General features: G+C 45.0%; 2 protein-coding genes and 1 long non-coding RNA gene across 8 annotated transcripts; 2 read left to right on the top strand and 1 right to left on the bottom strand.

Moving 5' to 3' along the window:
- Nucleotides 1-48,585: 48,585 nt before the first annotated feature.
- Nucleotides 48,586-183,930, bottom strand: LOC120996147 (ATP-dependent 6-phosphofructokinase, muscle type). 5 transcript variants are annotated; one of them, XM_040425895.1, is made up of 24 exons: nucleotides 183,835-183,930; nucleotides 129,219-129,272; nucleotides 115,235-115,330; nucleotides 109,383-109,456; nucleotides 109,189-109,266; nucleotides 98,171-98,360; nucleotides 95,896-96,061; nucleotides 90,727-90,771; nucleotides 89,987-90,095; nucleotides 89,526-89,621; nucleotides 89,341-89,433; nucleotides 86,605-86,730; nucleotides 84,056-84,120; nucleotides 82,852-82,915; nucleotides 80,851-80,997; nucleotides 75,287-75,357; nucleotides 65,222-65,309; nucleotides 61,807-61,959; nucleotides 56,190-56,354; nucleotides 54,725-54,786; nucleotides 53,513-53,624; nucleotides 50,664-50,763; nucleotides 50,473-50,578; nucleotides 48,586-49,175 (listed from the first exon to the last, which is right to left on the bottom strand). In XM_040425895.1, exons 1-24 carry the CDS (start codon nucleotides 183,857-183,859, stop codon nucleotides 49,031-49,033), a joined length of 2,430 nt encoding a protein of 809 aa, XP_040281829.1. In that variant the 5' UTR covers nucleotides 183,860-183,930; the 3' UTR covers nucleotides 48,586-49,030. The 5 variants fall into 5 exon arrangements, with proteins under 5 accessions (XP_040281829.1, XP_040281828.1, XP_040281830.1 ...); XM_040425894.1 differs by having other exon boundaries at nucleotides 129,219-129,275; nucleotides 183,835-183,904; XM_040425896.1 differs by lacking the exon at nucleotides 183,835-183,930 and adding an exon at nucleotides 144,782-144,967 and having other exon boundaries at nucleotides 129,219-129,275.
- LOC120996148 lies at nucleotides 108,054-121,852 on the top strand. The gene is made up of 3 exons (XR_005777734.1): nucleotides 108,054-108,063; nucleotides 120,056-120,059; nucleotides 121,721-121,852. It is a non-coding gene; the product is annotated as an uncharacterized LOC120996148 (long non-coding RNA).
- A 266-nt stretch (nucleotides 183,931-184,196) lies between the features above and the next one.
- SENP1 (SUMO specific peptidase 1) lies at nucleotides 184,197-231,457 on the top strand. 2 transcript variants are annotated; one of them, XM_040425890.1, is made up of 18 exons: nucleotides 184,197-184,307; nucleotides 197,598-197,645; nucleotides 197,957-198,060; nucleotides 198,606-198,678; nucleotides 199,351-199,531; nucleotides 200,072-200,234; nucleotides 201,222-201,325; nucleotides 201,434-201,678; nucleotides 210,439-210,493; nucleotides 211,321-211,359; nucleotides 211,450-211,534; nucleotides 213,538-213,675; nucleotides 213,762-213,893; nucleotides 216,374-216,577; nucleotides 220,605-220,684; nucleotides 228,397-228,481; nucleotides 228,570-228,665; nucleotides 230,596-231,457. In XM_040425890.1, exons 2-18 carry the CDS (start codon nucleotides 197,642-197,644, stop codon nucleotides 230,656-230,658), a joined length of 1,851 nt encoding a protein of 616 aa, XP_040281824.1. In that variant the 5' UTR covers nucleotides 184,197-184,307; nucleotides 197,598-197,641; the 3' UTR covers nucleotides 230,659-231,457. The 2 variants fall into 2 exon arrangements, with proteins under 2 accessions (XP_040281824.1, XP_040281823.1); XM_040425889.1 differs by lacking the exon at nucleotides 184,197-184,307 and adding an exon at nucleotides 184,318-184,475.
- Nucleotides 231,458-274,386: the final 42,929 nt, after the last annotated feature.

The raw sequence follows: 274,386 nt of genomic DNA, 5'->3' as shown, positions 1-274,386 counted from the left end.
TCTGGCATAATTACTGTGAGGGGGGCACATAATCTGACATAACTACTGTGAGGGGGCACATACCTGGGCATATCTACTGTCAGGGGTACATATCTGGCATAACTACTGTTAGGGCTGTTTCACACGAGCGGATGCCGTGCGTGACATCCGCTCGGTGAATGACAGCAAAGACCCGATGCAGACTGCAGAAGCACGGAGCAGTAACATGACTGATAATGCTCCGTGCCTCTCTGTGATCTCTATACTACGAAATCACGGTGACAACTTTATCTCATAGTGATTTCGTAGTAAAGAGATCACAGAGAGGCACGGAGCATTATCAATCATGTTAATGCTCCGTGCTTCTGCAATCTGCATCGGGTCTTGGCTGTCATTCACGGAGCGGATGTCACGCACGGCATCCGCTCGTGTGAAACAGCCCTAAGGAGGCACATATCTGGGCATATCTACTGTGAGGGGCACATAATCTGGGGACTGAAAGGCATAATGAGGGCTGATGAGAGGCATGGGACTCAGATCTGATTGGGGGTAATTTACATTGGGGTCTGAGCTGAGGTCTGATTTGAGGTCTTATTTACATTGGGGGTCTGATTGGGGCTGTCATCTTAGGTCTGATTAAAGGGAACCTGTCAGCGGCAAAACCCATCCCAAACCGCCAGCAATACCTTCAAGTAGCCGGCAGTGAGCTTCGAATGATGATTTTCTTACTGCATTCTGATGAGGCAGAAGTATAAAAAACCTTCTTTTATCCTCCGTCCGTGCTATTTTCCAGTCAGGCTTGAAGTCAAGGGGGCAGCGGCCTCAGCTTCAAGTCAAGGTAACCCCGCCCCCTTCTCCTGTGACTGACAGCCATCTGTCAGTCACAGGGAAGGGGGCGGGGTTACCTTGACTTGAAGCTGAGGCCCCTGCCCCCTTGACTTCAAGCCTGACTGGAAAATAGCGCGGACGGAGGATAAAAGAAGGTTTTTTATACTTCTGCCTCATCAGAATGCAGTAAGAAAATCATCATTCGAAGCTCACTGCCGGCTACTTGAAGGTACTGCTGGCGGTTTGGGCTGGGTTTTGCCGCTGACAGGTTCCCTTTAACATTTGGGGTCTGATTGGTGGTCTGACCTGAGGTGTAATGAAAAATATTTTTTTTCTTATTGTCCCCCTCTAAAACCTAGGTGCGTCTTTATAGGTCTCCTTCCTGCAGAGCGGTGCCCACTTCCAGCCCTGAGCCCAGAGCACTGATCCTGATCCTGCTGGAGTCTTCAGAACTGTAAGTATTTACAGTCATTCACTGTAAGCTATATTATATATTACTTGTTTTATGTGAGTAAGGCTACTTTCACACTTGCGTTCAGAGCGGATCCGTCTGGTGTCTGCTCAGACGGATCCGCTCCTATAATGCAGACGTTTGGATCCGTACAGAACGGATCCGTCTGCATTATAGCTTAAAAAAAAATTCTAAGTGTGAAAGTAGTTCAGACGGATCCGTCCAGACTTTACATTGAAAGTCAATGGGGACGGATCCGTTTGAAAATTGAGCCATATTGTGTCATCTTCAAACGGATCCGTCCCCATTGACTTACATTGTAAGTCTGGATGGATCCGTTTGCCTCCGTACGGCCAGGCGGACACCCGAACGCTGCAAGCAGCGTTCAGGTGTCCGCTTGCTGAGCGGAGGCTGAACGCTGGCAGACTGATGCATTCTGAGCGGATCCGCATCCACGGATCCGCATCCACGGATGCAGTCGGGGCCGCTTGTGAGACCCTTCAAACGGAGCTCACGAGCGGACACCCGAACGCTAGTGTGAAAGTAGCCTAAGGGTGCTGGGTGGTTGGAGAAGGTGAGGGGGATGGTAAAGAGAAATTCTGTACCAAGTGTAGGTGATGTGTGTGGGTGTGACTTGAGGGCGGGCGGGACACAGGGGCCCCATAATCTCCTATTGCCCGGGGGCCCCATGAGTTGTCAGTCCGCCCCTGATAAGAAGTGTCCATAATAGACAATGTAAAAGGAACTGAGCATGTTCCCAGGAGTACTTGGCTGTGAATGATGATGTAACGTGTGTAGTAGGCGGTGAAGAATGAGAGGAGGAGGAGTCGGGGGGCATGGAACAGCGGTTCTGGTTGGATCCATAGGAGAAATGAGGAGAGCTCTGTAGTATCAAATCATGCATCAAGGTGCTCATTTAGCTTTAGTCTATTATCTAATAGGCAACAGCAGTGATTTTTTTTATTTTCATATTTTCAGAAAACCCCTTTAAGGCCCTATTCACACAACCGTATTTTTGGTCTGCATCCAAATCGCATTTTTTGCAGATTGGATACGGATCCATTCATTTCAATGGGATTTCAAAAAATGCAGACAGCACACCGTGTGCTGTCCGCATCCGTAGGTCCATTCCACAGTCCCGGCAAAAAAGAAAACTAGAACATGTCCTATTCTTGTCTATTTTGCGGACAAGAAAAGGTATTGTTACAAAAACCAGATGCAACATAACCACAAAATACATATGGACATGTGAATGCCCCCTGACACAAACACCCTGTTAAAGACAACACTTGAGTTTTCATCTCATACTTGGTTAGTGAACAAGCCAGAGTCTATACTTTGGTGGCAGAAGTGCAAGAATTCAGCAGCCCTGTGGTTGCTAAAGAGTTAATGTATAGTAGTTGCGGTGAATCAGCATGTTTACCCGCGGCAGGGTTCATTGTGAAACAGCAGCTGTAGGAAGCGGAATCTGCACCATGTAGTATTCTGTAGGAAGAGAAAGATGGAAATAAAAGGCTTTATTTTAAACCCTATTTGAAAAGTTTATTTTAAGCATCAATTGTGCTCAGGATAGGTCATCAATATCCGATGGGAGGGGGCCTGGCTCACTGCGCCCCTGCCGATCAGCTGTCTGAAGAGTGTGTACCCGCACGCCCTGCAGTGTAATTACAGCTTCTTCCAGCTGATTGGCGGGGCTGGCGTGAATCGGACCTCCGACCTCACTTAAGTGTAGGTTATCAATATCCTTACACTGCACAGCCCCTTCAACCCCTTTCCGACCGCCCCCACGTAAATTTCCGTGGACGGTCAGGCATTTAAAAGTGGCGCCCGCTTGTGAGCAGAACAGGCTTCATAGCCGCGGGGTGCCTGCCGTTCTAAACAGCAGGCACCCAGGGCTAGTGTATGCAATTGACTATAATGCCGAATGTATACCTTTAACCCCTCAAATGCCATGGTCAAATGTGACCACGGCATGCAGGAAGTTAAAGACCAGGAGCACGCACTCCCAGCTCAGGAGTGGTACAGGGTTGCCTCACCTTAGTTCCATAGGAACTTGTGGGCACATTTATTAAGACCGGCTATCCCGGGGAGCTACTAGAGATCTTGAAAGGCATGTTGTGTAGTGCGGGCAGAGTGCGGGCGGGTGTCATCTTGTTGGAACACCACGTCTCCTGAGTCAAAAATGTAGTTAGACTGATTCCATAATGTTCTGGATATACCAAAGGCTAGTCAACATTCCATCCATGAATACCAGACAGGAGTGGCCACCTGGGGTTGGTTGTGAGTGTCTCTGCCCTTTGAATGAAGGTGGTAGGTAGTGTGAACTCTGATGCGGCCATCAATGGACAACAATAGTGTTCAGTGAAGAAAGCAGGTTCTACATTGTAACTAATGATGGCTGCAACAGAGTTCGCAGAAGGGCTGGAGAGTGCCTAATGCCATCATGCATACAGTATTTGGTAGTATCTTAGTGGTTGTCGGAGTTACAAAATAACTACCTTAGTGTCCCTAAGGCTACATGCACACGGCCGTTGTTTTGGTCCGCATCTAAGCCGCAGTTTTTGCGGCTTACTTGCGGACCCTTTCACTTCAATGGGGCTGCAAAAGATGCGGACAGCACTCCGTGTGCTATCCGCATCCGTGGCCCGCAAAAAAAATATAACATGTCCTATTCTTGTCCGCGCTTTGCGGACAAGAATAGGCAGTTATATTAAAGGCTCTCCGTGCCGTTCTGCAAATTGCGTAACGCACACGGACGCCATCCGTGTTTTGCGGATCCACAATTTGCGGACCGCAAAACACACAACGGTCGTGTGCATATAGCCTAAGTGTGGTAAAAAAATACACTCACTGCTCAATCCCCCCACTGTTTTCAACTTTGTAGTGGTGATGTAGCCTCTGATATGTTATGTGACTGCTGCAGCCAAGCACTGGTCCCAGAAGCATATGTAATGAGACTGCTGAGGTCAGTGATTAGCTGCAGCAGTCATGTGCCGTATACAGCCACATCACTGCTGAAGCCTGGAAACACAAACCAGAGAGGAGAAGCAATGAGGCAACAGTGGAAACGTCATGGGAATAAGTGGTGAGTATATGTTCTTTTATTATTTTCATTTATTGAGGGGTACTAGGGGAGTTTTCCTATAAGTTGGACAACCTCTTTATGCTAGAATCTGACTTGGAAAAAGAACTGAAATAAAGTGGCCTAAATGGGAGGAAATGCTCAAAAACCCCAAACACTGTGGCGTGTTTATAACCAGGGGAGCAATTCCTCCGCATGTGATCCGTTGCTAACGGCAATCCCCAGCAAAAATGCATACAATGGAGGATGTCGCCAGCGGACAACATGCACCACAGGAGCCTCCTACACAAGATGGGATAATGTGTGGATGCAAATATAAAATACATAAATCACCGCGAAAGGTGCACCACAATGATATGCAACTGACGACACTGGCTAATCCCTCAAGCTGATGTTAAGAACTGAGACTTTAGCCAATGTATTCCTGTCAGGAACACATCGAAGCCCTTTGCACCACCGTCAAGGTATCTCAGTGTGGCATGGGTTCCTACCACTAGACTACCTACGGAGTGTGAACATGGTCTGAGAGGTGCTGAGATACAACTCACAGCCAAGCTCCCACATACCTCCATAGTGAGATCACTCAGGTAGTGGGAGAGATGATAAGGCTGTGAGCCCCACCTATAACAGGCCACGTGACACAGGCTACCAGGCGCAACAGAATGCTACCAGCCATACGCAATGGCACATTCTAAACAGATCAAGAAAAATAACTGAAATAAAGTGGCCTAAATGGGAGGAAATGCTCAAAAACCCCAAACACTGTGGCGTGTTTATAACCGGGGGAGGAATTCCTCCCCATGTGACCCGTTGCTAACGGCAATCCCCAGCAAAAATGCATACAATGGAGGATCACATGCACCACAGGAGCCTCCTACACAAGATGGGATAATGTGTGGATGCAAATAGAAAAATACATAAATCATGCAGAATGTGCCATTGCGTACGGCTGGTAGCATTCTGTTGCACCTGGTAGCCTGTGTCACGTGGCCTGTTATAGGTGGGGCTCACAGCCCACTACTCCCACTACAAGAGTGATTTCACTATGGAGGTATGTGAGAGCTTGGCTGTGAGTTGTATCTCAGCACCTCTCAGACCATGTTCACACTCCGTAGGTAGTCTAGTGGTAGGAGCCCATGCCACGCTGAGATACCTTGACGGTGGTGCAAAGGCCTCCGATGTGTTCCTGACAGGAATACATTGGCTAAAGTCTCAGTTCTTAACATCAGCTTGAGGGATTAGCCAGTGTTGTCAGTTGCATATCATTGTTTCGCAGTGATTTATAGAATCTGACTTGGACTTAAAGTACATAGTGGCACTGGCTATATTAGGTGGTTATTCTAATTTACAGCACCTGGCATTGGCGTCCATTTTCCATTCACTGTGCTTTAAATTGTCCTTGATAGTGCCCTTTCTTTTGATGTGTTTAATAAAAACTGATATTTTTACATATAATTTTTGATTGGTGTGTCATTTATTAAGCTATGTTTACGATATGTTTAGCATGTAAGCTAGGAAAGCTCCCGACATGCATTATAAATATATCCATACTGTTACATTTGCCAGACTGAGGCGAAAATGTGACCTAAAACTAGATCAGATGAATAAAAAAGTGGCTGGCACTCACTATATGGTTCACATCAACAGCAATTTATTCGCCTCTCACTCAATATTGGAGTGTGGACAGCATAGATAAAACAATATAAAATCAACACAATACAATTGCAATAATAAAAATATAAAATGTACAGTACACTGATAATAGGTAGAGAAGTGGTCTTCTTAATATCTCAAGCCACCTGGTAATTAATCTGATGCTTAAATATAATGGCAAGAGTTCTCTCGTGCTTGAAGCAAGTGTTATAGGTATCTTCTCAACACAGCAAATGTAAATCCGGATCTCTAATTGGAAAATGTTGGCTCTTTATATAAGGCTGAATGTAAACGTAGGAACCTCTAAATTTCCACGGTGAGTGCACGGTGGACTATATGCTTGATACTGATGGTAAATGATGTAGGTATCCTATCAACACAGCGTGTAAGTCCAGATATATTATTGGAGGTACTGGTTCTTTAAATGACACTCGATGTTATCATAAAAGCCTCTAGCTGCCCATAAATATGGACAGTGGAACTTTTACTTATGCTGGAAAGTCTCCGGTCCCTCCGGTATTCAGTGCTGTGGGGAATGGATATGCTTACCGGTACAGTTGAAAGTCCCCGGCAGTCCCGTCTCCCAGCTTACCGCACCGCTCCAAAATGCTTCCGGCGTCCGCGCTGCTTGGTATCTGTCACGTGTTTGATCCAAGGTATCGCGGGACTTGGTTGCTTGGTTCCGGGTTCCTGTGAGAGGTACTCACGTTGAATTGGAAGAAGTGGAGCGCTCCAATTTTTAAAACTTCTTACAAGATCTTGATCATATCAATATCCTTATGGTGAGCAGAGATATAACGCCAGACGCGTTTCGAGGATTTCTCTCCTCTTCCTCAGTGGCCACTGAGGAAGAGGAGAGAAATCCTCGAAACGCGTCTGGCGTTATATCTCTGCTCACCATAAGTACCTCTCACAGGAACCCGGAACCAAGCAAGTACCTCTCACAGGAACCCGGAACCAAGCAACCAAGTCCCGCGATACCTTGGATCAAACACGTGACAGATACCAAGCAGCGCGGACGCCGGAAGCATTTTGGAGCGGTGCGGTAAGCTGGGAGACGGGACTGCCGGGGACTTTCAACTGTACCGGTAAGCATATCCATTCCCCACAGCACTGAATACCGGAGGGACCGGAGACTTTCCAGCATAAGTAAAAGTTCCACTGTCCATATTTATGGGCAGCTAGAGGCTTTTATGATAACATCGAGTGTCATTTAAAGAACCAGTACCTCCAATAATATATCTGGACTTACACGCTGTGTTGATAGGATACCTACATCATTTACCATCAGTATCAAGCATATAGTCCACCGTGCACTCACCGTGGAAATTTAGAGGTTCCTACGTTTACATTCAGCCTTATATAAAGAGCCAACATTTTCCAATTAAAGATCCGGATTTACATTTGCTGTGTTGAGAAGATACCTATAACACTTGCTTCAAGCACGAGAGAACTCTTGCCATTATATTTAAGCATCAGATTAATTACCAGGTGGCTTGAGATATTAAGAGGACCACTTCTCTACCTATTATCAGTGTACTGTACATTTTATATTTTTATTATTGCAATTGTATTGTGTTGATTTTATATTGTTTTATCTATGCTGTCCACACTCCAATATTGAGTGAGAGGCGAATAAATTGCTGTTGATGTGAACCATATAGTGAGTGCCAGCCACTTTTTTATTCATTTTTTCTTGCTCTTGACTGATTGGGTGATCAGTTTTCTGGCTAGAGCACCTTGGCCATACAGAGGAAGGGGGTGAGCTATCCACAACAATTTTGTGAATATAAAACTAGATCAGGCCATGTGACATAGTTGTGACGTCACTGACCTGCGGGAAGCAAGTGAGTGACGTTACGCCGTCGCCCGCTCTGCCTGTTACCAGATCTTCATTGTATTTTATTTTGTAAGGTATTAAAGATACATTCATAGCGCTGATTTAACCCCGGCCTGTTTTCACCTTCCTGCCCATTGTTTGCAAATCTGACATGTGTCACTTTATGTAGTGATAACTTTAAAAACGCTTTTACTTATCCAGGCCATTCTGAGATTGTTTTCTCGTCACATATTGTACTTCATGACAGTGGTAAAAATAAGTTAAAAAAACAACATTTTTATTCAAAAAAAAATACCAAATTTACCAAAAACTTAGAAAAATTTGCAAATTTCCAAATTTCAATTTCTCTACTTTTATAATATATTTTTATGGTGTTTATCGGACAGGGTAAATCATGTGATATATTTATAGAGCCGGTCATTACAACGCAGCGATACCTAATATGTGTGGGTTTTTGTTTTTTTTCCAGTTTTTTATTATAAAATAAGGGGAATGGGGCGTTTTTTTTTTCTTTTTTACTTTATTAATTTTATTACTTTATTAATTTTATTAAAAACACTTTTTTTTTTTACTTTACTTTATTTATGACATTCTGTATTGTCCTGTTAGTGTATGACAAGTCTGAGGCTGGATCTCCTCGGCTCCCGTAGAAGGCAGTTCCCGATGCCGTGCAAGGCATTGGGCAGCCTCTGCACGGCATCGGGTTGCCTTGTGTCGCATCGGGTCCCCGCCACAGCAGCGCGGGGACTCGATGCTCTCCCTCACCCGACACAAACCTCCTCTATGTCGCAGTCAGCGCGGACCGCGGCATAGAAGGGGTTAATCCGCCGGCATCGGCTTTTTCATAACAGTGCACAGATCCCCTATCCATAACAGTGTCATCCACAGATCCCCCATAATAGTGTCATGTCATTCACAGATCCCCCCAAAAAATGTCATCCACAGATCTCCCATAAGTGTATCATCCACAGATCCCCATAAAAGTGTGTCATCCACAGATCCCCCATAACAGTGTGTCATGTGTCATCTACAGATCCCCCCCATAAGTGTGTCATCTACAGATCCCCCCATAAGATTGTCATCAGCAGGATAATAGTATTAGGAGGAGTGCTTGGAGATTGAATGTGCACTAATAAGCTATTGGTCTTCTCCCTCCTGACCAGAGTCCAGTGGTGCGGTCACGGTGCAGTAGTGAGAATTCCTCTGAGAGAGACACTGCAAGGTGAGGAAGGGCTGTGGTAAGTGGTGCGGGAAGTCAGTAGTGGATTTTTTTATATGCTGTTGCAGTTTTTTCTGTCCCTATTAGGTCTACTACTTCCAGAGTCCAGTGGTGCGGGACTGCGGTTGTGAGAGACAGGTGTACAGTCGTGGCCAAAAGTTTTGAGAATTACATAAATATTGGAAAAGTTGCTGCTTAAGTTTTTATAATAGCAATTTGCATATACTCCAGAATGTTATGAAGAGTGATCAGATGAATTGCATAGTCCTTCTTTGCCATGAAAATTAACTTAATCCCCAAAAAAACTTTCCACTGCATTTCATTGCTGTCATTAATGGACCTGCTGAGATCATTTCAGTAATCGTCTTGTTAACTCAGGTGAGAATGTTGACGAGCACAAGGCTGGAGATCATTATGTCAGGCTGATTGGGTTAAAATGGCAGACTTGACATGTTAAAAGGAGGGTGATGCTTGAAATGATTGTTCTTCCATTGTTAACCATGGTGACCTTCAAAGAAACGCGTGCAGCCCTCATTGCGTTGCATAAAAATGGCTTCACAGGCAAGGATATTGTGGCTACTAAGATTGCACCTCAATCAACAATTTATAGGACCATCAAGAACTTCAAGGAAAGAGGTTCAATTCTTGTTAAGAAGGCTTCAGGGCGTCCAAGAAAGTCCAGCAAGCGCCAGGATCGTCTCCTAAAGAGGATTCAGCTGCGGGATCGGAGTGCCACCAGTGCAGAGCTTGCTCAGGAATGGCAGCAGGCAGGTGTGAGCACATCTGCACGCACAGTGAGGCGAAGACTTTTGGAAGATGGCCTGGTGTCAAGAAGGGTAGCAAAGAAGCCACTTCTCTCCAAAAAAAACATCAGGGACAGATTGATCTTCTGCAGAAAATATGGTGAATGGACTGCTGAGGACTGGGGCAAAGTCATATTCTCCGATGAAGCCTCTTTCCGATTGTTAGGGGCATCTGGAAAAAGGCTTGTCCGGAGAAGAAAGGTGAGCGCTACCATCAGTCCTATGTCATGCCAACAGTAAAGCATCCTGAGACCATTCATGTGTGGGGTTGCTTCTCATCCAAGGGAGTGGGCTCACTCACAATTTTGCCCAAAAACACAGCCATGAATAAAGAATGGTACCAAAACACCCTCCAACAGCAACTTCTTCCAACAATCCAACAACAGTTTGGTGAAGAACAATGCATTTTCCAGCACGATGGAGCACTGTGCCATAAGGCAAAAGTGATAACTAAGTGGCTCGGGGTCCAAAACGTTGACATTTTGGGTCCATGGCCTGGAAACTCCCCAGATCTTAATCCCATTGAGAACTTGTGGTCAATCCTCAAGAGGCGGGTGGACAAACAAAAACCCACTAATTCTGACAAACTCCAAGAAGTGATTATGAAAGAATGGGTTGCTATCAGTCAGGAATTGGCCCAGAAGTTGATTGAGAGCATGCCCAGTCGAATTGCAGAGGTCCTGAAAAAGAAGGGCCAACACTGCAAATACTGACTCTTTGCATAAATGTCATGTAATTGTCGATAAAAGCCTTTGAAACGTATGAAGTGCGTGTAATTATATTTCACTACATCACAGAAACAACTGAAACAAAGATCTAAAAGCAGTTTAGCAGCAAACTTTGTGAAAACTAATATTTGTGTCATTCTCAAAACTTTTGGCCATGACTGTACACCTGCTCGGAGTCGGCTGTGTAAGTTATTTCCTGTTATTTAACCTGTTTTCTGCATGTCCTAGTAGGGTTGAGCGATATACCGGTATCACGATATACCGCGGTATTAAAAAAACGGCGATATGGCGATATCGCCGTTTCGTAAATACTGCAGTATTTCGTGACGTCATAGGAGCGGTCATGTACGCTGACCGCTTCTAAATCTGCGGCCGCCCGCCCCAGCATGAACCGATACGGGACATTTGCAGAGTACTTCTACTCGTGCAAATGTCCCCGATACCTGCTGGCCGCTTGCGGCGGCGCTCTTAGCAGTTCGGCCGGCGTGGGGGAGGGAAGGAATTCTGTCACTCGCATTTCCTGCACCCGACCTCTGAGAGGACGCTGTGATCCGCGCAATTAACCCCTCAGGTGATCACAGCGTCCTCTCAGAGGTCGGGTGCCGGGAATGTGGGCAGTGCCCCCCTCCTCCCTCCCTCCCCAGTATTAATCATTGGAGGCCACAGGGTCGTCCCCCCATCATTGGTGGCAGTGGGCCCCCCCTCCTCTCTCCCTCCCCAGTATTAATCATTGGAGGCCACAGGGTCGTCGTCCTCCTCCTCCCCCCATCATTGGTGGCAGTTTGCAGTTCCGATCGGAGTCTCAGCAGTGTAATGCTGGGGCTCCGATCGGTTACCATGGTAGCCAGGACGCTACTGAAGCCCTGGCTGCCATGGTATGTTAGTGAGCAGAATTATACTCACGTGCGTCGTGGCCGCCGGGCGCGCCTTCTTCTCATAGGTCTGTGCGGCGCATTGCTAATGCTATAAGCCTTAGCAATGCGCCGCACAGACAGAAGAAGGAGCGACCGGCGGCCACGACGCACGTGAGTATAATGCTGCTCACTAACATACCATGGCAGCCAGGGCTTCAGTAGCGTCCTGGCTACCATGGTAACCGATCGGAGCCCCAGCATTACACTGCTGGGACTCCGATCGGAACTGCAAACTGGCACCAATGATGGGGGGAGGAGGAGGACGACCCTGTGGCCTCCAATGATTAATACTGGGGAGGGAGAGAGGAGGGGGGTCCCACTGCCACCAATGATGGGGGGACGACCCTGTGGCCTCCAATGATTAATTCTGGGGAGGGAGGAGGGGGGGGCGACTGCCACCGATGATCGGGGGGAAGACCCTGTGGCTTCCAATGATTAATACTGGGGAAGGAGGGGGGGGCCCACTGCCACCAATGATGGGGGGATGACCCTGTGGCCACTGCCACCAATGATTAATACTGGGGGGGGGTGCACTGCCCACTGCCACCAATGATGGGGGGGGGGAAACCCGGTGGCGACTGCCAGCAATGATTAATACTGGGGGGAAGGGGCACTGCCACCAATGATGGGGAGGGGGACCCTGTGGCCACTGCCACCAATGATTAATACTAGGGGGGGGGGTTACCAGAGGGGGCTGATAAGAGGGAGAGGCTGGGGGGGGCTGATCAGAGGCTGGGGAACTGCCCGTCTGCCCCCATACAGTGTAATGTCTCCTTGTGGCTGCCCCCATACAGTATAACGTCTCCTTGTGGCTGCCCCCATACAGTATAACGTCTCCTTGTGGCCGTCCCATACAGTGTAACGTTTCCTTGTGGCTGCCCCCATACAGTATAACGTCTCCTTGTAGCTGCCCCCATACAGTGTAACGTCTCCTTGTAGCTGCCCCCATACAGTGTAACGTCTCCTTGTGGCTGCCCCCATACAGTGTAACGTCTCCTTGTGGCTGCCCCCATACAGTAGTATAACATCTCCTTGTGGCTGCCCCCATACAGTATAACGTCTCCTTGTGGCTGCCCCCATACAGTGTAACGTCTCCTTGTGGCTGCCCGGCTGCCCCCATACAGTGTAACGTCTCCTTGTGGCTGCCCCCATACAGTGTAACGTCTCCTTGTGCCCCCCCCATACAGTGTAACGTCTCCTTGTGCCCCCCCCATACAGTATAGCGTCTCCTTGTGCCCCCCCCCATACAGTGTAACGTCTTCTTGTTGCCCCCCATACAGTGTAACGTCTCCTTGTGGCTACCCCATACAGTATAATGTCTCCTTGTGGCTGCCCCCATACAGTATAACGTCTCCTTGTGGCCCCAAGTGTTTTTTTCTTCTAAATGGGCATTTATCGCGATATATATCGTTATCGCGATAAATTTCTTAATATCGTTATCGTGGGAATATTTTTGATATCGTCCAACCCTAGTACTAAACCCCTCTCCCACCAGCACTAATTTTAAGCATTTGCTTAAATTACAGAACTGCATTATGGCCGACGCTGGTGAGACTGTGACCACTGAGAAAAGCGTGCGGACAAAGTCATGCAAGGCATGGGAGCACTTCACTCAACATTCATCCAACAAGTTGGTTGTCTGCAAAATCTGCAAAGCAGCGCTGGCATGGCACGGAAGCACAACCGTGATGAACGAGCACCTGAGAAGGAAGCATGTTGGCGTCACAGAGGAAGGAATAGCTCTGTAAGTAATATGATGTATTATGCAGGTAAAAAGCTCTTTCTGTCAAACCTACTCATATATATGAATGTGAGTAAGTTAGACAGAAATAGATTTTTTTACTAATATATTGCTTTTCAATCATATCATTTCAGGAAGAGGCAGCGCTCCATGAGTGAATTTGTGCATGTAAATCCCCAATGTACACCAGCACAAGCTTCTGTTCTCACAGATGCTGTATTAAAAATGTTAGTCACTGACATGCGACCACTGTCCATGGTTGAAGACAAAGGATTCCAAAGCATGGTCAGTGCACTAAATCCTTCATACAAGCTTCCATCAAGAACCCATTTCACCACACTAATGGAGAGGAAGTACAAGGAGACCTTTCAACATGTGACAGATACCTTTCACCATAATGAGAGCAGAATAGCGTTGACTGCAGACATATGGACCAGCGTAGCAACTGAGGCTTACTACATAGGGGATGATTGGAAGATATATTCCATCTGTCTGACAACCATGCCCCTGGAGGAGAGACACACAGCTGCACACATTGCAGAATGGTTAGAAGAGGTTTTGGATAGATTTCAAATTCCACCTAAAAAAATTATTGCCCTTGTCCATGACAATGCTGCAAACATGGTGGCTGCTGCGAACATCCTGGAGGAGAAGCATGGATGGTCCAGTATCCGCTGTACTGGCCACATTTTGCAGCTTGTTATTAATGCTGCAGTGAAAAATGCAGGTATTGATAGAGCCATCAGTGCTGCTAGAGGACTGGTTGAACACTTTAAAAAAAGTGAATTAGCCAGCACCAAGTTGAAAGAGAAACAGAAGCAAATGGGTACAGCAGAACATAAGCATGTGCAAGATGTCAGCACCAGATGGAACAGTACTTACTATATGGCTGACAGACTCCTTGAGCAAAGGTGGCCAGTTACTGCAACCCTGTCAGACCCATCAGTTACCATAAAGGGCAAACATTATCGGGACCTAAAGCCAAAACAGTTGACTGTTCTTGAGCTTTGTACTGCGCTTAAGCCTTTTGAGTGTGCCACTGTGTTCATGAGTGGGCAAGAGTATCCATCTCTATCTTCAATGCCTACACTTGTTGTTGAGGTCCAGTGAGCGTGCTTACTTTGAAACCGCGGCTATGAGGAGCTTCCAAGCCACTGTAAAGGACCAGCTTCACAGCAGATGGCATGATATCCTATCAGAACAGGTTCTAAATCCTGTCATTATTTCCGCTGCGCTGGACCCAAGATTTAGGAAGTTGAAGTTTCTGACACCTGAACAAATTATAAATGTGCAGGCAAAAGTGCAGACAGAGCTGCTTGCTCTAAGAAGAACCGAGATCCTGGAGGTTCAGCAGGATTCAGAAACGACCATGTCTACTTCTACAGCTGATGCTGAGCCAGGACCTTCAACATCAAGAACATCCTCGATACTGGAGACTCTCCTTGAGTCTGGTGGCAGCAGTGAAGAGGGGACAGAGGGACAACACATGGAGGAGGATATTAACCTATTTTGCTGAGAAGCCTCTCCACAAGGATGGCAACCCTTTGAGCTGGTGGAAGTCTAACGATCATATAGTCTGGAAGGAGAAATTTCTATGGGTCACCTTAGACGTGTCATCTTTATACAGCAACATTAGACACGACCTTGGTCTTAAGGCTATCCAGTCAGTTCTTGCTAAAGACTGTGAACTACCACTACTACAGAAGGAGTTTTTACTTAGTTCCATAGAATATATTTTAAATCATAATTATTTTTCTTTTAACGATAAATTTTATATTCAAACAAAAGGCACAGCTATGGGCACTAAATTCGCTCCTTCTTACGCCAACCTATTTGTGGGCTGCTTTGAAGATCATTTTAACCTCCTTTCCCACCCTAACATTATTTTTTATCGGAGGTATATAGATGACATTATTTTTATTTGGGAAGGTGGAATTGAGAAACTTGTGACTTTTGTTGAGACACTCAATCAGAATGATTGGGGCCTCCATTTTAGCTCTGAATCGGATCCTTTTGAAGCCTTTTATCTTGACTTACATCTAAAAATAATTAATGAAAAAATACATACTAGCACCTTCTTTAAAAAAGTAGATGCTAATAGCTATTTGGAGTATACAAGCTGTCACCATTTAAAATGGAAAAGAAACATTCCCTATAGCCAAATGAAGCGTATAAGAAGAAACTGCTCCGATAACCTAACTTTTAACAAACAACTGGGTATTCTAAAGGATCGCTTTAGGGAAAAGGGCTACCCTAAAAGCCTTATAAGAGCATCAGAAAAAATAATTTCACATCTAGATCAAAAGACTGCTTTAAGGCCCCCTCAAACAAAAAAGGATAGTAAAAACACCTATTATTCTAACCTTATCACCAGGTATAATACTAAACATGCAGACATTCGCCGTATCCTTAACAAACACTGGGGCATTCTTTTAAAAGATCCTATTCTCAAAACCATACTTCCCAGACAGACATCCATCACCTTCAGACGAGCGCAGTCACTTAAAAATATTCTGGCCCCATCTTGCCCAAAATTGCCCCAACACATTAGGGGTCAAACACTCATCAGATAATTAAACTCTAGTCCGGGGGCTTACCGTTGCGGAATAACTAAGTGCAAATGTTGTTGCATGATCCCTCAAGATACTACAGAAATTCCAATAACAGCTGAAGATACCTGGAAACTTAAGCAGAGAATGACTTGCGCAACAAGGAATGTCATATACCTATTAACATGCCCCTGCAACCTGAAATACATAGGTCGAACAACTCAAGCCGTCAGAGATAAGATGTCGGAACATCGATCCAATATAAATCGAGGCGTCATCACACATAGCGTCTCCAGACACTTTCTAGAGAAACACAACAGTGATTCATCACTTCTGAAATTGATCCCCATAGAACATGTTGCGCAATCCTATCAGCTCCTCTGTAGAAAGGAGATGCACTGGATTTACCGTTTGAACACTCTATCCCCATATGGGCTTAATGAGACCTTAGAGTACTCTAATTATTAACAATCTTTTGGGGCATACTATCGAAAGGGGTATCCAACAATATTTCTACTATTGTATAGCTCCCAAAAAATCGGTTATTATATGTTCCATACACAATAGCCCCACATCATCATTCGTATACTGGTTAGGTCTACCATCGAACAACGTATTGTTTTTTACCATTTACATCATCCAAGATGCATCAACTTGCTGTTGTTTGGTATCAATTAAGTTTTATAGAGCCTTTCCTATATGATTACATATACTCTTCTTTCGCAATATTCCCCTATAGCTGTATCTACCAATCATGTTTCATGAAGCTTCTTCTATATATTTTTAGTTAACGTATTTATTTTTGTATTTATCAATTCATCTCTGACTCACACACTCATCTGGCTACATGTATTTTTAATTTAGGTGTAGAATATTCCTTTAATATTTCTGGTGCCGATATTGAATATGAGAAAATTATGCACTTATCTATTTAGCTATTAACGTATTCATTTATTTACCTATTTTTATTGATTTTAATGTATTCACTTACTGGCCCATATCCGCTTTTTTAGTTGAGCCAAGTTCTATTCTAATTCTACCCACTCCCAATTTGAGCCAAAACCCTTGGAATATTATATACACATTTTAATTCAGACTATTTCTAGTTTTTTATATCGCAATAATACATAAAATCTTATTCCGCGCGATGTCCATGGATATTTGCGCTCCAAGTGTACTTTCCATTACACCAGAAGTGATACCGTCACTTCCCTATAAGAATCTGCGTTCCAAAGGTGCGTTCCACAATACCGGAAGTGACACCGTCACCTTTCCATCCCGCGATACCTTAGTGTTTCACATATTACTAGAAGTTACACTTGGGCCGAGATCTCGCGATCCTCAGGGTTTCGGCCACGATATCTTTTAGTATATTACTTTGAAAACTGCCGATGCCTTATTTTTTAAGATATATTCCTGGATAGTAACGTTTATATTTATATTTAGATTATACACAGATTTATATGTGTTAACTATTGACATCAAATTACACAAAATATACGAATTGGACGCCACTTCCGGGGCGTTCCACCTTGGAACGCATCACATCCTCGGAAGTGACTCCATCCCTCTCCTTTAGACCATAGATCAGTCATTTGGAGATTCATGGTACATACAGGGGTGCCCCGGCCTTGGGGCATGTCCGATTAACAATTTATATTACATTTAAGGGATCGAGTCTCCACTTCCGGTGCGTTCCACGTTGGAGCGCATCCAGCGACCGGAAGTGACATGTAAGGGATCTAGTCTCCACTTCCGGTGCGCTCCACGACCGGAAGTGATGTCATGCAGGTGTCCTTTGCCGCCTTTTTTTCAATGTATAAATATGTTTGTGTTTACTATATATGTTATGGCTCCTGAAGAAGGGGATTCCTAGATGTAAATCCCCGAAACGCGTTGGGCTCTTTCCTAACCCATACCCCATGTTGAATAAAGCATTTTGGAATTTCAAGATCTCCAGAGTGTGGACTGCTGTCTTTCCAGAAAAATCTATCAAGCGAACCAGGTGCAGGAGGTAGTTGATGAGGGTGTCTTGAGCTTATCCCTCATCTCTCCTCCTGGGTGAAGTGAGTAAATCAGATTTTATCCAGATTTTTAGTTCTTAATTAGAATTTTATCCAGAACTTATTTATATCTTATTGATAGTTTTTTGCGCTCCTTTCGTTTAACGGTTCTTTTCTCTTTGCCCCAGGTGGCGCCTCTTAGAGTGGTAAAAAAAAAATTCTCTTTTTTATTTTTAACACTGTTCTATCCGCCCGGACATTTACCACAGGCAGCCTCTGTGTCTTTATCTCACATTGCCTCCTCTTCTTTTCACCTGTCCAACCTTTGGCGCCGTGCTATATTGGTCCGGAGCTACCTATCACGGTAGCAGAGTGACTAACCCTCTCCTTTTTTCTTTACGTCTCTGAAGTCTAACGAAGACAGGTATCCTACATTGGTTAAACTTTCAAGATCATACTTGTCTATCCCAAGTACATCCACACCATCCGAACACCTCTTCACTGCTACCGGCAACATAGCATGTAAGAAGAGAGCAAGCCTCAGCCCTGACCATGTGGATATGTTGTCTTTTTTACATTGTAATGCAAAATTTTTATAATTATGTAACTCCTAAATTTGTTTTAATATGGCCTTTGAACATAATTTTTCAAGTACAATCATATAAACCCCTTTTTATTGTCATTTTGGTGTTTTTTCCCGATAAATCGATGAAATTATCGACAACTAATCAATTATTCAAATAATCGTTAGCTGCAGCCCTACTGGAATTATGATATACCTGTAGGTCAAATGTTGGGAAGGGTTTAATGAGGCCTAAAGACCCCTGTAAAAGGAAGCATTTTAGAGTTTGTAGTGTGACTTTTCAATTTTAACTACTGAATTTATCACGGACAGGCCTCTACATATAGGGTAACACCACTTAATAATTTTGCTTCTGGCTAAACTTGGGGCATATTTTTACCTTTATAGAGGGTGTCCAGGTTTTTCTTAAAATTTTCCCCCAGACTGGTCCCTGTGAAGAAATCCCTACTTACCTGCTACCCTCCCACACTAGTCTTGTTCGAGCCGGAGAGCGCACGCACGTAAGCCCTAAGGCAGAAGCCCTGCTAAGAGAGCACAGGCCACGGCCTGCAACAGAGGAGCAGGGCAGCAGCGGGCATATGGAACACTGGCGTCTGGACCCACTGCAGATGGCGGAGAGCACATAGATCTGGACCACTGGTAAGCAGATTGGAGAGTGGGTTAAGTGACGCTGCATCCATACTCACTCTGAAGATTGGGGGAGCGGAGGCCATGGGCCACCATCATAACAGTAACCTCCCTTTACATCCTCTCTTCTTAGGATGAGACAGTCCCAGGCATTTCTTCAGCAGAACTGGAACATTTATGTTTTCTTCAGGCTCCCAAGACCTCTCCTCAGGACCAAAACCCTTCCAATCTAGTAGATAAAATGTCTTGCTCCTGACTTTCTTCACATGCAATATACTGCTGACCTTAAACTCATCCTCAGCACTGACAGGAACAGAAGGTTTGGAGTAACAGTTTAGTACTAGAGGCAGAAGTTGAGTCAAGAAAGCCTTTGTTTCTTGCCAGATCTGTAAAAAAAATTGTTGGTGATGGCACCTGCTGCCAGCACATTAGTGGATAAATGATTAAAGGGAACCTGTCACCGGGATTTTGTGTATAGAGCTGAGGACATGGGTTGCTAGATGGCCGCTAGCACATCCGCAATACCCAGTCCCCATAGCTCTGTGTGCTTTTATTGTGTAAAAAAAACTATTTGATACATATGCAAATTAACCTGAGAGGAGTCCTGTCCCTGAGATGTCAGGGGCAGGACTCATCTCAGGTTAAATTGCATATGTATCAAATCTGTTTTTTTACTCAATAAAAGCACACAGAGCTATGGGGACTGGATATTGCGGATGTGCTGGCGGCCATCTAGCAACCCATGTCCTCAGCTCTATACCCAAAATCCAGGTGACAGGTTCCCTTTAACCACCTCCGGACCGCCGAACGCAGCGGCGCGTCCTGGAGGTGGTTGATTGTTTCCTCCTGGACGCATATACGCGTCCTCTCGCGAGACGCGAGATTTCGGTCACAGCCGGCCCGCGCATGCGCATCGCGGGCCGGCAAAAGTTAGAGGAGTATTTCATCAGCAACCTGCCAGCCAATGATCGTTGCTGGCAGGTTGCTGATTTTAAAAAAATCGAATCAGAAGCCATCTAACACCTTATATTTATAAATATAAGGTGTTAAATGGCTTGTCCTTTTCGTCGGTTGGTTCCAGCAGAGGAGCAGACAAAACTGTGAGTACCCACCAAACACTACACTTAGCCCCAGATCACCCCCATCATCCAAATTAACCCCTTGATCGCCCCCTGTCAATCACCTAGTGAAAGGGAAAAAAGTGATCAGTGTAAACTGTCACTTTTTTTTTTCCCACTGGTATTGACTTACAGTTTTAGGATAGTTTAGGCCCCTTGGTTAGGTAGTTAGCGTCAGTTAGCGCCCAGTCCACCGCACCGCAGTCACTTATTCGCTGATTAGCGTATCGCTAATCAGCATTTGTACATTTATAGTATCTGTAAGTGATCAAAACTGATCACAGTCAGATCTATAATTGTATTAGTGTCACCTTAGCTCGCCCTCCACCCAAAACGCAGTGTTTGCCCGATCAGGCCTGATCGGTCGCCCACACGTGCGTTCACCCACGCCCGCCCCACCGCAGTGACAATTTTTTATTTTTTTTTTGATCACTGCACAATCACTTTACAAAGGGCGATAAAAAAAAAATCTGTTTTGATATTTTTTATCAACCGCAGCGGCCTCCGGTACTTCGCTAGCCTCCCATTTGTAAGACAGGCTTGCTTTTTTTCTTGGGTAGTCTCAGGGTATACCCCTAAATTTAGTAGTCCAAATGGCAAACAGGGGGTATTCTTCTGAAGAGGCCTACAGGATTCTGACCCAGTCGGATGAGGAATGGGAACCCTCATCTGACGAATCTAGCGGGTCAGAATATGAACCTGTAGAAAGCAGTGGCACTCTGACCCAAAGTTCGGACGAGGAGGTTGAGGTCCCTGATAGCACCAGGCGTACCAGGCCCCGTGTCGCTAGACCACAGGTTGTGCAGGATCCGTTTCAAGAGCAGCAGAGTGTCACGGAACCATGAACCAGACGTACAACAAGAGATAAGTGAAAATAGAAGGCTTTATTGAAAATAAAGCTGTAAAGCAAAAGTCCAAACGGATGGTGAAACCGAGCAGAGTCTTTGCGAAGCCAGAGGTCAGGAACCAGAAGGGTAGTCAGACGAAGCCAGGATCAGGAACCAGCAGGGTAGTCAGACGAAGCCAGGATCAGGAACCAGCAGGGTAGTCAGACGAAGCCAGGATCAGGAACCAGAAGCAGCAGCAGTCTTAGAAGCATGTGAACACAAGAGGACCAAGCAAGGAACTGAAGCCACAGACCTCCTATATATATGAGCTAGGCATCCAGCTCCTCCCAGGGGAAGGAGGAGCCGCAGGGTGGAAGGCTGCAAGAAACCCAGGACCCAAGATGGCCGCCAGCACATGTCAAACGAAGGAGAGCAGCAAGCAGGTAAGACCATGACAGTACCTCCCCCTCAAGGGCCCCTCCTCCGCAGAGCACAAAACGGTTTCTGAGGGAAGCGTGCGTGGAAGGCTCGGAGCAAGGCAGGAGCATGGACATCTGCGGAGGGAACCCAGGAACGCTCCTCTGGACCATAACCACGCCAATGGACCAAAAACTGCAACCGACCGCGGACCAGGCGTGAGTCCAAGATATTGCTCACCTCATATTCCTCACGATTGCCCACTTGGACCGGACGAGGCCGAGGAACCGAGGAAGTGAAACGATTACACACCAGTGGCTTCAACAGGGAGACATGAAACACGTTGGAGATCCGCATGCCAGGAGGAAGCGCAAGGGCATAGGCTACCGGGTTTACCCTGCGAAGCACTCGGAAGGGACCAACAAAGCGAGGCGCCACCTTGGAAGTGGGCACTCGAAGGTTGAGGTTGCGGGTGGACAACCATACACGGTCTCCGACCTGGTAGGAAGGAGCAGGCGCTCGTCTGCGATCAGCCTGGAATCTCTGGCGCTGCGCAGAGACCTCAAGGGACTTCTGGATCTGTACCCAAGAAGCACGTAGGACGGAAAGGTGATCCTCCACAGCCGGAATATCCTGGGGAGAGAATACCTCCGGTAACACGGCAGGTTGGAACCCATAATTGGCCATGAAGGGAGACGTCCCAGAGGAAGAGTTCACCGCCGTGTTCCTGGCAAACTCAGCCCAAGGCAGGAGGTCAACCCAATTGTCTTGGTGATCGGAGACATAGCAACGAAGGAATTGCTCCAAGGCCTGATTGGATCGTTCTGCGGCCCCATTGGACTGAGGGTGGTAGGCCGAGGAGAAGGAGAGATGAATCCCCAACTGGGAGCAAAAGGCGCGCCAGAACCTGGACACAAACTGACTCCCCCGATCCGACACAATCTCCTTAGGCAAACCGTGCAACCGGAAGACCTCCCTGGCAAAAATCGTGGCCAACTCTTGTGCAGAGGGTAACTTCTTGAGAGGAACACAGTGGCACATTTTGGAAAACCGATCCACAATCATGAGAATGACCGTATGGCCTCGGGATGCAGGGAGGTCCACAATGAAATCCATCCCCAGGTGTGACCATGGGCGCTCCCCGGTGGCTATGGGTTGCAGAAGGCCCAACGGAAGGTGCCGAGGGGACTTACTCTGGGCACAAACGGAGCATGCCGCTACATATGCGGCGATGTCGGAACGTAGGGAAGGCCACCAGAACAGACGTGAAACAGCCCAGGACAGCTGATTCTTTCCAGGATGCCCCGCGGTCTTGGAGTTATGGTAGGTTCGCAACAACCGAGTGCGCAACTCATCAGGCACAAAACATCTGCCGTTGGGTCTCCCAGAGGGAGCACCAGATTGAGCCGCCAAAATCTGCTCACCCAGGGGAGAGGTCAGGCTGGTGCGAATGGCGGCCAGGATCTGATTCGGAGGTATGACCGAAGTCGGAATCGACTCCTCCCTGGACAGCTCGGAGTACTGCCGTGATAAGGCATCCGCCCTGATGTTCTTGGAACCGGGTAGGTAGGAGACCACGTAATTAAAACGTGACAAGAACAGAGCCCATCTGGCCTGACGTGGTGTCAATCTCTTGGCCTCAGAAAGGTAGGTCAGATTCTTGTGGTCCGTCAGGATGAGAACCGGAACCACCGAACCCTCGAGCAAGTGCCTCCATTCTTTAAGGGCCTGCACGATGGCCAATAACTCCCTGTCACCAATCTGATAGTTGCACTCCGCGGAAGACAGTTTCCGGGAGTAAAACCCACAAGGAAGCAGAGGACCCTCTGGTGTTCTACGCTGAGACAGAAGGGCGCCTACTCCCGTCTCAGACGCGTCCACCTCGAGGACAAAGGGCAACCCAGGGTTGGGATGCGACAGAATCGGAGCCGACACAAAGGCGGACTTTAGGGCCTCAAAAGCTCGGATGGCCTCGAGCGGCCAGACCTGGGAATTACTGCCCTTCCTGGTCAGATCCGTGAGAGGCTTGGCCAGCATGGAAAAGTCCCTGATGAACTTCCGATAATAATTGGCGAAGCCCAAAAAGCGCTGCAGGGAACGAAGACCACTGGGCTGGGGCCACTGTAAGACAGCCGAAACCTTCTCAGGATCCATGGAGAACCCCTCAGCGGAAATGATGTAACCTAAGAAGGTTACCTGGGATCGGTGAAATTCGCATTTCTCAAGCTTACCGAACAGCTTGTTCTCTCGTAACCGTTGCAACACTCGTCTGACATCCAGAATGTGGGCCTCCATGGATTCAGAATATACCAAGATGTCATCCAAATAGACTACCACACACTGCTGCAACAGGTCACGGAAAACATCGTTGATGAATTCCTGAAAGACTGCGGGCGCATTGCACAACCCAAAGGGCATAACCAAGGATTCGTAATGACCGGTCCTGGTGTTAAACGCGGTCTTCCACTCATCGCCCGCCTTGATCCTTACCAGGTTATATGCCGCCCTCAGGTCGAGTTTGGTAAAGACCGTGGCCCCTTTAAGGCGATCGAACAGCTCGGAAATCAAGGGTATCGGGTAAGCGTTCTTGATCGTGATGCGATTGAGACCCCTGTAATCGATGCAAGGCCTCAACTCACCGCCCTTCTTTTTCACAAAGAAAAATCCAGCCCCTGCCGGGGACGAAGATTTGCGAATGTGTCCGCGTGAAAGCGCCTCCCTCACGTACTCCTCCATGGCCTCATTCTCCGCTACCGACAGTGGATAGACTTTGCCACGAGGAGGAACGGCACCAGATTGTAACTCTATGGCACAATCGTATGGGCGGTGCGGAGGTAGGGCAACCGCGCGCACCTTATCGAATACATCCCGGTACTCCTCGTATTCAGGAGGCAACAGAGAGTCCGAGGAAGTACACAGCAACTTGACAGACCCATGGATGCAACTAGCCCCACACTGCGGTGACCACGAGAGGATCTCGACCGATCTCCAATCGAAAGTCGGATTATGCTTCTGGAGCCAGGGGTACCCCAAGACCACCGAGTAGTGTGGAGACGAAATAACCTGGAGGCAGACCGACTCTCTGTGAACGGCACCAATGGCTATCCCCACTGGAAGGGTCTCATGAGTCACGTGTGGCGGCAGAAGGGGTCTGCCGTCTATCGCCTCAAGAGCCAGTGGGGAACCTCGAGCCTGCAGAGGAATGGAATTGGCGGCAGCGAACACACTATCAATGAACAAACCACCAGCACCAGAGTCCACCAACGCCTGGGTCGTCACCGAGCCCCCGACCCAGGAGAGGACAACAGTGATCAGTGGTTTGTCAACACGGGAAACCGGGGACGAGGAGACTCCACCCAAGATCTGCCCCCGACAGGATCTCAGGGTACGAGCGTTTCCCGGACGGTTCGGACATGCCAACCGAAAATGCCCACCGAGACCACAGTACATGCATCGGCCCTCGCGTCTCCGGAGTGCCCTCTCCCCCTCGGACAGGCGAGCAAACCCCAGCTGCATGGGTTCACCCCCAGACAAGTCATCCCCAGGAGGCGTGGGAGGAGAGGGAGGCACGGGTGGGACAGCAAACGTAGGCACCAATCTGTTAGAAGGCCTCCGCAGGTTCTCCTTAAAGGAAGGTCTCTCCCTGAGTCTGGTGTCAATCAAAATCAGGAAAGAAATAAGAGACTCGAGCTCAACTGGTAGGTCCTTAGCTGCAACCTCATCCTTCAAGGCATCCGAGAGACCATGAGAGAAAGCAGCGACCAGAGCCTCATTATTCCAGCCCACCTCTGCTGCCAGGGTACGAAACTCAATGGCGTATTCAGCTACGGATCGTGAACCCTGTCTGATGGACATAAGGAGCTTCGCAGCAGAGGCAGCACGAGCCGGCACATCGAATACCTTCCGAAGAGAAGCAACAAAACCGGAAAACTCGGCAACCACCGGATTGTTGTTCTCCCATAAAGGGCTGGCCCAGGCCAAGGCCTTGTCCGAGAGCAGCGAGATCAAGAAGCCCACCTTTGATCTCTCAGTAGGAAAGGCATGTGGCAGCAACTCGAAATAAATGCCCACCTGGTTAAGGAAACCTCGGCACTGAGTTGGCTCTCCCCCAAAGCGCCGTGGAAGAGGGGCAGAACCGGTCATACCCCGAAACACCGCAGGCGCAACAACAGGTGTCGGGGTAGACTCTGGCGCAACAACCGGAGCGGCAGTAGGAGCGAGCCCAGGAGCGACAACCGACCCATCGGCAACGGGAGCGAAATGAGCCGTGCGTTCAAGCAGGGTTTGCAACGCCACAGCGAACCAACCCAACAGGTGATCCTGCTGATCAAGTCTGGCAACCAGCGTGGGTAGCGAGGATGGCCCTGTACCGTCAGAATTCATGGCTTGGTCCTAATGTCACGGAACCATGAACCAGACGTACAACAAGAGATAAGTGAAAATAGAAGGCTTTATTGAAAATAAAGCTGTAAAGCAAAAGTCCAAACGGATGGTGAAACCGAGCAGAGTCTTTGCGAAGCCAGAGGTCAGGAACCAGAAGGGTAGTCAGACGAAGCCAGGATCAGGAACCAGCAGGGTAGTCAGACGAAGCCAGGATCAGGAACCAGCAGGGTAGTCAGACGAAGCCAGGATCAGGAACCAGAAGCAGCAGCAGTCTTAGAAGCATGTGAACACAAGAGGACCAAGCAAGGAACTGAAGCCACAGACCTCCTATATATATGAGCTAGGCATCCAGCTCCTCCCAGGGGAAGGAGGAGCCGCAGGGTGGAAGGCTGCAAGAAACCCAGGACCCAAGATGGCCGCCAGCACATGTCAAACGAAGGAGAGCAGCAAGCAGGTAAGACCATGACACAGAGTGGGGCTGGCGCTGTCGGATTACGTGGTGAGGCATACACCAGCAGCGCAGCCCTCCCTGGACCTAGTACCAGCACTGCCGTACAACATGGTGAAGTGGCGAGCACCAGAAGGGCAGTTGAAGCTGGTACGGTGGCACGTGCAGTAGTTACCCCGTCGCAGCCACCGCAAAGACAGGCCCGTAGAGTCCCTGAGGTGCTGGCAAACCCTGATTGGCAGTCACCAACTTCAGCCGCACCTGTAGTTCCCCCTTTCACCGCCCAGTCTGGAGTTCGGGTTGAGACAGCTCAGATCGGTTCGGCCCTGGGATTTTTTGAGCTGTTCTTGACTGCGGAGCTCTTGGACTTAGTCGTGGCAGAAACAAATCGGTATGCCACTCAATTTATATCCGCCAACCCGGGAAGCTTTTATGCCCAGCCTTTCCGGTGGAAACCAGTCCAAGTTTCCAAAATTAAAATTTTTCTGGGCCTTCTCCTTAACATGGGCCTGACAAAAAAGCATGAATTGCGGTCATATTGGTCCACGAACCCGATTCATCACATGCCCATGTTCTCTGCTGCTATGTCCAGGACACGTTTTGAGACCATCCTGCGTTTCCTGCACTTTAGCGACAACAGCACCTCCACAAAATTCGGCCCCTCATAGACCACTTCAACCAGAAATTTGCAGATTTGTATACCCCCAAGCAAAACATCTGCATAGACGAGTCCCTAATACATTTTACCGGGCGCCTTGGCTTCAAACAATACATCCCAAGCAAGCGTGCCCGGTATGGGGTCAAATTGTATAAGCTCTGTGAAAGGGCCACAGGCTATACCCACAAATTTCGGATCTATGAGGGAAAAGATCAGACCCTGGAGCCGGTTGGTTGCCCTGACTACCTGGGGAGCAGTGGGAAGACAGTCTGGGACTTGGTGTCACCCTTATTTGGCAGGTCATTTACCTACTTACCACACATTAGGGCCCCTAGAATGCCAGGGCAGTATAACTACCCCACAAGTGACCCCATTTTTGAAAGAAGACACCCCAAGGTATTCGCTGATGGGCATGGCGAGTTCCTAGAATTTTTTTTTTTTTGTCACAAGTTAGCGGAAAATTATGATTTATTTGATTCTTTTTTTTTTCTTACAAAGTCTCATATTCCACTAACTTGTGACAAAAAATAAAAACTTCCATGAACTCACTATGCCCATCAGCGAATACCTTGGGGTGTCTTCTTTCCAAAATGGGGTCACTTGTGGGGTAGTTATACTACCCTGGCATTCTAGGGGCCCAAATGTGTGGTAAGTAGTTTGAAATCAAAATCTGTAAAAAATGGCCGGTGAAATCCGAAAGGTGCTCTTTGGAATGTGGGCCCCTTTGCACCTGAGCTGAGGCGAAACGCGCGTCGGGGTCCTTTGCCTGTCCTGTGCCTGCTGTCTCTGCCCTCCACCATGTCTCAGGGTATGTTGTGATCTGTGATTTTTTATCTTACACTTCAGGTTGAGTCCCTCTGCTTACAGCTCTTTAGTTGATCTTATTTATGGGGTCTCATTTACCTGCAGTACCCTATATGGGCAATCTATGATACACTTATATATTTTTTGTCCATGTTTACATCTGTGACATATTAGGATCCATACGTCTCATCCTGCAGCCACACATCTAGGTGATGATTACAGATTAGACTACCGCATTGGGTGTATATTTATATTCCCTACTTTTCTGTCCTATCACCACATTGTGTATCCAATACATGCCCTACATGTGTTCCATCTTGTGGTGGGTCATAAAGACACAGGCCCGGGGGACTGCGGCATCCGGAGTTTTTCCGCTGACTCTCTAAAATCCATCACTTTTTTGTTATTCGTTATATTTTTATTATGTATTATTTACTAATATGAAATAAAATATACTTTTAAATATACTGGGCATTCAATTGTTGTTTGTGGAACGACTTTTTAGGTTTATACCCCTTTGCCCACCTAGGCTGCAAAAAAGTGTCACACATGTGGTATCTCCGTACTCAGGAGAAGTTGGGCAATGTGTTTTGGGGTGTCATTTTACATATACCCATGCTGGATGAGAGAAATATCTTGGCAAAAGACAACTTTTCCCATTTTTTTTTATACAAAGTTGGCATTTGACCAAGATATTTATCTCACCCAGCATGGGTATATGTAAAATGACACCCCAAAACACATTGCCCAACTTCTCCTGAGTACGGAGATACCACATGTGTGACACTTTTTTGCAGCCTAGGTGGGCAAAGGGGCCCACATTCCAAAGAGCACCTTTCGGATTTCACCGGCCATTTTTTACAGATTTTGATTTCAAACTACTTACCACACATTTGGGCCCCTAGAATGCCAGGGCAGTATAACTACCCCACAAGTGACCCCATTTTGGAAAGAAGACACCCCAAGGTATTCGCTGATGGGCATAGTGAGTTCATAGAAGTTTTTATGTTTTGTCACAAGTTAATGTAATATGAGACTTTGTAAGAAAAAAAAATAATAATTATCATTTTCCACTAACTTGTGACAAAAAATAAAAAGTTCTATGAACTCACTATGCCCATCAGCGAATACCTTAGGGTGTCTACTTTCCGAAATGGGGTCATTTGTGGGGTGTTTTTACTGTCTGGGCATTGTAGAACCTCAGGAAACATGACAGGTGCTCAGAAAGTCAGAGCTGCTTCAAAAAGCGGAAATTCACATTTTTGTACCATAGTTTGTAAACGCTATAAATTTTACCCAAACATTTTTTTTTTATCAAAGACATGTAGAACAATAAATTTAGAGAAAAATTTATATATGGATGTCGTTTTTTTTGCAAAATTTTACACCTGAAAGTGAAAAATTTCATTTTTTTGCAAAAAAATCGTTAAATTTCGATTAATAACAAAAAAAGTAAAAATGTCAGCAGCAATGAAATACCACCAAATGAAAGCTCTATTAGTGAGACGAAAAGGAGGTAAAATTCATTTGGGTGGTAAGTTGCATGACCGAGCAATAATCGGTGAAAGTACTGTAGGTCAGAAGTGTAAAAAGTGGCCTGGTCATTAAGGGTGTTTAAGCTATAGGGGCTGAGGTGGTTAAAGACGGCGATGCTGCCCATAAAAAGTAGGAAAAGTTACTTATCGGCAGACTCATTAGAGTGGTTATTTTGGCAGAACTTAACCCACGGGAGCAGGGACACCCTTGGCGGAGACAAAGTAATGCAGATAATTCTCCAAAATCTGGTTAGTTCTTTTCATTTGCCGATTGGACTGAGAGTGATAGGCAGAGGAGAAATCCAGGTCCACTTTCAACAACTTAAAAGTGAACTGTACCTCTCTATCTGAAACAATACTTTCAGGAAGACTGTGCAGACAAAAGATATGCTTGATAAACATGTGAGTCAGTTGCACTGCAGAAGGTAGTCCAGGCAGGGGAACAAAGTGTGCCATTTTCAAGAAAAAGTAGACTACTACCCAAATAGTTTTGCCACATCTGGACAGTGGAGGGCAGGTGCAGAGGAAAAGGCCTGTTTCAGGGTCTGGAAAGCGCAATCAGCCTCCGGTGTCCATTGCATGGCATCATTTCCCTGCAGGTCAAGTCAGAAATTGGTGCGGTTTTAAGAGGAGAAGCGAGTAGTAAACTACATATAATAATTTGCAAAGTTCAGGAATTGTTGAATTGCACACAAGTAGGCGAGTCGAGGCCAATTTAACACAGCTGACAACTTCTCTTGATCCATCTGAAGTCCTTGATCAGAAATGATATAACCCAGGAAGGAAGGTTTTCTTAAAGATACACTTTTAAATTTTTTGTATATGATCTATTTTCTAAGGCTGGGTTCACACCTGAGCATATTCGGTAAGCGCTTTTTACAGGCGTTTTTATCGGGCATTTTTGAGGCGTATTTTGGGGCGTTTTTGTATTTTGGAAACGCGCTTAGTACGCGCGTTTGTGTGATTGACCACAGAGGCATCCAATGAAAAACTGCCATGTCTACACTTGAGGTGTCCAATAGAAAGAGACTTCCTGCGGAGCTATTTCCTGTGTGTTTTTGTATAGAGTAGAGTGTGGAACAGTCTGTAATAACCATGGATCTCCGCAAACGACGGCGAACAGCAGCAATAGTAGCAGCAGTGCATATTATGCGTTTGAGGAGTAGGAGACTGAACAGGCGACTGTTCTGGGTCCATCCAGTGATTGCGAACCGACAGCAAGGAGGACAGTTCTGAGCGATGTATGATAACCTTCGTGCACACGAGGAGAATTTTTTTTCGTTCACACGGATGTCCATAAACAGGTTAGTACATATACAAAGCTTATTGTAGTGGTGTCCATAATGGTAGCATGCTACATTCGGTTTTTTTGTCAGTACAGTTAACCCTCACAATTTTTTTTTACAACAGCTTTGATGAGCTCCTGGGATTGATGTCCATCCATTTGCAACGGCAGGAGACATTCATGAGGGACAGCATAGCACCAGTGGAAAGACTGCGCATAACGTTGCGGTAAGTAGACAAATCACTGCACAAATAATCCTGTGCTGCTGCAGGTTGTGACCTATGTGTGTTTGTGCAGGGGGTATGGCATGTGTGACTGTCCGAAATATGTGTAGCACAACCATACCTAGTTTAACCACATTCAAATAAACTACCAACCCCCCAAAATATAACTAAAAAGACACCAACACTTGAGAGTTAAATATTAATAACATTATAATTATAAATAAAAGTGCAAACCTTGCAAAGAAACAAGTGCAATATTTTCTACGAAACAAAGACAAGGTGCACGGCATTTTGCCTCCTCAACGTGGTGCCTAGAGTGACAGATCTAATAACTCACAAGTTTTGGTATTGTGAGAACGCAAAGTCCGGGGCGTCCTCCTGCATCGCCTCCCTCATTCCACATGAGCGGGCACCAATCTGCGTTTGTGTGGTGGTGCTGTGCCCCAGGTTGGTGGAGGGATAACCTTAGGACGAATGTGTTCGTGACTGCCATGTGTCGTGATGGTGTTGCATGGGTGTTTGGGGCGTGTGTATGTGCATGGGTGTTGCATGTAGAGGCGCAGTAGTCTGATGTGTGGTACCATCAGGTGGAATGAAGGAGTCAATACAGCGTGTGATTGCGTCCCGTACTTCAGTCTGTCGACTACTGGGCACCCTTTTCATTTTGTCCTCCAAGCTGAGGAGGAAAAGGGCCTCGCACGAGAGCCTGGGGGCCAGATGGGCCATGGCATCCAGGCAATCAATCAGCCAGTCCTCTCCTCGTTCCGGCCTCTTTCTCTGTGATCTGGGATTGGCCCTACCACTGGTCGGTTCCTGGGCAGGTGGGGCAGTAGGTGTGGGGGTTGATGATGGTGTGGTGGGATTTGGTGGCGGTGTACTTGCGGGCCCATTAGAGACGCAGGCGTCACTTTCCCTGGTGGACTCCTCATCCTGCCTCTCTGTAGCCTTCCAGCTACTGTCAGTGCTGTAAAAAGTAAAGTATATATAAGTACGTGCAATATATGATTATGAATGAATGTACTGTCACACATAACCCTCACAAACATTGGTATTGAATTGACCTACCTACGCATTTCTGTGCAGGGCACTAGAAAAGCCAATTGCTCAGAATGAACGTAGCTTGATGGGGCCATTGCAGCAGCTCCGCTTCTGTACTCCCGCTCCTTGCGTCGGTGCCGCATGAAGGCATCCTTGAGGCTCTTCCATTTTGATTTCAGGATATTGACTGTTGAAAAAAGATATAAACATCAACTAATGTAATTTATCTTTCCTTTTCCATATCTTAGGTATTTAGCAACTGGACAGTCATTGGTCAGTCTGCACTATGCCTTCATGATTGGTAAATCGACAGCAAGCAACATCATCCGGGAAACATGCAGTGCCATATGGGATGTCCTTCATGCTGTTGTGATGTCCAAACCGAACAAGGATGAGTGGCAGAAAATTGCCCACACATTTTACCAAACATGCAATTTTCCTAACTGTGTGGGAGCGCTAGACGGAAAGCATATCCGCGTGAAAACCCAAGAGGAGTGGCAGTAGATTTTTTAATTATAAGAAATACTTTTCCGTTGTCCTTTTTGCCGTATCTGATGGCAACTACTGCTTCAGATACATAGATGTTGGATCGTATGGAAGCAGCTCAGACTCTGAAGTATTCGCTCATTCAGATTTTGGACGAATGTTGAATACCAATGCTCTGGACCTTCCGGGGAACACCAAGCTGCCTGGCACCGCTGATCCGGCTATGCCTTTCGTTTTTATAGGAGACAAGGCATTTGCTCTAGGTGAGCATCTTATGAGGCCCTACTCAAGCCGAGGACTGTGCCTTGAGAGAAGGGTCTTTAATTATAGACTAACCAGAGCTCGCAGGGTGGTGGAGTGTGCATTTTGCATACTGTCAAACAAATGGCGCTTTCTGCACTCTCCAATCAACCTGAAATTGGAGAACGCCATCTCTGCGGTTAAGGCAGTTTGTTGCCTTCACAATTTTGTACGCCAAAGGGATGGATTCAATTTTGCGGATTCATTGGTGCTTTCCATGGAGAGTACAAATTGCATCAGCGTCCGTGATACCACACATGGAGCCACCATTAGGGACAAGTTTGCGGCCTATTTCATATCACCGGAGGGGGAGGTGCCATGGCAATTGCAAGCGATACAAGATTAATTATTATAATAAAGACTTTGCCTTCTCTTTGTTCTGTGGTGCATTGTGTAGTTGTAGTTTGTATTAATAAAGTTGATTTGGATTAGACTATGTTGTGAACACCTTTTTTTTTTTTTTGACAATTTGCATGTTGCAATTATAAGCACACCCACTCTCACTCTCAACATGCGTTGTTTCTGAGGGTATTTTATGTGATTTCTGAGTAGAACTCAGACTGCTGATGTCACCACCAGCCACCACACACAATGGAGGCTGGTGGTGACATCAGCAGTCTGAGTTCTACTCAGAAATCACATAATACCCTCAGAAACAACGCATGCAGTAACTGTACATATACTATATATACACTGCTCAAAAAATAAAGGGAACACTTGAACAACACAATGTAACTCCAAGTCAATCACACTTCTGTGAAATCAAACTGTCCAATTAGGAAGCAACACTGAGTGACAATCAATTTCACATGCTGTTGTGCAAATGGGATAGACAACAGGTGGAAATTATAGGCAATTAGCAAGACACCCCCAATAAAGGAGTGGTTCTGCAGGTGGTGACCACAGACCACTTCTCAGTTCCTATGCTACCTCCGCCTTTGTGCAAGGAGGAACACTGCCAGAGCCCTGCAAAATGACCTCCAGCAGGCCACAAATGTGCATGTGTCTGCTCAAACGATCAGAAACAGACTCCATGAGGGTGATATGAGGGCCCGACGTCCACAGGTGGGGGTTGTGCTTACAGCCCAACACCGTGCAGGACGTTTGGCATTTGCCAGAGAACACCAAGATTGGCAAATTCGCCACTGGCGCCCTGTGCTCTTCACAGATGAAAGCAGGTTCACACTGAGCACATGTGACAGACGTGACAGAGTCTGGAGACGCCGTGGAGAACGTTCTGCTGCCTGCAACATCCTCCAGCATGACCGGTTTGGCATTGGGTCAGTAATGGTGTGGGTGGCATTTCTTTGGAGGGCCGCACAGCTCTCCATGTGCTCGCCAGAGGTAGCTTGACTGCCATTAGGTACTGAGATGAGATCCTCAGACCCCTTGTGAGACCATATGCTGGTGCGGTTGGCCCTGGGTTCCTCCTAATGCAAGACAATGCTAGACCTCATGTGGCTGGAGTGTGTCAGCAGTTCCTGCAAGACGAAGGCATTGATGCTATGGACTGGCCCTCCCGTTCCCCAGACCTGAATCCAATTGAGCACATCTGGGACATCATGTCTCGCTCTATCCACCAAAGTGACGTTGGTGGATAGAGCGAGACATGATGTCCCAGATGTGCTCAATTGGATTCAGGTCTGGGGAACGGGAGGGCCAGTCCATAGCATCAATGCCTTCGTCTTGCAGGTTGTTGCAGGTCGTTGCACCACAGACTGTACAGGAGATGCTTTAGTCCAGGTCTGGGAGGAGATCCCTCAGGAGACCGTCCGCCACCTCATCAGGAGCATGCACAGGCGTTGTAGGGAGGTCATACAGGCACGTGGAGGCCACACACACTACTGAGCCTCATTTTGACTTGTTTTAAGGACATTACATCAAAGTTGGATCAGCCTGTAGTGTGTTTTTCCACTTTAATTTTGTGTGTGACTCCAAATCCAGACCTCCATGGGGTTGAAAAATTTGACTTCCATTTTTTAATTTTTGTGTGATTTTGTTGTCAGCACATTCAACTATGTAAAGAACAAAGTATTTCAGAAGAATATTTAATTAACTCAGATCTAGGATGTGTTATTTTTGTGTTCCCTTTATTTTTTTGAGCAGTGTACTACTGTGCACACGTGGAGGAATATAATAATGATCCATTTATTACAATACACATGCCAATGTCTGTACCTTTTGCCTCTTTCACTTGCTTTGACATACTATTCCATTCTGGCCATATCATTTTTCCAATGTCTTCCCAGGCCTGCTGCCTGATTCGCCTGTTCTTGTACTGCGGATCCTGCATGTCGTAAAGGAATCGCTTCTCCTGTACCAGCCGAATCGGGGTCTCACTGGCTATGGCACAATCCTCCATGATGTCGGCCGAGAAATGTGGCTGGTCACCTGGGAGTGGTCTGTTGTCATGTGAGAAACGCGCGTTTTTAAATGAGTAAACAAGCAAACGCCCATTTAGGCGCGTTCCCGCTGAAGTCTATGGGCGGGAACGCGCGATAATACGCCCCAAAGAAGCTCCTGTACTTCTTGGGGCGTAGGGCGTTTTACAGCGCTTTCGTACTCGCTGTAAAACGCTCAGGTGAGAACCATGTGCATAGGGAATCATTGTTTTTTGCCTGTTGAGCGTTTTACAGCGCGTAGGAACGCGCTGTAAAACGCTCAGGTGTGAACCCAGCCTAGTCTTGTATACCACAACACAAGACTAGAGGAGATCCTGGAATATATTGTTTACAAATTCTTATAACACTGCTGGATCATTATCGAGTCCAAATGTAATGACCAAGTACTCATAGTGGCCATCGTGGGTATTGAAGGCAGTTTTCCATTTGTCTCCTTCCTGGATGTATATAAGATTGTATGCTCCATGTAGATCAAGTTTAGTGAAGATCCTGGAATCCATAAAAGAATTCTGCAATCAAGGGTAGCTGGTACTTGTTATTCACCGCTCTTCTGTTTAGTCTGCGGTGTTCTATGCATGGTTAAAGTGACCCATTCTTATTTTTAGGCTCGCAGCACATGTATGGCTGATCACATACATTTCAACCCTCAGATGCCATGGTCAAATGTGACCACAGCGTCTGAGCAGTCCAGAAGCTGGTGGCTCGGGGAACCTATTACACTGTACTAATAGCCTGAAGCTTCAAGCAGGCTTTGGCAGCTGTTAGTGGAAAATACCAATACAGGCCACTAGGTGGCAGAACTGTATTGTTATATTGAAAATGAAGTGTTCAGTGATAGCTATATAGCCATCAATGAACACAATGTGCAATCTAATGATTGCCAGTTATAGTCACCTTGGGTGCCAAAAAGTTATTTTTTTTAAATTAAGAAAAAAAAAAATATATATATATATATATAAAAGTTCAAGTCACACCTTTCCCCAAAACTCAAAATACTTAACCAATAGAAAAAAATAAACATCATGGGCATTGCCATGTGCAAAAACACCCGTAATATTAAAATATAATAATATTAATCCCATACGGCTAATGGCATAACAGAAAAAAAATACTTCAAATGGTAATCACTGAAAAGTACAGATTGCCCCACAAAAAAATTAGCCCTCCGTACGCATAACTAAAAGTTATAGGGGTCAGGATGGTGATTAGGGATGAGCGAACCCGAAATGTATAGTTCGGGTTCGTACCGAATTTTGGGGTGTCCGTGACACGGACCCGAACCCGAACATTTTCGTAAAAGTCCGGGTTCGGGTTCGGTGTTCGGCGCTTTCTTGGCGCTTTTTGAAAGGCTGCAAAGCAGCCAATCAACAAGCGTCATACTACTTGCCCCAAGAGGCCATCACAGCCATGCCTACTATTGGCATGGCTGTGATTGGCCAGTGCAGCATGTGACCCAGCCTCTATTTAAGCTGGAGTCACGTAGCGCCGCACGTCACTCTGCTATGATCAGTATAGGGAGAGGTTGCAGCTGCAACGTTAGGGCGAGATTAGGCAGATTAACTCCTCCAAAAGACTTCATTCTGTGATCGATCTGCAGCTGTGGATCATTGAAGTGCTATTATTGACTTGCTCACTTTTTTGAGGCTGCCCAGAGCGTTTTTAGATCACTTTTTTTCTGGGGTGATCGGCGGCCATTTTGTGACTTGTGGTGCGCCAGCACGAGCTATCACCAAGTGTATTTAACCATCGATAGTGTGGTTATTTTGTGCTATATCCTATATCAGCTGCAGGCTGAGCCTGTGTCACCGAAGTGCATTTAACCATCAACAGTCTGGTTATTTTTTGGCCATATACTACATCAGCTGCAGGCTGAGCCTGTGTCACCGAAGTGCATTTAACAATCAACAGTCTGGTTATTTTTTGGCCATATATTACATCAGGGGCAAGTTGAGCCTGTCACCCAGCGCCTAAAAAATAGACCTGACATTTCTATTCAACCAAATCTGCACAGTTTGAGCTGGTCAAGTTATTTGTAGTGACCGTCAAAGCAGACTTTTTGTTCTGGGTAGAAAAACCATTCTCAAATTTGCCATTCTGAAAATAACTAGTTTGTGGTATTTCAGGCCTACTTGAAATCTATCCCAAAAAGAAAATCTTACATTGAAGTTATTGATAGTATCATTCAGAAAAACCTAAGACACACGCTAGCGTGCTGATAGAAGTGTCATTCTGTGATTAAACCTATAACTGTCACACAGCGCAAAAAAAAAACAGGTCTCACATCTCTATTCAACCAAATCTGCACAGTTTTAGCTGGTCAAGTTATTTGTAGTGACCGTAAAAGCACACTTTTTGTTCTGGGTTGAAAAAGCATTCCCAAATTTGCCATTCTCAAAATTGTGGTGAACGGGAACAATGAGGAAAACATCTAATAAGGGACGCGGACGTGGACATGGTCGTGGTGGTGTTAGTGGACCCTCTGGTGCTGGGAGAGGACGTGGCCGTTCTGCCACAGCCACACGTCCTAGTGAACCAACTACCTCAGGTCCCAGTAGCCAGCAGAATTTACAGCGATATTTGGTGGGGCCCAATGCCGTTCTAAGGATGGTAAGGCCTGAGCAGGTACAGGCATTAGTCAATTGGGTGGCCGACAGTGGATCCAGCACGTTCACATTATCTCCCACCCAGTCTTCTGCAGAAAGCGCACAGATGGCGCATGAAAACCAAGCCCATCAGTCTGTCACATCACCCCCATGCATATCAGGGAAACTGTCTGAGCCTCAAGTTATGCAGCAGTCTCTTATGCTGTTTGAAGACTCTGCTGCCAGGGTTTCCCAAGGGCAGATAGAATGCACTAACGCACAACCACTTATGTTTCCTGATGATGAGGACATGGGAATACCACCTCAGCACGTCTCTGATGATGACGAAACACAGGTGCCAACTGCTGCGTCTTTCTGCAGTGTGCAGACTGAACAGGAGGTCAGGGATCAAGACTGGGTGGAAGACGATGCAGGGGACGATGAGGTCCTAGACCCCACATGGAATGAAGGTCGTGCCACTGACTTTCACAGTTCGGAGGAAGAGGCAGTGGTGAGACCGAGCCAACAGCGTAGCAAAAGAGGGAGCAGTGGGAAAAATCAGAACACCAGCCGCCAAGAGACTCCGCCTGCTACTGACCGCCGCCATCTGGGACCGAGCACCCCAAAGGCAGCTTCAAGGAGTTCCCTGGCATGGCACTTCTTCAAACAATGTGCTGACGACAAGACCCGAGTGGTTTGCACGCTGTGCCATCAGAGCCTGAAGCGAGGCATTAACGTTCTGAACCTTAGCACAACCTGCATGACCAGGCACCTGCATGCAAAGCATGAACTGCAGTGGAGTAAACACCTTAAAAACAAGGAAGTCACTCAGGCTCCCCCTGCTACCTCTTCTGCTGCTGCAGCCTCGGCCTCTTCTGCTGCTGCTGCCGCCGCCTCGGCCTCTTCCTCCGCCTCTGGAGGAACGTTGGCACCTGCCGCCCAGCAAACATGGGATGTACCACCAACACCACCACCTGCGTCACCAAGCATCTCAACCATGTCACACGGCAGCGTTCAGCTCTCCATCTCACAAACATTTGAGAGAAAGCGTAAATTCCCACCTAGCCACCCTCGATCCCTGGCCCTGAATGCCAGCATTTCTAAACTACTGGCCTATGAAATGCTGTCATTTAGGCTGGTGGACACACACAGCTTTAAACAGCTCATGTCGCTTGCTGTCCCACAGTATGTTGTTCCCAGCCGCCACTACTTCTCTAAGAGAGCCGTGCCTTCCCTGCACAAACAAGTGTCCGATAAAATCAAGTGTGCACTGCGCAACGCCATCTGTGGCAAGGTCCACCTAAAACGTGGACCAGTGAGCACGGCCAGGGACGCTATATCTCCCTAACTGCACACTGGGTAAATGTAGTGGCGGCTGGGCCCCAGGCGGAGAGCTGTTTGGCGCACGTCCTTCCGCCGCCAAGGATCGCAGGGCAACATTCTTTGCCTCCTGTCTCCTCCTCCTCCTACTCAGCTTCCTCCTCCTCTTCTTCCACCTGCTCATCCAGTCAGCCACACACCTTCACCACCAACTTCAGCACAGCCCGGGGTAAACGTCAGCAGGCCATTCTGAAACTCATATGTTTGGGGGACAGGCCCCACACCGCACAGGAGTTGTGGCGGGGTATAGAACAACAGACCGACGAGTGGTTGCTGCCGGTGAGCCTCAAGCCCGGCCTGGTGGTGTGCGATAATGGGCGAAATCTCGTTGCAGCTCTGGGACTAGCCGGTTTGACGCACATCCCTTGCCTGGCGCATGTGCTGAATTTGGTGGTGCAGAAGTTCATTCGCAACTACCCCGACATGTCAGAGCTGCTGCATAAAGTGCGGGCCGTCTGTTCGCGCTTCCGGCGTTCACACCCTGCCGCTGCTCGCCTGTCTGCGCTACAGCGTAACTTCGGCCTTCCCGCTCACCGCCTCATATGCGACGTGCCCACCAGGTGGAACTCCACCTTGCATATGCTGGACAGACTGTGCGAGCAGCAGCAGGCCATAGTGGAGTTTCAGCTGCAGCACGCACGGGTCAGTCGCACTGCGGATCAGACCCACTTCACCACCAATGACTGGGCCTCCATGCGAGACCTGTGTGCCCTGTTGCGCTGTTTCGAGTACTCCACCAACATGGCCAGTGGCGATGACGCCGTTATCAGCGTTACAATACTACTTCTATGTCTCCTTGAGAAAACACTTAGGGCGATGATGGAAGAGGAGGTGGCCCAGGAGGAAGAGGAGGAAGAGGGGTCATTTTTAGCACTTTCAGGCCAGTCTCTTCAAAGTGACTCAGAGGGAGGTTTTTTGCAACACCAGAGGCCAGGTACAAATGTGGCCAGACAGGGCCCACTACTGGAGGATGAGGAGGAGGTGGAGGAGGATGAGGATGAAGCATGTTCACAGCGGGGTGGCACCCAAAGCAGCTCGGGCCCATCACTGGTGCGTGGCTGGGGGGAAACACAGGACGATGACGATACGCCTCCCACAGAGGACAGCTTGTCCTTACCTCTGGGCAGCCTGGCACACATGAGCGACTACATGCTGCAGTGCCTGCGCAACGACAGCAGAGTTGCCCACATTTTAACGTGTGCGGACTACTGGGTTGCCACCCTGCTGGATCCCCGGTACAAAGACAATGTGCCCACCTTACTTCCTACACTGGAGCGTGATAGGAAGATGCGCGAGTACAAGCGCACGTTGGTAGACGCGCTACTGAGAGCATTCCCAAATGTCACAGGGGAACCAGTGTAAGCCCAAGGCGAAGGCAGAGGAGGCGCAAGAGGTCGCCAACGCAGCTGTGTCACGGCCAGCTCCTCTGAGGGCAGGGTTAGCATGGCAGAGATGTGGAAAAGTTTTGTCACCACGCCACAGCTAACTGCACCACCACCTGATACGGAACGTGTTAGCAGGAGGCAACATTTCACTAACATGGTGGAACAGTACCTGTGCACACCCCTCCACGTACTGACTGATGGTTCGGCCCCATTCAACTTCTGGGTCTCCAAATTGTCCACGTGGCCAGAGCTAGCCTTTTATGCCTTGGAGGTGCTGGCCTGCCCGGCGGCCAGCGTTTTGTCTGAACGTGTATTCGGCACGGCAGGGGGCGTCATTACAGACAAACGCAGCCGCCTGTCTACAGCCAATGTGGACAAGCTGACGTTCATAAAAATGAACCAGGCATGGATCCCACAGGACCTGTCCATCCCTTGTGCAGATTAGATATTAACTACCTCCCCTTAACAATATAGTATTCTACTCCAGGGCACTTCCTCATTCAATACTATTTTTAATTTCATTTTACCATTATATTGTGGGGCAACCCAAAGTTGAATGAACCTCTCCTCTGTCTGGGTGCCGGGGCCTAAATGTGTGACAGTGGCCTGTTCCAGTGGTGGGTGACGTGAAGCCTGATTCTCTGCTATGACATTAAGACAGATTCTGTGCTGACATAAGGCCAGATTCTCTGTTACGGGACCTCTCTCCTCTGCCTGGGTGCCTGGGCCTAAATGTGTGACAGTGGCCTGTTCCAGTGGTGGCTGACGTGAAGCCTGATTCTCTGCTATGACATGAAGACAGATTCTGCGCTGACATAAGGCCAGATTCTCTGTTACGGGACCGCTCTCCTCTGTCTGGGTGCCGGGGCCCTAAATGTGTGACAGTGGCCTGTTCCAGTGGTGGGTGACCTGAAGCCTGATTCTCTGCTATGACATGAATACAGATTCTGCGCTGACATAAGGCCAGATTCTCTGTTACGGGACCGCTCCCCTCTGTCTGGGTGCCGGGGCCTAAATGTGTGACAGTGGCCTGTTCCAGTGGTGGGTGACGTGAAGCCTGATTCTCTGCTATGACATGAATACAGATTCTGCGCTGACATAAGGCCAGATTCTCTGTTACGGGACCTCTCTCCTCTGCCTGGGTGCCTGGGCCTAAATGTGTGACAGTGGCCTGTTCCAGTGGTGGCTGACGTGAAGCCTGATTCTCTGCTATGACATGAATACAGATTCTGCGCTGACATAAGGCCAGATTCTATGTTACGGGACCTCTCTCCTCTGCCTGGGTGCCTGGGCCTAAATGTGTGACAGTGGCCTGTTCCAGTGGTGGGTGACGTGAAGCCTGATTCTCTGCTATGACATGAATACAGATTCTGCGCTGACATAAGGCCAGATTCTCTGTTACGGGACCGCTCTCCTCTGTCTGGGTGCCGGGGCCTAAATGTGTGACAGTGGCCTGTTCCAGTGGTGGGTGACGTGATGCCTGATTCTCTGCTATGACATGAAGACAGATTCTGTGCTGACATAAGGCCAGATTCTCTGTTACAGGACCTCTCTCCTCTGTCTGGGTGCCGGGGCCTAAATGTGTGACAGTGGCCTGTTCCAGTGGTGGGTGACGTGAAGCTTGATTCTCTGCTATGACATGAAGACTGATTCTGCGCTGACATAAGGCCAGATTCTCTGTTACGGGACCGCTCCCCTCTGTCTGGGTGCCGGGGCCTAAATGTGTGACAGTGGCCTGTTCCAGTGGTGGGTGACATGAAGCCAGATTCTCTGCTATGGCATGAAGAGACTGATTCTCTGCTGACATGAAGCCAGATTCTTTGCTATGGCATGAAGAGACTGATTCTCTGCTGACGTGAAGCCAGATTCTCTGCTATGGGACCTCTGTCCAATTGATATTGGTTAATTTTTATTTTTTTAATTTTAATTTTAATTAATTTCCCTATCCACATTTGTTTGCAGGGGATTTACCTACATGTTGCTGCCTTTTGTAGCCCTCTAGCTCTTTCCTGGGCTGTTTTACAGCCTTTTTAGTGCCCAAAAGTTCGGGTCCCCATTGACTTCAATGGGGTTCGGGTTCGGGACGAAGTTCGGGTCGGGTTCGGATCCCGAACCCGAACATTTCCGGGAAGTTCGGCCGAACTTCTCGAACCCGAACATCCAGGTGTTCGCTCAACTCTAATGGTGATGAAAAAAATATTTTACAAAAAAAGTATACAAGTGTGGTATTGTTGTAATTGTACTGACCTGGAAAATGAAGGTAACAGGTCAATTATTCCGTATAGTGAACGTCGTAAACCCCGCCCCCACCCCACCCCATTTGGAATTTTTTCCTACTTCCCACTACATTGTATGCAACCGTAAATAGTGCCATTAGAAAGTACAACTTGCCCAGCAAAAAATAAGCCCTCGCATGTGAACGGAAAAATAAAAAAGTTATGAGTCTAGGAAGGCAGAGAGTGAAAAATGAAAATGCAAAAAAGGAAAATTGCCGGGTTAAATTAATAATTCCCTTAACAGAGGGCTACAGCATCTGTGTAGTGTCAGTGCACAACACATACGGTCGTGGCCAAAAGTTTTTAGAATGACAAAAATATTAGTTTTCACAAAGTTTGCTGCTAAACTGCTTTTAGATCTTTGTTTCAGTTGTTTCTGTGATGTAGTGAAATATAATTACACGCACTTCATACATTTCAAAGGCTTTTATCGACAATTACATGACATTTATGCAAAGAGTCAGTATTTGCAGTGTTGGCCCTTCTTTTTCAGGACCTCTGCAATTCGACTGGGCATGCTCTCAATCAACTTCTGGGCCAATTCCTGACTGATAGCAACCCATTCTTTCATAATCACTTCTTGGAGTTTGTCAGAATTAGTGGGTTTTTGTTTGTCCACCCGCCTCTTGAGTATTGACCACAAGTTCTCAATGGGATTAAGATCTGGGGAGTTTCCAGGCCATGGACCCAAAATGTCAACGTTTTGGTCCCCGAGCCACTTAGTTATCACTTTTGCCTTATGGCACGGTGCTCCATCGTGCTGGAAAATGCATTGTTCTTCACCAAACTGTTGTTGGATTGTTGGAAGAAGTTGCTTTTGGAGGGTGTTTTGGTACCATTCTTTATTCATGGCTGTGTTTTTGGGCAAAATTGTGAGTGAGCCCACTCCCTTGGATGAGAAGCAACCCCACACATGAATAGTCTCAGGATGCTTTACTGTTGGCATGACACAGGACTGATGGTAGCGCTCACCTTTTCTTCTCCGGACAAGCCTTTTTCCAGATGCCCCAAACAATCGGAAAGAGGCTTCATCGGAGAATATGACTTTGCCCCAGTCCTCAGCAGTCCATTCACCAAACTTTCTGCAGAAGATCAATCTGTCTCTGGTGTTTTTTTTGGAGAGAAGTGGCTTCTTTGCTGGCCTTATTGACACCAGGCCATCTTCCAAAAGTCTTCGCCTCACTGTGTGTGCAGATGTGCTCACACCTGCCTGCTGCCATTCCTGAGCAAGCTCTGCCCTGGTGGCACTCCGATCCCGCAGCTGAATCCTTTTTAGGAGACTATCCTGGCGCTTGCTGGACTTTCTTGGACGCCCCTTAAGCCTTCTTAACAAGAATTGAACCTCTTTCCTTGAAGTTCTTGATGATCCTATAAATTGTTGATTGAGGTGCAATCTTAGTAGCCACAATATCCTTGCCTGTGAAGCCATTTTTATGCAATGCAATGATGGCTGCACGCGTTTCTTTGCAGGTCACCATGGTTAACAATGGAAGAACAATGATTTCAAGCATCACCCTCCTTTTAACATGTGAAGTGTGCCATTTTAACCCAATCAGCCTGACATAATGATCTCCAGCCTTGTGCTCGTCAACATGCTCACCTGAGTTAACAAGACGATTACTGAAATGATCTCAGCAGGTCCTTTAATGACAGCAATGAAATGCAGTGGAAAGGTTTTTTTGGGATTAAGTTAATTTTCATGGCAAAGAAGGACTATGCAATTCATCTGATCGCTCTTCATAACATTCTGGAGTATATGCAAATTGCCATTATAAAAACTTAAGCAACTTTTCCAATATTTATGTAATTCTCAAAACTTTTGGCCACGACTGTACACAGATGTGGTAAGGCAGGCATAGGAGACGATAGACTGGAGCTGACCCTATCTGCTCTGCTTCAGCTTTACTACATGTGAAGTGTGCCTACACTCTGGTAGAGGTTCTCAACCTTGCAGTACACGCTCCCTAAGGGGTATGTACTGCAGAGTGAGGGGTATGTGGGACTACCCAAGCAGAAAGCAGTGTTTCATTGCTGGTGCAGTACCCCATACCTGGGGGTATCTGCAATTTAATGTTTTATATGTAATGTAATTTTATTGTTGTGGCTGCGCGTTCTAGCAGAGGAGTGGATGGCAAATTGTTGTCAGGAGCTGTGCTAACCACCCTGTTCTCCCCTCTTGGTAGGAATGGACCGATACTGTTTCCTGACAGGAGGGGGAGTGTATGTAGCCTTTGAAGGGAGAGGAAGCACACTTCGGAGCTCCTGCTCATTGGAAAGATTCTCCAGAGAGACAGCTCAATTCAGTCTCAAGGGATGATGTGAGAAGAGTTCATATAGGTGGGATTTTTGGGAGCATTGAAGAGGCACTATCTGTGTGTTACTAGTATTTTCAGGGGAACTATCTATTTCTGCAGTGTGGTATTGGGGAGCACAGCGGGCGAAGTATTGATTGAAAAGTAGAAAACCAAGATGTCTGTGTGGAAAACTCTGCAGAGACAAGACATGGCTGAAAAAAGTCATCATGGCGGTCTGGTCCGAATGGAGAAGATGAGGAAAGAGAACATCGGTGAAGATGTCACTGGAAGTAAGAGGTATGTGGTGCTGTATTCTCCTGTACGTTTGGTAGCGGAGAATATGTGGTGACATATTTCCTTTAAAGCCATGCTCTCTCTGTAAAAAATGGTTCTTTGCAATGGAGTCTGTCATTGTGATATGAAACTGGTGACAACCAAGCAGTGACGTACATAGAGAAGTAAGGGCCCCATAGCAAGGATCAAACCAGGCCCCCCACACAGGACAGAAGGGTTTCTGCCTAAACCCTTTTCAATGACCCTTAGACCATTTTTTCCACTGCCTCATTTGCTAAAAGTTGTTCCTTTAGAGGGTAGAGTCCTGTCCAAGTGTTCACCCCCAGTGGAAGTCTGGATGATCCCAACTGGGCCCCCTCTTGCCCTGGGCCCTATAGCAGTTGCATGGACTGCCGCTATGGTAGTTACGCCCCTGCAACCAAGATACCACATACAAGGAATTCATATTCAAAAATCATTCAAATCAGCTTTTTAATGCTGATGTACCTGGCTGCATGCTACAAACATCACTATTAATATGGATTTTTCCAGAAGTCTGGTTTGCGTTTCACATTGATGATTTGCCATGGTGCATCTGTCATAACAGTGAGGAGTCACCAGAGCCAATATATATGGGAGCACAGACTGTAAACTCGCTGAACAATTGATCAACATGGAGGCATCATGGTCATATTTGATCTTATGAATGTATCAGTAAATTGATAAGCTGTCTTCTCCAAAAATACTCAACTTTCATTATGTTTTTGCATTTTTAGATGTAATTTTATTCAAGGAGTTATCCAGTTTTCTCATTGTAATGGCAGTTGCTGACCCTACTCACGGCCGCGGTCCCTGGCTCCATGTTCGCACAAGCACTGTTCCCCCTGGCCGCCTCCGTCTGGCTGTATTACAGGGCAGGTAGCTGCGGTGATCTGCTGCCAGTGTCTTCCCATTCACTGCGGCGGTCCTGGGCTCTGTCCTTGCAGGCATCGTCCTCTGCTCCATGGGTTCCCTTCCAGCCCTGAACCCAGCATGCCTTCCAGCCTGTTCCCTCTAGCACCTTGTTCAGGGCCAGCACACATCACTTTCTGTGATTTAAAGGTTTTGCACATGTGACATGTCTCTCAAATCCCAGCCACCCTGCATCTATATAAGTGGTCCAACCCTCTTCCCAGGTGCCTGAGCGTCAAAGGTCCTTGTGTTCTGCAAATGTTGCTGTTGTTTGTGCCTGTGTTCCTGCATTCTTGACCCGTGCTTGTATTCTGAACTTCGCTTCTTGTTTGATCCTTAGTTACCCTGTCTTGTCTCTCCTGTTGCTGACCCGGATTGCCTGACCTGTACCTGAGCTGTCTACCCTGACCCATTGCTTGTTTGACTTCATTTCTGCCTCATCCTTCGGTCCTGCACTGTCGCTTTTGGTTACGCCTGGACCAGCTGCTTTGTGTGCGAATCCACCTCAAGAGGTAGCGACCTGGTGTTCCTCTTGGAAAGTCTATCCCCACAATCAGGGATACTGTGAAAAACTAGGGGTTCACTGAGACAACACCCATAGAGGAGATTGGTTATGCGGCACAGTGGGTTCACACCCGCTAGTTTGTGACACTCATTTATGACAAAAATTATTTTTTGCCCAAAATACATGCAGTAAAAAACAAATGATCAAAGGTGTCCAAAGACTTTAAAGGACTTGTATGGTTTTCTCACATATTGATGAACTATTCTCAAGATAGGTCATCAATATCAGATCATCGGGGGTCCGACTTCCGGCAAACCTGCCGATCAGCTGTTAGTAGAGAGAATGCAGTGCTGCTTTCTCCTCAGTTTACCTGCTTGCTGTCGACATTACTGCGGTGCGCAGTGTAATTACAGCTCCTCTGCCCCATTCACTTGAATTGGAAGGAGCAGTTGTAGATACGCTTCTTCCCAATCAAGTGAATGGGACAGAGGAGCTGTAATTACACAACGGTGCGCAGGTAACAGTGAAGAGAATGTAGCGCTTGCATGACCGCTGCATACTCTTCAAACAGCTGATCGGTAGGGGGATGAATCGATCATCAATATAGGAAACCGGATAACCCCTTTCAATTATTTTTGATGGAATGCTAAAAAAAGGAATGGCTGACATTCACTTCTGTTGAAAAAAGCCATAAGTTTAGTTACTATACAAGCTTAGGTGTAATGACAGATGTCACCGCTGTTCTTGTGACGGTGAGCAGATAAACAATGGAGAGAAGGCAGCACTGTGGCACGGTGCACACCTTCTCTTCAAACAGCTGAATGGTGGTAGTGCCAGGTGTCTGATCCCCGCCGATCTGATATTGATGACCTATCCTGAGGATAGGTCATCAATGAGAGTAACTTGGAAGACCCCTTTAAGCCTACCTTTAATACAATGCACACCATATTATACACATGTGAAATCTTGTAATAAATTACCACGTTCGTTTTCTACTTTAGACCTAAATTTATTCATACTAAACAAGACGTCTACTCATTATTTATATTCCCCCAACGACCAACAGGAAAATTGTACAGAACAACTTTGTTACTACATTAATATATAGTATATGATAGGTTACTGGCTGTCAGGCCATATTCTCTACTGAATTTGGTTTAACATGACCGAAATCTACTACTGGATGCTCACAAGTTGTTGGTTAACCATGTGTGTTATTTGTATGTAATCGGCTGGGTGGTCACAGGAAAGTGAAATGTTGAGTATTTAACGTCTTATGGGCATTATTTTTAAAATTGTCACCCTACATGCTGAGAACAAAAGTACTATAAATATAATGAATTTAACATTAAATACATGAGGCACTGCATTAAAGTGTACCCATCACCTACACACACTGGGGGAGGTCGAATGTTTAATAGAAAAATCATAATTTGAACTGACAAGGGCGTGTAACGATGACCACTGAGACTGAAAAAATCTGATGTCTATGGGTTTGAAGTGGCCATACACATTATATTAATGTTATTCAAACCACCAGTTTTGGTGGGGGCAATGATCTAAAGTGTATTGAGGTGTACTAATGCCCAGCAAATGTCAGGGGAAAGAAGGATCAAGTTTTTTCATTTCAACATACCCGATCATTTTGTTCTTAGAGAGATCAGCTCCGAACAAAGGTGTCTGACAGCAGCTTACTTCCCTATCTCCGGTCAGAACACATGCATGCTTGGCTGATCCAAGCATGTATGTATATGGGAGGGGGGTCAGCTGACAGCTGTCTGAAGTGTATGGTCAACCTTTTAGGGTCCATTCACACGTCCGCAATTGAAATAGCATAACGGAATTGCGGACCCATTCATTTCTATGGGGCCGCACGATGCGCGGCCCGGCTCCGGAAATGCGGACCCGCACTTCAGGGTCTGCATTTCTGTTCCCGAAAAAAATAGAACATGTCTTATTCTTGTCATATTCTATTAGACATATTCTATTAGTGCCGGCGATGTGCGGTCCGCAAAATGCGGAACGCACATTGCCGGTGTCCGTGTTTTGCAGATCCACGAATCTGCAGATTCGCAAAACACAGTACGGACGTTTGAATGGAGCCTTAGCCTTATGTCTGAAAAAAACTGAATCAAGCATCTTAGGATGTTCATGTCCAATCCTTTCTTTCCCTCCAGAAAAGCGGTGTCAGCGGGAGCTGTGTATCTATCTAAAAATAATGAGGGCTTGTACGGGTAACTGCTGAACAAATATTAGGTCACCAGCTATTGTATGTCTACGGCTAGTTACATTTTTTATAGCCCATTGAATTCCCATGACACGTGTCTAACACTGATGACTCTGGTTCTGGTTCCTAGAGAACACGACTCCACCATGTACAGGTAACAGGTACACTCTAGTCCCAGGCCATAATCCAGAGGGTTTGGGGACCCCGTATTGTGCTTGCATCTTCTGTCCAACTAGATGTGAGACTCCCCAGATGTCTTCCTGGTGATATGTTCCAAATGTGCAGTTTCAGATGTGTCCAAGTGTATGTTGTATTTGGCCAAGATCTTGAGGATAGGGCGAAGTTTTAACCACCACTGCTGCTTGGGAAGACGATGTCTGAAAGCAGAAAAAAAAAAAAAAAGAATATAAATCGCAATTAGCACAACTTATGTAATTTGTGGCCTTGCTTTGCTGCTAACTATACATTGCCTTCAATTTGGTGCGGTCAGACTAGTAATCCTGCCTTGAGGTTTGTCCTTTGTCATAAAGATCAACATTTCTTTATATATTTGTAGGCAGTTCGTCCAGTTTTAATGTATTTTTCATGCTATACTGGGGAACTGCAAAAATATTATCCCATTAAAACAGCTGCCCCTGTGCCGCTTTATCTATCTATATTGCTTCTCTTTCCGAGTGCAGTTCATTCACAGTAGCTGCCCCGATTTGCTGTGGCAGTGGTCCTTGTATGCCCCCCCTGTCCTAGTATCCCGGTGTCTTTACTGTTCAAATACAGCAGCATTCATACAGTATACCAGTTAGGACCCTCTTTTGGCATGCATCTGGCTAAGGCTGCTTTCACACTAGCCTTTTTTTTTTTTTGCGGATCCGTCATGGATCAGCAAAAATGCTTCCGTTACAATAATACAACCACATGCATCTGTCATGAACCGATCCGGTTGTATTATGTCTTCTATAGCCAAGATGGATCCGTCATGAACACCATTGAAGGTCAATGGAGGATGGATCAGTTTTCTATTGTGTCAGAGAAAACGGATCCGTCCCCATTGACTTACATTGTGTGTCAGGATCCGTCTTGCTCCGCACCACATCGCGGACAGAAAAACGCTGCTTGCAAGGTTATTCTGTCCGGAATGGCGACGCAACCAAACGGAACGGAATGCATTTTGGTGCACTCTGACGGATCTCAATAGCGGAATTGAAAATGCTAGTGTGAAAGTAGCCTAATACACGTTGGGGGTCATCTACTAAAAACCAGCATTTCACCAGCCATTCTTAGTAAAAACTCTCTATTAATTTGTCCTATCTTCTGCTGTCCGTATGTCAGAACATGTTGGCTGGAGAAAATCTCTGGTGTAATGGGCACTAGTTTTCTGGCCGTCTCACCCATGTCCCGCCAGCTCCAGCCCACTTTTTGGAAGAGAAGCAAGGGTGTCGGAATGAAACTAAAAATCAGCAAATTTTGTTGCCAAATGGCAATATTTGCAAATTTTCCATGCCATAAAAATAGAGCTAAGATAATTGGCTCCCGGTATGTCTATGGGCATGTTAGACAAATATGGCGACTTGCCTGAAAACATTCAGCCTAATTTTATCCATTTAGCTGTGCCTGCCCATGAGAAGCTTACAGGATTGTTGACAACTATTATCATTAAAATCCAGTGATACAACATACTCAAAATCTGTTTCGTCCTTCAGGTCCACCAGTGGCTGGAACACGAGACTTCTTTTGCGCATTCCCAACAAGCAGGCTGAATCAGCAGTATTGGCAAATATACGACCTGAAAGATGGAAGATGCTACATTACAAGAGCAGTCCTGTGGACTGAGCGTGAAGACACCGGATATGATTCCAGGAAACGCATACCATGTCTGGAACACTCCTTCACTTTTCCAGTCATCCACAGCACAGCCTTTGCACCCATTTTTGTGCCAAAGTTCCTATCGAATGGTGTAGGGGTGCCCCCCTTGACAGAAGAGAAAGGAGAGGTTATACGTTTTCATGCAGTAATACGATAAATCTTTAGCAGTTCTAGTGACGTCTTATGGATTTATCATTCTGCTTTCTGTGCCTGAATTATTCCTGGTAGCAAAATCACTATGGGAACGCCTCTGTGTTAGAATATACTGTCGGATATGAGTTTTCACGATCTAACTCAAATCCGATGGTATATTCTAACATAGAGGCGTTTCCATGGTGATGGGGACGCTTCAAGTTAAAATATACCATCGGATTGGAGAAAACTCTGATCCGATGGTATAATAGGGACTCCTGACTTTACATTGAAAGTCAATGGGGGACGGATCCGTTTGCAATTGCACCATATTGTGTCAATGTCAAACGGATCCGTCCCCATTGACTTGCATTGTAAATCAGGACGGATCCGTTTGGCTCCGCACGGCCAGACGGACACCAAAACGACTTTTTCCTTCATGTCCGTGGATCCTCCAAAAATCAAGGAAGACCCACGGAAGAAAAAACGGACACGGATCACGGACCCCGTTTTTGCGGACCGCAAAAAAAAAAAAACTGTCGTGTGCATGAGGCCTAATCCTGTGATTACATAGTGCAAACATAAAAGTTACACGTCGAATACCATTCAAATAATTTTTGCTTTTTTTAATACTTAATTATTTTTTTTTATATCAAGGGCAGGGCTGGAGGCTATAGTTGGGGCTATTTATTGATTTCAATTATTTATTTTAGCCATTCTACCTCCCCATAAGGTCAAATGCCTTTGGGGCATTTAAAAAAATGTATTGCTGTTTTTCCTTGTATCTGGGGCAGACCTTTTGTAGTAACCCAGTTAAAGGGAGAATATAGCCTCCTGACATACACTGCAGAGCTGATATGGGTCTGCTGTAGGTGCTCAGTGATCATGTGACAGGAGTCGGTAGCGTCATGGCTGCTTCTTGATCTGTATATACACAGCGTTCATTAAAAGGGGTTTTGTCAGTTCAGCAAATGGAATTTATCATGTAGAGAAAGTTAATACAAGGCACGTACTAATGTACTGTGATTCTCCATATTGCTTCCTTTGCTGGCTGGATTCATTTTTCCATCGCATTATACACTGCTCGTATCCGTGGTTACGACCATCCTGCAATTCAACAGTGCTTGAACACTATAGGAAAAAGTGCTGGCCTCTCTGGTGGCCGGGACTGTGGGAGTGCACGTAGGCTAGTGCTTTTTCCTATAGTGTGCAAGTACAACCACAACTGCTGGATTGCAGGGTGGTCGTAACCATGGATGATGTGATGGAAAAGCCAGCAAAGGAAGCAATATAGATAATAACAATACATTAGTAAGTGCCTTGTATTAACTTTTGTATTTGCTGAATTGAGACAACCCCTTTAAGCCCTGTCTATTTTGTGATCTGGAATGCAGGGATGGTAAACTGTCACTGCCTTCTCTATGAGAAGTCTAGCTGTTTCTTACAGAAATGTCCATGAAGAGCTATGTGTGAACCAGTTGGATATGTTAAGTCGTTTGGCAGTCCACTATGGTTAGAATACTTTAAAACCCAAAATTAACATAAAATTGATTTTGGATATCCTGGGGTTTATTTTTGGCATAGAGATTAGTTTATTGAACAGTATGGGTGTTAGGGTTATGCTGCTAAACAACACAGTGCAGTACACCCAACCATGTGACGGCACTTTTAGGAAACCTCATCCGTGTGCAATTGCACATACTAAGCAGCCACCCCCTTATGATGTGACTGTTCAGCAGTATTTTACACCTGTAAGCTTTGTAGCTTGTAGATTATACCTTAAAGGGTGCAGCAATATATATCGATGACCTATCCTGAAAATAGGACATCAATATCTGATCGCCACCCCCCCACGCCGATCAGCTGTTTGAAGACGAGGCGGCGCTCCATGCGATAGCTGCTTCATCTTCATTACACTGCCTGTCATCTCCTCTGGAGTGGTGGCATAGTGTAATTGCAAGTACTCGCTTAATTCAAGTGAATGAACAGGAAGCAGCCTGATTGGCGGGGCTACCGGGTGTCCGACCCCCGACAATCAGATACTGATGACCTATCCTGAGGATATTGTTGAACAACCCCTTTAGGCCTCTTGCTTATGACCATATGGCTTTTTCAGTATTTTGCGGTCTGCAAAAAATACGGATGACGTCCGTGTGCGGAACAGCTGGCCCCTGATAGAACAGTACTATCCTTGTCCGTTATGCAGACAATAATAGTACATGTTCTATCTTTGAACGGAAAAATGGAAACAGAAAGCATACGGAGTACCTTCCGTTTTTTTGCGGATCCATTGAAATGAATGGTTCTGTATACGGAACGCAAAAAATGGACCGGAAACGGAAGAAAAAAACCGTTCATGTGTAAGCGGTCTTAACCGGTCATTGAAGAAGTAAGTGTTATCTCTCCAGTGGCATTCAGGGTTAGAGCAGTTCACTCAGCTTGCTGACTATTACTCCCTATGCTCAGAGAATCCATCTCCTGCCTCAAAAAGGTCTTCTGACATCTTCTAACAGCAGCTAGGATAGTAATCCCATGTCACAGGAAATCTAAGACATCACCCAAATGGTACGTGGAAATCAAGAGGACCTTTTATAGTCTTTGCCCTTGTCTATGACGGACATCAGGATATTGCTAACCCTTTACCTGTGAATTCAGCAGATCCTGTAATATGTAGTGTTAATGTATGCACTGTTTAGGTGACCATCCATTGCAACCTTCTTACCTGCTGCATGTGACCCAGAACATTTTTTCTACTGTCAAAGATGCCCTTTCCTTCCTCTGAATACAAATTAAATATAAAGTCGGTTGTGTAATTTTCACTGCACTTTTCATTCCTAACATGACAAAAAACATAGTTAAGGTAACTCATCATATACATGTAGATCCATGCAGAAAATCTGTTAGGACACTTGTAAAGAGCATAGGTAAATAGTCTTCCTGCATACAGTAGTCACAATCTGAGAACCCAGGGAATATGTTTATTAGAAATGACTTCTTTAAAACTCTTAAGGCCCTTTTACACTGCTCAAGTGAGCAGACGATTGTTAGGAAGAAAGCGTTCCTTCCCTGCAATCTGCTGCTTCTTCAGTGGAGGACACCGATGCATGCGCAATCGCTCGTCCTCATACAGCTGCTAGACCGAATGATCTGCTGCCCAGAAACAATAATTTAGGTGCCTGTATGAATGACAGGATCACCCAATAAGCGAGCACTTGGGAATGTGCAATCACAGGAACGTCTGTTTCCGATAAATCCACTTTTAGGCTCCTGGGCTTGGGTGTGTCCGCAGGTGCAGCACCCCCTATACTTACACCCAAGGTCTTCCAAAAACAGGTATGACTAAAGGCCCCTTTACACTGCTCAACTGCGCAGAAGCGTTCCTTCCCGACAATCGCCTGCTCGTCAGTGACGGAGACTGCTGTATTTACATGCAGCGATCTCCTTCACAGTATGGGATGAGTGATCGCTAATGCCATCGCTTGTCCCCATACAGAATCATTGTTTGCTGGCAGCAGAGTGCTGGTGAGATGGCATGATCTGCTGCCGGCAAGCAGTGTTTTAGGTGTCCACACGAAAGATCCCATTGCCTGATGAACGAGGCTTTACACAGGCAGATTATCACTAACGAGTAAGGCTGAGTAAATCTGGTTCGGATTGCTGTATCCGAATGTGATTCTTTTAAAAACTACTTTAATAATATGGGCTCCGTCTTACTTAAAATGTATGTCCTCCACAGAGGTGTTTCTGATGTTTCTGCAAATATCGCGAGACTTACTTTGTCTCGCTTCTATCACGTCACTTCGCTTATTGGCATAAATTACTGTATCCGAATACGACGCTGAACAACGGCATCGTTAATGAGGCATGAAGAAGAGTTCAGCTTAGAAAAAATAAAAAAATCCACAGCATTTAAGAGTTCAGCTTAGTTATGTACCTTAAAATTAAGCCTCTTTTCACTGTAGTCTTCATTTTTTCTGTGAGATGTTCAACATTTACCTGTTACAAAAACAGAACAATGTTTAGTATCATAACAGTACATTACATTAAAAAAATAATTATATATATATATATCAATGCAATTTGTTCAAGATTGGTCTTTCTTTAAATTCCTCCCACCATCACCAAGGTGGGGAACTATACTAGGGCTGTATTACGCCAACAGATTATCTGACCAATTTCTGTTCAATCAGACCAATAGTTGGTGTATATAACAAAAGATCTGTGTGTGTAATTGACCATCAGACCAATGATTGGTCAGAAAATCTGTCTGATAATCTGTTGATGTAATACAGCCCTTACTCCCCATCACTTCTGGCCCCCACATATAAACGTCCTGTATGGACAGTCATGTGTACCACTGCAACCAGTGATAAGCCACATGTTCCCCAAACGGCACATTATTGCAGGGTCACATACTCTTCGGGGACAGGCTAGTACGCAGCGGCTCACCTAACCCCATCCATGCAGGTAGTTTACATGCGGGGGCCGGAAGTGCAGTTTAGACAGCCTGTGATCTATGAAACCCGAGTACAGCAGTGAGGGACAAATAAGTATAGTCCCCTTCACAGGTCCTGCTGGGTAAGGATTTAAAATATATATATATATATATATATATATATATATATATATACACATATATATATAATATATATACACACAACCCCTTTAACCACCTAACAGCAGGGGGAAGGGGGGCTGCTTTAGCTGCATGTTTCTGGATTGGTAGCAGCTAGAGACATAGGCCTGGTCTTGTTTGAAAGCTGGCAGTCCAATCTTTCACACAATACCAGAATCACAGCATTTAGCAACATCAGCAGGAGATATCCCAGTTAGAAATCAAATTGGGAATAAACACTGTAAAATCTGCATTTACTTTCACTTTCAGCTGCATTCACTGCCATCCCGAATTCTAACAGGGATTTCTTCCAATGTAGTTAAGATAATGCTGTGATTCTGGTATTGTTTGAAAGCTTGAAATGCCTGCTTTCAAACAAGACACCTCTACCAATCCAGAGATATGAGCAGGAAAAGAAGCCCTCGCTCCTCCCCCTGCTGCTGGAGCACTTGGGCAGAACTCTAAAAAGGTTAATACAGCACTCAAGGGGATGCCATGCTACCACCACTGCTGTACATTTTGACATTTCTTAAAATTATACATATCTCAAGCATAAACATCAAACAAAAATCAAGACAATGCAGCAACCTTGGGGGTTATCCAAAAAGAAAAATCTGTGGATGTTTTGCGTGGACTGCATTAGTTCTAGTGGTCTTATCAATCAAGGTGAAGACTGAGAGAACTCAGAAAGCCTGGGAAAATCACCTGTTCTATTGTTTGGTCATTGACATCCGAGAACCAAAAAATGGAAGGTGTGAAGAATTCTTTTGTGATTTTGTATTACCTGTAAATCATGTATAGAAAATGACTCTTCATAGATGTAAGCAGCGTCGGCACCTGAAGCAAAGCCCGCCATGGTGGCTAAATATCCACAGTATCCTCCCATGGTCTCAATAATGAATACTCTCCTCTTTGTCCCAGCAGCTGACTGCTTGATCCGATCGCATGTCTACAGAGACAGATAATATATTTACATACAAACATGCTGAATGCTGACAGATGATATATTTTTTTTAGAGATCTTATTCAAAAAAACAAAAAACAACTTAGGTGCCAAAGGAAAGAGTGTCTGCCACCTTGTACTATCCCTGTAAATATCAATGACGAGTGTCAAGGAACGTTTCCTGGGAAAGTCCCCATGGAGTAGACTTACCACAGGCTGAGAACCTAGGTCTTGGAACTCTTGATATAGAACAGAACATAAATTGTATATATAGTGTTTGTCGGGCACTCACAACAATGGTTCACTCAGAGAGCAGGAGATTTAAATATAAAATCCTATTTTATTTATTATATTTTTTTTTTTTATTCTTTATTTATGTGTATTCACAAATACGGTTAAGGTTACAACATGTTAATCTACAGGTAACAGGATGGATATGCTGGCACCTGGCCAACAACAAGTCATAAGTAACACATTTACATCCTGTCATCAAGGTCTAAATGTATGTATGATATGACAGCCGTCTTATTAAAGGACTAGCATGAGAAAGCAATACAACCACTCAGTGAGCGGTACAAAATAATAGAACTTAATCCAACTAAATGAAAGGAGGAATAAGAGAAGGGGGGGGGAATCATAATAATGACTGAACAGATCGAGGGGGATAACAAGACTAACACACAGGAGGAAAGGAAGGCCACATAAGGTAAGAGAGGACAGTAATAGGATGAAGCAAGTAAGGCTACTTTCACACTTGCGTTCGGAGCGGATCCGTCTGGTGTCTGCACAGACGGATCCGCTCCTATAATGCAAACAATGGTATCCGTTCAGAACGGATCTGTCTGCATTATATTTCAAAATCGGATCCGTCCTGACTTTGCATTGAAAGTCAATGGGGGACGGATCCGTTTGAAAATTGCACCATATTGTGTCAACTTCAAACTGATCTGTCCCCATTGACTTACATTTTAAGTCTGGACGGATCCGTTTGGCTCCGCAGGGCCAGGCGGACACCCAAACGCTGCAAGCTGCGTTCAGGTGTCCGCCTGCTGAGCAGAACGGAGGCCAAGCGGAGCCAGACTGAGGCATTCTGAGCGGATCCGCATCCACTCAGAATGCATTGGGTCTGGATGGATGCGTTCGGGGCCGCTTGTGAGAGCCTTCAAACAGAACTCACAAGCGTAACCCCGAACGCAAGTGTGAAAGTAGCCTAACAGGGTTAGAAATAACCTCTTCAGGTCAGTAGGGATTGGTATTCCGAGGAGTCTTGGAAGACAAACCAAGGAGTCCAGGCAGTAACAAAAGCTTACAAAACAACGATTACAAAACAATATACATAAAAACACTAAATAAAAGATAATGAGTAATACATACAACTTTATAAAACTTTGAAACTTCTATGACACACTGTTGGTTTACTCCTATAACATACAATTAAGAAAGCTCCTATGATACACTGTTGGTGAGAGTTGGTGGTATATTTTTCTTATGACCAACTGCAGTGATCCCTTAAAGGGATTCTGTCACCAGTTTTGACCCCTGTCAGCTAAACATATGCTGATGTTCAGGGCCTCATCACGATTCCTAATGTGTGCTTATAAATGTTATCTGTGGGCATTTTTAGCTAAAAAAACAGCTTTTACTAACCTGTCAGTCAAACAAATAAGGTGCCCAAGGGGATGTGAAGCAATGCAAGGTGCCGGCCGCACCCACCGCCGTTCGTGCCCAGCGCCGCCTTTCCGGACTTCTGCGCCGCCTCCTAATCCTCTGTGCCGCCTCTCGCTCTCCCTCCCTCCCTCCCTCCCCCCTCCTCCTGCTGTAAGATCTCGCGCGTGCGCACAGGCCTCTGCCTGATGCGCCCGTGCGGACTTCTCCATTTGGCTTCTTCCAGCTAAGTGCGCATGGCCTAAGGATACAATATTTTCAACATACAATGGTCATTTCAAGTTGAAGCTAGACTCAACATACAATGTCTCAGTCAGATCCAACCAATCAAGGTCACTTCTCTGGTAAAATAGCTGTATGAGTTGCTAGTTAGCAGCTATTCCTGACTTTTATATGTAAGGACTTGCTTTATCTGTCTTAGTTATCTGCTTATTTTTCTTAAATCTTCATTTTCTCTTATCTTGGATGACATTTTGGGGCTTTGGAACAGATTACTCAACTTACAATGGTTTCAACATACAATGGTCATCCTGGAACCAATTAATATTGTAACTTGAAGGACTAGTGTATTAGTAAAAGTTGCTAGTGTATTATGTTTTGGACACTAGATGGCGCTTGTGTTGTACTTTCAGTTTGAGCTGCAATGTATTTTTCGGCTGCACTGTATTTCTTATCAGCCAGATGGCGCTAGTCCTTGCAATCATAGGTATTTGCTTGCAAAGTTCAGCTGTGTACAGATCCTACTCGTAGATGATTACTTGCAGAGTTTAAAGTTGGAAATTTTATATGCATATCAAGTGTTACTCGAGATTATTCAAAAGTCAAAATGTTGATTTATCCTCTATAGAGAGGTGCACATGTGCATAATATGGATCTGTCCATGGGAGGTAAATAATTTAAGTGCACAGTCTTAATGTGCTATATAGCCTTTTAACTGTCGTGGCGTCCCACGTGTTAATATAATATTAAATATCTCTTGTTGCCCTTGATGGCTTTGTCTTGATACCAGGCTTATTACTTCTCATTCCCAATAGGTCGGCTTGGCTTCAGGTCTCTATTGTTCAAGGCCTGCCTGTATGTAGGATTTCATCATGCCTCCATGTGGGTTTAATATGAAGTAAATCCGAGGGATTCCTGGATATCCTGACTTCACGCCAATGTTTGATACGGGCCAATGTGGAGGTAAGTGAGCAGGTCGTCTCCTTAAACGCGTTTCAAAGTAACTTACTTCTTCCTCACTGCTCACTGTGGCTTTCGTCCTTTTTATACCTGGCTAATGGGTCTATTGTTCACCCCAAAAAGCCGTACAGTGCAGCTTGTACTGTCTATATTGAGGAACTAGATCTTATTATTATATTGTATTTTTATCAATATGAAGAAAACATCATTATTACATCGTTAAAATGAAATTGTGACCCATGTACATTGTTTTTTGCACATCATAAACTTTTTATACACAAAAAACGCATATGCGGTTTTTCTGTTCACCATGCGTTTTCGGTGCGTTTTTGATGCGTTTCTTGTGATAAATCACTTTGTGCTTCAATATGTGTTTTTTTTAGTATTTTTTTTTTTTTGAACTGCAACAACCACAAATGTAATGGGAAAGGTATATTGAAGCACAAAGTGATTTATCACAAGAAACGCTTAAAAAACCCACCGAAAACGCATGGTGAACAGAAAAACCGCATATGCGTTTTTTGTGTATAAAAAGTTTATGATGTGCAAAAAACAATGTACATGGGTCACAATTTCATTTTAACGATGTAATAATGATGTTTTCTTCATATTGATAAAAATATTATATAATAATAAGATATAGTTCCTCAATATAGACAGTACAAGCTGCATGTTAAACCCACATGGAGGCATGATGAAATCCTACATACAGGCAGGCCTTGAACAATAGAGACCTGAAGCCAAGCCGACCTATTGGGAATGAGAAGTAATAAACCTGGTATCAAGACAAAGCCATCAAGGGCAACAAGAGATATTTAATATTACATTAACACGTGGGACGCCACGACAGTTAAAAGGCTATATAGCACATTAAGACTGTGCTCTTAAATTATTTACCTCCCATGGACAGATCCATATTATGTACAAGTGCACCTCTCTATAGAGGATAAATCAACGTTTTGACTTTTGAATAATCTCGAGTAACACTTGATATGCATATAAAATTTCCAACTAAACTCATCTACGAGTAGGATCTGTACACAGCTGAACTTTGCAAGCAATTACCTATGACTGCAAGGACTAGCGCCATCTGGCTGATGATAAATACATTGCAGCTCAAACTGAAAGTACAAAACAAGCGCCATCTAGTGTCCAAAACATAATACACTAGCAACTTTTACTAATAGTTGGTCATAAGAAAAATATACCACCAACTCTCACCAACAGTGTATCATAGGAGCTTTCTTAATTGTATGTTATAGGAGTAAACCAACAGTGAGTCATAGAAGTTTCAAAGTTTTATAAAGTTTTATGTATTACTCATTATCTTTTATTGAGTGTTTTTATGTATATTGTATGTATATTTTCTGTAATCGGCAAACCTAATATATATGTTTATAGAACAATAAAATAGGATTTTATATTTCAATCTCCTGCTCTCTGAGTGAACCATTGTTGCGAGTGCCCGACAAACACTATATATGCAATTTATTTCTTTTTCCTGACAGGATGAGCCAGTCTTGTCAAAGGCACCCACCCTACCCTCGCTAGCGGGTGAGCCTCTTCAAACAAAATTAATTTGACAATAGAACAGAACATGTTAAAAGTTGTGTTGAGCGAACTTGTGTTTTAAGTTCGGCGTCTAAAGTTCGGGTTATCGAAGAATCGCGTTATGGATTCCGCTACCACGGACCATAACGGAATTTAGAATCCATAACGCAATTCTTCGATAACCCGAACTTTAGACGCCGAACTTAAAACACAAATTCGCTCAACACTAGTTAAGAGGTCTACTAACACTAGAGACTATGACTGTTCACAGCTCTGACGCATGTCCACTTCATCAGAATTTCCAGACCAATGGTGGGTTTACATGGCCCGACAGGTCGGAAGATTATCGGGGACGAACGTTCTGTGAACGCTCGATCCCGACAATCTACCCGTTTAAAGGTGCAGCCGATCCCTTCGGGGTAAAACTGTCGTTCGTGCAGGCACCTAAATTATCGTTTGTGGGCTGGAGATCGTGCTGGCTAAACAACACTCTGCTTCACAGATACAATGCAGCTGTATGAGGACGAGCGCTCACAATAGCAATCCCTCATTCTCATAATGTAGAGGTGATCGCTCCATGTTAATGCCATGCGGAGACTTAGGCTGGTTTTACATGAGCAAGTTTAATGCGTTGAACTTGCGAGAACTCCCGTCCTGAACTACGTAGTACAGATCGCATAGCATTATATTGATTTATGAAACTATGAGTTCTGGAATGTATTGAATAACACTGACAGCATTATGTCAGTGTTATACAATACATTACAGAACTCTAAGGGTTAAGTAGCATCATAAATCATTATAATGCTATGCGATCCTATCAGTGCTATTTAGGTCAGGATGGGAGCTCTTTCAGACACACGCTGAGAGTTGAACGCATTGAACTTGCTTGTGTGAAACCAGCCTTAAAAAAAAAAAAAATCATTGCCAAGACAATCACTCTTTCTTTTTTTTAGAAATTTGTGCTACAGCAGATCCTGTCACCAGTTGTCTTTACTTGGACTGCTTTTGGTAGGTACTAACCCCTACATACCAACCCACCAAGGTGGAGGCAAATACTTACTGTAGTAATTGTGTTAAGGGCTGTATCGGCCCCAATGCTGAAGTCTGATCCAGGTACATTGTTTGAAACAGTGGCTGGAATAACAACAAGTGGTATACACAGCTCTTCATACTTGGAACGTGCTTCCATCAGCTCCAATGAGCCTGTGAAGGCCTGCAGGAAACACACATTACAAAAGACATGAGAAAACAGGTGAAGGCATTTGCTAAATGAAATATGGTTTATGGGCACATTTGTGTTATGGAATTTTTGGAAGGTTCCAGATAGGAAGCTATTCATTCCCAAAACTCTTAAACGTAGACTACTATTTAATGAGGAAGACAAGGCAGTACTAACTCAATGCCCCAAAGTCAACGAATCTTTGACCAAACTGGTTAAAAATACTAATGCGTCACCCTTCGAAGACATGGGTTCCTTAAAGGATCCCATGGATAAGAAGGTAGACGCTTGCCTTAAGAGGTCTTGGGAGGCGGACTGCTGCTCTGTTTAAACCTAATTTAGCAGCAACCTTTGTCTTAAGATCTCTTAAGAAATGGCTAGGCCAGATCGGGTCTCTGCTGAAGGAAAACACCCCTTATGATGCTCTGAAGGATTCCTTTACTCTACTGCTAAAGGCAGTTGATTTTCTTTCGGATGCTATTGCAGAATCCGTGAGAATGACAGCTAGGTCTACAGCCCTGTTGGTTGTAGCATGGAGGGCTCTGGGGGCGGGAGATGTGTCTTCCAAAATAAAACTATGTGGCCTTCCTTTTCATGGTGAAATGTTGTTTGGGCAGGGTCTAGAAAAAATCCTAGAGAAAGCATCCGACTTCAAAAAATGCTCAGTGTTCAGTCAGTTATTTCCATCAGCAATTCTGGGCCAAAACCAGATATGGGTAAAAAAAAAACACAGACTAAGAGCAAATCTTTGCACTTACTGTGTGAAAGGGGCCATAGGAATATGACTGAACATACTGTATGAAAGGTTCAAACAAAATGGCCTTGCCACGAGGAGAACATTGTAACATCACTGAGTGTTTAGTAACTGATAGGAAATCTCAACGTCCCACTTGTTACCCCTGGTACCGAACTTCTAGTATCGGCTTGGTTTGAGTCTTGTTCTGACGTCAGGAGAGCGCTTCACTCAGTAGGGAATAACAGACACAACAGTGATGTACTGAATGAATGCTCTGAGGTTTATTATTAGTACCCACAGGTTATATAGAGGGGGTTTTACCCCCCTTTATTAGCATATCAACGCAAGTTATTTATTCAACCTATCATATATTAACACGTTCTATTCTACAGGCAAATAGAGCAAAAAGCGGAACTTCCATATTTGGGGTATTGTCCTAGAGTAGTGCCAAAGAGATAAGATTCATGGTTACAGAGAACAGAAACTTAGCAGAAAACAGAATTCGTTTTAACATATAAAACATGGATTCCTTTCAGTGTCCATGTACTGTAACATCACTGTGTGAATTATCCTCGTATTATGATGCCTTGTTTATTATACCAGTGCTGTGACATCACTGTGTGAATTATTCTTGTCACAAGAATAATTCACACAGTGATATCACTGCACTGGCATAATGAACACAGCATCATGACACAAGAATCTTGTGTCATGATGCCTGTGTTCATTATGCCAGTGCAGTGATATCACTGTGGCTGTTAGCATTAAGCTGTGACATCACTGTGCATATAATCCCTTTTTTTTTAAAACAACTAGCAGAAGGACCCGGCTTCCCACGGGTATATTTTATCTATTTCTTTTAATGTTTTTGTGTGTCGTTAAAAGATATAGACAGTATCCCCCATAACAGTGACCTCTACAGCACTCAGAACCTCTACAGAACTCCAAAGTCCCCCACCCCTTAACACTGACCCCCCCACAGTGCCCACCACTTTAAAATGGGACCTCCACAGCAGCCCATCCCCTTAACTTTGACCTTCACAGCAGCCCACCCCTTTAACAGTGAGTTTCACAGCAACCCACTCCCTTGACAGTGACCTCCACAGTACCCCGCTCCCTTAACAGTGACCTCACAGTACCCCGCTCCCTTAACAGTGACCTCACAGTACCCTGCTGCCTTAACAGTGACCTCCACAGCAGTTGCCCCTATAATACTGGCCCCTGCCCCGTTAACAGTGACCTCCACAGTGTCCGCGCCTTTAACAGTGACCTCCACAGCGGTCTGCCCCCTTAACAGTAACATCCACAGTGAACGCCTCTTTAACATTGAACTCCACAGCAGCCTGCCCCTTTAATGCCAGGGCTACACGACGACATGTGTCGCAGCAATTTTTATAATGATAGGCTATGGTGTCGCACTGCGACATGTAATATGCTGTGACTGCGACACGACAGTCGCAAAAAAAATCCATCCAAGAGGGATTTCTCTGCGACTGTCGCGTCATGGTATGTTACATGTTGCAGTGCGACACCATAGACTATCATTATAAAAATTATTGCGCAACACATATAGCAGTGTAGTTGTGCCCCATATGTCGGGTCACTTATTGTCGTCGTGTAACCCTAGCCTAAAGCTGACCTACAGCAGTGAAGAAAAATGGCTGGGTTGTTATGGAAACCTGGAGTAAAACTGTGTGTATGTGCAGACTAAGGGCCTGTGAGCTTCTATTGGCTGATAAGGGACATGTTACCAGGTGTATGGCAGTTGGGATATAAGGAGAAAGACTTGCAGGCTTGTATTGGCTAATTCAGGTAATTTTATGGGAATAGCTCAGGAACGTACCCGCTCTAAAACCTTACCGCACACCTGATGTACCTGTGTTCCAAATTTGGTGAAGATCGTTTGGTCGCGCATAAAGAACAGACAGATAGATGTCGGGACAGACAGAAACTCATTGTGTACCGGCATGTTACCTCCACAGTATCCTTTCCCAGATAGTAAGTGATATGTGTACCAAGTTTAGTAGAAGTTGATCGATGAGTTTTTGAGTTACAGAGCAATGTGTGTGTAGCAAAAACAGTTGGAGCATACAAACTCCATGCAGCTGCTGTGTAGGGGCGTATGACCCCCCCCCCCCCACCCACAAGATTTCTTTCCAGGTAGCAAGGAATGTGTATACCAAGTTTCGTTCTAACTGATGGATACGTTTTTGAGTGATCGCGGAACATACATACACATATATACGTCCTTCTTTATATATATATATATATATATATATATATATATATATATATATATATATAAGATGTCAATGTGACATCACTATGTTTGTTATCCTAATTTGTGACATCACTATGTGCATTATCCCTGTATAGTGATAGATCGTGATCATGGTTACTGTACTGTGACATGACTGTGTGAATTATCTTCGTATTATGATGTTCTGTTCATCTTACCTGCACTGTGACTATTAGACAGATAGATGGAATAATATTTTCAACTATAAATTTAAAAATTACCTCAAAACCCCCAATAATGATCAGTCCATGTAGGTTGAAGTTGCTTATATTGGCACTGATATCTTCAAGGTATTTCTTAGGCAGCACCCTATACAAGCAGAAAAGTATTATAGAAAGAGTAAAATCAATGCTTACATGTGTAATTAAACCTCAAAGGGTTGTTTGGCAGCTAAACTGTTTTACAAAAGGCTTAGAATGGGTTACAAAAATAATAGAATCAATACTCACCTGATCCCCACTGCTCCTGTTCTATCGTTTCTCAGGACCCCTACCGGTCTCTCCTTTTGGCCTCTTTCAAGACAGAAGAAATAAACTCTCAGCCATTCACTGACCGCAGCAATGACCCCCTCAATGATTGGCTAAGTGGTCATATCCTGTGTGTCATGTGACCAGGAAGAGGAGACCAGTGGGGAACCTGGGAAATTTTAAACTGGTGTCGGTGAGGCGAGTATTGACTCTGATGTGTTTCTCATTCTGAGCCTTTATTAGAAATGTTTACCTGCCAGACAACCCTTTAAAATCAAAATGCATCTACAATATATTCAAATCTACCCCCATTTCTCTGTTATACTGGATAAAATGTGCACTTGTGACTCTCCACTCATTCACATAATCATAGGAGGTCTTATTTTTTATGGGACAAGTTGTATTTTTAATGGCACCATTTACCATATCTTTTTTTTTATTTTATGGGAATATTCTTTCTGGGGTGAATTTTTTTTTAAAAATAAATTACAATTCTGCCATTTTTGGGAGGTTTTGTTATTACAGCTTTTACTATGCAGTAAAAATGAAAACCTGATTTTACGGGGGGCGTGGCTAACTGCCGGCATGACCGCACGCACTTGAGAGCGGCTCCGGTCCCTGGTATCAATCCTGACTAATCCTGCCAAGCTGCATTCCTCAGACTCAGAGTGGCAAGTGCAGAGGAGACGGAGGAAACCCAGGAACCAAGATATGGGTCCCAGCAAGGCGCAGACCGCGGCCGACAAACTTAAAGAATATGCCCGCCAGGAAAACCAACATGGCGCCGCGGCTCCCGCCACTCCACGTGCAGCGGTGACGCGCGGACAGGCCGCGCAGCAGATAGAAACTGATGAGGCTGGAGAACCGGAGATAACGCTGAAAGCGGTCTCAGAGCAGCTCCTCACAGCGATCTCCTCCTGCCAATCCTCCCTTACCTGCAAAATTGAGGAGGTGCGTGTCGACCTGGGCCTGTTGAGGCATGACGTGCAACAGCTGAGGGAAAGAGTTAAACACACTGAAGATCGGGTGTCGGAGCTGGAGGATTACACCAGGCCGCTAGATTCGAGGCTGACGGAGGTGGAAAGAGCCGTTGGATTATGGAGGCAGAAATGCGACGACCTGGAGAACCGGGCCCGACGCAATAATGTAAGAATCCTGGGGATGCCAGAGAGAGCGGAGGGGAGAGATCCTGCCAGCTTCTTGGAGCTTTGGTTTAAGGCCCAGTTCCCTACAGCCACATTCTCAGCGGCCTATGCAGTTGAAAGGGCGCACAGAGTACCGGCCAGACCACCACCTCCAGGCGCACCGCCAAGGCCCCTGCTCGCCCGTTTATTAAATTGGAAGGATCGAGATTTAATTCTTAGCCAAGCAAGGAGCAAAGGTGTATTGATGCACGAAAACACCAACGTGTCACTTTTTCCGGACTTCTCCGCGGATTTGCAGAAAAAGAGGGCCACCTTCGTCTTGGTCAAGAGACGCCTCAGGGAATTAAATTTGCAATACTCGATGGCCTACCCAGCGCGACTACGCGTAGTGGATGGCGAACGGCCGATATTTTTCACCGACCCAAAGGAGGCTGAGGACTGGGTTGCTAGACGTCCAAGAATGCACTGATCTGAAACACTGGGACTGAGTTGCAAGTATTACTGAGTTCTGAAAAGGCACTTTATAGAGGCCTTGTCACTGAGTGGTTTATCCTTATTATATGGTGCAATATTTAGCTTTACCTGAATGCAATATGCATTACTTGAATGCAATATGGTGCTCTTTCAGATAGCAGATCATTGTAAGCATGGTTATAGTCCTACTGTAGATGTTGATTCACAGGCTGTCTGAATATGAGTGTCTGCACCTATTGAGGCTTAGATGTACCTGCAGCTATGAAACTCACATTGACCAGGGAATGCTCGGCTACCTGTGCGGGCATAACATCTTCACCCCGCACTGGTCTCCGAATATAGATTGTCACCTAGTTAATACTATGATGCATGCACTGGATGTTTGCTCAGAGGTATTAGAAGTTTATCTGTTATGTTATATGTTTTGTAAGTTGTTGAAAGCATGGTCACATCAATTATGCATCAGTAGTGTGGGAGGGGGGCGAACTATTAAAATGGGTGAGGTTACTCCACAAGGGCCGGATGACATCCTGTACTACTGGAAGGATAACTTTAAGATTGTACTATGGGACCTCTAGTAGTGATGTCCTGGAATGTGAGGGGACTTGGAAATCCGAACAAAAGGATAGCGGTGTTCTCGCATATACGACGCTATAGCCCTCACATTCTGGGACTTCAAGAGACTCATCTGACGGCTGACACGGGGCACAGAATTGTAAAACAATGGGTTCAGTGGTCACTTCAGTCATATGGCTCATCAAATTCTAGAGGCGCGGCTATATTAGTGCGCAAGGGCCTCCTGTGGGAACCGCAGCAGTCAGTTGCTGATCCGGAGGGACAATATATAATGGCGTATGGCTTTATTGACCACATCCCGTATGTAATAATTAACATATATAATCCCCCCCCGGCGAGTATTTCACTCCTTCATGTTATCCTGGGGTTTGTGGCGCAGTATCCCTCAACCCGGCTGATTTGCATGGGAGACTTTAATATGGTAATGCAGGAAGAGGTAGATAGATTTAGGCCGCCTGAAGGGAGAGAGACTGGAGTCCACTCGACGACCACTCTGTTTAGAATTGCTGCAGAAATGGGATGGATAGATATGTGGAGGATTAGAAACCCGCAGTTGAGGGAATACTCCTGTTTCACTCCCGCTAGGGGGGCACTCTCGAGAATTGACTATGTCCTGGGAAATGCTGCTAGTTATACGGACTTGATTGCAATTAACTATGAGTCGCGGGGACCCTCAGATCATGCTGCAGTAGTGGCACGTTTTGACACTCCCGGGATTGCATCTAGAGGGGGGAAGATGAGAATACATCCCTTCTGGCTCTCTTTATTGACAAAAAATGATAGAATCCCCGATCAGCTGAGAGTATTCCTGGATGTGCAGGGAGATGAAACAGAGGAATTGTTATTGTGGGACACCCTGAAGGCCTTCCTGAGGGGATGTCTGAAGTCCTCAATATCCTATGTAAAAAAGGACACGTCCCGCCAGGAAGTAGAATTGCATAATAAATGTAGGGAGGCGGAGGTATTGTTTTGTTCGGACCCCACAGAAGGGAATAGGATAGAGTGGATGACTAGAGGAAGGGAGTATATGATGCATCTTAAGGAGAAAAGTGAACGCAAAATGTTCTTTATGAAGCAGCAGTCATTTGAATCTGGTGATAGAGCGGGCAAGCTTTTAGCTCAGATTGCTAGAGCCAACCAGTCGTCCCCCCCGGTACTTCGAATTCTGAACCCTGAGGGACAATTGGAGGAATCCGGGCAGAGAATACTTGACGCTTTCAAACGGTTTTATCAATCGCTGTACAGCACAGCAGCTAACTACACGGAGAGGGAGTTAAGTAACTATATTTCAGAGGTGGAACATCCTAAGCTCAGCGAGGCGGAAGTGACCCTCCTGGACAAGGATATAACTCTGGAAGAAATCCAGCTAGCCATGCATGACATACCAACTGGGAAAGCACCGGGCCCGGATGGGATCCCAATTGAAGTTTATTCTAGATATAGTGAAACTCTTAGCCCCCAACTCCTTAAGATGTACTCAGCATCATTCCAGCGTCACCAACTGCCCGAGACCTTATATGATGCAACTATTGTTGTTATATTAAAGCCAGACAAGGATCCAACTGTATGTGGCTCTTACAGGCCGATTTCGTTGCTCAATTTAGACTACAAAATTCTAACCAGATTATTAGCCTCTCGTTTAAATAAAGTAATAACGTCTATAGTACACCAGGATCAGGCGGGATTCATGCCAGGGAGGACCACCTCTGACAATATCAGGAGAGCTCAGGTTATTGCTCAGGTAGGAGTGGCGGAGGGGCGTGAATGGGCCATGGCATCACTTGACACGGCTAAGGCCTTTGACTCTGTGGAGTGGCCTTTCCTGTTTCGGATCCTGAAGGAATTCGGGTTTGGCCCAGGGTTCATAAGATGGGTGGAGATACTGTACCAGAGACCTAAGGCAAATATACTAGTAAATGGCACCATGTCAGATTCATTTACTCTGCATAGAGGTACTAGACAAGGTTGCCCCCTCTCCCCCCTTTTGTTTGCGGTGGTAATCGAACATTTGGCATTAAGAGTGAGGCAGGACAGGTCCTTTATGGGGATTTCTAGAGGAGACAGAGAGGAGAAGATAGGCTTATATGCAGATGATCTCCTTCTGTTTATGGACGAGCCTGAGCTGACTCTGCCCAGAGCAATTGAGGTAATAGGGAAATTTGGCACATACTCGGGCTTGCTCATAAACTGGACGAAGTCAGCTATTATGCCTCTTTGGGATCATGGGTGGCCGGAGAGTATACATAATTTACCGGTAGTGGACCAGTTTAAGTATCTTGGCATCGTGATCACAAGGGACCCTGGAGTGTCTGTGACGAGAAATATAGAACCGATAGAGTCCTTATTTATTGATAAATTTAAAACTTGGAAGGCATTACCGATTTCGGTGATGGGGAGATTGAACCTAGTCAAAATGATTCTGCTCCCCAAGGGCCTGTATCTCCTGTCACATGCATGCGCCCCGGTACCAAAGGCCTTCTTTGACAGGCTGCACTCCCTGATAACGGCGTTTGTGTGGGGAAAGGCTAGGAGGAAGCTCTCGCAGAAAGTATTACAGAGGTCTAAGACGAGGGGGGGAGCGGCTCTACCCGATTTTTTTCTATATTACTTAGCCGGCCAGTTGAAATATATAGCGGCATGGGTCAAACAGGGAGAACTACCAGGACCGGAATATTGGTTGAGGGAATATCTTAATCTTTCTAATCTGTGGCCTGTCTTGGAGTCCCCAAGTACAGTATCCAGGAAACTACTTCCTGCTCATAGACTGGCTAACCAAATATGGAAAGCAGCCAAATTAAATTCGTATGCAGATTTACCAGATGCAATCCCGCTCTGGGACAATCCCATGTGGCCGCACTTGGAAACATTGGAGGGTGCAGGGATATGGAAGGGATGCGGAGTGTTGACATTAGCTGAGCTGTATGAAGAGGGCGTATTACGAACTTTGCAACAACTACAGGAGAAATTTGAGATTCCCCATTCTTTGTTTTTTCGGTACCTTCAGTTACGGCACGCCCTAAATGATCAGTTTAGAGGGACAGGTCGCAGCATTTCCAAATATCCTCTGATAGGGGTGCTAAGATCGCAGGGACCTAAGGGCATTATCTCTATACTCTACACATATTTACTAGGTGATCGCATGATTCTTCAGCCATTGGAAGTAGAAGCGAAATGGAAGGTTAATATCCCAACTCTTGATGCTGAAGAATGGGAGGAGGCTATGTTGGTACCCACTAAGGTTTCCCCGTCGGTAAATAATAAACTGATACAATTATTCATATTGCATAGAAGCTACTTAACCCCCCTCAGGCTCTATAAGATGGGGAGACTACCTAGCAGCAGTTGCCATAGATGTCAAGAGGGGAGCGCTGATTTCTGGCACTTGATATGGGGATGCAGACACTTACAAGTATTTTGGAACAAGGTTCTAGAGATTCTGTCTACGATAGTGCCTGTATCGATAGGAGCCTGCCCAAAAATATGTATCCTAGGGATATTAGAGGAGGAACAGTGGACACATCACCAGAGAATATTCCTAGGGGAAGCCCTCTTCCTGGCTAGGAAGGCTGTAGCATTGAGGTGGATGGCGGATAGAGTCCCCACAGTGAACCAATGGAAGACCTTGATGAACCATGCAATGAATATGGAAAAAGTAGTATACATACATAGAAATTGCCCAGGGAAATTTCAGAAAGTGTGGGGAGAGTGGTGCTCTTCAAATCACTCCTTGCAACCTGTGCACTTGCACTCTGTGTCGGAGGGTAACATTGCATTAAATGTCTAAACACTAGAAAGTAGATATGCTGTATTGTTTGATGCCAAGTAGCGAAATATTGCTGAGAATCACTTGACACATTATGTATCACGTTTGTACTATGTGGAGCTGGAGACCCCCCTGCGTGGGGTGTCAATGCTTCAAAATATGCTGAACCATGCTTATTGTTAAATTTTCAATAAAACGAGTTTAAAAAAAAAAACCTGATTTTACGGGTCAGTACAATTATGGCAATAACCAATTAGTAGATTGTATTTTGTTTTACTATTAAAAAATACTATTACTTTGAAAAATAAAAACCTTCGAAAACATTTTTTTTTACATTTTCTGACACCCATAACTTTTCTGTCTACAGAGCTGTGTAAAGGCTTGTTTTTTGGTGGGGTGAACTGTAGATTTTATTGGTACCATTTTGGTGTTGTAGGATACTAGCTGTGGGTCCGCCATGTTGTCTCGGTCAGATACCTTGTATTTCTACTTCAGATATCTTGTATTACTAATTTCTGCAAAGAGTTAAAGTGAACAAATAGCTTGGCTACTGGTTAAATAATTTTATGAAAAATTTGATTTTTTTTGTTACGGTAAAACCCCTCTCTTGTCTCATTCATTGGAAGACACAGCAAAGACCTTGGGTATAGCTGCTGCCACTAGAGGGGGACACTAAGCAAAAAGTGTTAAGCCCTCCCACCAGCTATACTCCTCCTGCAGGCAGTGATCTAATCAGTTTGTACGGAAGAAATAAAACATGAATAAGGAAAGTGAACCTATGTAACCGATAACATATCCGAACCACGGGAAAACAACCCAACAAAGGTAACCTGAAGGGGCGTCACTCTGCCCGTGAAACAATAAGCCTCCTGATCCAGTGACTGATAGTGGACTTGGTGGCCACCAGACCTCACCGAGGACCGTCAGGAACTACAAAGACTTTCAAAAAGATGCCGTTCTGTCCAGATAGATTTTGAGTGCTCAGACCGCGTCCAAGGTGTGGAGTGCTTCCCCCTTGGCGTGAGCCGAAGCTGGACAGAAAGAAGGAAGGACTATCTCCTTGTTCAGATGGAACGAGGAGACCACCATTGGCAATATAGGGGAAACTGATGTAGAGTCAGAAACGGGGGCTTAGCAGAAAACGCTGCAAGCTCAGACACTACCCGTATAGATGTGATGGCCACAAGAAAAGCAACTTTCCAAGAAAGAAGGCGGAGAGGAATCTATGTGTTCTAAGGGGGACAGTTGTCCAGGACTAAACTGAGGTCCTATGGAAGAGTAAGCTGACGGTATGGGTGAAATAGTCGCGTAACGTCCTGGATAAATCTTTTAAGATTGTGGTTTTAACCACCACACCATCAAACAAAATGTGTCTAAATGCGGGTGGAAGATTGGACCTTGGGAGATGGAATCTTTCCTACCAAATCGATGTACCACAACCAACTGGGCCAATCTGGAGCGAAAACAATTGCTGGGATGCCTTCTGCTTTGAGCTTCTTGAGAACCCTTGGGAGCAGCGGTGAGGGAGAATATGTACAGGAGCTTGAACCTGTTCCAGGGAATCACCAGGGCATCGGTCACTACTGCTCGGGTGTCCTGGACCGGGTTACGAAGCGTGGCACCTTGTTGTTCAGCCTGGACACCATCAGGAAGATGCCATCTGTTGTGGACTTCGTCAAAGGCATCCAGATGGATGGACCATTCTCCTGGGTGCATGCGTTCGCTGCTTAGGCAGTCTGCTATCCAGTTGTCCACTCCTGGGATGTGGACTGCTGATAGAGCTGGAGTCGTCTTCTCCATCCACTTGAAGATCTTTGCTGTCTCTTCCATAGCGGCTTGGCTGCGAGTTCCTCCTTGGTTAGGTAGACCACTGCAGTTGCATTGTCGGATTGAAGCTGGACTGGGAGGCTTATCAAAAACCAAGTCCAGTGTTCTGAGAGCTAGAAGTATGGCTTGGGGCTCCCAGATGTTGATTGGGAGCCTCACCTCTAGTTGGGACTATTGGCCCTAGAGTATGTGGTTAAGGAAAATACTTCCCCAACTGCTTAGACTTGCATGTGTAGTTAGGACTAACCAATAAGGGAGGAAGGATCTGCCCTTGGACAGGTTGGAGGGGTGGAGCCACCAGTGGAGTGAGTGGAGAGACCCAGCTGAGAGAAGAAGAATGGGGGGGATCCAGGGTGGTCATAGATTTGTCCCAAGACCTGAGGATTGCCCTCTGTAGACGACGGGTGTGGAACTTTCAGTAAGGCACAGCCTCCCTTGATGCCACCATGAGACCTAGAGTGACAACACCACAGCTCCATCCATTGAGGGGGAGTAATGTAGGTGACTCACAGCATGTGAACTGAATAAGTATGTTCGCTGCAGTAGGATGTCAGGGCAATTACATCATTTCCAAAAAAAAGGGGCAATGCTGATGCTGTCACAACATATATTGTTAGCGCCAATGTCAGCTGAAGAACCCCGAACGAGTGCACAGCCGAAGTGAGTAGACTTCTCAGCTATAGCATCTCATACCATTGCAAATACCAAGACTGTTGATGGCGGCAATGAGCAGACTTATTAGCTATGACCCCAAGTGCCAGCAGTCGGAGCTACGGCATCCACTGGTAGCGTAAAAGCGGTCCACCTGAGAAGGAAAAGTAGACACAATCACCACAACTAAGACCAGAGTGAAGGTTTCACCTATAGAAGAGGGAATGCGTTAGCACCTACAGCATACAATGCCAAGGCAGATACTTTGCATGGAGTAGAGGATAATATGTTAGAAACTACAGATCCAGCGCCTAGTGCAAAAGCATTATGTCAGGAAGGAATCACCTCAATGAGGGCGAACGCAAACCCTGCACCTGAAAAGGGCAGGGCCATACAGTAGCGGCCACAGTATCTGGTGTTCTTTCAATACTCCACTTGAGATGGAGGAGAGCTAGAAGAGGACAGAGTATGTAGGATTGGTGCAATACTGGACCTACAGGTTTAATGTGGGAGTAACCACAGTAGTCTGTGCAAGTGCAGATACTGCCTTGATATAAGGTGCAGGTATAAGTACAATGACGGTGTAATGCATTTTTCCCAAGGGGATTGAAGGCACAAGAAGTTGTGTTGTGGGTCAACTGCTTGGGAAGACAGAGGCTGCTTGATCTGCTGGATCTCAAAACCGCTGTCTCTAATCAACATGTAAGAACTTTCAGGTGGTATGTATGACTTTTTGATCTTTTTTTGTGGGAACAAGGTGACCAAAAATGGCAAATCGTGCATCTTTTTCCCATTCACTGTGCAGGAAAAAAATATATTAGTCTGGACATTTTCGGACCGGTTAGGTTTATTTTTTATTAAATTTTTAATATTTATGTTTTTTACTTTTTTTTAGCTTTTAAAAAATCTTTTAACTGTCATTTTTAGTCCCCTTGGAGGGACTTGTACATATTATCTTCTGATCTTGCTTTTACCATGGACTGCATCAGAATACTATTGCTGGGATTCTGACAGGCCACCTGCCGACCTGTGCCACAGACATTGCTTAGCAGCCAGTTTGCTATGACGGCACTGGGAGCCTTCAAAAGGCCCCTGGATGTCACAACTGATCATAGTCCTGCAATTTCGCTGATGGGGCTCTGATGTAATCCCACATATGCTGTGGTTGCTACTGATTATCTACATCTGAGGGGTAAATGACAGAGACTGCCGTCATCGCAGATTCCTGTCACTACCGGCGAGTGTCTGCTATTGTATACAGCCGACATCTGCCATGTATGGGGTGAACTCAGCATGTGAGCCAATTCCATGTACATTTATGTACAGCAGTATGTAGTAAGAGGTTAAAAGTAAGAAGTTGGAAAAGTTGAATAAAAATGTTACCTTTTAGTTCCAAGACGTGAACCACCTTGTCCTGTCCATCCGCCAACACCTCCCCATCCAATTTCTTCAATCTAGTTATATAAAAATGAAAAAATTCAACCCCAAATGTGATAGTAACATAATATTGGCACAACTAGGGTTTCTACAATTTTCTAAAATTGCTCAAAAAATGGGTGTGGATTGGCAGGAAGGGCATAGCTTCACAAGAAAGGTTTTGCACCAAAAGTGCTCCATAACTCTGAAAGTAAGCCAACCAATTCTTGGTATAAAGTTAGTCGAAAGCGTCTCTCCCTACACCAGATTTATCTTCCAGCCTGAGCCCTTGTGATAAATCTGGTGCAGGTCTAGACAGTCTGTCTGTCTGACACCTTCTACAGATGAAACTCGAAAAATTAGAATATCGTGCAAAGTTCATTTATTTCAGTACTGCAACTTATTTATTTATGAAACTAACATATGAGATAGACTCATTACATGCAAAGCGAGATATTTCAAGCCTTTATTTGTTACAATTTGGATGATTATGGCTTATAGCTTATGAAACCCCAAAGTCACAATCTCAGGTACCCTTTACTCAGGGATATGGATTAATTAGCTGACTAGAGTGCGACACTTTGAGCCTAGAATATTGAACCTTTTCACAAAATTCTAATTTTAAGCTGCATTAATGCAATTCCTTTTAATTTGCATTACTGATATAAATGGACTTTTGCACAATATTCTAATTTTTGGAGTTTCACCTGTATAGCAGTGGTCCCAATGACTGGGCTGCGGACCAGTCCCGGGCCCTGGATGATGTGGCATCGGGCCACATACTGGTATAGGGAGGAGGAAACTTCATCTCTGCTCAGTGGGTGTTGTCTTTGCCCTCACTGAGACGACGTCCAATTGCTGTGGACCGCTTCACAGAGAAGAAACATGTTAATTTACATAGCTACATGTATATATACAGTACAGACCAAAAGTTTGGACACACCTTCTCATTCAAAGAGTTTTCTTTATTTTCATGACTATGAAAATTGTAGATTCACATTGAAGGCATCAAAACTATGAATTAACACATGTGGAATTATATACATAACAAACAAGTGTGAAACAACTGAAAATATGTCATATTCTAGGTTCTTCAAAGTAGCCACCTTTTGCTTTGATTACTGCTTTGCACACTCTTGGCATTCTCTTGATAAGCTTCAAGAGGTAGTCCCCAGAAATGGTTTTCACTTCACAGGTGTGCCCTGTCAGGTTTAATAAGTGGGATTTCTTGCCTTATAAATGGGGTTGGGACCATCAGTTGCGTTAAGGAGAAGTCAGGTGGATACACAGTTGATAGTCCTACTGAATAGACTGTTAGAATTTGTATTATAAAAAAAGCAGCTAAGTAAAGAAAACTGAGTGTCCATCATTACTTTAAGAAATGAAGGTCAGTCAGCCGAAAAATTGGGAAAACTTTGAAAGTAAGGGATATTTGACCATGAAGGAGAGTGATAGGGTGCTGCTCCAGATGACCTGCCCTTCACAGTCACCGGACCTGAACCCAATCGAGATGGTTTGGGGTGAGCTGGACCGCAGAGTGAAGGCAAAAGGGCCAACAAGTGCTAAGCATCTCTGGGAACTCCTTCAAGACTGTTGGAAGACCATTTAAGGGGACTACTTCTTGAAGCTCATCAAGAGAATGCCAAGAGTGTGCAAAGCAGTAATCAAAGCAAAAGGTGGCTACTTTGAAGAACCTAGAATATGACATATTTTCAGTTGTTTCACACTTGTTTGTTATGTATATAATTCCACATGTGTTAATTCATAGTTTTGATGCCTTCATAGTCATGAAAATAAAGAAAACTCTTTGAATGAGAAGGTGTGTTTAAACTTTTGGTCTGTACTGTATGTATATGTATAACTAGAATGCTAATAATTTTTCCCATTAACCCTGTACTTATCTGTACTTTCTATTAAAGGTAATCAAGTGACAAAATACATTTTTAATTTAACGGGGTTATCCAAGACTATTAAATTCCCCCCATATGCCCAGGCCCCTCACAATGAACTTACCTGGCTCCCTGCGCCGCTCCAGCTTCTCCCCGTGTGCGGATGAAAACATCTGGTGTCGGGGGGAGCAACCAATGGCAGGCAGGGACGATTCTCCCTAGCGTCACTCGGGATGCTAGGGAGGCTCGTCCCCCTCTGCGATTGGCTGCTCCCCTTTCCCGACACTGGATCTTTTCATCCATGCACGGGGAGAAGCAGCAGCGGTGTAGGGACCAGGAGCGGTGCAGGGAGCGAGGCATTTTCAGTGTGGGGGGAATTGAATAGTCTTGGATAACCCCTTTAACACTCCAATTACTATTAGGCAAAGATCCCATAATGATTATATGGGCCACAATTATTGTACTTTGCCAAACTGATTACAGTATAGTGTAAGATCATGTGTTATTGCTGTTAAAGGGAAGCTATCACCATGTCCCAGGCGAGATGGGACTAAGCTCTGATCAACAGGTGGCCAGGAAACAGTGGAGCGGGCCAGTGCATGGGACCTATACAGCAAGCTATTCTGTTTCTGAGTTTGGGATATAGCATGGTTTCTGTGCTATGCTGTTTACGTATGTACTATGTGTAAGAGTAAGAGATGTGAGGTTTAATGCAGACAAAATGGAGTCAGATACCAGTAAAGGAAAGTTCCTGGCTGACCAGTCTAGAATCTTCCAGTTAAAATCATTCCAGTAAACTAAAAGGAAGATTCTAGGGACTTCTGTTTGTTGAATGACCAGTATGATAATGATGGGTGTGAGAGGTTGGTAAACTGCGGGGGTTGTAGTAGTGTCATGTAACACCTTTGTGTATATATACACTCTTACTTGCAGTGATACAATTTGTAACAGTACTAACCACCATGCTGTACCCGGTGCTTATACTGGGCACAGTAATAAAGATCTACTTCATATATTATAAAACTAACAACGAGCATTTGGAATATTATTCTATTATGATATAAACGCCTAGATGACTAAGTGCTGTCGGACACTTGATGCAGCGAGTGAGGGAGTGTATTGAGGATCCAGATGAACGTCCAGGCAAGCCCTATGTTTCCTTCACGTACACCCTCTTTTCACTATTCTGACACTAGGCACTGCAATGGAAGCTACTGAAACAGTGGAGCGCAGCCTGCTCTGCTGTCTCCCGACCACCTGGGCTTCGTTTCATCTCGCCTCAGTAACGGAGAGATGAGACAAACCCTTTAAGACGTGGTTCTGAAATCCCTACCCCTGGCAACGTCAAAAGCAAAAATGGCTTGGTTTAGGCAAGGAAAATCAAGAAAAATTTGAGAAGCAGGTCCAGAGACTAAGAACATCATTGAAATGATGTTTGTGATTCTATGTTATTGAGGAAATGTACTTTTTCTGATCTCTCAGCACTGCAGTTATGACCAAGGAGCCCAATAATTACACGATGAGACACCGTACCTGAGCTACTGGTATCATCTCTTAAACTATGTACTATATGGATGTATTTATTTTAATATACACACAGGGGGACATTTGTTAAGACCTGAAATTATACGCCGGTCTTAATCCCTCTGCGCTACTGGAGGATGCGCCAAAGTTATGTAGAGGCGCAGGCCGCCAGCCGTGCGACATGCTTTAAACTATGCCAGCTCCCTTGCTGGCGCAGTTTAAGGCCATTTTCAATGTCATAAACTCAAGTGGAAAATGATGAATGAGACCGGCGCGCCTGCCCTCTTCCCCACCCACGCCACTCCTCCAACACCTTTGCGACAAAATCTGCGACCTAATTATGCCAAAAACTGGCATAAATCAGATAATAAATGACCTCCACAGTCTTTATCTGAGAAGAGGCTAAAGACACGGCTCATGCACAGACCCTGTAGGCATGACGCACACGTGATTTAGCGGGCAACTATTTTTTTCATCACAGAGGCCATGTTAAAAAATGTTCTGTGTGCTTCGTATAAAACAGTATGGCCCCACAGAATGTCATGGGCGCCGCTTCATACCGCACTCCAGTTGGGAGGATGTGGGCTAATCTTCATTGTCCACACGTTGTAGCAGCTGCCACAACAATTCTTTAAGTAAAACTAGGGCTGTATACACATCTGGGCCGTAGCCCCCATTTGTAATGGGAGCCATAAAACTGTACCCGATGGACCACTGACTTATAATGTGCTCAGCCAATGTTCAAGGATTCTGTCATTTTGCAAAAAATAGTGCTGTGTACCTGACAGAATGCTATACGCGGATGGGAACAGACCCCAAGCACTACAAGTGTCACTGTGCACACCTGGACAAAGTGTTCCACTGTAAGAGAATAGAAATAGAAGGTCACCCTCAAATCTCAGTGGGCTATTAGCGCTGCCATCTAGTGGTCAACAGTGGGGAATGTCCTACTAGTCAGTGAAGTAACATCTTTTCACATAGGGGGTAATTTACTCATCTGAAATATGCCGGTTCTAAAATTGTGAGTGTGGAGTGGGCATAGAAACTGGTTTTAGGCGTAGAAAATAGTCTAAATGTAAGACAGCTAGGAAGCGGTCTTACATTTAGAACTGGCGCTGGATGCGCCCAAGATATGGAGAGGCCTGCCCCTCTTCATAGCTTCGGCGGATCCACCGTCAGCTATGGGCCATTATTAAGACCGGCATCTAAAAAGCCAGTATTACTAAACGTGCCCCACAGAGTTCATTCTGAGGTATTAAAATTTGCGTTTTTTTAAATGTTTGCTTTCCCATGCCTGCAGGTGAAATAAACATCATATTTGTGTTTTATGCGTTCATTGGGGTTCTCAAAGTCCAAGTATTAAATCTACTTTCCCGTTGCGTGAGATAAATAATTCATACTTAGGGCTCATTCACACGACCGTATGAATGAGTCCGCAAATTGCAAAACGGGCGCGGACCCTTTCATTTCAATGGGGCTGCAAAAGATTCGGACAGCACACCGCGTGCTGTCCGCATCCGTAGTTCCGTTCCGCGGACCCCGCAAAAATATAGAGCAATTCCTATTCTTGTCCGAAAAATGCAGTGCAATCTGCAAACATTATGGCATAGAGCAGGAGGAGCTGAGCAGATCGTTATAGAGTTTTATGGGAAAAGATTCAGTATAACCTGTATTGTATTCATTAAAACGTTGCTCCTTCTTTGCTGAGGACTCATATGGATGGTCCTTCTCGGTGACTGACCGCTAACCCTGCATGAGTAAGCATATATCATCTCCGTCAATCGGTAAGTAGGACCACCTACATACATGACAAGCTGTAGCGAGTCTTTTCCCATAAGACTATATATGATTCAACTCAGCTCCTCCTGCTCTATAACACATTGCTTGCAGATTGCACTGAATATTCATGGCGAGAGGTTCCCTTTAATTGCCCACAGATGTAAAAAATGAACGTTTACAGGAGACAGTCTGAAAAAGACTCAATTCCGGATGTAGCTTACAGCGTGCATACAAGCGTGAGGAACATGATTCAGCCTCCAACGCCACCACCCGTCAATGCTTCTGGTATGAGACACTTGTCAAACGGTTCTAGGTCATATAATGTATTATAAAATGTACCTGTCCTTTAGCAAGGCCCTCAAATCCATCATGGACAGAAAACATCCTGTGCCCTTGGATAATGCCAATTCTGACAGTGGCTCTCACGGCAGCATTCATGCCAGCGGCAGGGGCTCCAACATTCAGCACAGCCAGGTTATATCCGCTCTGCAAGTGATGAGAAAAAATGGACAGCTTTTCTAAGTAGATGCTTTAAATGACAGCATTTACATGAGAATTAAAGGGATAACCCCATCTGGAATATGTCTAGGATAGGTCATTAACCCTTAGGATACCAAAGGTTTTTTCGTTTTTGCGTATCTTCCTTGAGCCCTAACATTTTTATATTTCCGTTCACCTAGCTGTATGAGGACTTAATTTTTGTGATAAAAGTTGTACTTTCTAATGCCACCATTAATTATGGCATACAATGTAGTGGGAAGCGGTAAAAAGAAAAATTCCAAATGGGGTGGAATTGGAAAAAAAAAACGCAATTCCTCCACCACTTTACGGGTTTTGTTTCCATGGCGTTCCGTTTCCGGCAAAACTGACCGATGCCCTTCATTCTCTGGGTCAGTACGATTACAATACCCCATATTTATACTTTTTTTAGGTCTAAAATAAATTAAAACTGAAAAGAAAAATAGTTTTTACATCACCATATTCTGACCCCTATAACTTTTTTTATAGTTATATCCACCGAGCTGTGCGGGGGGCTCATTTTTTGCGGGACAATCTGTAGTTTTTATTGATACCATTTTGCAGTGTGTGTGACTTTTTGATCACATTTTTTGGGAAACAATGAAAAAATGCCAAATTGGCCATTTTGACCCTTTTTTCCGTTGGGCCATTTGCCGTATTGGAAAAATATTTTCATATTGTGATAGTACGGGCGTTTTCGGTCGCGTGATATCCATGATGTTAAACTTTTATATTTTTGAATTTTATTTTTTTGTAAAGATTCTAAAGCTCATATATGAGTCTACAAAATGCATTTTTAATTTTGAACAATCATGGATTTTTAAAATGGATTTATTATTGAGAATTGCTCATTTCCTATGTTGGCCTGCCAACTTGGGTGGCCAAAATAAGAATTGCATCTTCAATACTGTCAGCCTCTGGTTTCAGCATTGAAACCAATTACAGGCATCTTCACTGGCCACAGAGGATGCCGGTATGATCCACGGAAGCATGAGCTTCTGGGTTTGTGACCCTTTAGATGCCATGATCTCACTTGATCACGGCATCTAAAGCCTTTAATTATTGCCGGTCGCGGTAATCAGCTGTGGGTCTCTGCCGGCCATGATGCCTGCTGCATGTGCGAGTGGGTGCCATGTTTGCCTATTGCTCCAGCGCCGTACATGTACGCCGCTGGTAGCGAAAGGGTTATATGTCAGATAGGTGCAGGTTCCATCTGTGGGATTCACTATTTTGCAGAACTAACCCCCCGATTGACTGCGCTGGCTTGGCTATTTTCAGAAGTCCCATAGTGGTGAATGGATAGCAAGCCGCGCAAGCGCTGTCACCTCTCCATTCACCGCTTTGGGACTGCTGGAAATAGCCGAATTAGCGCTTAGCTGTTTCTGTAACTCCCAAAACCGTGAACGGAGGGTGGCCGGCCATGCTGCTCTCCGTTCATTTCGGGGGGCCCTCCTGTTCTGGACAGGGAAGCAAGTCCTAGAGGTGGGACCTGCACCTCTCAGACATTGATGGCAAATCATAGTGATATCCCATCAATGTCCCAGATAAAAATACAATAAAAATACTGGTTTGCTAATCAGAGCAGCGAAGTAGGCAGGAAATGGTCAGGGCCGTGCCATGTATCTGTCCCTGTAAATCTAGTGCCAGGTGGGTGCATCTTCACCTACGGGAACAGCCCCCCCCCCCCCCCCACCCACAGGTGAACAAGTCCTGCTGGTTCATTAGAATCGATCCTCTCGTCTCTAACCGGAACGATCTTAAAGATCAGAATCCTGTGCAAGTCAACCAATGTTACAATAACACACTGAGAATATGGCAGACCTTGGTGTCGGGTGGTCGTATGTGAGCCAGTGTCCTGTACACATTCCAGTTGTTTTCAAAGCTCCTGAAAAACAAGTTAGTATGTACTGAGGTGGAAGTTTATGGTTTGTATATACTGTACATAAAACTAACACTGCCTATATAACCAGTAAATGCCACATCCCAGCATATTTGTTATGACCTTTTTAAATGTGTTCACTTGTTTTAGGTTTAGTGTAACAAACATTCTGTTACTACATGGAAACCACCAACAAGTAGGGTAGCTAACAGAACTGTTGCTCAATTTCCTCCACAAAACTAGCACACTTGCCTTGTGCCAGGTTTATTATGTGCTTGAGATCCGTCATAGGTTCTCAATACCGGAGAACAACGCTTCAGTTTTGTCCCCATTCATTGTCAATGGGGACAAACCATAACTGAACATAACAGAATGCTCCAAAATGCATTCCGATCCGCTTGGTTGCATCCCCATACCGGAGATCAAACCGCAGCATGCCAATATATTTTGATCAAAACACATCTGTGCCCACCTACCAAGCGCCAAGGTGGGCTCAGGTCAGGCGGGTCCTACGCTAAACCTACTTAAGCCATCGAGCTCCTTTGTTCAGGAGCGCAGACAGCGCACACATGGTGTGCTGCTCCTAGTCACCTCCATGTGCATCAAGCAACCAATGTTTTGATCAAAATATAAATGAACTAAACCTAGCCTTATACTAGTGATTTTTGTCACCCGTAATGTTTGATCTTGACCACCTTTTGCTGTTCATAACCGTTTTCCAATGACAGAAAAGGACTGAGGTAGACACGGACTACAAGACTGATCTGGGAATCATCTGAGCTCACATGTTGTTGAGTTTTTGTGTCTTTTTAATTTACGGGTTGTCACCTAGAATGACAAGCTTCACTGGAAGACCATGAAAGACAAGTTGTTTAGAAAACTGAAATCTATAGTGTATGGCCGGCTACTGTGATCTCTAATAGTAGATTGTGATTTACTGGTTGTCTACTTTTAATATGTATGGTATTCCCATTTGAGAGTCCCATTGATATGGTGCTATAATGAGTTAACCTAGCCTCCCCCTACAGTATAAAATAGCTGTACACAGGCAGCGTCTGCCATGTGGCTATTAAAAAAAGAACAATACTGAAATTGCAGTATGTGATAGCAGTGACTGTATACAGTAAATGATTCCTCAATGCTCACCTTCCTCTTAATTTAAGGGCTTCATGAAATCTCTTTTCATTCATAGCCTGCGTCACTTCCTTGGTCTGAAAACATAAAACAACAGGATATTACAACCATCAAGTTTTTTTTGCAAAAGAAAAGCTAAATGAGTCCAGAGATCTCCCCATTCATTGCCCCAATTGTTCTGCTAGATTTATTTGAAGCTGGCAGCTCAGGGGGTGTGTAATTCTCAGGGGGGTGTCCTCTCTGCTGCAGCTCTCTCCCTGTAACTGCCACAGCTTCTAACAGAAGATAGTACTGGTGACATTGTCCGGGTCCAGAACTGAACCCGGACATACCCCCTTCTTCACCCAGACAGCCCCTCTGAGATAAGCATGGGAGCATTTCATGCTCCGATGCTCTTCCTCGCCCTGCGCTGTATCGCCCATTAGTGTCGGTGATGTCACCGGGAACACTGCTAGGCAGAAGCCTCCATCAATGTTGGTTCAACATGACAATTTTTGTAGGAGCGACCAACCGTCCAATGTGTATGGTGGTGTCCCAAGTGTTCCCAATGGCAAATGTCAGGGAAAATATGGGTCAAAGTATTGGATTTTAACAAGCCTGGCAATTTTGTTCTCAATGGAAATAAGCCACCAGCAGTGCTCGGCAGAGGCTTAGGTCCAGCTCCTTCTTGAGAACACATGCATGCACGGCCGAGCTGAGTGTGTAAGTGTATGGGGAAGTCAAAAGGAATAGGTGTGAAGCGATGGCTAAGGTGTATGGTCATCTTTACTTTCTCTTCCATCTGTCACCTTTCCTACAGTCTGTAATAAGGCAATAGAGCAGACTATACAGAGGGTAATAAGGCAATAGAGCAGACTAAACAGAGGATAATAAGGCAATAGGGCAGACTATACAGAGGGTAATAAGGCAATAGAGCAGACTATACAGAGGGTAATAAGGCAATAGAGCAGACTATACAGAGGGTAATAAGGCAATAGAGCAGACTATACAGAAGGTAATAAGGCAATAGAGCAGACTATACAGAGGGTAATAAGGCAATAGAGCAGACTATACAGAGGGTAATAAGGCAATAGAGCAGACTATACAGAGGGTAATAAGGCAATAGAGCAGACTATACAGAGGGTAATAAGGCAATAGAGCAGACTATACAGAGGGTAATAAGGCAATAGAGCAGACTATACAGAGGATAATAAGGCAATAGAGCAGACTATACAGAGGGTAATAAGGCAATAGAGCAGACTATACAGAGGGTAATAAGGCAATAGGGCAGACTATACAGAGGATAATAAGGCAATAGGGCAGACTATACAGAGGGTAATAAGGCAATAGAGCAGACTATACAGAGGGTAATAAGGCAATAGAGCAGACTATACAGAGGATAATAAGGCAATAGAGCAGACTATACAGAGGATAATAAGGCAATAGGGCAGACTATACAGAGGGTAATAAGGCAATAGAGCAGACTATACAGAGGGTAATAAGGCAATAGAGCAGACTATACAGAGGGTAATAAGGCAATAGAGCAGACTATACAGAGGGTAATAAGGCAATAGAGCAGACTATACAGAGGGTAATAAGGCAATAGAGCAGACTATACAGAGGGTAATAAGGCAATAGAGCAGACTATACAGAGGGTAATAAGGCAATAGAGCAGACTATACAGAGGGTAATAAGGATATAGAGCAGACTATACAGAGGGTAATAAGGCAATAGAGCAGACTATACAGAGGGTAATAAGGATATAGAGCAGACTATACAGAGGGTAATAAGGCAATAGAGCAGACTATACAGAGGGTAATAAGGCAATAGAGCAGACTATACAGAGGGTAATAAGGATATAGAGCAGACTATACAGAGGGTAATAAGGCAATAGAGCAGACTATACAGAGGGTAATAAGGCAATAGAGCAGACTATACAGAGGGTAATAAGGCAATAGAGCAGACTATACAGAGGGTAATAAGGATATAGAGCAGACTATACAGAGGGTAATAAGGCAATAGAGCAGACTATACAGAGGGTAATAAGGATATAGAGCAGACTATACAGAGGGTAATAAGGCAATAGAGCAGACTATACAGAGGGTAATAAGGCAATAGAGCAGACTATACAGAGGATAATAAGGCAATAGAGCAGACTATACAGAGGGTAATAAGGCAATAGAGCAGACTATACAGAGGGTAATAAGGCAATAGAGCAGACTATACAGAGGGTAATAAGGCAATAGAGCAGACTATACAGAGGATAATAAGGCAATAGAGCAGACTATACAGAGGGTAATAAGGCAATAGAGCAGACTATACAGAGGGTAATAAGGCAATAGAGCAGACTATACAGAGGGTAATAAGGCAATAGAGCAGACTATACAGAGGGTAATAAGGCCATAGAGCAGACTATACAGAGGGTAATAAGGCAATAGAGCAGACTATACAGAGGGTAATAAGGCAATAGAGCAGACTATACAGAGGGTCTACTTCTGGTGAATAAGTCCTGCAAACTTCCCAGAAGTCCACAGATAGACCTTTCTATCCAAAGAGCATTTATAGGGTGAGCAGCGTCTTACCACTTGAACACATTCCATTAAAGGCAAGCGGATTGCTTGATTCCCAGACAAACTGACCACACAAGCTGGTGTATCTGGTGTTCCTTCCAACAAGGCCATCACAGCTTCAACTCCCATGCGACTTCCCTAGATAAGCAGAACGACCTGTTATTAGTGAGCCTAACTCCACTATAATCACAAACTGGGCTCCGCTGCAGAAATATAAAGAAGGCACTCTCCTTGTCAGCTTCCCCATTGTCATCAGATAAATCCCTATTAAAGGGTTTCTGTCACCACACTTTTCACTATTAAACAGGCTGACATTATACATGTGCAAATGTCACCTGAATTTAACTCTGCTATTCTTTTTTCTCAGTGTGCCCCCATTTTTGTGCAATGATAACTTTAATAATATGCTAATTAGCCTCTAGGAACGGGAGGGGGGGGGGCGGCATTGCACCTGCTCCTAGAGGCTCCGTTCGCCCACCTCTTTCCACTCCCTTCTACTCTTGATTGACAGGGCCAGGCCAGTGTTGGTCTCCTCCTGCCGGCCCTGTCTGCCGTGGAAATCTTGCGCCTGTTCAGTAGTTGGCGCGCAGGCGCAGTGAGGAAGCCGGCAGTCCGGCGAGAGTCCTTCCCTCACTGTGCCTGGGCCGAATACTGAACGGGACGGCGCAGGCGCGAGATTTCCCCGGCAGACAGGGCCGGCAGGAGGAGACCAACGCTGGCCTGGCCCTGTCAATCAAGAGTAGAAGGGAGTGGAAAGAGGTGGGCGAACGGAGCCTCTAGGAGCAGGTGCAATGCCGCCCCCCCCCTGCTCCTAGAGGCTAATTAGCATATTCAAAAAGTTATCATTGCACAAAAACGGGGGTACACTGAAAAAAAAGAAAAGCAGAGTTAAATTCAGGTGACATTTGCAGATTTATAATGTCAGCCTATTTAATAGTGAAAAGTGTGGTGACAGAAACCCTTTAAATTACTGTAAAGCTCCCAGGATGCAAATGACTAGTGTAAAGCCTGAATACTTATCGAGTCAGCAAGGAATGCTGGGAGATTTCACCCTGGATGCCTACAAAATTGTGAATGAAGTCAATTTTGGAAATTGTATTGTAGTTACATATTGTTCAGTCGCACCCAGTTAATGTTCTCATCATAAGCATAAACCTGACTAACCATAGACCTAACTCTATATGATTTTATAAAAACAATGTACTACAACAAAGGAAGCAGTTTATACTTCAGTACTTGCAAGATGAAGAATACTACGAAACAACTGATTAAAATTTCACCATATAAAAAAACCACAAAAAACAAGTAAGCGATGGACCGCTCCTGCCTCGTCTTTAATCAGGACTGTGGAGCAGAGTCGTGGAATCAGAGACAATTTTAGGTAGAGTCAGAGTTGGTAAAAATGTTACGGACTCCAAGTTTCAAAATAAAAATATTAAACATTATACCTTACTAATATGAAAGCAGAATTGTTGTATTTACTTTCATGGGAATTTAGGAAAGTTTAGAAATGTTTAATCATACTAAGAAGCAGTGTCCAACCCACTACTAGTGAAAGCTTATCCTCAAGACAGGCCATTACTATCTGATTGGCGGGGAACGGACACCCTGCACCCAAGGCGATCAGCTGATCTACAGTATCTCCTGCACAAGAACTACACGGCTCAGTCGATTGTGCAGTGGACAGAGCTGGTTACTGCAACCTGGCTACCAATCACTTCAAAGTGAGCAGTAACCAGATCTGCCCACTGCACAACGGACAGAGCTGTGTAGTTCCAGCCTCAGAGCTGATCAGCCTAGGTGCAGAGTGTTGGACACTATCCTGAGCATAGGCCTTCATTGGTAAAGGGTTCCATTTTAAGGGAGGGTTGAGAACAAATGAGAGGTGATAACTGATTTTCTATTGCTGCTTCAGCATCCTATCACTGGCTTGACATATCCCCTCTAAACTGGCCATACTTGTAAGTTTGGACGCAACTCTCTCTCCCAACCCTCCCATACTGAGTATGCATATAAAGTGGAGAGGGGAGAAAGCTGCTGCCAGACACCTCTGGCATTGGCTTCTCTTTGCGAGAACAAAAGGATAGGGCAGTTGACATCAAACATGTATGACCCTTATCATTCCCAACATCAGATGTTGATGGAAGGTCAGGAGGCCCCATATAAGTTAGATGGTTGGCCAAACACAACATAACCCTAATGTGTATGGCCAGCTTAATACTAAATAACTTCATGCTGTTGCTCCAAGGCCTTTAGTTAAAATGAATCTGTGCTACTCAGTAGTAAAGTTTCTCCTCTAAAGACCAGATCAGGAAGTTCACCACTGGGCATACCTGCAGTCATCTCAGAACCGCTAGACAGAAAAGGAAGACTGTATTAAGGCTAGTACTTAATAAAGCTGAAGAAAAGCCCAATGTAACAATCTTACTAGAGTAAATCCGTTATTACTAATTATCACACATGAGCCATTAATGTAGAAGCTGAAGTCAGAGTATGGAAAAACAAAGTTGGAGTCGGAGGTTTGGCTTATCAGCTCCACAGCCCTAATGCACGGAAATAAAGACAGTGATCATACAAATTAAATTAATTTGCAGATTTTTTTGGGGAAATTTTTTATGTTTTCAACAATAGAAAAAACAAGCTGAACAAGAATTAGCAGATTTTAAAGATAAGAATGTACCAGTCTGTACCTAGTAATCCTGGCAAGATCTAATTCCCTATAACCCCCCCCTCCAGAAAAGTTCTTACCAGAATTCTATCAAAGGCTGAAGGTGTTCCACCACGCTGGACATGTCCTAGGACGGTGACTCTTGTATCATAGCCAAGACTCTTCACAACTAGCTGTTAAAAATTTTAGAAAAATTAAAACTGTAATATTGGAGGATAGTCCACTGTGACGATAGAAAGGATTGCATTTCAGCTAGATTACTTACTTTTTTAACATCCTCTGATGTGATAGGTTGACCATTCAGGTCAATGGCCCCTTCAGCAACAATTATAATATTCAGCCTTGATCCGCGGCCTCTGGTCTAAAAGTAAAAGTGTCATTAGCATATTGACCAGCAGAGAGTGCACTTGATGATTTTGAAACTACAGGTTTAGGCCTCATGCACACGGCCGTACCATGTTTTGCAGTTCACAAATCGTGGATCCCCAAAACACGGATATCAGCCATGTGCGTTCCACATTTTGTGGAATGCAAGGTCTAGCCCTCAATAGACCAGTCCTATCCTTGTCCGTGATACGGACAAGAATAAAATATGTCCTTTTGCAGCTCCATTGAAGTGAATGGGTCCACATCCGGGCCTCAAACAACGCTCATGTGCGTGAGGCCTTCTAGTGAGGGTTTTTATAAACCCATTACAAAGCCATGCCATAAAAACTTTTTGGATACCTCACTCAGTCTTCTGCAAAGATGTTCTTCCCAGTTTTCTTCTGGTGGGGATTCTGGAATAAAGACCCAATCTGCTCCACATGCAAGTGCAGTTACCAAAGCCAAATACCTAGAAGGTGACAGAGAAGAGAACTCCAAATGGTTTACTCCTGACATGGTGTTATAGGACATAGAATGTGTTCAAAGGTAAAGGATCTGTGGTTGATGAACGTGGTTAAGTGGATAACCCCCTACCATAAGTCCTATTAGTGAACATGGAGGTGAGGTGCGGTGCGGGTGTTTATTTTACGACACAAGAATATAACAGGACTCGTTATTAAATTAATTTATCTTCCATTCATTAAAATATAGCACAATTGAAGGTATAGAATTTCTATTTTAAAGAGGACCTCTCACCAGTTCAAAATGTTTAAACTGTGTACCTGCAGCAATTGGGGTTGATCCTAAGTCCTCTTTTATTTTTCCTTTGTGTCACCCCACGGTTAAACAGGCTTATTTGTTGTTGCCCCTAATATCCAAATTGGCAGTGGTTATCCAAGAGGTGACCATCAGCGATCATCATTGCTCTGATGCTATCCAATTATTGTGTACATTGATAGAGTGGCAAGTGCAGCGTGATCGCACAAGATATACAGTACCTTATCTTGCAAGACCAGGCTGTGCTCTCACTGCACAGTCACGCACAGCCAGCAGCAGAGATAAAATATTTAACTGGTGAGAGGTCCTATGTAAGGACTTACCCGCAGTGCCGGCCCATCACTTCTAGGACGAAGGTCCTTTGGTGACTGTAAGACAAAATTCATTTTGAGCTTTACACATGAAAAATTGAATTATTATAATATATTTTCAGAAATGTATACTGGATATAAAGCCAACAAAGGCTCAATGGCCTACAACTACTGTGAGACATTCTTGTTTTGTGCAAGCTGGATTTTCTACCTCGATCCCTGGAGTTACAAATCCCAAGTACTTATGTGTCTCACAGATTAAGGGGCCTTCTCATGAACCCCTGCTTAAACTGCAGCCGATAGCTATGGGTGCACGTCAGATACCACTGGTGATAACAGCTGACTTCTAATGCTACGGCAGGTCATACAAATGAATGGCCAACCATGTAATACAAGGATGGGTCACATATGTGAGACTTCTTCTTTGTTAGAGCTTTCCTGCTTTGACATATAAAAGGGGGTCCTACCCTTAGGATCTATAGGGGGTAAAAGCTATAGTGGGTACCTTGTGCCACAAAAGAAGACACAGGTATTATAGAAAGTGCATGCAGGAAAGTGCAAGTTACACCTCTGGCTAGAGGGAAAGGGGTTAGGTCAGGTATATGGGGGGGGGGCGACGACCAATTTTTGCCCTTCATTTTAACGAATGACTGGAGACTCTGAACTCTGACCCACACTGTTTTGGATATCACTTATATTTTCCATGATATTCTTTGCTATTTTAAGGAAGCAGCAAATTCATTTTTTTGCTTTCTCCTCCCTTCTTTCTAAGAGCCATAACTTTTTTTTTTACTTTTCTGTAACCAGTGAGATGAGACTGTCACTACTGACTTTGGCACCTGAAGGTTTAAATGACCAGGACCTCAGATCCTGGTCATTGCTGGCAGGTGTCAGCTGTGTTCTACAGCAGCACTCACCATGTAAGGAGTGGGCTCGCTACATACATAACCAGTGAGTGTAAAGTCTCATTCACAAAACCAGTGTTTTGGTCAGTGATTTCCATCAGTGATTGTGAGCCAAAACCAGGAGTGGAGCCTACTCAGACATAAGGTATTAGGGAAAGATATCTGCTCCTGTTCTGCGTTTAAAGCCGCACCTAGTTTTGAAATCACTGACCAAAACACATGTGAATGAGGCCTAAGACAGATATATCTGTCATATGGAGCAAAAGGGTTAAGATAGGAACATCCCTTTAAGCATTTACACCTTACCTTTAATAGTATAATGTTATTACCAGAATAACAGCAAATATAAGCGGAAACAATTCCAATACTAGACAAGAATAGGCATTGTTACAATGGGTCCACAAAAAAAGAAAAAAAAAAAGATCACACAGACGTCATCCGTATTTTTTGCGGACCACAAAATACATACAGTTGTGTATGTGCACCCTTATTAGAAGAATCTTTAGTGCAACTGATTCCAAGATGGAGGTTTATGTTAAAGTGAATGTGTCAGATAACACAGTATAACACCATTGACAATAGGTGATGGACAAAGCTCATCTCCCCCTTCTCTGCACAATGACCGCTGCACAGGTCACAAAGCATGCTTACAACAATCTTGGTCCAAGAAAATATCTGAATACTATTAACTGTAGCCCAGACGTGCTCCCAATTATGTACAATAAATAAGAAAAAAAAAAATCTAACATCAGAAAAAAAAAAACTGATTAGAAAAGAAATACACTACTCAAAAAAATAAAAGGGAACACTTAAACAACACAATGTAACTCCAAGTCAATCACACTTCTGTGAAATCAAAATGTCCACTTAGGAAGCAACACTGAGTGACAATCAATTTCACATGCTGTTGTGCAAATGAGATAGACAACAGGTGGAAATTCTAGGCAATTAGCAAGACACCCCCAATAAAGGAGTGGTTCTGCAGGTGGTGACCTGACCACTTCTCAGTTCCTATGCTTCCTGGCTGATGTTTTGGTCACTTTTGATTGCTGGCGGTGCTTTCACTCTAGTGGTAGCATGAGACGGAGTCTACAACCCACACAAGTGGCTCAGGTAGTGCAGCTTATCCAGGATGGCACATCAATGCGAGCTGTGGCAAGAAGGTTTGCTGTGTCTGTCAGCGTAGTGTCCAGAGCATGGAGGTGCTACCAGGAGACAGGCCAGTACATCAGGAGACGTGGAGGAGGCGCACGGGCGTTGTAGGGAGGTCATACAGGCATGTGGAGGCCACACACACTACTGAGCCTCATTTTGACTTGTTTTAAGGACATTACATCAAAGTTGGATCAGCCTGTAGTGTGTTTTTCCACTTTAATTTTGAGTGACTCCAAATCCAGACCTCCATGGGTTGAAAAATTTGATTTCCATTTTTTTATTTTTGTGTGATTTTGTTGTCAGCACATTCAACTATGTAAAGAACAAAGTATTTCAGAAGAATATTTAATTAATTCAGATCTAGGATGTGTTATTTTTTTGAGCAGTGTATATACATGATACATTCTCTTTGAAAGTCAACATCTTAGTTCCGGTATAGTTCTAATTTTGTAACTATGGGTTGTCTAGTTTAGTTGGATATCTTTCACCTTGCAGGTCCCCCGGCAAGATGCAGCTTTTCATTTACCTGGATGTATTGTAGACGTAGGTGAGGCCAACATGGGAGTAAGCACACTAAATGGAGAAAGCCTTGTGTGAACTGGGTCAGCCCTGCCTCCGAAGAACAAGCTTCTGTTCAACATGTTTGTAGAGTGAACGGGGACAGTATGCAAGTAAAATTTCTGGCATGACTGAAACCTGATTATCAAGTGCCACAGTTATCTTATCAGAATGTAGAGAAGTAAATAGTAAATAGAGAAGTATATCCTCCAGCAAAATATGCATAAGATAATCTTATGAAAGTCCAAATCATTTGGTTGCACTGATCTGGAAGCAAGGGACTACCCCATTCCTTAAAGGATAACTGTCATATTTTTTATTTTATTTGCTAGTTTATTAGAGCTAGGCATGTAGTCAGGTCCATAAATATTGGGACATCGACACAATTCTAACATTTTTTGGTGCTACACACCACCACAATAGATTTGAAATTAAACGCACAAGATGTGCTTTACCTGCAGACTGTCAGCTTTAATTTGAGGGTATTTACATCCAAATCAGGTGAACGGTGTAGGAATTACAACAGTTTGCATATGTGCCTCCCACTTGTTAAGGAACCAAAAGTAATGGGACAGAATAATAATCATAAATCAAACTTTCACTTGTTAATAATTTTACTTGCAAATCCTTTGCAGTCAATTACAGCATGAAGTCTGGAACGCATAGACATCACCAGACGCTGGGTTTCATCCCTGGTGATGCTCTGCCAGGCCTCTACTGGAACTGTCTTCAGTTCCTGCTTGTTCTTGGGGCATTTTCCCTTCAGTTTTGTCTTCAGCAAGTGAAAAATCATGCTCAATCGGATTCAGGTCAGGTGATTGACTTGGCCATTGCAAAACATTCCACTTCTTTCCCTTAAAAAACTCTTTGGTTGCTTTTGCAGTATGCTTTGGGTCATTGTCCATCTGCACTGTGAAGTGCCGTCCAAGGAGTTCTGAAGCATTTGGCTGAATAGGAGCAGATAATATTGCCTGAAACACTTCAGAATTCATCCTGCTGCTTTTGTCAGCAGTCACATCATCAATAAATACAAGAGAACCAGTTCCATTGGCAGCCATAAATGCCAACGCCATGATACTACCACCACCATGCTTCACTGATGAGGTGGTATGCTTAGGATCATGAGCAGTTCCTTTCCTTCTCCATACTCTTCTCTTCACATCATTCTGGTACAAGTTGATCTTGGTCTCATCTGTCCATAGGATGTTGTTCCAGAACTGTGAAGGCTTTTTTAGATGTCGTTTGGCAAACTCTAATCTGGCCTTCCTGATTTTGAGGTTCACCAATGGTTTACATCTTGTGGTGAACCCTCTGTATTCACTCTGGTGAAGTTCTCTCTTGATTGTTGACTTTGACACACATACACCTACCTCCCGGAGAGTGTTCTTGATCACCAGGGAAAGAATTCTTCGGTCATTGATTCAGTGGTCTTCCGGGTCTTTTGGTGTTGCTGAGCTCACCGATGCATTCCTTCTTTTTAAGAATGTTCCAAACCGTTGTTTTGGCCATGCCTAATGTTTTTGCTATCTCTCTGATGGGGTTGTGTTGTTTTTTCAGCCTAATGATGGCTTGCTTCACTGATAGGGACAGCTCTTTGGATCTCATCTTGAGAGTTGACAGCAACAGATTCCAAATGCAAATAGCAGACTTGAAATGAACTCTGGACCTTTTATCTGCTCATTGTAATTGGGATAATGAGGGAATAACACACACCTGGCCATGGAGCAGCTGAGAAGCCAATTGTCCCATTACTTTTGGTCCCTTAGAAAGTGCGAGGCACATATGCAAACTGTTGTAATTCCTCCACCGTTCACCTGATTTGGATGTAAATAAACTCACATTAAAGCTGACAGTCTGCAGGTAAAGCACATCTTGTTCGTTTCATTTCAAATCCATTGTGGTGGTGTATAGAGCCAAAAATGTTAGAGTTGTGTCGATGTCCCAATATTTATGGACCTGACTGTATACCTGAGTTAGTCTGTCAATGATTGTCAAAAGATCTGTAATTACCTTATAATAACAGCTTTCATTAATGTCTCCTGTCCCTTTCCACTGCTCCCTTAAAAGACCGTTGCTAGGTCTTGTCTGTCTTCCTTTTAGTATAAACAGAAGACAGAGGGGCGGTCCTTCACACTGCATGCCTGCATTAGGCTTCAGAGTGAGGAGGCGTGTCTCTCAGTAATCCGATCTGATTGGCTGGCAGGGAGCTGCTGGCTACAAGCAAGTGTGTATGGGAAGTGAGGGAAAGCAGTTTTGGCCTCGGAGAACTGGTAGAGGAGCCATCTTGAGAAGGTCCTCACATTGTAAATGTTTAAACAGCCGTAACTAAGGGAAAAACTCAAGGAAAACAGTGGTATGTGAAGAAACTAAAGATTGCTTTATGTATAATGCTGCTGCAACAGTAACATATGTTAAAATAGATTTTTTTATGAAAACATGAGTTATCCTTTAAATTAATGTGTAGAAAAAATTGAAATTAATGTCTTCTTGAAGGCTGCATTAAAATAAGGCACCACTGATGTAGTTCCAGTTTATTCTAACACACGCTCATCTTCAGACTTACCTTTGTGCTGTTGTAGTAATGGCATCCACTATCTCCATAATTCTGTGAAGAGCAGAATCGGTTCCGATTGTCATATCGGTTCCACAGAAATCATTATCAATGGAGCCCACCAGCCCAACAATATTTAGGAAACTAGACTTGGCGGCTTCATCAGAAGTAATTTTTCCTATAGAATAAAACAGACAAAAATAATGTCCACACATGAAACTGAGCAGTAAAAAGTTTGTATGATGGTCACTCCAATACATCATACTGGTGTATTGTCATTTAGCCCTAACAAGCCTCGCCCCTCTCTGCTTCGAGTCCGAGCTAATAAAGATGCTATTATAATTACAGTTTTTATTTTCTGACTGAAGTTATTTTTTTTTTTTTACATTCTATTATCTCTACGTGATTATGGGGGGCTTGACCATCTTGCCTGAGCCGATTCTGCAGCAACACTTCTGAGATATTCTTTACAGAAGCCACATGAATTATAGGAACCTGCAGACTGAAGATCACTCATTTATTTCTAGGGGAAAGAGTTGTGGTCATGCTCAGTGGTCTGTGCAGAGGACATTGTGCAGAGAGGGGAAGGATGTGGGCTGTGACCATCACCTATTGTGAATTGTGTGATCCTATATGTAGGTGTTGCCTTTCATTGTAATCCCACCTGTGATGATAAAGGGAAGACTACTGAGAAGTGATCTCAACAAAACAGGAAGTGTCTTAAAATGAGGATCCAGGATAAAAACAGCTGGATTTCATTTTTTTTTTCTTTAACATATTGACAGCGACATGGAAAAGTCTTAATTATTAAAATATGTTCATCTGATTCAAACAATAGGCTATTTTTTGATGACACATTCTCTTTAAAGGGGGTTTCAAGGCTCCTGATATTGATGATTAGGGATGAGCGAATCGAGTTTGGATGGTATTTCATGTAATAACTTTGGGAATTCATTATTACTGTAAAAAACCTTTATACTGAACTCAGGTTCGGTTCCTAGTGGTACCTCGGAACCGAACCAGAGTTTGGTACCAAGGTTTTTTACAGTAATAATTAATTCCCAAAGTTATTACACAAAGTCTTGCGCGACTTCGTGAAGTAATAACTTCGGCTCAACGGTGCCAATACATTTTAATACTGTACAGAGCGGAAACTCCGAACTGTATTACAACATAGTTTTTTGGGGAATCGACTTTGGATGTACCATACTATTACTATTGATGATCTATTCTCAAGATAGGTCATTTATAGCCGATCAGTGAGGGTCCAATCAGGCGTTTCCCACAACCTCTGGTGCTGGAATTAGCTCTTGAATGAAGTAGGAAGCACATCTCCGTAGAAAATGTAATGGCCGTGCTGGGTTACTGTAGCTCAGCCTCACTGAAATAAATGGGAGCTGCAGTAACCTGGCATATCCACTACACCATGAATGGAGCTGCTCCACTCAAAGTGCTAGTTCCAGGGCTGGAGGTGCAGCTGATGGGTGTAGGGCCCCCACTGATTGAATATTGATAACCTATCCTGTGGATAGGAGCCTGGAAAACCCCTTTAGGCTCTATTCACACGTCCGTGGTGTGTTGCGGACCCGTAAATTGCGGGTCCGCAACACTCCAGCCCGTCACCCCCATTGAAATGCCTATTCTTGTCCGCAAGCTGCGGACAAGAATAGGACATGCTGTATCTTTTTGCGGAGCTGCGGACCCAAAATCGGGGCCGCGCTCCGCAATTGCGGCTGCAGACAGCACACTGTGTGCTGTCCGCATCCATTCCGTCACCATAGAGAATGAATGGGTCCGCACCCTTTCCGCAAAATTGCGGAAAGGATGCGGACGTGTGAATGGAGCCTTAAGGATATTTTCATCAGCCGGCAAAGGAGTTTGCTCCCAGTCAGTTGTCCCTGCACAGTCTGACACTGGCAGCACTGATTGGATAAAGTCAGACTGTGCAGGGACACCCCCCAACTGGTAACACCCATCTAGATCTTCATTAAAAACTGCTAGTAAGTCAATCATAACTTCTAGCGGGAATGATAAAGGAATGTAACATCATAGAGTCATCAGAATAGATGCTCCAGAGTCATTATTACAAGGGGAATGAATGCAAGTAGTTACTAAGACAGACAAGTCAGTAGAGATGACAGACCATCTTTAGGTTCTTTAGTTGAAGACTTATTCTAGCTACTAGGAACCTGTTGCCGCAGATGAGGGAGGCAGCCATGCATTATCTTTCATTGTGCTCGCTATTTTATAAACGTTCGGCAGACCATCTGAGTCTCAGAGGATTTACCTGCTTTAACCAGGTCAGCAAGCAGTCCGCTCCACTCTGCTCTGAAAGTATCTGCTCCGGTCAAGCTGCCATCTCCACCAATGACACAAAGATTGGTAATCCCTCTTTTGATTAGGTTGCATGCTGCCTTAAGGCGGCCCTCTCGGCCCCGGAAATCCTGACATCTAGCACTTCCTATTACTGTACCGCCCTATAAATATAGAGATAGAGATATAGTTGGAATAAATCGAATGAATGAAAGGATTATAAATAAATTAAGCTTGTATGTCACCTCTACATTCAGAAAGAGAAGGAAAATCAACTGCGGGTAGCAGACAGAAAGCGTACGAGAAATTAGCCCAATCTATGCAATACCAATAATGCCCCAGGATGACACGAGCACAGGAAGCAGGTAAATGCCCATGTTGTAGCTGTCCGTGATAACACAGGTAGAAGAGGTTTTTCAGCAATCCATTATATTATAAAACCTAGATTTCTCTTCTTCAGCTTTTGGAGGCGATAACCACAGCTTCACTACACCGATGTGCAACTGAAGAGGGACAAAGATAACTTTGCTGATCCAACTGCCTTCCAAAGACACGATTTATAATTAATGCTGGTAAAGTTATGTATAAGGTTTGGTAATTTTAGGGATATTTCACATTTAGGTGCTTTCAGGTGTTTTATATTTTACTTCTAAGAATTATTGATTGGTGGGGGTCCCTTTACTTGAACTCCCAATTTTCTCATAAATATAGCAAGATCTGCCATTTGTAAAGTATGGCATAATATCTGAATCCTGGTTGCTGTGTGCACAATATTTGCCTCGGCATGAGGAATACACATTTATATGCATTAATAATATATTCAGATATTTTTTTTTTATATGTTTTTATTATAAACCTATTTTTTATTTTTTTTGTATGACTATCCATACCAAATAATTGTAGTTTTCCCACAGAGCACTAGATTTGCACAGTAGGCTGACCTTTACTGTTCTCTACAGCTAATTTTTCAGCTTTGCTGTATATACAATAAAACATCCGCAAAAGACTGTCTCTTTGAGAAAGACTACTCCATAATTAAAGGGCATCTGTCAGCAGATCTGTACCTATGACACTGGCTGACCTGTTACATGTGCGCTTGGCAGCTGAAGGCATCTGTGTTGGTCCCATGTTAATATGTGCCCGCATTACTGAGAAAAGTGATGTTTTGGAATATGCAAATGAGCCTCTGGGAGCAATGGGGGCGTTGCCGTTACACCTAGAGACTCAGCTCCCTCTGCACTTTGATTGACAGGACCAGGCAGTGAAAACATGATCACGCCTGGCCTCGACTTCTCCTAAAGTCTTGTGCATCACTGTGTGCATCAGTATCCGGTTCAGGCGCAGTACAGGAAAGAGCTCTGCAGTACAGAAGAGAACTGCCAGCGAGCCTCTTTCCTGTACTGCTCCTGTGCCGTATACTGAAGCGCACGGTGCAGCGCAAGACTTTAGGAGAAGTCAGGGCGAAGCGTGATAACATTTACATTGCCTGGCCCTTTAACACCAGAACTTCTGTGATAGATTTTCAATTCTTTTACACACATTATTAGCCTGTTTTTTCAGAGGATCACCTCTATAAAGCTCTAGATTTTGAATATAATTTTTGGTGGTTGTCTCAAACAAGTCTTATCATTAGAGACTAGGATATTTAAAGAAGTATTCCAGTAATTTTAAGTTATCCCCTATCCAGCCATAGGACCCCCACTGATGAGAACATGTGCCTCACACCCTGCAAAGCCCGCTGAAATGAGCGGAGCGGCAAGTTGAGCATGCGCATTGCCACTCCATTAATCTCTAACCGCGATGGAGGAATGGAACAGCGGTGCAAATGCTCAACCTGCTGCTCCATGTATTTGGGAGGGCCTGAGGGGTACAAAGCCCCCATTCTCATGATCAGTGCGAATGCCAAGGAATAGAGGATAACTTGGAGTTACCAGAATACCTTCTTAATTACAGTTCTATACTACTGGCCTATGCCATAACGAGCATGACTGATAATATGACGAGTTGATCAGCACTAATTTAAAAGGCCTTTACAGAGTAATCATGCAAGTTGCTTGATGGATGAACAACTGTTGGTAAGATCATACATCCCCCGTACAGTTTGGTGATTTTTGTGGCTGCATAAAAGTGTTTGTCGGCTGATTAGTGGGGCTTAGACTGGCTGAATAAACCTTGCTATGAACGTTTGTTCAAATATTTTTATACCTTCCACACTAGATTGAGCGTGTAGAGGTATAATGTCATAACCCAAACAAATTGTCAGAAAATTATGTGAACTGGGTATCTTAAAACATAACTTTTACTATGTATTATTTAAAATAAGTATCGTATACACCACATTGTTGTGAGACAAAAACGCAATTTAGATAAAAACGCCACTTACTAAATCCACAGGATAAATGGAAAAAGAAAAAAATGGGTGGTTCTTACCACGTCCAGTAGAGAGATCCACACCTGGTGGCGTAATGGTCCTTTTGTGGAGTGGCAGAAGGACAATGGTGAGCGGCACTCTTGTGGTCAAGGCATTTGTTTGTTCTCCTATTTTACCCTAGAATAAGGCCCTACCTATGTAAAGGGTAGGGGGCTAAACAGGTTACCTGCCTAACAGACACAGAGCACCCGCCCCGACAGGGGCAACCCCATACGGAACCTTTCCCTGTATTGGGGCCTAATCCCTACTCGTACCCTATTTATAAAGCCCTACATGCCATGTTTCATCCCGAATTACCGGAACTCATCGGGGGACTTCAATGAACTTTCAGGGATTATAGAATCGACTGAAGGTAGGTTCCCCGTCGTATTCTCTGTATGGACTATCAGTGGCAAATGTCCATACTAGGTGTAGGGAAGTGTCCCCTATACACCTATGTCTCGCCGCAATTGGTGGTGGTTTGGGAGAGTGGTTTTAGATTTTAAATAATACATAGTAAAAGTTATGTTTTAAGATACCCAGTTCACATAATTTTCTGCTATGAACGTTTGTTCCAGATCATCAGCTCATGTAAAAGGGCCTTAACACCATACACACAGGTTAGGTTTTGCATGCATCTCCCCTGTAACTCCCAGGTCTCTGGAAGAGGGCGTTGTATTTATCGCTTACGACAGACTAATGTAAAATAATCAATGACATTTCTCTGTCACTTGACTCCTAAATGGTGCTGATCCTAATACCGGCAACAAAGGAAGGGTGTGTCGCCAATATGGCTGCCTCCAGGGAAGGAACAAATAACTACTAAATTAAAAGGGGTTGTCCACCTTTTATTAAGCGATGGCCTATCCTCAGGGAATAGAAATAGACAGCTGGGATAACGGCATTGGAAACTCTATCACTCACCGGAGACGGTCAATACATGGGATGGTGGACAGACTGTGCTTAGTTACACTGCAGCCCTTGCCTATCTCAGTACCCTCCTTCCTTCCATCTGTTCACCCCCTGAACACCCAATGTTCCATAGATAAACCCTTATGCACCTAACGTTCCAAAGATCACCCACTATATATCCAATGTTCCACAGATCACCCCTTATAAACCTAACGTTCAATAAGATCACCTCCTATACACCCAATGTTCCATCAGGTCAACACATACACCCAGTGTTCAACAGAACACCCCTATACACCTAACTTTCCATCATATCACCCCCATACACCCAAAGTTCCATAGATCACCCCCTGTACACACATCCTTCTATAGATCACCCACTATGCACCCCAGATCACCTTGCTACACCAAACATTCCATCAACTCACCCATTATACACCCCAGATCACCCCTCTACACAAAAATTCCATTAGATCACCTCCTGTACACCTTGGTTCCGTAGATCACCCCCCTCAGCGTCTTGTTAGTTAACCCCTTTTTGGATTATTGGATAATTGAAGTCAGTGGGAGCAGCGCTGCAGTGACAAACTCAGTCCATTACAAAGTAGACTGAGCTGTCTTCTTCTGGCACCATAGATAGTGCTAAGCTGCTGATTGGCGGGGTTGCGAAGTGTCGGACTCTGCTGATCAGCTAGGGGTGGTCTATCCTGCGGATAGGGCAACTCTATAATATAAGATGGACAACTAAAATAAAACAGAACTTCAGAATGATCTCTACAGCTATGGCCACTTTCAATGACAGTTACTCACTGTAATCTATAGTCATCACAGTCAGAAGTAGCAGAAAACTCTGTCTCTTGTACTCATTATAATCATACATTACAGCACAGCATTTACAAGGCATCAATGCTAATAAGGAGTTTTACAGTTTATCTCCAAATGTACCTTTATGCATCATCATACAGGATCTGCACCTCCAGTCTGATGATTATGTATTTCTAAAAGTACTGGTATGTACGTTACCAGTGTTAATTGCAAAGGTCAAAGGTATCGAGTCTATTTATGTGTGCCATTTGAAACTAGACTCCGCTTAGAACTTTGACCTCGTCTGGCACTAAAATGGCAAGTTATTTTTGTCTTTGATTTTTGTCTTTGACATTGACATTGAGTAACTCTTTGGCTAGGGAATATGAACAGACGTAAGTATCCTATCCTGACAAGGGATAACCCAAAAGAAATGTCAAGTTGTCTCAATGCCACTTTAATAGGGCAAACATCTCACAAGCAACTGTGAAAGTTATTTAAAGATTTCCAGAAAAGCAATTGCCATCTTCTTTAAGTTTAATGGGAATTAAGAATTATCGGTCAAGGAAAAAGAGGTAAAAAAAAAAAATCTAATACTACAATTTATAAACAATCAATGATGAAGGTGAATGAAGGATCCAAAAAGGAATACAGCTATGGATGACTGGACAGATATAGCTCATTATGATTCACCTCATGAGATGGTCATATGATATAGGACAGGACCACTCGGTCTGCAGTGGTCAATGGGGAGAATGGTGAATTATGGACAAAACACCCATGGAATTGATATGAATCATTGTTTCCAAAACCTCTCATATGTGCAAGGAATATGTATAATGGTGGAGGCTGCTACTGGACCCATTATTTTCATGGAGATGGTCTCAGCTGTTGCTCTCTGGAATCTGCTGCACTCTGTTGCTGCTTCCTCAAGGGTTGTCCTCTAGGGAACACCCTTGAGGAAGCTGGAAGGTGATGCCGGTCAGGTAGCATGTGTTCTCTCGACATTGAAATATTATTGTGGATGGGCTATTTTTGATATAATATTTAAGTATAATTTTTAAAAGCTGCATGTTACTCATTTTGGGCTAAAAAACATTTTTTAAATTGGTCTTTAGTAAAAAAAAAACAAAAAAAACCCCACCAGTTTCTACAGGGAGTGCAGAATTATTAGGCAAGTTGTATTTTTGAGGATTAATTTTATTATTGAACAATAACCATGTTCTCAATGAACCCAAAAAACTCATTAATATCAAAGCTGAATATTTTTGGAAGTAGTTTTTAGTTTGTTTTTAGTTTTAGCTATTTTAGGGGGATATCTGTGTGTGCAGGTGACTATTACTGTGCATAATTATTAGGCAACTTAACAAAAAACAAATATATACCCATTTCAATTATTTATTTTTACCAGTGAAACCAATATAACATCTCAACATTCACAAATACACATTTCTGACATTCAAAAACAAAACAAAAACAAATCAGTGACCAATATAGCCACCTTTCTTTGCAAGGACACTCAAAAGCCTGCCATCCATGGATTCTGTCAGTGTTTTGATCTGTTCACCATCAACATTGCGTGCAGCATCCGGCGGATCATTGCCAGTATCATTATATGATGCCTCTATAGTCTTGATACTGAAGCCTGGCAAGGATCCGCTGGACTGTGGATCTTACCGTCCAATTTCATTGCTGAACTTGGATTATAAAATCCTGACTAGAGTGCTAGCCAATAGGCTTAATAAGGCAATAACCACAGTGATCCACTCTGATCAATCAGGATTCATGCCGGGCAGATCCACATCAGATAATATCAGAAGAACCCAAGTAGTCGCGCAGATAGGTTCGGCAGGGAAAGAAAGGTGGGCCCTGGCCTCTCTAGACACTGCCAAAGCTTTTGATTCCCTGGAATGGCCCTTTCTGATAGATGTGCTGAGAAGCTTCGGTTTTGGTCCCAATTTCATAAAATGGATTAAAATACTTTATAATAACCCATCTGCACGTATCCAGCTCAATGGCTCCTATTCAAAGGAGATCTCCTTACGCAGAGGCACTAGGCAGGGTTGCCCGCTCTCACCCCTGTTGTTTGCAATCGCGATTGAACATCTGGCAATTAGAATCAGGCAGGATTCAGTGTATGTAGGAATTTCAATGGGTTGCAGGGAGGAGAGAATAGGCTTGTATGCGGATGATCTGATACTTTTTATGTCTAGTCCAGAGATGTCCCTACCAAGGGCAATTGAAGTAATAGCCTTGTTTGGGCGCTATTCTGGACTACATATAAACTGGGGTAAGTCAGCCATCATGCCTTTGTGGGACCATGACTGGGGGACTCACCACCATAACCTGCCAGTAGTGGATAGATTCAAATACCTTGGGATGATGATCACTAGGGCTCCACAGCTTGCCTACGACTTGAATGTTGAGCCTCTGGAAGCTCTTTTTAAAGATAAAATGAAAGCATGGGAGGCCCTTCCATTGTCCGTTATGGGCAGACTGAACCTAGTGAAAATGGTTCTGTTACCTAAAGGCTTATATGTATTGTCTCATGCATGCACACCGATCCCTCGGAGCTTCTTTAAACGCATACACTCCTTGGTCGCTGCTTTTGTATGGGGGAAAGCCAGAAGAAAGCTCTCGATCCAGGTCCTCCAGAGGTCGAAGCTGCAGGGCGGGGCAGCACTGCCTGATTTTTTCCTCTACTTCATTGCTAGTCAGCTGAGATTCCTGAGGAGCTGGGTTACCGAGACCATAAGACCCAACTCGGAATACTATTTGCATGAATATCTGCAGGTTTCGACTTTATGGCCGGTGTTAGAAGGAATGGGACGCTTACAGAAAGCTACCCTTCCACTGCATAAACTAGCCCACCAGATATGGCAGGCCTCCAAGCTGAATGCTTATAAAGATTTACCTTGTAATATTCCTATTTGGGATAACTGCATGTTTCCACACCTGTTGAGGTTAGAGGGTGCAGGGGAATGGAGGAGATATGGGATTCAAACGCTAGGGGACTTATATGAGGATAGCAAGCTTTTAGATTTCGCGCAAATCCAGGACAGGTTCCAAGTGCCAAGTACCCTATCATTCAGGCATCTCCAACTGCGACATGCCCTTCAATCTCAATTTAGAGACAGTGGCAGAAGCATATCTAAATACCCCACCATTGGCATACTCAGATCTCAGGGTCCCAAGGGGATAGTCTCGGCCCTTTATACCCACCTACTGGATCGCCGCTTGCTGATGTCCCCGCTGACCGTAGAGGGCAAATGGAAGGGGTTCATACCCTCTTTGTCTGAGGAAGAATGGGAAGAGGCCCTACTAGCACCAACTAGAGTATCCCCCTCCATTAACAACAGGATGACGCAGCTCTTTATTTTGCACTATAGCTATTTAACTCCCACCAGGCTTCATAAGATGGGCAGAATGGATAATACCAGATGTCATAGGTGTGGGGTGGAGGGTGCAGATTTCTGGCACCTGATATGGGACTGCTCATACATCCGGCGGTTTTGGGTGTCTGTACTGGAGATCCTCGGACCCCTGGTGCATGCACCATTACAGCTGTGCCCTAAAATGTGTATTTTGGGAGTAGTTGATGAGGAATCTTGGACACACTATCATAAAATCTTCCTTGAAAGAACACTGTTCATGGCTAGAAAGGCAATCGCCATGTGCTGGATGGGGGACAAGCTGCCATCCCGGGGTCTATGGCTGTCTCTGGTTAACGCTACGGTATCAATGGAAAGCATAGTATATAAACACAGGGGTTGCCCGCAAAAGTTTGACAGGGTGTGGGGGGCTTGGTGCGACTCTTCACTTACGGCGCATGACGAGTGTCAGCACCAGGAGTCTGATGGCTCTGGATAGTTCATCCGTGAGCATGTATGAAAGCTTGTGAGTCCGGATGACTGACCTCCTGAGACAAGTGGTTGTTATCCATCTCTAATATGCACCCATACGTTCATATCCCCTGACTGTTTCTGAACATGTTATCATTGACATAGACATCCGATATCCACAGCTGCTTAAAATGTATGTAAGATTCTTCATAAGATGCTTTTGCTTTTATGTATGGCCCATGTGTGGGTCTTGATAACTTCTGATTGTACATGCGCCATGCTTGTAAATTTTTTACCATGCAATAAAACGAGTTTAAAAAAAAAACATTGCGTGCAGCAGCAACCACAGCCTCCCAGACACTGTTCAGAGAGGTGTACTGTTTTCCCTCCTTGTAAATCTCACATTTGATGATGGACCACAGGTTCTCAATGGGGTTCAGATCAGGTGAACAAGGAGGCCATGTCATTAGATTTTCTTCTTTTATACCCTTTCTTGCCAGCCACGCTGTGGAGTACTTGGACGCGTGTGATGGAGCATTGTCCTGCATGAAAATCATGTTTTTCTTGAAGGATGCAGACTTCTTCCTGTACCACTGCTTGAAAAAGGTGTCTTCCAGAAACTGGCAGTAGGACTGGGAGTTGAGCTTGACTCCATCCTCAACCCGAAAAGGCCCCACAAGCTCATCTTTGATGATGCCAGCTCAAACCAGTACTCCACCTCCACCTTGCTGGCGTCTGAGTCGGACTGGAGCTCTCTGCCCTTTACCAATTAAGCCACGGGCCCATCCATCTGGCCCATCAAGACTCACTCTCATTTCATCAGTCCATAAAACCTTAGAAAAATCAGTCTTGAGATATTTCTTGGCCCAGTCTTGACGTTTCAGCTTGTGTGTCTTGTTCAGTGGTGGTCGTCTTTCAGCCTTTCTTACCTTGGCCATGTCTCTGAGTATTGCACACCTTGTGCTTTTGGACACTCCAGTCATGTTGCAGCTCTGAAATATGGCCAAACTGGTGGCAAGTGGCATCTTGGCAGCTGCACGCTTGACTTTTCTCAGTTCATGGGCAGTTATTTTGCGCCTTGGTTTTTCCACACGCTTCTTGCGACCCTGTTGACTATTTTGAATGAAACGCTTGATTGTTCGATGATCACGCTTCAGAAGCTTTGCAATTTTAAGAGTGCTGCATCCCTCTGCAAGATATCTCACTATTTTTGACTTTTCTGAGCCTGTCAAGTCCTTCTTTTGACCCATTTTGCCAAAGGAAAGGAAGTTGCCTAATAATTATGCACACCTAATATAGGGTGTTGATGTCATTAGACCACACCCCTTCTCATTACAGAGATGCACATCAGCTAATATGCTTAATTGGTAGTAGGCTTTCGAGCCTATACAGCTTGGAGTAAGACAACATGCATAAAGAGGATGATGTGGTCAAAATACTCATTTGCCTAATAATTCTGCACGCAGTGTATAATATATGCGTATTAATCACAGACAAAATAATACATGCGTAAAAATCACAAACAAAAGCTCTACATGGAACTCAGGAGAGATAGTCTTCAAATAGACTGATTTCATAAGCATATGTACCACAGAAACTGCTGAAAAAATCTAATAAAGACCAACTGAAAAAAGGATTTTTAGTGCAAAATGTTTAAATTCCAATTATAAAAAATTGCCTCATGTCCATAGCCTTTAAGGGGCTGTCTAAGTTAAACAAACACTCAGGCAACCTCTGTACCTTTGGTTAAAAAAAAAAAAAAAGAAGAAGAATCAATACTTACCCCTTTTCTCCCTGCTGCTTCCTGCACTGTGCTCTAGTCCTCTTTGTGGCTGCAGTCAACCACTGGCCTCAGTGGTGACATCCCATATACTGCTGAGGCCAGTGATTGGCAGCACTGTGACCTGAGTGCATGTAACATTACCACTGCATCCTGGAAGATAACATCAGTGGTGGGGAGAACAGGAGCTCAGCGCTGGAAGCAGCAGGGAGAAAAGGGGTGAGCATCGATTCATTTGCTATTTCACCACACTTTTTGTTTAACTCGGACGGCCTCTTTAGGGCGTTTTCTGGTCCATTCATATTGATGTCCGATCCTCCGATTCACTTCCATGGGAGCAGCACTGCAGTAACCAGCTTCATCCACTACAGAATGGACGGAGACAGACCCTCATTCTTGTTCTTGATTGACCGGGCCAGGATCCTGCATAGTCATTTTGCCTGGCCCTGATAATCAGGAAGGAGAGGGAGGGCTGGCAGATGAAGCAGGAGGAGCAAGGGTGAACAGAGTATCCTAGGCCCACCTTCGGTGCACTTAACTGCTCATTTGCACATCGACTAAAAGCACCTTTTAGCAAGAATGAAGCAGACTGCTAAGTAAAAGCCATCATTACATTCAGATGAGCTAGCCCTACAAGACTTTGTGCCTGGGTTAACAGTGAAAGTCCTGACGACAGCCTTCCTTTCAGGCTGGAATACACAGTCTAGGGGCAATTTACAGAAATTACAAAATGGTCATCGTGATCTCTATTATACAGCTCCAGTGCTGCCATTGTCCTGCCATGCTTGTCACCAGCACAGTAGTTTAACAATGGTGCCGTGGTAGTAACACTTCTTGTCATAGGTCCCATTATTTGCCGGGCAATATGGGCATGTACACCGTGAGTAAAGAAGACTAATTAGCTAGTGTTTGTTCCACTCCTTGCATTAGCAGGATTTTTTTTGCTCTTCTTGATAGTTAGAGGTTGGCAAACACAAAAAATTTTGTGGACATTTTAAATATTTCACAATCAAAGCAACATGAAGAGATTCGGGCAAAACACACACTAAACAGACATAATAAGAAACTTGAGGGACACAAACGTCATGCTCTAAACCGCGATTTAATTTTATTTCGTTTTGTTGGAAATAGCAGCATAGCATTGATCATGAACTGTATAGACTGTACCTGTACTTGGCCAGTTTTATGGGCAAGACAAAATTTGAAGACAGACATGATGAAGCTACCGAGTCTATCAAACTCACCAACTGCAACATCATTGAGACACTTTCCCAAGTGGCTTCTCGAATGTTCTCACCTCCATCGACCAGTCCTTGGTAACCCTACAATAACAGCAATCTTTAATAAGGATTCATCGCAATCATACCACCAAATTGTATAGAGCAAAATAAACTTCCCTTCGAAAGCAACAAACCAGTGTAGAAACAGAGATACACACCTCATGTACAAAGAAGACTTTGGCGCCTGTGTAAATTCCCACTCTCACCACCGCTCGTACAGCTGCATTCATTCCTGGTGATGAATATAATATGGATTAATTATTTCCTAGGTCTTGAAAATACACTACATTATTAAAAACGGCACACAAGTTAAAACTTTACAGACAAACGAAATGTGGTAAAATTAAAAAATATCCAATACTCACCAATTAAAGGAGTATTCCCATCTGGGACATTGATGGCAAATCACTAGGATATACCATCAGTGTGAGATAGGACCGGTCCCCAGAGGTGGGAGCTGCACCTTATCTCCAGAATGGGACCCCTGAAGTATACAGAGAGCAGCCATCCTCTGTTTAAAGCTATGGGATTTCCAGAAATAGGCGAGCGCTGGCTCGGCTATTACCGGAAATCCCATAGCAGTGAATGGTGAGGTAACGGCGCTTGTGCAGTGCGCCCTCTATTTACCGCTATGGGAGTTCCAAAAATAGGAAAGTCCACTCGCTCAGCTATTTTCAAAACTGCCAAAATCGATGAATATAGAGCACGCCACGTATACGCAATATGCTCACCTTCACTTCAAGAGCCCCGTGCTCTAGATAGGGATGGGTCTCAGAGGTGGGATCCGCAGCAGTCTGACATTGATAGTGTATCTTAATGATATGCCATCAATGTCCCAGATGGGCCAACCCCTTTAATTCCTAGGCTTTTCTGGTCCTCAACTCCGGTCTGTTTTTAGGGCCGCAGTGGTGACGGGTAGTTTATGTCACATGACCACTGCCACCAATCACTAGCCTTAGTGGTCTCATGCCATATACCTCTGAGGCCAGTGATTGGCTGCAGCCATGACATTCGGTATATAGCATGTCATCGCTGCAGTGATGTTAACAGATCTTAACAGTGGAGTACCAGAGCTGAGGCACTGGAAACAGAGGGGAATTCACTGGTGAGAATAGGAGGTTTTTATTTTAACACTAGCAGAAGTACCCGGCTTTGCACGGGTATATTTCATCTATTTCATTTAATGTTTGTGTGTGTCGTTAAAAGATATCGTCAGTATCCACTATAACAGTGACATCTACAGGATCCCACCCCTTAACACTGACCCCCGCCCCCCCACAGTGCCCCGTCTCCATAAAATGGGACCTCCACAGCAGCCCACCCCCTTAACTTTGATCTTCACAGCGGGGGCAGGGTTTTCAAGTGTGTCTTTTGAGGGTGGCCTGAATAGCCACCCTACCTGCCCCCTTAACTGTGACCTCCACAGCACTCCGCTCCTTTAACAGTGTAATCCACATGGCCCTGCCCTTTTAAAGCTGACTATTGGCTGATAAGGGTCATGTGACTGTGTATGGCAGTTGGGATATGAAGAGAAAGACCTGCAGGCTTCTATTGGCTAATGTAGGTCATGTGATGTGCCATATTTGCAATTTTTTGGGAATAACTCAGGAAGAGTACATCCTAGAGAGCTAAGACCCGGTCTTAAAGTTTCCCAGACACCTGATGTACCTGTGTGATTTCGTGATTGTAAATGCGACGGTGCGGATTCCTTTAGCGGACATACATACACACATACATTCAGCTTTATATACTAGATGCTTCACCTCCCCCAAATTTTTTTTATAAAAAGTGATTGTCATACACACTTCAAAATGGTATCACTAAAAACCACAGATCACCCTGCAAAAAATGAGCCTCCATAAAGTTATAAAGTTTTGAGGGTCAGAATATGGCAATGCGAAGGAAAAAAAATAATACCTTTTTCCAAATTTTTTTTTTTCAGTATTAAAAAAACAAGAAAAACTATATAAATGTGTTATTGCTGTAACGGTAATGACCTGCAGAATGAAGGGAACGGCTGAGTGTTACCACATTGGGAACACCGTAAGAACGAAACCCATAAAACTATGGCACAATTGTGGTTTTTTTCAGATTCCCCTCCATTTGGAATTTTTTTTTTTAAACGGATCCGTTTAGATTTTGCACATCAGGATGCATCCGTTCCGTTAGGATGTGGTTGTGTGAAATCAAAACGCGAAAAAAAAAATGGGTCACCCATTGACTTTCAATGTATTTAGTGATGGAGCTCCTTTAGGCTCCTAAAAACGGACCCGTCACCAGTGTCTTACATTGTTTTCAGTACCGGATCTGTTTTTTTCCCCCCGTTTTTATGACCGGACACAAAACAGCAGCTTGCAGCGGTTTTGTGTCCGGTCACAAAACGGAATGCTGCCGGAACAGAAGATATCCTGATGCCTCCTGAACGAATCTCTTTCCGTTCAGAATGCATGAGGACAAAACGGAAACGTTTTTCCCCGGTATTGAGATCCTCTGCTGGATCTCAATACCGGAAAAGAACAACGCAAGTTTAAAAGTAGCCTAATGCTCGTCCGCACACAGCAAGGGTTTCACAGGAATGTCAGACTGCAACACTTCCTTGGCTGCCCAATCGCCAGATCGAACATTTATGGGACCGGCTGGGACGCCAGCTTCGGCAACCTACGAGTGTGCAGTATCTATGGGCCCAGCTGCAACATCTGTGGGCAAATATGCGGCAGGATGGGATACAGAACCTCCATGCCCAACCATATCTCAGCTTGTATCCAGGCTAGAGGCGGCCCAATAGGGTCCTCTATAAACGTATCCTTTTGATCTAACATTGTAATCACTTATACAGTTGCAATAAAAAGTATGTGAACCCTTTGGAATTATATGGATTTCTGCACAAATTGGTTATAAAATGTGATCTGATCTTCATCTAAGTCACAACAATAGACAATCACAGTCTGCTTAAACTAATAACACACAAAGAATTAAAAGTTACCATGTTTTTATTGAACACACCATGTAAACATTCACAGTGCAGGTGGAAAAAGTATGTGAACCCCTAGACTAATGACATCTCCAAGAGCTAATTGGAGTGAGGTGTCAGCCAACTGGAGTCTAATCAATGAGATGAGATTGGAGGTGTTGGTTACAGCTGCCTTATAAAAAATACACACCAGTTCTGGGTTTGCTTTTCACAAGAAGTATTACCTGATGTGAATGATGCCTCGCCAAAAAGAGCTCTCAGAAGACCTACGATTAAGAATTGTTGACTTGCATAAAGCTGGAAAGGGTTATAAAAGTATCTCCAAAAGCCTTGCTGTTCATCAGTCCACGGTGAGACAAATTGTCTATAAATGGAGAAAGTTCAGCACTGCTGCTACTCTCCCTAGAAGTGTCCGTCCTGTAAATATGACTGCAAGAGCACAGCACAGACTGCTCAATGAGGTGAAGAAGAATCCTAAAGTGTCAGCTAAAGACTCACAAAAGTCTCTGGCATATGCCAACATCCCTGTTAGCGAATCTACGATACGTAAAACACTAAACAAGAATGGATATCACAGAGGAAGCCACTGCTGCCAAAAAAAAACATTGCTGCACGTTTACAGTTTGCACAAGAGCACCTGGATGTTCCACAGCAGTACTGGCAAAATATTCTGTGGACAGATGAAACCAAAGTTGAGTTGTTTGGAAGAAACACAGAACACTGTGTGGAGAAAAAGAGCCATAGCACACCAACATCAAAACCTCATCCCAACTGTGAAGTATGGTGGTGGGGGCATCATGGTTTGGGGCTGCTTTGCTGCGTCAGGGTCTGGATGGATTGCTATCATCGAAGGAAAAATGAATTCAAGACATTTTGCAGGAGAACTTAAGGCCATCTGTCCACCAGTTGAAGCTCAACAGAAGATGGATGTTGCAACAGGACAACGACCCAAAGCATAGAAGTAAATCAACAACAGAATGGCTTAAACAGAAGAAAATACACCTTCTGGAGTGGCCCAGTCAGAGTCCTGACCTCAACCCGATTGAGATGCTGTGGAATGACCTCAAGAAAGCGATTCACACCAGACATCCCAAGAATATTGCTGAACTGAAACAGTTCTGTAAAGAGGAATGGTCAAGACAGTTCTGTAAAGAGGAATGGTCAAGAATTACTCCTGACCGTTGTGCACGTCTGATCTGCAACTACAGGAAACGTTTGGTTGAAGTTATTGCCGCCAAAAGAGGTTCAACCAGTTATTAAATCCAAGGGTTCACATACTTTTTCCACCTGCACTGTGAAGGTTTACATGGTGTGTTCAATAAAAACATGGTAACATTTAATTCTTTGTGTGTTATTAGTTTAAGCAGACTGTGATTGTCTATTGTTGTGACTAAGATGAAGATCAGATCACATTTTATGACCAATTTGTGCAGAAATCCAAATCATTCCAAAGGGTTCACATACTTTTTCTTGCAACTGTATCTATCACCATTACATTCACACATAACAAGTTTCATTCTAATCCAACAAATCCTTGGTGCGTTATTTTTTGTCAGCAACTAACTATAACAGGGTCAGCATATTTGAAGCCTTATTCTTATAAGTGCAAGTCTATTTTTCATCTTCGAGAATATCAGTATGCGCCCCATGAGGCTAAAAAGTGACAAGAATGGGGTTTCAGCGTGGTTGTCACTATCCTCTCTTAAGTCGTCAATGTGGAGGAATGGATATCTCTTCCTCCGTATCTCAAGCTCCATGTTCTCAAGCTTGGAGATAAAAATAAAGGAGTCCTAATACGTCAGCAGTTTTATGCTGCCCTATCTGAAGTGACAGAGAACTTGCCCAAAATGTTGGGTCGCTTTCTGGAATTAACCAAACTGTATTGAGCAGCATCACCGCAGGCCGATTGCTTAGTCCACTTGATACAGTGCCCGCGCCTCAGAGTCCTCATATTTATGAGCAATCAGAACCCCAACCCTTGCCACTGATTGACAGCTCTCTTCCGATAGCAGTCAGTGGTGGGGAGAGGGGCTGGATTGAGATGTGCTGGATTAATTGTAGTCTATGAGAATCAGCCATTTTTCACTGTAGATTTCTCAGTCTACTGTAGCCACACTGAACACTATTGCTCTTCCCAACCAAAATCTCTAGGCTTCCCTGACCAGCTTATGATATTACGCACACCAGCACAGTAGTAACAATATTAGGGCTTACGCACATGACCGTATGTCTGCAAAACGCACATCCGCAAAAAATAAGGATGATATGCGTGTTGAATCCTTTTTTTCCTGCGGATCCATTGTAACAATGCCTATCCTTGTCCGCAAAACGGACAAGAATAGGACACGCTCTATTTTTTTGCGGGGCTTCAGAACGGACAGCGCATTGAGCGTTGTCCGCATTTTTTGAAAAAAACGAAACAGATACGGAGACAAAATACATTTGTGTGCATAAGCTCTTAGGGCTCATACACACAACCGTATTTTCTTTCTGTGTCCATTCTGGGTTTTTTGTAGCCCATATGCGGAACCATTCACAGAGTATGCACACAGAGTAACTTCCGTTTTTTTCCAGATCCATTGAAATGAATGGTTTCACATACGGTCCACAAAAAAACGGAATGGACACGGAAACAAAATACGTTTGTGTGCATGAGCCTTTAAATCGGTGATCTACAACTATATGTATTGGGGAACGAGATGTGAATTCGTATGTATACCATACAGTATGTAGATACCTCTTAAAGGCACAGGCATCCAGCAATATTAGTAGAGAGTCTAACAATTTCAGTCTCATTCAGATTTGAAAGAACATGCAGAGCTGCATTTGACTAAGACATGTCACCATTTCCTGATCGGTGGACGTCGGACTGTGGGACCCCTGCCGATCTATTCACATGAAGGGAGCTGTACTGCAGGGCCCTGCACAGAGGGGGGTTGTTGTCGCCATGCCATTTCTCCAAAGAGTCGCTTTAAGCCGAGAAGGAACCAAAACAATGAATAACAGTAGAGTAAAGGGATATCACACAATAAGAATTACCTTGAGCGTCTCCCCCAGATGTAAGTACTGCAATAGCTTTGCCAATTCCCAGAGTCTGGGCATCATGGTGCTTAGATCCTCGCATCATTTTCTTATCTGTAAAGCAACGACAATCCTTGCATGAAAGCAGCTACTGACAGCCTGAATCCTTCCGAGCAGCCTGCAGAGTGAGGCAGGGAGAAGGATCCTGCGGTGTTTTGTAAGTCACAGTATCCTTCAGAATGACAAGTGGAAATGTCGCTGCTACTTTCTATGCAGAGTCAGCCAAACATAATCCTCCATTCATACCACGCAGCTTGTAAGGTTCAAATAAGCAAATAATAATGAAGCTGTTGACTAGTCCACAGCTACATGAGTATGGCGGTAGACTGCATATATCAATACACACAGACAGACAATCACTTAGCATTGCAGTGTAAAATCAATGCCTGTTGATCACAGTGGTGGTATAATAGTAAGGATTTTTAATAAAGATTTAATGGCTATGTATTTTGGGTAAAAAAAAAAAAAAAAAAAAGGAATCCTGTAATCATAGCAGCTGCATACTTACCAACCAACCATGGAACAACCAAACCAGACTGGGACCACCCACTTATGGGCAGGACTTAAATAAGCCCTGCCCATTTTTGGCTCAGGAGATCCCAAATTTGTAGAGACTGTCTCTGAAAATTAGGCTTCTTGCACACGAACGTGTGCACCCCGTTGCCGTATTGCGGACCGCATTTGCGGATCCGCAATACACGGGTGCCGTTCCGTGGGCATTCCGCATCACGGATGCGGACCCATTCACTTCAATGGGTCCGCAAATCTGGAGATGCGGAATGGTGCGGAACGGAAGCACGGAACTGAACCCTACGGAAGCACTACGGAGTGCTTCCGTGGGGTTTCGTCCCGTATTTCTGTTCCGCAAAAAGATAGAACATGTCCTATCTTTTTGCGGAACGGCCGGATCGCGGACCCATTAAAGTGAATGGGTCCACTATCCGCTGCGGCTGCCCCACGGACTGTGCTCGTGCATTGCGGCCCGCAGCACGACCACGGGGCGCACACATTCGTGTGCAAGAGGCCTTAGGGATAGCCCCTGCAAAAATCGGGACTGTTGGCAATTATACAGCTGCAGAAAGCTGTGATAAATCATTCTCCAGCCCCTCTCTGACCTCTTATAAAACCATTTTGTAAGCTAATTTATACGCAGACCAAAGTTGAATCAAAGTTGAACTTTAATTGGGGCACAAATTAGCATAGAAGATGGTTAAGGAGATATCAGAGACGGGATGGAGAGTAAGCAGTCAGGCTTTCTGCAGCTTCTAGGTATTGTGAAACATAGAAGCTGCAAAAGCCAAAACGGTGCACTAGGAACCTATTACAAAAATAATTTTTAGTCCAAAAGGCGTCCATAGCCTTTAAAGATCTTTAATATAACAGGACAGGAAAAACTCAACTTGTCCTTCCAATGTTTCCCCCAACAGCAGACCTCAGGCAAATATCTGCAATTAGATTGGTGGCAGATCACATTAAAAGCGGCTGCAGTGGCCTTAATGGCAAATATAAGCGATCAGCAGTCACTACTGTAAATTCAGTAATCCACCTGTGTGCCACTAGTGTTGTCCTAACTGCAGCCTGTGCCATACAGACACGGAGCATAATGTATTAGAAATCAGGAGTATGCTAATATATTTTAAGTATAAAATAATTATGCAATTATCCCTTAATGGAATTAGATTTTTTTTTAAAACGCAATAAAATTTAATAAAACAAATAAAATAAAAAAAATCACAAAATAATAGTTTTATTCATAAACAAATTTCATTGTGAATACATATGTAAAAGATAAACAAAAACAAAACACTTATTAGGTATAAACAATGGAAATGACCTGAACAACTCATTTAACAGGTTATTCAGTGTGAAATATGTACAGTGTAAACAATAAAGTAAAAAAAAAAAGCAATGTCAAAAATCTCTTTTTCTAATTTATGAAGTAATTTATATGTACCCTCAAGCAGCACAAAAAAATGCAATTTCTCTTGCATAAAACTATGCTTCATGCAGTAATGTCAATGAAAATAAAATGATAGCTGCTTAAACATGGAGAGGTAAAGCTGAAAACAATAGCTTGTCATTAAGAGGTTAAAGGGAACCTGTTACCGGGATTTTGGGTACATAGCTGAAGACATGGTTTGCGAGATGGCCGCTAGCACATCCGCAATACCCAGTCCCCATAGCTCTGTGTGCTTTTATTGTGTATAAAAACCGATTTGATACATCTGCAAATGAACCTGAGATGAGTCAGAGCTTGAAAATATGACTCTTCTCTGGTCACACAAGTAAGATATGACTCTTTTATGTTAATTTGCATATGTATCAAATCGGGTTTTTTACACAATAAAAGCACACAGAGCTATGGGGACTGGGTATTGCGGATGTGCTAGCGGCCATCTAGCAACCCACGACCTCAGCTCTATACACAAAATCCCGGTGACAGGTTCCCTTTAAATACACCTGGCTGCATTTTTGTCTTTGAAGGAACAAAGAATCAGTCATATTGAAATCCAATACACCCAACCATTGTCTGCCTCCTGTGCAGACCTATGTGTCTCCATAGTAACAGACTACAGTCCTACCTGTGTGTAGTCTTATCCTGTAGTCACCTGTTAATCCATTACATCTGCCCCTGCTACTACCATCGGTGGGTTTGTCAGAAGCAGGGATCAGACGGAGAGGGGTAGCATATGGCTGCAAGATGAGACTACACAGGTTTGACTGTAGTCTGTATCCATGGAGTGTACACACAAACTAGCAAAACATTTTTATTCCAGACTATTTGTAAAGTTGCTTAATTATTTTATGTGCATTGGTGCACCTAATCTTTAAAGGGGGTTTCCCATAGGTGATAAATGTATGATCGCTGGGGTCTATCCGATGAAGTCCCCACCAATTTGAAGAACGGGTGTTCTCTCGGTAAACAGAGCGGTGGTGCACATGCCTGACCACCGCTCAGCTATCTCCAGCAGTCCTATAGAAGTGAATGGAGCGGTGGTCACACGTGTGCATCACCACTCCATTCACACAGGGAACGAGACAACCACTGTATCCTAGAGGTCGGATTCCCAGGGATCATACACTTATCACCTATCCTGCACAACGATTCCTCTAACACACAGTGCCACAGAATGCAATACAAGCAGAATTTGGTTCTTCCTTTACTTTCCACAGTTCCCGAAATTTTAGCTCTTGCTGGTCATTAATGATCCACCCATAAATGGCTAAGGTTATGATTATGGTATAAAAAGGATTGACTTAGGCTTTTCTCGGTTGTTACTGATTGACCCGTTCCCGACCAACCACCGTAAATTTATTGGTGGATGTTGGATCTTTAAAGAGACCACCCTCTCAGGAGTTGAAGGGCCACAAGGTGTCTGCTATTTTACAAAGCAGACACCCGGAACCAGAGTATGTGACTTTTAACCCCTGAGATGCCATGGTCAATTGTGACCATTGCATCTGAGCTGTTATTTTCCTTGAGCACTGCGAGATGGTGGGAGCCGTTTGGTTTCTATGACAGCCTCGGCCACTGAAGGCTCCGAGGCCTGTCATAGCGAAGTACCTTGATAGAAGCACACTGAATCTCCCATAGACTGCAATGTTAATTAAATGCAGTTTATGGGAGAAGCAATCAGACGATAGCATGTAAAAATCCCCTAGGGGGACTTATCGTAATTGTAAGAAGAAAAAAAAAGTGAATGATATTTAAAAAATATAAAGAAAATGAGATTTAAAAAATCTAATTACTCCCCTTGCCCCATATTAAAAAAAAAAAAAAATTATTAGTATCTCTGCGTCTCAAAATGGCCAAACTATTAAAATCGCCCTGCAAAAAGTGAACTCTTATACAGCTCCAGACGTAAAACATAAAGTTATGGGAGTCAGAATATGGCGATGCTACAAAAAAAAAAAAAAAGTTGTTTTTGGTTTTACCTATTAAAATTAGAGATGAGCAAATCGAAGTTGATGAAGTGGAATTCGATCCGAATTTCAGGAAAAATTCGATTTGCACCAAATTCGAATTTCCTGACGCTTCGTTGTAACGAAACACATTTTTTCCTAAAATGGCTGCTGCACGTTAGGACACAGAGCAAAGAACTCTGGGAACGAAGGATCACCCATAATGCCATGCATGTAGCCAATCAGCAGCCAGCCCTGTGATGTTGCAGCCCTATAAATAGCCTCAGCCATCTTGGATTCAGCCATTTTCCAGTGTACTTAGTGCAGGGAGAGATGTCAGCAGGCGCTAGCGAAAGTGCTAGGAAAGACTTGAAAACTTTTATTTTGCTGAATAGAAGTTCAGTAAAAGATCATTAGAAGTGTATGGAAAGGATAGGGAGTAATTATTCCGCAGTATTGAAGCAGAACAGGGTCCAGTAGGGGAGTGTACATCCTGGGTAATAGGAACAATTCTATTACACTTTACTGCTCTGACTGGGGATCCAAATTGCAATTATACTGCTGCTTTCAGGTTTGCAATAGATGATACCAGGCTCGGACTGGCCCACCGGGGAGGCAGGGGATTCCTCGGTGTGTCCCCAGTCTTGTTTGTCAGGAGAGATAATTATTGTAGCCACTAGGTAGCAGTATCGCACAGCGATGCAGCCTCCTACTAGTGTAAATTTGACAGGAGACCCCGTAGTATCTTCTAAACTTCCCCGCTGCTGGCAGTGAAGGAGGAGAGAACATATCTGTCCAGCCTTCTGCCCTTCCTGCTGTCAGAAAACCGGCTGCTGGAGAGAAAGACTCCTCTGCGGTGCTGGGCTGATTTCTCAGGTGTGTGACAGTAGTGAGCTGTAGGAGACTGTAAAGGGGAAATAGGGGATTTGTTTATAGTAGACACAGATCTATGAATGTGTGCTGCTCTCTGCAGAGTTCAGAGTGGCATTGGGTGGACTCTGCCCTAGGTGCCCCCAATGCCTCTGCTTTTGGTGCACCCCCACTAGTGCCACAGCTCCAGATGCCCCCCAATGCCCCACTCTAAATGAACCCCTAATATTGCCTCTTCTCCAGTTGCCCCCCTAATACCTCTGCCCCAGGATCACCACTATTACCCTGCCGCAGGCTACCCTAATGCCTCTGCTTTAGGTGCACCACCATTAGTGCCCAAGCTGCAGATGCCCCCACTCTAAATGCACCGCTAATATTGCCTCTTCTCCAGTTACCCCTGCTCCAGGATCCCCACTATTACCCTGCCTCAGGTGACCCTAATACCTTTGCTTCAGTTATGACCCTCCGTTTGTGTCCTTTGCTCACCATTGCTCCTCTAGCACCTTTGCTTGGGCTTTGTTAAAGGTTATGACCTGCAAAGGGGGTTGGACTTATGACTGAAAAATTTTGCACAGTGCGTCACATTCTCCAGTATTGACACAAATGGTTTACATGGTGGTAGTGATGATATTCCGTATTTACAGGCATCACTGCTGCCATGTAAAGAGATACTGGTGGAGTGGTGGAGGATTTAAAGGAGTTGTCCAGGTTTTCAAGTTATCCTCTACACCATAGGGCATAATTATATGATTAGTGGGGTCCGATTCTGCGACCCCCCCACTAATTCCAGGAACGGGTCCTGTTCCCCCTTTTTGATGGTGTGGCAGGCCACACATATGCCCTGCTGCTCCATGTATTCTCTTTGGGACCACTGGAAATAGCCAGCGCTGTACTCTGCCATCTCCGGCGACTCCATATAGAAAGGATGGAGAGGCAGGGCATATGCTGGACCTGTCACTCAATCAAGAAAGAGGATCAGTGGGGGCTCCAGCGTTCAGACCCCCATGGATCACTTAGTTATCCCTGATCCTGTGGATAGAGGATAACTAGAAAAGTGGACACAGGTCCTTTAACAGGCGAGCATTTCTATTTGACACATATTTTTTTTACATCAAAAGAAAACCTTTAAAGATAGGGAATGTGAAAAGGTCCAACAGCTATGACACGACAGGTGATAAGTGTCTGATTGATGGGGGTCTGACTGCTGGGACCCCCGTAATCAAGGGAACGTGGTCTTAAGACTCTTGTGTACATAGATTGGCGGTAATGTAATTGAATGTCTCAGGACCCCTTTTTTCATGATCAGTCGGTGTTTCAGCAGTCAGACCCTTGCAATCTGATATTTATCACCTATCTTGTAGATAGGTCATTATGGTAGGACAACCCTTTTAACCACTTCACATCCGCCCTATGGGTGGATGTTTATCTCTGAATGGATGTTCTGAAACGTTCATTCAGAGATGGCAGCTAGTGTTGAGCGAGCTTGTGTTTTAAGTTCGGCGTCCAAATTTCGTGTTTGGGTTATCGAAGAATCGCGTTATAGATTCCGCTACCACGGACCATAATGGAATTTAAAATCCATAACGCGAACCCGAACTTTAGATGCCGAACTTAAAACACAAGTTCGCTCAACACTAATGGCAGCTGCACGATGATCGTGCAGCTGCCGAGCGGGGGCCCGCTGTCAGTGACAGCAGGGCAACCAAGAGAGAAGGCAGGGACAGTTCCCAGGTGTCCCTGCCTTCTAGATCGCTGCATACACAACGCTCAATGAGCACTGTGTATGCAGACCAGGAAGCGGTCCCGGCCTGGTGGTCATGTGACCGCTGGGGCTGGGAGAGTGCAGTTGCTGTCAGGTCTTCCACAGACCTCGATCAGTCCTGCCCTGAGGCTGTACAGCTTTGTATTCTGCTGTACAGCCTCTCTGGGGGCTGTATTTTCCCTGTAACTGGGGCTACTATGTCAGTGAAATCAATAGTGAAAAAAAAAATAAGTGAAGTTAAATGTCCCCCAGAGGTCTTGTATGACCTTAGAGGACGCAAACTGTAAAATAAAAAAAATAAAAAAAATAAAAGGTTTCACATGTAGAAAAAAAATTCCCCAATTAAGTAATAAAAAAAAAAAAATTCTACAAGTAGAAAAAAATAAATAAAATAGACATATTTGGTATTGCTGCATCCGTAACAACCGGCTCTATAAATATATCACATGATCCACCCTGTCCGATAAACACCATAAAAAAAATAAAAATAAAAAAATTCAAAAAAGCCATTTTTGGCACCTTATTTTACAAAAATTTCAAATCCAAGTGATCAAAAAGGCATATGTCCCACAAAATAGTACCAATAAAACTGTTACGTCATCGCGCAAAAAATGAGCCCCTACATAAGAAAATCGGTTAAAAAAATAAAACAATATAGCTCTCAGAACATGGAGATATTAAAACATAATTTTTTGGTTTTAAAAATGCTATTATTGTGTTAAAGTGAAATAAATAAAAAAAGTATACATATTAGGCATCGTGTCTGTAACAACCAGGTCTATAAAAATATCACATGACCTAACCCCTCAGATGAACACCGTAAAAAACAATAAAATAAAAACTGTGCCAAAAAAGCAATTTTTTGTCACCCAACATCACATAAAAGTGCAACACCAAGAGATAAAAAAGGCGTATGCCCCCCAAAATAGTACCATTCAAACCGTTACCGCATCCTGCAAAATTTTTTATGGCTATGGCTCTCAGACTATGGAGACACTAAAACATCATTTTTTTGGTTTAGAAAATGCTATTATTGTGTAAAACTTAAATAAATAAGAAAAAGTATACATATTAGGTATTGCCACGTCCGTAACGATCTGCTCAATAAAAATGTCACATGACCTAACCCTCAGGTAAACACTGTAAAAATAAATAAAAACTGTGCTAAAACAACCAATTTTTTGGTTACCTTGTCCCATAAAGTGTAATAATAATGAATAATCAAAAAATCATATGTACCCAAAAATGGTACCAATAAAATCGTCAACTCCTCCTAACAAAAAACGAGCCCCTGCACAAGACGAACTGCAAAAAAATAAAAATATGGCGTTCAGAAAATGGAGACACGAAAACATCATTTTTTGGTTACCTTGCCTCACAAAAAACGTAATATAGAGTAATTAAAAATCATATGTACCACAAAATAGTACCAATAAAACTGGCACCTTATCCCCTAGTTTCCAAAACGGGGTCACTTTTTGGGAGTTTCTACTGTAAGGGTGCATCAGGGGGCTTCAAATGGGACATGGTGTCTAAAAACCAGTTCAGCAAAATCTGCCTTCCAAAAAGCGTACGGCGCTCCTTTGCTTCTGCGCCCTGCCGTGTGCCCTTACATCAGTTTACGACCACATGTGGGGTGTTTCTCTAAACCGCAGAATCGGGGTAATAAATATTGAGTTTTGTTTTGCTGTTAACCCTCGATGTGTTAAGTAAATAAAAATTATTAAAATGGAACATCTGATAAAAAAAAGAGAAATTTAGAAATGTCATCTCCATTCTCCTTTAATTCTTGTGGAACACCTAAAGGGTTAACAAAGTTTGTAAAATCAGTTTTGAGTAACTTGAGGGGTGTAGTTTCTACAATGGGGTCATTACCACTATGTAAGCACCACAAAGTGACTTCAGACCTGAATTGGTCCTTAAAAAGTGGGTTGTGGAAATTTTCTTAAAAATTTTAAGAATTACTTATAAAATTCTAAGCCTTCTAACGTCCTAAAAAAATAAAATGACATTTACAAAATTATGCCAACATGTAGACATATGGGGAATGTAATAAATAAATATTTTATGAGGTATCACTTTCTGTTTTAAAAGCAGAGAAATTGAAATTTAGAAAATTGCAAATTTAGATTTTTTTGGGGATTATTTTATAAATAAAGGTGAAATATATAGACTCAAATTTACCACTGTCATGAAGTACAATGTGTCACGAGAAAACTATCTCAGAATGGCTTGGATGAGTAAAAGTGTTCCAAAGTTATTACCACATAAAGTGACACGTCAGATTTGCAAAATTAGGCTCTGTCAGGCACGGATGTGAAGTGGTTAAATATACTGTAGATTATATGCAAACTGAGGAGGTTATGATTTGGTAAATTTCATGCCAGACATTTATACTAAAAGGGGTTAAAGGGTTTGTCTCACTTCAGTAAATGGCATTTATCATGCAGTTAATACAAGGCACTTACTAATGTATTGTGATACTCCATATTGTATAAGTGGCAAAAAAAAGTATTTGCCGTTCAGCGGTGCAGTTATATGTTTTAAAGCCTTTTTTGCCGTCTATTAGTGGGAAAAAAGGGGGCTTTTTTAGCCGTTGTGTGGTGAAGTGAGAAAATGACAGCCCTTTTTGGCGTGTATTAGTGGCAAAAAAAAGTATTACTTGCCGTTTAGCTGTGCAGTTATATGTTCTAAAGCTTTTTTGGCGTGCATTAGTGGCAAATAAAAAAGTATTATTTGCTGTTGTGTGGTGAAGTGAGAAAATTACAGCCCTTTTTAGCATGTATTACTGGCAAAAAAAGTATTATTTGCCATTGTGTGGTGAAGTGACAAAATTTCCTTTTTATTTACTTATTTAATCTAACAGTATGTCAGACAGAAAAGTGACAGGCCCTGCACAGGGGCAGAGGCCTAAATGCGCAGGCACAGGTTGCAGCAGAGTAAGAGGGTAAGGCAGCAGGGGTCACTTCGAGAGGCCTGAGCTCCCGGTGTCATCTAACGGTCATGTCTTGACCAGCAACCCAGCGGTTCTTGAATGGTTGACTCGATCATTCACTTCATCCCAAGTGACATCGGACACCCCCAGCAAAGAGTCGGTGGGTTCCTTTGACACAACCTTTAGTTGGCATGGTCCAGGAGCAGGCCCTGTGCCCTCACCTGTCCTCAACCTGCCTCTGTCCTTTTCTGTTCCCTCAGCCAGAGAAGTATTATATGCTGTGGGCTCAGATCCACTATACAGCGAGTACGAGCTACTAGAGCAGTGATGGCTAACCTTGGCACTCCAGCTGTGATAAAACTACAACTCCCAAGAAGCCCCCCTTGCTTGGCTGCTGTCAGAACTCTATAGAAATAAATGGAGCATGCTGGGAGTCGTAGTTTCACCACAGCTGGAGTGCCAAGGTTAGCCATCACTGTACTAGAGGATAGTCAGCAGCTACGCCCAGCCAAGATCTAGAGGAGACATCCGGTGTTCTTCCGGTAGGCAGGCAAGTAGTGATGAGGAGAGTGGCGTGGGAGCTGGTGTTGCGAGCGGTCAGGCTCCTGGCTCAGAGACTGTTGAGGAGGACATCAGTGACGTGCAGACAGTACTCGATGATGATATAGCCGATCGCAATTGGGAGCCGGGTGACAAAGGGGCTTCATTATCATCGGGAGAAGAGGGTGGCAGCTTGCATGTGAGGCAGTGGCGGAGCCAGCAAGTCGGTAGCGTGCCCGGGAGTCAGCATGGTGGCAGCAGTGAAAAGTCGGGAGACAAACATGCCCGGGGTAGACCTCCCGCTTCGCAGGAGCCTACCTGCCCAGAAAGTAGTGGTGCAGGGGTTCACGTAGGCAGCAGCGGTAGCAGTCAGTCAGTGCTGGGTGTTGGGGGTAAAATCACCTTAGTGGTGTGGCAGTTTTTTGTTAAGCCGTCGGAGAAGGTGTACATGGCCATTTGCCGAATCTGTGGGCAGAAGGTGAAGCGTGGCCAGGGTGCCACTGCATCACCCAGTGGCACGCATCTGATTTCAGGCAGTCAAGGCTCCACCACCTCAGCCGAAAGGAGCTGTCTGTCCTTCCCAATATCTACCGGTCCTGATGAAATGCTGCATGCTGCATGCTCACTTGCTTGGGTAGTGACAGCCGAATTGTCACCATTCGGCAGGGGGATGACTTCGACTTCTGTCTCTCCACCTTGTTGTGGACCCTTACTACCGGTCAAAAATGGGGGCCTTTTTTACACCCGCTGAGAGGGAGGACAAACTGAACTACTATAGAGACATCCTATGTAGTCAGTTGGCTGCTGCCTATCTGCCACATCGTCCATCCTCTCGCAGGTCTGACCGGGGTGTGGTGGGGCTCTGCTCTCTCTTTCCACTGCTATGGTTGCTGTGGCAGGGTGGGGGGATAGTAGGAACAGTACCAGCTCCATCAGCAGCAGCTTGAGTCTAGAGTTGATGATGAGCAGCTTTCTTAACCCGCCTAGTGAAGAAACTACTCACCAGCAGTTAGACCTGGAGCAGAACCTGAACCAGCAGGTGGTGGCATACTTGGACAGCACCCTGCCACCCTACATTGAAGATCCACTGGACTACTGGGCAGCCAAACTGGATTTGTGGCCGCAATTGGCAGAGTTTGCCCTGGAAAAGCTGTCTTGCCCAGCCAGTAGTGTGGCATCAGAGCGGGTGTTTAGCGAGGGCCATAGTTACCCCAAGGAGAACTCTCCTCTCCACCCAAAATGTGGAAAGACTGACGTTTGTCAAGATGAATCAGGCATGGATCAGCCAGGATTTCCACCCACCAATGCCTGATGCATCAGATTAGATCATCCATGCTGCCTCAACCAAACCTTGACAAAAGAGACCGGTTTCTTCTGGCTACCTGCCCCAGCTACTATTCTGTTGCTGCCACTCACCTGATGCCAAGTGCTCCTTCCTACATCCACAATCATCAGCGGGTACTGTTATTGCCACCCACCTCCCCACTCTATCACCGGGTCACTCTGTGGTCTCCTGATGCTGCTGCCACCTCCACACTATGTCACCTTGCCAGTCTGCGGCCTCCTCATGCTGCTGCTAAATCAACACCATGTAACTGGGCCACTCTGTGGCCTCCTCATGCTGCTGCTAAATCAACACCATGTCACTGGGCCACTCTGTGGCTTCCTCATGCTGCTGCCACCTCAACATTATGTAAATGGGCCACTCTGTGGTCTCCTCATGCTACTGCTACCTCAACACTATGTCATGTGGCCACTCGGTGGACTCCTCAAGCTGTTCCCCCACCCTCCCAACTCCATGACTAGGCCACTATTTTGCCTTTTTGGACTGGTTGACATCATCATTTATTTGACCCTTCTTCTGATCTGTCAGAAGGAAGGAAAAATGAGACGCACAACGGATCCTGTCTGTGTAGCAGCTGTAAGGCCTGTATGTGTCACGCCGGTGACAGGTTTGAGAAGGTCTGAAAGAATATCTGCACATTAGTTATCTGACAGCCTGTTTCACTTTGTCTGTGTGTTGCTGGTATGTCCACACCCCCTGTTCAGGTGTGGATCATGTGACCTTCACCTCCCCCTATTTAGTCGGACTTTACCCATCACTCATTGCTCTGGATAGCTTCATTTGGTTTTTGGAAGAGCTGGAGTGTGGTTCATGGTGAAGTCCTGTTCGTCCATCATCCATCAGCCTCAGAAGTTAAGTGTTCCACTTGTTGCTTTTTGTATTCCCCCCCACCTTTGTTGTTTACTAGGCCTCAGCAAGACGCTGGTTCCTTCACCAGGGAAGGAGCGGGTTGTCTCTGCCCGGTCATTACTTTTAGGGCATCTGAGGGCCACCAGGGTTTTCTAGGTTCCTGTGTATGGGCATCTCTACCATCGAGAGGTGCCCATACGGATAGGAGTTAGGGCCAGGAGCAGGGTTTTATAGGTGGTGACCCTTTTCCTTCCCTAGCGGTGAGGCCTAGTGTCTTTTCCCTTCCTTCTTGTTGTCCTTTGGTGTTCTCCCCTACAACATCCGTGACAGTATGGTCCCATCAGAACTGGCTTATGATTTGGAAGCCAAAAGCAGGAGTGGGTACAAAACACAGAAGACATGCAAATATTCCATTCACGTGTCACCTCTGTTTTGGATCCAGTCCTGTTTTTTTTTTGGGCTTAAGCAATACTGATGGATTACTGACCAAATGCTGATCGAGTGAAGGCGGATGCTCAACAGACAGGATCCGTTTTTGGGGGGTTATTGTTCTGACGGATCAGAGGAAGGGCAAAATAATCAGTGACGTCAACACAAACTTACTGCTGAAACCCTCACCACTCTGTCAGGGGGGCTCTTCTTGTATAAGCGTTTAATAGAACAGGTTCTGTAGACATCTGTGTGGAATAAGCTGACGACTGTGTAAAAGGAGTGCGCTCTTTCGCGCTACAGTAGGATCTTGGGCCTCTGCACAGTTCTTTATACCTGGTGCTAACATCAACCTGTAAGGCTAAGTTTACACTTGAGTTATTTGGTCAGTTTTGGCCCCGTAACTGCCCAAATAAGTGAAGTGTGCAGTGATTCTAAGAGCGACACATGTCATGTGCGTGTCATACTGACTCACAGTATTGTTTCACTACCAGAGCAGACTCCCTATGCGTGTTACTGCAAGGCACAGTGTTCTACTATACAGGCTCTCTGCAGCCAGGAAATGGCTGTTTTTTAACGCAATTCGCCGCAAATAAATTCGGATCGGATCGAATCTTTTGTGAAAATTCGGCAAACCGGCCGAATCGAATTTTTGAGAAATTCGCTCATCTCTAATTAAAATACAAGAAAAACTATAAAAATGTGGTATGGCTGTAATTATACTGACCCACAGAATGAAGGTTACAGGTCAGTGTTATTGCATATAAACGAAAGCCACAAAACTGTGGTAAATTGCGTTTTTTTTCCAGTTCCACCCCATTTTGATTTTTTTCCCATCTTCCCACTACATCATATGTAAAATCAAATAGTGTGATTAGAGAAAACAACTTATCTTGCAAAAACAAACCCTCATAACGACTATGTGAATGGAAAAAAATCTAAAAGTTAGGGCTCTGGGAGTAAAAAATTTTTAAATAAACAAAAAAACAGAAGGAAAATTGCTTGGTCAGGAAGAGGTTAAATGCTGCAGTTGTATTCTACAAGGTCACATGACCAAGCTTTGTTCTGTGCATTGTATGGGAAGACCATGTCCGGGATGAGCAGCAGCTGCAATATTTATAAGTGACAACGGGCAGTGAGAGGGGATCTCCCACAATATACGGTCTATGACCAAATTTCTAGTTATATTGTACTTACTGTAGATCTGATTGTCAAGAATCATAAATTTGGTTTCTAAAGAATGTTTTTTGTTGTAAAGTTAGAAATTAACAATAAGCAGTCAAAACTGATAAAACATTTTTTATCTTACCAGTTCTTGTCTCACTGGGGTTTTCAGTGGTGAAGATCTCCTCTTCTAGACAACCTGCTAAAAAAGCATAGATGTTCAGAGTCCAGGCATGTTCTTTCATAGATAATCTTTAAAAAAGAATCCCTCTCTTGAAAGACTTCCTAGCCTGATGCCAGTTAAGTTACCATTCTACTTGAGATTGCAATGATCACAACTGCAAGACTATAAAACGAACACAGACTCCAAGCAAGAAACCACGGCAAAAGTGCTGAAGCAGATAATAGACGTTATTCAAGAAGGTTCACGGCTGGCAGTAGAGACAAAGAAACCAGCGCTCAGTAATCTGGTCAGGCACAGCAGAAAAGGCAGCCAAACATTGACATTGAAAGATTATGCAGCTCATCAACACCTAATAATTAGTAATATAAAAAAAATTAAACAAATGATCTCTGTGTCCTCCTGAATTTGACCTCATTTCTTTCATAATTAAAATGAAAACTGATTCTGAACAATTTACAACACACTACTGTTAAAGCTGAAGGAACCCAATGAGTCTGAGAATGAAGGGGCATTTATCAGTGTCTTCATGCAACTATTGTGGCAATAAAAAGTTGCCCACCATATCGGGGCTTTTTCACCTTTAGAAAAGTGTCGAGAGAAGGGGCAGGACTTAGTGGTGAAGGCCAATCACTGCCCACCAGATTTACTATAGCTCAGCCGGCCCCTGCCTTACATAGATTTGAGTTTCTAATGCATGGAGTGTCACGGATGCACCTGATTTATTGGTCAGAGATGCGCCTGATTTATTGGTCAGAGATGCACCTGATTTATTGGTCAGGGATGCGCCTGATTTATTGAGATGCATCTGCTTCTTAATAAATTAGGCGCGTCTTCCTCAGGTGTACAGAGGATCAAGACTGCCAAAAGGGAATGTCAGTCTTAATAAATGTCCCCCAAAGTGTCATCAGAAATTGACCTGTTGTTTAAACCATCTTTTTTATAATAAACATATTTTAATTTTTTGACTTTTTGGTGATTTTGTTTTTTAAAGCGGCCCTTTTACCAGGACCAACCCTATACAACCAAGCATATAGCTTGGAAGGGTTGATGAAGCTGATTAAAATGGTACCTCTAGGTACTAGTGTTCAGGAGAAATGTGAACTTTTATTGATATGCAAATGAGCTATTGGAGCAAACTAACGCCTCTTTCCTTAAAAACCCCCCCCCCCCCACCTCCCCTTAGACTGCCAGTGCTATCTTGCTTCTGTGCACAACGCCTTTGGCTGCTTAAGGTTCGCGTCACTGAACTGAAGTGGCAGCGCCTTCGCTTTGGCTGCTTCTAGAACAGCGAAGATGAATACTGCGTATGCGCCGTTCACGTCACTGTTCAGCTTCATCAACCCTACCAAGCTATATGCTTGGTTGTATAGGGTTGATCCTGGTGACAGAGCCGCTTTAAAGGAAACCTGACATCACCATAATACCCCCAACCGCAAATAGCACCTTAACGCTCAAGTTATCTTGTCTCCAAAGCTGTCTTTTGTTGTGGGATCTGATGGGCAAATTTGCAGAAAAACACCTTTATTCCCCCCACTCTGTGTACGCAAATAAGCAAGGGGACGAGGGCCTTCATGCTTCAATTCAAGCTTGCCCTGCCCCCTTCCTGCCCCCTTCACTCTCAACAGACAGCTGTTATTTCTTTCTTCAGGCGCAATGCGTCAAATGTCCTGCGCTTGTGCCATCCTCTCTTGTTTCTGGCGCCTACGTAGTGCGCAGACTTCAGGGGCACATTGGATGGGCGCAGACTGCAGTAAATGGCTTTCAATAATGTTGTCCAGCATTAGGATAAAATCTAAGATCTTCTTTACTGAAGACACAAAGGATCACAGTGATACATACTGGGGAGACCGCAACCCCGACTCGTGTTGTCGAGGGTGCTGTCTCCCCAATATGTACTGCTGTGATCCTATGCATCTTCAATAAAGAAAATCGTGGATTTTATTGTGATGCTGGAGAACATTATTGAATGCTGTTACTTGCTTAAATCTAGCAAGGTCTGTGCACGGAGATCCTTGGAGGTGCCGACGGCACGAGCTGGAACTTCAGTCAACGGCTGCATGATGTTACCACAAAATCCACATCCTGAAAGCTATCAATTTTTTTATTTTCCCATCAACATAGTTGTAGGAGGGCTTATTTCTGGCAGGTTAAATTTGGATTAGATACATGGGGGTCATTGTTAGGTCTCTGGCGGCCATGTGCGATTGAATCACAGGGAGCAGATGGGGTGACAGGGTGAGGCCACTCAGCATTAACTGTGTCACCTAAAAGGCCTAAAAGGCCAGGATTGGGGATGCATACCCATTTACCAACATATACCATTACAGAGCATTGAGTTAAGGGGCTAAAGCCGGAACACTTTGATTACATTAACATTTAATGAGAGCCAACACAGCAGTCAGCAGATCTCGGCAAGTCCAGCTCTACAGACTACAGGTAAAAAGCGGTGTATGATGGTGAAGCTGCTGTGAACTTTGCATTTCACCTGTTGCACCCATACAGCATATGAAAAGGAAAAGAAAATTTTAAATTCCAAGTGGATTTCTTGTCAGTCCATCAGCAGACACAGGTAGCTTTACAACAGGTAAGACTAGTAGCTCAGGCGCTTGCCACATTCCCTAAAGAGTAGCTGTTTATTTGTTTTCATAAAATAGTACAAATATTTTAAAAAAAACTGTCATATAACTTATCAGAGAAAGATGCTTCCTTCTCCTCTTATCAGACTCATCTCCTGCTCCCTCTTTTTCACTAAATCTCTGCTCAGATCTGTCTTCAGTGAATACTGGCTGCCAGTTCAGAAGGACCAGAAGTCTGTGGAGAGTGGAGGGGAGGAGGGAGAGGCTGCTGCAGACAGGCAACGAGAGACTGACACAGAGACTGCTGCTGGAATTGAATCTAAACTGCTTAGGTCTGCTGTAGAAGATCCTCTGTGCTACAGTGGATGCTGGATGCCCTGCTTGTCTAGGAGTAATGTATGGGCAGAGGTAATGCCAAATAGTCTCCACCCACCAGCTCAGAAAATAAATAATCTGTATTAAAGATAGATCATTAACCGTTACAAAATGCCAGATACAATTCACATAATAGCCAGAAATAGTGTAATTCCTAAGGTACACCAATATGGCAGCTTCTTCTGAAAAATGTACTGAGTCAAGAGTTGCACTAAATGATGTGCCATACTGAGGAATAAGGATTGCATGTAAACTGCACATTTGTGTGCCAATCAGTGGTGCGACAGTATTAGAGAATAGACCGCAGGGTGTACACTTCACGTACACCATTTACTAACATTGCAGGTTTAGCTACTGCATTAACCAGTAAAAACACGTAAAAGAATGTAAAACAGTATAATGTAATAATAATTCTATACATCACCTTACATAAGGCTACTGCTACACCAAGATTAAATGAATGACAATCATAAAATACTAACCAGTAAAATTATTTTTTCTTTTGTTGAGCTGGAAAAAGGCGAAGACGAGGTAGATTCCTAGCGAGACGCTCACCGAAATAAGAAGTTTGATTAAAACCCTATCAAGTTCAATAGCAGCACACATAGCCTGTGGCTGCATTCATTGGCTCATTGATATTTATAGCAGAAGTTATGAAGCCAGCAGCAGCTGCTGGAAAAGCCCCTCCTACTGGTGAGACGGGGCATAGCTGTGATATTGGGAACATGATTTACATGCCAGGCACAGCCAAAATAACCCTGATATAACCCTCGCAGCAGGTCAAGCACAGCAGCCATCAAAGTGATACAGCATTTTTCATCAATGCTGGAAAGCAGCAATAGTAAACCTTTTACACATTATAATTATATATAGAAGGATGTATACAGTGCCTTGCAAAAGTATTCACCCCCTTGACTTTTTTCGTATTTTGGTACATTACAGCCTTACGTTCAATGTTTTGTTAATCAGAATTTTATGTGATGGATCAGAACACAATAGTCTCATTCCTTGAACATGTCTAAGGCTACTTTCACATTGGCGGAAGAGTGATCCGGCAAGTAGTTCCGTTGCCGGAACTGCCTGCCAGATCCGGCAAAACGTATGCCAACTGATGGCATTTGTAAGACTGATCAGGATCCTGATCAGTCGGAAAAATGGATTGAAATGCCAGATCCATCTTTCCGCTGTCATCTGGAAAAATGGATCTGGCATTTATTTTTTACACCTTTTTTTCGGTCTACGCATGCGCAGACCGGAAGGACGGATCCGGCATTCCGGTATTTCGAATGCCGGATTCGGCACTAATACATTCCTATGGAAAAAAAAATGCCGGATTCGGCATTCAGGCAAGTCTTCCGTTTTTTTGGCCGGAGCTAAAACAGTAGCATGCTGCGGTTTTATCTTTTACCTGATCAGTCAAAAAGACTGAACTGAAGACATCCTGATGCAACCTGAACTGAATGCTCTCCATTCAGAATGCATGGGGATAAAACGGATCAGTTCTTTTCCGGTATAGAGCCCCTAGGACGGAACTCTATGCCGGAAAAACGCAAGTGTGAAAGTACCCTAAGTTGGTGAAGTGAAATGAGAAAAATATATAAATAACACTATTGCTTAGAAATAGAAAACAGAAAATTGGCCTGTGCGTATGTATTCACCCCCTTTGTTAGGAAGCCCATAAAAAGCTCTGGTGCAACCAATTACCTTCAGAAGTCACATAATTAGTGAAATGATGTCCACCTATGTGCAATCTAAGTGTCACATGATCTGTCATTACATATACACACCTTTTTTAAAAGGCCCCAGAGGCTGCAACACCTAAGTGAGAGGCATCACTAACCAAACACTGCCATGAAGACCAAGGAACTCTCCAAACAAGTAAGGGACAATGTTGTTGAGAAGTACAAGTCAGGGTTAGGTTATAAAAAAATATCCAAATCTTTGATGATCCCCAGGAGCACCATCAAATCTATCATAACCAAATGGAAAGAACATGGGACAACAGCAAACCTGCCAAGAGTCGGCAGCCCACCAAAAATCACGGACCGGGCAAGGAGGGCATTTATCAGAGGCAGCACATAGACCTAAGGTAACCCTGGAGGAGTTGCAGAGACCAGATTCGGTACATAGGACGACAATAAGCCGTACGCTCCATAGAGTTGGGCTTTATGGCAGAGTGGCCAGAAGAAAGCCATTACTTTCAGCTAAAAACAAAAAGGCGTGTTCTGAATTTGCGAAAAAGCATGTGGGAGACTCCCAAAATGTATGGAGGAAGGTGCTCTGGTCTGATGAGACTAAAATTTAACTTTTCGTCTATCAAAGAAAACGCTATGTCTGGCGCAAACCTAACACATCACATCACCCACAGAACACCATCCCAACAGTGAGACATGGTGGTGGCAGCATCATGCTGGGGGGATTGGGACTGGGAAACTGGTCAGAGTTGAGGGAAAGATGGATGGTGCTAAATACAGGGATATTCTTGAGCAAAACCTGCACACTCTGTCCGTGATTTGAGGCTTGGACGGAGGTTCACCTTCCAGCAGGACAATGACCCCAAACACACTGCTAAAGCAACACTTGGGTGGTTTAAAGGGAAACATATAAATGTGTTGGAATGGCCTAGTCAAAGCCCAGATCTCAATCCAATAGAAAATCTGTGGTCAGACTTAAAGATTGCTGTTCACAAGCGCAAACCATCCAACTTGAAGGAGCTGGAGCAGTTTTGCAAGGAGGAATGGGCAAAACTCCCAGTGGTAAGATGTGGCAAGCTCATAGAGACTTATCCAAAGTGACTTGGAGCTGTGATTGCCGCAAAAGGTGGCTCTACAAAGTATTGACTTTAGGGGGGGTGAATAGTTATGCACATTAACTTTTTCTACTATTTTGTCCCATTTGTTTTTTTTTATTGTGAAGCAAACAAACATCTTCAAAGTTGTGGGCATGTTCTGTAAATTAAATGATGCAAATCCAAAAACAATCCATGTTAATTCCAGGTTGTGAGGCACCAAAATACGAAAAAAGTCAAGGGGTTGAATACTTTTGCAAGGCATTGTATATTTATGTATGTATGTTCCGCGATCACTCAAAAACTTAACAATTGATTTCTACGAAACTTGGTATACACATCCCTTGCTACCTGGAAAGAAATCTTGTGGTGGGGGGGGGTAATGGGTCACAGCTCTCTAGTACATACCGTTCCTGAGATATTCCCCAAAAATTACCTGCATTAGCCGATACAAGCCTGGAAGTCTCTCTTCATAAACCAACTGCCATACACACGGTCACATGTCCCTTATCAGCCAATAGAAGCTCGCAGGCCTTTAGTCTCCACATACACACAGTTTTACTCCAGGTTTCCATGACAACCCAGCCATTTTCACTTCACTGCTGTAGGTCAGCTTTAGGCTAGGGCTACACAACATGTGTCACGCAGCAATAAGTTGCACGATACATAGGGCACAACTACACTGCTACATGTGACATGCAGTTACTGCGATGGGACAGTCGCAGAAAAATCCATTGCAACTGTTGTGTCGCAGTCACAGCATGTCACAGTGCAACTCCATAGCCTATCATTATAAAAATTGTTGAGACAAAATGTTGCGCGACACATGTCGTTGTGTAGCCCTAGCATTAAAGGGGCAGGGCACTGTGGAGGTCACTGTTAAAGGGGCGGGCACTGTGGAGTAGGGCTGAAGCGATTCATCGATTTAATCGAGCCAAAAAAAATACCTGCATCGAGGATTCCTTTAAATCACAAATCACATGACCACGGAGAGCGAGTGAAATGAAGCTTCTCACTCACCGCTCCGTGGCCTTCCGACTCGGCACCGCGCTGCAGGGCCTTGCATTCACACAGCTCGCTGGCTTACGCTGTGTGTGACGTCAGGTCCCTCCCAGTGCATGCTGGGATGAAGACGCCTCTCCATGTGGTAAGGAAAGGTAAGTATAAAGGCAGCAGCAGCAGCGGCGGGGCGAGGAAATGGGAGCACCTGTGATTTGGCATGTATAAAGTTATTGGCGGGGGGGGGGGGGGTTAATGGGGGAACCTGTGATTTGGCATGCAAGGGGGACATCATGGCAATCTGGATGGCTTGGAGGGGCTGATAGCAGTGCCATCATGGGGGTACTGGGGGACATGGCATGGAAGTCTTATGTGTGTGCAATTATTTGCTATACCAGTGTAATAAATAAAAATATAGGTTTTTTAAAAGCAATACTTTATTTTAAGAAGGTTTTTCTTATTTGATTACTCGATTAATTATAAAAAATAATCGATAGAATACTCTATTACTAAAATAATAGTTTACTGCAGCCCTACTGTGGAGGTCCCTGTTGAAGAGGCGTTCACTGTGGAGGTTACTGTTAAAGGGTCGGACACTGTGGAGGTCACTTTTAAGGGGGCAGGCCCCTGAGGAGGTCACTGTCAAGGGAGTGGGGTGCTGTAAAACTCACTGTTAAAGGGGCAGGCTGCTATGAAGGTCAAAATGAGGTCCCATTTTAAAGTGGTCAGTGTTAAGGGGTGGGGGACTGTGGAGTTCAATGTTAAAAGGGGCGGGGTGCTGTAGAGGTCACTGTTGATATTGTTTAACTACACACACAAACATTAAATAAAATAGATGAAATATACATGTGCAAAGCCGGGTCCTTCTGCTAGTCTAATATATAAAGCTGAGTGTGTGTATGTATGTATGTATGTATGTATGTATGTATGTATGTATGTATGTCCACTAAAGGAATCCACACCATCGCATTTACATTCACGAAATTTGGCACACAGGTACATCAGGTGTCCGGGAAGGTTTTAGACCAGGTCTCCGCTTTCTAGTACGTACCGTTTCTGAGTTATTCCCAAAAAATGCATCAGCCAATAGAAGCCTGGTAACATGACCCTTATCAGCCAATAGAAGCCTGGTAACATGACCCTTATCAGCCAATAGAAGCTTGCAGCCCCTTTTCCATGAAACCCCTCCCTTCCTGCAAAGCCCTACCCCTTTTTTTTTTTTTTAAGTTGTAGGAACCCTAGTTGCGCCACAGATTCTAGATGCAGACACATTAGTAAATCTGCACCACAGTATATATTTCTATATTTATTTCCACTTAAGAAGTGGCAAGCCAGCTCTGAAACGCATTTGGAAGCATAGGGAGTCTAAGATGCAGTAATTAGTGATGGATGAACATCGGCCGGGACTGTTCTCAAACGCCCGTTCGCGATCAAATGTTCGCGAACCTTGCGTTTGCGGCAGGCCCCATTCACTTTAATGGCAGGTGAACCTTAAAAACCTTCAGGTTGTATTTGCAGCCACCAAATGCTTACTAGAAGTGCACAAATAGTCCCACAAATGGACCATGACATACCAGAGGGGGATCATTGGCAAAAAGGAAATTTAAAAGGGAAACTCTCAAAAATTTGCCCTGCTGGAGCCTAGAAAATTTTTATTTTAGGCCACGGGAGTACAGGCCCCAAAAATTAGGCATTCACCTGACAGAAAAGGCCTTTTATGCCGCTGTATATACATAAGACAAGGACCATTCTTTGATCTGGGTGGTGGCGGATATGTGTGGGCTGGCATGATAAAATTCAATTACACGTGGTCGTCACAGGTATTGAATTCCTCAGAGATCCATGCCTCATTCATTTTTAGAAATGTGGAGGTAGTCCACACTGTCGTGAGCTAGGCGAGTGCGCTTATCAGTCATAAGCCCCCCTGCTGCGCTGAACGTCCTTTCTGACAGGACACTCGATGAGGGGCAAGCAAGAGTTCCATGGCAAATCGACCACAGGTCAAGCCTGCACACCCAGTAGTCCAGGGGTTCCTCGCTTCTCAGAGTGTCCACATCGGCTGTTAACCCGATGTAGTCGGACACCTGTCGGTCTATGTGTTCCCTGAGGCTGGATCCGGAGGGCAGCTCTCGATGGGTTGGCTGCAAGAATGATCTCATATCCAAAGTGACCAACACATCTTTAAACCGCCCTCTTTTTGCAGGTGCAGTAGGATTGGTACCTGCACCTGTTTCGCTGTGGGTGAAAATTCCTCTGCCAGCGCCCGCAACAGCAGAATGCAGCATCTCTCGCAGCAAGGCCTGGAAATCCTGCTCGTCGCCCATAAGAATGTCGTCGTCCGTCTCCTCCCCCCAGCCACGGACAACATCAGGGATCCCCGAAAAGTTTAAAGTCTCCCTCAAAGCCTGCTCTTCTTGCTCCTCCTCCTCCCCCCCCCAGCCACCATCCCCCTCTGATTCATTCAGCATTGCGATTTCCTCACCTTCCAGCTCCTGCTCCTCGACGGCTTGATCAATGACACAACGCAATGCACGCTCCAGAAAGAAGGCGTAAGGTACGATATCAGTGATTGCGCCCTGGCTGCGACTGACCAGTTTGGTGATCTTATCAAATGCCTGCAGAAGTCTGCATGCATCGTGCTTGAGCAGCCACTGGCGCAGTGAAAAGAAACCAAGCTCCCCAGAACCTGTCCTGCTGCAGAATTCGTACAGGTAGTCGTTAAAGGCACGTTGCTGCTGGAGCAGCCTATCAAGCATATACATGGTGGAGTTACAGCGCGTCGGGCTGTCACAAATCAGACGTCTGACAGGCAGGTGGTGTCGCCGCTGAACGTCAGCAAGGCGAGCCATGGCCGTGTAAGATCTTCTAAAATGTCCAGAGATTTTCCTGGCCTGCCGCAAGACGTCCTGGACCCCGGGGTATTTGGCAACAAATCACTGCACGACTAAGTTCAGGACGTGTGCCATGCACGTGTGTCATTTTGCCCTGTTTCAGCGCGCTCAGCAGATTGGAACTGTTGTCGCACACCGCTTTACCAACTGTCAAATTGAGCGGGGTTAGCCACTGATCGGCCTGTGACCGCAGAGCTGAAAGCAGTGCAGGAACGGTGTGGCTCTTGGCTTCCACAACAGCCGCAGCACAGCATGGCAACGTCTCACCTGGCACGTCGAATTGGTTCTGGGGAGCTTTGCGGGCGCAGCGGAAGAGGCGGTAGCAGTTGAAAAGGAGGAGTCAGCCAAGGAGGAGGGGAAGAAGAGGCAGGCCTGCATGCAATCTGTGGCGGTAACACCAAATCCACAGGTTACATGCTTGACGGCTGTCAGAAGGTTCACCCAGTGAGCAGTAAAAGTTATGTACCTTCCCTGCCCGTGTTTGCTAGACCACGTGTCTGTGGTCAGATGTATCTTGGCATGGACACTGTGTGCCAGAGATATATTCACTTGCCGCTGAACATGGCCATATAGCTCTGGGATGCCCTTCTGGGAGAAATATTTCCTTCTGGGGACCTTCCATTGCGGTGTGTCAATGGCCACAAATTTTCTATAGGCCTCCGAGTCCACCAGTTTATATGGCTGTAGTTGGCGGGCTAGCCGTTCCAACAAGCCAGCGGTCAGAGGGTTATCCGGCGTCATCAACATTTTACGCTCGAAAATTTGGGACACGGAAGCCTGCCTTCTGCCAGATGAACGCGACGACGGCACGGTGGATGACAAATGGGAGGAGAGAGAAGAGGCAGGACGTGGAGCGACTGGAGTGTGGCTTTGTGGGTTCTGACGGCGTTACTCCCACTGGGCTCGGTGATGGGTGGCCAGGTGCCTTCTTAAGGCGTTCGTCCCTAGGCGAGTGTTGGGCTTACCGCGACTTATGCGTTGACAGCACAGGCTGCAGATGGCAACACTATTATCAGCAACTGACACGTAAAAAATAAAAAAAATCCCACACTGAGGAGCCATGTGCCGGCGTCCTGGGAGCGCCAGAAGTGACCGTGCATGGTGGATGGCTCGCGCCAGATACATTTGCAGTCTGCTTTTTGCCTCCTGTGCCCTGCGAGCTCTGCCTGCTTCTCCTCCCTCTCTGCTGCTCCGTCTCTTCCTCTGAACTCCCCTCCTCGTCCTCTCTTGTGGACACCCTTGTGACGTCCATCGACACGTCATCATTGTCACCTTCACCACCGACATTTGAGATCTCGGAGTAGGCAGCAACAGCGGGGACCTCCCTCCTTTGGCTGATCTGGGTACTGTCATCAGACCGCTGGGTGGCGGCCGTTGCTACCTCCTCTTCTTCATCCGATGTAAAGAATGGCTACGCATCGGTAAGGTTTGCGAATGGATGGGAAAATAATTCCTCTGACTCGAGTGGAGGGGCTATGGTGGTGTCTTTGGGGGTGCACACAGCAGAGAGTGAGGAGGGTGCAGATACAGAGGATGTGGAGAGTGCAGAAGCGTAAGGCTGAATGAGCCACTCAACCAACTCTGGTGCGTCCTTTGAAGTAATCGCACGCTCCTTCTCCAACTTCCCACTTAGGCTCCAGCCTGGTGCACCTGCCCGACCCCTACCACCCCTGCGGAACGGCCTGCCTCTTCCTCTGCCTGTCATTTTCAAAATGACCCTGTGCCTAAGTCCCTATAGAAGAGCAGTATTTGTGGAAGCAGGTATATCACAGGCCTCAATCAATATTTGGTGGAAGCAGGTATCTCGCAGGCCTCAATCAATATTTGGTGGAAGCAGGTATATCAAACCCCTTAGGCTACTTTCACATTGGCGTTTTGGTTTCCGTTTGAGATCCGGATCAGTTTTGCCCTAATGCATTCTAAATGGATAAGGATCCGTTCAGAATGTATCAGTTTGCCTCCGTTCCGCTCTGGAGGTGGACACCAAAACCCTGCTTGCAGCGTTTTGGTGTCCGCCTGATGGTGCGGAGGCAAACGGATCCGTCCTGACACACAATGTAAGTCAATGGGGACGGATCTGTTTTCACTGACACATTATGGCACAATAGAAAACTGATCCGTCCCCCATTGACTTTCAATGGTGTTCAAGACAGATCCGTTTTGGCATTGTTAAAGATAATACAAACGGATCCGTTCTGAACGGATGCATGCGGTTGTATTATTGGTGCAGATCCATCTGTGCCGATCCATGACGGATCCGCACCAAACGCGAGTGTGAAAGTAGCCTTAATCAGTATTTTGTGGAAGCAAGTATATCGCAGGCCTCAATCAGTATTTTGTGGAAGAAGGTATATTAAACCCCTTAAAGGGCTTCTATCACCAGATTTGGTCCTATTTAGCTGACTGACACTAGCGATGTGCTAGTGTCAGCAGTCCATAACAGTGTTCTTACTTATCATCTGTCTGCTGCCGTTCACCTTAAAAACGTACTTTTATAGATATGCTAATGAGCCTCTAGGTGCTATGTGGGCGTCATTAGCACCTAGAGGGGTCCGTCCACTAACCATTTCAGCCACCCATCGCGTCCCTCCAGCCCGCCCCGCTCCTGTTGATTGACGTGAAACTTCTCAGTATCTCGTACCAATTCCCGCACCTGCGCCGTGCGCTTCTGTATTCTCCCTGGGCCGGCTTCCTCACTGTGCCTGCGACAAACTACGTTACAGTGAGGAAGCCGGGACCAGGAGCGCGGCATTCACTCACTGCGCCTGCGCCGAATACAGAAGCGCACGACGCAGGCGCAGGAATTGGTATGAGATACTGAGAAGTTTCACGTCAATCAACAGGAGCGGGGCGGGCTGGAGGGACGCGATGGGCGGCTGAAATGGTTAGTGGACGGAGCCCTCTAGGTGCTAATGACGCCCACATAGCACCTAGAGGCTCATTAGCATATCTATAAAAGTACGTTTTTAAGGTGAACGGCAGCAGACAGATGATAAGTAAGAACACTGTTATGGACTGCTGACACTAGCACATCGCTAGTGTCAGTCAGCTAAATAGGACCAAATCTGGTGATAGAAGCCCTTTAAATCAATATTTGGTGGAAGCAGGTATATCAAACCCCTTAATCAGTATTTTGTGGAAGCAGGTATATCGTAGGCCTCAATCAATATTTGGTGGAAATAGGTATATCACACTCCTCAATCAGTTTTTGGGGGGGCAACAGGTATATCACACCCGTTGCAAATATTTGTTCCAATAGCGCTTGCCCCTCTATATAGCTGCGGTATCGCAGCAGAACCCCACACAACTGCTGCACAATACAAATGCACTATAATACACTTTCTATTTTAGAAAGTATATTATAAGTATATCACACCCCTCAGTATATCACACCTATCGATAGCACACCTATACCAATCCTTAAAAGGACTTTTGTGGCCATATTAGCTAGCGTTTGGTGTCCCTAACAGCCTGTCCCTGCTCCACAAAGCAACCTCTCCCTACACTGGCAAAACATAGAATGTAAAATGGCTGCCAAATCGGGTTCTGTTATAGGGTGTGTCCATGTGCTGAAATGTCTCAATTTGCTGTCCTGTCTCCCCTGATGGATGTGTCATGGGTCAACGTTTGGCGCAATGCAAAAGAATGCATATGATCAAATCCACAGCTGAAATCCCCCATGTGACTGTCCCCTTTATTTTTGCTCACCGATTACAAAAACAGAAGTCAATGATTGTTGGATCTCTTCAAACAAACAAAATGACAAGAGATCTGTGAAAGTATTGCTCCAACCAACCCTTTGACTGAGTACCTGATACTCTCTTGATAAAGCATGCTGTATTTGAAGGCAGAAATGTGACTCGAGATCTTGTTACAGATCTATAAGTAATGGCGTGACCACTTAACATATCCAAAAATATCCCAGAAATATTTGTCTCTATTTACTAGTCAAAACAAAGACTACAAAAAGTGTGATAGAAATATCAAATCATTTTTTTTATTAAATCTCTTCCAGTCAGGAACATATCGGAACCCCTCATGCACCACGTCACGGTGTCTCAGCAAGCATGGAGTCCTGCCACTCAACTACCCGTGGTGTGTGAAGCAGCGGGATGACAGCAGGAGAACCGAGCGAGGGAGCCAAGGCTGGAGAGAGAAGGAGCCAGAACCCAGTGGTAGGGAGCAGGCAAGTATGCTTCCCTTTGCAGGCCTGTCCTGTGGGCACATCTTAGGCTCCATTCACACGTCCGCAAATGGGTCCGCATCCGTTCCGCAATTTTGCGGAACAGGTGCGGACCCATTCATTTTCTATGGGGACGGAATGTATGCGGACAGCACACAGTGTGCTGTCAGCATCCGCATTTGCGGAGCACGGCCCCGATCTTCAGGTCCGCAGCTCCGCAAAAGATAGAACATGTCCTATTCTTGTCCGCAACTTGCGGACAAGAATAGGCATTGCTATAGGGGTGCCGGGCGGGTGTGTTACGGATCCGCAACACACCACGGACGTGTGAATGGAGCCTTAGTCTAGCTCTGAGGCAGGAGCAAAGTTGCACTAAAAAAACCTCCATGACATATGCTCTAGCTCAGTGATGGCGAACCTATGGCACAGGTGCCAGAGGCGGCACTTAGAGCTCTCTCTGTGGGCACCCGCACACTGGAAAAAGTCTATGGTGTACCAATATACTCTGGACTTTACCAGCCATTCATCAGCGCTGGGCACACTATGAACAGCACGGACAGCACATTGAATGTAGGCAGGTCATTATACTTAAATGATAAAGTACATGGAAAATATACTATACTGGACTGGAGTATTCCGGTTACATTGCCGTGTTGGCACTTTGCGATAAATAAGTGGGTTTTGGGCTGCAGTTTGGGCACCCGGTCTCTAACAGGTTCGCCATCACTGCTCTAGCTGAACACCAGAGCCTTCGATCATGACTTTCTCATGTCATTATAATGAACACATAAAAAAGTGACTGTTATGCATTTAGAAGTACACTAGGGTGTATTCATACATCTCCATAAGCTCCCAAGTGAAGAAAAAAGGTAACCATATTCTATGCAGCAAAAAATAAATAAAAAAGGGGGTATATTGAGCTAAAGTATATGGATAAAAGTATTAGGACACACCTCTTAATCACTGAATTCAGGTGTTTCATTCAGCCCTATTGCCACAGGTGTATAAAATCCAGCCCCTAGCCATGCAGTCTGCCTGATAGAATGGTTCATTCCAAAGAGCTCACTGTACCAAGTCAGGTTGTGAAATTTCACCATCAGCTGTGAGTGGAATTATTACAAAGTGGAAGCATTTAGGAACCACAACAACTCAGCCACGAAGTGGAGACCACGTAAAGTTACAGTGCAGGGTCACTGAGTGCTGAGGCGCACAGGGGCAAATTTATCACTGTAGGTGTATTTGAAGTCGGTGTTTAGACTGGAGTTGCTGTGCGCACTTGCAACAAATTTATGAAATTGGAGCGCAGTAATAATAAATTTGGTACAAGTGTGACGTGGTTTACACCAATATCAATAAAACTACTCCTGGAGGAAGCCAGGCTTTCTGAAACACGGCCGTTAAAAAATGGTCCCCTTTAGTTGTACGGGTGCATTCCGTGATGAAAATGGCCAAAAACAGGACATGTCCTATTTTTGGACAGCTGTTATTCACTGGCCATGTGAATATGCCCATAGACCTCCATTGTTCTAAAAATGACAGATGTTTTTCACTGTCATGCGAATGGAGCCTAAAGTGCACTACATAACAAATTTGGCCTAAATCTCACTACACTTTCGAAAGTGGCATGGGGTGATGCAGGAGGCAAAGATGAACTCCACAAAATGAAACTATTTTAAGCCAAAAAACTGGTGTAACAAATTTGATAAATGTACCCCATATTGAAAAAAGGTCCCCAACGCTCCTTTGACTCAATAGCTGCAGAGATCCAAACCTCCTCCGGCATTAACATCAGCATCAAAAACTGTGCACCTGGAGCTTCATGGCGTGGGTTTCTAGGACCAAGCAGCTGCATGCGAGCCTTGTATTACCGAGCACAATGCCAAGCGGCAGATGGAGAGGTGTAAAGCACTCTGCCAATGGACTCTGGAGCAGTGTTCTGTGGAGTGAGGAGTCACACTTCTCTATCTGGCAGTCTGATGGATGAGTCTGGGTTCAGAGAATGCCAGGAGACCGTTATCTACCTGACTGCACTGTGCCAACTGTGAGATGGAGGAGGGATAATGCTATGGGGTCATATTTTTAGGAGTTGTTCTAGGTCCATTAGTTACAGTGAAAGGAAATCTTAACCCCTCAATGCATAATGCCGTACATGTAAGGCATTATGCTCAAGGGCTTGTATGGGGTGGGATGCTGCACTCTGCCTGCTCCATACGTGGTGGGTGATGGCTTTATAATACAGCAGGCACCTATGCACAATCACCAGTTATTTAACCCCACAGATGCCGCTTTCAATAACGAATGGGACATCTGTGAGGTTAGGCAGAGGGAGCCACATCCGATTAGAGCCCCCACAATGAAATCGCAGGGCTCCTGCTGAAGGTTCCCAGCCCTGTCATGCAGCACTTCAGACTAAAAAAATTATCAAGGAGCCATTGGCTCCTAACCTGAAAGATTTAGGAGCCAAATTACATTTTTAATCGCCAAATTTAAAATACATATAATTACGGTATAATAATAAAAAAAAAAATTACATGTCGTACCTAGGGTTGTCACGATACCAAAATTTTGATTAGATTTCGATACCCGATACCATACGAAAAAAATAAAACACCAAAAAAGCTGTGTGCATTTTGCATTTTATGTAATGTTTGGCCCATAATATAACAGTCCTATCCAATTTCTGGGGAGTACAAGGTGACAAAAAAAATTGCAAATTGTGCGTTTTTTTTATTTTTTTTCTGTTAGGGCGTTCACCGCATAGGAAATATTTTGAAATATTTTAATAGTTCACACTTTTTCAGGCGTGGCGATATGTAATATGTTTATTTTTTTATTGTTTAGATATTTTATATGTAAAATTGGGAAAGGGGGTGATTTAAACTTTTTGTATTTTGGTGTTTTTATTTTTTTACTTTTTAAAAAAAAAATTAATAACTATTAGCCCTCTTAGGGGCTAGAACCTGGGATCTTTTCATCCCTTGTCCTATTAACCCTAATAGAGCTCTATTAGGGTGAATAGAACTTCACACTCTCCCTGCTGCCCTGTGCATAGTACACACAGCAGCAGGGAGATTACCATGGCAGCCAGGGCTTCAGTAGCGTCCTGGCTGCCATGGTAACCGATCAGGGCCCCTGGATTAAACTGCTGGGGCTCCGATCAGAAGCTGCCACTGCCACCAATGAGGAGGAGGGGAGGGGACCCTGTGGCCACTGCCACCAATGAATATAACAAAGGGGGGGGGGGGGGGCGCCTGTGGTCACTGCACCACCAATGATTATAATAGTTATAATACTAAGGGGGTTGGGGGCGCACTGCACTACCAATGATTATACTTTATAATACTGGGGTTGGGGGGGGGCACACAGCACCACCAATGAATATAATTAACACATTAATTTAAGTGAATATAGTTTATGCCTGAATACAAACGCAGGCTGCGGGTGCTGGCCATATCCCATACTGGGCATCTATGATCTGCTGCAATTAACCTCTCAGGTTCGGCACCTGAGGGGTTAATTGCGGTGGATCGCATTGAGCAGTCATAGAGGCTGGGTGCCAGTTATGGGATATGGCCGGCACCCTCAGCCTGCGTTTGTATTCAGGCATAAACTATATTCATTGGTGGCGCAGTGGCCACAGCCCCTCCTCTCCTCCTCCCTACTATCAGTCCATTGGTGGCAGCAGCACAAGGGGGAGGGACTGCCTCCTTCTCCCCTTCCTGAGAGCAGCGCGTGCCATGGTGCAACTCGAGTGTGTCTGCTGGATGAAAGCCCTTTCTTCTTAAAGAGGCAGAACAGTGGAGGGTCTAGGCGCAAATGGCGACAAGACTACAAAGTCTTGTCGCCATTTTGCAACTCTAAGTCGCATTGGCGACCATTTTGGTCGCCATCTGGAGCTCTGCCATGGTAATCTGCCTGCAAACCTGTGCATCAGGCACAGCTCAGCAGGCAAAGCGTCTATCCTAATAATTCTCTATTATGGTGTATGGGCCAAGGGATCAAAAGACCCCAGGTCGGGGGCAGAGCCTGACCGCGCTGGATGGCGGACGCTTAGAGCAAGAGCTCCCGCTACCACTACACTAATCAGCCGACTCCTCAGCACAATCTCCCAGCTATGGTGAAGATTCAAGCCAAAGAAAGCTCTGCAGTGACCACCGAGCCACAGAACCCGGCTAGAACACACTCCGACATGGAGAAATACTTAAACAAGCCGCCAGCTCATGCTGCAGCATGCGCTCCCAAGATGGCGCTGAAGAAGAAGGAGAAGGAGCACAGGTCAGCAGGGGAGCTGCACGAGGGCTCAGATGGAGACAAAGACACATCTCGTACGCATCATGGTGGTCTGGAATCTGCACCACTCACCCGTGAGTACTTTGATCGGGCCCTTATGAGAGCTTTAGCCCCTATTGCTACAGATCTCGCCTCCATCAGAGCTGACATACGCCACATTGGTGACAGAGTGGAGTCTCTTGAGCAAACGCAGGAAGCACTGTCCATGTACAACTTCACAGTTAGAAATACACTAGGGTATACAGAAATGCGATTAATACCTCCCTAGCGATGCTAGAAGATCAGGAGAATAGAAGCCTCCGTAAGAATATAAGGATTATTGGCTTTCCAGAGGCAGCGAATAAGGAGGATTTGCCCGCCATTATGCAGACCCTCTTCCAAAATCTCCTGGGCCCAGCAAGAGGTAACAATATCATTGTTGAAACAGTACACCGGGCTTTACGCCCTAAACCCGCACCCTCAGACAAGCCACGTGATATAATATGTGGACTTCTAAGTTTCCTTGACACGGAGGCCATATTAAAGAAGGCTAGAGAACTGGATGAGGTTGCTTTACAAGGCACTAAGATACTGATCTATCAGGACCTCACCTCATCAACCCTCCAGAAACGGAAGATCATGAAGCCTCTTACTGACCAGCTACGAGCAGCACGTATTCCATATAGGTGGCTCTTCCCTTTTGGTGTTCTGGTCACATCTGGGAATCATCGCCTCATCATACGCACCCCACAGCAGCTGTGGGAAACCCTGAAATTATCACCAGTGAAAGTCCCCTCATGGCTACCTATACCACAAGATGAGGACTTACCCTCGATCCCATGTCCGCCACCCTGGACAACTTACAAGAAGCAGAAGAATTCGAGAGGCAAGAGACCCTTACATAGAGATGCGAATGACTGAGTATCAAGTTCACAACGATTGATAGGACCTACATTTAGATAGTCCTATTTTCAGTTATCTATTTGCAAGGTGTATTAGCTATGGTACACACTACTTTCACCACCATAGTTACGTGATATATGTCATCTGTCTGGGAGAGGTTTACCCCCAGCTTTTATCTGTTCATCAGGCTGATATCTTGGTGGAGTGGGCAGATTAGGCATCACATAAGGTGATTACCTACCCCTCTGCCAAGACTCCCTATGGAGCCGGAGTTTATGTTGAACTCGTATTCTACCTTTATAATTATTTTTGTTCTTTGTTATTGTTTAATCAGTCGGAAGTTAGGACATATACGTGGCTTTCTCACATGATCTCTTGGGGATTACAACATGGTGGCTTTAAAACTTAACCTCGCCACGTTTAATGTGCACGGTTGCAATAATCTAAATAAGCGGAGCCGAGTCTTTCAAACTTTAAAACAGATCGGGGCTGATGTTGTAATGCTTCAAGAGACTCATTTTAGAAAGGGTAAGGTACCGAAGTTGTCCCATTCTTTTTATCAAACCTGGTATCATTCATGCTATGATCGCTCCTCCTCCAGGGGTGTTAGTATAGGAATACATAAGAATGTTCCCTTTACCTTGACAGCAGAGATGGTAGATCCGGAGGGGAGATTTTTGCTGTTAAGGGGCACCCTTGGAAATGTTGAGGTCACACTATGTAATATCTTTGGCCCCAACGTGAAACCTGTTAATTGGGTATGTAAAATGCTGCAGACCATCTCAATGTTCTCATCAGGTTTGCTAATAGTTGGCTATGGCTCTTAACCCGCTTTTAGACACCTCTTCCAAATGTTCGGCCATCTCCTATAGGGATCTGAAAAGGGTTCACAAGGGGTTAAGAGAGTTAGGTTTAAGTGATGTTTGGAGGTTGTTGCGCACAGATAGGAGGGGTTATATGTCCTACTAGAGATTGGACTATTTTCTTATACATGATAGAGTTTTGCCCCAAATTCAGCGTGATAATATTCATAATATCACAATTTCTGACCATGCACCAGTTTCCTTTCTGTTGAACATCCCTGAGATACCTAATAGAGAATGGACTTGGAGACTCAATCACACGATTTTATATACGCCCTCAAACATTAGCAATCTCTCCAAGAAACTTCAGAATTACTTCGAAGTGAATGACACATCAGAGGTTTCACCCATTTATGTTTGGGAAGCTCATAAAGTGGTCATTCGTGGGGAACTAATTGCCTTGCGCTCACATCTTATAAAATAACGCATGGCACGTATGTCAGAGCTACTGGCCCAAATTACGGCCATAGAATCTTCTCATAAGGAAACTCTCGCAATGCGAGATCATGAGGCCCTGGTGATGCTTAGACAGGAATTGAAAACGTTACTAAATGTTAGGGCGGCCAGAGCCTACCTTGAGATTAAACAAACAAACAGAGCTTTTAATGCCCACGGAGATAAAAGGCAATAAAAACCATGACGGCATTGATTAAAAAGCGCATAGAACAAACACACATCAAAAAGATTAAGACCCCAGATGGCCTGTGTAAAGATACTACATCAGAAATAGCCAAAGCATTTACCACCTATTATCAATCTCTTTATAATCTCCGCCCCAATGAATCCCCATGTGAAACTACCGCTAGACTAGACATCATAAAATAATTTTTGGGTGCTCTTCAGCTCCCGCAACTAACTTCAGAAGGTGGTGCGACTTTGACGGCACCAATCACCTTGCCGGAGCTGCAGAATGCCCTTAAATCAACGCCTAATGGGAAAAGCCCAGGCCCTGAAGGCTTCCCGATACTATATTATAAAAAATTCTGGCAGACCCTAGGACCACGTTTAGAATCTTACTTCAATTCACTTCTTCAAGGAACAAACCCCTCACCACAAGCTCTGGAGGCCTATATCACCATTCTTCCCAAACCCGGTAAAGACCCAGAAATTCCCTAAAAATTATAGGCCAATCTCACTTTTGAACACTGATATTAAACTCTGGGCAAAAATCTTAGCATACAGAATAGCCCCTTACCTTCAGAAATTGATTTCTCCCGAAGCAATCAGGCTTTGTGGGAGGGAGGGAGTGCAGGGATGGCACCTTCAGAGTGCAGAAGGCAATTGAGTATGCGATAGCCACTAACTCACGTCTCACGCTTTTAAGCACAGACCCTGAAAAGGCGTTTTATAGAGTGGACTGGAGTTTTATGATGGCCACTCTCCAAAGATTTGGTTTTCCTAACCAGTTCATATCAGCTGTGCTGTCCTTGTACTCCTCTCCCTCTGCAAAAATCTGAATCAATGGAGTGCTCTCCCCTTCATTCTCTATATCGAATGGAACAAGACAAGGCTGCCCATTGTCTCCCACACTTTTTATACTCTGCCTGGAGACTTTAAGTGCTATTAGACAAGATGATAGTATACAGGGCCTTGTTGTAGGGACTATGATCCATCAGGTGGCGGCATTTGCTGATGACATACTACTGTTTCTAACTGACCCTGCAAAGGCGTTTCCAGCGGTTCTCTCCATATTAGACAAGTTTGGTCAATTGTCCAACTTCAAAATAAATTTGGCAAAATGTCAGGTTTTAGGAATTAATATTTCGAATCAAACCCAGCGCCAACTTTCCGAGACATATCCATTCAAATGGGCCGCCTCCCACATTAGCTATCTAGGAGTTAACATTTCTAAAGACCCCGGTCAATGATACCAAATAAATTACTCTGAGTTATTGTTCAGTATTAAAACAGCAATTAAAAGATTTATCTATACCCTTTTTGAGTTGGATAGGCAGGAAGAACCTATTGAAAACTTATATCCTTCCCAGGATAATGTATATGATGCAAACTCTCTCAATACACTTACCTGCCTCATTCCTCCTGTCGGTACGTAGGTTATTTTTCTCCTTTATTTGGAAAACTGCCAAACCTCGTTTGGCATTTGACACATTGGTGTTATCCAAGCATAGAGGGGGTTTCGGGCTACCAGACATTATATCCTACTCTAAGGCCATACAATTAAGACTTTACTCTGAAGTGTGCACTCAGGGCTTAAACAGGCCATGTAGTTTCTACACCAATAAGGGGGGTCTATGAAACCTGGCAACAAATATCCACTTCCATGAACTTTAGAGTAGGACCACTACCCTTCATGCCTATAAAACTATTGCCCTACTTCCTCCAGGAAGACTATGTAGACGATCTAGGCATCTGGTCTTCTTTTGTTAACTTCGCAATAGGAGATGTTTTAGCTGCAGGAGTAGTTCCTACCTTATCGGCACTGCAAACTTTCTCTAAATCCCTTAAATGGACTCCTATCCATTACTCCCACTTCTGTTCTATTTGCAAAAAATTCCTTACTTCAGATAGAAGGGATTATATCCCCACATGGTATGACGCAATAATTGAGTCTCATGTCCCTAAGAAGAAACTAGTCTCCCTCCTATATAATAAAATATTAGAATTGAACGCTACTCCAAACACCCAATATATACTGCAATGGGAAAAGGATTTAGAAATAACCTTCTCAGCAGAAGAGGTCAAAACGATCTTAAACAACTCACATGGGTTCTGCCGCTGTATCCGTGTACAAGAAAACTCTTTCAAACTGACGGTCAGATGGTATGGCACCACAGTCAACGTTCCATACATAGATTCTCACTGGCCACTCACCTGATTGCGGCTGCCAAATTGCTCTTACCACTTCATGGGCTCTCAGAGCAAACACCTTCACTCAACGACTGGATACATAAAGTTCACGATATATCCAGGCTGGAGGAATTAAGTAGTTGGGAAACACTTTCCCATGATAAAGTTATTACATTGTGGTCTCCATGGTTTGAGTGGAATGAGAGATTTACTTCAATACTATAGATGCATCGCATTTGATACGCCCCGTTTCGGGGCTATGTGCTCACCCCCCCCCCCCCCCCCCCTCCTTGTACTTCCTTTCCTTTTCTTGGATTAGGGCAACATGTACTTAAAACTACTTTCATATATATATATATATATATATACACACATATACATATACATATATACACACACATATATATATATATATATATATCCATAACAAAGGTCAGGCAGCACTCCTTTTTCTCAATTATGCGGTGCCCGCGGTGGTCCCCTCTCCCCATTACTGCTTGTTAAACAAATAAAGAAAGTCCGCAGCACTCCTTGAAGTAAAAAAACTGCACATTTTTTTACTTCAAGGAGTGCTGCGGACTTTCTTTATATATATATATATATATATATATATATATATATATATATATACACATATACATATACACACACACACACACACACACACACACACACCGGTATATTACCAATTATGGAAGTCATTGTACAATTTGCATATTTGTATATGTTCACCGACTGGTTGCTGTTATTGTTATCCTTCTCTAAAGTTCACTGCTCAAAAAAATAAAGGGAACACAAAAAATAACACATCCTAGATCTGAATTAATTAAATATTCTTCTGAAATACTTTGTTCTTTACATAGTTGAATGTGCTGACAACAAAATCACACAAAAATAAGAAAATGGAAATCAAATTTTTCAACCCATGGAGGTCTGGATTTGGAGTCACACTCAAAATTAAAGTGGAAAAACACACTACAGGCTGATCCAACTTTGATGTAATGTCCTTAAAACAAGTCAAAATGAGGGTCAGTAGTGTGTGTGGCCTCCACGTGCCTGTATGACCTCCCTACAACGCCTGTGCATGCTCCTGATGAGGTGGCGGACGGTCTCCTGAGGGACCTCCTCCCAGACCTGGACTAAAGCATCTGCCAACTCCTGGACAGTCTGTGGTGCAACATGACGTTTGTGGATAGAGCGAGACATGATGTCCCAGATGTGCTCAATTGGATTCAGGTCTGGGGAACGGGTGGGCCAGTCCATAGCATCAATGCCTTCGTCTTGCAGGAACTGCTGACACACTCCAGCCACATGAGGCCTAGCATTGTCTTGCATTAGGAGGAACCCAGGGCCAACCGCACCAGCATATGGTCTCACAAGGGGTCTGAGGATCTCATCTCGGTACCTAATGGCAGTCAGGCTACCTCTGGCGAGCACATGGAGGGCTGTGCGGCCCTCCAAAGAAATGCCACCCCCCACCATTACTGACCCAATGCCAAACCGGTCATGCTAGAGGATCCGGTCATGCTAGGCAGCAGAACGTTCTCCACGGCGTCTCAAGACTCTGTCACGTCTGTCACATGTGCTCAGTGGAAACCTGCTTTTATCTGTGAAGAGCACAGGGCGCCAGTGGCGAATTTGCCAATCTTGGTGTTCTCTGGCAAATGCCAAACGTCCTGCACGGTGTTGGGCTGTAAGCACAACCCCCACCTGTGGACGTCGGGCCCTCATATCACCCTCATGGAGTCTGTTTCTGACCGTTTGAGCAGACACATGCACATTTGTGGCCTGCTGGAGGTCATTTTGCAGGGCTCTGGCAGTGCTCCTCCTGTTCCTCCTTGCACAAAGGCAGAGGTAGCGGTCCTGCTGCTGGGTTGTTGCCCTCCTACGGCCTCCTCCACGTCTCCTGATGTACTGGCCTGTCTCCTGGTAGCACCTTCATGCTCTGGACACTACGCTGACAGACACAGCAAACCTTCTTGCCACAGCTCGCATTGATGTGCCATCCTGGATAAGCTGCACTACCTGAGCCACTTGTGTGGGTTGTAGACTCCGTCTCATGCTACCACTAGAGTGAAAGCACCGCCAGCATTCAAAAGTGACCAAAACATCAGCCAGGAAGCATAGGAACTGAGAAGTGGTTTGTGATCACCACTTGCAGAACCACTCCTTTATTGGGGGTGTCTTGCTAATTGCCTATAATTTCCACCTGTTGTCTATCCCATTTGCACAACAGCATGTGAAATTGATTGTCACTCAGTGTTGCTTCCTAAGTGGACAGTTTGATTTCACAGAAGTGTGATTGACTTGGAGTTACATTGTGTTGTCTAAGTGTTCCCTTTATTTTTTTGAGCAGTGTATAAGGCTATTCATTGCCTATTCTTATGCTGAAGTCAAAAGAAAGATTTGCAAAAAAAAAAAAAGTGAATGCCGTAACAGAAAAAACAATAAAAACAGAGATCAAAAAGTTGTAGATACCCCAAAAATGGTACCAAATAAAAACTACAGTTGGTTCTGCAAAAAAAACAAGCCCTTATACAACTCTGTGGAAGGAAATAAAGTTATGGCTGTCAGAAAATGGCGATGCAAATTAACAAATTTCTTATCACTGTAATCGTATTGACCCACAGAATAAGGACATGTTATTTTTAACGCACAATGAACACTGCAATATCAAAACCCCAAAAACCTTGGTGGAATTCTGTTTTTTTTTTTTCAATTTTACCCCACAAAGAAATGTTTTCCTGTTTTCCAATATAAGACAAATTAAATGTTGTCATTAAAAATGCATCTTTTCCCGCAAAAAATAAGCCCTCTTATGCAGGGCTGTGGAGCCAGTCAGGGCTATATTTGGCTGGAGTTGGAAAAAAATGTGGTATCGACTCTGACTTTAAAAAAAATCTCTTATTAAGGCTACATGCACATGAACGTTGTTTGTTTCAGTGTCTGTTCCGTGTTTTTTTTTTGCGGATAGGATGCGGACCTATTAATTTCAATGGTTCCGCAAAAAATGTGGACAGCACACCGTGTGCTCTCCGCATCAGTATGTCCATTCCGTAGCCCCGCAAAAAAATTTGAAAATGTCCTATTCTTGTCCATTTTAGGCATTGTTACAATGGATCCGCAAAAAAAAACAAAAAACGGATGGCATACGGTCGTGTGCATGTAGTCTAATACGCTATAATTAATTGAACCTTCTTAGAAAGTTTAGAAATGTTAATAATAAAATATATTTATGTTCTATCAATATAAGGCCTAGTTCACACTTCAGTTATTTGGTCAGTTATTTCCATCAGTCATTTTGAGCCAGGCACGGGTCACAAACACAGAACAGATGCAGATCTTTCCATTACACCTTATCGCTGAGTAGGCTTCACTCAGGGGCGGACATTGGCAGCAGAGGGCCCCTGTGCAAAGAATGTGCCTGCCCCCCCAACCACACATATAGAAATAAACATAGGCCATAGGTAAAGATTAATACAATGAGGTGTGGCAGCAGAAGGGACCCCAATTTATCATCTTCCCCCAATTCTAAAGGGAGAGGAAGGGGTGATCAGAGGCATCAAACATAGTGGAGACCCTTCAGATACTGTGGTGTGTATTAATGTCCCCTTAATGCTCCTACATAGTAATTTTTGCCCCTTTGTGCCAGCACACAGTAGAAATATCCACATTGTGCCCCCTTCACAGTAGCTATGGACAGATATGTTCCCCCTCGCAGTAGTTATGCCCAGATACGTTCCCACCACAGTAGTAGATTATGTGTCCTTTACAGTAGTTATGCCAGATTATGTGCCCCTCACAGTAGTTATGCCAGATTATGTTCCCCCTAACAGTAGTTATGGCGAGATATGTGCCCCCTAACAGTAGTTATGGCCAGATATGTGCCCCCTTTACAGTAGTTATGGCCAGATATGTGCCCCCTTTACAGTAGTTATGGCCAGATATGTGCCCCCTTTACAGTAGCTATACCCAAATATTGTCCCCCCTTCACAGTAGTTATGGCCAGACATATGCCTCCTCACACAGACCTATTGAAATGAACGGGTCAGGATTCAGTCTGGATGATATGCATTTACACTGGTGCTGGATGCGCTGAAGTTATGGAGAGGCCGGCGCCTCTTCATAACATCAGCAGAACCACTTCAAGTTTAGGGGTTATTAAGACCGCATATGGACGACATACATATCTTGCCGATCAGCGGGCCGCAAAATACATTGTTAATGTAGCTTCACAGTATGTGGGTAAGGGACAGTCACAGGAGGGCCAGAGGGGGACAGGTGGGATAAAAAAAAAAACAAAAAAAAAAAACATACTAAGTCAAGTTCAGTGTCTGGCAGAGACAGTGGTCATTGGGGGAGCCTCAGGTCCTCACTCACTTCCTCCTAAGTTGCTGCAGGCCTCACAGCGCTAGGAGAGGACCACATGTGGGCGGGGCTACCACCAGGGGCGGAGCTACTGACATTACCAGACGGGTGGCGGAGCTGTAGTGTCCCACTAGGTAAATGTGGGCACTACACAAGGGCTAATATGACCATTGTAATTTATATGATGTTTTATGTGCATTTTCCTGTTTATCTGTGTATCAGGCCTGTTAGGGTATAGTTCCTCCTCCTAGACAGTAGAAGGAGCTAGGGAACCCCTAATATATATATAGTTAGGCCCAGACAGGAAAAGGGCAGTGTAGTCCAGGAGGCTAGTGAGTGCAGTCTAGCCTGCCTCAGGTTCTTGAGCCAGAGTTAGCTCAGAAGTTTGTTACCAGGGGAAGAGTTACCTCCTGAGAAACCTGCAGTTCCTACCAAGTACAGTACAGAGCAGAGGAGAAGTGTTTCCAGCCAAACAAGTGAGCTGAAGGGCAGAAGAGTCTATTCAATTAGGGATCGACCGATTATCGGTTTGGCCGATATTATCGGCCGATATTGAGGATTTTGAACGTTATCGATAACGGCATCTATTTTGCCGATATACCGATAACGTATGGGGAACACAGATCGCGCTGCTGTCAGCGCTCTCTGTGTTCCCTCCGCAGCACAGGGGAGAAGGAAGCAGTGTCTCCCTCCCCCTGTGCTGCTGCTGCCACTGCCACCAATGAGAGGAGAGAACATAGAGGAGGGGAGGGGCTGTGGCCGCTGCGCCACCAATGAAGATAAGCCTTTCATTCATTCATATGCAGGAGGCGGGAGCTGGCTGCAGAATCACATAGCCGGCTCCCGACCTCTATGAGCGATAGCTGCGATCCGCGGTAGTTAACTCCTAAGGTGCCGCGGATCGCAGCTACCGCTCATAGAGGTCGGGAGCCGGCTATGTGACTCTGCAGCCAGCTCCCGCCTCCTGTATATGAATGATAGAGAGACTTATCTTCATTGGTGGCGCAGTGCGCCCCCCCCCCCCCCCCGCAAGCCACCCAGTATTAATCATTGGTGGCGCAGTGCGCCCCCCACCCCCATCCCGGCCAATAGTAAAAACATTGGTGGCGCAGTGCGCCCCACCCAGTATTACTCATTGGTGGCAGTGGCCACAGGATCCCCTCTCCCCTCCTCCTCCGATCGGAGCCCCAGCTGTGTAAGCCTGGAGCTCCGATCGGTTACCATGGCAGCCAGGACGCTATTGAAGCCCTGGCTGCCATGGTAAGCTCCATGCTACTGTGTGCACTATGCACAGAGCAGCAGGGACAGTGTGAGCTCCTATTCACCCTGATAGAGATCTATCAGGGGGAATAGGACAAGGGTTCTAGTCCCTAAGGGGGCTAAAAGTTAGTAAAAAAAAAAAAAAAAAAACACAAAAAATATTAAGTATAAATGAAAAAGATTTATAAAAAAAAAAAAAAAAAAAAAATACACATTAACAATAAACAAAAAAAATACACATTAACAATAAACATATAAATTTTCAGCAGATTTGTGTAGGAATTTTTTTTTCTCTCAAAAATGAAAATTCCCAGAATATCGGTATAAATTATCGGCTATCGGCCTGAAAGTTCACAAATTATCGGTATCGGCCCTAAAAAATCAATATCGGTCGATCCCTAATACCCAGGTATTTTATACTTCCCCTTCCTCTTTTATCTCCAAGGGTCCAGGCACAAAGCTACCCAATGGGTCCAAAGGAATACAGGCGGATTTATTCCAGTTTATTTTAAAGCCTGCCACCCTTCCATATTTTTCGAACAATGTGAATATTTGCGTTAATGAGTCGTGTGATCCCACAAATAACATCAAATCATCTGCATACATAGATATTTTTTCCTCATGTTTTCCTTATCTAAATCCCATTATACTTTCATTTTGTCTTATTGCGGCCGCAAGAGGCTCTAATGCTATCGCAAACAGTAATGGGGAGAGGGGACAGCCTTGCCTGACCCCTCTCCCCATCTGAAATGATCAGTTAAAGAGGACCTTTCACTAGATAAAAAAATCTAAACTAACTACAGGGAGTGCAGAATTATTAGGCAAGATGTATTTTTGAGGATTCATTTTATTATTGAACAACAACCATGTTCTCAATGAACACAAAAAACTCAATATCAAAGCTGAATATTTTTGGAAGTAGTTTTTAGTTTGTTTTTAGTTTTAGCTATTTTAGGGGGATATCTGTGTGTGCAGGTGACTATTACTGTGCATAATTATTAGGCAACTTAACAAAAAACTAATATATACCCATTTCAATTATTTATTTTTACCAGGGAAACCAATATAACATCTCAACATTCACAAATATACATTTCTGACATTCAAAAACAAAAACAAATCAGTGACCAATATAGCCACCTTTCTTTGCAAGGACACTCAAAAGCCTGCCATCCATGGATTCTGTCAGTGTTTTGATCTGTTCACCATCAACATTGCGTGCAGCAGCAACCACAGCCTCCCAGACACTGTTCAGAGAGGTGTACTGTTTTCCCTCCTTGTAAATCTCACATTTGATGATGGACCACAGGTTCTCAATGGGGTTCAGATCAGGTGAACAAGGAGGCCATGTCATTAGATTTTCTTCTTTTATACCCTTTCTTGCCAGCCACGCTGTGGAGTACTTGGACGCGTGTGATGGAGCATTGTCCTGCATGAAAATCATGTTTTTCTTGAAGGATGCAGACTTCTTCCTGTACCACTGCTTGAAGAAGGTGTCTTCCAGAAACTGGCAGTAGGACTGAGAGTTGAGCTTGACTCCATCCTCAACCCGAAAAGGCCCCACAAGCTCATCTTTGATGATACCAGCCCAAACCAGTACTCCACCTCCACCTTGCTGGCGTCTGAGTCGGACTGGAGCTCTCTGCCCTTTACCAATCCAGCCACGGGCCCATCCATCTGGCCCATCAAGACTCACTCTCATTTCATCAGTCCATAAAACCTTAGAAAAATCAGTCTTGAGATATTTCTTGGCCCAGTCTTGACGTTTCAGCTTGTGTGTCTTGTTTAGTGGTGGTCGTCTTTCAGCCTTTCTTACCTTGGCCATGTCTCTGAGTATTGCACACCTTGTGCTTTTGGGCACTCCAGTGATGTTGCAGCTCTGAAATATGGCCAAACTGGTGGCAAGTGGCATCTTGGCAGCTGCACGCTTGACTTTTCTCAGTTCATGGGCAGTTATTTTGCGCCTTGGTTTTTCCACACGCTTCTTGCGACCCTGTTGACTATTTTGAATGAAACGCTTGATTGTTCGATGATCACGCTTCAGAAGCTTTGCAATTTTGAGTGCTGCATCCCTCTGCAAGATATCTCACTATTTTTGACTTTTCTGAGCCTGTCAAGTCCTTCTTTTGACCCATTTTGCCAAAGGAAAGGAAGTTGCCTAATAATTATGCACACCTGATATAGGGTGTTGATGTCATTAGACCACACCCCTTCTCATTACAGAGATGCACATCACCTAATATGCTTAATTGGTAGTAGGCTTTCGAGCCTATACAGCTTGGAGTAAGACAACATGCATAAAGAGGATGATGTGGTCAAAATACTCATTTGCCTAATTCTGCACGCAGTGTATACAGACATGTAGAGCGGCGCCCAGGGATCTCCCTGCACTTACTGTTATCCCTGGGTGCCGCTCCATTCGCCCGGTATAGGCTCCGGTATCTTCACATGTTAGGCTCCACCCAGGGGAACCTGAGGGCGTCTCATTCTCCCATGCTGTAGCGCTGGCCAATCGCAGCGCTCAGCTCATAGCCTGAGAGAAACAAAAAACTCTCCAGGCTATGAGCTGAGCGCTGGGATTGGCCAGCGCTACAGCATGGGAGAAAGAGACGCCGGCAGGTTCCCCTGGGTGGAGCCTTTCTCCCATGCTGTAGCGCTGGCCAATCGCAGCGCTCAGCTCATAGCCTGAGAGAAACAAAAAACTCTCCAGGCTATGAGCTGAGCGCTGGGATTGGCCAGCGCTACAGCATGGGAGAAAGGCCCCACCCAGGGGAACCTGCCGGCGTCTCTAAAATGTGAAGATACCGGAGGCTATAACCGGAGAACGGAGCGGCGCCCGGGTATAATAGTAAGTGCAGGGGGATCCCTGGGCGCCGCTCTCCATGTCTGTATAGTTAGTTTAGATTTTTTAATGAAAGGTCCTCTTTAACTCATCATTTACAATCGTTCTTGCTCTTATCTGCGTGTATAGAAGTTTAATCCAAGATATAAAAACGGTTTCCAAAACCCATTCTCCTTAATGTAGCTAACAAGAAGGGCCATTCTACAGTGTCAAATATCTTTGACGCGTCAAACTGTCACAATTACCTGCTCCCTCCCTATTATTCGATCCAATCTGCATATTCAAAAAACATTTCACAATATTCTCGGATGTTGTTTTCCCTGGCATAAAACCAGTTTGATCTACATGTATAAGCGTGTTGATAATGCCTTTTAATCTGACTGCTAACACTTTTGCCAGGATTTTGTTATCCGTATTTATCTTGAGAAATTGGGCGATATGAATCCATCATCATTGGATCTTTCCCAGGCTTCAAAATAAGCGTAATCAATGCTTCACGTAAGGTATCTGGTAAGATTTTACTATCTCTTAAAGCATTCCACATTTCCATTAATTTGGGGGTATAGATCTCTTTATATTTCTGATATACTTCAAAGGGTATTCCATCCGATCCCGGGGATTTATTCTTCGCAACATTTTCTAAAACCTTATTGGCTTCTGTAATATATATTTCTTTTTCCAGGGTATTTTTCTGTTCTGATGTTAAGGAGTTCAAATATATAGTATCCAGAAACTCTTCTATTTCTCTCATATCAGCTTCTAGCCAACTTTTATACATATCTTTAAAATAATCTGTTTCTCAGATTGTTTTTCAACTATCTGCCCAGAATTATTTACCAAGCTATGGATGTAATTACCTTCTCGTTGTGCTGATATTATAGATGCCAGTTTCTTTCCCGGTGTATGCCCCTGGGTGTAATAATCCTTGATATAGCTAAGTCTTTGTTGCTCTGCTAACAAAAACAAATCCTCTCTGTATTTTGATTTTCTCCTTCCATTTCTGATCATTTATCTCTGTTGGGTTCTCAGTATATTCCATTTCCCTTTTATACACCTCCTGTTCTTGTTTACGTAACAGATTCCTTTTTTCCTTTTTACAAATTGCTATATGTTTCATAAGTATCCCCCTTGTATAGGCCTTTCGGGCCTCCCATACAATCTTAGTCTCTGCTGTTCCTTCATTTTTTTCAAAGTATTCTCTGATCTCATTTTGTATCTTATTGTGATTCCCATTTATATCTATCCAGCCTAATTTAGTTCTAACCCTGACGTCTCTCTTAATCCACTCATCCCTTGTGTTTACTACCAGTGGGCTGTGATCTGATACTCCTCGCTGTGTATACTTAACGTTATTAATTTCATACAATGTATTCTTATTTGTAAATGCCATATCTATACGTGATATGTGTTTTGGAATAACATGAAAATCTTTTCACCATTGGATTGTGCAATCGCTATATATCTACCCAATGTATTTCTTCTATAGTGTCTTTTAATTTAGATTTTTGAGCCCTCCCAATTTTATTTCCAATTCTACACCTATCCATTGTTTCATTCATTACCATATTAAAATGTCCCACAATTAGTACTGTCCTATCACCTCTATTTACTAGGAATTCATACATTTTTAGGCCTTATTCACACGTCCGTTGTTTCTTTCCTGATCTGTTCCGTTTTTTGCGGAACAGATCTGGACCAGATCTAGACCCATTCAGACATTGAGCTGTCCGTTTCAATGGGTCCAGATTAGGGTTGGACGATATCAAAAATATTCCCACGATAACGATATTAAGAAATTTATCGCGATAACGATCTATATCGCGATAAATGCCCATTTAGAAGAAAAAAACACTTGGGGCCACAAGGAGACATTATACTGTATGGGGGCAGCCACAAGGAGACATTATACTGTATGGGGGGCAGCCACAAGGAGACGTTATACTGTATGGGGGCAGCCACAAGGAGACGTTATACTGTATGGGGTAGCCACAAGGAGACGTTACACTGTATGGCGGCAGCCACAAGGAGACGTTACACTGTATGGGGGCAGCCACAAGGAGACGTTACACTGTATGGGGGCAGCCACAAGGAGACGTTACACTGTATGGGGGCAGCCACAAGGAGACATTACACTGTATGGGGGCAGACAGGCAGTTCCCCAGCCTCTGATCAGCCCCCCCAGCCTCTGATCAGCCCCTCATGTGCCTCCCAGCCTCTGCCTCTTATCAGCCCCCTCTGGTAACCCCCCCCCCCCCCCTAGTATTAATCATTGGTGGCAGTGGCCACAGGGTCCCCCTCCCCATCATTGGTGGCAGTGCCCCTTCCCCCCAGTATTAATCATTGCTGGCAGTTGCCACCGGGTCTCCCCCCCCCCCATCATTGGTGGCAGTGGGCAGTGCGCCCCCCCACCCCCAGTATTAATCATTGGTGGCAGTGGCCACAGGGTCCCCCTCCCATCATTGGTGGCAGTGGGCCCCCCCCTCCCCAGTATTAATCATTGGAGGCCACAGGGTCATCCCCCCATCATTGGTGGCAGTGGGCCCCCCCCTCCTTCCCCAGTATTAATCATTGGAAGCCACAGGGTCTCCCCCCCCCCCCATCATCGGTGGCAGTCGGCCCCCCCTCCTCCCTCCCCAGTATTAATCATTGGAGGCCACAGGGTCTTCCCCCGATCATCGGTGGCAGTCGGTCCCCCCGGGCCCCTCCTCCCTCCCCAGTATTAATCATTGGAGGCCACAGGGTCGTCCCCCCATCAATCATTGGTGGCAGTGGGCCCGGCCCCCCCCCCTCCTTCCCCAGTATTAATCATTGGAGGCCACAGGGTCGTCCCCCCATCATTGGTGGCAGTCGGCCCCCCCACCTCCCTCCCTCGTATTAATTATTGGAGGCCACAGGGTCTTCCCCCGATCATCGGTGGCAGTCGGTCCCCCCTCCTCCCTCCCTCCCCAGTATTAATCATTGGAGGCCACAGGGTCATCCCCCCATCATTGGTGGCAGTGGGCCCCCCCTCCTCTCTCCCTCCCAGTATTAATCATTGGAGGCCACAGGGTCGTCGTCCCCATCATTGGTGGCAGTTTGCAGTTCCGATCGGAGTCCCAGCAGTGTAATGCTGGGGCTCCGATCGGTTACCATGGTAGCCAGGACGCTACTAAGGCTCTGGCTGCCATGGTATGTTAGTGAGCAGCATTATACTCACGTGCGTCGTGGCCGCCGGGCGCTCCTTCTTCTGTCTGTGCGGCGCATTGCTAAGGCTTATAGCATTAGCAATGCGCCGCACAGACCTATGAGAAGAAGGAGCGCCTGGCGGCCACGACGCACGTGAGTATAATGCTGCTCACTAACATACCATGGCAGCCAGGGCTCCAGTAGCGTCCTGGCTACCATGGTAACTGATCGGAGCCCCAGCATTACACTGCTGGGACTCCGATCGGAACTGAAAACTGCCACCAATGATGGGGACGACGACCCTGTGGCCTCCAATGATTAATATTGGGGAGGGAGGGAGGAGGGGGGCACTGCCCACATTCCCGGCACCCGACCTCTGAGAGGACGCTGTGATCACCTGAGGGGTTAATTGCGTGGATCACAGCGTCCTCTCAGAGGTCGGGTGCAGGAAATGCGAGTCACAGAATTCCTTCCCTCCCCCACGCTGGCCGAACTGCTGAGAGAGCCGCCGCAAGCGGCCAGCAGGTATCGGGGGCATTTGCACGAGTACAAGTACTCTGCAAATGTCCCGTATCGGTTCATGCTGGGGCGGGCGGCGGCAGATTTAGAAGCGGTCAGCGCCCATGACCGCTTCTATGACGTCACGAAATACCGCGGTATTTACGAAACGGCGATATCGCCATATCGCCGTTTTTTTAATACCGCGGTATATCGTGATACCGGTATATCGCTCAACCCTAGTCCAGATCTGTTCCACAAAAAACGGAACAGATCAGGCAAGAAACAACGGACGTGTGAATAAGGCCTTAGCAGCACATCCATTTTGAAGGGGATGGGGGGGGGGGGGGGGTTTATGTAGACATTCGCTATAATCCAAGGTTTATTCTCTATTATACAATCCAGGACCACATAGCACCCCTCGGAGTCATTCAACTCCTCCTTAACCTGTATTCTAATATCTTTATGCAGCAGTATGCTCACACCTCTTAAATATGAGGAAAATACTGAGTGGTATGCCTTCTGTATCCATGTTTTCCTTATACCCCTGCTATTTTCTTTTGTTAGATGCGCCTCTTGTAAGCATATTACGGCGGGTAAGAATTTATTAATCACGTCAAAACAGCTATTCTCTTTGATCCCTTTCCTATACCTCTAACATTCCATGAAACGATACGCAAATATTCAAATTCCCCCCCTCCTTTTCTCTTCACCCCTACTATTATCTTACACTGATATTTTAATCCCAGAGATTACCGGGTAAGAGAAAAGGAAAAGGAGGGAATTTATAGATTGTCGCAAATGGGGCGGACGGAAGGAGACCCTAAAAAAAACAAAGAAAAACTCTTTAACACTAGTGTGAAAGTAGCCCTACTTGTCAGTACCGAGCGGTATTTCTATGTCACTGACGGCACATGCGCATATTTTTTAGCAGGGAGCCGCTAGGGAACGTGCAGGCCTGGGCACTTCAGTGCCTCCTTCACGCCTCTTTGACTCCTCGCAGTGACAATAAGAAGAATTTTTTTAGAAGGTTGCAGCCATGGATAGATTCACCGCTTCTGTAGCTATGTAGCCATGTCACCAGTTTTGTACGTGTTTTCTAGGTGACAGTTTCCCTTTAAATTCCTGTAAGGAAATGTGCAATAAATGTGCAATAACCGGAAAACTTTGTTATGCTTTTAATACTAAGAAATCTATAAATTTGTGTTCAATAAAAGGATTGCCTTGGGTCTCATGCATGTGCCGGCCGTGCCCGTATTGCGGCCAGCAAACAGCGGGTCCGCAATATACCGACCCTGGCCGTTTTGAATGGGTCCGCAATCCAGAAGGTTCGGTGTGGAACGGAGGCACGGAACCCGGAAGCACTACGGAGTGCTTCCGGGGGGTTTCTTCCCATGCCTCCACATCGCAAAAATAATAGAACGTTCTATTATTTTTGCGGTGCGGACGAATCACAGGCCCATTCAAGTTGAATGGGTCTGGATCCGTCTGCGGAATCCGCACAGATGTTGCCTGTGCATTGGGGACCACACGGAACGGCTGTGTGCATGAGCCCTTAGTCAGAGCCTCCTTCATTGATGCCTCGAGAGCAGAGAACAACCTCTCCACAGTGACCACACAGGCAACATCTGTGACAATAAAATAAGAGCCTTAGGCTTAGTTCACAATTAAGTTATTTGGTAAGTTTTTCCCATCAGTTATTGTGAGCTAAAACCATGAGTGAAGCCGGGGGCGGACATACCGCCTGTGCAGCCGATTCAGCTGCACAGGGGCCCAGCATCTACAGGACGCACAGACAGCTGATTGGAATGGTGAAGCAGAGAGCCGCACACTCCCCGCTTCACCATTCATCATCACACCATCCAGCATGTAGAAAGGGCCCACCTTACTATCTGACTTCAATCTCAGGATGTTCTGCATCCGCAGCTCTGAGGAGCAGGGCCAGGGCAGCACATCCTGAGCTGCATCTGCGATCGCTCCCCCATACTCCATACAGCTCAGTCCTGCTGTGTGGTGGGCAGCGTCAGCCAGGTCTGTGCTGATCCACTTCACTGTGTTGTAGCTCTGCATTACGCAGCCCTGCCGGGTATTGCGATAGTGAGGTCACGGTTATTAGGCAAACGAGGGTTGCTCTGGGTTACTCACAGTTTATAGGAAGACCCTGGGCAGGCGTACAGCAGTGATGGAGAGGCTGGCACAGAAGTCCTCTGGGGCACTCTCAATTTATAGGGACCAGGCCGGTGGTAGGTGAGGTGCCCTGGGTGTTGCAGGTTTAATGTGCTGGTGGCAATATCCCTTTGAGTTCGTGACGCCAGTGCCGGTAACGGTGGCACACCGATTTGTAATAGGAATAATTGAGGAACACAGTTTGTAGTGAACCAAAAACTTTCTTTACTGGAACAGTTAACTATATACAGTACTTTAGGTTCAGTTCCATATGACAGAGACAGTCTTAAGCAGGCTTATACAATGATGGCAGGCAACAATGTTCTTGCAAGATACTCAGAGGGTTAAATACACTCACAGATCAGGCTGCACCTTTTCCTCAGAAATCCTGTGCACTATTCCTCATAACTCCTATTGGTGGCTTTATCCTTGGTAAAGAAATTTCCTCAGGTATATATCTCCTTGCATTGAATATAGGGATCGACCGATATTGATTTTTTAGGGCCGATACCGATAATTTGTGAACTTTCAGGCCGATAGCCGATAATTTATACCGATATTCTGGGAATTTTCATTTTTGAGAGAAAAAAAAATTCCTACACAAATCTGCTGAAAATTTATATGTTTATTGTTAATGTGTATTTTTTTTGTTTATTGTTAATGTGTATTTTTTTTGTTTTAATAAATCTTTTTCATTTATACTTAATATTTTTGGTGTTTTTTTTTTTTTTTACTAACTTTTAGCCCCCTTAGGGACTAGAACCCTTGTCCTATTCCCCCTGATAGATCTCTATCAGGGTGAATAGGAGCTCACACTGTCCCTGCTGCTCTGTGCATAGTGCACACAGCAGCATGGAGCTTACCATGGCAGCCAGGGCTTCAATAGCGTCCTGGCTGCCATGGTAACCGATCGGAGCTCCAGGCTTACACAGCTGGGGCTCCGATCGGAGGAGGAGGGGAGCCCTAGGGGATCCTGTGGCCACTGCCACCAATGAGTAATACTGGGTGGGGGGGGGCGCACTGCGCCACCAATGTTTTTACTATTGGCCGGGATTGGGATGGAGGTGGGGGGCGCACTGCGCCACCAATGATTAATACTGGGGGGCTTGCGGGGGGGCGCACTGCGCCACCAATGAAGATAAGTCTCTCTATCATTCATATACAGGAGGCGGGAGCTGGCTGCAGAGTCACATAGCCGGCTCCCGACCTCTATGAGCGGTAGCTGCGATCCGCGGCACCTTAGGAGTTAACTACCGCGGATCGCAGCTATCGCTCATAGAGGTCGGGAGCCGGCTATGTGATTCTGCAGCCAGCTCCCGCCTCCTGCATATGAATGAATGAAAGGCTTATCTTCATTGGTGGCGCAGCGGCCACAGCCCCTCCCCTCCTCTATGTTCTCTCCTCTCATTGGCGGCAGCGGCAGCAGCAGCACAGGGGGAGGGAGACACTGCTTCCTTCTCCCCTGTGCTGCGGAGGGAACACAGAGAGCGCTGACAGCAGCGCGATCTGTGTTCCCCATACGTTATCGGTATATCGGCAAAATAGATGCCGATACCGATAACGTTCAAAATCCTCAATATCGGCCGATAATATCGGCCAAACCGATAATCGGTCGATCCCTACTGGGTATACATGTTTCAGCTAGTTTACAGGATTATATAAGATTGAGGCCTCATGCAAACGAACGTATTTTGTTTCCGTTCCGTATGCGTATGTCGTATGTCCATTCTGTAGCCCCGCAAAAAAATATAACATGTCCTATTCTTGTCCGTTTTAGGCATTGTTACAATGGATCCAGATGGCATACGGATGTCATCCGTTTTTTATTTGCGGACCGCAAATCACATACAGTCGTGTGCATGTAGCCGAAATATTACTTCCCTGATAAATAAAGTCAAAAGTAAGATAAATGTGTGGAAAAAGGATACCACTTTCTATGGCTGGTAGAATTTCTTTAATCAAAATGTGTCTATTACCAATGATCAATTACCTTCTTTGGAACTCCCCAATAGAGATACCCAGGAGAGTCTTGAAAATTAGAGAGTTTATTGAGCGAACTAATATGGAGGGGTTGTAAACCTAGAATTAGGATGCAAATATTGCAATGCCCAGAGAAAGATGGAGGATTGTCGGTCCCAGATTTAAAACTTTATTTTATAGCTGGCAAAATAAAGAATATACTGATGTGGAGTGGTTCCCAAATGTATAGATCCAATATGGCAATTATTAATAAAAGCTTAATAAATTGCTAAATATGCCATTTATTAGAAGCAGGCTTACAATACATCTAAAGCTGCATTTCCTAAACTCTCCGACAATAAAACTAATGGTTAAAACTTGGCAGGAGGTAAGATCCCTATGGCAAGAAAACATGAAGACTCCCTGATATGGTATAATTCAAGGTTAGAAGAACTCAAAACCATTGACAGGAAAATATGGATGAAACGTGGAGTTTTTAGATTAGGACAGGTATGGAAAAATGAGGATATGATAGAGTTTCAAGTAGTTAAAGAAAGATACGGATTCTCTGAGAGTTAAATCATTTACTAGGTAAGGGCTCTTTCACACCTGCGTTATTGTCTTCCGGCATAGAGTTCCGTCGTCGGGGCTCTATGCCGGAAGAATCCTGATCAGGATTATCCTAATGCATTCTGAATGGAGAGTAATCCGTTCAGGATGCATCAGGATGTCTTCAGTTCCGGTACGGAACGTTTGTTGGCCGGAGAAAATACCGCAGCATGCTGCGCTTTTTGCTCCGGCCAAAAATCCGGAACACTTGCCGTAAGGCCGGATCCGGAATTAATGCCCATTGGAAGGCATTGATCCGGATCCGGCCTTAAGCTAAACGTCGTTTCGGCGCATTGCCGGAGCCGACATTTAGCTTTTTCAGAGTGGTTACCATGGCTGCCGGGACGCTAAAGTCCTGACAGCCATGGTAAGTGTAGCGGGGAGCGGGGGAGCAGTGTACTTACCGTCCGTGCGGCTCCCCGGGCGCTCCAGAGTGACGTCAGGGCGCCCCAAGCGCATGGATCACGTGATCGCATGGATCACGTCATCCATGCGCATGGGGCGCTCTGACGTCATTCTGGAGCGCCCGGGGAGCCGCACGGACTGTAAGTATACCGCTCCCCCGCTCCCCGCTCCTACTATGGCAACCAGGACTTTAATAGCGTCCTGGGTGCCATAGTAACACTGAAAGCATTTGGAAGACGGTTCCGTCTTCAAATGCTTTCAGTACACTTGCGTTTTTCCGGATCCGGAGTGTAATTCCGGCAAGTGGAGTACACGCCGGATCCGGACAACGCAAGTGTGAAAGAGGCCTTAAGACTCCCTCAACCACTAATCAAGATATTGAGTCTAACAACAGAGAAAAAGCAGATATCAACAGTCTATAATATACTTATATCTCAAAAATCTAATAAAATGGGGACGCTACATGTAAAGCAAAAATGGGAGGGAATAGTGGCACCTACGAACGAAGAGAGATGGGATCAGATGATAGGGGATATAAGAAGAGCCACAAAAAACCCTTCCCATAGATTGTCCCAGTTTTTTGTGTTGTATCGCCTATATTATTCCCCAAAAAAGCTTATGAGGTTTTATAAAGATAAGAAATTTAAATGTCAGAAGTGTGGGGAAAAGGGAGTAGATAATATACACTTAATGTGGAACTGTATACATATACAAGAATTTTGGAATAAGGTGATCTTTACAAATAGAGAGTGAGTACCCAGTAAAAATCCCTAGGACGTTGGAAGCATGTATCCTGGGGGAAATGGGAAGAAAGGGAGATAAGATACACCAAGAGATAGTGACTAAATTACTATTTCACCAAAAAAACTCCCAGGCTGTGAGCTCTGCGATTGGACAGCGCTACAGCCTGGGAGAAGGAACGCCCAGGGAGAAACAGGACAAACTCCGCCTAGTATAACCAATTCACCGAAGATACTGGAGGACATAGCGGGAGAGCGGAGCGGCGCCCCGGAATAATAGTAAGTGCAGTGAGTTCCCGCGGCGCCGCTCTACACAGCCTGATAATTATCCTACAATGTTTGGACCGATGAAAGGTCCTCTTTAACTCTGCATTTCTTTTAAGTATGCCCCCTTTTTCGTGTAATTTTAACTTTTATTATATGCAAATGAGCCTCTAGGAGCAGAGGGGGGGGGGGGGGGCGTTGCACCTGCTCCTAGAGGCTCCGTTCACCCACCTCATTTCCACGCCCTTCTGTCTTGATTGACAGGGCCAGGCCAGCGTTGGTTCTCCTGCTGGCCCTGTCTGCCGTGTAAATCTCGTGCCTGCGCCGTCATGTTCAGTATTCGGCGCGGGCGCAGTGAGAAAGCCGGCAGCAGTAGATTTGACTCTTTACAAGGCCTGTGCTGCAATGATTATGATGCTGGTTCTCGGCAACCACTTACTTTTAGCTCATGAGTGACACACCGCTGAAATCAGCATTTCTGTCACTATTTTATGCTGCCCTCAGTGAGGTCAGCATAAGGCCTCCTGCACACGAACGTATTTTTTTGCGGTCCGCAAAAACGGGTCCCGTTTTTCCGTGATCGTTTTTTCGTCCGTGGGTCTTCCTTGATTTTTGGAGGATCCACGGACATGAAAAAAAAGTCGTTTTGGTGTCCGCCTGGCCGTGCGGAGCCAAACGGATCCGTCCTGAATTACAATGCAAGTCAATGGGGACGGATCCGTTTGACGTTGACACAATATGGTGCCATTTCAAACGGATCCGTCCCTATTGACTTTCAATGTAAAGTCTGGAGTCCCTTTTATACCATCGGATCGGAGTTTTCTCCAATCCGATGGTATATTTTAACTTGAAGCGTCCCCATCACCATGGGAACGCCCCTATGTTAGAATATACTGTCGGATATGAGTTAGATCGTGAAACCTCATTTCCGACAGTATATTCTAACACAGAGGCGTTCCCATGGTGATGGGGACGCTTCTAGTTAGAATATACTACAAACTGTGTACAAGACTGCCCCCTGCTGCCTAGCAGCATCCGATCTCTTACAGGGGGCCGTGATCAGCACAATCAACCCCTCAAGTGCCGCACCTGAAGGGGTTAATTGTACTATCATATCCCCCTGTAAGAGATCAGGGCTGCCAGGCAGCAAGGGGCTCGCCCCCCCCCCCCCCCTCCCCAGTTTGAATATCATTGGTGGCCAGTGCGCCCCCCCCCCTCCTCCCTCTATTGTAATAATTCGTTGGTGGCACAGTGTGCGCCCCCCCCCCCCCTTCCTCCCTCTATTGTAATAAATCGTTGGTGGCACAGTGTGCGCCCCCCCCCTTCCTCCCTCTATTGTAATAAATCGTTGGTGGCACAGTGTGCGCCCCCCATCGGCCCCCCCCTCCCTCTATAGCATTAACAACATTGGTTGGCCAGTGTGCGGCCTCCCATCTCCCCCCCCCCCCCCCCCCGATCATTGGTGGCAGCTGGTTACTAGCAATAGTACAATAGTAAAAGATTCATACTTACCTGGGAGCTGCGATTTTCGTGTCCGGCCGGGAGCTCCTCCTACTGGTAAGTGACAGTTCATTTAGCGATGCGCCGCACAGACCTGAGGCTGTCACTTACCAGTAGGTGGAGCTCCCGGCCGGACACGAACATCGCAGCAGCCGGTAAGTATGAATCTTCTACTATTGTACTATTGCTATGTAACCATGGCAACCAGGACTGTAGTAGCGTCCTGGTTGCCATGGTTACCGATCGGAGCCCCAGCGATTAAACTGGGACTCCGATCGGAACTCCGCTGCCACCAATGATGATGGGGGGGGGGGAGATGGGAGGCCGCACACTGGCCACCAATGTTGTTAATGCTATAGAGGGAGGGGGGGCCGATGGGGGGCGCACACTGTGCCACCAACGAATTATTACAATAGAGGGAGGGAGGGGGGGGCGCACACTGTGCCACCAACGAATAATTACAATAGAGGGGGGGGGGGGCCGCACTGGCCATCAATGATATTCAAACTGGGGGGGGGGGGGGGGTCTGCCCCCTGCTGCCTGGCAGCCCTGATCTCTTACAGGGGGATATGATAGTACAATTAACCCTTTCAGGTGCCGCACCTGAAGGGGTTAATTGTGCTGATCACGGCCCCCTGTAAGAGATCGGGTGCTGCCAGGCAGCAGGGGGCAGTCTTGTACACAGTTTGTAGTGTATTCTAACTAGAAGCGTCCCCATCACCATGGGAACGCTTCTGTGTTAGAATATACTGTCGGTTCTGAGTTTTCACAAAGTGAAAACTCAGCTTTGAAAAAGCTTTATGCAGACGGATCTTCGGATCCGTCTGTATAAAAACTAACCTACGGCCACGGATCACGGACACGGATGCCAATCTTGTGTGCATCCGTGTTCTTTCACGGACCCATTGACTTGAATGGGTCCGTGAACCGTTGGCCGTGAAAAAAATAGGACAGGTCATATTTTTTTCACGGCCATGAAACACGGATCACGGATGCGGCTGCAAAACGGTGCATTTTCCGTTTTTTCCACGGACCCATTGAAAGTCAATGGGTCCGCGAAAAAAAACGGAAAACGGCACAACGGCCACGGGTGCACACAACGGTCGTGTGCAGGAGGCCTAAGGTGGATGACAGGTTCCCTTTAAGTTATTTGTTGAGAAATTGTATTCCAACAAATCTGCTTTATGTTCTGTAACGGATCACCTGGCACCCCGACTGAGTACCTCCGTTTACGGATGCGCCTAGCGTTTTCCTGAGGTTTCCAAGCACTCTGGCATACACCACAATCACCGAACCCATAATAACATACATAATTATTAAGACAGCCTGAATGCAATCTGCTACACAGTCTTAAAGGGGCATTGTTCCTAAAAGTCATAACATGTCCACGGATGGCCATTAAAGGGCCAGTAGCAGCAATATAAAATACCACATGCCCAAATATTGCATTCAAACGTACCAATTCACCAGGGGCCATAGTCAGCAGGTAGGAGGCGGGCAGCCAGGCCTCTCCAATGCCCAGTGGCGAGGCGGGTTCCGCCACATTTCTCCTCTTTCCCATTGAGACTATCCAGACTCCAAACCTCCAGGCGGTCTGGGGCTCTGATAGTCAGCTGGCCTTTCTCCAAGGGTGTAGTTGTCCCTATGGCCCCCTGCCACTTGTGCCCAGTTGTAGATCCATGACTTGGGGGGAAGGTAACCAGGGTGCCCTCTCCCCTGGTTGAACAAAGCTGTTGCTGGGGGGAAGGGGTAACAGGCTCCTCTCTCTGCGACACCCTCCCTTGTTGTAGGGGAAAACAGACTGCCTCTCCTTCCAATACATTGTCCTGTTGTTGTGGATCAGGACAGACTGTCCATATCTCCAGTGGTGCAGGTACAGAGACTACAGTCCCATCTGCACTGTTGTGGGGCTTACTGTCTCCCCTTGGTGTGCTAGGCAAACCGCTGGGGCTACTTGGGGAACAGCGGCCAGCGGTGTTCTGCACTGATGCCAGCAATTCTGCTGGGGCGAGGGGGGTACAAGCCAGCCCTGTAACAAGGGGGTCGGTGGAGCAGAGGCTAGCGGCTCTCTGCCCTGATGCCAGCTCTTCTGCTGGAGGGACTGGAGTACAGTCCTGCTGGGTAGTAAGGGGACAAGTAGGGCAGAGGCCAGCGGCGCTCTGCCCAGATGCCAGCTCTTCTGCTGGGAGGGGGCCAGAGGGGGCTAACGACTCCTCTACTGACCCCAGTACCTGGTTTGGAGTTGGCTGTGGAGGGGAGGGGTTGCTTACCTCCTCCTCCTGGTACTGCTGCTGTTGGGGAGAGAGACCGACTGTCTCCCCTCCCTGTAAAGCACACTGCCGCTGGGGAGTGAAACCGGCTATCTCCCCTCCCTGTAAAGCACTCTGCCGCTGGGAAGGAAGGACGACACGCTTCTCTCCCTGTAGTTCCCCCATCTGGAGTTGGAGATCTGGGCCGGCTGCCCAGTATCCTTGTAGGGCCGGTAGAAAGATCTCAGTCCCATCTCCACCTGCCATCTGTGGGTCTTCCCAGGACCAGTCTGTGAGGTCCTTCAACATTTGCGAGTAAGGACCACCTGCGTCCACACCTGGCAACTCTGACTGCTGCTGAGGGTCTGGGCCAGCTGCCCAGCATCCCGGTGGAGAGACCTCGGTCCCGTCTCCACCTGCCTGTTGTGGTTCCTCACAGGACCAGTCTATGAGGACCCCTACTTCGGGTTCCTCTGGCCGCCTCAGGGGGAGACTGCTAACCTCCTCGGATGCAGCCTCTGCTCGGCTGCTGTAACACTCCTTCCACTGGGCAATTTCTCTCTCTTTCGCCAGTCGGAATTCGCGTTCCATCCTTGCGTGCCGCTTTGCTGTGACCTGGTTCCAGATGGCCTGGCATATATCCATGGACACATTATCTCCATACTGGGCCACTCGCTGCCTCACCTCGGCCAGCCAGTCATCTTTAGAGCCTTCCATACTTGTCTGCTCAAAGTCGCTGGATACCTCTGCTCCCAGGGGCGCTGCACGAGTGCTAGCGTTTGCCCTCAATTTGTAACTCCACACGTTACCGGTGTCTCTGAGCTGCTTCTCCTCACACTAGGACGCCATCCCACTGCTTGCCACCAATGTAACGGATCACCTGGCACCCCGACTGAGTACCTCCGTTTACGGAGGCGCCTAGCGTTTTCCTGAGGTTTCCAAGCACTCTGGCAGACACCACAATCACCGAACCGATAATAACATACATAATATTTAAGACAGCCTGAATGCAATCTGCTACACAGTCTTAAAGGGGCATTGTTCCTAAAAGTCATAACATGTCCACGGATGGCCATTAAAGGGCCAGTAGCAGCAATATAAAATACCACATGCCCAAATATTGCATTCAAACGTACCAATTCACCAGGGGCCATAGTCAGCAGGTAGGAGGCGGGCAGCCAGGCCTCTCCAATGCCCAGTGGCGAGGCGGGTTCCGCCACATGTTCCATCTAAGCAGCCTGATTATTGATATAACGGTGAGAAAAAGGCCAATATTACCATTTTACTACAGGTTATTTGTTATTACTAATTACGGCCATTTATAAAGGACACCCCCAGGAAGAAGCTGGGTGAAACGTACGTCGAGGCGTAATCATCTCCCAAGGTCTTGGGTCAGTATTTACAATGAGTGCATGCCTATTGGCAACATATGATTGTTTATGTATTAGGTCTTCGTAGCAGTGGAGATTACTAGGGATAGTTCCCATTATATATGGTTGGATGCCCACGGGCACTACAAATATGAATGCTCCTCTGGGCACTTTAGCCGACCTTGGGGGTTTGATTTTCAGCTGACTTGTTGTTCCATATGCTGCTTAAAGGGGTTGTCTCATCATAGATAATGGGGGCATATCGCGGGAAGAAAAATGAAAACGCAAAAAGAAAAAACTTCCGGCGGTGAAGGGGTTAAATGTCTTTTATTGTGTTTAATCTTTTAATCATGTTAAAATAAAGATGAGATTATATGTGATGCGTGGTTTCGTTCTTGGAGTATATTGTAATAGTAGACTGTGCACCGTACTGTTTGGTGCTTTCTGGAACTATTCTTTGTGTTTTAACCATTTATGAAGGAGCCAGAGTCAGACCTTTGGTGTACCGACTCCACAGGCCTGTCGGTATGTGAACGGAATATTTTAAATGTTATGGCTAATAGAATGTGGGTAGGAAAAAAAAAACAAAACACAAGAACAGGCCCAGTCCGTAAGGGGTTAATGTTTCAGCATACCAAGACATTTGGACCACTGTATCCTTCCTACTTTCTGGGAACGGTTTTGGGAAAGCCCTTATATACTCCCGCATGACTGTGTCCCAGTGCACAAAGTAAGGTCCATAAAAGCAGGGTTATTGGTGTGGAAGACCGTGACTGGCCGCACAGAGCCCTGACCTCGACCCCAACACCTTTGGGATGACCTAGGACAGAGACTACAATCCAGGTCCTCTCATCCAACATAAGTATCTGACCTCACAAATGTTCTTCTGGATGAATGGACAAAAATTCCTACAAAAATACTCCAAAATTTTGTAGGAAGCCTTCCTGGAAGAGTGGAAGCTGTTGTAGCTGCAAAAGCCAATGGATTTAGAATGGGATGATACAAAAGTTCCTGTAGGAGTAATATGTAGGCGTCCCAAGACTGTTGTCCATATACAGTACATTAGTATATATGACAAGAAGAATTATTACACTTATGCTGTCAGGGCCAACTGTCAGGAACGAATGTTACTACGAAAGCTCGTTCCCAATAACAGGCCCATGTAAAGGTGCTGCAGACCACCCCATGAACGTGCAAAATACTACTTCATTGGGTAAAAGGAACTTTCATGTAGCACATTAGAGGGGTTTTCTGAGATTTTACTACTGATGACCTGTCCTCAGGATAGGGCATCAGTATCTGATCGGTGGGGGTCCTGTGAGCACCGCAGCCTTCTCACAACTTTCCCTAGGCCTAATGACGACACAATCAGCAGTCACGTGACCATTCAAGTGAAAGGAGCTAAGGGCTACCAAGCACAGCCACTATGCAATGTACGGTGCTGTGCTAGGTAAGCTGCGAGAAGGCCGTGGCGCTCACAGGAGTCTCAAAACAGCTGATCGGCAGGAGTCTCGGGTGTCGGACCCCCACCGATCAGATACTGATGACCTATCCTGAGGACAGGTCATCAGTAGTAAAATCTCTGAAAACTATGCAATGCTGTGTGATCATGTCAGAGGAGCGGAGGTCAGAAAGGGAACTCGCTGCCATACGTTGCAAGTTCCTCGCATTGAACTCCCGCATGTGTGTCTTCTCAAGGATTACGTGCGTTTTTTCTACAGCATGTCAATTAGGTTTGTGGTTTTAGCTACGGATTTTAACCTTTTACAACAAAACACCAAAATTCACAATTGCGTATTTTGCTGTGGATATGGTGCAGATCTTATGTGCGTTCACCCGCACTAGTGAGCAAGTGGCCTATACCCAGCATTAGTGTATGGCACTCAATCACTATTAATGCAATAGTAAAATGAGCATTCTCACTTCCGCTTTGAACAGCCCACATTACACGAATCAGTCACGTTATATCTGCGGCTCCTGTTAATATTTGTTCCCAGACTATTATCTTGGTGATTAGCTCAGGGCTAATCTCACAACCATTTGTGAATCACTGAGGCAGAACTTCAGAGAAAGGCAGAGCAAGTGCTGACGCCGCTCGTGGCTGCAGAGACGGCAGCATGTTATTCTAGTAAAATAGAAAAACCGCAAAAAAAACAACAAAAAACTAAAAGATTTCCCACAGTGCCTGATCTTTAATACTGATGACTAGTGTTGAACTTGTGTTTTAAGTTCGGCATCCAAAGTTGAGGTTCGAGTTATCGAAGAAACCAGTAATGGATTCCGAATTCCGTTATGGTCCGTGGTAGTGGAATCCATAACTGGATTCTTCGATAATCCGAACCCGAACTTTAGACACCGAACTTAAAACACAAGTTTGCTCAACACTACTGATGACCTATCCTCAGGATAGGTCATCAGTATCTGATCGGTGGAGGTCTGACACCCGGGACCTCCATGGATCAGCCGTTAGAGAAGGCAGCGGCACTCGCAGTAGCGCCACAACCTTCTAAGCTGCTTTCCCTAGACCAGTGACAGCACGTTCATCAGTCATGTGGCCCAGGCGCAAATCAGCCCCATGGAAGTGCCATGCCAAGCACAGCCGATATACAATGTACGGAGCTGTGCTTGGTGAGCAGTGGGAAGGCCGCGGCGCTCACAGGAGCCCAGGTGCCTTTTCAAACAGCTGATGGGCTGGAGTCCCGGGTGTCGGACCCCCACCAGTCAGATACTGTTGACCTATCCTCAGAATAGGTCATCAGTGTTAAAGCGAACCTTTCACCTGGATTTCACTTAATAAACTATCAAAAGTACCTTATAGATCATCCTCATTGTGTTAGCACACGGTCTTGTCCCGCTTTTCTGCCATCTATATGCATGGAAAAATCGCTTTATAAAGTACTCTTCTCCAGCTCCACAAGTCACGGTAGAAGTCAATGGGGTAGCCCTTCCCTCACTCCAGGCTGTAACTCCCCTGCCCTAACCTCGCCTCTATGCAGTGTAATTGACACGTGGCTCAGTCGCCGGGACCGCGCTTGTACAGGCGGCGCATGCGCCGTCGGACTCAAGCGCGATCCCGGCGACTGAGCCGGGTGTCAATTAGACTGCATAGAGGAGGGGTTAGGGCAGGGGAGTTACAGCCTGGAGTGAGGGAAGGGCTACCCCCTTGACTTCTAGCGTGACTTGTGAGGCTGGAGAAGAGTACTTTATAAGGCGATTTTTCCATGCATATACATGGCAGAAAAGCGGGACAAGACCGTGTGCTAACACAATGAGGATGATCTATAAGGTACTTTTGATAGTTTATTAACCACCTCAGCCCCCAGTGCTTAAACACCCTGAAAGACCAGGCCACTTTTTACACTTCTGACCTACACTACTTTCACCGTTTATTGCTCGGTCATGCAACTTACCACCCAAATGAATTTTACCTCCTTTTCTTCTCACTAATAGAGCTTTCATTTGGTGGTATTTCATTGCTGCTGACATTTTTACTTTTTTTGTTATTAATCGAAATTTAACGATTTTTTTTTGCAAAAAAATGACATTTTTCACTTTCAGTTGTAAAATTTTGCAAAAAAAAACGACATCCATATATAAATTTTGCTCTAAATTTATTGTTCTACATGTCTTTGATAAAAAAAAAATGTTTGGGTAAAAAAAAAATGGTTTGGGTAAAAGTTATAGCGTTTACAAACTATGGTACAAAAATGTGAATTTCCGCTTTTTGAAGCAGCTCTGACTTTCTGAGCACCTGTCATGTTTCCTGAGGTTCTACAATGCCCAGACAGTACAAACACCCCACAAATTACCCCATTTCGGAAAGTACACACCCTAAGGTATTCGCTGATGGGCATAGTGAGTTCATAGAACTTTTTATTTTTTGTCACAAGTTAGCGGAAAATGATGATTATTTTTTTTTTCTTACAAAGTCTCATATTCCACTAACTTGTGACAAAAAATAAAAAGTTCTATGAACTCACTATGCCCATCACGAAATACCTTGGGGTCTCTTCTTTCCAAAATGGGGTTACTTGTGGGGTAGTTATACTGCCCTGGCATTCTAGGGGCCCAAATGTGTGGTAAGGAGTTTGAAATCAAATTCTGTAAAAAATGACGAATGAAATCCGAAAGGTGCTCTTTGGAATATGGGCCCCTTTGCCCACCTAGGCTGCAAAAAAGTGTCACACATCTGGTATCTCTGTATTCAGGAGAAGTTGAGGAATGTGTTTTGGGGTGTCTTTTTACATATACCCATGCTGGGTGAGATAAATATCTTGTTCAAATGCCAACTTTGTATAAAAAAATGGGAAAAGTTGTCTTTTGCCAAGATATTTCTCTCACCCAGCATGGGTATATGTAAAATGACACCCCAAAACACATTCCCCAACTTCTCCTGAGTACGGAGATACCAGATGTGTGACACTTTTTTGCAGCCTAGGTGGGCAAAGGGGCCCATATTCCAAAGAGCACCTTTCGGATTTCACAGGTCATTTTTTACAGAATTTGATTTCAAACTCCTTACCACACATTTGGGCCCCTAGAATGCCAGGGCAGTATAACTACCCCACAAGTGACCCCATTTTGGAAAGAAGAGACCCCAAGGTATTCGCTGATGGGCATAGTGAGTTCATGGAAGTTTTTATTTTTTGTCACAAGTTAGTGGAATATGAGACTTTGTATGAAAAAAAAAAGAAAAAAGAAAAAAATCAGCATTTTCCACTAACTTGTGACAAAAAATAAAAAATTCTAGGAACTCGCCATGCCCCTCACGGAATACCTTGGGGTGTCTTCTTTCCAAAATGGGGTCACTTGTGGGGTAGTTATACTGCCCTGGCATTTTCCAGGGGCCCTAATGTGTGGTAAGTAGGTAAATGACCTGTGAAATCCTAAAGGTGCTCTTTGGAATATGGGCCCCTTTGCCCACCTAGGCTGCAAAAAAGTGTCACACATGTGGTATCTCCGTACTCAGGAGAAGGTGGGGAATGTGTTTTGGGGTGTCATTTTACATATACCCTTGCTGGGTAAGAGAAATATCTTGGCAGAAGACAACTTTTCCCATTATTTTATACAAAGTTGGCATTTGACCAAGATATTTATCTCACCCAGCATGGGTATATGTAAAATGACACCCCAAAACACATTCCCCAACTTCTCCTGAGTACGGCGATACCAGATGTGTGACACTTTTTTGCAGCCTAGATGCGCAAAGGTGCCCAAATTCCTTTTAGGAGGGCATTTTTAGACATTTGGATACCAGACTTCTTCTCACGCTTTGGGGCCCCTAGAATGCCAGGGCAGTATAAATACCCCACATGTGACCCCATTTTGGAAAGAAGACACCCCAAGGTATTCAATGAGGGGCATGGCGAGTTCATAGAAATTTTTTTTTTTTGGCACAAGTTAGCGGAAATTGATATTTTTAATTTTTTTCTCACAAAGTCTCCCGTTCCGCTAACTTGGGACAAAAATTTCAATCTTTCATGGACTCAATATGCCCCTCATGGAATACCTGGGGGTGTCTTCTTTCCGAAATGGGGTCACATGTGGGGTATTTATACTGCCCTGGCATTCTAGGGGCCCTAAAGCGTGAGAAGAAGTCTGGAATATAAATGTCTAAAAAATTTTACGCATTTGGATTCCGTGAGGGGTATGGTGAGTTCATGTGAGATTTTATTTTTTGACACAAGTTAGTGGAATATGAGACTTTGTAAGAAAAAAAAATAATAATTCTGCTAACTTGGGCCAAAAAAATGTCTGAATGGAGCCTTACAGAGGGGTGATCAATGACGGGGGGGTGATCAATGACGGGGGGGTGATCAATGACAGGGGGGTGATCAATGACAGGGGGGTGATCAGGGAGTCTATATGGGGTGATAACCACAGTCATTGATCATGCCCCTGTAAGTCTTCATTCAGATGTCCGGATGCGTTTTGCGGATCCGATCCATCTATCAGTGCATTCGTAAAAATCATGCGGACATCTGAATGGAGCTTTACAGGGGGGTAATCAATGACAGGGGGGTGATCAGGGAGTCTATATGGGGTGATAACCACAGTCATTGATCATGCCCCTGTAAGGCTTCATTCAGACGTCCGGATGCGTTTTGCGGATCCGATCCATCTATCAGTGCATCCGTAAAAATCATGCGGACATCTGAATGGAGCTTTACAGGGGGGTAATCAATGACAGGGGGGGTGATCAATGACAGGGGGGTGATCAGGGAGTCTATATGGGGTGATCACCACAGTCATTGATCACGCCCGTGTAAGGCTTCATTCAGACGTCCGGATGCGTTTTGCGGATCCGATCCATCTATCAGTGCATCCGTAAAAATCATGCGGAAATCTGAATGGAGCTTTACAGGGGGGTAATCAATGACAGGGGGGTGATCAGGGAGTCTATATGGGGTGATCACCACAGTCATTGATCATGCCCCTGTAAGGCTTCATTCAGACGTCCGGATGCGTTTTGCGGATCCGATCCATCTATCAGTGGATCCGTAAAAATCATGCGGACGTCTGAATGGAGCTTTACAGGGGGGTAATCAATGACAGGGGGGTGATCAGGGAGTCTATATGGGGTGATCACCACAGTCATTGATCACGCCCGTGTAAGGCTTCCTTCAGACGTCCGGATGCGTTTTGCGGATCCGATCCATCTATCAGTGGATCCGTAAAAATCATGCGGACGTCTGAATGGAGCTTTACAGGGGGTTGATCAATGACAGGGGGGTAATCAATGACAGGGGGGTGATCAGGGAGTCTATATGGGGTGATCAGGGGCTAATAAGGGGTTAATAAGTGACAGGGGGGGGGGTGTAGTGTAGTGGTGCTTGGTGCTACTTTACTGAGCTACCTGTGTCCTCTGGTGGTCGATCCAAACAAAGGGGACCACCAGAGGACCAGGTAGCAGGTATATTAGACGCTGTTATCAAAACAGCGTCTAATATACCTGTTAGGGGTTAAAAAAAACACATCTCCAGCCTGCCAGCGAACGATCGCCGCTGGCAGGCTGGAGATCAACTCTCTTACCTTCCGTTCCTGTGAGCGCGCGCGCCTGTGTGCGCGCGTTCACAGGAAATCTCGCGTCTCGCGAGAGGACGCGCCGGCGCGTCCACCCAGAAGAGCAGGGCCGCCGCAAAGACGCAATCCTGCGTACGGCGGTCCTGAGGAGGTTAAGCGAAATCCAGGTGAAAGGTTCGCTTTAAAATCTCAGAAGACCTTTTTAGGACATATCCCCATTTTCACCCAGGCAGGCCCTCTGATGAGCATCGGAGCATGCTCACCCCTTTGCCCTGCTCTGAATCGTGCAGAGAAAAGGCTTTTACTGTAGATCCTGTCATGTACCGCGCTCTCCAGAGGTAGTGCTAGGCCAGGCGTCCTCTAACTGTGGCCCTCCAGCTGTTCCAAAACTACAACTCCCAGCATGCCCGAACAGCCTACAGGTATCAGCCTACAGCAGGGCATTGTGGGAGTTGTAGTTGTACAACAGCTGGAGGGCCGCAGAATGAGGATGCCTGTGATAGGCTGAGGCTTCCGCCTAGCAGTGAACCCGGTGACGTCACCAGCATTAATTGACGGGCTTTAGCGCTGCCCTGGCCTGTAAAACGGTGACGTCAAAGGGAACACTGCTAGGCGGAAGGATAGGACTATTCTATGAGGGGCCAGCAAAATGCGGAATGCAGACAGCTGATATCCGTGTTTTGCAAACCGCAAAAAAAAAAAAAAACAACGGTTGTGTGCATGAGCCCTTCAGTTGTATCTGCGTCCTGAGGATGTGAATCCAGCTGAAGCAGGTGCTGCCCCCAAAGTGAAGGCTGGGCAGCCAGGCATGCATTGCTTGCTCTCCGTTCACCGCTATACAGGCGAGCCATTTTCGGAACTCCCATAGCAATGAGCGGAGGGGGGCCACGCATGCACGGTGTGCTCGCCTTCACTTTGGGGGTCCCCCGTTCTGCAGGTAGGAGCGGATCCCATTGTTGGGACCAGCACTTCTAAGTAGTGTTGAGCGAACTTGTGTTTTAAATTCGGCGTCTAAAGTTCAGGTTATCGAAGAAACGCGTTATGGATTCTAAATTCCGTTATGGTCCGTGGTAGCGGAATCTATAACGCGATTCTTCGATAACCCGAACTTTAGACACAAGTTCGCTCAACACTACTTATAAGACACTGATGGCATACCCTAGCGATACACTGTCAATGTCCCAGAAACGAACAAACAAAAAAAAGACAAAAAATAATCGTAATGTTCCTAATACAGCGGTGCATACGATAAAACAACCCCTCAGGAAAATAAAAGTTACTTTATGACTGCAATAATGCAAACATGAAAAAATCCCCATGGTCCAGACCCAGTCCTTTCATTTCCACCAAAGCTGGTGAAACCCTTGGCCCAGGCTCACACTTCTCATTCCACAACCTTTCAGCACCAATCCATCATCACTCTGCCTGAGGCGCACAACCTATAAAACCGCACAGAAACCGTCAGAAAGGAATAGACATCAGACACATGGCTATAACGGATCACCTTGCAGGTCTATTGGCGCAGACATCTTTTTTTTTTCTCTCCAATGAGTCTCTTATCTGTGAAGAACAAGCAGCTCCAGCAGAACTCCGTCCCAATCCCAGCGCACCGCATGAAGCCTAGAGTAGTGTACAACAGCTCCCCCTGGCCGTAAGTTTAGCGTATGGCGTGCACGGCGGCCATGTTTGTTATGGGAGAATTGGGACGTTTAAAACGGCGGCGTTAGACTTCGTACTGCAATGCGCATGCGTCGGACTGAACCTGGCTAGTTCTAATTCACTCATTCTGTCATTTTAGGCTCGGTTTTCCCACCCGAAACAAACATGGCGTTTTTGTTACGGCTGTCTCTGTCACGTGACCGTAAGCCCTAATAGTTCTCACAGCGCCCACCCGCGGAAACAAAGAACACTCCCAGCGGAGGCATTTCCCTTTCAACACTTGAAGCTTTATTGACAAGCGGACGAACAAAGCACAAGGTATTTTTTGAAGCTTCCTTTTTGCGGCGTTTGTCTTTTCAGGAGGCTTTCCGTGGGTTCTTCCGTTCTCCGTGTGTGTGTTCCCACCTAGGGAGACCGGAATATCGGACGTGCCGCCTACGGCTGCCGTACTGTGTGGAGAGGGCCGGCGGGTGTCAGGCGACAGAGGTGAGTCTGCGCGCCAAGTCCTCAGCGTGTGGTGCGGAGGAATACGCAGAAATAAACGAGGCGGCGGGAGAATGAGCGGCCGCTGAGGTGACCCGTCCTCCCCCTGCGCTCCGGCTGTGACTGCGGTACCGCACCGTCCGGAGCCTCTATTATCTCCCACCCACAGGAGACCTGACGGAATGCTAGTGCTGTGTAAGGCTATGGCTTACGATTGACAATGGCGTCACTGTGACAAGACAGTGGTAAACAGTCCACACATTGCAGCACATTTATTAGGCTGCTGTTTTAAAAGTCTGGCGTATCGAAACACGTGACTTTAAATTGCCTCACTTCTGACCTCTAGTGGTTGTTTTCTTGTAAGACAGGTTCATATTCACTAAGACTTGTCTCATTGGTTTGCGCATGAAAGAAATGCGCAAATGTCCGCGAAAAAAGTCACAACTCTTTCAGTGCAAAAAATTGAGCAAGTTCCTCCTCAAACCAGACTGTAAAAATCGGCCTGGTCAGGAGTGGAGTAGAGATGAGACTGTTTATGCGCCTAATTCAGGAGCAAAAAAAAGGCACACCAACATAAATACAGCAATATTCACACTTGCAGTATAGCTTTTTCCGGCAGGCTGTTCTAACGGGGGAACAGCGTGCTGGATCCGTGCTACCGCTAGTCCACTGTGCCACCAGAAGTGGACTTCCGGCGGCATGGTGGACTAGTGGTAGCACGGAGCCGGCAGGTCTGTGTGTCCATTTTTGCTCTCCTTGTGTCCTCCGTATTCCATGTACACTAATCAGTTGAAAATTAGGTTTCTATATGCCACTTTAAATATGTAATGTGGAGATAATCATATGAAAATGGAAGATTTTATATCTTTACTACTGCTGTAACAAATGTGAGGCTGCTACATATTTGTTGGATGTAAAAATGTATTAAAAGAAAAAGAGTAATGTTAAAAAAAGTTCAGTTTCACAGCATCTCCTACCAATGGGCCATGAAAAACCACTGACAGAACAGACGTCATCAGTGTTATGTCAGTGTTTTTTCATGGACCCATAGACTTCAATAGGCTTTTGGTCACAGACACTGAAAACCACTGATGTGGGAACACACACATTATAGTCAATGGGTACATGTGCCCTCCGTGGAGAACGTGGCCCGCACACGTCTGTGATGCACTGAGGCCTTAGGGTCCATTCACACGTCCGTATAAATGGGTCAGCATCTGTTCCACAATTTTGCTGACCGGGTGCGGACCAATTCATTTCAATGGGGACGCAAGAGATGCGGACAGCACACGGCCCCTCAAAAAAGATGGAGCATGTCCTATTGTTCACAGCCACGGACAAGAATAGGCATTTCTATCACCGAGCCAGCCATCTGCGGTCTGCAAAATGCAGTTCGCACATGGGCGGTATCCGTGTTTTGCGGACATGTGAATGGTGTGGCAGGCGCAGCACTATGAAGTGCCTTTTGCGCTGTGGCATAAGAAGAATTTTGAAATCTCTGACTTTTAGTCTAACCAGACTGTCTATTACTCTGTAATTCCTCTAGTGCCATTCTATGGAAAAAGTAGGTTTAAAGAGCACACCAAATGCTTGAAATAACTTCTTTATTAACTTTAACTTTTCTTCATATATAACACTGACTCCTCCGCAGCAGATAGTCTATGTACATAACACGTGTTGAAAAGATATCACAAAATGGCGGTATGCATAAGATGGTGGTTCAACTGTTCAATCTTGTCATTCAACATAAAATGGTGGATATGTTTGTACTCTCACTTTAAGTTATTTAAACACTTTATGATCTCTCTGAGAGGTATATCTGAGGTCTAACTAATAGTTCTACATGCTGAATTTGGTCGCAATTTGCAGTATGCAGTTAGCAGTAACTATTTGCAGATTTGTTGAGTATGATCGGGTATGGTTGTATGCAATTTGGATTGCAATATGAAATTTGGATTGTGAACTTTGTAGTTTGCAATTGAATTTGTAGTTTGAAATTGGTGGAATTGTAAGTAAACACACTTATAACTGGTTCAGTATACAGTTCTAATCACTATATTAACAGTAGGAACATTATATAACGGTTTTTAAATACCTATTTTGGCCTCTCTGCTTCCATAAAACACAGCTCTTAGTGGAGTGAATGTCTGTTCAGCTCCTCTCCTCTGGTGTAATGATTCCAGCAGCTCCTGCTAGGCAATTCCCACACAGGCTGTGTGTGAGGCTGGCTGTGGTTGGTCAAAACTCCTGCCCAGCAACAACAGTTTAACTCTGCTTTCTGTTGTTTCTGCTGTGTCATTGAGCTTACCTTACATTATATAATGAATCTTTTCTGTTTCTGTGAACACAATATATATAACAGTTATATGAAATCCAAACATGAAGTCACTGTAAATTAATCTGCTTTTGTTTTTAACACAAACATAGGAATTGTATTAACCCCTTCTACGCCGGGCCAGTTTTCGCCCTTCTGCCCAGGCCATTTTTTGCAAATCTGACATGTCACTTTATGTGGTAATATCTTTGGAACACTTTTACTTATCCAAGCCATTCTGAGATTTTCTCGTGACACATTGTACTTCATGATAGTCATACATTTTAGTCAATATACTTCACCTTTTTGTTTGTGAAAAAAAATTCCAAAATTTACCAAAAATTTTGAAAAGTTCCCAAATTTTCAAGTTTCAATTTCTTTTATAATAGATAGTGATACCTCATATAATAGTTATTATTACATTTCCCATATGTCTACTTCATGTTTGGATCATTTTGAAAATTACATTTTATTTTTTGGGGACGTCAGAAGGCTTAGAGGTTTAGAAGCAAGTCTTGAAATTTTTCCGAAAATTTCCAAAACCCACTTTTTAAGGACCAGTTCAAGTCTGAAGTCACTTTGTGGGGCTTACATATAGAAACCACCCAAAATGACCCCATTTTAGAAACTACACCCCTCAAGGTATTCAAAACTGATTTTTACAAACTTTGTTAACCCTTTAGGTGTTCCACAAGAATTAATGGAAAATGGAGATGAAATTTCAGAATTTCGCTTTTTTTGGCAGATTTTACATTTGAATCCATTTTTTTTCCAATAGCAAACAAGGGTTAGCAGCCAAACAAAACTCAATATTTATTACCCTGATTCTGCGGTTTACAGAAACACCCCACATGTGGTCGTAAACTGATGTAAGGGCACACGGCAGGGTGCAGAAGGAAAGGAATATGGTTTTTGCAAGGCAGATTTAGCTGAACTGGTTTTTAGATGCCATGTCCCATTTGAAGCCCCCCTGATGCACCCCTACAGTAGAAACTCAAAAAAGTGACCACATTTTGGAAACTACGGGATAAGGTGCCAGTTTTTTTGGTACTATTTTGGGGTACATATGATTTTTAATTGCTCTATGTGGCGAAACCAACCTCGCCACAGTGTTTTGGAGGGGGCTGTTTGCCAGCCTCCTGCCCCAGGATTATGGCCCATACTAACTTTGAAGGAGAAGACAGACCGGCTGCACAGCTTAAATCTGTGGAACTGTTTTGGGCAGGAAAGCCATGCTTGCGGCCGGCCAAATGTGACTTCCATGAAATTTGGGAACCCCTGCTCGGATCTGGGTGATTTTTGGATATGTTGTTCACCCAGATCAGAGCTATCCATGGATGTATACATTATGGGGATATGTGGGGTTTTGGGGTGTTTTCTGTGTTTTGGGGAAAAATTTGTGTTTTCTGTCTGTGAGTGATTAAGGCCTCTTTCACACTTGCGTTGTCCAGATCCGTCGTGTACTCCATTTGCCGGAGGTACCCGCCGGATCCGTAACACCGCAAGTGAACTGAAAGCATTTGAAGACGGATCCGTCTTCAAAATGTGTTCAGTGTTACTATGGCAGCCAGGACGCTATTCAAGTCCTGGTTGCCATAATAGTAGTGGGGAGCGGGGGAGCAGTATACTTACCGTCCGTGCCGCTCCCGGGGCGCTCCAGAATGACGTCAGAGCGCCCCATGCGCATGGATGACGTGATCCATGCGAGCACGTCATCCATGCGCGTGGGGCGCCCTGACGTCACTCTGAAGCGGCCCGGGAGCCGCACGGACGGTAAGTATACTGCTCCCCCGCTCCCCACTACACTTTACCATGGCAAACAGGACTTTAGCGTCCTGGCAGCCATTTTAACCATTCAGAAAAAGCTAAACGTCTAATCCGGTAATGCGCCGAAACGACGTTTAGCTTAAGGCCGGATCCGGATTAATGCCTTTCAATGGGCATTAATTCCGGATCCGGCCTTGCGGCAAGTGTTCAGGATTTTTGACCGGAGCAAAAAGCGCAGCATGCTGCAGTATTTTCTCCGGCCAAAAAACTTTCCGTTCCGGAACTGAGGACATCCTGATGCATCCGGAACGGATTTCTCTCCATTCAGAATGCATGGGGATAATCCTGATCAGACGACGGAACTCTATGCCGGAACAGAATAACGCAAGTGTGAAAGAGCCCTAAGTTAGCCCATTACGTTTGGTAATTGTGGATTGCGTCTCAGACAATGCCAGTGTGTTAGTTAATTTCGTCTCAGACAATGCTCATTGTATTTTGTTGATTGCGTTACAGACAGAGGGAAGGGTATTTTGTGTACAATTGCTGGGAAGGTTTGAATACTGTAAATGCATGTGATTGGTTGTTTTTACAAAACCCTGTGGGTGGTAACCTTGTTGGAAGATGTGTATAAATCAATGCTTGTGTGTTCAAATAAAGAGTTCCTGTTTTTATACCTTCATGAAGTTTTGGCTCATGTTTGGGGGATGGGATAACTACACTCTTGGGGATTGCTATATCACAATACTCCCCTGAGTATAAGCTCTTGTAAGAGCTGGTTCCTGGCTCTGCATTTAGGAGAGGTTCACCCACTGGAGCCTGGAGCCTTGTTGTAGGTCCAGGGTGGGTAGGAGACGGCGAGACCTCCACCAAGATTTGGCGGTTCGTGGGGTCTGCAGTGCTGACGGTGTCAAGTGGAGTGCTTGGAGTCCTCTGGAAGCACTAGGAGCACCTATCAACGGAGGTACCCAGTCGGGGTGCTCGGCGTTCCGTTACTCTCTATATTATGTTTTTTGTGAGGCAAGGTAACCAAAAAATTTATGTTTTGGCACCATTTTTATTTTATATTTTGAACAACATTCATCTGACAGGGTAGATCATGTGCTATTTTTATAGAGCAGGTTGTTACGGACGCAATGCTATCAAATATATCTACTTTGTTTGTTTTCAGTTTTACATGCAGTGGTTGTTTTGGTGCAGTATTTATTTATTTTTACAGCGTTTACCTGAGGGATTAGGTCATGTGACTTTTTTATAGAGCAGATCGTTACAGACGTGGCAATACCGAATAAGTATACTTTTTCCTTTAAGTTTTACACAATAATAGCATTTTTTGAAACCGAAATAATGATGTTTTAGTGTATCCATAGTCTGAGAGCCATAGCTTTTTTTATTTTTTGACCGATTGTCTTAGGTAAGGTCTAATTTTTTGCGGGATGAGGTGACTGGTACTATTTTGGGGGGTATATGCCTTTTTGAATGCTTAGTGTTGCAATTTTTGTGATGTAAGGTGACAAAAATGTCATGTGATATTTTTATAGAGCTGGTTGTTAGGGACGTGGCGATACCTAGTGTGTGTGTGTGTGTGTGTGTGTGTGTGTAATATATATATATATATATATATATGTATGTGACTAAAGCAGGGCTCGACAAATCCCAGGCGCCAGGTCGCCATGGCGACCAGGAATTTAGTCCTGGCGCTTGGGTATTTGTCAGCCCGTTTTCAAAGGTGCCCGGGCGATGGGTGCGGAGCTGCCGTTCTGTCCGGAGGCAGCACCGTGTGAAACAGCTCCTCAGTCAGTGAGTCACAGCACACAATAGCAGAGACGCTGGCAGCAGGGAGGGGAGGGGCTCGGGAGGAGTGTAATCTGATCCTAGAGTGGAAGCTGCTTCTGCCAGCCCCTCCCCTCCCCGCCCACCAACCAATCAGAGCTGAGGCAAGGACTAGCAGCTCTAGGTCACTGACACAAGTACAGGAGGGAGTCTAGAAAGAATCGAATGAGTCTCAGGTTAAAAGAATCTAAAGATCCGATTAGTTAGTGACTCATTCCATTCTTTGAGTTAAAAGAACCGTCAGTCAGACTCTAGAACAGGTTACACTGAGGCTGTCGGCTGATGCTTTTGTTGCAGCAGTGATCAGATTAAGGGACAGGAGCAGAGAGATAAAAGTGACAGATGACACACAGTTTAGATTACAGGTTGAATTAACCCTTTAGGATCAAATTGGCTTCTCAAGGAGATATACATGTTAAAAGGCATCCCTTCTTCTGTCTCATTCAGTAGCTATATAACTAAGGGTACTTTCACACTTGCGGCAGGACGGATCCGGCAGGCTGTTCACCCTGTCGGATCCGTCCTTCCGCTGTTTCGCCGGACCACCGCTCCGTCCCCATTGACTATAATGGGGGCAGAGCTCTGGCGCAGCACGGCAGTGCATGGTGAAAGGCCGCCGGACTAAAAGTCCAGCATGTCCAACTTTTTAGTCCGGCGGCCTCTCACCGCGAACTGCCGTGCTGTGCCGGAGCTCCACCCCGTCCCCATTATAGTCAATAGGGTCTGGGGACGGAGCGGCGGTATATGTAACATGGTATACAGCATTATTGTGGGGCTCTATGGAAAAGTGGGGGGGAGCACTATGGGGGCACCTACTGGGGGCTTTATGACGCGGCTCCGCCTGGCTCCTAACTTTTTTAGCTGGCTTCTAGATTCCAAGGAAATTTGTCAAGCCCTGGACTAAAGGATCCCACTGTTTTTCACCTATTGGATGTGCTGCGGTTTATTTATTTCTTATGGACTATCACTCTGGTAAAGTGTAATACCTCTGGCACCCATCAGCCGTGTCACAAGGTGTGCTGCCCTGATTTATTTATATATATTATATAATATATATATATATATATATATATATATATATAATATTAGCTTCAACATGCAACAAGAAGAAATGGGAGTGAGACAAAACATTTTTTGAGCATTCAATTTAACCACCTCAGCCCCCATAGCTTAAACACCCTGAAAGACCAGGCCACTTTTTACACTTCTGACCTACCCTACTTTCACAGTTTATTGCTCGGTCATGCAACTTACCACCCAAATGAATTTTACCTCCTTTTCTTCTCACTAATAGAGCTTTCATTTGGTGGTATTTCATTGCTGCTGACATTTTTACTTTTTTTGTTATTAATCGAAATGTAACAAAATTTTTGCAAAAAAATGACATTTTTCACTTTCAGTTGTAATTTTTTTTTAAAAAAACGAGATCCATATATAAATTTTGCTCTAAATTTATTGTTCTACATGTCTTTGATAAAAAAAAAATGTTTGGGTAAAAAAAAAATGGTTTGGGTAAAAGTTATAGCGTTTACAAACTATGGTACAAAAATGTGAATTTCCGCTTTTTGAAGCAGCTCTGACTTTCTGAGCACCTGTCATGTTTCCTGAGGTTCTACAATGCCCAGACAGTACAAACACCCCACAAATGACCCCATTTCGGAAAGTAGACACCCTAAGGTATTCGCTGATGGGCATAGTGAGTTCATAGAACTTTTTATTTTTTGTCACAAGTTAGCGGAAAATGATTTTTTTATTTTTTTTTTCTTACAAAGTCTCATATTCCACTAACTTGTGACAAAAAATAAAAACTTCCATGAACTCACTATGCCCATCAGCGAATACCTTGGGGTGTCTTCTTTCCAAAATGGGGTCACTTGTGGGGTAGTTATACTGCCCTGGCATTCTAGGGGCCCAAATGTGTGGTAAGGAGTTTGAAATCAAATTCTGTAAAAAATGGCCGGTGAAATCCGAAAGGTGCTCTTTGGAATGTGGGCCCCTTTGCCCACCTAGGCTGCAAAAAAGTGTCACACATGTGGTATCTCCGTACTCAGGAGAAGTTGGGGAATGTGTTTTGGTGTGTCATTTTACATATACCCATGCTGGGTGAGAGAAATATCTTGGCAAAAGACAACTTTTCCCATTTTTTTTTTTATACAAAGTTGGCATTTGACCAAGATATTTCTTTCACCCAGCATGGGTATATGTAAAATGACACCCCAAAACACATTCCCCAACTTCTCCTGAGTACGGCGATACCAGATGTGACACTTTTGCGCATCTAGGCTGCAAAAAGGTGCCCAAATTCCTTTTAGGAGGGCATTTTTAGACATTTGGATACCAGACTTCTTCTCACGCTTTGGGGCCCCTAAAATGCCAGGGCAGTATAAATACCCCACATGTGACCCCATTTTGGAAAGAAGACACCCCAAGGTATTCAATGAGGGGCATGGCGAGTTCATAGAATTTTTTTTTTTTTTTTGGCACAAGTTAGCGGAAATTGATATTTTTTATTTTTTTCTCACAAAGTCTCCCTTTCCGCTAACTTGGGACAAAAATTTCAATCTTTCATGGACTCAATATGCCCCTCACGGAATACCTTGGGGTGTCTTCTTTCCGAAATGGGGTCACATGTGGGGTATTTATACTGCCCTGGCATTCTAGGGGCCCTAAAGCGTGAGAAGAAGTCTGGAATATAAATGTCTAAAAAATTTTACGCATTTGGATTCCGTGAGGGGTATGGTGAGTTCATGTGAGATTTTATTTTTTGACACAAGTTAGTGGAATATGAGACTTTGTAAGAAAAAAAAAATATAATTTCCGCTAAGGCTACTTTCACACTAGCGTTCAGGGCTCCGCTTGTGAGTTCCGTTTGAAGGGTCTCACAAGCGGCCCCGAACGGATCCGCCCAGCCCTAATGCATTCTGAATGGATGCGGATCCGCTCAGAATGCATCAGTCTGGCTCCGTTTGTCCTCCGCTCCGCTCAGCAGGCGGACACCTGAACGCAGCTTGCAGCGTTCAGGTGTCCGCCTGGCCGTGCGGAGGCAAACGGATCCGTCCAGACTTACAATGTAAGTCAATGGGGACGGATCCGTTTGAAGTTGACACAGTATGGCTCAATTTTCAAACGGATCCGTCTCCCATTGACTTTCAATGTAAAGTCAAAACGGATCCGTTTGCATTATCATGGTAATGCAAACGGATCCGTTCTGAACGGATCTAAACGTTTGCATTATAGGTGCGGATCCGTCTGGGCACATACCAGACGGATCCGACCTAAACGCAGGTGTGAAAGTAGCCTAACTTGGGCCAAAAAAATGTCTGAATGGAGCCTGACCGGGGGGGGGGGGGGGGTGATCAATGACAGGGGGGTGATCAGGGAGTCTATATGGGGTGATCACCCCCCTGTCATTGATCACCCCCCTATAAGGCTCCATTCAGATGTCCGTGTTTTGCGGATCCGATCCATGTATCAGTGGATCCGTAAAAATCATACGGACATCTGAATGCAGCCTGACAGGGGGGTGATCATCGACAGTGGGGTGATCACCTCCGTCATTGATCACTCCTCTGTAAGGCTCCATTCAGACGTCCGTATGTGTTTTGCGGATCCGATCCATCTATCAGTGGATCCGTAAAATTCATACGGACCTCTGAATGGAGCCTTACAGGGGGGTTATCAATGACAGGGGGGTGATCAATGACAGGGGGGTGATCAGGGAGTCTATATGGGGTGATCTGGGGTGATCAGGGGTGAATAAGGGGTTAATAAGTGACGGGGGGTGTAGTGTAGTGGTGGTTGGTGCTACTTTACTAAGCTACCTGTGTCCTCTGGTGGTCGATCCAAACAAAGGGGACCACCAGAGGACCAGGTAGCAGGTATATTAGACGCTGTTATCATAACAGCGTCTAATATACCTGTTAGGGCTCATTCAGACGGCCGTATGCTGTCCGCAAAAATACTGAATGCTATCCGTTTTTTTGCGGATCCGCAAAAAAAATGAAACATGTCCTATACTTGTCCGTGAAAATCAGGACATGGCCCCATTGAAGTCTATGGGTCCGCAAAAATACTGAATGCTATCCGTTTTTTTGCAGATCCGTTTTTTTGCGGATCCGCAAAAAAACGGATAGCATTCAGTATTTTTGCGGACAGCATACGGCCGTCTGAATGAGCCCTTAGGGGTTAAAAAAAATCACATCTCCAGCCTGCCAGCGAACGATCGCCGCTGGCAGGCTGGAGATCCACTCTCTTACCTTCCGTTCCTGTGAGCGCGCGCGCCTGTGTGCGCGCGTTCACAGGAAATCTCGCGTCTCGCGAGATGACGCACGGATGCGTCCAGGAGGAATGAATCAACCACCTTCCGGACGCATCCGTGCGTTAGGCGGTCGGGAGGTGGTTAATGAAAACAACGAATAAACTGAAACAGGCTGTTTTTCAGCTGATCAAAAGTTTAGGACCACACCTCCAAAAAAAAAAAAACTAAACCCCCCCCCCCTTCCCAAAAAAAAACAAAACAGAAATTCTACTTACAAACATGAACTCTGTAATGAGTAGCTCCGCCGTTATTGTTGATCACTTCAAAAATTTGTTTCGGCATGCTTGATGCAAGCGTGTCCATGAGGTGAGTGGGAACATTTCTCCAAGTGGTGAAGACGGCCGCACGAAGGCCATCTACTGTCTGGAACTGTTGTCCATTTTTGTAAACTTCCCTTGCCATCCATCCCCAAAGGTTCTCAATTGGATTTAGATCAGGGGAGCATGCAGGATGGGCCAAAAGAGTGATGTTATTCTCCTGGAAGAAGTCCCTTGTCCTGCGGGCATTGTGTACTGTAGCGTTGTCCTGTTGAAAAACCCAGTCGTTACCACACAGACGAGGGCCCTCACTGTGCCACCAATGATAATTACCTCTTAATACAGGAGGCGGGTACTGGCAGATCAGCGGCAGTTAATCCCTCAGGTGCTGCACCTGAGGGGTTAACTGCTACTGATCGCAGCTGCCTGTCAGGGGCAGGGTGCCGGCAATGCGATTCTGCTGCCGGCACCCGCCTCCTGTATTATGTGTTAAAGACTACTTTTTCTGCGTCCAGACTTTCAGTATTGGCCTACTCAGAGCGGCGCCCAGAGATGTCCCAGCACTTACCATTATGCCTGGGCGCCGCTCCGTTCGCCTGCAGTGCCCCATTACTGTCTCCTCTCCTGCTCCATATGCTAATTACTATCGGAGCGATGGGGAGGAGACATCAGCTTCTCTAGTGGGTGTTCCTTCTCCCTGGCTGTAGCGCTGTCCAATCGCAGCACAGGGAGAAGGAACGCCCACTAGAGAAGCTGATGTCTCCTCCCCATCGCTCCGATAGTAATTAGCATATGGAGCAGGAGAAAGTAATGGGGCACTGTGGGCGAACGGAGCGGCGCCCAAGAATAATGGTGAGTGCTGGGACATTTCTGGGCGCCGCTCTGTGTAGGAAAAGTCGTATCATTGGTGGCGCAGTGCGCCTGCCCCTCCTCCGCCCCTCTCTTCTCATTGGTCGCAGCGGTAGCACAGGGGGAGGGAGGACTGCTTCCTTCTCCCCTGTGCTTCTGAGAGAACATGAGCGCGCCGACAGCAGCGCGCTCATGTTCAGAGATACTAGACTGCGCAGAAGCGCAGCCCAGTATCGAAAAAATGGAAATCCCGGTATCGTATCGATACTGGGACAAAAGTATTGATTGGGTATCTAAATTTTGATACCCGCCACAACCCTACACCAATCTATCTTGAAGAAAGGTCATCAATATTAAAAACCTGGAAAACCCCTTTAACTGGTTAGTGGTATTGCCACACTGCTAGTAATTTCACGAAATTTATTGTGTAGATCCTCCAAAAAAGACTTCCAAATGGGCAATTTACCCCCTAGGTGCAACAAGAGCGGTGCTGTTGCACGCAGAGGTTCCCCTTACTGTCTGTCACGTTCCCAACACTTTGATCGACAGGCCACTCGGTCCCTGAAGTCTCGCAGGATCGCACAGTAAAAGGATGGAGACCACTGGGCAGTTGGGCAGTCTCCATCGCTTTACTGCACATGTACAGAATGCGATCCCACAAGACTTCGGGGACCATCGCAGTGGTGGGGGCACGGCAAAGAAGAAAGGAAAGGTGATCCTCCGCCCTTGTTGCACCTAGAGGTAATTTGCATATTATAAGAAGTGGTTTTTTTTATTTTATTTTTAGTATTGACAGAATATATGGAGATGCCAGAGACCTCATTGGACTCTGCTTACAAGCATGGATGGACAGCTGCCGACTGTAGTGGCATGTGGTGACAGATGCCCATTTATACACACAATCCAGGAGCTCTCTCACCCACTCCACAGTACTTCTCCGCTACAAACCGGCCTGTGTTAGACGTATAGGATGCTCTCTCGCGCTCACCTCGCCTTCCGTGTGTCTTGTGGTAGTGATATGCAGACGCCAATGTCTTTGGCAAGATTCAATGTTCTGGCTTGTGCTGTAGCTGAAAAATATTGGATGCTGTTGTACAGTAGAACATTAAATCTTGCCAAAGACATTGGCGTCTACATATCGCTATGTGCTAGACACAAGCAAGCACCCTATACCTTGTGAGGAGACATGCTCCTCTTAAATTGGAATGATTTTCCTCCAGCTGGGTTTTTACCGAAACTGGTGTGTCCATATTGTTTCATTTGTTGGCTAAATTCATTTTTTAATCCCTTTACACAGGGGTTACCACCACCCTGCAATCCAGCAGCGGTGGTCGTGCTTGCACACTGTAGGAAAAAGCACTTCTCTGGTGGCTGGGGCCGTGGGAGCATGCATAGGCACGCATGCGCAACAGCTTCCATCCCGGTCACACAGTATCTGTGCTGCAGCGGTGGTCGTAACCCCTGGATAAGAGCAGTGCGTAATGTGATGGAAAAATGAATCCAGCCAGCAACGGAGGCAATATGGACAATCACAATACATTAGTAAGTACCTGGTATTAACTTTCTCTACACGATAAATGCCATATGCTGAAGCGAGACAGCCCCTTTAAGCATTGCAGTAATTTTTTCAGCATGGTTTTAGATTTGTACACATATTCACTGTAGTCGCCTTTGAAACCTCCACAGTGTGTGACCATCATAATTCTGTAGTTGCATAAATTACAGCTTTTTGATACAGACAATTAGTATTTTATTCTTTTATGAAGTAATCCCTTTTTTCTCTCCCTTAGGCTGAACAATTTCATCTGATCCCAGGGATGTAATAGAACTTAATATGGGTAAGCAGTGATTATATTCCTGTATTTCAACCTGTTTAGATATACCTCCGTGGATGGTTTTATAGCAGCAGCCATACTATGTGACTGAGGACAGTGATTGACTGCAGCAGTGAAGTGCTGTGTACTAGAAGAGCGCTAGAGAAAGAGGAGAGTGTATTCTGTCTCGGTGGGTAGGCATTAATAGAGCTTTTAGTTATCTCGCACAACCCCTTTAACTATACGGCCTAATAGTTTGTGTTGTCATGTATTTCTTTTAGACAGTGTTGGAATATTGCATTAATAATAGTACATCTTTTTCCCATTTTGCTAAGACGAAGATGTGAAAGAAATGATCTGGGAGAGTGAAAATAACTCCAAATATAAAGCACATTTTAAAGATACGGCACAGGAATCATTTTGTACTTACAATTTTCAGGTTGGTAAGGGGTCTCTTTATATTTTATGCAAGTGTGAGGAGGCATTTCTAAGAAGTGGTCCTGGAAAAACTGCTTGTGCAATATAGTCCCATACAGCTTTTCTAATTGAAGGCAGAGCAGGAAAATCTGCCACAACAATCTGAGGAACACTGTAACAATAAGGCACCCTGCTATTAGGAGGGACAAACTGCACATCTAAGAAGCCTTGGTTACCTGTATGATTTCTTAGGTATTATGTTATTAAAGGGTGTTTCTCATCTGAGACATTTATGGCCTGTCCACAGCGTACATCATAAAAGGTCTGTTAGATATGAGTCCTACCTCTGGGGTCCACACCCATCTCTGTGCAGCCTGGGTGGTGCTCCTCTGTTTCTATAGCTGTCATAGTTTTCTTGCGGGGATCCAGTCAGTTTTCCTAAATCGATGGAGCAGTCTGGTTATTGTAAAGAGTATGCATCAAAAACAAAATTAAGAACATACGCCTAGTATATCCCTGGATTTTATATACTTTAGATCTGCATTAATGTGGATGTTTATTTTTCAGCCTACTCCTTTGCATCATAGGCGGTTTGACAGCTCTATTGTGAAGACACTTCATAAGCCATTTTTTAACACAGGTAACGTACAGTTATTTTTAAAATCATTCTTTACATTTAATACAGGAATTAAATAGGTGCTTGAATTTGGTATCTCACTTCAATTTACACACCACTATTCAGATTAATTTTAATTTTTTCCACTTTCGCTATGAATCACATTCCTTGCTTACTCTAAGGCCTATTGCCCACGAACATTGTGCATTGGGGACCGCAATTTGCGGCGACCGGGACGGATCGAGACCCATTGTACTTGAACAAGTTCTATTTTTTTTGCGGTGCGGAGGCATGAACAGAAACCCCACAGAAGCACTCTGTAGTGCTTCCATGGGGTTCCAGTCCGTGTTTCCGTTCCGCATCTTCGTGATTGTGGACCTATTCAAGTGAATGGGTCCGCATCCCTGATGCGGAGTGCACTCGGGCTGGTGCCTGTGTATTGCGCACCCGCCGTGGTTTTGTGGCAGTTTTTTTTTTAGCCAAAGCCAGAAGTGGGTTGGAAGGGAATGAAAAATAAAGGAATGGGAGCAGGGCTGCGGTAATTAGTGCCATCTACTAAACGGTGGAGGTAGGTGTGTAGTTCCGGCACTCGCAGGCCCTCCCTTCTTTTAATTGTGTTTAGTTTGTAGATATCAGCAGTTGAGTATGCCAATGCATAGTGTAATCATGTACTTGTTTGTCTGATCCCACTTTTAGAAGTGTCAAAGCCTGAGAAAAACATGGCTTCTGCAGTCAACACCAAGCTCACACAGCCTACTAACCTCAGTAAAGCGAAATTGAATGGCAATGGTCATTCCAGTATTTTCCCAGCACACTTCATGTTCCCGCAAAAAACAGCAGCAATAAAAAACGCAGATGTAGAATCACAGAAACCAAGGTATTATAGTATATACGTTAAATGTTTGTATGAATGGTCAATAAAACTACGTTACTTATATCACTTTCAGGCATCCTTCACACGGCCCGCTCCATACACACCCCAATGCACAACAACGTATAGTGCCCCTAGCAGTGTCATACTGGGGTGTCTAGGGCCCACCAGTAAAATCCATTCTGGGGCCCACTGCACAGATGCATGCAAATATTACCTGCTGTAACAGCAGCTAGACACTACAAGATGATTTGATTATGGGGGTCCCTGCAGCGACTTCATAAAAGTGGGTCTCTGGGGAAAGTGGATACTGGCTGGTCTGCCTCTATATCGAAGTCATCTCCGCCAAATGATTAATCTATAGTAACATAATAAACTGGGTAGTTTGTGAAATAATCTTCCCAGTCTTTGTATGGACGCATAGGCTTGTCGAGATGCAGTACAGTCAGTTTACTGTGCCATGTACTACTTGGGCGAGGACTAGGGGCCCACCGAGGGATTCACCTGTACTCCTAGGGATTAATACTTATGCACTTTGTTTTGCAGCAGAACCTTCAATGCAGTTGTTGGAAAGCCAAATCACACCATTGGCTCAGCTTTTGAAAAATCTTTTCCTATTAAAAATGCTGCCAGTTTATCTTCATGGAGTGGTGTTTGTCGTCGGAGCCCTAAGAAAATGCAGAGACGACAAATCAGTACAGTAGAAGAAGTAAGATTTCCTGCATCTCTGTTACTTATTTGTGTGGGTTTTTCTATGCATCACCAGAGGAGAATTGTTATACAGTATGCTGCTGATCTCCACCACGGAGAGGTTAAAATCCACAGCCATTTCTGCAGCAAAAACCACTTGTAATGCTTGCAGTTTCTGCTTTGGGTTTTATTACATTTTTTGCAGCAAAACCAGAGGGAAATTGATGGTCTGTTTGTGTAATACTCTGCTCATATCTGCTTCTGTTAGGAGCCTCTTCCATATTCTGTCTTTGACAGGAAAGTCAATTGGTTGGGTCAGTCATGTTTTGGTTCTAGAACTGTGTCATGGTTTCTGTTTTTATGATGTCAACCATGACTCGTATGTGAACAGAGCCATTTTTTTTTTTTGATGTTTTGGGTCCCCCAGTTTGAGTAGTGAGCTGCTCAGCATAGAGTCCTGTGATTGGGAATTTCCTAGTAAGAGATTTTGAAAATTGGGTTTCTGAACCAGGCTGCCATACTCTGCGGTCTAGCATTAGGATCCGCATGTGAGTTATAGCTGGGCCACACTTGTACTTGCCATGCTGTTTGAAATAGTAACAAGTACGGATGCAGACAGGCAGTTAGCCTTTCATCCTCAGGCTAGGGCTGTGTGGTACCGCCTAAAATGAATAACATTCCCCCGTCCCAAACTTAGACGATTGTCCAATTTTTTTATTTCTATTTTCTTTGTGTTTCTTTTTTGCTCTCTGGCAGTCCCATAGAGAATGAATAGAGCAGCAGTGCACATGTTTGACCCACCGCTACATTAAGATGGCGGAACAGGACCCCAGTTCTCTAATATCAATTTCACGGTTTTGAAAAAAATCTAAGTTGATATTCTCAAATTTGATTAATCGCCCAGCATGCTTTTCCTTGTTGTTGACTTCATTGTGTATGTTCACCCTTAAATAGGTTTCGGTCTGAGTTCATATGTTTTTCATGTGATTATTATTTTTTTTTACAGACTGTACGTTCAGAAGAGAAGGAAATCTATAGACAATTGATTCAGGTTGTTACCAGAAAATCTTTTTTGTCCACAAATTCCACAACGTTTGTACCTCCAGACGTGTGAGTAATTTATTTGTTTTTGTTTGTAACATACGCTGAAAGAGAGAAACTAAATTCCAATTTACTATGCACTCATGTACAATTATTATATATATTTTTTTTTTCCAGGTCGCGGAGATTAAGTTCAAGTAGTGTATCTGGTCAACCTGGTGCTTCAAGTTTGAGTTCTTTAGAGCCTTGCACTTTGGATGTGGAACCTACATACCAGCCTCCATTTAGTTTGGTTTCAGAAAGGCGAACGACTGCACCACTTTCTGTTGATACCACTTTCAGAGTTACATTTGAGAGCAGAGACGTTAGCAAACACCAGCTTCACAGAGAACAGCAGTCTACCACTCTAGAGCAACCTAAAGGTAAAAGGAATGGTTTTAACGTTCTGTTTAACTGCTGTAATCCTTACTGGGTACTAAAATGGCTCTAAAATAGTCCTTTAAAGGGCTAGAGGGCTGCAAAAGGCATCAAAATGTGCTTAAGAGCATGGCAACTGTTCTGCAAACAAATGTGGATAAGGAAATGACTTAAAATAACATAAAATACAGAAAAATTAAAAATGGCAATCTGGATCTAGGAGTAGGAGGTTGAGGAGGCGGTGGATGGGTTGACGTGGCGGTGTAGGTGGAAGCGGCGGTGAAGGAGGAATAGGTAGCTAACACTGATTTGTGTTATTTTTTATTTTTAAATTGGGGTATCCCCCAAAATATTGGGACCTATAACAAAATAAAACAAAGAATAAGTGCACTTGAGTACAAGAATGGATGGTTGAGGCTGGTATAAATGTCTATTCTGCACAAGGTACAGACAAGTCCTGTGGGATCCATGCCTGGTTCATTTTAATAAACGTAAGCTTGTCCACATTGGCTGCGGCCTGTGATAATGCTCTCTGCCGTGCTAAACACACGTTCACACTATACACTGGCTGCAGGGCAGGTCAGCACCTCCAAGGCTGACAAAGCTTTTCCACATTTTGGCCATGCTAACCCTGCCTTAGGTGCTGGCGGTGCCCCTGCTGCGTTGGCGACCTCTTCCTCCTCCTCTGCCTTCGCCTTGTGCTTCCACTGTGCCCCCGCTGTCAGGTGGGAATGCCATCAGCAGCGTGCGCTTGTAGTCGCGCATCTTCCGATCAGTAACAGATGTTTTCACTAAATTTAGTTCCCTGTCAGCAATGCAGAGCAGGGGTTCATTCACGGCAAAAGGGGGTTCATGTCACCCAGCAATAGAACAGACGATTTTGAGAGATTTAGGCTCATGTCACCCAGGCACAGCAGGGGTTCATTCACGGCAAAAGGGGGTTCATGTCACCCAGCAATAGAACAGACGATTTTGAGAGATTTAAGCCCCTGTCACCCAGTCACAGCAGGGGTTTGTATACGCCAAAAATTGTAAAATGTCACCCAACAATTGAAAATAAGATTTTTTTTTTTTCAATTTAGGGCACTAAAATTGGCACTTTTTTGCATTAAAATGGCTCTAAAATAGTCCTTGAAAAGGCTAGAGGGTTGTAAAAGGCAGTAAAATGTGCTTAAGAGCATGGCAACTGTTCTGCAAACAAATGTGGATAGGGAAATAACTTAAAATAAAATAACTAAAAATTACAAATTATTAACCTGCAACTCAGAAAAGGAGGTGGATATGGAGTCAGAGGTTGAGGAGGCGGTGAATGTGGTGTTGTAGGTGGAGGCAGCAATGGAGGAGGAGGAGGTAGCCAACAATGTTTTTTTTATTTTTTTTTATTGGGGTAGGTAGACCCCAAAATATTGGGACAAATAAAAAAAGGAAAAAAAAGAATCATTGCACTTGACTTGAGTACAAAAATGTATGTTTGATGGTGGTATAAATGTCTATTCTGCACACAGTACAGACAAGTCTTGTGGGATCCAAGCCTGGTTCATTTTAATGAACGTGAGCTTGTCCACATTGGCTGTGGACAGGCGGCTGCGCATGTCTGTGATGACGCCCCCTGCCGTGCTAAACACACGTTCAGATAATACACTGGCTGCAGGGCAGGCCAGCACCTCCAAGGTGTAAAGGGCAAGCTCATGCCATGTGCCCAATTTGGAGACCCAGAAGTTGAAGGGGGCAGACCCGTCATTCAGTACGTGTAGGCGTGTGCACACCTACTGCTCCACCATGTTGGTGAAATGCTGCCTCCTGCTAAGACGTTCCATATCAGCTGGTGTTGCTGGTTGTTGTGGCGTGCTGACAAAGCTTTTCCACATTTCGGCCATGCTAACCCTGCCTTCTGAGGTGCTGGCGGTGCCCCAGCTGCGTTGGCGACCTCTTCCTCGTCATCTGCCTTCGCCTTGTGCTTCCACTATGCCCCCGCTGTCAGGTGGGAATGCCACCAGCAGCGCGTCTACCAGCGTGCGCTTTTACTCGCGCATCTTACGATCACGCTCCAGTGACGGAATTAAGGACGGTACGTTCTCCTTGGAACGGGGATCCAGCAGCGTGGCCACCCAGTAATCGCCACAATTTAGAATGTGGGCAACTCGGCAGTCGTTGCGGAGACACTGCAGCATGTCATTGCTCATGTGTGCCAGGCTGCCCAGAGGCAACGAAAAGCTGTCCTCTGTGGGAGGTGTATTGTCTGTGTACTCTGTGTATCCCCCCCCCATCCACGCACCAGTGATGGCCATGAGCTGGTCTGGGTGCAACCCTGCTGTGAACATGGTTCCTCCTCCTGCATCTCCTCCAGAACTGTGCCCTGGCTGGACAATTGTGTACCTTGGGTTTGTGGGTGCAGGAACCCACCCTCGGAGCCACTTGGGAATGACTAGCCGGAAACCCTACGAAATGATCCCTCTTCCTCCTCCTCCTGTGCCACATCCTCTTCCATGAGCGTTTTTTCAAGGAGGCATAGAAGTGGGATAGTAACGCAGAGAACGGCGTTATCGGTACTGGCCATGTTGGTGGAGTACTCGAAACAGCGCAACAAGGAACACGGGTCTCGCATGGAGGCCCGGTCATTGGTGGTGAAGTGGTGCTGTTCCGCCGAGCGACTCACCCGTGCGTGCTGCAGCTGAAACTCCACTATCGCCTGTTGCTGCTCGCACAGTCTGGCCAGCATGTGCAAGGTGGAGTTCCACCTTGTGGGCACATCGCATATGAAGCGTTGAGCGGGAAGGCCGAAGTTACGCTGCAGCGCTGACAGGCGAACAGCAGCAGGGTGAGAACGCCGAAAGCGCGCACAGACGGCCCGTACTTTATGCAGCAGCTCTTACATGTTGGGGTAATTTTTAAGGAATCTCTGCACCACCAAATTCAGCACATGCGCCAGGCAAGGGATGTGCTACGAGATTTCGCCCATTATCGCACACCACCAGGCCGGGCTTGAGGCTAACTGGCACAAACCACTCATCGGTCTGTTGTTCAAGGCCCGTCCACAGCTCCTGCGCAATGTGGGGTTTGTCCCCCAAAAAGATACGTTTTAAAACTGCCTGCTGTCGTTTACCCCTGGCTGTGCTGAAGTTGGTGGTGAAGGTGTTACGCTGACCGGATGAGGAGCTGGTAGAGGATGAGGAAGCAGAGTAGGAGGAGGAAGCAACAGGAGGCAAACTGAAGCGCCCTGTTATCCTCGGTGGTGGAAGGACATGCGCCAAACTGCTATCCGCCTCAGGCCCAGCTGCCACTACATTTACCCAGTGTGCTGTTATAGAGATATAACGGCCCTGACCGTGCTTACTGGTCCATGTATCCGTAGTGAGGTGCACTTTGCCACATATGGCGTTGCGCAGTGCACACCTGATTTTGTCCCCTACTTGGTTGTGAAGGGAAGGGATGGCTCGCCTTGAAAAGTAGTGGCGGCTGGGCACGACGTACTGTGGGACAGCCACCGCCATAAGGCCTTTAAAACTATCCGTCTCCACCAGACGGAATGACAGCATTTCAAAGGCAAGTAATTTAGAAATGCTGGCATTCAGGGCTAGGGATCGCGGGTGGGTAGGGGGGTACTTCCTCTTCCCCCTCCAGCGTTTGGGATATGGAGAGCTGAACGCTTCCGTGGGACATTGTGGAGATGCTTGGTGTTGCTGGCAGATTCTCTGTTTGCGGGGTGCCAGGTGGCACTGTCACTCCAGAGGTGGATGAAGAGGTTGAGACTGCAGCAGAAGAGGAAGTAGGAGGAGCCAGAGACCTTTCGTGGTTTTTGAGGTGTCTACTCCACTGCAGCTCGTGCTTAGCACTTAGATGCCTGGTCATGCAGGTTGTGCTCAGGTTGAGAACGTTTATGCCTCGCTTCAGGCTCTGATTGCACAGCGTGCAAACCACTCGTGTCTTGTCGTCAGCACATTGTCTGAAGAATTGCCACGCCAGGAAACTCCTTGGAGCTGGCTTTGGTGTGCTCGGTCCCTTGCTGCGGTGGGCAGTAGCAGGCGTACTGTCTAGCGGACGGGCGCTCCGCTTTTGCACCCTGCTCCCTCTTCTGCTGTGCTGGTGGCTCTGTGCGACCACCGCCTCTTCCTCCGATCTACATAGGTCACTCGCATGACCTTGATTCCATGTGGGGTCGAGGACCTAATCGTCCTCCACATCATCTTCCACCCATTCTTCACCCCTGACTTCTTTGTCGATCTGCACACTTTCAAAAGCCCCAGCAGTTGACTCCTGTGTTTCGTCATCATCAGAGACGTGCTGCGATCGTCCTCCCATGTACTCATCTTGAAAAATAAGTGGTTGGGTATCTGTGCACTCAATCTCTTCCACTTCTGGGGCAGGGCTAGGTGGATGGCCCTGGGAAACCCTGCTAAGAGTCATCAAAAAGCAGAAGAGACTGCTGCATGACTTGGGGCTCAGACTGCTTGGCTGATTTGCAAGGGGGTGAGGTGAAAGACTGATGGACATCGGCTGCAGGTGCCAACTGTGGTCTTTCAGCAGGAGACTGGGTGGGAGACAATGTGAAGGAACTGGATCCACTGTCGGTAACCCAATCTACTATCGCCTGTACTTGTTCGGGCCTCACCATTCGTAGAGCAGCATTAGGCCCAACCAAATGCCGCTGCAGGTTCTGTCGCCTACTCGCACCTGAGGAAGGGGTTTCACTTGTGCATGTAGCTGGCACAGATCGACCACGTCCTCTCCTTGCAACAGGAGCTCCACCAGCAGCGCCACGGATCTTGCCCTAAATGGGTGTTTAATAGTAGAATAGAACGACAGTATGTAAAGGGTGTATCTCACACGGCCTGAACCAAACTAGGCCTCAATAAAAGATTTTTTTTGCCCAAAATGGCAAGTATGGCCACTCCCCTAGAGTGCGAAGTTCCATACGCCTGCAGAGACCACTGCAGCCATGGTTTAATGAGTCTACTCCCGGTGTCAGACATCAAGTGAGTTTCCTGTAGTCCCAGAACGTGAGGGCTATACCTTCTTATATGCGAAAATACAGCTATCCTCTTGTTCGGAGCCCCCAAGCCTCTCACATTCCAGGACATTACGGTTAAGGACCCCATGAGAAATGCACAAAGTTCCCATCCGGGTATAGCAGAGCCTCAGGGTAAGGAAGGTAGAGACCCCCCTGCAACATTAGTAATTGCTACTCCCCCTCACCTGAGTAGCAGCTAGCAAATGACCATGCCTTCAACATAAAAATTAACATGTAACGTTGCATGCAGTTAACTAACAACCATTGATACACACCAGTGCAAACATTATTTTGGTTGTTCTGTGGCAAAGTGTTCGGGGACCTGCACGGGATAGTAGTTGTTAAGCTCATGCAGGTGGCTGAATGTTCCCAGTACATATAAAGTGAGTGGGCTGCGGGGACAGAGGAATAAAAAATGGATGTAAAACATGAACCCCAAGCCCCCCCTCAGGCTACATCCTTAAACAACACTATCAAGCCGGTGGGCCGCAGAGGCCCGGAAGCAAAGTGTCCCACATTGTACTAAAAATATGCATATGTACAGTAGCAAGGCTCCCACATGGCACCTTGTGGTGCTTTTGATATACATGCGATGTCTGCGAGAGCAACAGTATCAGCGCGGTCTCGGGCGCCTAGAGATCCAGTCCTCCACTTCCTTAGGGTCAGTGAAAAAGACTGACCGGTCGGCGTCTATCACGCGAAGGCACGCTGGGTAGGCCATTGAGTACTGCAAATTCAGCTCTCGGAGGCGTCTTTTGGCCGAGATGAAGGTGGCCCTCTTCTTTTGCAATTCCGCAGAAAAGTCAGGGAACAGTGATACATTCGCGTTGTCATGCGTAATCGCCCCCTTGTTCCTTGCTTGGCTAAGTATAAGGTCCCAGTCTTTCCAGTTGAGTAAGCGGGCTAGTAAAGGCTGCGGCGGGGCTCCCGGGGGAGGTGGTCTGGCAGGGACCCTGTGTGCTCTTTCAACTGCATACGCCGTGGAAAATGCGGCACCAGGGAATTGGGCTTTGAACCACTGCTCCAAGAAGTTGGCAGGGTCCCAGCCCTTTGCTCTTTCAGGGATGCCTAGGATCCTCACGTTGTTGCGCCGAGCCCTGTTCTCCAGGTCATCGCATTTCTGCTGCCACAAACCGACTGACCGCTCGACTTCCTGCAGTCTTGAATCAAGTGGTCTGGTAAGGTCCTCTAGAGCTGAGACACAGTCCTCCGTCTGTCGTACTCTCTCCCTCAGCTGCTGTACATCCTGCCGCAGCAGTCCCAGGTCCACCCGCACCTCTTCAATTTTACAGGTAAGTGAGGACTGGCAGGAGGAGATTGCTGACAGGAGCTGTTCTGGTACCGCTTTCAGGGTGATTTCAGGCTCCACATGCTGTGCGGCTTGACCACACGTGACTGCTGCACAAGGAGTGGCGGGAACTGTGGTGCCATGTTAATTCTCCTGCCGGGCATACTCTTTTTAAGTTTATCAGCCGCGGTTTGCGCCTTGCTGTGTACCATCTCGTGGTGCCTGGGCTTCCTGCTTCTCCTCTGCACTTGCCACTTGTAGTTTGGAGTAGGCAGCTTGGCAGGATTAGTCAGGATTCTGTACAGGGAACGGAGCAACTCTTAAGTGCGTGCGTTCATGTCGGCAGTCAGCCACGCTGTCTCTTTTTCCTGTCTCTTTTTCACGTCAGTGGCAGAGTATCTCCAACAGCCCATGGATAAATTCTGTTATGGGAGAGGGCTTAAGGTTAAGGTTTCAAAGGTTGCCAATAGAAAGATTTGTGATAACAACAGATTATCGGTCAGATCCCCCAAGACAGTCGGCCATCATCTCAGAAGTTTTTTCCCTATTAGAGAAAAAGTTGTTGGTGAAAGTTCCAAGGCAGGAGGTGACAAAATGTTTTTTACTCGACCCTTTTTCTTGTCAAAAAACTGAACGGTTCATTTCAGGGAGGGAAGTTCTGGACAGACTAGGATGGGATATAAACCTGGAGAAGTCCAGTTTGTGTCAGAAGTGCAGCTTCTTGGGGATGATCTTAGATTCCAGATCTAAGAGGTGCCTGTTGCCCGTACAGAAGGCTCTTCTGAACGGGTCGAGGTTTCAGATCCTTCTCTCTAGTCAGTCAATTTTTTTGAGGTAGGCCATGTCTGTGCTGACTCTCATGACGGCCGCTATTCCAAGGGTGGAGTTGGCCCAGTATCATTCAAGGCCCCTCCAGCTTCAAATTCTGGAAGTTTGGGACATAGAGAGATCTCTGCATCCAGAGAGGACACATATCACCCCAGACTCTTGAGTTCTTTGGGGTGGTGGATGGATCTGCAGAATCTACAGAGAGGGATTCCGTGGCGCAGGGAAGCGGTCCTCCTCTTGACCACTGATGGTGAGCCCATGTGTGGTCTCTTCTGTTCTGCAGGGCAGCTGGGACGACAATTCCCTGTATCAGTCTCACAATTTCAAAGAACTGAATGCAATCCGGTTAGTCTTAACAGAGTCTCCCGATCATCACAGGCAGAAATGTCAGGATCTATTCAGACAATATGACAGCAGTGGCCTATATCAACAGGCAGGGAGGTGCCAGGGCTCCGCGTCTGTCCCTCAGTCACCAAATTTTCAATCTGGCAGAAGCTTCTCTTATCTTTCTGCAGTACATTTAAGAGCAGCAGACAATGTAAAAGCAGATTTCCTCAGCTGTCATCATCTGTGCCAGGGGGAATGGTCTATAGACCAAGGGGGTATTCACTCAGACTCCGCTTCTATAGCACAGATTTGTAGGCCTGCCACCTGGAATTCTCCACATACATTTTTCAAACACTATAGACTTCAGCTGCCTTCTAATGTGGGCCTTGCTTTTGGCCGTAAGGGTCTCTCCAGGGGTGCTGTCATAGGCGAAGGGGAAAAATTAGATTACACTTACTAGTAATCTGTTTGCTTTGAGCCTATGACAGCGCCCGGTTAATTCCCTTCACCTAATGTTAATAATTATAAAAAATAAAAATAAAGAGAGAGAGGCATGTAGAAATGATTAGATTTATTGAGATGTTACGTTCCTTAGTTCTTGAAAAAGGACTGGGGATAGAAGGGGAGGACCCTCTTTTAAAGTGGTTCTGGTTCCTGTTTCCTGTCCTGAGGAGGAGGAGGCGGTCTCTCCATGGGTGCTGTCATAGCCTCAAAGAAAACCGATTACCAGTAAGTGTACAACTCAAAGAAATATAATATGTTAAACAGTGAGTTATGGGTAGTTCAAAATGACGTCTCTGAAAATACAATGCATCCCTAAAAAAAATGCTTTGGAGAGGCCCAGCCATCCCTATTTATTTATTTATTTATTTATTTATTTTCAGATTTTTGACAACCCCTTTTAATTATGGTCTAATTTTAAAATGCCTACACAGTGAAAACCCTTTTAAAATGGAATGGCCATGGAAAGGATCAGCTACAAGCCCCAGGTCCTACGTTCTGCACCCATGCTATATAACTGAGGAAAGCCATTGATTCTGTTGGGGAAATATAGTATTACATGGTGGCAATTCAAAATATCATTCAGAAGCCACTCATGCAGAGGAAGTCTCCGTTCTGACTCCTAGAAGTGGGTCCTGAGCAGGGGACTATGATGCCCATACTTCTTTAAAATGTCACTGTTGGATAGCTGGGCAGTATATCCAGAGCAGAGACAACAAAACCAAACCTCTGGCAAAAATTACGGTGGTTAGAATTTTGTCCTTGATTATTTCTGACCGGGAAAAACTAACCTGTATGGGTTTTATTCTTCAGATTCAGACTCTGTTATTGTACTTGATTCCATTTCCAAAGAAGATGTTCATCCAAGGTAATTACATTTTCTTTCCTGCATAACTGTGTCAAACATCTTGGTATTTCTGGCGTGCAGAAATAGTAATAATTAAGCAAAAGTTAAGCAGTTAAAGTATGTTCAAATGATATGTTTTATGCAGAAATAAAAAAATAAAAAATATTAAGTTATCACATGATAAAATATTTCATTTCTCTTTTAGATCATGCTAAACATTATTTTTCAATTTGAGTCTTTATTTTTCTTTTAATACATTGGTGTGTTTTTACATTTTATTTATTTTATAACTATTTTATCCCCTCTCCTATTCACCCTAATAGGGATCTATTAGGGTGAATAGGATTAACTCCCTCCATTCTGATATAAGACTCGTTCATAGCTCAGCTTGGAGAATGCAATTGCAGGCCTGGATCGCTTCAGAGGCGTTTAGGCTGCCACGGAAACCGATCGGAGCCCCGCAATTTCACTGCGGGGGCTCCCATTGGAAGACAGAGGGAACCGTATCCCTCTGCCTTCACTCACAGGTGCCGCGATCAACGTTGATCGCGGCACCTGAGTGGTTAAATGACATTGGTGGCTGGGTCCCGGCTGATTGATGCAGCTGGCACACAGTGCCTATGGAGCAGGGTCACTGCAGAGGCCTGCTCCATACAGCCGCGGGCCCATAACGCTGTGTATGTATAGGGTTATGGGTTAAAGACCATTTTAAGTCTTTGCTTAGATCACGAATTTTAACATTTTATATTGAAGATGACTGTTCTGAGATTGCTTTGAATTATTAAAAAAAATATTTTCTGTGTAATGCTGTGTAAATGCGAAACTACCTTTGTTTTCTCACTTTTTAGCCATCCAATCTTTGAGGCAGAACTATGGATTAAAGAACTGTAAGTATATTGCATCAGGCAGTGAAAATGTGAAAAATAACTTTTTTTTTTTTTTTACATTCTAATTTTTTATTAATTTTTTGTTATTAGCACCAACCTCTATGATTCAAGAGCAAGGGAAAGGAGGAGGTTGATCGAAGAACAGAAAGCACTTGCCCTAAAGCTTCAAAAGCAGGTATTTCTATATAAAAAATTGTTATTGTTTTTAGTTATCACTTATTTGTTTACCTAAAGGGTTCTCTGGGCTTTTGATATTGATGACTTATCTTCTGGATCAGTATGAAGCAGCCGCAGCACTCTGTGAGCGCTTAGGCCTCTTCCTAGACCATGTTCGGTCATATGGCCCATTTGCACGTTAATGGGACTGAGCTGCAATACCAAGCACAGCCACTTTACAATATACAATGCTGTGCTTGGTAAGCATCTGATTGGTGGAGGTCTGACAGCTGGAACCGTCACCAGTCACGAGAATGGGGTCCACTTCCCCTGAAAGAATGGAGTGGTACATGCAAGCACATCCATTCATTGCCAATGGGACTGCTAGAAATAGCAGAGTACAGAATCTTTATCTTTAAGGCCTAGTTTCATTGGTGTATAGAGGACTGCTCATGCAATATAATGGCATATAATGTTCTGAAAATACTCATGCAGGAAAAGCAGTTTCAACTATGTTATGCCTGCTGCAGGGCCAACAGAGGTTTTTGACCAATTAAAAGAACACCAGAATTTATGTACTGCCCTTTCATGCTAACATTAAGTATTGCCCACTGTATCTGTTTTTTCTGGAGTCTATTTAAAAGAGTTGCCCTGGACTGTCTTCACAGGTCTTCCGGTCCCTGTCTGTCAAATTCTGCACATACTGGATCACATGTGCTACTGCAGTCATTGACTGGCCTCATCGGTCATGTGTCCCAAATCAGCACATCACTGCTGGGTCATGTGCTGCTTGGAGACATGTCACCGCTGAGACCAGCCATTGGCTGCAATGGTGCACGTGACCCCGTCCAGGTGTAAGATGAGAGACTGGGACCGGAAGTCCAGTGTAGACCATTCGGGAGCTGCAGCAGATCAGCCGGGAGCAAGTGCATATGGGTTTCTACTCTGGTACCAGTGGCTGGGAGGAAGCTTTAAAAAAAAAAAAATATTTAAGGCTCAAAATTCTTGCAGTGTTAAAGGCTTAAAGGGTTTCTGTCACCCCGCAAAACTCTTTTTTTTTTTTTTTTTTGGATAGTTAGATTCCTCATAGTGCGATATAGGAGAATATAATGCTCTTACTTACTTTCATGCGGCCGATTCTTTATAAAACGAACTTTTATAATATGTAAATGAGGGCTCTACCAGCAAGTAGGGCGTCTACTTGCTGGTAGCTGCTGCAGAAATCCGCCCCCTCGCCGTGTTGATTGACAGGGCCAGCCGTGATCTCCTCCTCCGGCCGGCCCTGTCAGTAATTCAAAAATCGCGCGCCTCGCGTCATTCGGCGCAGGCGCTCTGAGATGAGGAGGCTCGTCTCCTCAGCACTCCCTCAGTGCGCCTGCGCCGATGACGTCTTCTCTTTCGGTGATGTCATCGGCGCAGGCGCACTGAGGGAGTGCTGAGGAGACGAGCCTCCTCATCTCAGAGCGCCTGCGCCGAATGACGCGAGGCGCGCGATTTTTGAATTACTGACAGGGCCAGCCGGAAGAGGAGATCACGGCTGGCCCTGTCAATCAACACGGCGAGGGGGCGGATTTCTGCAGCAGCTACCAGCAAGTAGACGCCCTACTTGCTGGTAGAGCCCTCATTTACATATTATAAAAGTTCGTTTTATAAAGAATCGGCCGCATGAAAGTAAGTAAGAGCATTATATTCTCCTATATCGCACTATGAAGAATCTAACTATCCCAAAAAAAAAAATGAGTTTTGCGGGGTGACAGAAACCCTTTAAATTTGTAGATTGGGAAATGGCAGCTGGGATACAGTAAAATGTGGGGATTAACGTCTGGGTTACCCTTTGGGTGTCCGTTTTATAACGGGTAAGTCATATACACCAATAATAGAGCAGGGGTGCTATATATTCCTGACTGTAAAATGGTAGTGAAAATTTATTTTCCACCGACAGACCTTTCCTTAAACAGCCTTTGTAATTTCATGGCCTCTAAACCTATACTGTAAATATGCATTTTTATCTTTTAAATATAGAGGCTGCAGGAACACTCTGTACATGATGCCGTAGACTTAAATCTTCGTGTACCTCTGGAAAAGGAAATTCCCGTTACCTTACTTCCAAAAAAAGTGGAATCTGTCCAGGAAGAGCAGGAATTCCCAGAGCTTACACCGGTATTTTCTTTGCTTGTATTCACTTACATGTTCGGACAACAGCTTTCTATGTTTTGTGACTGTTTCATTTCATGTCTTAAATAAAGGAAATGGAGAAGGAAATAAAGCATGCGCTTTATGGTGGCAGCCAGGATCAAGTTTTAAGTGAAGCGTTCAGGTTGACAATTACTCGCAAAGATATTATGACCCTTAATAGTCTAAACTGGCTCAATGATGAGGTGAGCTTATTAATGCCTTACTGAAATGTTTTTTGTTTTTTTTATGGTCTTGGTGTACCCCCTTTGAAGTCCCCCCCCCCCCCCCCCCCTCAGCAGTGTTGCTACATTAGATATGAAGCATTACATGATACCTATTGAAATTAATGGGTTGACTATGTAATGTACATTCATAGGGGATCCTCTAGTTTGAGAGACCCTCAGTGCTCTGAGTAATACCGGAAGGCACCTCACTATTAAAGGGGTTCAGCTCTGAACCCCGACATAGCCATAATTTCACCCAGGCAGCCCCCCTGACAAGAGCATCAGAGCAGTTCATGCTCCGATGCTCTCCTTTGCCCTGCGCAGGATCGCGCAAGGCAAGGGCTCTTTTAGTTAATATAATAAACTCCCGGGCAGAGGCTTCCGCCCAGCATTGTGTTCTGTGACGTCAACTGCTCTGATGGGCAGGCTTTAGCGCTACCCCAGCCGTTTTACGGGCTAGGGCAGCGCTGAAGCACGCCCATCAGTGTCGGTGACGTCACCGGGCTCAATGTTGGGTGGAAGCCTCCGCCTGGAAGCCCAAACTCCACAAAATGCCTTTGCCCTGCTCGATTCAGCGTAGGGCAAAAGAGAGCATCAGAGCATGAACTGCTCCGATGCTCTTGTCAGGGGGGCTGCCTGGGTGAAATTCTGGGTATGTCCGGGTTCATCTCTGAAACCAGACAACCTCTTTAACTCACTACTAGGGCATTGGATTGTCTGATTCTAAGGCAAACCTTTTAATAATAACAAAACAGGAATCTGGAAGAATAATACTGTTTTTAATACTCTGTGATCCCCCATTCCATGTGGTAATGCAGAAACGCTGGTTAAGGCCTATTGCACACGGACGTTTTTTTTTCCCGTTTACTGGACGTTTTTTGCGTTCCGTGTAAGGTCCGTATACGGAACCATTCATTTCAATGGGTCCGCAAAAAAAACGGAATGTACTCCGTATGCATTCCGTTTCCGTATTTCCGTTTTTCCGTTCCGTTTTAACATAGAACATGTCCTATTATTGCCCGCAAATCACAGTCCGTGGCTCCATTCAAGTCAATGGGTCCGCAAAAAAACGGAACACATACGGAAATGCATCCGTATGTCTTCCGTTTCCGTTCCGTTTTTTGCTGAACCATCTATTGAAAATGTTATGCCCAGCCCAATTTTATCTATGTAATTACTGTATACTGTATATGCCATACGGAAAAACGGAACGGAAAAACGGAACAGAAACGGAAACACAACGGAAACAAAAAACGGAACAACGGATCCGTGAAAAACGGATCGCAAAACACTGAAAAAGCCATACGGTCGTGTGCAATAGGCCTAAAGAGTAGTCACTTTTTTAGTCATAGTTTCCTGGGCAGGAAATCCAAAATAGAATGTGCCCATACATAGATCCTTTGCTGCCCTTTGTGAGCTGAACAGCCTGTTCAGAAAAGTAGCTTGTGGATGTTTTGATGTCATTATTAGCACATCCTTTGCTCATTCCTACCTCTGGAAAGCCAATTTATTGAAGTTTGAACTCCCTTTAGGATGTTCATGAATACTATATTGCAACACAACATATAAATAATTAAACTAAGGGTCCTTTCACACGTCCGCAATTTCGTTCCGCATTTTGCGGAACGGAATTGCGGACCCATTCATTTCTATGGGGCAGCACAATGTGCTGCTCGGATCCGGAATTGCGTATCCGCGCTTCCTGGTCCGCAATTCCGATCCCGAAAAATATAGAACATGTCCTATTCTTGTCCCCAAGTGCGGACAAGAATAGGCATTTTCTATTAAGTGCCGGCGATGTGCGGTCCGCAAAATGCGGAACACACATCGCCGATGTCCGTGTTTTGCGGATCCACACACACGGACGTGTGAATGGACCCTTATAGTGTAATTTGACATTGTGATAACAATGTTTCATCTTAAATGGGATGGTTGTCTAGGGTTTTTTTTTTTTTTTTTTTTTTTTGTAAATCTGCCCCCAGCTTATGGAACCTGTGACGAAATCCATATTCACCTGGCCCTAGCCACTCTGTTCTGGCTCCCAGGCTGTCTGTCAGACAGAGTCACATGTGCTGCTACCCAAGCGACGCACTACTTGTGGGTCATGTGCTGCTTGGGGACAGGTCACCACTGAGGCCAGTCATTGGCTGCAGCAGCCCACGTGATCTCATGCAGCAGGAAATTGACAGTTGGGAACCAGAAGCCTAGTGAAGACCACTGGGACCAGGTAAGTATGGATTTCTCCTTAGGTCCTGCTGAGGGCAGAGTAAAAAAAAAACAAAAAAAACAAAAAAAACCTTGACAACGCCTTTAGGTCTAGAGTCACGTGTGGCGTACAAATCCACAGCGTAATTATGGATTTGGTGCATATTTAATCCTCTACAAATCCACAATTGTGAACTTGCTCAAACCTAAAAATTTGGATTTGTTACACTATGTCCTTTTGTCTTTTTATCTAGATAATAAACTTCTATATGAATCTTCTGATGGAAAGAAGTCAACGGAAAGGCTTGCCAAAAGTTCATGCGTTCAATACATTTTTTTTCCCGAAGTTAAAATCTGCTGGATTTCAGGCAGTGAAACGATGGACAAAGAAAGTGGATGTTTTTGATGTGGCTATTTTGTTAGTGCCAGTTCACCTTGGAGTACATTGGTGCTTGGCTGTAAGACATAAATTATTCTTTATAATCGTCCTTCTCTTATTAACCTCTTTCTTTGATCCCAACATTTTTATCTTTCTCAGATGCTGTGGTCAATAGCGACTGTGGAATCTTAGCAGGTTACAGTGCATTTATTATACCAGCAATGGCATGCTAAAGTCCCTTAGTGGGACTGGAAAAAATGTTTAGGTTAAAAAAAAAAAGAATAAAAATTAGAAGTTTTCCATTTATCATGTAAAAAAAAATAAACACTGTGTATGTGTATATACACTGCCTGTCCAAAAAAAAAAGTCGTCACCTGGATTTAACGAAGAAAATAGTTATGAGCCTCCTATTGGATAATTACTGCATGGGCGATTTATCTTTCAGCTGGCAACAAATTATTTAACCCCAACTGATGCAATGAGTTGCTTCTCATTTCTTAAACAACCATGTTGAAAGACACATCTCGTGGTTGTGGTAAAGATGTTAGTCTGTTTGAGAAGGGTCAAATCATTGGCATGCATCAAGCAGAGAAAACATCTAAGGAGATTGCAGAGACTACTAAAACTGGGTTAAGAACTGTCCAACGCATTATTAAAAATTGGAAGGATAGTGGGGACCCATCGTATTCAAGGAAGAAATGTGGCAGGAAAAAAATCCTGAATGACCGTGATCGGCGATCACGTAAACGTTTGGTGAAATCAAATAGAAGAAAAACAGTAGAACTCAGGGCTATGTTTAATAGTGAAGGTAAGAGCATTTCCACACGCACAATGCGAAGGGAACTCAAGGGATTGGGACTGAACAACTGTGTAGCGGCAAGAAAACCACTAATCAGTGAGGCAAACCCGAAAAAAAGGCTTCAATTTGCTAGGGAGCATAAATATTGGACTCTGGAGCAATGGAAGAAGGTCATGTGGTCTGATGAGTCCAGATTTATCCTGTTCCAGAGTGATGGGCGCATCAGGGTAAGAAGAGAGGCAGATGAAGTAATGTACCCATCATGCCTAGTGCCTACTGTACAAGCCTGTGGGGGCAGTGCTATGATCTGGGGTTGCTGCAGTTGGTCAGGTCTAGGTTCAGCAACAGTATGTGCTCCAAGAATGAGGTCAGCGACTACCTGAACATACTGAATGACCAGGTTATTCCATCAATGGATTTGTTCTTCCCTGATGGCACAGGCATATTCCAAGATGACAATGCCAGGATTCATCGGGCTCAAATTGTGAAAGAGTGGTTCAGTGAGCATGAGACATCATTTTCACACATGGATTGGCCACCACAGAGTCCAGACCTTAACCCCATTGAGAATCTTTGGGATGTGCTGGAGAAGGCTTTGCGCAGCCTTCTCCAGCAAAAAGGAATGCAACACTGGATGGAAATAAATCTTGTGACATTGCAGAAGCTTATCGAAACAATGCCACAGCAAATGCGTGCCGTAATCAAAGCTAAAGGCGGTCCAATTAAATATTTTTGGTGGCGACTTTTTTTTTTTTTTGGGACTGGCAGTGTGTGTGTGTGTGTGTGTGTGTGTGTGTGTATATATATATATATATAATATAATATTTATATATATATTATATTTAATATATTTTACACTTAAATATGTCATGTCATAGTTGTTGTTTGTTTTTTTGTCAACCTCCTCCCAAAGAAATGAAAAAAATAAAAATAATCTTAAGTATGCCAAAATAGTACTAAAGATGTTGCTGTTACCTAGTAGGGTTGAAAAGTGCATATGTCCATTGAGTTCAACAAAAAGATTGAAGGAGATGTGAATTAAGGGAATGGAATTTCACACATTTACGGAAGCATTAGGCCAAATGCACACAGTGCGTATTATGCATAAATTTGCTGCATAATACAGTACTGGTTAAGCAGATCGGATTTTCAAAAAAAAACATTTACAATGTGGAAATTGATCTGCGGTGAAATTTTTAAAATTCACAGTATGTGAGGTTTTTTGTGTGTAGGTTTTCAATGCAGTCTGAGGATTGGGGGTCTGATCTGAGGTCTGATGAAAAATCTGATTTTCCTCCTCCAAATCCTAGGTGTGCGTCTTATAGTCTTAAAAATACGGTAGCTGTTGGCCAAACGAGCTGACAGCTATCTTGTGTATATCGCCATCTTTAGTCTAGAGAGAACAAAGGAGAGGTGATAACTGATTTTCTATAGCTGCTTCAGCATCCATACTATCACTTTTTGATAAATAGGACCCTTAGCTTGATACAATATTGCATATATTTATATGATTAAAAATGTCTAAACTTTCCTAAATTCCCACGAAAATATAAAAGTTCTGCTTTTAATAAATCAGTTATACTATATTAATAATATTTAATCCTTTTAAAGCCAGAGTTGGAATATTTCTACTGCCTCTTGACTCCACAGCACTTATTGAATCTCCTTGGCCACATGGATGCCCAAACACCGAACCTGTAATTTATGTTCCATAGACCGTACAGTACTACATGACCTGAGTCGTCTACAAAAATAGAAACTGTGCAAATAACCCCATCTTCTATATCCTTAATAAATAATAACGGACCCAGCACTGAACTTTTTTTTTTTTTTTAGGTAGACACTAAATCCCATAAAAAATGAAACCCAAAAACAATGGCAGAGTTTTGGGTGGATTTTTTTCTTTCCACCCTACAAATAATTAATCTGTTAAATTGTGGTGTTGCAAAATACAAACTCTTAAATAAAAAAATAAAAAAAAAATACTGCTATGTCAACAGAAAAATAAAGCTATTGCTCTTGGAAGGTGAGGATGAATAGGAAAAATTGTTGTATTTTTAAGGGATTAAAAAGGGTAGAGGAGCCGGGTAGTGGCCGGATCGGCCGGATCTGCCGGATCTCTGTCAGACCCCATAATAGTCCATGCCGACCGACGGGAGGGAGGCAGTAGCCAGCAGTGCCAGATTTGGAGAACTCCGGTAGGCTGTTCGCTACCGGTACAGCCTGCCGAATTTCCCTGCCATAAGTGTGAAACTAGCCTAACAGTAAGGCCCCTTTCACACGGGTGAGTATTCTGCGCGGATGCGTGAGTTGAACGCATTGCACCCGCACTGAATCCATTCATTTCTATGGGGCTGTGCACACGAGCGGTGATTTTCACGCATCACTTGTGCGTTGCGTGAAAATCGCAGCATGCTCCTCTTTGTGCGTTTTTCACGTAACGCAGGCCCCATAGAAATGAATGGGGTTGTGTGAAAATCGCAAGCAAGTGCGGATGCGGTGCGATTTTCACGCACTGTTGCTAGGAGACTATCGGCATGGGGACCCGATCATTATTATTTTCCCTTATAACACGGTTGCATAGTAAAATAGGGCTGGAGGGGTTAAAAAAAAAATTATAATAATTTAACTCGCCTTAATCCACTTGCTCGCGCAGCCCGGCTTCTCTTCTGTCTTCTTTTTTGCTGTGTGCAGGAAAAGGACCTGTGGTGACGTCACTCCAGTCGTCACATGATCTTTTACCATGGTGATGGATCATGTGATGACCGGAGTGACGTCACCACAGGTCCTTTTCCTGCACACAGCAAAAAAGAAGACTGATGAGAAGCCGGGCTGCGCGAGCAAGTGGATTAAGGTGAGTTAAATTATTATTATTTATTTTTATTTTTTTTAACTCCTCCAGCGCTATTTTATTATGCATTCTGTATTCAGAATGCTATTATTTTCCCTTATAACCATGTTATAAGGGAAAATAATACAATCTACAGAACACCGATCCCAAACCCGAACTTTTGTGAAGAAGTTCAGGTTTGGGTACCAAACATGCGCGATTTTTCTCACGCGAGTGCAAAACGCATTACAATGTTTTGCACTCGCGCGGAAAAATCGCGCATTTTCACGCAACGCACCCGCACATTTTCCCGCAACGCCCGTGTGAAAGAGGCCTAAGGAATGTAACCAAGTACTTCCATAAATGTGATCATGTTTCCATAATTAAATGGTGGTTTTGATGAGCCAGTATTTGTTAATGATGGTTATCTATTTTGCATTGCATGAAGAAAATAATGATGTAACTTCAAATTTGCAGGTGATCGATTTTAGGAAAAAGAGTATAACGTACTATGATTCTATGGGTGGACTTAACAATGAAGCCTGCAGAATATTATTGTAAGTAGCATGTACAATTAGGTATCCATATTAATTCGGTATACCTTAAAGGGGTTGTCTCTCTTCAGTAAGTTGCATTTATCATGTAGAGGAAGTTAATACAAGCCACTTATTAATGTATTGTTATTATCCATATTGCTTCCTTTGCTGGCTGGATAAATTTTTCCATGACATTATACACTGCTCGTTTCTATGGTTACAGACCACCCTGCAATCCATCAGTGGTGGTCGTGCTTGCACACTATAGGAAAAAGAGTCCGCCTCTCTGGTGGCCGGGACCATGGGAGCGCACATAGGCCAGTGCTTTTTCCTATATTGTGCAGGCACGGCCATTGCTGATGGATTGGACGGTGGTCTGTAACCATGGAAACGAGCAGTGTGTAATGTGATAGAAAAATTAATCCAGCCGGTAAAGGAAGCAATATATTAGTAAGTGACTTATATTAACTTTATCTACATGATAAATGGCACTTACTGAAGTGAGACAACTCCTTTTAAAGGCTATGGAATTTGACATGAAAAATATATATATTTATTTTATGGTTGCAATCTCCATTGATTTAATTTTAGGCCGACTGATATTTTGTTTGCAACCTGCTCCTAGTTTTAGATTTCTCATGGGGGGGTCCCTCCTTGTAATACAGGCTGCATCTGTGGGACCAGGATGCTGCTGTCACCCCCCTGCAAACTTCTGTGTGTTTGCTTTCCTCTGTCTGAAGCCTGTGTGAGCTGCTGTTGGACTCTTTCCTCCTTTCCGTGCTCTGTGTACAAACTAACACTGAGAGAAGGGAAGGTGAGAGCTGTCAGAAATGATGAAAAAAGGGAGTTTTGTAAGAACTTCTAGCTCTTGATGTGTAAATTCAAGGGGTCTTCCAACTCTTTCTACTGATGACCCAGTAACTGATCAGTTGGCTACGGTCAGCGGCGGTGCCTTCTCAAACACCTGATCGTGTGTCGGTCCCCCACCGATCAGATAATGATAACCAATCCAGAGGAAAAGTCATCAGTAGAAAAGTCTCAGAAAATCCCTTTAAGGATATATTCAAATGCTGCAGATTAGTTGCAGAAATGTATGCAGCTGCACCTTTTAGATGAATGAAGCTAGCAGAAATCCATGTGCTTACTGATGAAACGACTGCTTTCAGAAGTATGGAGCAGATTTTTCAGCAGCACAGATTCCTGCATATCTTTCATATGTGAATACACTGATTGAACACTAGGTCTTTCTAAAACTGTGGATAGAATTTATATTTATTTGCAGTGTGAACAACCCCAGACTCTGGGCTTGTACCTTTTAAAGCGAATATCTCTTTGAAAAATACCTATTGTTTAAATCCGGTTATGTTAAACATATTTTTATAATTTTTTCTTTTTTTTTCTTGTGTTAATATATTAGAAAAAAAAATATATAGTTAGTTGCGGGCCGGCGGGGGCCCCTAAAGACTTGGGGGGCCCGGGGCAATTGTTCCCCTTGCCTATATGGAAGCGCCTGCCCTGACTGTTGGTGGCAATTCACACAGCCCAATGTCGGCTCCACTGATTAGTTGCTGCACACGGTCCTTTTCAGCGTGGCTCCACTAAATGCACTGTTTCTTTGTACTCCGTCCGTCTCTAGACCGAAGTTCACACAGCCTGGCTGCACAGGGTTTCCCTTTTGGTATATCCTTACACCTTTTATACAGCACACAATCTGTTCTGTCTCTAGCCAGTATGGCTGCAGTTACTCAAGACTGGTCACAGCCTGTTTCTCCCTGCTCACATTGTCTGCATCTCAGGTCATAGGGGGCATGTCACTTCACTTAGCTGCTGTCTTAAAGTACCAGTATAAGAGTAATACAGAAACGCATATACATTGAATTTTAACACCGTTTAACCCCTTAGGGACGCATGACGTACCGGTACGGCATGTTTCCCGAGTCCTTAAGGACCCATGACGTACCGGTACATCATGAGTTTAAAATGAGATTGCGGCGCTGCTGGGGTTAATCCGAACAGGATGCCGGGGGGGGTCATATGACCCCCCTGTATCGGCGATCGCAGCAAACCGCAGGTCAATTCAGACCTGCGGTTTGCTGCGCTTTTTGCTGATTCTGATCAGGGTCCGCGGGGATCAAACTTCAAAATGCCCCATATACATTTTTTTTCCACCCCCCCTGCACCCCTGAATGGTTTTATGGCGGCTGGTGGTGCAGGGGGGGTGTTGCGGGCGGTGCGGCAGGCGGGATCGCGATCCCCCGCCCGCCTCCTCTTGAATAATCGTTGGTGTACAGTGGTATACCAGGGTGTCAGCACATTGCTGACACCCTGGTATAAACGGCTGACATCTGTGATGCAATGTCAGCCGTTTAACCCTTTCCATACAGCGGTCCGTACGGACCGCTGTATGGAAAGAGTTAACAGTAAGATGCGGCTCCCTCCCTCTCCCATCGGGGGGCTGCTGTGGCTTTGCAGCCCCCCGACAGGATGGGGTGACAGAGGGAGGGAGCCCCCCTCCTTACCCTTTCCCGTCTGCGAAGTTGTGGCCACAACTGAGCAGACGGGGAAGGTTCCCATGGCAACAGGACGCCTTCTCAGGCATCCTGCTGTCCATGGTGCTGAACAGATCTGTGCTAAAGGCATAGATCTGTTCAGACAAAGTGTAAGTTAAATACAGTACAGTACAATATATATTGTACTGTATTATACAGACATCAGACCCACTGGATCTTCAAAAACCAAGTGGGTCTGGGTCAAAAAATAAGTTAAAAAAAGTGAAAAAAAAAGTAAAAATCAAAAAACACATTTATCACTGATTAAAAATGAAAAAAAAAATAAAATTCCCTACACATGTTTGGTATCGCCGCGTCCGTAACGACCTGATCTATAAAACGGTCATGTTACTTTACCCGAACGGGGAACGCCATAAAAATAAAAAAACTATGATGAAATTGAAATTTTGCCCACCTTACTTCCCAAAAAAGGTAATAAAAGTGATCAAAAAAGTCGCATGTACGCCAAAATTGTAACAATCAAACAGTCATCTCATCCCGCAAAAATCATACCCTACCCAAGATAATCGCCCAAAAACTGAAAAAACTATGGCTCTTAGACTACAGAAACACTAAAACATGATTTATTTATTTTTGTTTCAAAAAGGAAATCATTGTGTAAAACTTACATAAATAAAAAAAAGTATACATATTAGGTATCGCCGCGTCCGTATCGACCGGCTCTATAAAAATATTGCATGAGCTAACCCCTCAGATGACCACCGTAAAAAAATAAAAATAAAAACTGTGTTAAAAAAAAGCCATTTTTTGTCATCTTACGTCACAAAAAGTGTAATAGCAAGCGATTAAAAAAGTCATATGCACCCCAAAATAGTGCCAATCAAACAGTCATCTCATCCCGCAAAAAATGAGACCCTACTTAAGATAATCGCCCAAAAACTGAAAAAACTATGGCTCTTAGGCTATGGAGACACTAAAACTTTTTTTGTTTTAAAAATGAAATCATTGTGTAAAACTTACATAAATACCTAATGTATACAATTTTTTTTTTATATCGCCGCGTCCATGACAACCTGCTCTATAAAATTACCACATGATCTAACCTTTCAGATGAATGTTGTAAATAACAAAAAAAAAAAACTGTGCCAAAAAAGCTATTTCTTGTTACCTTGCCGCACAAAAAGTGTAATATAGAGCAACCAAAAATCATATGTACCCTAAACTAGTACCAACAAAACTGCCACCCTATCCCGTAGTTTCTAAAATGGGGTCACTTTTTTGGAGTTTCTACTCTAGGGGTGCATCAGGGGGGCTTCAAATGGGACATGGTGTCAAAAAAAACAGTCCAGCAAAATCTGCCTTCCAAAAACCGTATGCCATTCCTTTCCTTCTGCGCCCTGCCATGTGGCCGTACAGCAGTTTACGACCACATATGGGGTGTTTCTGTAAACTACAGAATCAGGGCCATAAATATTGAGTTTTGTTTGGCTGTTAACCCTTGCTTTGTAACTGGAAAAAAAATATTAAAATGGAAAATCTGCCAAAAAAGTGAAATTTCGAAATTTTCCATTAAATCTTGTGCAACACCTAAAGGGTTAACAAAGTTTGTAAAATCAGTTTTGAATACCTTGAGGGGTGTAGTTTCTTAGATGGGGTCACTTTTATGGAGTTTCTACTCTAGGGGTGCATCAGGGGGGCTTCAAATGGGACATGGTGTAAATAAACCAGTCCAGCAAAATCTGCCTTCCAAAAACCAAAACGGCGCACCTTTCCCTCTACGCCCCGCTGTGTGGCCGTACAGTAGTGTACGGCCACATATGGGGTGTTTCTGTAAACGGCAGAGTCAGGGCAATAAAGATACAGTCTTGTTTGGCTGTTAACCCTTGCTTTGTTGGTGGAAAAAATGGGTTAAAATTGAAAATTAGGCAAAAAAATGAAATTCTCAAATTTCATCCTCATTTGCCAATAACTCTTGTGCAACACCTAAAGGGTTAACAAAGTTTGTAAAATCAGTTTTGAATACCTTGAGGGGTGTAGTTTATAGAATGGTGGTTTCTATTATGTAAGCCTCGCAAAGTGACTTCAGACCTGTAGTGGTCCCTAAAAATTAAGTTTTTGTAAATTTCAGAAAAATTTCAAGATTTGCTTCTAAACTTCTAAGACTTGTAACATCCCCAAAAAATAAAATAGCATTCCCAAAATAATTCAAACATGAAGTAGACATATGGGGAATGTAAAGTCATCACAATTTTTCGGGGGTATTACTATGTATTACAGAAGTAGAGTAACTGAAACTTTGAAATTTGCAAATTTTTCCAAATTTTTGGTAAATTAGGTATTTTTGTTTTATGCAAAAAAAATATTTTTTTTTACTTCATTTTACCAGTGTCATGAAGTACAATATGTGACGAAAAAACAATCTCAGAACGGCCTGGATAAGTCAAAGCGTTTTAAAGTTATCACCACTTAAAGTGACACTGGTCAGATTTGCAAAAAATGGCCATGTCCTTAAGGTGAAATAGGGCCGAGTCCTTAAGGGGTTAAGCAGAGCAATGAAACTTGGAGACATTACATGACTGTTTCATACACATTACCACAATGGATTTTGAACAAAACAAAGATGGAGTTGAAGTTCAGACTTTCAGCTTTAATTCAGTGGGTTAAACAAAATGATTGCATAAAAATGTGAGGAGCTAAAGCATTTTTTTAAACTCAATCCCTTCATTTCAGGGGCCCAAAAGTAATTGGACAAATTGAAAATAATTGCAAATAAAATGTTAATTTTTAATACTTGGTTGAAAACCCTTTGTTGGCAATGGCTGCCTGAAGTCTTGAACTCATGGACATCACCAGACGCTGTGTTTCCTCCTTTTTAATTCTCTGCCGGGCCATTATTGCAGCAGTTTTCAGTTGCTGTTTTTTTGTGGCCTTTCTGTCTGAAGTTTAGTCTTTAACAAGTGAAATGCTCTATTGGGTTCAGATCAGGTGACTGACTTCGCCATTCAAGAATATTCCACTACTTTGCTTTAATAAGCTCCTGGGTTGCTTTGACTTTGTGTTGGGTCATTGTCCATCTCTATTATGAAACACCGGCCAATCAGTTTGGCTGGATTTGAGCACACAGTATGTCTCTGAAAACCCCAGAATTCACCTGGCTGCTTCTGTCCTGTGTCATATCAATAAACAGTAGGGACCCAGTGCCACTGGCAGCCATGCATGCCCAAGCATCACACTGCCTCCGCCGTGTTTTACAGATGATGTTGTATGCTTTGGATCATGAGCTGTACCATGCCTTTGCCATACTTTTTTTTTTTTTTTTTCTTTCCATCATTCTGGTAGAGGTTAATCTTGCTTTCATCTGTCCAAAGAATGTTCTTCCAGAAGTGTGCTGGTTTTTTAATTTTTTTTTATTTTATTTTTTTAGCAAAGTTCAATCTAGCCTTTTTATTCTTGAGGCTTATGAGTGGCTTGCACTATGCAGTGAACCCTCTGTATTTACTTTCATGCAGTCTTCTCTTTATTGTAGATTTAGTTATTGATACTCCTATATCCTGGAGAGTGTTGTTCACTTGGTTGGCTGTAGTGAAGGGGTTTCTCTTCACCATGGTAATTATTCTGCGATCATCCACCCAGAGGTCACACTACGTTTTTTCCACAAGAGCAAAAATACTCCTTTGACCATTTTTGAGGAGTAGTTTTACCTGAGTAGGAGTACAAAAGTTGCAGTAATTAAAATACATAATACATAGGCCTGCACTCGCTCACATCTGCATTGGAGGCTGCGTTTGGAGTCTCTGTTGCAGATTCTGTTGAAAGACCAGACAAAAAAGCCTCATATGCAGGACTTTTTTTGTCTGGTAAAAAGATCCTGAACGGAAACTGAACAGATCCCATCATAGTTGGTGGAGTCTGTTCAGCTTCTTCCCTGTGGGACGACAGGAGGAGGGGGGAGCAGGGTCCCTAGTGGGACGACAGGAGGAGGGGGGAGCAGGGTCACTAGTGGGACGACAGGAGGAGGGGGAGCATGGAACTGGGAGACTGGAGGGAACCATGATTGGGGGAGGGGGGGAAATCACTCACTTGAAGACTGACACTGCCGCAACTTCTTCCTTGCTGTAAGGAGCTTTGTTATTGGTTATTTCGGGCACAGGCAGCATCGCTGCGCTGCCTGTGCCGTTCACAGTGCTCACTGCGCTGATGAATGTGGGGGAAAAGTCTAAGGTGTACCAATACTTTTTCCAGGGAGTAAAATGGCCTGAACAAGCGTCATAGACGCTTGTACAGGCGTTATTGCGACATCTGCATCCACCACTCTTGTCTTCCGTGGGCGTCCATGTCTTTTTGCATTGTTGAGGTCACCAATGCTTTCTTTCTCAGGATGTACCAAACTGTAGATTTTGCCTCTCCTAATAGTGTAGCAATTTCTCGGATGGGTTTTTTCTGTTTTCACAGATGAAGGATGGCTTGTTTCACCTGCATTAAGTGAGCTCCTTTGACCGCATGTTTACTTCTCAGCAAAATCTTCAAATTACAAGCACCACACCTCAAATCAACTCCAGGCCTTTTATGTGCTTAATTGAGAATGAAATAATGAAGGAATTGCACACACCTGCCCATGAAACAGCCTTTGAGTCAATTGTCCGATTACTTTTGGTCCCTTTAAAAACAGGGTGCCACATGTAAAGGAGCTGAAACTCCTAAATAAAAGTGGATTGATGAAAGCTAAAATGTCGCTATCTGGTTTTAACTGGTAAAAACATAGGCAATAGCAAGGAAGGTTGGAGAGTATCCTAAAATATGAAAGTATAAAGGAAAGTTTTCACCTTTGTGAATCTCATCCCGATTTGGGTTTTAAAAACACCTGAACATGAGTGATATTACCGCTGAACACAATACTATTCTGTACAATACATTTGGCAGAAACTATTTTTCTACACTTTTCACACAGTCTTTTTCTAGGCTATATTCAAAGCTGTGTTGGAAGCTCCATTCCAGCAAATTTGACTGTAACCTTGATGAAACTCGATGGAACCCATTATAAGTCCGCTGGGCCTGTCAGGTGCCAGTGGTATCCATCATGCAACGGATCTATCAATGTAACATGCTTTCCGTGAACAGAGCCTTCATTGATTACTTTGCAGCATGTCTGTCATTTTGAGATGTGTGTCTCAATGTTTGCTCGTTTTGTGTGCATTTTACAATGCTTCTTGTTTCCCCTCACAGGCAGTATTTAAAACAAGAGAGCCAAGACAAGAAGGGAATCTCTTTTGATACTAATGGGTGGAACCTGAGCAGCAAGAAAAGCCATGTATGTCTTGTGAATTATAGAAAATATTTGTTACTTTTATTACTACTTATTTACTTTACTACAATATGTATAATTTCTGTTCTTGTAGGAGATTCCCCAACAAATGAATGGGAGCGATTGTGGAATGTTTGCCTGCAAATATGCAGATTACATTACCAAAGATAAACCTATCACCTTCACACAGGTACGTACATCAGAGAACATAGTGAAGTTGATGGGCCTTGGGACATTTGTTGTTTGCCATCATCTCTGTATTAGGGCTCATGCACACGATCGTGTGCCGGCAGTTCCGTGCATTGGGGATCGCAATTTGTGGTCCCTAGTGCACGGGCACCATCCGTGTGGCTGCCACAGACCGATCCAGACCAATTCAACTTAAATGGGTCCGTGATCCGTTCGCACTCCAAAAAAATAGAACATGTTCTGCACTGCTCCTTCCGGATTGCAGACCCTTTCAAGTGAATGGGTCCGCATCAGTGATATGGTGTGCACACAGCCAGTGCCTGTATATTGTAGGCCGCAATATGGGCACAGCCAAGTTAGCGGCCGTGTGCATGAGCCCTTATTCTTCCAGTTCTACACAGAGTAGAAATGCTTTTATAAGGCTACGATCGTATGTTCGGTTCACATCCAATCCACTTTTTTTTTGCGAATCAGATGTGGACCCAATAATTTCATCATGTGCTGTCCGCATCCATGTGTCCATTCTGCAGCACCCGAAAAAGAAAATGGGACATGTCCTATTCTTGTCCCTTTTTGCAAACAAGGATAGGACATTTCTAGAAGAGTTTTGAAAAAAAAATGGTGGCATGCACACAGCTGGAATCTGCAATTTGCGGACCACAAAGCAAATATGGTCGTGTACACGAGGCCTTATGTGACTTACTGAGGTCCATCTCCTTCTAAATACTGTAACATAAAATGTTATCTAATACCGTTCTGGGATTATTCCGTGCATTGTGGACTCTCCACTACAGTTATATAAAAATATATATAGTTTGACACTTGGTTAAAGTGGACATCGATAGTAAAGAACTTGTTACCTTCCCTTATTATTATTATTATTATTATTATTTTTTTTTTTTTTTTTGTATTTAGCAATTACTTAAATTTGTCTAATGATCATTTTTCCCTTTGTAAAATACACATTTTCAAGACATTTTTGGCTACTTTGCTTGGTGTTTTTCATATTGAAAATAAATTAAAATTCCGTACCATTCCTGTGACTAGGGATTAATAACCCGGTTTAAATGCATTAAAAAACTGTGTTAATTTGGAATTCTGCAGAGTCAGCTATTCTGTGAGTGATACGTTCTTGCATCTCCAGAACGGGTATCAAGCATACAGAGAAATTACAGTACATACCAAAGGGTGTTGTCACGGTGAGGAGTGGGGGGAAACTTCACACCATACAATGTAGGTTGGCGGGATATGCCACTAGGCCTGGAATCAGGAATAAAAGGAGCAGTTCACCTTCTAACACATCCCTAAATCCTAGCCCTGACCTCCTAATGGTGGGAGGGCTCATACATGGAACCTCGTGCCCTACTATCCCTAGAGATCCCTGGTAATGTCAGGGCTAGGAGACGACCTGTTCATCCACGACACGGATGAACCAGAGTCTCCAGCAGGCCTAGCAACATACACCTACCTTGTACGGTGTGGAGTTTCCCCCCACTCCCCAGCGTGACAGTATGTCCAACAAGGTGGCCCTCAAACTGGACAGATGGTAAGGTCCAGGAGGCAGCATCAACTCCAGCTGCACAAGAAGCTGAAGTCCCACTAACCTCAGGCTCCAACTTGCTCACACTTTAACCCCATACCTACCAGAATGGGATGGGACAACAACCTTAAAGGGGAGATCTGTAAACATGCTAAAAACTACACGTTGCCACCGGCAATAAGCATGCACGGCTAAAGTGTCACGGTCCACCACCACCAGACCATGACACAGCCGTGACAAGTGTCTGTGAACTCTAAGACCTGATGACAAATCGGGCCATGGTAAAGTGTCAAACGCCTTTTGGTTCTAATTGGATAATTCTACAGCTGATTCTTCCCTCACCCAAAGCTTGCTTTTCCACAACAAATATCTTGTGTTTTTGTTTTTACAGCATCACATGCCCTATTTTAGAAAAAAGATGGTTTGGGAAATTATTCACCGTAAGCTGCTTTGATGGTGTCCATATTCGTCCACTCACTGTGGTGATGGTGAAGGATTGGTCAGTCTTCGTAGTAGAACATGGACCAAGAATTAAGTGCTTGTCCACACGTTTACAACTGTAAAATAAGCTAGCACTGTTATTTATGACCGATTATTGCCCCAATTGCCAACTTCATTAACTTTTTTTTTTTACACTATTATTTAAGAACAAAGTATTCTGTATTCACAACTTAGTTATTACATGTTTGTAATTTTGGTAAATTGGATAGAAATCAGATTGAACACTATCGTATTCTGACATCTCCATCATATGGCATGGTGTTGAGTACATAATTTCAGCATCATTTGTGAAGAAACTGAACATGAATTTTTTTTTTTTACTGTACTTTGTAAAGGCAAAGTTTTATATTCCCATCATTGTAAAGTATTGTTTTATATAAGTGTACTTAAGTATCTCATCGGTTTATTTCTGATTTCTACTTTTCTACACACAAAGGTAGATTTACTGAAGAAAAAAGGTACCATATATTTAATTGTGTACCATATTTGTACTTTACTATATAACATTTGGTTTGTATCTGTAAATTTGTACTGGTTATCATTCAGCTTCAAGCCTACCTCAGTTCTATAACTGCTTACACCAGCTCAAAGCTATTATTGCCTTCAATAATTGTCTAAGGGTGCTATGACACATTAGCTTTTTTATTTGTGGCAAAATAACAAATATAAAAAACGCATGCAGTTTTTTTTTTGTTTTTTTTCTGTAAGTGGTGGGTTTGTTCAGCTTTTATTAACTGGTGACCTATCCTCAGGCCATCACAAGTTGATCAGCAGGGGTCAGACACCCTGCACTCTGTCTATCAGCTGTTCGGGCATAGCTCCAGCAATGGAACTACACAGCGCCACGTAAAATAAACTGTGTAGTGGACAGAGTTCATCACTTTAGTGGGAGCAGCATTGTATTAACAAGCTCCCTCCACTACACTTTTGAGAGTGCTGTGTAGTTCCAGTGCCGGAGCTATAACCAAACAGCTGATAGGCCCGAGTGCAGGGTGTCCGACTCCTGACAATCGGCTAGTGATGGCCTGAGTATAGGCCATCAGTTAAAGGGGGTTATCTGGGAATTATTACCGATGACCTATCCTCAGGTTAGGTCATCAATATCAGCTCTGTGGGGGTTCGACACCCAGGACCCCTGCCAATCAGCTGTTAGAATAGGTCAGTTGCTCTATGAGCACCACAGCCTCTTCCTAGGCCATGTGACTTCGCCGTACATTGGTCACATGGCCTGGTTGCAGCTCAGCCCGATTCAAGCCAGTGGGGCTGAGCTGCAATACTGAGCACAGCCACTGTACTATGTACAGCACTGTGCTTGGTAAGCGCCCAAGAAGTCGCCTCCACTCCCATAGCTCCAGTAAATTCTGCAACATCCGGAAACAGCTGAGGACTCAGACCCCCGTGGGCGTGATATTGATGACCTATCCATAGGATAGGTCATCAATATTATTTCCTGGATAACCCCTTTAATAAAAGCTGCACAAAGCCTTTTTCAAAAACACGTCAGCAGTTTTCAAATGCGTTTTTTGTAAAAAAAAAAAAAAAAAATTAAACAGAACTTTATCTTTGGAGCAGATTAGGGAAATGTTGATGGCTGATGAGCATTATCTTGGCAAAAAAATGCTATTTTTCTAACTGAAGGGTCTTTATGCTTTTCTGGCTGATAATAAAAATGTTTTCTATACAACAGTCTTGTAGTTGCAGCAGTGTCTAAATCATCTGGTTTGTATCCTCCATCTGTCACTTATGTGGCTGTTTTTTATTTAAATAAAAAAGTACAGTTTCACAAACCTGTTTAGATTTGTGTTCTGATTGTAACGTCTCTAGAATTATCCTTTTAAAGAGGACCTTACACGGGACATTATAATATAACTAGTGGATTCTGTGGGGCATACTTACGGCATATTACAGCTCTTACTATTTTCTGTATGCGCTGCTCCATTCGCCCGCTGTGCCCCCTGTTCACTTTTCCCACCTAGTATGTAAATTCATACCATCAGTATAGGGAGGAGGAGATGGCCGTGTTTCTCAATAGGCGTCTCCTTCTCCCTGGCTGTGAGCTGTCCAATCGCAGCAGAGAGCATCTCAGCCAGAGAGAGAAAAAGCTCACCTTCTCCTTGGCTGTGACGCTCTCCACTGCGATTGGTCATGTTCACACAGGTCCAGAGTTGCTGGTTTTTCCATACATTCTTTCCATGTACATAACTTACTTGTGTACTCGGCTGCCATGTTGAAACAGTATAATCACAAGTGTTCAGAGCAGCATGCAAATCACTGAGGGCAACTCCCTAAAACGTAACCTTTAATCTACATATATTAAAATACAAAAGGTATATAAGGTCCAGAATAGACCATGATAAATATAGTCCAAAAAGCTGTCATTGTAAAGGACGGTTAGCAAAAAATTACAGGCAATTTCTATTACAGGGGCAGAAAATCAAGATAAAATAGATGTGCCCTACTTTTGCCCTTGCAAAACTGCTCAGCCCAGAGATGCACCCAGATGGTAGGTGTCTGTCCACGTACCTGGGCTAACCTGTCCTTACACAGCCCTATCACTTTCTGACACAACATATACTGTCCCAACGCATTTCCCCTTATAAGTAATCAAAGGTTCATCATCTGTGACAAGGTGGAGGGAATACATGAAAGAAAATGTACTTTTAACAATGTGCATACGATAATGTACTCGCTATATAGTTAAAAAAAAACAACTTGGCTGATACAAGTCAATACAAAGACCAATCCAATCCTCTCACAGATGTAGGATACACGGCTGGGGGGGCTCCAGGGGGCCAGGAAACAGCCCCATTTTGCCAGAGACATGGGCTCACATTTAAATCCATAAGATACTGGGCGGGCTAGACCTCAGTTCGTCAGCTCATTCCTAAGCTCTGCCCCTCAAAATCCCATGACCAGAGTACAACACCATTATTGGTTGGCAGAATGAAACAAGCCACCCTAAATTTCTCAACCAATAGTCCTCGGACGCAATGAGTCTCAGGACTCACGTGGGAAGATAACCCCTCCCCAAAGCTTGCCAAGCGTCTTTTTTGGGCATAGGAAAGCTCAACTAAGACTGTGATGTGCTCCACATACGGCGATCGTGGAGCGCATGGCTCAATCCAAAATGGCTGTGTGTTCCATGCGCGATGACCATGGAACACATCAGGCAGGAAGTACAGCGCATTCATTAAGCCTGTCTAGAAGCGCTAACCGCTCATCCAGCGGCTCGAAAATTATGGTGCCTTGTATCCCCCCTACATCCATACCATCCCCTAATACACTATACATAGGGGTAGCAGGGGATGCCATGTCTAGTAGATTCATGGTATTTGGAGCCATTATATGTAAATACAGCCCACCAATCCTGCACATTGGGGACAGAGAAGACACTCTGAGGACAATTATGTGATGGATCTATCATTCTATTTTAGTGAATAGACCTACATACAGGTAGCCATCATTAATATACTATACAGATATAGCGCTGTAGGGTATAAACCATATGGGAGGGGATGCAGACCGGGGGAAAGAAAACCCCAATTTTATTCTATAGTGGTTGTTCAACCTCTGGGGAAAATAGTATACTTAGTGAGAAATACAGAAGATGTAGCACATGTAAAAATCACATCCAAGGCAGAACATATGACTACAAAATTATATCCAATATGATACTAAAATAACGGTCAGATGAAGGACCATTTTTAAATAATTACAATAATGACGCTTCATGCTTCGATAATTTCCATCTCATAATGGAGGTGAAAGCTAATTATACACAGAAAGGAGCTAGCCTCAAATTTAGCAGGAATAAATACGTCTCTCATTTAACCACCTCAGCCCCCAGTGCTTAAACACCCTGAAAGACCAGGCCACTTTTTACACTTCTGACCTACACTACTTTCACCATTTATTGCTCGGTCATGCAACTTACCACCCAAATTAATTTTACCTCCTTTTCTTCTCACTAATAGAGCTTTCATTTGGTGGTATTTCATTGCTGCTGACATTTTTACTTTTTTTATTAATCGAAATTTAACGATTTTTTTGCAAAAAAATGACATTTTTCACTTTCAGTTGTAAAATTTTGCAAAAAAAACGACATCCATATATAAATTTTGCTCTAAATTTATTGTTCTACATGTCTTTGATAAAAAAAAAAATGTTTGGGTAAAAAAAAAAAATGGTTTGGGTAAAAGTTATAGCGTTTACAAACTATGGTACAAAAATGTGAATTTCCGCTTTTTGAAGCAGCTCTGACTTTCTGAGCACCTGTCATGTTTCCTGAGGTTCTACAATGCCCAGACAGTACAAACACCCCACAAATGACCCCATTTCGGAAAGTACACACCCTAAGGTATTCGCTGATGGGCATAGTGAGTTCATAGAACTTTTTATTTTTTGTCACAAGTTAGCGGAAAATTATTTTTTATTTTTTTTTTTTTTTTTTTTTTTCTTACAAAGTCTCATATTCCACTAACTTGTGACAAAAAATAAAAACTTCTATGAACTCACTATGCCCATCACGAAATACCTTGGGGTCTCTTCTTTCCAAAATGGGGTCACTTGTGGGGTAGTTATACTGCCCTGGCATTCTAGGGGCCCAAATGTGTGGTAAGGAGTTTGAAATCAAATTCTGTAAAAAATGACGAGTGAAATCCGAAAGGTGCTCTTTGGAATATGGGCCCCTTTGCCCACCTAGGCTGCAAAAAAGTGTCACACATCTGGTATCTCTGTATTCAGGAGAAGTTGAGGAATGTGTTTTGGGGTGTCTTTTTACATATACCCATGCTGGGTGAGAGAAATATCTTGGTCAAATGCCAACTTTGTATAAAAAAATGGGAAAAGTTGTCTTTTGCCAAGATATTTCTCTCACCCAGCATGGGTATATGTAAAATTACACCCCAAAACACATTCCCCAACTTCTCCTGAGTACGGAGATACCAGATGTGTGATACTTTTTTGCAGCCTAGGTGGGCAAAGGGGCCCATATTCCAAAGAGCACCTTTCGGATTTCACAGGTCATTTTTTACAGAATTTGATTTCAAACTCCTTACCACACATTTGGGCCCCTAGAATGCCAGGGCAGTATAACTACCCCACAAGTGACCCCATTTTGGAAAGAAGAGACCCCAAGGTATTCGCTGATGGGCATAGTGAGTTCATGGAAGTTTTTATTTTTTGTCACAAGTTAGTGGAATATGAGACTTTGTATGAAAAAAAAAAATATATAAAAAATCAGCATTTTCCACTAACTTGTGACAAAAAATAAAAAATTCTAGGAACTCGCCATGCCCCTCACGGAATACCTTGGGGTGTCTTCTTTCCAAAATGGGGTCACTTGTGGGGTAGTTATACTGCCCTGGCATTTTCCAGGGGCCCTAATGTGTGGTAAGTAGGTAAATGACCTGTGAAATCCTAAAGGTGCTCTTTGGAATATGGGCCCCTTTGCCCACCTAGGCTGCAAAAAAGTGTCACACATGTGGCATCGCCGTGTTCAGGAGAAGTTGGGGAATGTGTTTTGGGGTGTCATTTTACATATACCCTTGCTGGGTGAGAGAAATATCTTGACAAAAGACAACTTTTCCCATTTTTTTATACAAAGTTGGCATTTGACCAAGATATTTCTCTCACCCAGCATGGGTATATGTAAAATGACACCCCAAAACACATTCCCCAACTTCTCCTGAGTACGGCAATACCAGATGTGTGACACTTTTTTGCAGCCTAGATGCGCAAAGGTGCCCAAATTCCTTTTAGGAGGGCATTTTTAGACATTTGTATACCAGACTTCTTCTCACGCTTTGGGGCCTCTAGAATGCCAGGGCAGTATAAATACCCCACATGTGACCCCATTTTGGAAAGAAGACACCCCAAGGTATTCAATGAGGGGCATGGCGAGTTCATAGAATTTTTTTTTTTTTGGCACAAGTTAGCGGAAATTGATATTTTTAATTTTTTTCTCACAAAGTCTCCCGTTCCGCTAACTTGGGACAAAAATTTCAATCTTTCATGGACTCAATATGCCCCTCACGGAATACCTGGGGGTGTCTTCTTTCCGAAATGGGGTCACATGTGGGGTATTTATACTGCCCTGGCATTCTAGGGGCCCTAAAGCGTGAGAAGAAGTCTGGAATATAAATGTCTAAAATTTTACGCATTTGGATTCCGTGAGGGGTATGGTGAGTTCATGTGAGATTTTATTTTTTGACACAAGTTAGTGGAATATGAGACTTTGTAAGAAAAAAAAAAAAAAAAATTCCGCTAACTTGGGCCAAAAAAATGTCTGGAGCCTTACAGAGGGGTGATCAATGACAGGGGGGGTGATCAATGACAGGGGGGTGATCAGGGAGTCTATATGGGGTGATCACCACAGTCATTGATCACGCCCGTGTAAGGCTTCATTCAGACGTCCGGATGCGTTTTGCGGATCTGATCCATCTATCAGTGCATCCGTAAAAATCATGCGGACGTCTGAATGGAGCTTTACAGGGGGGTAATCAATGACAGGGGGGTGATCAGGGAGTCTATATGGGGTGATCACCACAGTCATTGATCATGCCCCTGTAAGGCTTCATTCAGACGTCCGGATGCGTTTTGCGGATCCGATCCATCTATCAGTGGATCCGTAAAAATCATGCGGACATCTGAATGGAGCTTTACAGGGGGGTAATCAATGACAGGGGGGTGATCAGGGAGTCTATATGGGGTGATCACCACAGTCATTGATCATGCCCCTGTAAGGCTTCATTCAGACGTCCGGATGCGTTTTGCGGATCCGATCCATCTATCAGTGCATCCGTAAAAATCATGCGGACATCTGAATGGAGCTTTACAGGGGGGTGATCAGGGAGTCTATATGGGGTGATCACCACAGTCATTGATCACGCCCCTGTAAGGCTTCATTCAGACGTCCGGATGCGTTTTGCGGATCCGATCCATCTATCAGTGGATCCGTAAAAATCATGCGGACGTCTGAATGGAGCTTTACAGGGGGGAGATCAATGACAGGGGGGAAATCAATGACAGGGGGGAAATCAATGACAGGGGGGAAATCAATGACAGGGGGGTGATCAGGGAGTCTATATGGGGTGATCAGGGGCTAATAAGGGGTTAATAAGTGACGGGGGGGGGGGGTGTAGTGTAGTGTAGTGGTGCTTGGTGCTACTTTACTGAGCTACCTGTGTCCTCTGGTGGTCGATCCAAACAAAGGGGACCACCAGAGGACCAGGTAGCAGGTATATTAGACGCTGTTATCAAAACAGCGTCTAATATACCTGTTAGGGGTTAAAAAAAACACATCTCCAGCCTGCCAGCGAACGATCGCCGCTGGCAGGCTGGAGATCAACTCTCTTACCTTCCGTTCCTGTGAGCGCGCGCGCCTGTGTGCGCACGTTCACAGGAAATCTCGCGTCTCGCGAGATGACGCGTATATGTGTCCAGGCGGAATGAATCAACCACCTCCAGGACGCGTCTGTGCGTACAGCGGTCCGGAGGTGGTTAAACCCCCAGGTGCCTGAGACCGGAACCTGTATATCCATTCTGTTTCTTTTTGGAGGATTCTACTGTCCCAGTCACCTTTTCTGGGGGAAGGTCTTATAAGTTCCAATGCTGAAAAAGACAGAGAACTAAGATCTCCATTATGACATTCCCAGATGTGATTTGCCACGGGAGTATTGTCATTTCTCGCCCATATTCCTTGGGGGACACAGGAAACCATGGGTATAGCTCTGCTCCCTAGGAGGCGTGACACTAAGTGAAAGCTGTAAGCCCCTCCTCCATCAGCTATACCCTTCAGCCTGGAGAAGAGACTGCCAGTTTTTGCTTAGTGTCCAAGGAGGCAAGACACCCCCTGCTTATGCAGGGTTGTTTTCCTATAATTTTTTATTTTTTGCGTTATTTGTTGTTTTAATTCGATTTTTTTCTATTTACAGGGACAACAGAGGCGCATTAGACCCCTCTGTTTCTCCCGGGGTTGAGTTGCGCCAGTGCCTGTAACTCCGCACTACCGCCTCCCCCACAGAAGACAAGGTGGACCAGGGCAGCCTCGCTCCCCTGCGTCCCGCCAGCTCAGGGTCGCCCGCACGCCAAGTCCCTCCCCCGGCTTCCTGCCACTGCGGTGCCAGGAGCTGAAGGGGCGACCCCGCTGGATGGATTGAGGGCGAAGACAGCGTATGGTGAGTGGCTGCTCCAGCCTCCCCTTCCTCCCTCCCACCGCTGCTACACCCCCCCCCCCCCCCATGGGCATATCAGGACCGTTACCGGGCATCATTTGGGGGGGACTTTGTCTTGGGCAAGTCCTTGGCACGGACGCTGCCTTCAGGGGACGGCTGCAGACAAGGAGGCCGTCTGTCACATCCGGCGCGGCGGGGGCCGCTTACTTGGCGCGAACGGCGCCATTTCATCTTGGCCGGCACTTCATCACCTTGGGGGTTAAAATCATTTAGCGCGCGCGCGCGGCTCGGCTTCTCCTTCAGCGCGGCAGAGGGGGCGGAGCTTCCTACATGCGCTCCGCTACTTCCGGTTTCGTCGGGCTCCACTTCTCACAGTGCTGCGTGGAATCCTCTCTGCCGTCCGATCCTGAAGCCATTCATCTCCGTGCTGCTGCCTCTCCTCCACAGCATCCTCAGTCTGTTCCCCTTGCTGCTGCCGCTTGCACCATCCGGGTCTGGTAGGACTGTTAACCCCCTCCGTGCCACCAGTACTGTTACTTGGGTGTAATCCCCGTTCCGCTTTTCTCTGGGGTCTCCCACTTTAAGTGCAACATCTTTTTTTCCACCAGGTCAGACCCTTCTGCAGCCGCCAAGCCTTGGTACCATGCCTGTACTGCTTGTAGGGAACCCTTTCCCCGGGGGCAGTCTGATCCGCACTGTACTGCATGCCGAGCTCCACCGCAGCCTCAGTCGCCCGCTGTGTCGCTCCCTGCTTCCTCTGACCCGCCTGACTGGGCTAGATCCCTGTCCCAGGCCGTGGAAAGCCTCACTCATGTCGTGGGCCGCCTAATAGACAGGCCGCCTACCCCGCAGGACGCCACTCTTACTGTCGCGCCCTCCGGGTCCACTGCTTCTGCCGCTGCAGCGGGTTCACTCTCTCTTAGTGACCCCTCCAGAGCTAGGCACTCTCAGAAGCGTATTAGAGTAGAGCGAGCCTCCTCCTCAGAGGCCTCCCTCTCCCCGCCACGCGTGCGCACCCAGACGGGCCTCTCCTCCCCAAAGGATTCGCTCTCTGAAGGTGAATTGGCGGTTTCAGATTTGGAAATGGACTCGGCCCTGCCGTCCAAGTTAGCCTCAGCAATGGGTCAACTCATCTCTGATATTCGTGACACCTTTAAGGTGCAAGATGACCCCCCCTAGCTCTGACGCAGCTAGCGTCTCCTTTATCAGACCCAGGCAGGCCTCAAAAGTCTTTCCAATCCACTCTGATTTCTCCTCCGTGGTGTCTAAGGCTTGGGCTCGCCCGGACGCCCGTTTTGTCAACCCCAAGAAGCTGGACATTTGCTATCCTTTTCCAGCCGATGTCGTGGCCACCTGGTCGTCCCCACCCAAGGTGGACCCCCCTGTGGCCCGGCTGTCAAAGAACACGGCCATCCCTGTTCCCGACGGGTCCTCTCTTCAGTCAGCGGAGGACCGTCGCATGGAGACCCTTTCCAAGGGCATTTTTGCTGCCTCCGGTTCTGCTCTCAGACCGGTTTTTGCCTCTGCTTGGGCAGGTAAAGCAGTTTCTGCTTGGGGCGCGCAGCTGGAACAGGAGTTGGACTCGGACGTCCCCATCCAGGACCTACGTTCCTTGGCCCAGCTTATTATTCGGGCCGGGAATTTTGTTTGTGAGGCCTCCCTTGATGCGGGAGCCCTTATTGCACGCTCCTCCGCCCTGGCAGTTTCCGTCAGGAGGGAGCTCTGGCTGAAGGTTTGGAAAGCGGACGCTGCCCCCAAACGTTCCTTGGCGGGGCTACCGTTTGCGGGTTCCCGCCTTTTCGGGGTCCGCCTACACAAGCTTATTTCGGAGGCCACGGGTGGTAAAAGCACCCATCTTCCTCAACCCCAAGCCAGGGGCGCCCCCCGCGGACGCCCTAGTGCGTCTCGTTTTCGGTCCTCCCGCAGGGCCTCTGGGGCTCCCCCCACAGCTGCCGCTTCGGCTCCTCCCCAGGATAAGCGTAGGAAGCCGTTTTTTCGGGCGCAGCCCTCCTGGCGCAGGCCGCAGGCTGCCCGCACACCCGCAGCAAAGCAGTCCTCTGCCTGAAGGCGCGCCCCCACCCACCCGGGTGGGGGGCCGGCTCCTCCTTTTCAGGGACATCTGGATGGCTCACGTCTCCGACGCCTGGGCTCTCTAAATTGTGTCCTCCGGATACAAAATCGAATTTGCGTCCTTCCCTCCAGATCGGTTCTTTCACTCCCGCCCGCCGCGGGACCCGAAAAGCGCGGCTGCGTTCTCCGCGGCTGTTCAAGCCTTACTGGACAGGGGGGTGATTACCCCCGTTCCTCTAGAGGAAAGGTTCCAAGGGTTCTACTCGAACCTCTTTGTAGTTCCCAAGAAGGGAGGTTCGGTGCGGCCCATTTTGGACCTCAAAAAGCTCAACCGTTTTCTCCTCCTTCGACGGTTTCGGATGGAGTCCCTCCGTTCCGCGGTGGCTTCCCTGGAGCAGGGAGATTTCATGTCTTCCATCGATATACAGGATGCCTACCTCCATGTTCCGGTAGCCCGGTGTCACCATCGCTTCCTCCGATTCGCCGTGGGGGACCTCCACTTCCAATTTGTCGCCCTTCCCTTTGGGCTGGCAACAGCCCCCCGGGTGTTCACCAAGGTCCTGGCCCCGGTTTTGGCCTTACTCCGTTCCAGGGGTGTTTTTCTGTTACCGTACTTGGACGATATCCTCATCAAGGCTCCGTCCCTTTCTCAAGCGGTTGCCAGCGTGGATCTCACTCTAGAGACTCTGGCGAGATTCGGTTGGGTCATCAACTTCCCCAAGTCCTCCCTTCCTCCCTCCAGACAACTGGTCTTCCTGGGAATGCTTTTAGACACGGGAGCGGCGGAGGTACGTCTTCGCTCGGAAAAACGACTGATCCTCCGTCGGGCGATTCGGGGTCTCCTTCTCCACCGTCGACCGTCCTTCCGCTTCTGCATGCGGGTCTTGGGGCAGATGGTTGCCTGCTTCGAGGCGATCCCATTTGCGCAGTTTCACTCCCGCCCTCTCCAACGGGCGATCCTCTCCTCCTGGGACAAATCGCCGGAGTCTCTGGATCATCCCTTCCATCTATCGCCTCCGGTGCGGTCATCTCTCCGCTGGTGGTTGCAGTCCCCTCTTCTGGGCAGGTCCTTTCTGCCGCTCAACTGGTTGGTGGTTACAACCGATGCCAGTCTCTTGGGCTGGGGAGGCGTGTTTCCTCCCCGATCCGTCCAGGGCATTTGGTCTCCATCGGAGTCCAAACTCTCGATCAATGTCCTGGAGCTGAGAGCGGCCCTTCTGTCTCTGCGACACTGGACTCATCTGCTGAAGGGTCATCCAGTTCGTGTGCAATCGGACAACGCCACGGCCGTGGCGTACATAAACCACCAGGGGGGCACTCGCAGCGCTGCAGCAATGCGGGAGGTCACCAGCATTCTCCGTTGGGCGGAAGCCCATGTCCCAGCCCTATCTGCAATTTTTATTCCAGGGGTGGACAATTGGGCGGCGGACTTCCTCAGTCGCACCACCGTCGACCCCGGCGAGTGGTCTCTTCACCCGGAGGTGTTCGAGGCCATTTGCCTTCGTTGGGGCATACCGGACGTGGACCTCATGGCCTCCAAATTCAATCACAAGGTCCCCGCCTATCTGTCCAGGGCCAGGGATCCGGGAGCCTGCGGAGCCGACGCCCTCGTTCTTCCTTGGCGAGGCTTCGCGCGTCCATACATATTCCCTCCCATCCCACTCCTGCCCAAGGTCCTTCGGAAGATCGCGGCGGAAGGCATCTCGGTGATTCTGGTCGCTCCGGACTGGCCACGCCGGTCTTGGTATGCCGACCTCATGCTGCTCCTGGCAGACGCGCCCTGGCCGCTGCCCGCCAGGGAAGATCTTCTCTCTCAGGGACCAAACTTCCACCCGCGTTTAAGGTCCCTACGTTTGACGGCGTGGTTGTTGAGACCACCGTCCTGACACGTAGGGGTTTTTCTGCGGACGTCGTCCGCACCATGATCCGCGCCCGTAAGCCGTCCTCTTCTAGGATCTATTATAGGACCTGGAGGACCTATTTGGGGTTCTGTGCCGATCTGGGGGATTCCTCCGCTCCGCTTTTCTCTCCCCACCGTTTTGTCCTTCCTGCAGAGCGGACTTGCCCAAGGTCTGGGCCTTAGTTCTTTGAAGGGTCAGGTGTCTGCGCTGTCCATTTTGTTTCAGCGCCCACTGGCCCCCCTTGGTCCTGTCAAGACCTTCCTTCAGGGCGTGGCTCACGCGGTTCCCCCGTACCGCCCTCCGGTACCGCCCTGGGACCTGAACCTGGTTCTCTCAGCGCTCCAGGCTTCTCCTTTCGAGCCTCTGCGGACGGTTTCCTTGCGACTTCTGTCCTGCAAGGTTATTTTCCTTGTTGCTGTCACCTCTCTTCGGAGGGTATCCGAATTGGCCTGCACTCTCCTATCTGGAACCTTTCCTAGTGTTCCACCAGGACAAGGTGGTTCTTCGTCGGTCCCTTCCTTCCTAAGGTGGTCTCCGCCTTTCATCTGAACGAGGACATCGTTCTCCCCTCTTTGTGTCCTTCCCCTTCCCACCCGCGGGGAGAGGAAGCTTCATCGCCTGGACGTTGTCAGGGCGCTCAAGGTTTACCTGGAGGTAACCAGCTCTTTCAGGCGTACTGACTCGCTCTTTGTGGTTCCGGAGGGGTCGCGCAGAGGGATGGCGGCATCCAAAGTTGCTATCGCCCGTTTTGTCAAGATGGCTGTTACTGAGGCTTATCTCGCCATGGGCAAGGTTCCGCCCCTTGGTGTTACCGCTTACTCCACTAGAGCGGTCGGGGCTTCCTGGGCTCAGAGGAATCGGGCTTCTACGGAGCAGATTTGCAAGGCGGCCACTTGGTCCTCCTTGCACACCTTCACCAAGTTCTACAGGGTGCATACTCATGCGTCGGCTGACGCTGCCTTAGGCCGTCTGGTGTTGCAGGCGGAAGTTCATTGATGCCTCTGGTGTTGGTCTAGTTTGTTCTGGTCCCTCCCTTCTGGGACTGCTCTGGAACGTCCCATGGTTTCCTGTGTCCCCCAAGGAATATGGGCGAGAAAAGGAGACTTTTGTATTACTTACCAGTAAAGTCTCTTTCTCGCTCTTCCTTGGGGGACACAGCACCCGCCCTTCATTTGGGTTACAGTTGTGGTTCCGGCTTGGTTGCCCCCGTTGGGGCTCGACATTTCTTTTTCCGGTTGGTGGTTATCTTTCACTACTTGGACACGCAACTGGCAGTCTCTTCTCCAGGCTGAAGGGTATAGCTAATGGAGGAGGGGCTTACAGCTTTCACTTAGTGTCATGCCTCCTAGGGAGCAGAGCTATACCCATGGTTTCCTGTGTCCCCCAAGGAAGAGCGAGAAAGAGACTTTACTGGTAAGTAATACAAAGTCTCCTTTTTTCTTGATGTCATTGACATGCTCAAGAATTCGATGACACAATTCTCTTAAAGTTTTCCCACATAATCTAAGAGACAGGAGCATTGACAGAGATATACTACTTTGCTCCTACAGTTAGTAAAATCCTTAGAGTGTAAATTCTCTTTGTGGCTGAACATATATTCATCGTTGTATTTCTGACGAAACAACAGGCTGAGCATGCCCGCAAGCATAGACCACGTCTAAATGTAATACTTGGACGAGGTAACAGTACATCAGCCACATCCGGATCCATTCGGAGGATTGGCCGGTATTTATCAATTATCTCCCTCACTTTACAATTTTCAACATCAAACGTAGAGATAATTCTAATGACCTCACCCCTGAAATCAGATTCCTTGGGGACCAAGAGGGTACTTCGTTCCCATATCTCAGCAGTCTTGAATGCATCTCTTAAGACATGTTGGGGATAACCTCGCACCCTAAGGCCTCATGCACACGACCTTGCCGCTTTTTTGCGGTCCGCAAAAAAAGGAAGCCGCCTGCAATTTGCGGAACGGGCGGCCCATTGTAGAAATACCTATTCTTGTCCGCGGAACGGAGAAACTGATGCGGACAGCACACGGACTACTGTCCGCATCTTTTGCGGCCCCATTGAAGTGAATGGGTCCACACTTGAGCCGCAAAAAATGCGGCTCTGATGCGGACCACAAAAACGGCCGAGTGCAAGAGGCCTAAAGAGGTCATAGAGCTTCCTTGATTCATGATAAAAACTCCTCTGGGTCTGAACAGTTTCTTTTCAACCTCCCCATATTGACCACAGGTTATCTCGGGTGAAGATTGTTTGTAGCAGTGGTCTTCCTAACAGTGGTTGTGACCAATCTGTCTACCTCCTTGGTGACCTTGACATCCAAAAATGTTAATGTATCTAGATGAAACTCAAAGGTAAATGCCAGGCCAATTTCATTCGTGTTCAACGTCCTGACAAATGATTTAAATTCATTAAGGTCACAATTCCAGATCACAAAGACATGGTCTATGTAATGTGTCCAGAAGACAATTTTGTCACACCACCAAACTTGATTATAAGGGAAGACCACTTTATCTTCCCACCAGCCCAGGAGGAGATTAGCATAAGTGGGGGCACAGGGGCTCCCCATAGCCGTCGCCCTGAGCTGGTGGAAGAAATGCGAATCAAACAGAAAAAAAATTGTGTGTCAGAACAAACTCAAGGCGAGTCGGTACGAATTCATTATGAGATTACTAGTGAGTCTGACATCAATAGTAGGCAAATTAATGGAAACCCTATTAAAGGATAGGATTGTGGAACATCTAAAATCCCATGGATTGCAAGATGAAAAACAACATGGGTTTACTTCAGGGAGATCATGTCAAACAAATCTTATAGATTTTTTTGACTGGGTGAATAAAATAATAGACGGTGGAGGTGCAGTAGACATCGCATATCTAGATTTTAGTAAGGCTTTTGACACTGTCCCACATAGAAGACTTATCAATAAACTGCAGTCATTGAGCATGGACTCCATATTGTTGAGTGGATTAGGCAGTGGCTGAGTGACAGACAACAGAGGGTTGTAGTCAATGGAGAACATTCAAAACAAGGTAATGTTACCAGTGGGGTTCCACAGGGATCTGTACTGGGACCGATTTTGTTTAATATCTTCATAAGTGATATTGCAAAAGGCCTCGCTGGTAAGGTTTGTCTTTTTGCTGATGACACAAAGATATGTAACAGGGTTGATGTTCCTGGAGGGAAACTCCAAATGGAAAAGGATTTAGGAAAACTAGAAGAATGGTCAGAACTCTGGAAACTGAAATTTAATGTGGATAAGTGCAAGATAATGCACCTGGGGCGTAAAAACCCAAGGGCAGAATATAGAATATTTGACACAGTCCTGACCTCAGTATCTGAGGAAAGGGATTTAGGAGTAATTATTTCAGAAGACTTAAAGGTGGGAAGACAATGTAATAGAGCAGCACGAAATGCCAGCAGAATGCTTGGATGTATAGGGAGAGGTATAAGCAGTAGAAAGAGTGAAGTGCTTATGCCGCTGTACAGAACACTGGTGAGACCTCACTTGGAGTATTGTGCGCAGTACTGGAGGCCATATCTCCAGAAGGATATAGATACTCTAGAGAGAGTTCAGAGAAGAGCTACTAAACTAGTACATGGATTGCAGGATAAAACTTACCAGGAAAGGTTAAAGGACCTTAATATGTATAGCTTGGAAGAAAGAAGAGACAGAGGGGATATGATAGAAACTTTTAAATACATAAAGGGAATCAACTCGGTAAAGGAAGAGAGCATATTTTAAAAGAAGAAAAACTACCACAAGAGGACACAGTTTTAAATTAGAGGGGCAAAGGTTTAAAAGTAATATAAGGAAGTATTACTTTACTGAGAGAGTAGTGGATGCATGGAATAGCCTTCCTGCAGAAGTGGTAGCTGCAAATACAGTGAAGGGGTTTAAGCATGCATGGGATAGGCATAAGGCCATCCTTCATATAAGATAGGGCCGGGGGCTATCCATAGTATTCAGTATATTGGGCAGACTAGATGGGCCAAATGGTTCTTATCTGCCGACACATTCTATGTTTCTATGTAGATTAATAATAGACTGCCCTTGTCTTTACAAATTCTGCTACCGCAATCAACTCTTTAGAATGAGGAATAAAGCTAAACAGCGACTCTACATCAATGTTCGCAAGGGAGTATGATGGGTTAGATTAATGGTTTAAATTTTCCTTTAGGAAGTCCATTGTGTCCCTGTTGAAGGATGGAAGGGCGGAAACAACCCTTATCGATATAAATACCACTATTCTGGGTTATCGAGTCCACCCCAGATACAATAGGATGGCACTTTAAGGGAGATAAATGCTTGTGGATCTTGGGTAATCCATAAAAACTAGCTATCTGCGGTGAACTCTGCCTCAGAAAGTGGTATTCAGCCTCGCTGACGACGCCTATTTTTAGGTCTTCATCAAGAATGGACGCAAGTTTAAGAGACCTCGGTAGGGTCAGATGATAAAATGCGGTAGCAGTTGCGATCACTCAACAAACATTCACAGATTTGTCTGTATTGACTGCAATTCAAAATAACTGTTACCCCCTTTATCAGCAGATTTAATAACTATCGAAGGGTAATGTATCCAAAGTTAAAAAGATATTCATGTTTTTCCAAAACTCACAGGAGTTTTTCACGGATAATAAAGGTGCACAGGACATAGAACAGGTGAAGTATGGACGACGTGGGATTTCAGATCACAATTCAATTATTATAAACATAAAAGCAAAAAAATAAAAAAAAAATAAAGGGATGAATATAACTATAGGATGGATTAATATAATGAGTATTCACGATAAGATACTGAAAGAGATTAGGGAATTTTTTGAGGTAAACGAGGGCTCAGCTAAGAATAATATGGTATGGGAGGCCGAAAAGGCCTTTAAGAGGGATTATCACAAAATACACTAATATATAGGAAGGGTATAAGGAAATAAAATTACGGATTTGGAAAGTGAGGTGGGAAAAAGCTGAAAATAAATATATCTAACCCACAGCACAAAATACAAAGAATGGACAGATAAAGTGGCACGAACTGGAAAGAGATTTGCTTTTAATGGCTGAACAACAAAAAGAGAATTCTGTAAGGGACAATTAATATTTATGCACATATACCTGGCAAAAAACTGGCTGCCCTGGTGGCAACTCAGACTAAAAATAATAAATATATTTACTGTTTGACAGATAAATCCGGTCCTAAAACTGTTGAACAAATGGCCAAAATAGAGGTTCTTAGGGAATACTGTGAAGATATTTACAGTAGTAAGATAAATAAAAGTGCGACGGAACTACACCAATTTAACTATGATCAAAGAGAAACCCTAGAAGCCCCCCTAGATTCGGCTGAAGTAGAAGCAAACACTGTCCAAGATAACTCAAATGGAATACCATCTGTTCCTGGGGTATTATTCTTAAATTTATGCTCAATATAAAGAAGTACTAATCTCGAATTGCTTATAATGTGGACGGATTCGAGGGAATTGGGAAAACTCCCAGATTCTGTGAGAGAAGCTTTAATAACCTTAATATTAAAACCAGGGAAAAGACCCGGAGCTTCCGGATTCATACCGCCCTATCTCATTAATGAACACTGATAATAAAATATTGGCAAGGATCCTGGCAAATAGACTTGGGAGAGTGGCGCCTGGGATCATTCATGAGGATCAGTCGGGCTTTATGCCAGGTAGAACTACAAGTGATAACATAATTAGATATTTCATGGGTATCCAGCTGGATTCCATGAATTGTGGAGAACGTATGATTGTAACCATAGATGCCTCAAAAGCCTTTGATACGATTAGAATGGCCCCTTTACATTTGCTACATTGAAGAGAATGGGATTCGGAGACAATTTTGTATCTGGGTTAAGCTATTATATACCGAAGTCTCCGCAAAGTTAATATTGAATGGCGAATATTCGGAGAAATACACATTGGTAGGGGGGTTAAGCAGGGTTGTCCTCTTTCCCCCCCATTATTCGCTATAGCTATGGAACCCTTAGCGGATATGATTAGACAAAACAAAGAAATTGTAGGCTTTAGGTTTGGGGCATATGAGGAAAAAATGTCTTTGTATGCAGACGATATTATGCTGTTCGTGGGTTCTCATGGCTCTACTTAGGAAGATCTTCCACGTATTTGAAGAATACAGTAAATATACCGGACTGAATATAAACTAGTCCAAATCGGCCTGTATCCCGATTGATCCTCTGAATGGGTTTGTGCCGGGGCCAATTGAAATTAAAGAGAGGCAAGAACCGGTCAAGTATTTAGGTATCCAGATAACATCTAATCCCAGGGATTATTTACAGCTGAATGTGCTCCCGAAAATACAGGAGACGCGGAAGAAAATAGAGGTTTGGAAAAAAAAAATCCATATCTCGATGGCAGGTCGTATCTCATTGGTAAAAATGTGTATACTACCCTCCCTAAATTATATGTTATGGAACGCACCGATAATAATTCTTAAAATAATTTTTTAAATAATAGCCACTTTAATAACAGATCTGGTATGGTGAGGCAAAAAACCGAGAATAAGAGCACAGATATTGTATATTCATGAGAAAGAGGGTGGATTATCAGTTCCGGATTTAGTTTTATTTCTGGACAGATCAGAAATATAATATGGAGCAAGTCACATAGATACAAGACTAGGGTAGCTGGGATTGGGAAAGGTCTGGAAGACTGTACTATTTTTCAATTAATAGAAGCAGATATCCTGTTACAACAACAAGTTAAGAAAATACCTTTATTTGACTTATGGACAAAATCTTGGAATAAGGTAAAGAATTATGGTTACAGAAGGGAATACATTCAGACACTCTGTTATGGGATAATACTTATTTAAGGGAACTAAAATTAATTGAACAAGAATCTGGTGGAAATATGGAATTTTCAAACTGGGCCAGATATGGAGAGAGGGAGACATAATCACCTATCAAGATCTTAAAAATGAATACGTAACGGGTAATAAGATCTTAGCTTCTTTATATGCAATTGAAACAAGCCCTGAGAGCGGAGATGGGAAAAGGAACGCAAATCGTCCCTCTTCCACCAACCCTAGCTAATATTTAGAATCTAGTAGCAGGGAGGAAAATTGATCTCCAAAATATACGGAAGCCTGCTATATCAGAGACAAAAAATAAAGCTATCACTACTTTAAACCATAAATGGCAAGAAGTCCTAAATATGCAACGGGAAGAATTCTGGGAAAAGGTTATACAGTCAAAAATAGGGTGTCTTAACAGCTTCTCACATAGAATTACGCACTGCAACATACTATATAGTCTATATTATTCCCCAAAGATCTTAATGAAATGCTATAAATTTAAACAATTTAGTTGTAAAAAAAATCAAGATCAACAATGACGCCAGGGGGACTGGTAGGGGGCAGACTAAGAAATTTCTTTCATGCCTGGTCCCAAATTTCCTCAAGTCCATGGATCTTGGACACTAGTGATGGACGAACATCTGCTGGGACGATCAAATGTTCGTGAATCACAGGTTTGCGGCGGGTCCCATTCATTTTAATGGCAGGCCAACCTGAAAAACCTCCAGGTCAAATTTGCAGCCACAAAATACATACTAGATGTGCACACATAGTCCCACAACATGGACACTGACATTCCAGAAGTATTAAGCGAATCTGCGATCTACAAGCATTATTTTTTTATCTGCAAAATTTCGGTAAAGTATTAATCTCAAGAGCACATGCACTAGAAAGGCGTGGCCTACAGCAACTGGTTTGCACCGACTAGAAATTACATGGATGCGATGGTTGGAACACAAGTTCAACGACTAAGAGGAAGAACTCCTGATGACTAAGTAATCTTACATTAAAGTAGTGTATTTGATTACATTTCACCTGCATGTCTGAACAATCGCTTTATATGCATAAAGAGTGTATAAAAAAAAATCGCCAGTGCGACCTTCTGCGATTCTAATTTTTCTTAAGTGTACAAAACTTCACATTTTATAAGGTCTCACTAGATATTAGTGATTGTTGCACTAAGTATTTCGGGTGACATCACACCCACTATATTAGTAGCATATTTGTATGGAAAAGCATAGACATATATTTCACATGCACATTGCACATCCATTGTCATGCCACACACTATATACCACACACACACCTATATACCGCACACACACAGACACACACTATATACCGCACACATGGTTTATAGATTATAGTTTGTATCCTGTTGGTCAGGACTCAGGAGAAGCTTTCTTTGTCAGACCGCCAGTATTTGCTGGTTCGTTTAGAGTAACCCAGGATGCATCCCGGGGAGGGGAACCGGCTGTACACCCGATACCGTACCGTCACTTCACTAGACAGGTACATCTCTGCTTAGCTGGACAATATCTGATAGCTCCAAGCCCACCCACATACAGTCGTAATACAATCCCATCTTCTAACCGTAACAGTAAGGCCGCATGCACACGGGCGTGTTTTTTCACAACTACGGACCGTAAAAACCCAGGCTGCTGTCCTACAGAGTGGACGAGCGCACGGCGTCATTGGTTGCTAACTCGCTATCACTAACTAACAAACAAAATAAAATTATACTGTACTGAAATATCACAAACTAATAAACGATATAATCATCATAAATATCACTAACTAATGTATTGAGATTTAGGTCGTCAATGTGTATAAAGACTTTAAATAAAAAAAAAGGTAAAAAATAGACAAACAGACATATTTTGTACCGCCGTGTACATATCGACCGTCTCTATAAAAATATCCTATGATCTAACCCCTCAGGTGAACACTGTAAAAATAAAAAAATAATTGAAACAATTAAAAAATAATATAAATTTAGTCACCGAACATCACTAAAAGTGCCAACACCAAGCTATCAAAAAAGGCATATGCCCCCCAAAATAGTAACAATCGGTCATTTCATTCGGCAAAAATGAGACCCTAACATTAGACAATCGCCAAATAAAAATAATAATATGCTCTCAAACTATGGAGACACTAAAACATGAATTCTTTTTGGTTCAACAATGCTTTTATTGTGTAAAACAGAAATAACAAAAAAATAAGGAAACATATTAGGTCTTGCCGCATCTGTAACAACCAGCTGTATAAAAATATACCAACTAACCCCCTCAGCTGGACACCTTTCAAAACAGAAAAATTAAAAACTCTCCAAAAAGGCATTTTTTGGAAAACTTTTATGACAAAAAGGTGTAATTGCAAGTGATCAAAAAGTCATATGCACCACAAAATAAGGTTTAAAGGTTTTAACCACTTAGGGACCACAGGTTTATACCCCCCTAGTGACCAGGCCCTTTTTTACAAATCGGCACTTCACAACTTTAACGGTTTATTGCTCGGTCATGCAACTTTGCACCCAAATGATTTTACCTCCTTTTCTTCTCACAAATACAGCTTTCTTTTGGTGGTATTTGATTGCTGCTGACATTTTTTGTTTTTCTGATATTAATCAAAATAGACCGCAATTTTCTAAAAAAAAAAGTGTATTTTTTAACTTTTTCGGGTAAAATTGTTCAAATATAATTACATTTCTATACAAGTTTGTGTCAGAATTTATTGTGCTACATGTCTTTGATTAAAAAAAAAATCCAATAAGTGTATATTTATTGGTTTGCGCAAAAGTTATAGCGTTTACAAACTATGGTACAAAAATGTGAATTTCCGCATTTTTAAGCAGCTCTGACTTTCTGAGCACCTGTCATGTTTCTTGAGGTGCTAGAATGCCAGGATAGTATAAATACCCCCCAAATGACCCAATTTTAGAAAGACACCCAAATTATTCGCGGAGGGGCATGGTGAGTTCATGTATGATTTAATTTTTTTTCACAAGTTAGCGGAAAATGACACTTTCTGAGGAAAAAATAATAATAAAGTTTCCATTTGTGATAACTTCTGGCAAAAAAAAAAAAATCTCAGACGGACTCACTATGCCCCTCAGTGAATACCTTGGGGTGTCTACTTTCCGAAATGGGGTCATTTGTGGGGTGTGTTGACTGTTCAGGCATTTTGGCCGGGTCTAAATTGTGAGCAACCCTGTAAAGCCTAAAGGTACTCGTTGGACTTTCGGCCCCTTTACGCACCTAAGCTGCAAAAAAGTGTCGCACATGTGGTATCGACGTACTCAGAAGAAGTAGGGCAATGTGTTTTGGGGTGTATTTTTACATATACCCATGCTGGGTGAGAGAAATATCTCTGTAAATTGACAACTTTGTATAAAAAAACGGTGCACGCTCCAGAAAGAAGGCGTAAGGTACGATGTCACTGATGGTGCCCTGGCTGCGACTGACGAGTTTGGTGATCCCATCAAATGGCTGCAGAAGTCTGCATGCGCCGTGCATGAGCAGCCACTGGTGCAGTGAAAAAAAACCAAGCTCCCCAGAACCTGTCCTGCCGCAGAGTTCGTACAGGTAGTCATTAACTGCACGTTTCTGCTGGAGCAGCCTATCAAGCTTATACAAGGTTGAGTTCCATTGCGTCGGGCAGTCACAAATAAGACGTCTGACGGCCAGGTTGTGTCGCCACTGAATGTCAGCAAGGCGAGCCATGGCCGTGTAAGATCTTCTGAAATGGCCAGAGATTTTCCTGGCCTGCCGCAAGACGTCTTGGACCCCAGGGTATTTGACAATGAATCTCTGCACGACCAAGTTCAGGACGTGTGCCATGCACGGCACGTGTGTCATTTTGCTCTGTTTCAGCGAGCTCAGCAGATTGGCACCGTTTTCACACACCACTTTACCAACTGTCAAATTGAGCAGGGTTAGCCACTGATCTGCCTGTGAACGCAAAGCTGAGAGGAGTGCAGGACCAGAGTGGCTCTTGGCTTCCAGACACAACAGACGCAGCACAGCATGGCAACGTCTCATCTGGCATGTCGAATAGGTCCTGGGGATCTTGGGGGGCACAGCGGAAGAGACAGTAGCAGCGGAAAAGAAGGAGTCAGCTGAGGAGGAAAGGTAGGATGGAGTAGGAGGAGGAGAAGAAGAGGCAGGCCTGCAGCATGCAATCCGTGGCGGTTAAAACCAAATCTACACGGGTGCCACGGGTTATATGCTTGACGGCCGTCAGAAGGTTCACCAGTGGGCAGTAAAAGTTATGTACCTTCCCTGCCCGTGTTTGCTAGACCACGTGTCTGTGGTCAGATGTATCTTAGCACCGACACTGTATGTCAGAGATACATTGACTTGCCGCTGAACGTGGCCATATAGCTCTGGGATAACCTTCTGGGAGAAATATTTCCTTCCTGGGACCTTCCATTGCGGTGTTCCAATGGCCACATATTTTCTAAAGGCCTCAAAGTCCACCAGTTTATATGGCAGTAGTTGGCAGGTTATCAGTTCCAACAAGCCAGTAGTCAACCGTTGGGCAAGAGGGTTATCCGGCGTCATAATTTTTTTATGCTCGAACATTTGGGCCACGGAAGCCTGACTTTTGCCAGATAAACGTGAGGACGGCATGATGGAAGGTGGAGGACAATTGGGAGGAGAAGAAGAGGCTGGACGGTGAGCGCCTGGAGTGGGGCTTTGTGGGTTCTGACTGCGTTGCTCCACTGGGCTCGGTGATGTGAGGCCAGGTGCCTTTTTAAGGCGGTCGTCCCTAGGTGAGTGTTGGGCTTACCGCGACTTATGCGTTGACTGCAAAGGCTGCAGATGGCAACACTATTGTCAGCAGCGGACACGTTAAAAAAAGCCCACACTGCGGAGCCATGTGCCGGCGTCCTGGGAGCGCCAGATGTGACCGTACATGGTTGATGGCTCGCTCCTGATACATTAGCAGTCTGGTTTTTCTCTCCTGTGCAATGTAAATTCTGCCTGCTTCTCCTCCCTATCTTCTGGTCCATCTCTCCCTCTGAACTCCCCTCCTCTTCCTCTCTTGTGGGCACCCACATGACGTCCATAGACACGTCATCATCGACGTCACCTTCCCCACCACTAACATTAGAGATCTCGGAGTAGGCAGCAACAGCGGGGACCAACCTCCTTGGATGATCTGGGTACTGTCATCAGACTGCTGAATGGAGGCCGTTGCTACTTCCTCTTCCTGATCTGATTCAAGAATGGCTGCGCATCGGAAATGTCTTGTAATCAATCGGAAAATAATTCCTGTGACTCAAGCGGAGGGTATATGGTGGTGGTGGTGGTGGTGTCTTTGGGGGTGCACACAGCAGAGAGTGAAGAGGGTGCAGATAGAGGGATGAGGAGGGTGCAGAAGCGGAAGGCTGAGTGAGCCACTCTACCAAGTCTGGTGCGTCCTTTGACGTAATCGAACGCACCTACTGCAACTTCCCACTTTGGCTCCAGCCTGGTGCTCCTGCCCTACCCCTACCACCCATGTGGAAGGGCCTGCCTCTTCCTCTGCCTGTCATTTTTTAAATGACCCTGTGACAAAAGTCTCTAGAGAAGCGCAGTGTATGTGGAAGAAGGTATATAACACCCCGCTTCAATCTGTCGTTTTGGGGGGCACTGTATCGTTTGTCACTGTAAGTAGCAGAGGGAAACCCAGCAAACAGCAAAAATTCTGCAGTACCCAAATAAAAAATGGGGGGGGGGGGGGGGGGTTGAGCCGCACAACTGCCTGTAGGTGCAGATCACTATGGCGAAATACATATACAAACGGAAAATGCAATGTGATCGCACACCTACATCCAGCACTCTGCCCTCATGCTGGATGAGACATTGGTGTACATTTTGGCCAAAGCGTAATTAAGCCACTCACGCGTCAAGGTCGTCTCACTTGAGTGGTCCCTAACTCTTGTTCCTACCTGTTAATGGGCCATGACAGCCACATAAAGTCAAGGGAATTGCAGGTCAGCATGCAAGCCCAAGTACACTCTGCTTTTAACCCGTCCGGTGCCATTACAGCTTTCATCGGATCAGGGATGCAAGTACCAACATGCATGCTGAACCCACCATATACTTCTCCTGGAGCCAAATGGCTAATGGTAGGTTCTATATAAGCAGACTCAGTTTTATACTGACTTTAAAACCAGCCTCCAGGACAGATTGACTGGTCAGGTGTGCTTGACTCAAAGGAGATCGCCACGCCTCCAATACATGTTACAAAGAAAAAATGTGGGGGGTTGAGCCCGCACAACCTGCCTGTAGGTGCAGATCACTATGGCGAAATACATATACAAACGGAAAATGCAAATGTGATCGCACACTACATCCAGCACTCTGCCCTCCATGCTGGATGAGACATTGGTGTACATTTTGGCCAAAGCGTAATTAAGCCAAGTACCCAAATACACTATTATCAAAGTATATTGGTATATAACACCCCGCTTCAATCTGTCGTTTTGGGGGGGCCACTGGTATATCACACCAGTTAAAATGATTTTTTCTAATTGCGTTTGTCACTCTTTGTAGTTGTAGTATCGCTGCAGAACCGCTCACCAGTCACAATGCTGCACAATACAAATCCACTATAATATGCTTTCTATGTTAGAAAGTATATTTAAGTGTATTACACCCCTATATACTGCACACCAATCAATAGTACACCTATTCCAGTCCCTTAAAAGGACTTTTGTGGACCTATTAGCTAGCGATTTGTGTAACTAAACAGTCTGTCCCTGCTCCACACAGCAACCCTCCTCTGACAAAAGGAAGAATGTAAAATGGCAGCCAGATCCGGTCTATTTATAAGGTAAGGGGGTATGTCCATGTGCTGAAAGTCTCAATTGGCTGTCCTGTACCACCTGATGGTGTGTCATGGTCAAGTTCTTCACAATGTAAAAGAATAGCGGGCGTGGGCTTGCTCATGGCGGAGTAGGACGCACACTGCTGCAGCTCTCCCGGCACTCCAGCTCTATCGGCTATCTCCCTGCTATATTACAGCCACTGAGTATATAAAATGAGAATGCTTGGACTGGGAGGAAAAACATCTGTAAGTGGGTAAGTAACTGGCTCAATGATAGAAAACAGAGGGTGGTTATTAACGGTACCATACTCAGATTGGGTCACTGTCACTAGTGGGAGTACCTCAGGGGTCAGTATTGGGCCCTATTCTCTTCAATATATTTATTAATGATTTTGTAGAAGGCTTGCATAGTAAAATATCATTTTCGCAGGATTACACTAAAACTGTGTAAGTAATTAACACTGAAGAGGACAGTATACTACTACAGAGGGATCTAGATAGATTGGAGGCTTGGGCAGAGAAGTGGCAGATGAGGTTTAACACTGGACAAATGTAAGGTTATGCACATGGGAAGGAATAATGCAAGTCACCCGTACATAGTAAATGATAAACAATCGGTTACACTGACATGGAAAAGGATCTAGGAATTTTAATAAAACAGCAAACTAAGCTGCAAAAAACCAGTGTCAGGCAGCTTGCTGCCAAGGCCAATAAGATAATGGGTTGCAATCAAAAGGGGCATAGATAGCCCGTGATGAGAACATATTCCTACTACTTTACAAAATCATTAGTCAGACCAGTGCTTGAAGTGGGCCGGACGCGGCGGATACTCAGTACCGCCACTTCCAAAAATTGCCCTGGAGAGTACCTGCACCTCTCCGTGCGCCCAGTACGTGGGGTTTCCGGTACCGGAGCGCAGGGCCGGCCCTTTGGGGTGTGCGGGCTGTGCGGCCCGCACAGGGCGCCATAGTAACAGGGGCGCTGGGCGGCGACAGCTCGCAATGTAATATGCGGCAGGCGAGGCTGAACTTGTGTTCTCCCTCGGGGCGCCCCCTCCATCTAGCCCTCCCCTGTCTGACCTGATTCGTTCCTCCTCCCCTGTCTGACCTGCCTGCTGCCCCCGCCGCTGCCAATAAGAAGAGAGACGGGAGGAGGAGGGGAGAGGGCTGTGGCCACTGCGCCACAATGAAGATAAACTGACCTGAATACAAAAACAGGAGGGGGTGCTGGAATCAAATAGCCGACAGCCAACCTCTGTGACAGGGAGCTGCGATCAGCTGCTGTTGAGTTAACCCTTTTCAGGTGCGGTTACTGGAGGGGTTAATTGTAGCTGATCGCAGCTCCCTGTCACAGAGGTCGGGTGCCGGCTATTTGATTCCAGCACCCGCCTCCTGTTTTTGTATAAGAAACGTTTGTGGCACAGTGCGCCCCCCCCCCCCAACACCCCAGTATAAGAAACGTTGGTAGGCAGTGGCGCCCCCCCACCCCCCCCTCAGTATAAGAAACGTTTGTGGCACAGTGCGCCCCCCCCCCCAACAACCCCAGTATAAGAAACGTTGGTAGGCAGTGCGCTTTCCCCCCCAAAACACCCCAGTATAAGAAAACATTGGTGGCTCAGTGGGAAGTGCCAGTGAGGGTTAAAAAATAATAAAAATTTTTTAACTCACCTCCTCCAGATGATCGCGTTAGCTGCCGTTCTCCTGTTTTCTTCAAGACCTGTGGTGACGACACTGAGCTCATCACATGACCCATTACCATGGTGATGGATCATGTGATGCTAACAGTGATGTCACCACAGGTCCTTTGACAGGTCATGAAGAAAGAACAGAAGACGATCAATTGGAGGAGGTGAGTTAATTATTATTTTTATTTTTTAACCCTCATTGGCACTGCCCACTGCGCCACCAATGATTATTATATTGAGGGGGGGCCCACTGCGCCACCAATGATTATTATATTGAGGGGGGGCGCACTGCGCCACCAATGTTTATTATATTGAGGGGGGGCCCACTGCGCCACCAATGTTTATTATATTGAGGGGGGGCGCACTGCGCCACCAATGTTTATTATACTGGGGTGATGGGGGGGCGCACTGCGCCACCAATGTTTATTATACTGGAGTGTTGGGAGGGGCGCACTGCGCCACCAATGTTTATTATATTGGGGGGGCGCACTGCGCACAATGATGGGTTAGGGAAATTTCACAGCAGAGTGCGCATGCGCTGGGAGCCTCGCCGGCGGTTAGGGTAGGGAAAAATTATGGGCCAGTGCACAGGTGCGGTGATCGGATGGATGTTCTCAGCAGGACACCGGCCGACACTGCGCATGCGCTGGGGGGTACTGGTACAGAGAGGAATTAATGTGTGTGTGTGTGATGAGTGGGGGGGGGGGTCTGATGTGCAGGGGGGTACTGGTACAGAGAGGAACGAATGTGCGGTGGTGGGGGGGGGTACTGTACTGGTACATAGAGGAACTAATATATATGTGTGTGATGGGGGGGTCTGATGTGCAGGGGGGGGGAGCACCGGCGCCTAATAGAGTACCGGCACCTCTTTTGGCCCACTTAAAGCACTGAGTCAGACCACACATGGAGTACTGTGTACAGTTCTGGGCTCCAGTGAACAAGGCAGACATAGCAGAGCTGGAGAGGGTCCAGAGGAGGGCAACTAAAGTAATAGCTGGAATGGGGCAACTACAGTACCCTGAAAGATTATCAAAATTAGGGTTATTCACGTTAGAAAAAAGACGACTGAGGGGAGATCTAATTACTATGTATAAATATATCAGGGGTCAGTACAGAGATCTATCCCATCATCTATTTATCCCCAGGACTGTGACTGTGACGAGAGGACATCCTCTGCGTTTGGAGGAAAGAAGGTTTGTACACAAACATAGAAAAGGATTCTTTACGGTAAGAGCAGTGAGACTATGGAACTCTCTGCCTGAGGAGGTGGTGATGGTGAGTACAATAAAGGAATTCAAGAGGGGCCTGGATGTGTTTCTAGAGCGTAATAATATTACAGGCTATAGCTACTAGAGAGGGGTCGTTGATCGAGGGAGTTATTCTGATTGCCTGATTGGAGTCGGGAAGGAATTTTTTATTCCCCTAAAGTGAGGAAAATTGGCTTCTACCTCACAGGGTTTTTTTGCCTTCCTCTGGATCAACTTGCAGGATAACAGGCCGAACTGGATGGACAAATGTCTTTTTTCGGCCATATGTACTATGTTACTATGTTACTATGACCCGACCAAAATGGGACGGAAAACGGCCAGAGGGCAAGCGGAGCCTGACCAGCAAAGTGACGGAGCCGGCATCCTGAAGTTTTTCGGCTCCCAGCCGATCACAGTGGGACAGCATGGAACTCCCAAGATGGCCGACGGCACCTCCACGCCGCTTCCAGATCGCGGCTCCTGCTCGTCAACCTCAGAAAAAGACTCCAGGAGTCCCTCCTCGTGTGCCTCTGATAACGGCTGGGACCTCCAAGCCCAGTTACGGGCTCTGCCTACAAAAGAGGACCTTGAGCATTCGGTCTCCCATCTTGAGAAGACCTACAAGACAGAGATGGAGGTACTAAAAGGGGAAATCAAATACCTGGGGAACCGGGTAGAGGCCTCTGAAAAGACACAGGAGGTCGTCTTTGAACATTTAGAAGACCACCAAAAGGTGCTGTCTGCACACTCCATGCAGATCTCCCATCTACTGTCCCACCTTGACGACATCGATAATCGTCACCAGAGAAATAACCTCCGGATAAGAGGGTTGGCGGAAACCATTTTGCTGACTGACCTGGAATCCACTGTTCAGACGCTATTTGGCTCACTGTTAAAAGGGACAGCTAACATCCCCATCGAACTAGATCATGTTCATAGGGCTCTGGGGCCTAAATCAGCGGACCCTAACAGGCCGCGTGACATTGTTTGCTGTGTGCACTTTTATAAAGTTTAAGAGGACATTATGAAGGCCGCATGTCAGTCTGAGGATTTAACTTTTGAAGGCTCTCAGATCCAGATCCTGCCGGATTTATCCAGAAGAACCCTACAACTCCGCAGAGCGGTGCGTTCCATTTTTACCCTGAAGGATAGAGACATTATATACCGTTGAGGTTTCCCGTTTCAACTACATGCCAGGAAGGATGGCAGAATGGTGACGTTCCGGGACTTAGAAGACCTCCCTAAGTTCTTAGAGACATTCTCTTTACCCAAGGTCTCCCTCCCGGAATGGCCGTTGATGCCTTCTCCAGCACAGCTGCCAGACAGAGCACAGTGGTCTCAAGTGTCTCCGTGGTCAGCGAAAACGAGGAAGACGCTGTGATGTCTTCTGTATCTCAATTATGTCCGTCATATACTTGCCCACTTTCCAAGTGTTAGCTTGCATTTGAATTGCTATCACCTGGGTTTTTCTATCCAGTTACATACCTCTAGTATATAGCTAGTTACCTCATGTTCTATATGTACTTATGCTGGTGTTTATACACCTTTCATGGTTTTACTCACTTCGCCCTTGTTCTCTCTGATAGGGCAGGGGCTGTCGGTCCATTATTAGATAGCTTATTACCAGTTCTTATCAGTTGTATGAGTGGTGGTGGGGGGGTGCTCGGTCAGTCTGGGCTTCCATCTCTCCTACCTGTCTTGTTTGGGTGGCTGAGACACTCCTGAGATGTTTAGTTCTCGGGTAGAGCGCCACTTGATGTTGGCTTCTTTTTCCCTTGTAAGTCATTGTTTTGTCTCCCCAGTCATGTTCTGTCGTTCCTTTTGTACTCTTCCTCCCCTTCCCTTTCCTGATCAGTTCATACCAGAGTCGATAGCCTCTACTACACATGATGGCGGCTGTTAGAGTTAGCTCCTACAATGTAAATGGCCTCAACGAGCCTGCCAAACGTAACCAAATCCTGTACAACCTGCATAAACAGAAAATCTCAATAGCTCTTTTACAGGAGACCCACTTCAAAACTGGGCATGCGCCCTCCTGCAAAAACAGATATTACACGACTTGGTCGCACTGTACACACCCAGAGTCTAAATCTCAGGGGGTGTCCATTGCCTTCCACAAGTCAATCCCATGTGAAATCATAGACACAGTGTCAGACAACTTTGGCCGCTACCTTTTCCTTAAGGTCTCCTTATCTTCCAAGCTTCTAATAATTGCAAATGTCTATTTCCCTAATACAGGTCATTCTCGATTCGCCTCTAAGATGTTTTCTGCCCTTGCCGACTTTGCTGACGGCCTGCCGATCATCCTTGGCGGAGATATTAACTTCCCCCTGGAAGTCTCCATGGATGCCTCCTCCGGTAGGTCCTCTGTTTCTTCTGGGGTAGCCCGTAGTTTCAAGAGACACCTCCAGACCCTTAAGTTGGTGGACGTTTTGGCGTATACTATTCCCCACTACCAAGGACTACACGTTCTTTTCTGCCTCACACAATACTTACCACCGCCTTGACTACATCTTCATTTCTCACTCCCTTCTCGATTCACGACCCTCCGGGGGTATTAAACCCGTCTTATTTTCAGATCACTCCCTTACTTGGGTTGCATTAGACGTGGGGGACTCTACCAGATCTTCCGGTTCTTGGAAACTTAATGACAACATACTTAGAGACCCTGTCTGTGCTGCAGACATTAGATCCACCATCTCTGATTTTGTAGAGATACACGGATCCGACCCCTCTAGCCCGACTATGCAATGGGAAACTTTAAAATGTGTAGTACGAGGCAGGCTTATCCTACATGCCTCTAGACTTAAGAAAGTGAGATCTGGGGAGATCTGCTGCAGAATTTGGCCAGTTTGGAGCAAAAGCATAATGGGTCACTCTCCACTGCGGTTTTCCAGGAGCTCTGTGAGACTCACATCGCTCTTAGGAAAATAATTGATCAAAAGTACCTGGGCGCTAGGGACAAGCTGCAAAAGCTTTTTTATGGTCAGGGAGATAAAAGTGTCAGAATGCTGGCGAGAATGTTGCGGCCAAAATTGAACTCCTCTTATATTCCCTCCCTGAACCGTAGGGTAGGGGGATGGATACTCGCGACTGGGGACATCCTCCAGGAATTTCGCTCCTATTATGAAGTCCTATTATAGTCTGCGAGGAAAGTTTGCTGATTTATCTCTTGATGCCAAAACTATGAAGATCAGAGAATACCTCTCAGGTATGCTTGGCCCTAAGTTGTCCACTGACAAAAGGGAGGGGCTAGAGGGAGAGATAACGATATTTGAGGTCCACAAAACAATAAAAGGGCTGGTAGCCGGTAAAAGCCCAGGCCCAGATGGCTTCACACCACGCTTCTATAAAAGTTTCCTGGATGATATCTCTACCCCCTTCACCAGGATGTGTAACTCCCTAGCAGGTGGCTCGTCCTTCCCTCCTCAGGCCCTGATGGCTCACATATGTGTCATCCCTAAGCCGGTGTCACGGATGTAGTAGGGGAGAACACCAAAAGACAACAAGAAGGAAGGGAAAATACACTAGGCCTCACCGCTAGGGAAGGAAAAGGGTCCCCAGATATAAAACCCTGCTCTTGGCCCTAATTCCTATCCGTATGGGCACCTATCAATGGTAGAGATGCCCATACACAGGAACCTAGAAAACCCTAGTGGCCCTCGGATGCCCTAGACTTAATGACAGGGCAGAGACAACCCGCTCCTTCCCTGGTGAAGGAACCAGTGTCTCACTGAGGCCTAGTAAACAACAAAGGGGGGTAGGAATACAAAACACAACAAGCGGAACACTAAACTTCTAAGGATGATGGATGATCAGGACTTCAACTAGAACCACACTCCAGCTCTTCCAACACCAAATGAAGCTATCCAGAGCAAGGAGGGATGGGTGAAGTCAGACTAAATAGGGGGAGGTAAAGGTCACATGATCCAGACCTGAACAGGAGGGGTGGATATAAAAGCAACACACAGACAAAGTGAAACCAAAAGAGGCTATCAGATCATTAATGTGCAGACAATCTTTCAGACCTTCTAAAACCTGTCACCGGTGTGACAGCCGGGTAAGGACCCTTTGGCCTGTAGTAACTACCGTCCAATCTCTCTGATTAATGTGGATGTAAAGATCTACGCAAAATTTTTAGCAGACAGATTGAAGCCATTTTTGTCCTCTTTGATCCACGTAGACCAGGCAGGTTTTGTCCCGGGAAGGGAAACCAGAGACCATACCATACCCTCTCTGGCCATCATAAATAGGGCTAACAAAACAGGGTCCCCTCTCTGTCTGCTCTCGATAGCGTTTGATCGTGTAGATTGGACCTTTTTGGGCAAGTCCCTGAGGGCGTTTGGTTTCGGCCCTAGCATGATCACTAGAATCCTTGCTCTATACCGAGACCCTAGCGCCCAGGTATGAATCAATGGCTCACTATCGACACCCTTCCGTATCCGTAATGGCACCAGACAGGGGTGCCCACTTTCCTCTCTTCTGTACATTATGGTTTTGGAATTGCTAGCCAGAGCTCTCAGAGCCAATGAGTCTATCAGGGGCCTGAAACTGGGAGAACTGGAGTCCAAAATTGCTATTTATGCTGATGATCTCCTTATTTATTGTACAGACCCGATGGTCAGCTTTCCTAACATTCTGAAGGAATTTTTGACCTTCGGAGACCTTAGTAACTTTAAAGTTAACCTCCATAAGTCAGAGGTTCTTAATATCACTCTGCTGCCAGCCCTGGTCAATACTCTACAATCCTCAGTTCCCTTCCGCTGGGCCCAAAGACATATTGTATATTTAGGCACGGTTATTCCCTCTAACTCCTCAGATCTCTTTCCGCTAAACTTCACTCCCCTTATTGAGGACATCAGAAAAGATTTGCACGTATGGAAGAGTTTACCGTTATCCTGTTTTGCTAGGAATCACGCACTTAAAATGTATATACTCCCACAAATCTTGCACCTTTTCCGCACTATTCCCATACCCCTGCCGAGCGGTTTCTTCAGGGCTTTTAGATCCATGTTTCTTAAATTCATCTGGGCAGGCTCTAATCCTAGGCTGGGGATGAGATTCCTGGTCCGCCACAGGTTGAGGGGAGGCGCAGGGGTCCCAGACCTCCCAAAGTATCACAAAGCCGCAATCCTTTCATATATTTTGGACTGGTTTCATAATGGTCATTCCAAAAGATGGATTCAATTTGAGAAGCAGGAGGTAGGCTTTCCAGTTCAGAACCTGCTCTGGATCTCTAAGACTAAAAGACCTCTGCGGCTCCCTCTATTGACCTCTGGCATCCTAAGTATATGGGATAGAAGTGCAGTACCCCTAGGCCTCACCAAATTCCCTAGCCCCTTGACCCCCCTCTTTGATAACCCTGACTTCCCTATGGGCGTAGGTCGAAAATCACTTTTGAGTATCGAACGTGTAGACAACCCTACTGTATCTCAAGTTACAGAGAAAGGCTCTTTGTGTCCGCTGTCTTCCTTCCCGGGTGGGTCGGCTAGAGGGGCATGGCTCTGTTACGGCAGTCTGAAAACTTTCTTAACCTCCTTAGGCCCCAAGGGAAGTCTCTCTAGAGACCTCACTGCCTTCGAATCACTCTGCCTCCGATCTTCTCCCCCCACACATCTAGTGTCTCTGGTTTACGGGCTGCTCCAGAGGGAAGACGACTCTGTTTCTGCCCTGCCTTTTGTAAAGGCATGGGAAAGAGAACTAGGGAAGTCATTCTCTTCAGACCAATGGGAGAAGGCATTTGTGTTATCACATAAGTCGTCCGTAAGCTGTGGACTCCAAGAAAAGAATTTTAGGATCTTGTCCAGATGGTACAGGACACCAGACCTGTTGCACTCCTTTTACCCTTCATGCCCTAGCACATGTTGGCGGTGTGGCCTGGAGGTGGTCAATATGACACATATCTGGTGGTACTGTAGTAGACTGACACCCTTCTGGAAGTCCCTGAATGACCTCTATGACCAGGTCAGTGGTAGTACAACCAGATGGACTCTTGAGGGGGCATGGTTTTCTATGTTTCCTGGTTCTATCTCCACGTTGAAAAAGGGCCTCCTGAGATTCTTTGTGCAAGCTGCTCGCCTGGTCATACCTAGATATTGGAAATCCACTATTGCCCCTCAGCTTAAAGACTGGCTCAACACCTTTGAGAAAATCCATAGAATGGAGGAGCTTTTAGCGGAAGATACAGGCAATACTAACAAATACTTAAAAATTTGGACCCCTTGGATTTTGTTCAAAGGTTCCAGTGAATTTCATTATTGGTTGAGCAGGGTTGATGCCAGTACTTAAAGGAACCTTTTTTCACTACATTGCTTTTTGGGACTCCTGGAAGTTTGTTCAAGAGCTCCAGGGAATTCTAACCACGGTTGAGCAGGGTTGATGTCAGTATTTAATTAAACCGTTTTTCACTACATTGCTTGTCAGGAATCCGTCCCTACCCCCCCTCCTCCTTCCTCCTTACTTGTCTCCCGTCTTGTATTTGTGTATCGTTGCACCCTTTCGGGGATTCATTGCACATATATATTTGATGCTGTATACTCTTCGCTTGCCCTATTACTCGACAGTGTTCATCATCTCCCAAATATGTAGTCCTTACGAATGTATGTTCATTTATGTACACAGCCTCGACCTGCAATCGAGGTCTGTTTATGTTGTATCACATCATTTCTCTGATCTTACTAATAAAAGAAATTGAACAACAATGTAAAAGAATATGGCGGGTGCGAATATCGCCATATTTTCGCATGTTCGGCAAACCGCGAATGAGCAAAGTTCGCTGCGAACCGCTCGCCGGACGAACCGCAAGGCCATCTCTATTGGACACCATTCGCAACGGATTTAAATTAGAGTTCCATCATATCCCTCAAGTAAGATTTTTACCTACAAAGATTCAGCCTTCAACTCTAGGCGTTCCCGCCATGGAAAACAAAGTTCTAAAATTATTAGAAAAATCAGTCTTAATCCCAGTGGTGGAAAGGTAGATGGGTGAAGGATATTACTCCCCCCTGTTCTTGGTAAAAAATTAAGGACAATAATACATTTTAAAAAATTGAACCTTTTTCTTCAGGTGAAAAAATTCAAGATGGAGACTATAAAATCTGCCATAAACCTACTGTTTCCTCACTGCTTCATGGCAGTGTTAGATCTCAAAGATGCATATTTTCACATCCCGATTTCTCCAGAACATCAAAGATTCCTAAGAGTCGCAGTCAGCATATGGGGTCGGTTGAGACATTTCAAGTTTCAGGATCTACCGTTTGGCCTCTCGATGGCCCCAAGAGTTTTTACAAAAATCATCGCAGAAATATCAGCTCACTTAAGGGAGAAAGATGTCCTTTTCATCCTGTACCTGGACGATTTCTTGATTGTAGGAGAAACAGAATATGCTTGTAAAATGGCAGTACAGATAGTGGTAGGAATTCTAGACAAACTAGGTTGGATTGTAAACCAAGAAAAATCAAGGCCATGTCCAAGTCCTTTCTGGGGTTGATTTTAGACTCTTCATGCCAGAAATGTTTTTTTTACCAGAGGAGAAGGTAATTCTCATCCAGGAAAAAATCAACCATCTGATGGGGAATCCCATGGTTTCTCTAAGAAAAGCAATGTCTATCCTGGGATCTCTCACATCATGTATTCCGGCCGTACGATGGGCACAGCTTCACTCAAGGGCTTTGCAGTGGGAGATCCTGTCTCACTGGAAGAAAGACGATTCTCTAGGGAGAAAGGTAAAAATCTCAGATTGTACACTCCAGGATTTGACTTGGTGGCTGGAGAGAGAAAATCTACGGATGCAAGTCCCTGGGGGTGGGGCGCGCATTTCCAGGAAATTTCACTTCAGGGTCAGTAGAGCAGTTGTCAGAAGAAAGGATCTTCCAACCTGAAAGAGTTAACAGCTGTTCGTCTGGCAATGAATTCCTCTCTTCCAAGGATAAAAGACAGAAATGTAAGGGTTATGACAGACAACAGAAATGTTTTACCTGAACAAACAAGGAGGTACAAGGTGCAGGGCTTTAATGCAGGAAGGCAGAAAAATTATCTTACTGGCTGAAAGAGAATGTGCAGCGATATCTGCGATACATATAAAGGGGGTGGACAACAAACAGGCAGACTTTCTCAGTCGTCACCGTCTCTCTCAGGGAGAGTGGGCTTTAGATCCCGCCATCTTCAGAGAGATAACAGTCCTCTGGGGTCAGCCAGAGATAGATTTGTTTGCTACCCACCAGAACAAGAAGGTTCAGAAATTTTTCTCCCTAAATCCAGTATGATCCCCCTATGGGATCGATGCTCTAGTACAGAGATGGAACTTTCACCTGGCCTATGCATTTCCTCCTCTTCTTTTGATCCCTGATGTGTTACGAAAGATCAGGGAAGACATAGCACGGGGTCATTCTAATTGCCCCCTTTTGGCCAAAGAGATGTTGGTTCGCCCTGGATCATGTCAATATCGGAGCCATAGGTCCTTCCAGAGATCCGGGGCCTGTTGAGCCAGGGCCCAGTAGTTCATCCGGGCTTGAGAAATCTCCACTTAACTGCCTGGAACTCCAGAGGTTCCTGTTAGAGAGAAAGGGGTTCTCCAACCCTTTGATCTCTACCCTTCTTAAAAGCAGAAAGAAGGTAACGGTTGCCATACAGTATATGCCAGGGTGTGGCAAATGTTTTGGGATTTTGGACAGATCCAGATGAAAGCGATTCCATCTTCAGTGCCCATCCATTTAGTATTGGAATTTCTTCAGAAGGGTTTGAGCCTAGGGCTGGCAGCTAATACTTTAAGAGTTCATGTCTCGACCCTTTCAGCTCTATTTAATCAGGACATTGCGGGATGCCCGTGGATTGCAAGATTCTTTAGGGCAGTAGAATGTTTTACCCCAATAGCGACACCTAGACCTCCTCCCTGGGATTTAGACTTAGTCTAAAAAGCTCTGACTCGTCCCCCATTTGAACTAATTTAATCCATTTCTATCAAGAACCTCACCCTGAAGTTAAGTTTGCTAATTGCCTTAACATCTGCCCTCAGAGTGAATGAGATCCAGGCCATCTCCATTAGCCCTCCATATACCACAATCAAAGTGGTGATATGTTCTGATCCAGCTTTCCTTCTGAAAGTTGTTTCCAAATTCCATAGATCTCAGGAGATTATTCTTCCGACTCTTTTTAAAGATCCTAGGTCAGAAGAAGAAAGATCCCTTAACTGCTTGGACGTCAGAAGGGCATTAATTAACTATTTATCTTACACAAAGGATTGGCGCCGGTTATCTAACAATATATTGGCGGCCTTCCTCCGGTGCATGGATATCATACTGAATTGGGAGGAGAGTGTCCATCCTTTTATTCTGTAGGTTTCCTGTCTGTGGGGGCGGATCCTCTCTCTCGTGGTGCTGTCATGGGTTCTAGAAAATCAAATTACCGGTAAGTAATCATCATTTTCTATTACAGGGGCAGAAAATCAAGATAAAATAGATCTGTCCCTACTTTTACCCTTGTAAAACTGCTCAGCCCAGATATGCACCCAGATGGTTGGTGTCTGTCCACGTACCTGGGCTAACCCGTCCTTACACAGCCCTATCACTTTCTGACACAACATATACTGTACTAACGTGTTTCCCCTTATAAGTAAGCAAAGGTTCATCAGGGGACCAACAGTATCAGTATGGTAATAGGATGCCATATACACACAATACATAACTGATGAAACATAAATCACTGGAGTGCCCTAGACCAGTAGACATCTGTGACGAGGTGGAGGGAATACATCAAAGAAAAAGTACTTTTAACAATGTGCAGAGCAGCATGCCATACTTTCTTACCTCAATGTTTGAAGGAATACAACCCCTTTGACAACCACTTCAGATGGAGTAAGAAAACCTGGCTTAAAGGGGTTATCTGAGTTCTGAAAAAAAAAATATAGCACTGTAAATCTGATGGTCAGTAATACACAGCTCAAAAAAATAAAGGGAACACAAAAATAACACATCCTAGATCTGAGTTAATTAAATATTCTTCTGAAATACTTTGTTCAGTTGAATGTTGAATGTGCTGACAACAAAATCACACAAAAATTAAAAAATGGAAATCAAATTTTTCAACCCATGGAGGTCTGGATTTGGAGTCGCTCTCAAAATTAAAGTGGAAAAACACACTACAGGCTGATCCAACTTTGATGTAATGTCCTTAAAACAAGTCAAAATGAGGCTCAGTAGTGTGTGTGGCCTCCACGTGCCTGTATGACCTGCCTACAACGCCTGTGCATGCTCCTGATGAGGTGGCGGACGGTCTCCTGAGGGATCTCCTCCCAGACCTGGAATAAAGCATCTGCCAACTCCTGGACAGTCTGTGGTGCAACGTGACGTTGGTGCATCGAGCGAGACATGATGTCCCAGATGTGCTCAATCGGATTCAGGTCTGGGGAACGGGCAGGCCAGTCCATAGCATCAATGCCTTCGTCTTGCAGGAACTGCTGACACACTCCAGCCACATGAGGTCTAGCATTGTCTTGCATTAGGAGGAACCCAGGGCCAAACGCACCAGCATAGAGTCTCACAAGGGGTCTGAGGAGCTCATCTCGGTACCTAATGGCAGTCAGGCTACCTCTGGCGAGCACATGGAGGGCTGTGCGGCCCTCCAAAGAAATGCCACCCCACACCATTACTGACCCAATGCCAAACCGGTCATGCTGGAGGATGTTGCAGGCAGCAGAACGTTCTCCACGGCGTCTCCAGACTCTGTCACGTCTGTCACATGTGCCCAGTGTGAACCTGCTTTCATCTGTGAAGAGCACAGGGCGCCAGTGGCGAATTTGCCAATCTTGGTGTTCTCTGGCAAATGCCAAACGTCCTGCACGGTGTTGGGCTGTAAGCCCAACCCCCACCTGTGTACGTCGGGCCCTCATATCACCCTCATGGAGTCTGTTTCTGACCGTTTAAGCAGACACATGCACATTTGTGGCCTGCTGGAGGTCATTTTGCAGGGCTCTGGCAGTGCTCCTCCTGTTCCTCCTTGCACAAAGGCGGAGGTAGCGGTCCTGCTGCTGGGTTGTTGCCGTCCTACGGCCTCCTCCACGTCTCCTGATGTACTGGCCTGTCTCCTGGTAGCGCCTCCATGCTCTGGACACTACGCTGACAGACACAGCAAACCTTCTTGCCACAGCTCGCATTGATGTGCCATCCTGGATAAGCTGCACTACCTGAGCCACTTGTGTGGGTTGTAGACTCCGTCTCATGCTACCACTAGAGTGAAATCACCGGCAGCATTCAAAAGTGACCAAAACATCAGCCAGGAAGCATAGGAACTGAGAAGTGGTCTGTGGTCACCACCTGCAGAACCACTCCTTTATTGGGGGTGTCTTGCTAATTGCCTATAATTTCCACCTGTCGTCTATCCCATTTGCACAACAGCATGTGAAATTGATTGTCACTCAGTGTTGCTTCCTAAGTGGACAGTTTGATTTCACAGAAGTGTGTTTGACTTGGGGTTACATTGTGTTGTTTAAGTGTTCCCTTTATTTTTTTGAGCAGTGTATATACCTAAGCTAAGCAAGTTTTAGGCAAAAATATTCTATTGCCTAATTTCCCTAGTTCTCTTCTGATCCTTGGTTTACCTGCAATAACAACAATCTCTGAGGTTTTCCTCATGAACATTTGTGGGCGTCAAAAAGACTGCCCCTCCCCCTGCTCTGAAAAGGGAGTGAATAAAGTGCTGCCCTCAGTGAAATGTCTGACTGCTGGGATACTCAGCAGCATGTTGTATGTGTAGGACTACAAGTCCTACAATGACACTACTGATACACACAGGATCTTCCCCCTACCTGATACACACTGTCTGATTGCAACTATTGTCTGATTGCAAATGAGCATAGGTGATTAATGTGTTAAATTTGTTGTTGGGGGAGGAGCTTTTGTGGGAGTGTGTGTATATATAGCCACATAGCATTAGCTTGCCTAATTATAGCTTGCTGCATTCTCAAGTGCTGCATTTATAGGTGCATCTAAGATATTCAGGAGACTAACTTAGAGCTTTTCCACTGTAGCAGAACTTCAGCTGTGTTTCTGGTGGATACTCAGACACTGTGCTTCAAAACAAGTAAGGAATATGTTTGACAGGTTCTTGCTATTGTCTGATTGCAAATGAGCATAGGTGATTAAGGTGTTAAATTTGTTGTTGGGGGAGGAGCTTTTGTGGGAGTGTGTGTATATATAGCCACATAGCATTAGCTTGCCTAATTATAGCTTGCTACATTCTCAAGTGCTGCATTTATAAGTGCATCTGAGATATTCAGGAGATACTCAGGAGGTAATCTGGAGGTGCATACAATCTAAAAAAGTAAGATTTGTTTGTTTAAAATATTTCCCCTCTTTAAAATGGCAGACCTGGTTCAGTGCAGGAATTGTTGTGCTTTTATTTCAGGTTCCACTCTTCGGAGGTTAGGATGCTGTCTGATCTGTAGACAGCTCTCCATAATGCAGCAGGAAATGGCATTTTTGAAATCTGAGATTTGTGAATCAAACTAAGGCTGGGAATGTTGCAATGCCACTGCCACAGAGGCCCCCTAGAAATGGAAGATGGGTTACTGCAGGTTCTGGTAGACTGAGAGTTGTTGATAGAAGACATGTCCCACAGTCTGTGGATCTCCATAATTCATTTGCAGCACTTTCAGAGCGCAAGAGCAACATGGAGGATGGCTCAGGCACAGTGGCTGAGGAACAATCATCTCCCATACCTAAAGTATACAAGACTGCAGCCAAAGACAAAAAGGTTAAGGTGAGGACTGATAGTAAGCAGCTGTTAGTAAGCGATTCTATCATAAGAGGTGTGAAGTTTGAGGAAAATAGTGTTGTGTGATGTCTCCCTGGTGCTACCACTAGCAGGGATAGACGATGTATCCTTAATATTGTTAGACAAGCAAAGCAGGTGGATGTTATTGTCCATCTTGGGACAAATGATCTGGCTTGCAATGAAGTTTTAAAGGTGAAGGAAGATTTTCACACACTTGGAAATGATATACAGGAGGTTGCATCAACTGTTTCATTCTCTGCAGTTTTGCCTGTGCATAACCTTCAGCATGACAGTAAGATGCGCATTAAGGAATTCAATGTATGGCTTGGTGAATGATGTCTGAACCAAGGGTTTGGCTTTGTGTCTTATGTTAGCTCTCGTTGGAATGGAAAAGAACTGTACAAGAAAGATGGTTTGCATCTTTCTCTCAAGGGAACGAATGTCCTCAGTGAACAGTTCAAAGTATTTGCTAAGGAGCATTTAAACTAGGAAAGGGGGGCAAAAGAGTGATAATCCAGCAGTCCGACTGCCCCCCGGAACAATGCCAGAAGATGCCAGTAGCACATAGGTTAAGAAATTATAAGCTAAGATCAATGAACTTGAGTCTATAATTGCATCTGAGAATATAGATTTAGTGGCTGTTACTGAGACATGGTTCAATGGGAGTAATGACTGGGATATAACAATACCAGGGTTCTCTCTATATAGGAAAGACAGAGAAGGCAAGAAAGGGGAGGGGTGGCCCTGTATGTGGAAGATAGCATAAAATCTAATTTAATACAAGTTAGCGAGACCAATTTAGAGTCAGTTTGGGTTACCTTGCAGCTTGATAATCATAAGGTAACTTGTATATGTGATATATAGACCACCTAGCCATGTCAAAGAATTAGATGATCTGCTAGTTAAGGAAATATCTAAAATGACATTGAAAGGGGAAGTTATCATTATGGGAGACTTTAATCTTCCTGATGTAAACTGGAAAACCAAAATAGCTAGTTCTGCCAGGAGTACAGATATTCTAAATTCCCTACTGGGATTATCTCTAGAGCAAGTAGTTGAGTAGCCAACCTAGAAGGAGGCCATTTTAGATTTAGTATTCACAAATGGGAATTTACTATCTGATATTACTGTAGGGGAAAGCTTGGGGTCTAGTGATCACCAGTCAGTGTGGTTTACTATAAGTACAGTGACTGAGTCACACCACACAAAAGCAAAAGTTTTAGATTTTAGAAAAACTGACTTTTCTAAAATTTGATTAGTGGTACACGAGTCCCTATCAGATTGGAACAGTTTCAATGGAGTCCAGGAGAAATGGGACTACTTAAAAATGGCACTATTGAAGGCAACAGATAATTGCATTAGGCTTGTCAGTAAAAGCAAAAAAAGGAAGAGACCACTGTGGACAAAATCATAAAAAACAAAAAGATAGCATTTAGTAATTATATAAAAAAAAAAAAAAACAAGGATAACAGGCAAATTTATAAGATTAGGCAGAGAGAGGCCAAACAAGTTATAAGAGCTTCTAAAGCACAGGCAGAAGAGAAATTAGCTCAGTCAGTGAAAAAAGTCGATAAGACATTCTTCAGATACATAAATGAAAAAAGGAAATTAAAACAAGGAATTACCAAATTAAAAACAAAAGAAGGAAGGTATATGGAAGAAGATAAAGAACTAGCTGACTGCCTCAATGAATACTTCTGTTCAGTTTTTACAAAGGAAAATGAAGGAAAAGGACCTCAGGAAGGAAGACTAATGAATCTTTGCATGCATGTGTCTTTACAGAGGAAGAGGTTCTAAGTCAGCTGTCTAAAATTAATACAAATAAGTCACAGGGGCCTGATGGGATACACCCAAAGCTATTAAAAGAGCTTAGCGGTGAACTAGAAAAACCATTAACAGATTTATTTAACCAATCACTGGTAACAGGAGTCGTCCCAGAAGATTGGAAATTAGCAAATGTTGTGCCCATTCACAAGAAAGGTAGTAGGGAGGAATCGGGCAACTATAGTCCAGTAAGCCTGACATCAATAGTGGGGAAATTAATGGAAACCATACTTAAGGAGAGGATTGTGGAACATCTAAATTCCCATGGATTGAAAGATGAAAAACAGCATGGGTTTACTTCAGGGAGATCATGTCAAACTAATCTTATTGATTTTTTTGATTGGGTGACTAAAATAATAGATGGC

Source organism: Bufo bufo, chromosome 3 (assembly GCF_905171765.1).
Source record: "Bufo bufo chromosome 3, aBufBuf1.1, whole genome shotgun sequence".
NCBI classification, from domain to species: domain Eukaryota; kingdom Metazoa; phylum Chordata; class Amphibia; order Anura; family Bufonidae; genus Bufo; species Bufo bufo.
Note: the sequence above shows the minus strand (reverse complement) of the source record. Positions and strands in the feature narration are given on the sequence as shown.

Coding starts and splice junctions, on each gene's coding strand:
- LOC120996147 (XM_040425892.1), bottom strand. CDS start 132,829: ATGCAGCCACAGGCTATGTGTGCTGCTATTGAACTTGATAGGGTTTTA. Junction 86,731..89,340: donor CAGCCTTTGATAGAATTCTG/GTAAGAACTTTT, acceptor CTGCTTATCTAG/GGAAGTCGCATGGGAGTTGA. Junction 61,960..65,221: donor TCATTATTGGGGGTTTTGAG/GTAATTTTTAAA, acceptor TGTTTCCTGCAG/GCCTTCACAGGCTCATTGGA.
- SENP1 (XM_040425890.1), top strand. Junction 199,532..200,071: donor GTAGAATCACAGAAACCAAG/GTATTATAGTAT, acceptor TTTGTTTTGCAG/CAGAACCTTCAATGCAGTTG. Junction 220,685..228,396: donor GAAGCCTGCAGAATATTATT/GTAAGTAGCATG, acceptor TTCCCCTCACAG/GCAGTATTTAAAACAAGAGA.